Source organism: Anabas testudineus, chromosome 6, assembly GCF_900324465.2.
Source record: "Anabas testudineus chromosome 6, fAnaTes1.2, whole genome shotgun sequence".
Lineage (NCBI taxonomy): Eukaryota > Metazoa > Chordata > Actinopteri > Anabantiformes > Anabantidae > Anabas > Anabas testudineus.
This window is the reverse complement of record NC_046615.1, coordinates 16,584,176-16,865,207: the sequence shown is the minus strand read 5'-3', so window position 1 is coordinate 16,865,207 and position 281,032 is coordinate 16,584,176. Positions and strand designations below refer to the sequence as shown.

The window sequence follows — 281,032 nt, the reverse complement described above, 5'->3', positions numbered from 1 at the left end:
GATTAATTTATGCAGACCCTAGTTGGCATTGGCTTATTCATTGCTTCCAACAGTTATATGTAAATATAGATACATGGACACATAAAACATGCAGTGGAAAATGATAAATTACTACATTTAGCCAGGTGGGTTAGCAGAATAGAGCTTACAAAACACTAAATGAATCAGATAAAATATAAATATATAAAACTAAATTGGTAACCAATTGGTCACCATTTTCTTTAAATTGCAGCCAATTAAAGTAGTTCAGAAGGACTGACAACATATGTTTACAGAAGATCTTTAATCTGTGCACTGTATAAAAATAAATGCATGCTTTGAAAAACAGTGTTATAAATAAGAAGAGAAACCTGCATTTCAGAGCTAATTTGTACATTGACACAATCCTGAGAACGTAATTCATATATTTCAGGAAAACATCAAGACAAAGATCTTTGCCACACCTCCTTAAAGAGTTTTTTAAATTTCTCATTGTCTGTGAAATTCATGAAGGTGGATTTTTTGAAATGCAGCTCCATCTAGTGTGAGAAGTTTAACCTGCATTAGCCTAAGAATTAAACTTTAGTGTAGAAAACATTTGTGTCACCACAGAACAATATGACAAAATAACATGATAGATACTTTAATTAATAAACAATTGAATTTGGTTGAATTACCAACCAGACCAAACAGGCAGTGATTCTCATATGATATGATTAAGCATACATTCATTAGAGGGAGGGAGGCATGGCGGTGTGGTCACCTCACAGCCAGAAGGTGCTGGGTTCAGATCCATCAACAACAATCAGCAAGGTGCCTGCTGTTTGTGTGGGTCTCCACCAGGTACCACAGCTTTCTCCGACAGTCCCACGACATGTAGTTAGGTTAATTGGTGACTCTAACTTGCCCATAGGTGTGAATACTTGTTTGTCTGTACATGTTGGTACTGTAATACACTGGTGACCTGTCCCAGGGTGTGCCCTGCCTCTTGCCCTTTTGACTATTAAGAGGAAAAGTGGATCTTGTGGTCTCCAAGATAATAATAATAAGTAAGTGTAAGTGCTTATGTACTGGTGCACATGTAAACACACTCACAGTTCGCAGTCTGTGTCAGGGTACAAAGTCAGTTTGAGTCATCTGTGTTTAAGACAAAATATCCAAATCGGGCATTATACTGTTCACAGTTTTGGTCTATGTGGCTTTTTTCATATAATGTGCTTTGTTTCTCCAGATTAAATTATAAATAATTTGGTTGATAAAGATTTCACAATTGGCAACCTTCAACTGAGACACAAAAATAAAACAAAATTATACATTATTTCCTCAACTCCAATTTAACACTGCCTGAATTTCTCAGACTACTTGGTATGTGGCATATACTGCAAACATATACATATATATATATATATATATATATATATATATATATATATATATATATATATATATATATATATATATGTATGTAAATAACTCTGAAGACAAGAAAAACTAAATAAGGTAATAAAACCACTACATTATCGCTTCGAATTCAGGAAGGACTACCATGACCCTTACGGGGCTCCGTATGACTCAGTTTGTTGCATGTGACGCGATAACTGAAACAAAGCTTTAGTTAGTGGTTTACGTGCACATCTCTTCCTGAAGAAATCATTAGTAACATCTTTAGAACAGATCATTTTCAGCCATACTTAGGGAGAACACATCTAACTGATGTAACGTTGATGGATTTACTGCCAGTCAACGCTACATGTAGCTGCGTTGCTGCTAACGAACGCTCTTCTGCGCATCTGCGGACGTTGATGAACCGTTCGAACACAACGGAGCTGTGTAGGCAGACGCTCTCTACTGCGCATGTGCGGTGTAGATTTCGGGGATGGGTCTATCGATGGAATCAAGATGGCGACTCTGGCAAAAGCGCCAATATATTTACTGAAGTAGATGTCCAAAATCAACCGCGGTAGCCGGTTTTCTCAAGCCCCCGAGGGGTTCAGTCAAACATGAAGACCGGGGGCATGTTTTGGAAGAGGAATTGACCGGGATTTATACCGTAACAAAGTTAGCGAGATGTGCGAGAGCTATGCCCGCTCGCTGCTGCGTGTTTCGGTGGCGCAGATCTGCCAGGCTCTGGGCTGGGATGCGGTTCAGCTTACTGCGTGCGATCTGCTCTCCGATGTGCTGCATAGATATATCCAGCAGTTAGCCAGAGTCTGCCATCGGTACTCTGAGCTCTGTAAGTGCTTTATTTATCACAATGATTACTTTTTAACTTAGAAACCCGAAGTACTCGATCACGTTGTTGTTGACTGGATCTGTACCTGGCGCCCCCTAGCAAAGGTTGATGTGTCAAAAAGTACAGTAGCTAACGTTACACAGCTAAATAGCGGTCATGTTGTATTATTAGTTTGTCTGTGATGCCTTCAGCTGTCGTCAGTTAGGCATGTAACATGCATTGGTTGCTTATATACTGTTTTATCTTAAAATGATTAATTATACTAAGTTGAAACCTGTTGAGCATTGCTTCTTTCTTTAGGTTGGATGACAGCAGCAACATCACTGTATGTGATGCACAATCACTAGTGTGTAGTCAGGTTAATATTAATCCTATTAACAGTATAGTGCAGGGGCATGCAGATGATGTGTGTCATGGCTTAATGGATTGTTTTGATTTTGGATTTCAGATGGAAGAACAGATCCAGTCTTGGATGATGTCAGCCAGGCTTTTAGGCTATTGGGCATCAGTCTGAGTGAGCTGGAGGATTATGTCCACAACCTGGAGCCTGTCCCCTTTGTTCATCAGACACCAGTCTTTCCTGTTAGCAAAAACAATGTCCTGCAGTTTCCTCAGCCTGGAGCTCGAGATGCAGAGGAGAGGAAAGATTACATTCCAGATTACATGCCACCCCTGGTCTCCTTACAGGAAGGTTAGTAGATAAATAGTTACATGTACATCGCTCATCGTATAATCTGTGTTTTTCAACAGTTAATTTGTGGTGATAACATGGTTTCAACTAAATCATATTTTATAGACAATACACAATACACACATTTCCTAATATTTGGAACCTTATAGATAAACTAATGCAGTCCAAAACAAAAGCTTAGTGATTTGACTTTATAGTCATGACGGTGCAGTGTTTTTTCTTTTTATTCAATATTTGTTCCACTCCCTTTACTTACAGTTAACCAGTATTGATTAAATGCAGAAATTATGTCACAAATATACAGTTAAATGCTGACACTTAGCACTCAGCATAGTACATTAATGTTCAACAAAACAAACATTCAAGTGGAATCAACACAATAGTCAACAAACTGAATTTGAACCCATACTTGGTTCATTAGGTAAACTAGATTTAGCAAATAACCATAAACTAATCTGGATTGTCTGCCAGAATAACCTGTATGTGTGTTAAAACAAATGGGAGTGAAGGAGATTCATTTGAATAATAATTTTTTATCTGTTACGTTTTTAGAAGAGGAGGAAGAAGAAGTCCTTGCTGATATGGGCACCTCAGCTGAAGCTATGCAGGTGGCATTAGAAGAGGATGAGGAGGAAATGGAAGAAGATGAGACGGTCAATGATGAGAACCACCCACTGAAGAGGCACCTGGACAGTCCTGATGCAGCTATGGGCATGATGCCTACTGCCAAGAGACCGCGCATGTACCCTGGCCTCAGCCCAGAATGGGGAGTTGAGCCCAGAGAGCCCCTTACCTCTCTAAATCCACAACGCGTTCCCCCAGGTATGCTGCCTTCCCACGATAGCCTCGACCCACTGTCACCTGAAACACCTTCTGGAGCCCTGCCTCCCTTCCGACCTCAGCCTGTGGTACCAAAACACTCTGATCCAAAGGGCCTCATAACTCCAGGAAGAAAGCCTAAGGTCTCATCTCCTGGCAGACAACGGACTAAGTCCCCCAAAGGGGTAATTCCTGTTCCAGGGGGCGGCAGTCCTATCCATTCTCCAAAGCCGTCTAAGGAAAGGAAGAAATCACCAGGTAGGACGAAGAGTCCTAAAAGTCCCAAGAGCCCAAAGATGGGTTCCGTCAAAGCATCGCAACCACAAATCAAGGCAGAAGTTGTGCATGAGCTACCTCTGTCTGCTCTAAGTGAGAGGATGGGCAAGGAGAACATCCATATGCGTCAGAACATAGACAGAGAGTTAGCTGAGGGCCCCTTCAAGAAACTAGAGCCTGATAATACAGCTATCGATGACTCCATTGATGCTGTGATTGCCAGAGCGTGTGCTGAGCGGGAGCCTGATCCTTTTGCTTTCTCCTCTGGCTCTGATTCAGATAGCAATGGATTCTCCAGCCCCAGGAGGCTGACCATTATGGAACCATCTACACCTAAAGTTCCAATGGGGACCAGCAACTCTATAAAAGACACGTCAACACCACTTCACCTACCAGCACATGTAGGCCTAGGAAACTGGACAATGGATGATTCAATCAATGAGGTGATTCGAAAGGTCAATCAGGGGGGTCCGTCCGCACCCCCGTCAAACCAAGAGGAGTATGTGTCTTCGGGATCAGCCTCTCCACCTAGTCCTGAACCTCTTTTGAAGGTATTTGAGGAGAAGAACAAGATAGTGTCACCAGTAGATGTCAAGAAAAAGCTGAAGAAGGAGCTCAAAACTAAAATGAAGAAGAAAGAGAAAGACAAGCCGAAAGACAAAGATCGAGAAAAGGACAAGAACAAGCTAAAAGAGAAGAATAAGGATAAGAACAGGGATAAAAACAAGGAGTTTTCCAAGGATAGTAAGATGCCCTGGAAGGACTTTGCAGTGAAGGATGATGAGCACTTTGTTCAGCGAGACTTTACTCTGCCTGAGGGTTCTATCAAGATCAAATCCAGAGATGGAGATGGCCCTAAGAAAGAGAAAGAGAAACACAAAGACAAGAAGAAGGATAAAGAAAAGAGCAAAAAAGACAAAGATAAGAAAGACAAGGGTAAAGACAGAAGCAAGGACGAGAGGCAGAAACAATCTTCGTTAGCCCCCTTTGCTCTAGAAGTCCCACAACTGTTCAGCCCCTCTGCCTGCCTGCGCATACCCCCCATGCTTCCTCCTTTGGCCCCGATCCTCCAGGATAAGGACATGAAGAGCAAAGAGAAGGACAAGAAGAAAGACAAGAAGGAGAAGAAGAAGAAGAAGGATAAAGAGAAGGACAAGGAGCGAGAGAAAGCCAAAGAAAAGGAGAGGGAAAAAGAAGAGAAGAGGAAAGAAAAGGAGAAACGGGAAAAGGAGAAAGAGAAAGAAAAAGAGAGAATTCGACTGGAGAAGGTAACTTTTTTATTGTTTTGTTGTTTTTTTTTGTGTCGTTATGTTGCCATATGATTGTGTCATGCAGATTTACCTTGTCATTCCTGTTTCCTCAGGTAAAAGTAGACACTCCAGCCACTGTACCATCTCCAGTCATCCCCAGACTCACGCTCAGGGTGGGAGCAGGCCAGGACAAAATGTAAGCAATGAATGAGTGTTTCAACTGCTGAATCTTTTTCCATCATCTCTTTGCACGTTATGTTGCATTCTTGTTTTCTTGCATTTTTAAAAGCAAGGGTTACTGGGTTCAGCAGGATTGTTACCATGGCATATTATGTGGGCTGGGGAATACTTTTTGGGTTCAGACTGAATTGTAGTATCGTTATATACAGTATATTATTCTTATAGTAGTATTCAAAACTGTGACACATATGATGAAAATTTTTGTATTGTTTTTGACAATATAGGCTTTATCCTGATTTAAACCTACTGCTCCCAATTTTATACAGTTTAAAAAGTTGGGATTTGTGGGTAAATGTATATTATTTGGAAAGAAACAAATTAGTTTGTATTTGTACTGAATTTAGGGGTTGGTATTGGCTCTAATATTGAGAGATTCTGGTGTGGTACTAAAAGCAACCGTGCAAAACCTTTTTCAGATTTTTTTTTAGTAGGGATGTGCTATAAATACTGTATAACGTTAGTGTTCTGTGAGATCGACTGATGTTGTTGATGCCTCATATGGAGTCAGACTCACAGAACAGCACTGGCACTGGAACAGAGCTATTTGCTTCTAAAGGTTTTTGAGTGAGGTTGCTCTCTTTAACCTATCAGGGAATTTTAGTTATTTTCAGGGTAAAGTGAAGTAAATTCAGGTGTTAAAACAGCATCAAATGTAAATAATATGTAGAAAATTAGAAAACTAGAATAACTGACAATTTAGCAACATACACAACATAACAAATTTACTACTATTACAACTAAGAATGATAATGAATATGTACAAAGTCTGTAAGACGAATAAATGGGTGCATAAGTCTGCAGTTATTTGAGTTTGCTAAGAGCAGTGATGAGATTATGGAGTGACGGCAGAAGTGAGAAAGGACCTGTGGTAGCGTTCCTTTAGACACTGCAGATGGAGCTGTAGAGGGTGGGTTTTTGCTTAATTAGTAAGGTTTGAAGCATTCTGATTCATTACCTGAATGGTTGTGCAGGGTGTAGCGGAGCATAGCAGACTGTTGAAGAGCATAGTGAAGCAGGGAGGGCCAGGGTTGGGTAGAGCAAAGTGAATTGATTTTGTGTTTCATATTAGATCAAGTTGCATATTGTAGCTTTAAGTAACACTGAGATTGAGATCTTATGTTCAGTACCTGACTACAGATATTGAACATTGTAATATTAAAAAGACAAAATAGAACAGAAAAAGTGTGTTTATGAACCTTCATGGTTTTCTGCATCAATTTGTCATTAAATGTGACTTGATCTTCATCTCAAGTCAAGATTATTAACAAATACGATATGCCTAAAAACTTCTTGATCTATTAATGACATATTAATGCAGACAACCATGAAATGCCAAAAGGTTTACATATTTTTTCCTGCCACTGTACATTCATCCTTGAAATGTGCCAATGAAAAATATTTGAAAGCCTTGTTCCTTAAAATGTCACAAGGATGCTTTTTTAAGTCATTGTGAATTAAACAAATTCTCAAACATTTAATTTACTAAATTAATTAGGAATTTATTTAGATTCTTTACATTAAATGTCCTACATAGAGTAAAATCTTCCATTACTAATTTGAATTTCTGTATTTATCTATGTGTCACCAGTGTTATCAGCAAGGTGGTTCCAAATTCAGAGCCCAAGACGCCAGCACCAAGGACCCCAGCTGCCAAGTCTGGACCTGGGAATCGCCCTCGTACACCTCCGCCACCACCAATACTGTCCCCTGTTGTACCCACTCTACCACCACCTGCTTCTCCACTTCCGCCAGCTCCTGCCCCATCGGCTTTGTTCTCCCCAGCTCCTATGCTTTCTCCTGCAGCGTCCCTCAAAACACCAGTCCGCAGTGTCGTCACTGAGACTGTCAGTACCTATGTGGTGAGTTTTTGTAGACTTGTTTTGTGTGAACTGCAACATACAAACAATTTAACAGGAAATCTTGTTCATCTTTAAGCAAGACTGTATGTTGTGGTTCAGCGTAAACAAGTCTGATAAACTCTATGAACATTAATTATTTACACCTATGATAAAAAGATATATTAAAACACGTATTCTTTTTTTCACTGATCTACATTGTTTATGTAATAGCTGTTTTCCCACCAAACTGTGTTTTGCTAATGCTTCTTATTGTCTGTACTTACCCAAGATTCGAGATGAATGGGGAAACCAGATCTGGATTTGTCCTGGATGCAACAAACCCGATGATGGTAGTCCCATGATAGGATGTGATGATTGTGATGATTGGTATCACTGGTAAGAGTCGTTTTTTTTTTTTGTTTGTTTGTTTGTTTCCTTTTCTGGATGTGGACTCACTTTGTACCATGTTTTGTCTTGAAATAACTTGTTACCACTAATTACAGCATAAATGTGGTGATAACTCTATACAAAGTTCACTCTTAGGCTTGTGCCTTGGTTTCGGGGTAACGGTTTGTTTGCATTCAACAGGGGAAAACAAATGAAACACAAAAGATAGGAAAATATTTACAAAATTATAAATGTTAAACAGCCCCGTGTCTACAATTATTGGTATAACAACAATGTCTTATTTAAGTACATATTTAGCATAGAGTCAGTGTGCAGATGTTACATTTCCATTGATACTTTCAGACAGGTTACTACAGAGTTTTTATCTGTTCTACTTTTTGTCAGTTTACTAGGAAACCATAATGCTTCATAATGACAGGTCAAAACAATATTTCTCAGCTGTGATCAAAAATATTAAGTTTGTTTTATTTTTTCATTAAAGGCGAGTTTAAAGTCATTATTTTCCTCATACTGTAACAGTTTGGGGACTAGTGCACATATGTGGTTTTGCAGCCCTAACTGCTTCCTCAACACCTTTTCCTAAGTCTCTTCTTCTCTTGTGTGCTCAGGCCTTGTGTTGGGATCCTAACAGCGCCTCCTGAGGATCAGCAGTGGTTCTGTGTTAAATGTTCCAGTAAGAAGAAGGACAAAAAACACAAGAAACGAAAACACAAACTGCATTGAGACTATGCAAAAAGCACATATTTTGGACTCTTTTTGGACTGAAAGCCATCACTGAACTGAACTCATGGCACTGCTGTAAAATAAAAAAAATAGTTTAAATTTGTGGCTGATATTAACTTCTGATGATTTTTTTAATGATGTCAGCCATACTGCATTGTGGAAAAAAGGGTTAAACCAGCACATATCCAGCCTTAGTTCTCATGTGGGCTCTGTGGTCTTTCATCTGTAAATTTCACCTGTTTCTTGCGTGTTGTTTTGGATATGCAGTCAATGAAGATCATGCCAATTATGGTCATAGGAGGAGACCATGACAGTTTGTAGATGACGGCGCAGCAAAGCAGAACCAGAGAACAACTAACATCCATCGTCTTTTTTTGTGTTTCCTTCATGTTTCCACAAAAGGAATGACGCCCAAGTCAAACCTTTCCCCAGTTTTTGCAGTATCACTGAAATGTCATGTATATAAAGATGATGGCATCGGGCTTGTATAAATGTGTAAATACCAACTTCCAAGCCAAGTGCATTTTGTTCTTAGGATTCTGACTTGTTAAATCCGTTTTCAGATATTGGTTTTTAACTCAAATGATTTTCTGTAATTTCTGTACATTTTTTAAATTTAATGTTTGTATTTTTATTTTTTCTTCATATGGATTTGTCCTGGAGTTATACTGTAGCTGTGATTGTAATGTAATTCATTTCGCTGAAATTTCAATATTAAAGTTGAACAGTCTGTGTACTCACAGACTTTAAGACATAAATCTCATTACCATAAAAATATGTATTTAAAATAATTTGCCAACCACTTTTGTGCATACTTATTTCATTTTCAATGAGGACAGACGTCTTTCCTTTTCTTTCTTTTTTAGTATTAAAAATATTCAGTTTGTTTGCATTTGCTTTACAAAAATAGATGGGAGATATTTTTAACAAACTGAGTTGCAGATGTTGGTTTTTGTTCTGATCATATCACACTTGATGACAAAACAATTTGTCAGGAGGTGAGGTTTGCAGCAGTCTGTTTAATGCATTAACCTAGATTTGAGGCTGTTCTGCTGACAACTACAGAAGTTATGTGGGAGTTCCCAACTGTAACATTTCACAGGTGGATTATCTAAGACACGGATTGTGGATTGTGGGGAATTGATTTCACGTCTTCGAGTGTGTCTAAAAAATGTGTCCTGTGCCATTTGCGAAAGTTGTTTTTGCCTTTCCCTGGATGACCACATGGTGTCATTCTTCATGCACAAACGCTGTGGCATGCTGAGTCTGATATGCATAGACACCACTCACAGCAAGTTCAGAAAACATGCTTTTATAAATATGAGAAATGTAACGGGTGTCTCTTAGGTGACGCATGTGGAATCCTTGCATGCATGCCTTGAAGTGAAACTAGCTCCTGATGTGCCATGCTATTGGTGAAACTGTAAATACTATTTACAGCTGCCCAGAAGCCATTAAGACTTAAAATTTCTATAGAATGCTATGTATGATAGTAAAAAAATGTTTCCCACAGTTATTAGTGGACTATTATTATTATCATGATGCGTATATATGATCCAACTTTCTCCATTTATTGAAGTAAAATTCTCCAGTGAAAAGTTTCCATGAGGAGTATTTAACCATTTTATTACCATTCATCTGTGACTTTACTCTGAAAGGTGCACACATTTATCATCTTAACAGGGTTCAGCTGATGGCAGACGTCAAGCTGGTTGATACTGTAGCCCATCAGGAATGTGCTTCGGTGCAAAGCCGTTTAATAAGGGCAGTACAGTGCTTTTAAAATCATTTAGCTGGCAGAGTGGTGTAATGGTGAGCTGCAGCTCTTAGAGAAATTTAAGACAAGCCCATTAAAGTTTATTCTGCTAAGGTTGAAGTCGTGAAATATTTCATTAAATCTTGTTTGGACATTAACTCTGTTGTATTTCTAAAGTGATAACCGCCTGACTGATATTTTCTTGTCCTGATTACTGTTCTAATTTAGGCCTAAGCTCATGACCACACCTGGATAACTTCCAGTCTTTCTACCGCCACCATTTTTACAGTAGCTGTATCAAAAGTTTTATCCTGATGCAACTGAAGGGAATTGAGACACATCCACTCACTGATTTGTTCAGTGTCCTTATTTGGCAAGAAAGGTCGCACATACAATAGTATGTAATAGGAAAAAAAATAGCTTCTCTGGTTTTCTGATTAGAAATGAAACCTTGATATTATCCAGAGATAGAAAGTACGCCCACCTCACTCCCTTTTTGAAACTTTTACTTATTCGTCTCTGTTTCTCTTTCAGTCTCCCATACACAGCATTCAATATAAATCTACTTAGTGTTTTCAGATAACACTAAATTAAAGAGGAAGTGGCAAAAATGGTGTGTGATTAAAGAAATGGGGAAGTAAAGCAACTTCTGTCCATGCAAAATAGGCTGACATTTCAGTGTGGTCTAGCTATTTTATCATGTGAAGTGCATTCACTTGTGCAAACCACCACTAACTGTCAAATCCCCCAGAATTACAGAGGGGAAATAGCATATGTTAAATCTGTAATAACGCACTTCAGTGATGTGTTATTTGCTAATATGTTTCATGTTTAAGGAAAATTAAAAGACTTTGTATGAATTAAAATGTCAAGAAGCTCATAGGTGTATAGCAGTATTTCCTTTGAACAGTGGACTGATAAAGTGCTAACTCCACTTGTAGTTGTGCTCTCCCTCTCTCTTCCTCTTCAATCACACATGCTGGTGTCAGATCTCATTCAGTCAAAGACTGTTGCAAGCATCTGCTGGATCATAAATTTTACTCTGCAGAGCTGGTAAAGATAGAGCTGAGGCATGTCTACTATTCTTTCTGGTTAGGGAAGTATATTTTCACCACGTCCATGTGCATCAACAGGGCCTCCTAACGTTTGCAAATGAACAAATTCCGCCCACTTAAAGGTTACTTTCCTCAAACGGCACCACGATACACAACCTTCACCAGACAAGACGGTTTCAGTTATAACCCAACTAAACACAGACAGAATTTGTTTGTGCAATCAGTCCCAAAGGACCCAGAGGTGGTAAAAAGGGAAAGCTGTTGGTTGCTTTCACTCATCATAAGGCCACCTGCAGTGCCATAAATGTGGTGCTTTCAATGCACGAGTGCGTTTTTTTCGACCGCAGCATGCACTAAGGCCCACTAACACCCCTTTTCCCTTCACTGTAGATGCACACAGGAAGTGGTGGTTTGTTGCCATCTTTGCCCCTTATACTTTCAGCTTTCGTAATCTCACTGAATTATGAATGTATTTCTAATTCCCATAGGCTACAGTTTTGTGTTGCATTATTATCTGGATCCCTACATTCAATGAGATTTTTTAATATGAAGCTTTAGTGTACTGAACATTATCATATTGTGTTTGTAGATGTTGGCAGTGCTCTACATGATGCGTGTGGTGCTGACAGCCATACTAAGCAGCAGCACATCATACGGAACTGGATTTCAACATTGGTGTTTAAAATATTCATGTCAGCAGAAAGAGTGGGGCTGAAATGAAGAGGATTTTGTGCCATGATCTGAAGAAGTGAAGCCCTTCATGTCGACCTTCTCGACTACGTTACCCGCACACACTAACATGACCCTGTTTCAGATGACTTTCCTACTAAATGTCATGTTACTCTAACGGGACATAAAACCTATGGGAGAAAAAGACCCAGATTTAATTTCTCCTGGGTTTTGTGCAAAGAATATTGTGATAAATTACTTTCAAATTTTTAGTTGGGAGGGAATTTGGTATGTGTTCACCAGTGTTCAGCAGTGCTTCAAAGACTGCCTTGCCTTCATCATATTCTGATCTGTATGGCTCAGAACATAGGCAAATGAGCTTTGCCCAATGCAAATTAACATGTTAAGCGCCTTTTGATAAAACTGCTGCTGATGAGTAGCTTGCTCTGCATCCTGCCAATGGTAGGATTCTGGTAGTTTAACATTAATGTGGAGAACCACTTCATATCCTAGTTCCTTCTGTCACAGCACATGTCACTGGAGTTTATATGCATAATACCTCATACCACCGCAGGTACAGAATTTCACATTGTAGGCTCACTGTGTGAAATAGTGAACAATGGCAGCTGTAATCTGTCATTATTTTCCATGTATTCACGCCAACTACAAGGTTTCCATCTATTCTGGTATGTTATTTTTTCCTATCTATACTAGAATAAAAATGAAATGTGTAGGTGCTGGTCATCGTACCATGCTGCGTACAATACATTAGCTTGAAATAAAAAACAATTGTGGTTGAAGCAGTGGCTATATTAATAAATTATGGACGCTTATCATGCAGTTATTGGTATCATTTTTACTAATGGAGATAGTGTACATATATGTCCAAGGTAGCTGAATGGAGAATGGTTATAATGTTCACAAATGGCATTTACAGGTGTTCAGTCACAAGTAATCGTTGATTCAGTTGTACTGGAAAAACTTAAGGGGGATAAACACATTCCAGGAGCAGCCCTGGCCTTTATTTTTGGCAATTTGCTGATTCAAATTCATGCTAATCTACAGAAGTGTGCCACAAAATCCAGACTTGTGGATGAGATTTTGTGGCAACTGTGTTGCCGCTTCCTCTAGTTTTCCCCAGTCTGACAGTGGGAATAAATCTTATATGTCCAATTTCCTGAAGTTTTCCTAATATGGATGTCAATTAGTGCAATAGTGCTACAGTGACCACAGCTTTAGAGCCTGCAAACTGGGCTGCTGCAGGCAGCACAATGCATTAGCGCACGATGAGCTGTCAGAGAGGATTATTTCAGCCACGCCAGTCAGCGAAGGGGGTGGGTGCCGCTCTGCTGCACTAAACCGAGGAGAAAGAGTGGGCGGGAGACAGAGAAAGGGAGAGAAACACAGAGGAAAGAGGGAAAGAGAAGAAAGTGTCCATTACACCAGGTGGATTTCTCCAGAGCACCGATGTTGGAACACTCTTCTGAGCTGGCCCTGGTGCAGAGTTTGTATGCCAACAGCATGCGCTGTCCCCCCTCTGCGGCCGGGATCTCTGTCAGGAATGAGGACCTGCCTATGAGGTACGTTGGGGTTGGCCCCTCATTCAAATGTGGACTAGCTTTTGTGGAGCTGTCTGTATTTGGATGGCCTCTTTGTCTGGGCTGGATATTGTCATAGGATGTATTATTTCCAGTTGAGGTGTTTCCCCTGCTGACTATGGGCAGGGTAGTGTTTCTTCTGGTGTCCCTGTATGCTTTTTTCCAGGAACGATGCATTTGAGTCTGGTGCATTTGTCTGTTTATGTTAATCCCATGTCCAAGAGACAAAAACAATTCCATAAGGGTGTAGTGGTTTAGTTTAAAATTGTTAGAATGTGTCAGAGAAGGAAAATCAATACCTTATTGGATTCTGATATCATTTAATTTACCTTCTCGTCATAGTCAAAGTGCTACAGAGGCTCAGTTACTTGTATGAGCATGCTATAAATAAATAAATATCAAGAAATGTGTCAGTAATGCAGGTGTTTGTGTCTGAGTCACACAAGTCATTAAAAAGCTGTGTGGTTAGATAGCTACTGAAACCAACGGGCCTTGCTCTACTGCCTCAGCCAAAAACGCAAAGATACCAATTATTTTATTATAGAAGCAGAGAAAGAAATATTTGCATCCATCGTGGAATTTGCATGAATTTAGTGAAACTGCTGCACCCTGGCACGGTGGTGTTATCACATACAGTCCATCTTGACAGTAGATTTCCTCTAGACAGCATGACAAGATTAAGTTCCCTCTCTCCATTTTGAGAGCCCTTTAGTTGGTCGCCATTCTGCAACTGCTTTAATGAAAGGCAGCACTAAGAAAAAAGTGTGCCTTCAAGTTCAAGATGACGCATTCAAAAAGACATGAAGTGGCCCATTTGAGTTTGAAGCTGTCCTATTTTTACACTGTGCCTTTTGTCACGAAAGAGAGTGCAATTTTAAATGCTGGATGGTGATGACTGACTCGTGGTACTTCAGTTCCACTGCATGGGTAAAAACATTTCATATACAGTAAACAACAAAAACATGCTAGGTGTCAAGGATTATGATTGGATTACGGTAGTAATAATCTCAGATTAAGAATAGGAGGCTGTTATTAGAAGGTGCCACCAAGCGGGCATCTGTCTCTGGAATCCACTCCAGCAAATGTTTCTAAAAAATGCCAAGGAGATAAATGATAAATGATAGCAATAAAGAGTTGCAACAGCATTATGCTATGCTATATCCTATATGTATTGTACATGTACAAGTGGTGCTCTTGGCAAAATCGCTCTCCTTTTGATGACAAATCTATTCAGTAAGATCCCCTGAGATCTAATTGAATCAAAGAAAATAGAGGGATGTGGCAGATGGGATGACAATATTTTATTTTGCCTCCATCTCAGTGAAACCTGATTCTCCTGAGATGTTTAGACTACCTTTTTATAGCAGCCCCTCAAGCTTAATGGTAATGCATGTTTCATAGGGGGCTCGTCTGCATGTATGGCAAAATAGGTCACGTCATTATGCATTCAAACCTCTTTTAGGCACTGTTTAATAGAGCATACTTGGCACTGGTGCCAGGTTGCCTTGAAATTGTTATGGACCCAAGGATTAAGATGGATCTTATAAATGGGATGTTTCTTAACACCCGCTATGAATAATATTTTTGGATTGTGCAGCTGCTGGAGCAATAATAAATGGTTTCATAATTGGGCTTGTCTCCCCTGCCTCTCTGTTTGCTATGGCGAAAAGTACTTGACAATGTACTTTCTCCCAAGTGTGGAGGCCTCGCCCTAGAAGTCCAGCATAACAAAAGAAGATGGGCTCCCCTCCCCCTAGGGAAACAATAGCCCAGCACAAAGAGGAACATGACCTATGACCCTGGAGAGAAGCTAGACTAAAGAGTTAAAAAATGCATTGCGACTGACTCACTTTAGATTGGAATAGATTCATGGACATATCCACAATGTAATGTAATAAACAAGCTGAAAATAATCTTATTTATTTATGTAATCCAATAAAAAAAAGTCAGGTGCTTCATTTAGAGTCCTGGAAAATTATAGAACAGCAGGAGCATTATTAACCTTGCTGATAATGACCTAGGTGCTAAATTTAACATTTTAAATTGCTCTCGCTCTGATCAGCATCTTTAGATGTCCGACTCCTCCACAGAGTAATCTCTCTGCACAATAAGGTTAGACAGGATCTGATTCTTCCATTGTGCTTGTTATAGGAGTCATTGTAGGGTTATATATGATCACATCATATCATAACCTACAAACAGCTCAGTAAGCCCCTGTACCGAGCACCACGGGCCAGTCCCCGTGGAGACATTACAGTCATTTTACATCGCACTAGAGGAGCAGGGAGAAGCAGCAGCAGCCGCCAGCAGCGTGCTTCAGACTTTCTGTGGAGGAGGCCACGCCTCTGCTGTGCTGCAGCTCGGTGTGCAGTGACAGCGGCTGCCTGAATTTATTTCAGTCGGGGACGACAGAGACATTGAGAGGAAGAAGTAAGGCGGATACTGGCGTCTCTCTCATGCAGTTTTGAAGAAGACGCCCCCTCTCTGCACCTGTCTTGCTTCGTCTTCTCGCCGTCTCGCAGGAGTTGAGTGTCTTGCGAGGGAGCGGACGTCGCTTCTCATTGTTAGATAGACGCTGTTTGAGCTGTTTTGATGACTTCGGCGTACAACCTGGATTTCCACCCTCTCACCGAAAGTCGGTTAATGACTTCGAGCGACACAATGTAAGTAATGCAAATATCGATCTGCGTCGAGTCCCCTTCTCTCTCCACAACAAAAACGAATTATCTGGGAGTGTTTTTAAGAGATGAAACAAAGAGTTACGTGTGCGTTGGGAGTTAGCTAACGCTAGCTTAACTGGCAACTGTGATGCTAATGTTGCTAATGATACGAACAGTGACGGTACGCTCACCTGGAGTTTATTAAGGTTGATGATAACAGACTTAACAACAATAAAAGTCGGTTAGGACAATGTAATGCAACTCCTAACTGCGACTGAACGTGGCGTTTGTGGGCTAACGCTGGAAGAAAACACATTTTGCTAGCGACTGTGTAGTATATCAGGCGCGCTAACGTTACAATAGTCAAGTGACATGTGCTTCCGGAGCTCACACGTTTCAGTATCAGTTCACAAAAACAGCAGCTCAGGGTGTATTTTAGTCACTTTACTTGCACCAAGACAACACCGCCTTCTTGTTTTCCGCTTTACTTAGCCCATGCTAGTTATTTACAGCTGAACAAGTTGGCGTTGACGGGTGGTGAATTGAAACGGTAGGTGCTAGAAATGTTTAAAGGGAAGTGCGTTGAGTGCAGATAACGTACAATGTTAAGTTGTGGTAAAGTTTCTATCAATGTATTGTGTTTCCTCTGTGGTATCTGTTTTTCCAGTTTGGTGACTGAAGATTAACTGCGCAAGTGAACCTCGTTTGTAGGCAGAACACGGGCTATCAGCTCGGTTTGCCAGTCCCAGTCCCTCCCTGTGTCTTTGCTAGCATCAGCTAGCTAACATAGTTAGCTAACCACAGCTCACAGATACTGGTGCCCCCTCCATGTTGAATGCAGAGTGCTGACTTAACGGCACAAAACACGTGGTTTCCTACATTATTGAGCCATTAATGGAAATCTTGTGACAGGCCATGTAAACAAGAGAGAAAAGGCATTTTAAAACTCGTGTCCTCTCGACACAACGTTAGCTAATCTGTTCTGACAAAACATTTCTAAACCCACTTTTACAGAACTGTTTAAAAATTAAATGATTGCACTTACAGGAGTGCTTTCTTTATTCTGCAGCAAGACCGGCTTGTTTTATTACTTTCACGTTCATAATTAAAGTCAGGAAGTATGACTCCTTTAACATTTTCAGTACTTTTGCCTCCAATTTTGTTGGGATGCGTGTGTATGAAGGGTTGGGTCAGTTATTGATCTGTATTTCTTTTATATTCTGTATCAGGGCACCAACTCTCAGTGTTCATTATCAAGTACCATACCGTTTTTTTAAATTAATGCATTGTTTGATCTAAAAAAAAAAAAAAACCCTGAAAGCAGTGAAAAATGCACACCAAGATATCAAAGAGCATAAGGAGACCTCATTAAATGCCTTGTTTGATCCAGTTAATAGTCTACAGCCCCAAATTATTCAGTGTAGTATAAAGTGGGACCAAGACGAGCAGCAAATCTTCATGTTTGAGGACCTGGAACAATCAGATATTTGGCTTAAATAATTAATTGTTGCAGACTATGTTTTTTGACGGACTAATTAACTAATAGTTGCAGCCCTATGGTTGGTTAGATAAACAGAAAAATAATGGGCAAATGTTTTGATAATTAATTAACTTAAGTAATTCAATTGGACATGCCAAACATTCTCTAGCTCCAAATAAGCTGTGTGCCACAGTATTTTTGGAAATTGTGTTGGGTGCTTCATGACTGCAAAGTAGAACATATACATTTTCAAAACAAGAGTTTTGAGAACTATTTAATCTGTTGTATATGGAGATAATGAGGTGGTGATTAGAGCTCACCTCAGCTGTATTTAATTGATTTATCCTTTTGATTGTTGACAGTGAGAGTGACTATCAGGGCTTAAGTGTGATCCTTTGGCAGCCAACACAGCCACAGTGCTAGGTCAGTGAGCTAAGTGTCACCATGATCCCTTTTTGTTGTGGCCAGGAAGCAGTTGATCTGTGCAAAGTTAAGGATATTGGCACTAGATCTGTGAGCTCCTTGGGCCAACTGTTCTCTTGCTTTGCTGTGAGGGTGGCTGTGGTGGTGGAGATTGAGTACCGTGCTGCCAGATGTTAAAGGCCAAAAAAAGGAGGGCCCCGCTCTTGCTTGTCACCTGTTTCTGAGCTCCTGCTGCTAGCTTGGCACAGCAATAGTTACAAGACTGGCTGTCATGGAGCTTCATGCACAGCCTTGGAAGGCTCATAATCCTTTACCCTATCTCCAATGCGGAGTTGTGTGATCAAAGGTTAAGCAAATTCTTCTGCAAAGTTTCGCAAACAAAAGATATTGTGGGACAGGGTTACAAAATTCCAGATGCACCCACCGTACCCATAAATTGTCAGTGCTGGCAGTGTGGCTTCCTTGTTAATATAGACTATACAAGAGTTATGTTGAAGCAGCAAAAATACGTCATTATATCAAAATTGGATCTTTGATTTTGGAGCATAATGTTTTCTAGATTATGCCCTGTTCAGGTCAGCATAGCTGTATTAGAAGTCTGCAATACACATGAAGTGGAATCAGTTAATTTGAGGGGAAAAAGTAAACCTAAACAACAAAAACACCTCTAGAGGGGCAGTGTTAATGGATTAGAGTGGGGGATGTAGCAACAAGAGAAGCTCTCTTTTCGATTGATGCTTTTGTGGAACAGAAGGAGTCTGTAGACTATTATCAGCTGTTATTTAGTGACAGTGAACTCCTGTTGTCTACAATTTTAAGTGTCTGGTTCTAAATCACTTCTCCATTTTGAGAATATGCTTTATGTATTTTTGTAGTGAAACTAAATACTGTATTTTTGGTTGTGGCTTGATGATCCAGTATGTTTTGAGTTATTATAAAAGCTTTTACATTTATTACATTTTATAGGCAAGTCAATTAATAGTGGAGGTAATTTTCACATTTATCAAAAAAGACATGAATCTGTGTTTTAATAGCATGTAGAGTGCTTTCTGAAGATGTTCTCAAAGAGCCCTATGTTTAATTGTATTGATTAGAAAATTGCCATTGTGTGACTACATCTGCCAGTGCAACATGATAACTTTTAAGGTATCTCAAATCTAATTTCACTGCTCACTCAAGTGTATCCTGTTGTGTGTCTGTAATATAGGAAGCACTGGTTTATGCAATGATTTTCTGACAGAGCTATAGCAAGAAAAGTGTGATTTGTAGGCAAAAAAACATTTAGTAAGGGGATATTTTTATTGATTAAATATGTTCTGTTGCTTATCAAAGGTTTGGATAGTGGATGACAGAGTAAGTCAGTGCAGTAAACACTCTGTCAAAGTAATCAAGTGTAATTACTGCTTTTAGTGGGCTGTTTGTCTCTTCATTAGAGATTCATTGGTAAGGCTGCTGCCTGTTCTGGTTCGCTCCACCTGAACATTTAAATTTGTGCTCCATCTGATGCTGACAGAGCTGTGAGCAGAGTTTATTTTGTTGGCTCTTTGAGTATTTGCTCACATGAGCTTTACTTTAGTAGTGTCATCCATAACTGCCAGGGCCACTTGGTGTGATTACAGAGCTAATGGGGTGGGCCTTGTCATCAGATGCTGGCCGTCTGTTAACATGCGGCCCATTCAAAGGCTGATTGAATATGTCTGTCTTCATCAAGGGAAATGCAACAATGAAATCAAGCCATATTGAGTTGAATAGGAGTTAATTCCATGAGGAAATTTTCTTAATAACCTCTCATAAGAACCACAGAGTGCTGATTTGGGTCAACCACTATAGGAATAAACAACAATGTTTTGGCTTTCTGGTCTCATACAACATCCTTTCTTGGTTCTCATTTGTTTTTTCACATCCTAGGCCACAAGTATCAGCAGTTCTTGCTTAAGGGTGCCACAGCAGCTGCTCTCTAAGTCCTGTTTCTGTTTTCTGTGACAACTTTTTAAGTTAACAGCTTCAAGCCTGTCAGGAGGATATTTTTATTCCAAGCTCAAGCCCAACCTTATTCAACCTGTTGAAGAATATTCAGTTTCTTTTTCAGTTTTAAGGGCGAAAATAAATAGAGCTAGAGGATCGGACTTTTATGTTCTACTTGACAGCTGTCAAAGATATTACCAAGGCATTAGAGGCATTCTGTGTCTCATTAAATCAGCTTATAAGGCCACTGGTTTCCTGAAAGAAAAAACATCTCATGATTTTTTTTTTTTTGAGGGTATTACTAGCAAACATCTGTTTCAGTTCACTGTATTATGTTTGTGTTTTTTTGTTTGTATTTTTCCTCTTTATTTTTTCTCAGAAGCATTACTTGTGTCTGTCTGAACTTTGCCGTTTTTTTTTATCCTCAATAAAGTATGACAGCAGTGAGATGCTGGTTGCCAAAACAGCCCAAGGCAAAGAAGCAGGCATTAGGCTACTACTCAAAACTTAGAAAGAGTCAACAGCGTGTAGTGTAGCATGCCTAGTATGTTGATTAAAGCTATTTTATGAGAATTAAATTTACCTTGAATGAACCAAAATAACAATAATATATAATATTTATAAATATGGCAGGATTTTCTTTCAATTTTTATTTCACTGACAACAAATTCCAGGGAGGATCAAGTGCAAGAGATTGCTTTCCATGACCAGTGATGACAAAATAAAAGTCATGTGACAGGTGTGACCCCTTGAAGTTCAAAGATGAGTAATGTCCATATGCACAATGCTTAGCTTTCAAAATCATGTGCATTACCAGGCAAATTGGCTGGCTTTCTATAATGGGCACAGTAGGGGTGTCACTGGCATACTTGTGCGGTCAGAGCTCACCAACAGCACAGACACACGGTCCAGATAAATCACCTGTTTTTATGGCTGTTGCAGCAGCAAGCAACTGTCATGGCTCTGAATGACTCGTCAGCTGCTGCAGGGCGTCTTGGAGCGCGATGATCTGTCATATTGCAGGGCTCCCTTTGGAAGCTCAGCTAAAGACTTCATTACTACTGTCTGAGCATACTGTGGGGAGCGTACCTGGACAGTGACAGAATCAACATAGCATTTATTATTTTGTACATTATCAATAATTTGTGTATATTTGTGGTTTTTACACAATATTGAATCTAAAGTAGAGATCAATTATACGCTCAGTGATTGGGGAGCAGTCAAGCTATGATTATATTCTTGGATTTTATAACACTGTCTTAATATCTATTTAAAGGTTAATCAAATGTAATCTATAGCGCTTAAAACTAAATACATTGATTTAACTACTAACGACATTTCTTTGTCATCATGTTGTGGTTAGTTTGACTCACTAAACCCGCTGAACAGTTTTCACATCAGCCTTTTTCTAATCTAATAAAGAACTCCTGTGAGCACTGGGTGTTGTTTAAGGTGTATTCCAGCAGCTTTGTATTGGCTTAATGCCACTTCTGTATTGACATTACCATGTGTAGCTTAAATGGCTCTAGTTCCAATGATAGCTGCTAGTTCAGCGGGTGCCACTTAAAACTGATATGCTACTGTCACTGATGCTTGGAGGCAGCTGTCAAACTTACGCTAGCAGGGATAGCTATGCTTAATGACTGGGCATTTTAAGAGTGGATTGACATTTTGAGAAATGTCGCTAGTTTGCAATCTTACCAACAGTTAGTTGAGAAGCCAGACCACTCCTTGGCAACAGCACAGTAACTTCCTGAGCTTCAGAGATGTGTTGTAACCTTCAAACAGGGTCAGGCTTGGTGTTTTCCCCTTATTTTTAGTCTTTTTGCAAAGCTAAGCTAACTGACTGCTTTGGTAGGGTTATATTTACTGTACAAACATGATAGTTGTGTCATCGTTCTCATCTCAGGTTTCTCCACAATGTCAAACTATTGCTTTAAGTTTTGAGCGGGAGCAGCTACATCTTGTCATCCGTCATGAGACGGCTTGAATCAGTGTTTTGTAATATAAACAAATCACTTAAAGGTCTTTTTTGTAGTGTTTAAAACTCATTTGTCTTCAGGTAGGCCAAAGGATGTATAACTGGAGTTACATTTCTCTAAAAGACTCTTAAGCTGAAGAGACATGCACAGCTGCAGGGGGCTGGGACGTCTAATGTAAAGGGAATTGATTTTGAGTCTTCATGTTTTGACACACAAATCTGTTTTTTCAAGTGATAATGGTTGTTTCTACAGTGATATTTCATTAAAAACCAACCGTAAAATGGCGTTTGAGTGCCAGTGGCAAAACTGGATAAATGGTGTCACACGCCAATGCTGTAGCTTTAGCAGATGTAGTTTTCAGTGTGTTCCAAAGCATCTCTCTGAGTTGGCCTATTGTGCTGTAGAGGAACGGTGAATAGTGTTCTCCAGCATGGGGGAACAATATGTGATTGTTCTCCTGCTGCGCTGAAGAAGCTGTAGGTTACTCTCTGTACCATCGCCAAAGCGCTGAGGAGGAGATGTACTGCAAAATCTCTCTCTAACAAGCGATTTTTGGAGGTTTAGAGCTCTGCAGTGCTGTATTTGTGGAGCTGGCAGGAGGGGGGCACACACCCCATTTTGGTGGAGAGAGGCTTTTGTTTCGGTGGAGCTTTTTTCGGTTTATGTCGTCATTTAAATGTATTAACAAATTCAAAGGAAAAAAACGTTTACCGGGGCATAGAGTTGTATTTCGGAAGAACAAGAACCGAAGTGTGATTTGTTAGCATGTCATTTAAGTCCCTCAAGGAGTTTGGTGTTTCTGCAGAACGGCTTGGCTCAATTTGCAAGAGATGGATGACGGGTGTCCAGAGGTCTGTGTGTAAAATTGTTTTTTCATTAGTCCAATCTTTTTGTCAGTGTAACATTACATTGTTAATAATTTCAGCCTGTGTGTACTGTAGTTTCCACTTTTGATATTGTAATTCTGATCATGGGTCTTTCTGTTGCTGCAGCCTCATTTCTGGTTTCCAGTACATCTACACCTTTCAGGATATGTTTGTGTTGCTTGAGTTTATGTGTGAGTGAGACAAAGGTGCTGTAGTCACAGGTAAACTGGTGGTTATTGATTCTGTGTCCCTAAGGCTTGCCTTAAAGCAAAATGCCAAAATTTTGTTTTTCACTCATCTCTATCGTCGTTTTACTGCCCTCGGCCACATTGATCGTTGCTCAACATGTTGTTGACTGTGCAACTAAGTGTTTGCACTTTTCATTATTGTAAATAATGTTGTTTTGGCATCTACTTCACTGTGCACAATAACTAAACACATTGTAAATATCATACAGTTCTGTAAGCTATATGACTTAAGAGAATTACAAATGCATAATAATTATCAGAGCATGTTTATTTTTCACAGCTTATGTTGAAACAAAGACAAATTGGGGTTAAGCAAAAAAAAAAAAAAGAACTTGAATCTCCTGAAAACAAACTAAGTGATAAAGTGCCTTAGAATGTTTCTAGGTTTTGAAAGTATTTTTACAAGTACAGTATATTGCTAAAATCTAAAATATTAGTGTTATAAATTTCTATCATCTATTGTCTAACAAATTACATCCTTAAAAGATATTAACTGTTTGCCATATGTAATTTAGTTAGTTTTTGGAACCAAATGCAATGACAGTAATTTGGTCCAGCTTGTTACCAGTAAATGGAGAGTTTGGCAGAAACCTTACTTTGTTAAAATGGATTCAAGTATATGCATTTAGTAAGACAAAGACTGCCCCAAAAGCAAAACTCTCAATGTTCAGTCATCTCTGACAGTGCTTTTCATAAACTGGAAAATGTACAAATAGTCCAGACCTATACTCTGAAGTAGAACTGGTTTTGCTTGTTCTGAAAACATGTTGCTGTTTTTACCTATGCAAGACCTATGTGACTTGTGTACACTTTTCATAAGAGACACCTAAAATAAAATTTGAAGAATCTCTTGTCACAGCTGACTACTTGCGCCTGCCTGAAGTTCGCATTAGATTTTAACATGCAAACATTAGTTGACGCAGCACTTGTCTATCAGCTGTCAACAACATTTGCAGTGTAATTTCAGTCATCGTTTCAGTTACTTTAACCAACAAAGACTAGTTTAGCATATTCGTTATTTCCTCTACATGTAGTTCCCAATAGCTCTACAAACCAAACATTTGCCTCATCAGTACTGGCTAAAAATATTTTCACATTGTTTTTGACTTAAGCTTGAGCTTATTGGTACATTTTTGTCTTAATGCAAATCCTGTGTTTTAAACCATGTTTACTAATTACAAATGTTTTTTGCTGTTTTCTTTCTCTTAGCAACGGCAGCAAGATGAATGGGTCTCTGGAGCACTTAGACCAACCAGACCCTGACTCCATCAAGATGTTTGTGGGGCAGATTCCACGCTCCTGGTCAGAAACGGAACTAAAAGAGCTTTTTGAGCCATTTGGAGCTGTGCACCAGATCAACATCCTCCGTGATCGCACCCAGAATCCCCCTCAGAGCAAAGGTACAGTCGACAAGGAATTTTGTTTCACCATTCCTCAAAGCTTGCTGAATGCCAGATTTTTAAATGCAATTTAAAAAAATATATATTATGTGGAGAAAATATAACTTTGTCTTCATCTGTAAGCAGTTTTATATTCTATGGTCATGACTTGGCATGTTATGTTATTTCTAAACCTTACAAAGTTAAATATCTAGTTTAGTTTCATTTAAAACCCTTGAAATATAAATGATACAAAATATTTTAGTTACACCTGTAATAAATAATTAGCAAAGTTATAATTATGCTAATGATATATTGAATACCTTCAAAGGTGGCCAGAACTAAAGATAAACAGTGCCCATTGTCCTCTACCTGTATTTGCCTATTAGTGGTCAGACAAAAAAAAAACACTGTTATTGCCACATGAGCTACCATCACATTTCAACACAGTTGCCTAAGGCGGTGTACAGCATTGCTTGTCTGTACATGCAGTGCTGCCATATTTGTTTTTTAGAGATGAGATCATGCAATGGTCTTTGCTGTCAGAGTATAAAAGGAAAAAAAAATTTTGCATTATAGAACTTGTTTTCTTTTTTCTTTTTGCTATTCTGATTCAAAAGCAGTATTGTACAAAGGAAGTCTTAAATCAACTGCAATTTTCCATTAAGGCATCATCGACGTGCTCACCTTTAGAAATGGTGCTCGAGTTGAGTGATTCAGTTTAGGTTGCATTTAGATGAGATGGCGTAGTGAAAGCCTGCTGTTTACAGAGCTGCAAAGTGCCAGTGCAAATGTTCAGTCTCCCAGAACTAACTGCAGGTGAATAAAGGACAGTTTACCTGATTTAACTGTCTTCGGTTTACAACATCACACAAATTTCAATTCCCTTGATGGTTTGATGAGTCACTGTGGCAAAAGGCAATAATCCACTCCTGGATTTTAATGTGGGGTGTCCGTTTTTAATGCTGGACTCTGCATCTAAATGAAACCTGTTGTGTGCTTACTGGTGGTTTCACAGCCCTCACACACTAAAGCTGGACCAAGCTGTCACTGAAAGTGTTTGAATGATGGTTCACCGTTATCACTGGTAGTTTTTTAGGTATGTCCAGAACCATTTGAACTGCTGTGCCCTTATCAGTCACAGTTCTGGTGAATGGGTCTGTAAAATGTTGGTGGAGCCATTCAGAGAGTTTGTTGCTGGGTATTTTGCCTTTCAAAAGTGAAGATAGGCTGACAAAGCTGTTGCAACAATGCTGCTACTTTGGAAAGAGACATCTTTCCTTTAATTTCTTGTTACCTTTCCAAATGTTTTTTTCAGTATAATGTATCTAGTCTCCATGCTTATTCAGGGGAAAATACGAAGCTGAATTGTGCAAACGAGAACTTTCACTTCCTTTCTTAGATCTCAGTTTAGTTCCTCAACACATTCTGTCACCAGGACAGCTCTTGAATCCACATGGTCTGGCTTTTTAACAAAAATGTACACATTAAACATCATAAAATAATTCTTAGTGTGTTGAAAGGTATACCGGAAACTCTCCAGGGTGCTTATAATATGTGTATATAAATATCCAGCCATCAATGAGCAGTTCATTGGGAGACTGAAGAGTTCAAAGCAGTCTTTTTTTTTTTTTTTATTATTAGGCAGAGCCCTCCTTGTTCTGTGTGGGATGTCAGCTGTGATGCCCTATTGACATGTTAATGCAATGTTAATGTATTCTAATAGATAATCTGGCCTGATCATGGCTGTGTTTGGCTCACACAGGCTGTGTGAAGTGAATTTGTTGTAGCGACACCCCCCACTCCCATCGGTTTCACTGACGTCCTCCTTTTCCAGTCATCAAACTCCTGCTGGGAGTAGTGGGGGCAGTTTTATCCAAGCAAGAGAGCCTGATGCTATCTCACTAACCTTAACTTTATTTGCATGGCAGAGAATACACCATTCTCTGGCTTCTTATTTGATCAGTCTTTTGTTTGAGTTTTTTTTTTTTTTTTTTAATGCTCTAATCCCAGGTCTATTTTATTTTTTATTTTATTTTTATTTATTTATTTATTTATTTTTTGGTTGCTTAGTTTGCCACGGATCAATTGAAGAGCCATCAGATTTGCATCTGTTTTTAGGTCACGTCTACTGCAGGTCATGAAAAAATCATCTGATAACTATCACGCCTCTCTGGATGGTTTATTTAGCTCCAGTAAATTGGAGGCAGGGCTAAGCAGCAGAGCAAGAGAGAGCTCAGCTGGTTGTGAGAGGGAAGAGAGCAGCTCGATGCATATTAGAGTTCAACAGCCCTCCCCGCGGCCTGGGAGCTCCAGTAACAGCATAATACACACTATGTAGGTCAGAGACGCTGCAGTGCTCCGCTTCCCCAGCCCAGTGAAACTGACAGGCTGGAACGCCACTGGCGGTCTGCTGGGACGGAAGGATGAGAGGCTTTTTTTTTTTCCTCCCCCGCTCTTCTTTTCTTCACCTCCCTCCCCCACCCATCGTCTTCCTTGCTCTCACTCCTGCTCCTGTCTCTTTGTGCTGTCTTCATGCCTCCTGTATATTTGTATGTGATTAGATTCTTATGTAATGTGACACCACTCTTTCTAATGTGTTATGTTGATGCACTGGTGCTGTGCCCTGGCTTGCCCAGGCTGTGTTGACCTGCGGACTGTGCATCAGTGCCTCCTGACAGCTATCCAACCCTGTGGTCACCTCTATGACCATGTCACACAACAGCCTTCGGTTATCTCTGTCCATTGTCCTCGCTGCAAGCTCCTATATGAGCTGTGTGCACCATCTAACAGTTGGTGCTAAGAATATCCTGTCACATTTTTCTAATATGTGATATGTGGAGAACATACTTTCATTCGTTTAGCTTCTTTCTGCTCTGCAGTAGTTGTTGCATTACATTGGTTTGTATCTGCTGCATTTCAATCCTGTTTTTTTTTTTTTTTTTTTTGTCCCCCTCCTCCCCGCATCGTCCCTGTTTTTCTCTCTCTCTGCAGGATGCTGTTTTGTAACTTTTTATACGAGAAAAGCTGCACTGGAGGCCCAGAATGCACTGCACAACATAAAGACCTTAAGTGGGGTGAGTAAGCACAGTATGGGCTACTTTTAGTTGCTTGAGCCCCTCTACATCCCCGGTGCCGGCTGCGAGCTGTGTGCTAGCTGATAATGAGCTCACGGCTCACTAAACGCCTGTCTGGCCACAGAAATATCTCAGTCCCTACTATGCTCTAATACCACACCAAGGACTGTCCTGAACCTCAGCACAATGAATTGACAAGCTGACTCAACGCATGCACAGGTATCACATAAAGTGTGCTTGACCAGGCAGCAGGTTGTTCACAGAGGCGCAGGACAAGTGGAACAAATTATTCATGCTTGTCTTCATGAATCATTGATGCACATCTACATTTTTATTTCAAAAAGTTAGAGGTATGAATGGAGGCAAGTATTTTTAACAATTGTTCCTTGTGAGAGTAAGTGTGGTATCTTGATTCCTCACCTGATTTATCTAGAGAGAGTAAACTGCAGTAAGTGCAGTTACTTGTTAAACCTCTACAAATCTGCCCTGCCTATACACTAGTTGAAATTACTGCATTGCCAATCAATCAAATCTATTCCAAACAACTCTGTCGATTAAATCAATAGCTCAGTCAATTGGATTGTCAGTAAGGTTACAGGTAAATATTGAACCCGGTTGATAAATGAGTGTAGCAGGCCGAGTATACCCGTCTGGCTCTCTTCAGTGGAGGACTATCAATCAGTCAGACATTTTAAATAAAGTGTGGTCTAACAGCTCAGCTCATGAATCCCAATTCTCGGTCATACTGGCATTGACTGCAGGTGGCTGAGTTTAGTTTGCGTGACAGTGGAAAAGCTTGTTTCCCTGTTCCTGTTTTCTCTCCCTTCTGTGCCTCGCTCTCCTTGGTCAGTGACGCTAGCCAGTACACATACTGAGCAGGCCATCTGTCTCTTTCTCTTTAGTGCTTGTCAAAAACAAACCCACCACTTTTCAGAAGTACAACCTGCTCAGGCATCTAATGGCTAGATTTATTTCTTCTTTCACATCACATAGCAGGTAAATGTGCTAAAAATATATTCACATGAAATTCTCTGAGTTGTCTCAGATGAAAATGTTCATTAAATGGCACAAAACGACAGACCCAAAAGCAGTTGTTCCTAATCCATTTTCTCTCATTGTAAATACCCTTTGAGAGAGGCACATTCAGAGATGGCAGTCGCTGATTCAAATTCAATACTTTACAGATTTGCGACACCTTGTACATACGGTATAATACAGAACTGCCTGCTTGTCAACCATCACCATAAAGAAGTTCTCAAGATGCAGTATTTTGATAGGAAAAAAATCAATAAGTTCAATTATGAGTTCACATTATAGTGAGAGATAAAATTAGATACTTGGAAATTTCAGTGCCCACCATACAACTCACTGGAGAGGGATGATGGTCTTAAGGTAGGGAAACTAAACAAGGTGCCATGAAATGCTTGAAGATAGGAACATATGAGACCCTGGTGATAATGAGACAAAGTACCCGCATAGTTACAGGTGCACGGCTCACTAAACTCACTAAAATTGTTAACAATTTATTTATCTTTTTCTCCCCCTCCAGATGCATCACCCTATCCAGATGAAACCTGCTGATAGTGAGAAAACAAGTGGTAAGTGGCTTTAATTTCAACTGTGAGGTGACACCAGCCAAAAAATTGGAGAGATGTCTGTTGAGGAAAAACCTTAGAACAAAATTTAGCCAAGACACATGAGTAATTGAAGTTTTCAAAAAGAGAAGCAAGGGCTGAATTATGTCTTTAATACCAGCAACACGCGATTTCTGGATAGTGTTGAGGGGGCAATTAAGGGCTTTCAAAGGCATCGGGGGGAGAGTAGACCGATTACAGAAAGCACAAATGGTTGATCGTCATCTGCCCAAGAGAAGTCAGAGTTACGAAAGCAAATGTGCAAGTTACTGAGACTTGTACAAGAGCCTGGCACCTTGAGAGCCAGAAAATGTGACAGCCTTACAAAGCGAGAGCTTGAACAAGAAAAAGAGGTGCAAGATTTAGCGCCTGAAGCAACTGCTGCTTTCATATTTCTATAATAGTTAGAATTTAACTGAATTGCTGTTCTCTTTTCATCATTGTGCAGCGGTAGAAGACAGAAAACTCTTCATTGGGATGGTTTCAAAGAAATACGGCGAGAACGAGGTCAGAATGATGTTCTCATCTTTTGGACAGATCGAAGAGTGCCGAATTCTGCGAGGACCAGATGGTCAGAGCAGAGGTAAGTGTGCTTTCAGCATAGGCACAATGATATTGGCCTCAATGCTGCCACCTTCAGAGTTGTAGAGTACATAAGTATTTATACAGGTCCCACCCTACTTCTTCATTTCAACCTCCTCCACCCCAAAAACAAGTGCTATTCACCTCTAGTGACACCCGTTCCATCCCCATAATCTATCCTCCGTCACTGTTACTCTCAGCCTCCGCATCTCACAGTGCAGGGGCACTGCACTTGCTGTCCAGCACAATGGCCCGTTGCCTTGGCAACTGCTGGCTGCTGGTGTTCGTGGGCTCAGCTGGCAGGCGGCTCGGCTCAGCTTCTCCTTTACCACCTCCTTCATCACACTCTACAAAGGCTGGAATTAGCCTGTCGTCACATCTCCTACATAGCTCTCTCCTACATAATGCCTCAGAAAGTGGGCGGCACAGGGCTCTTGTGTTGATGTATGTATGATTAAACCTTATAGCCGAGACATGTGGTGGTTAATTTCTTCTCCTTTTCTAGAAGATGTACACAATTTGGCTACAATATAAATTGGACCATATTAGTCTGTGATCTTTGCTGGTCTTACATATTTTAGCAAATCAAAGCCTTTCAGTGTGTATTTGTGTGCATTTTATGTGTATATAATCACATTGAATGTTTCACCATGACACCACATAGTCAAGCCTCTCCGGGTGGCAATTTAATCTGTCGATCACTGTGCTCATGTGACACGTGTTACTGTTCTCCTTGTTGTGTTCTTTCTCCATGTGCTAACCAGTGAGGGTGGTTCTGTGTGCTTGGGAGTTGCCATTCTCTGTACTGTAATGTGTTTTTTTGGGGTTCATAACGAGTTGTCCAAACCTTTTGTCCTGTTTTGTTTCTTCTTGTCCCTCCCTCCCTCCTCCCCCCTCTCCTATTGTTCCCCCCCTACAGGCTGTGCGTTTGTCACATTTGCTACCAGGGCAATGGCACAGAATGCAATCAAAACCATGCATCACTCTCAGACTATGGAGGTACTGTACCCCTTAGCACCTATTTCTCATTTTTCCCCCCTTTTCCCCCTCATACATTCTGCTGCCCCCTTGTGTTGGAATAATAAAGAACATGTCCAAGCAGATGGCGTCCATTCATCACAGAGCATGAGTCATTTCCAAAACCACTCTTGCTAATGACAAAATTACATTGTCTGCAAAATAATTGAATAAAACTACAAATGTTGCCTCTCACATAGGTACTGAATCGTATGCTAACAGGACACATGAATTGCTGTCATCTCTAATTTTGGGCTAGACTAAATGCATCTCATTTATTGATTCTGATAATGTATTAGAGCCTAGCTATTATAGTCTGCTATAATCTGTCTATATTTTGGACCACAGGGAAACAAGCCCACACAATCAAATATAGGTTAACAAAAAAGGTAACCTAGACTGAAGCAGCTACCCTATTAGATTACTTTAAAAACTAGGTCCATGTCCTTGTGTAGCCAGTGGAGTCTTTGTGGAAGTGGAGCAGCAGTAATTTGACAGCTAGCAGGTCAGAGGCTCCCCAGTGAAGTATCAGAATGGTCCAATTAGGAACCCAACCAAACATAATACTCCTACCAGATTAAACACAGGCCCCAGTGCTAGTGCCACCTATTTTCCCCATACCATAACCTCCCCAATTCTCAGCTGACATGGGAGGTGCTGCTGGTGCAGAAGCCATTTTCCCTGTCTAGCCTGGTCCCTGTCTGGCTCTCACTCTCAAAATACTTTTGCACCGCATGCCTTATGCCCATGCGTCTGTCTGAGCAGTATGTGACTGTTTGCGAGATTGTGTATTTTAATGCATTTTTCTTGTCTGCTGACATATCCTCGTTTGAATTGTCCTTTTTTTTTTTTTTTTTTCTTAGTTTTTTTTTTTTTTTTTTTTGGTGTGTTGTCTCCATCTGTTGTCTGCTTGTCCATGGACTTGATTCAGCTCTGAGTGCTAAAAAGATTCAGTGTCTGCAGAATTGTCCTGTGCCCCTTTTGGAATGTGCCCTGGCTCAGCTATGCATGGCAGATGTCCTCTGTGTTAGCTTTGATATGAATGCAACAGGCATAAAAACTGCCGTGAGGCATAGATAACACCCCTCCTTTAGAAAATTTCCTTGCAGTGACTGTGCCCTTGCATTGGCAAATAAAGTGTGGATTCTTCTGTGTGCTTATGAACCAGTCTCACGTCTTTTACCTCTTCAATGCTTCAGGGCTGTTCCTCACCTTTGGTGGTGAAGTTTGCTGACACACAGAGAGATAAGGAGCAGCGGCGCCTACAGCAGCAGCTAGTACAGCAGATTCAGCAGCTCAACAGCACCTCCATCTGGGGAAACCTGGCTGGTCTGGGGACCCTCACACCACAGTACCTGGCAGTAAGTATTAAATACAAAACACGGCTGAGCTGCTTGCTCATGTATTCTAATATGGAGCAGTTTAGTTTCTGAAATTCAAAGTTTAGCCATGTGTTTACTATAGAGCTAATTTCTAAAACCATATTTTGTTTTTATAGCACAAAGCCTGCTAAGGGGTCTGAATACTGTTACCATTTCTCCTATTTCATTACTAGTTACTCTTAATTTATTTGTCTTTAACAGTTGCTCCAGCAGGCTACATCTGCCAGTAACCAAGGAAGCTTCAATGGTATTCAGAGGCTAGGAGGTAAGTTCACTCTTTAGATGTTAAGAATACAGTTCTAAAGCAAGCAATGAACAAGGCAGCAATTTTCATGCCACCAACCTTGTAACTAAGTACTGTACTCCCACAGGGTTTTTTTTCATATGGTAAATCACATTCCTCTTTTTGTCTCAGTGGCACATTAATAATCAGTGCTGCTATTCTAGGCCTGTTTTAGAACAAACCACCACTGTTACCTGTTCAAATGAAATATTAGAAGATGTGAGAAATTACATTCCATGTTTAAAGAAACTCCACACAGCATTCTGCTTCATCTTTTCATGTCAAAACCACTCTTTATAAGCTATCCTCAACAGCATGGATGTTGTTTTTGTATGTTGAAATACTACTTTAAATTTAATGCTAAAACAAATACTAAATACGGAAATACTACAGATTGGAAAATAATACTTTTCCTGTTGGGATTAATAAAGTACTCTGCCTAATTCAACCCTCAGAAATTCTTTTCTGTGATCACACATAACGCATCTTCTGTAGTTAATGCTGCACGTCTTTTGTGTGTGAGAGTATAGAGTTGGCTGATGGGATGTGTTTTTAATTGATGGTACAACTGTGAATGCACATCCCATTGTACACTGTAGGGATGTCCTCTCTATGCTTGCATTTTGGAGAAGTAGGTTTTCTCTAAGACTTGGAGAGACTTGGAAAGGCATTTCTCTGCATGAACATATTGGAAGTCATTGATATTAACTTGTCCTTGTTCTCTCAGCTGGTGTGAATCCCCTTCAGCTTCAGAACTTGGCCACTTTAGCTGCTGCTGCAGCTGCAGTACAGAGTTCTGGCAGCCCGACTTCCACCAGCGCCCTGTCTACAAACAGTGGAGCCCTTGGAGCTCTGGCCAGTCCAGGTAATTAGACACTAACATGAGCTGATTTTGTAGTGTCGCCATGTCCTGTACATTAATAAGACAGTATTAAGCATTTGCGAGTTAAACCCTATGAAAGTGTCTGTCACAGTTATTTTATGTTGAATTGGTTGTTTATGAAGGTGTTCCTCTTACTAAGCTTTTAAACCTTGTTTTAACTTTCTTACCCACTGAAATATAAATATCCACAAGTTAGATTTCCTGCTACTTTGATGGTACCTACGAACTGCTCACAAATCTCATCTGCTATTTGCCTAACAGGCCTTAGCCATTCCTCATTTACTTTATGGGAGTTAATCACCCACATGTAAAATTTTATGAGATCCCCCATTTCCATTTAATCTGTGTAAATATACATTGGCTCCATCTGTTGGAGTTTCTTATATTGCTGCTGCCAAAATGGCTGCTCCTCGTTAGAAGACACCTTTTTAACTGCCCCTCACTGCTGTGTCATCCTTTTAATAACGATAAAAAAAGAAGACAGACATTTATACTGACATGAATGGTCTGAACACTAGCAAGTTGCAGCTGTGGTCCCCCATATATTTTTTGATTTTTTATTTTATTTTATTTTTTTCTTAACAGCCGGTTCAACAGCAGGGTCCAGTGCCGGTGCTGCCATGAATACCTTGGCATCTCTGGGCACTCTGCAAGGTCTCGCTGGGAGCTCTGTGGGCCTCAACAACCTTAATGCTCTTACCAGCAGTGTCAGCGGTAAGAATCTCCTTTCTAACAGCTAGAGAAAAGCTACTAGAGACACATTTTATATTGCAGCTGGTCACCGTCAGTCTCCAGATGTTTAAAAATAACAACTGGCAGCCGAAGTATACACTGCATGATTTGCAACTGTCAACATTTATTGAGCTAGGATGAAATTGAGCAGTCTGTCCAGTGTGGTCTTTTTGGACGTCATGCACAAATCATTTTCATAATCCTCTCAACAGTTGTTGTGTCTGTTTTAAGTCATAACAAACTAAGAATCTGAGTCAGGGCTGTGCCATGTCATATTGCTCACTGCTCACAATTATTCTGTGATAAAGGTGACAATGATGTGACTCATTTATGTTCACTAGCGCACTGAACAACAGCGAAACGTGTCATGCAGACCTCATTAAACAAACACAAAAGTGCCTCCTAGTTATCTGAATTTCACTTTTCACCATAGATATCTTTTATTCAGACAGTTTGTGCATCAGATGTCTCTCCTCCACGCTCTTTTTTTTTTTTTTTTCTCTCTCTCACTCGGCACTGTCACTTGCAGCTACATGAACTCAGCATGTGAACCCCTCTTCCTGATAACTCGAGGAAGCTGCTTTTTCTGAGTAAACTCATTATTTACTGTAAGTGTGTGTGAGGACAGTCGCTTACTGGAAAAGGTCAAAAAAATGCCCTTCATTTTGTTGGCACTAATAAATGCTGCCTGCAAGCTGCAGTCACCAATCAGTTCTCTTTAAATATCAGGATATAATTTTGAGGCTTTATCACCCACCTATAATCTGAGGGCTTTAAAAGAATTTTTATTCTCTCTAGTGGTCAGAATAACTTAATACAGTTTAAGTTTATTTCTATACATACATATTGTATATAAATCAATTTGGTGGTGTTTCAAAGGTATGGGGGCCATGAATGGGGGCCTGGGAGCCTCCATGGCCAATGGGTCAGCAGCCAGCTCCATGGATGCCCTGACCCAGGCCTACTCAGGGATGCAGCAGTACACAGCCTCCGCCCTGCCCTCCCTCTACAGCCAGTCTCTTTTGCAACAAAGCATTGCTGGCAGCCAAAAGGAAGGTGAGGAGATCTTTAACAAATGGCAACTAAGACATCATATCTTCATATTTGTTATGAAGATTATTTTTCTCTACATCTCAGTGTGTAGCTAACTTGAGTTTATGATTTTCTTACCAAATGGAGTAGGGCCAGAGGGTGCGAACCTGTTTATCTATCACCTGCCCCAGGAGTTTGGGGACCAGGATCTTCTGCAGATGTTCATGCCTTTTGGAAATGTGGTCTCTGCCAAAGTCTTCATTGACAAACAAACCAATCTGAGCAAGTGCTTTGGTAAGTGTGCTGGTCTCTGAATTTGTCTTCATTGTAACTTATCTACCTTGATAATCTAGTACTTTTTGGGGTTTTTTTGCACTATTTAATGTAAAATTAACAACATTGAAACTTGAAATTGCTTAGGTCATCTGAACAACTCAAACTCAAATGCACGTTAGAGCTATGATCTCATGGAAAGTTGTTAGGAGGAAATGGTTAGTAATGGTAAAGAGCAACTTAACACACTTGAAATTAATTAAATTGTATGTTCACACAATTGATCATATAATTCCTTTTCTCTATCCCCAGTCTGTAGATCAACCTAAAATCATTTAGGTTGCTGTGTAACACGTCCACCACTTTTCTGTTGTCAGGGTTCGTCAGCTATGACAATCCTGTGTCCGCGCAAGCTGCCATTCAGGCCATGAACGGTTTTCAGATCGGAATGAAGAGGCTGAAGGTTCAACTGAAGCGCTCCAAGAATGACAGCAAACCCTACTGATCCTAGCCCTGGGGCCTTCCCCCTCCTTAATGCTAGCACTGCTAGGGTAAGTTCACCCTCCAGCCAAGGTCACCACAGCAGAGACTCAGTGGGTCAGGGGGAAAGAAGCCCACCACAGGAGGGAAACTCACCCTATTCCTAAAAATTGTTGCAATGATCTTTCCACATTTTACTGTATTTCATTCCTGCGGTTTTTCTCATGTAATTTGAGCTGGATTAAATATTTTAATGTATATGATTATTTATGAGTATCACTGGAGTCAGTGTTCGCTGGAGGTATTTTGTGTCACTGTAATTAGTGGAGAGCATCAGGTGTGTTTCCATGCCATTTCATTGCCTTCAGGTCAAACTAGACAGGTTGACTAAGGATTACTCTTTGTGTGGATGGGCTGAACCCAGTCCATGTAAAACCCCACAGCCTAGAACTTCAACCTTTGTTTGGCCTTTTCATGTTCTCTGTCCTCATTTGTGTCATTCTTAATGTGAAAATATTTTGCACTCTAAACTCGTTAGTCTTTGCTCCCCCATCTGTCTCTCACTTTCGGTCTCCCCTGTGTCGTCTGATTTCCTAAGCAATGTTGAGCTAGGCAACCTCTTTCTTTCTCTATTAACAACCTCTTCTAATCATTCCATCCATCCTCCAAGTCTCCCACAAGGGACTGGCTCTAGATGGATCTCTTTGGGTGCCAAGTATACAGTTTGTGCATGTTGGAGTCTCTGCCATATGTCCTGGTGGTGTCACTTCCTTAAATCTGTGTATTATTTTTGTGTGTCGGGAGAGTTGGGGAGGGGGTGTTTACCACTTTGTCCTTACTGTATGTGGTGATTGGCATTGTTTTTGTTGTTTTTTGTGCCTCATGGCTAAACGATTCTTGTGCTGTACCCCTAACTTTCTCTTCTCTCCTTTGTCTTCTCTCTCCCTCTCTTCCTTCGTGTTTTTGTTCCTTTTTTAGAACAAATCTCCATGCCTGTTTGCTCATCATTAGCCTAGCATGTCTTCATGATGTTGACAGCCAAGCCAAACTCCTGGCCTCATCATCCCACCATTGTCTGTGATGTCTCTCTAAGCTCGCCTGACCAATACCTGGCCACCCACTGACCCTTGACCTTAGCTCAACCTGATTTTTCTGCATGTATATTCATTTTTTGTTTGTTTTTTCTGTATAGAAATGTGACAGGTGGGAGAGAGGTCAAGCAAATCAATGTGAAATTTCCCTGTGTTGAATTCATTTAAGAGACCTTTTTTGTTTTTTGCAAATGTTTTAAAAAAACCTGTGGGATTTCTTCTTTTTAATTTAGCTTTTTTTTTTATGTTTTCTTTTTACCTCTCTCAGTAAAGTTCACTTGAAAGTTTAATACAGGGATTGGCACACAGCTGTGCTACTTGGTGCCATTAGCAATATGTTGGCTTCCTTAAAAAACAAAAACAAAAAAAACAAAAAAACATGCTTCAGACCACTTTCCAACACTTTTGACAGTCTGACCAGTAAAACCCCTCTCAGTGCTCTGTAATGATCTCTACATTTTGCGGGCAGTGTGAAGATTTACACCAAGGCTATTTAAATTGTCTTTTCATTTACAAAATTATCCAGTGTGTTTACTTTTATTTTGAACTATTGATGGCACAATAAAAGGTACATTTGCTCTGTTTAGAGAAATGACTACCTACATGAGTCAACTTTTTTAGAACTGATTCACAAATAGACAATCTGTGGTTTAAATGCACACTTAGATTACCTATATTTTATACCATTGAATCTATAGAGGTTTAACTAACAGAACCCAGGCAAAACTTTGGGTTTTTTGTAGATTATGTTGTAATGTCATCTGTGTCTGGAGTCTTCAGTGTATTAAATTTTTAAAGAGGACTAAAATCAGTTTGATCAGCGTGGCCATTTGAGGGTCATCGAAACACTTTAAGTCTGAATTTCCTCTGTATTAATTGTAATTTCAACTTCAAGGGTCGCATTTCGAGTGTTTAGGCTTTTTTTTTTTTTCCTCATGAAACATTTAATGTTCAGCTTCCACGGTACATCTTGACTTTCTGTGAATTCCTCATTAATAATTTAATTAATGGATGTTTCACTTTGGTTTTGTTTGGATGGCTCATGTTGAAAGATAATTTACAAAGTCTTTTAATCATACAGATGCCGGACAATGTCGTTCTGTTTTGTTTTATATTGGTGTTAAAGTGCCCATGTGTCAAACTCGGTGTTTTTGAATTCACACAACCTTCTTTCCTGTAGTAGTACCTAGTTTTCTTTACACAAGCACACTCACGCGCACACACCACGAAACACTTTCTGTGATTGCAAAAGTGGGAGCCCCTGAAGAAGAGATCACACGGACATGACACACAACCTGTGGGTCTCTGCACATTTTATAGACACACACACACAGTTGCTTTTTACTTTTTGCTGATTATTCTTTTAAATGACTTCCTGTATCATGTTTGAGTTGTACACGATGCACAGCACATTAATACTACTAAATCCACCACAGCAGTGTGGGTTTACAAATACATTCCATTTTTTCAGCACAAAGTTTACACTTTTTTTTAATCGGGGTGGTATTTTATCTGTACATCAAGTTGTCAGTACACCCCTGGTAAAATAACCACTTCACCCCCCAAAGAAGGGTTCAAGAAAACGGAGTACCTGGTGGCGCTAAAGAGTTGTCAACTCAGGGGTTTTTTTGTGTGTGAAACAAGACACTCACACAGGGTTATGACACAAAATGCACAATTGTCACCATTTGACCTTTTTCAGTTTAGATTTTTTTTCCTTTTGTTTCTCAAAATGCATAAATATTCCAAGGAAAAAGTAAGGTACCAAATTAGAAACAGTGCTTGTGGAAAGTGTTGTAGTTTTGTAAGGAAACGTTAAGCACAATTGTGGGAGCTTGCTTTTGCCGAATGTTGTGTGTGTGAGATCATAATCCCAAAATTTTCAAGGTACCACTGATTTCACTTTTTAATATGGGCATGTGCTTTTTACAGTGTGTTTTTTCTATCCAAATGCAATACAATATTCAAAGTGCCATATATACGTCTAGAAACTGCCTACACATCCTTATTAGGCCTTGGTTTAGAGATTGCTGCAGTTTGCCTTTTTTGTCTATTTATGCCAGTGTCATGAAAGCTCTTGTCACCTGCTCATGACCCTCTTCTCCTTCTACTCCCCTCCCCCACTCTGTGTGTTGAGTTATTGGTAAATGTGTATTGTGATGTACTCAAGTTGAACCGTTGGTTTAAAAAAAAAAAATGTAGATAAACAATAAACTTCCCTATACATTTGAAGGTTAAACCTCTTTCTTAGTGAGTTTGAGCACGCGTACTGTAACACTTTGCGACACAAACGATTGATCTGATGTGTTAGGGGACTTTGAAGTTAAACCCCCCCCCCCCCACCCAAAAAAAAAGCTAAGTCTCAAAGTGAAAGTTGACTTGGATGCCATGTTAAGATCTTAAAGTGATTAAAATCTTGTGTCAAACACTGAAATGATTGCAGGTCTATGGCGGTGCGGCGTATGGTGAAGTGTTACTGTGAATCAGTTTAAAGAAAAGCACAATGTATAGTCACAGCGGTCCCAACAGGAACTTGACTCACTTCAGGGGCTTCCATCACAAATCCTGTTCTAGCTCTAACAATCACTTTCTTCTGTTGTTTTCATATTCTGAAGTGCTATTTCTTTGACAGTGTGGTAGCTTTGCATCTCTATAGATATTGTCTTGATCCAAAAGAAAAGAGTAAAAAAAAATCTTTTCCTGTGTTATTTTCTTGTCTGATAATCTGTAGGACTTTGTTCATGTTCCACCAATAATTTAATAGATGTTTTGTCTTGTCTTGATGAAAGCCAAAGTGGGTGCATCTTGATGTGATCTGTATTATACATACAATAGTTTGTTTTCTTTTCAGTTAATATCAATTTTTTGAAACGGGGTGGGATTTGAAAAAGGGGGAAAAAAGACACAGGCTTTCCAATTTCTACAACTGGTTGTTCATATGTATTTTGTACCAGTGAAGCTTTTTATATTGGAAATTAAAGAAAAAAATCTATATTGGGAAAAAAATGTCTGGCCTCTCAATGTGGCCTCGCCTTGATCAGGTCTTGAGTATGGCCTCTTGGTGGTGTGAGCAGTTTTGTTTTGTTGTCTCCAAAAAAAAAAAAAGAAAAAAAAAAGAAATGCCTGATTTTTGATTTTACTTGGATCTCTACATGTTCTTCACTTCGTTAATCAGTTTCGGGGGGGTTGGGAACCTCTAAATCGTGGTAAGTTTCATGTTAGTATTTGTGCAGTCCACATAGTTTAATGGTCTTCAGGATTTCGACAACTTGTGTGGATAATTGTCTTAGTTGAAGAGTTAACTGTTTAGTTTGAGCCTTGCTTTTTACCTGTGTAGAGTTTTTTTTTGTGTTTGGTTTTTTCCCCATAGAGGAGTGTGTAGCCGAACGACACTGTTCTTTTTTTGGTCAATGTTTGTTCATGTGTGGTGTGTTTCTTTGCCTCTGTCTCCAAATTAAACCATTTCCCCTAATATGGACTGTGTGTCTTTGTGTTGTGCTTGTCCAGTGTTGTAAAGACATTTTACAAACCACCCCTCCCTCCCCCAGTGTGTCATGTCCCGCTAATTTGTTTCTCTTTGTCGTGCTTCTCTTTGCTTCTTACTTAGCTGATAGTGGGGTGGGGGAGCAGGTTTGTGTCATTTGTACTGTAACGGTCAGGTGTCTGCTGGACTGGGGGTGTAGTAGTAGGTGACTACTTTTGGTTCAGTTACAAAAATCCAAGGTATTTGTGTCCTGTTGTAAAGTTGAATCTCAACACCTTGAGTTTAGACTAGTGCAATTATACAATTAATTACATTTTTAAAGACCAAATAAACATTTGGTGCAACCCTGAATGTTATAACCCAGATGAGAATTGGCTTTCTTTATATTTATCATTATACATTTGCACTTTGGACAAAATTAGCTTTTTGAATTTTTCACCTGGAGCTCAGAGACATTATAGTGGGTTATTTTTCGCACCACAAACATCAAATCGGTTAATAATATAACAAACTGCAGCTATGCTACATGGAAACCAAACACTAATCCAATAGAATCATCACAAGTTGCTGCTTGTTAAAACTGGAGCATTGCCTCATACCTTTAGAGGTAGAGTTTCACCTAAGTGAAATGAGGGAAGAGATTATGACAACTGTGTCAACATAAACACCAGTATAATAAAGGCCTTGAGGTGTTTCTGTCGGGACAAATAGAGCCTCACCTTATGTGTCTCACACGTTCTGCTGCATTGCATCATGAGCTCACAACTGGTGTGGCACATGAAATTGGCACGTCTGCGTTTTTTTACTTCACAGTTCCTTTTCTATTGTCGACTCACTAGAGAACAGCAGCTGTAGATGGAGGAATCTTTATAAGTAGATGACCGGTTAGCAGCCAGACCATGAAGAATATTTTAATAATTAGGAATTACATGGAAAGATGCTGCAGTTGTTTCCATATCCTATTTTTCTCTAATTTACTGTACGTGGGCAGCCAGAGGTAATTTTTTATTGGTTTGGATTATTAAATATACTTATTAACTGAGGGCTGTTATAAAGCCTACCATGACTTATAGTAGTAAACAGTTTTACTACAGTTGTAACGAGGTCGATAGGCTTGTTATTTCTGAAGTACTCAATGTCCTGTTGAAGGTGGGAAGGTAGGAAATAATTGAGGGAGACATTCAGAATAGTGTGAAAAAAAAACCTATTTATTATACATATTTAAAAAGCAAATAGTTTGATTTTCAAAATCTATAAACTGTGCACAAGTGAGAAAGGAACTTATTGTTCTCTTCATATCTCCAAATGGTAACTTAACCTGCTGCAATAAAAACAAGCCAATACAAATATGCAAAACCAGCTTCGTTTTAAATTTAAACATTTTTCCTTAGCTTATATAACATTAAATGAAAAAATGTTTTCTGCCTCCAAGTTAAGAAACCACTTCTGAAAGCTTTATAACAGAATTTTTGGATGGAATAAGACAAAAGGATGGATGTTTTGTACAGGAAATCCTATCCTGGAGTATACAGTAAAATCATATCACATATTTTCAGTTCACTGTGCAACTTTGTGGATGCAATAAAAGGCATGTTTGGGACACAATTGACTAAAATAGATTTCTACATTTATTCCCATGAATAGTGTACACATTAAATAAAAACTACATATTAACAGTATTAGTGTAATGAAGTTACAGCCAATTCAGAACAAATCATAATTCTCTAATAAATTAAATCTGCTCCCAGTTAATAAAATAGATAGGGCTGTACAACTGTCACGTTTATTTAACCTTCAGACCCAGCACTGGACATCATTTTGAAATCTTGGTAAGTGAGCAGATTTACTTTACAGATTAACTTAACAAACTAACTAAGGATAATAAGAACTTCTCACTACTATCACACAGCCACAGGTAGTAAACAGTAACTTTCAGTATCCAGAGAATAAACCACATTAAACTAGAAATAAGTGTTTAAAGCAGTGAAATATCTGTACGTTCTTGAGAGAAAGGGTAAAAAGTCACCTTTATATTCTTGGGGGGTTTTAACTAATTCAAACAGGATAATAAACTAAACCAACCAAATGATTATGATACTAATTCACACCCAGTTGGAATCAGTAAGAGCAAATAATTTTTGCCCTATGGGCCCTGTAACAGATTCATGCAATTCTTTTAAATTCCATTTACTAGTCTTGACACTATTTATCTCTAAAACAACTAAACTGTATGAGCAGACAGGTCTTATGTCTGCTTTCCAACTTCCAATGGAAAAGTAGAATTTACAAGTAGCACCTGAACGCAGCAGTGACTGTCGTTATGTGACACTTGTTGCGCTACGTCACGGAGGATACTTCAGGTACCGCGACAGTGTGGGACTAGCCGAAACATTTTACACCGTCGCCTCGAACGTATTTTAGAGCAGTACGGCTACAAACTCTCGCGTTAAATGACCATGAGAGCAAAGTAGCAGAAGTAATATCGCTAACATCGTTGTGAAACCGGGGAAGTGACTTGAGCCAATCGGCTCCTGATGCGGCGTCTCCACCCACAACGTGGCTCCGTCTGCAGAGCGGCCGCCGGGCTGAAGCTGCTGTCGTAAGATTAAAGCCTCGCACCGTCTCCATCATGTCGACTGCTCTGCTGCTGAAACACTCGCTGTGCAGACTCCCACCGAGTGTCCTCGGCGTCCGCTGCTACCACACCAAGAAAGGGGTTTACGGGTACCGACCCAAACAGACCTGCAGGGACCACAAGTTACAGAGCGACCGCATCGCTGCACTGAACCAAGGTCAGTATGGGGTTAATTTCCAATGTGGATAACGTAATGTCACCTGATTAGGAAGCCACTGGTTATCGTTTAAAACTTGCATTCGTTATTGTTCGTATTAATTTGTTTTAAACCTCTATAAATCCTCTAATCACCGTGTTACTGACTCATGAGCAGCTGATATTTACAGTGCGACTTTTCTCGCCACTGCATCCTGACACCGGCCTGTTTTGCTTTGTGCTCAGATCATGGTCTGGCCCGGTTGGTGGAGGCATACAGAGCACATGGACACAAAGCTGCTAAAATTAATCCCTTGCTACCTGAAAAGCCTGTGGTTGACTGTGTCCCGGAGATAAACATGTTGACTGGCACCATAAGAGGACAACTCAACACCTCAGGTGAGCAACCAGCCTGGATGGAAACCTACAGAAGGTACACTTCAAAGGTCCGGGTAATGATCCACTTCTGATGATTTCTTATTTGTGCAACAGGAACAGGAAAAATCACCTAAGGGATACAAATGAAGTGCAAACAAGTATATTAATAAGTATAAGACACACTAAGTAACTTAGAGGTTCTAAAATAACCAGAGGGTAATGAAACTATAAAAATGCAAAAATGCAAAATAAAATTTGAGTTGTTTTTGTGTTTTGTCGTCCACCTGCAAAAAGCAAACAAATGTCTGTTGTGTCTTTCTCCTGTGTAGAACCATCCACAGCCACACTTCATATAAATGTACCTCATCCCTACTCTGCAACTAAAGGGAGATGCATTTATATCCTTAAACCAGGGGAACAGGTGTGTTCAGTCACTCAGAAGTTGGAACATACCGTTTCAGATGGGAGTGGACGGAGAATAAAGTGAATTTGTACCGTCTAGCTTTTCACTGAACACACCTGATATTCAGCAATGGGTAGAGCGGGAAAAGATCAAACTTGCAAACAAGAAGGAAAGTAGCCCCAGGGTTGTTTACCCCGGCCTTAAACTGAGGGAAAGTAGCATTTGAATTCATATTTACATCTGCTGCAACTTGCAGCAAGTGAATAATAATAAACCCGAGGGGTAAAGACATTGACAGAAAAGTGCCATCACAAGAAATGTTTCAGTTGTACGACACAAGTGCCAGATAGTGAAGACTTCGAATGTTTATAGGGAGCTTAGGTTGGGGTTAGGTAGCTTATTCAAGTAGTAGTAGGTAAAATGTCAAACTAGTGTGTTCCTCATTTGGTTTATTTACTGTTTTACAACCAGCTAATTCATTGTATACACCTAGCCTAGCGCCTTAAGTGTAAAACAGTTATTTATTAGACTGCTGCATCAAACATAATGAGGCTGTTCATTCTGAGGAGCAGGAGGCAACACTACTGGGTAAAGACATGGAAAAACACCAACGTTAGATTAAAACGACTCTCATCCCACAGCTCATTTCTCTTCTGTGTATACTTACTTGCTATCACATGTAGGTGTAACCATCACTCGCACGTATTCCTGCAGGTCTGCCGCACCTTGGCAAGGCGGAGGCATCAGTGGAAGAAGTTCAGGCCTACCTGGAAGAAGCCTACTGTGGCCACATGTCAGTGGAGACCAGCCAGCTGAGCAGCCTGGAGGAGAGGGAGTGGTTCGTTGACCGCTTCGAGGAGCTCAAGAGGGCAAGTTTTTCCCCGGAGGAGAGGAGGCATCTGGCCAAGCTCATGCTGGAGTCTCAGGTTGGTCCGAGGAGAAAGAAGCAGGAGATAAAATCCAAATACTGAGTGAAATAATGTTCTGCATCATTTGAAACGTACCCTTTTCTCACAACCTGTAGGAATTTGACCACTTCCTGGCCACCAAATTTGCTACTGTGAAACGTTATGGAGGGGAGGGAGCAGAGAGCATGATGGGCTTTTTCCACGAGCTTTTTCACCAGTCAGCCCACAGCGGAGTCACCGACCTTGTCATTGGGATGCCCCACAGAGGCCGACTGAACCTCCTGACAGGCCTGCTCCAGTTCCCACCAGAGGTCAGACTTCTGCAGACAGCCACATTTCATGACACGTGTGCACTCTGAAATGATCTGCCATCCACTGCTTTGTTCTGCAGTACTGTAATCAACAGGAGGTAAACAAGGATGAAATGAAGTCAAACAGCTCCACATCATCAAGCATCTTTCTTTTCTTTTCTTTTTTTTTTATCTCTCCAGCTCATGTTCCGTAAAATGCGCGGCCTCAGCGAGTTCCCCGACACATCACCTGCCATCGGTGACGTCCTCTCACACCTCACCTCCTCAGTGGAGTTGGATTTCGGGTCCCAACACCCTCTTCATGTGACCATGCTGCCCAACCCGTCTCACCTCGAGGCCATCAACCCCGTGGCTCAGGGCAAAGCCCGAGCCAGGCAGCAGCTCAGGAAAGAAGGAGACTATTCACCAGAAGACGACGCCGAACCAGGGGACCAAGTCATCTGTCTGCAGGTGACAATGACCGAAACTCGCACTTTCCTTTCTGCGCATTTAAAAGTCACTAAGACTTTGGGACAAACTGTTTGTTTTTTTTTCTGCACAGATTCATGGTGATGGCTCTTTCACTGGTCAGGGGATTGTTCCAGAAACTTTGACCCTTTCAAACCTCCCTCACTACAGAGTCGGTGGGAGCATCCACCTCATTGTGAACAACCAAGTGGGTTACACCACTCCATCAGAGAGGGGGAGATCATCTTTGTACTGTAGTGATGTGGGTAAGTGAAACTCACCAACTGCATCGTTATTAATTAATTAATGAATTAAAAGCCTTTTATATTTAATGTTGCAGAAAAACAGACATCAAGGATGTTATAATCAGAAATTTTGTGCCCCAGGTAAAATGGTGAACTGCGCTGTGATCCATGTAAATGGAGATTATGCTGAGGAGGTTCTGCGGGCCACTCGGCTCGCCGTGGAGTACCAGCGGCGTTTCAGGAAAGATGTTATTCTAGATCTGATCTGCTACCGTCAGTGGGGTCACAACGAGCTGGACGAGCCTTTCTTCACCAACCCAGCCATGTACAAAATCATCCGGTCAGTGACATTCAGCTTTCTTTACTGTTTTCACATTAGCAGTTTAATTTCCCCTCATAACTCGTCAGATTCTTCTTTTAACTAACAGCTCGAGGGCCACATAGGTAAAATAAAAATTTTTATAACAGGTTTTTCTCTCTTACCTCATTAATCATCTCACTCTTCAGGATTCATATAACCATGGGTAGGTTGGGAATGACTGTATGACAGTCTGGTCAATATTTGTTGTCATTCCAATCCTGCTCACATGTGGCTGATTGTGGGATTAATCTGATGTTTATGTCTTTCCTTTTAGTATGTAAAGTCCTGGGTATTTTTTATGCATGTTGGCTTCAAAATACTACATACAATTTATCCTTAATTTTCTGCTCTCGGGTAACTTGCAAAAAAATCTATAGCAGAAATCAAAAAATCAACTTAACATTACATTTACTGTTGTGAATGGTTACCTGTAGTTAAAGAGTAATTTCTCCCTGTTTAGCAACCACTTAGAAAGACTGAATATTGACCACAATAAGGAAAACAGGTTTTATTCAGTGTTAAATACTAGAACATACTACAGATGTATTTCTACTTCACCACATACTATAGCACTGGTGGGCTGCTACAGAGGAACAAATCCAACCTGCTTCTCTTATGTGTAGCTGTTTTATGTTTGCTGTCTGACCAAAGAGACAAAGCTCTGACTAGGAGGAGGTTTCAGGTCAATGCTGGTAATGTATAACTTCAGTGCTGTTAAAAAATTATGCTGATACTTTTGAAATTTGAACCATGCAAGTACAAAAAAACAAAATCACAATTTTCATGAACTTGTACTTAACATTTTTTAATGGTTTAAAAGGATAAACGGACAAATAAACTTTGCTTTGTTTCTGTGAACTCTTTTAGTGGGTTTTACTAAAAGTATTGTTCGTTTATTCCAAAGTAGCATCTCTCACATGCCACAACACGGTTAGTTTATGTTGTTCTTTTGAAGTAATACTGGTCAATCAAACTACTCTATACTCTGTTGCTTCCTTGCAGATCCCGTAAGAGTATACCTGACTCCTACTCAGACCTGCTGATCTCTGAGGGTTTGATGACTGAAGAGGAGCGCGGTGACATCAAGTCTAAATACTACGGCATGCTCAACGACAAGCTGGCCAACATGACCCTCTACAGTCCCCCACCCACCAACTTGCAGGGCCGCTGGGGGGATCTGGTCGAACCCCATGCCAGAGTCACCACCTGGGACACGGGTGTCCCTGTTCCTCTGCTGCAGTTTGTTGGAGCGAAATCTGTTGACATCCCCGAGCAAATCCAGCTGCACAGCCATCTTTTAAAAACCCACGTACAGGTACAGGCATCACCTCTGACAACCTCTGTTCTTCCTTTGATAAGACACAAGAATCTAGATGATGATCTTTTTTCTCTTTTTATGAATTTAGTCTCGGTTGAGCAAGTTGGAGGAGGGAGCCAAACTGGACTGGTCCACAGCGGAGGCCCTGGCTTTTGGCTCTCTCCTCTGCCAAGGTTTGCCTGTCAATGAAAATATTATTTCAGAATCTTTCTTGGTATCCTTTTGATTTTTATTTCTGCCTAAAAATTGTATGTTGCTTCAGGCTTTAACATTCGAATCAGTGGACAGGATGTTGGAAGAGGCACATTTAGTCAGCGACACGCTATGGTGGTGTGTCAAGACACCAGTGACATGTACATCCCTCTAAATCACATCAGCCCTCAGCAGACAGGTTTCCTGGAGGTAAGACTCAGCGGGAACATACAATACTGTCTAAATCGCGACAGCTTTAGAACATTAATTGTGACATAAGGAATTTGTACATTACTACATCATCATCAATATTGAGATGTTTTTGTGTGTTTAGGTGTGTAACAGCCCGCTGTCTGAGGAGGCGGTGCTTGGCTTTGAATACGGGATGAGCATTGCACAGCCGAAGCTCCTTCCTATCTGGGAGGCTCAGTTTGGAGATTTCTTTAACGGAGCACAGATCATCTTTGATACCTTCATCTCTGGAGGTAAACTCCTACTACTACTCTGTGTCATCGTCAGATTTATTATGACTCACATTGTCTTAGATTTTTGGAACAAACCTCAATGCATCAGATGTAAAAGTGCTCCGTCCTCAGGTGAAGCCAAATGGCTGCTGCAGTGTGGGATGGTGATCCTGTTGCCTCACGGCTACGATGGAGCTGGGCCTGAACACTCATCCTGCCGTATGGAGCGCTTTCTCCAGGTGTGTGGGACTGTAATGGCAAACGAACACAGACGCCTCGCATCAGCCAAAGTCATTCATGATATTTAAACTCTCATTTTTGGGATGACACACTGTGTGAGTAAAGTTAAAGCATAGGTGCTTGAAAACTTCAGTCAGATACCTCCATGAACACTACAACAGGTTATGCTTGGTGTAGTCAGCCCTCCTCTTCACACTGGTCATTAAAGGTTCCCTTTGTTAAGAGATTGAGTACACTGTGCTCGAGGGTACCTCTGAACCACTGCACCTACGAACCATTTCTGCAAGTGGAATTGAAAGACTGGACAGTTTGAGACACATTTAGAACCAGTAGGTAAATCTAAAATCTCAAAGGGTTATTTTCTAAATATTTTCTGCACACTCTGACCTATACAGAGATTGTTTTGCCTTTCATTCCTAACTGGCTCTAGAGGAACATTATTACTACTATCTTTATCTCTGTTGTTGATAACTAGAGAAGATCCAGCGTCGAACCTCCATATTGCGACTGATTTGCTCCACTGGCAGTTTTCTACTTGGTTGCTGTTACACATTACCTGAAGTGAACATTTTTTTCTAACTTCTTCTGTTTTTGTAGATGTGTGACAGTAAAGAGGAGGGCGTGGATGGTGACAGTGTGAACATGGCACTGGTCAACCCCACCACTCCCGCTCAGTACTTCCACGTGCTGAGACGACAGATGATCCGCAACTTCCGCAAACCTCTCATTGTGGTCGGACCCAAGATGCTGCTGAGATTTTCTGTAAGCAGTGTCGATGCTGTCAAGAACATTTGTAAAATTTTATCTGCAGTTCATTTGTACAGATATTTATTGAAGTGACTGTATAATGTGTCTTTTTCCAGGGGGCCGTGTCCAGTCTGACTGAACTGGCACCAGGAACAACTTTCAGACCAGTGTTGGGCGATACTTCAGTCTCAGCAGAAAGGTGCAAACTTTCACTCGACTTTAATAAAACCTGCTTAAACTTGGACGACACATGGTTCAGAAGCATCTTCTAATTTTCCTTGTGAAGACATTTAACTCATTGTTATGTCTTGTTCCATGCAGAGTCCAGAAGGTGGTGCTGTGCTCTGGGAAGCATTACTATGCTCTGCTGAAACAGAGGGATACATCCACAGCCAACCAGAACACAGCGCTCGTGCGTGTGGAGGAGCTGTGTCCGTTCCCATTGGAGGCTCTGCAGCAGGAGCTCAAAAAATACCCCAATGCCAAAGGTAATGTGACGGTGCACTGACCTTTGCTGTCCAACATACAGAACTCCTTTAACATTAATATGTTTTAAATGTTTTGTATAAATTTGTTGAGACTGCTACATTACAAGGAAACCAGGTTTAGCTTTTGGCCACATTAACCCGTTCACAAATCGAATTTAACTCTTTCTGTGTACACAGTTGTGAACATTTCTCTGTTGCTTTACCTACGTGTTACTGTGTGTCTTCAGCACGCATGACCATTTCTGGCCTTTTAAATATAAGTTTGAATATCATTGAGTCAGCAAGTGGTAGCTCTGCAGCTCGATGCTATCATCTGTAGCTTCTTTGTGTCCACGTTTCCTTTGTATTAACATTCATTTCTTGTTTTGCATATGTACTAATTTCCCCTTGCTACATTACATAATGCGTCACTGTCTGTGTGACTAGGAAATTTGTTTATTTATGACGTATTTTAACACATTAAGAGTTCTTCACATAAAGCTATAAATTGCACTGACATTTAAAAGACAATAGAGAAGGAAAATAAATTACATTTCAAATAAATGAATAAATCTTTGCACGTTTGTTTCTCGTATAAATGTGAATCAGGGAAATTAGGTGTTTTGTGTTAGTACTTTTATCTCTGCCTTATTTAAGACTACCAACAGTAGGCTGTCCTGTCTAGGTCTTTCTTAAACATCAGCATCAAATGAACAGTGACATGTGACATTTCCGTCAATATAAATTTATTCCAGTTTTACGTGTTTGTTTATCGTTTCATGGAGGAAAGCGACTTGTAAGTTGACCAGAAATTCACTAAAAACACTTGATAACGATACCTGCTGGATTTGAGGGCCAGGCAGGAAACCGGTTACAAAAGCAGCTGCACAAGTGACTCACAGAAAGTTTAATGCCTCTTAGCAGAATGCAGCAACATCAATAGAAATCTGACAGTCACCACTTCGATGAATGAGTCCCTAAGACCGCATTAAAAAAAACAGAACTGCTGGTGCATCAGTGCATCTGACAAACAAGCATCTGAAGTATGAGCTTAAACAGACTGACATTCACTGCGGAGCTACTGTGGCTGTAATTTTATTCGACCTCAGTGGACTGTGATGTGATGTGATGTGATGTGATGTGCTACATTAGATTATGCAAGGCTTTCAAAGAATGAGGAACTACAGCTATCGGTATCCACATCTTTCTCTTTCTTGATAAATCATTTGTGGGCTGTAAACTGCACTTAGTGGAGACGGTTTTCACTCCTGCACCAGATTTACTGCGCGGAGGAGGAGGATGTAATTACTGGCAGTTTCAATTAAAGACCTCCAATCCTGAGGTTACCGCTCCAACTTGTGCAACTCAACCATCAAAATCCAGATAGGAGATGCTTTATGTTGATCTAAATGTTTTTCTTTTAAAGCAGAACTGAGTGATTTGCAGACTTTCTGTGACCTCTTGAACACAACCTGAAAGTTCAGGTTTCAAACACAGTGAAGTAAACCTACTTCCAGTTTGATGTGGAATTTGTCTGCTCAAGATGAGGATGAAAACTTCATCCAAAGTTGTCCCTAAAGTCACATATTTAGTCTGAACTTACTTACTTACTTAAGAAAAACCAGTGTGAATGGTGTTTTCTTTAACAGACTGTTAAAAATTATTTTACCAGAGTTTATCTGGAGTCAGGAGGAGCCTCAGAACATGGGTCCCTGGTCTTTTGTAGCTCCCAGATTTGAGAAGCAGCTGGCCTGCAAGGTGAGTACTGTCTGAAGTAAAAACTCTCCACAGTAAAAGCTTCATGGTCTGTAAAGGATTTGTTGATATTAAAAACACGACACTGTCTTCTCTGTCCTCTTCAGCTCCGGTTAGTCAGCCGACCTGCTCTGCCTGCCCCCGCTGTCGGTATCGGGACCCTCCATCACCAGCAACAAGAAGCCATCCTCTCGGCTACCTTCTCCTAAAACAAAACCCACTACACACGTGTCAGTGCTACACTACCTGCGGTCTCTATTGTCATCTTCTCATCATGATGTGAGCTGCTGCACGCTGCACACTACAGACGGTGTGGAAGTGCAATTTTGAAACAAGTTTTTCAGTAATGTGAAAACAAATTGAGGGAAGTGATGAAGGGATTAGTGCTCATAATGTTTGTAGTCTTAAAGACAAATACAAGTTTTAATTACCGTGTTTTTGTATTTGGAAAGCGAGGCCTGAGTTCCTGTCTGTCTATGTTTTAGCTTTTTCACCATACTCTCATTCATCGTTTAGTTTGTTTCTTTAAGGTTAAAGGTACTATGATGGAAACAAATAACTTCACATAGTTCTGATCTGAATTGAGGCCTTGGAGACGATGTTTACAATGTGATTGTAGTTAAAAAAACATTTTAGCTGTGTTGAATCTATAGCACAGGGGGACTGAATCTGACTGGTGTCAGAAAGATCTCAGAAATCAAAACAGTCTAGTCGTCTCATGCATTTCGTCTGCGTGACTTGGTCATTTTTGTATTTTTCTGAAGAGATAAACAAGTTTAACTTGTTAGAAATCTCTGAGCATTATACTTTAAATATTTGTTAAAAAACTATACTATACTGAGCTTATACTGAACACGTGAGAGATCTAACTGGCTCTGAATGAGGGTTGTTATCGCGTTACTTTAATGTTTATCCAACCATAAGTTAGGTGTGGTTACATTTGGTCAACTTATGGTTCAAATTATAAGAAATACGTTATCAGTATTATTTAATTATGCATTAAGCTAAGGCTTGGCTTCAAACAACACTAGAGAGTTAATGTAAATAAACCAAATCTGAAGATTGGAAATTTATTCAAATAAATCTATTTTCACTTTCGTGCACCGTGATTCTTTTCACCCAATATTCTGTTTTTATATGAGCCAAAACACCAAGGTATTAAGATTTGAGATGTATATAGGGAAAATATTTAGCTTTATAATGAGGTGGTAGTAGTAGTAGAAGAAAAATCCTAACTTATAATAAACTAAGTGAATTAAAATGTGTATTTGTAAAGTTGTACAGTAACAGAAAATAGAAATAATGTACAGTGGTGTGATTTAGTTAACCCTTTTCTGAATCAGAAATTCAAAATGTATGAATATAGTTCATACAAATTAAAAAGTGCATACAGTTGCTGGCAAATGTTGGTAAACTGCAATTGTACCATGTCCAAATGTTTAGGCAGCCTTGGTCCATACTTGATAAACGTCTTTTATCACATTTGTCAAGAGTTGCCAGCTTTAAATTAATCAAATTCATCTTAATGCTGCACTTTCGTGCAGTAAATCCATCCTTTATAGAATCAGTTTTTCTTGAAACTGTTTAAGAGAGATGTTGAGTGCTGAGTATAAAATCTTATAACGGTACTTCTGCTTGAGTTGGATATTTTTAGTCTGGTTTCAGACTGAGTTTCTGCCTTCATCTCAGATTTTGTTGACTGATTGAAACGGTCTAGTGCTTTTACAAGTGGCTGTTTCCCAGTTGGTGAAGCAATCAGTGGGACTAAGGTTGGGCATCAAACTTTGCCAGAGCCGGAACCCAAATAAATAAATAAAATGTTTAGGTGAAATAAATAAATCTGTTGGAAATCATCTGACTAAAAAAGGAGCACTTGAATCAGAGCATGTTTCAAAGGCATTTCCTTTATATAAAGACGCTTTAGCTTTTCTGCCCCTTTGGGTTTTGCAGAATGACCCATATGGTTCTAAATGAGTCGGCACAAAGGGTCCAAAGTATCCGTTTTATTTCCCACAGCCCAATATGAAAAGAAAGAAAGAGGAAAAAGCCTCAAATCCTCACACTGGAGAAGCCAGAAGCTGGCAAATATTTGCTTTAAAGGCTACCAAAATGAATATAACCACATTAATCATCATTGATCAACCAACTAATTAATAAATGAGTCCCTGTACCTCAACCATACACATAATTATTGACTAGGTTAGATTAGAACATAAAGTATCTAAGAAGAATCCAATACGAAAACTAAACAGACAGAAATAAGAAATTAGACAAGAATATTGTAGGACAGAGGAGAGGTGGGAATAAAAAGGAGTTACACTTTGCATTTATTATGATATTTGTTGACTAATTCAAGAAATAGAAACATATACATATAAATTCTCTTTATATAAATCTATAATGTTAAATGATTTTATTAAAACTCAGTTTTAGAAAGAACTGTGAGAGTTTGGACAGTGACACTGCTCTTTAAGTTCATTCAATTTGAAATCAAATATCTCAAACGGCGTTAAAGTGTCGAGTCTCTGCTTTAATTTGAGCAGGTTTACATCAACACAGAAAGAACTGTGTGGGTGATGGAGCCCTTTTAACTCCAGTGGGAACCATATGATGGAGACGGTGCGATGAGCTGTTCTCTTTTTCATCTTCCTTTCCTGTCTCCATGTCTACGTTGATTTTTCTTTCATTTGTTCCTAAACTCTGCTGGTTTCTTTTATCCAAAGCAACTTACAAGTTACACACACAATGAGGAACTTGGGGTTCAGTATCCTGCTCAAGGACACGTCAACATTTGGCCGGGAGGAACTAGGAGTAAAACCACTGTAGTTTCTGAATGATTGCTTTAAAAATGACCCACAACAGCTTCCAGCTTTGCTAACAGTGACCTGACCTTTCTGTTTTAGAGGTTTCCAGGGATTTGCATCCTGTGGTGAATCCTCTGAGGTCTTCTCTCAATCATTCATTAGAGCATGACACCTACTTCCTGGAGAGTGTTCCTCACTCAGTGTACAGTTATAAAAGAGCTTTATCCTCATAATGCAAATTTTCAGTCCTACACACAGATACAACTTTCTCACCCACTTTTTTAGCCTCATTATTGTCCAACTGAGTGTCAATGATCCAACTTTGAAACACTGCTGCCGATCATGACCTGTAGCCAAGTGTCCAATTACTTTTGATCTCCTACAATCAAATGCAGAGATCCCGAAGAACAAAAGTTGTGTAACTGTCTAAATGATTATGATCTGGACTGTAAGTATATTGACACAGAATTTCAACAAAAACAGATCATAAGCAGGTAGCTGCTATTTACTGCACTGTGTTAAACTGCATTTTTATTTTTCACTGCCCTCCTTGTAAGACAGGTTGTATAGAGACTGTGAGGTTAAAGTTCAGACAGGATACAACAGCAAATCCCGCACCAGCTGTATTTCTATTTCAGTGGTTTATTGGCTCCTTCTCTGATCAAATTCTCTGGGTCTGAACTAATCACACAGACTTTGACTTAAATCAACATGTCGGAATTGCTGATGAAAGCAGAGAAATACACACCACACAAAACAATCCTGCTGTCCTGTGCTGCTAAACTGGACTCACTGGGAACTGTGGTTCACTCTGGGGCTCACATCCTCCTCTCTGCTCACTGCAGTGGCTCCTGTTAGATGTACAGCTGGGATACTTTGAATTTTACCTTATTTTCTTGGAGCTTTTCAGTCTCACTTTTATTCATTTATTTTTAACTTACTTGTTGGTGTAAAGCGACACAGCAGCAGTCCACTGCTGGCTGCCTCAGTGGTTTATACAATGGTAAAGATACCAACACACAAGTGGTGGGAGAAACTTGACGGTCACAGAACCTCTGTCCACCAAAACACAAAGTATCGTCCATTACTCACAGTCTCACTTTATTTTTGCACACTGAACCATTAGACTAAATGCTGTCTGAATCGTCTTCACTGACAGCAAAATGGATCATTTGGCTGCTTTTGTTTTGTGTTTTATGTCTGGTTTCATATACTTTAACATCACCAGCAGGCGTCGTCTACAGGTCTGCAACCATAGTTCCACCAAGAGAAAACACCATTGAGCACAGTGGGTTTCAGTTTGCTCCATGCAGGCACACACAGTGATTCACTGACTGTTATTAACACCTGCTTCTCAATACAAAACTACCATGCATGTAATTTGGGGGGTGATAACTTGCTCTGCATGGGTCCCCATAACCCCCCCAGCTACGCCCCTGGGTTTTGCATTTCAACACACATTAAAAATGAAAGCATCTGTGTGCGCACCGACTGGGCGTAAAAGCGCCCCCCTGTTTTCGATTTAAGGACGTGGTCCTGCAGACACGGACCGTGGCACTGGTCGGTCGGTGGAGTTTCGACCGGGCCGGTGATTTGGTGCAATGCGAACACTTCCACCGCTGATTGTGCTCTCTGTCAGATAGACAGGCGGCAGCAGCAGCCTCCCACTCCTCCTATTGCTATAACAACCACAGGGCGGTCGGTGTGACTCGATGGCACCGCAGCTCCGATGCTCCTGCGAGTCGCCCGACCTCAGCTCACCACATCGCTGTTTGTCACTGACTGAGTCCTGCCCGGGTAGGAGGAGGGGGGAGAGCCTGTGCGTCCCCGTCACAGTGATCTGAACAGTGGGAAGCTCAGGCTCGGAATCCGCTACGTCAAACAGATTAGTCAAATAACCTCTCGGGGTTGGACATACCACCCCTCCTTGGGTTTGCCTGGCTGCACGGGCTCAGGAAGGAAGATAGTCTGCGCTGACAAATATCCAAGGAGCCCTTGGCGAAATACAGAAGTGCACTACTTTTCTTTTCTCTCTCTCTCTCTCTCTCTTTTTTTTTTTTTTTTGAGAGAGAGACTGGGTGAGACAACTGTGCTGATCCTCCAGCGGCGTCTCTCTCTTCTTTTCCTCCCCCCACCCCCGGTGCGAAATGGCGAAAGAAAACGGCGAGTCCAGCGATGGGTCTTGGAAAAAGCATGTCGATGATATCAAGAAGATATTTGACTTCAAGGAAGTCCTCGGGACGTGAGTAACAACATAACGCAGCTTCACAGGCGGCGACAAACTTTGTATCCAGTTGTGTAAATTAGCCTCAGACAACAATGACACATTGTGCCGCGTAACGGAAATGAAGAGCAGACTGACAGCTGTTGAATATCTGTTGAATCTACTGAGAATGGGTCCACATTTAAAGAATCAAACCCAGCCGGCACCAGCATCAGTAAATTGCTCAGACAAGGGGGGAAATAAATTGTGTTTCATGAGAGACAATGAGGTGTGTAGTCAGACACGCGTAATGCGCCGCCGTTCATTCAGAAACTACTGCAGCCTGCTTGAATTCGTGCCACAGAGCAGATCAGGTCTGAGGTGCGATGGAGGGGAGCAGCCATTTGTTTGGGGCACTCTGTGAGATACAGCAGGGCCCTATTTGCATATACAAAATGATGAAATGAGCTCCCAAACTGAGGCGCCGTGTGCGATGACTGTGCGTGTTCCTCTGCTCAGTCTCTTGTTTTCTTATTCAAACACAGGATCATTGTGTTTTGTTTTGTTTTGTTTTGTTTTGTTTTTTTTTTAGCAGAGAAACGTTATGTCTGGGTTTCTGGATTCATCCCAGTGTCACAGATACTTTAAACAGTTTATACAGTATAAGCTCGTCTGTTGCTGTTCTCAGTTTCATTTGGCCTGTTCCTATAGTTTATGGACCACTTTAGTTAAGTTATTCTCTGGCCCTTAGACCCCAGAGCAGACAGATTCCAGACTTTATTTTGGTCTGCTGTTGGGGCTGTTTGACAACTTGTCTTCTCCTGTTTGAGTAAGTTATCCAGCAGAAATAGAGCCACTGAAGACCTCAAGCTACTGATGAAACTGAGCTGGAGGGGAAGGCCGTGCTTTTACTTTGAGGCTGGATGTCTCGTGATAGATCACTAGATGCTGCCACACATATCTATAAGGTTTATTCATCATTTTCCGGTGGACCCTTGCTCTCATGAGACATGCCCCTCCTCTCTTAACGTTTCGTTTCGTTTAATGTCGTGATTTTTCTTTTTTTTTTGTAGTGTTGGGGAAGGCCCCGTCTCCCTAGAGATTTCTTTTTTGTTTTTTCAGTTTGGCCTCAGAAGCTGATGTCAAACAGAGCACAGAACCGTCCTCTGGTCACGGTTGTAGCAGAACTGGGAAGGAAGTCATTCATAAACATTAAAAAATACTCATGGTGTTGTGTTGCTGTAAAATATGCAACCTCCTCCTGTGTATACTTTGACATCATCTGCATGTTCTTGCCGTCCTTCGTCATCTCCTCATTTTGTGAGACTGTAAACTGCTCATCGTGACCACAGACCTGAGCTGCACCATCTTAAAATTCTCATACAGATTGGTGATTCATGAAGCACACTCGACACTTCAGCTGTTGTACTAAACAGTCAGACGTTCCTACCTGGAGGCAGTTCTGATTTCCCCAAGGCTTTCATTTATGTGTGAAGAGCCTCTGAATAACACCAGTGAATCATCGTGATTTACTGTCCACACAATGCCCAGGTTGGAGGAACACACATCCCTCGCCCACAACTCAACACACATCTCCAAGGCCAGTTTGTCACAGTTCGGCTCTTATGCTACATGCTGTGCAGCCTGAACTCATCCTGGTCGACTTTAACAAAGTCCCATTTACTAGTTCCTGCGGTTTTTAATTAGGTCATCACTTTTTCTTGCTGATGTACCTTCCAGATGTAGTTTAGTCCTCTTAACCAGGTTTTCCCCACGACTGTCTAAGAGGGATCATCCCTCTGCCGCATCCTCATGCCAAAGAAAACTCATTCACTGTGCTCCACACACCAGCGGCGGAAAGTCATTAACTACATTTAGTCAAGCAATGAAGGGCAATTATGTTGTACTTTACATGAGGATTTTTATGTTTTGCTTCTTCGTATTTGTTGTCCAGTATATTTCACAGGAAAATATTGTCGACAATATTTATTAGTTACTATGCAGATCATGATTTGCCAGTCGAAACCCATTTTATTCATTAAAGTAATGATGTGATCACACACTGCCTGTCCAAAAAAAAAGTCACACACTCGAATATTTCGTTGGACTGGCTTTACCTTCACATCCCAAAGACTCTCAATGGGGTTAAGGTCTGGACTCTGTGGTGGCCAATCCATGTGTGAAAATGATGTGTCATCCTCCCTGAACCAGTCTTTCAGAAGTTGAGCCCCATGACTCCTGACATTGTCATGTTGGAATATGCCTGTGCCATCAGGGAAGGAAAAAAAATCCACTGATGGGATAACCTGGTCATTCAGTATATGCAGGTCGTCAGCTGACCTCATTCTTTGGCTGAACCTACCTCTTATAAATAGGAGAGATGTTATTTCAGCAGCCGCTCGTAGCCAGACCGTTTTTCTGTGTGTGAACGTTATGACTGATCAGATATTGATTAGTTTGGAAGCAGGAAGCTTGAGGTGGTGTCAGGAATGCTTTGGCTTCTTCTGCTGTGTTTTTGTTGTTTTTGCATTGGTTGATGTGAGCTAATGAGATCTTGGCCTCTGAAGTCATTTGTCGTACCTCACTGCTGCTTGCCTTGTGGCTAATTTCAGAGTCTTAAGCTGCTGATACTCTATTGAAGCAAATTAAGTAACCTGAACACAAGCACCTTTAGAGATCCCAGTGGACAAGTGTGCAGCATGAGGTCCAGTGGGTGTTTGTTTCAGCCGTGTGCCAAAGCTCGATGATGAAGGATGCATTGAATCAACTTTGTCTCTCGAATTCTCTTTATGATATCTCAGCTCAGAGTAATTGCAATTACTTTCTGGTTCCTACACCAGTTTTTCCCAGATTCAAAAAAGGTATTCTTTGGAACTTGTGACATATTGATTAACATAGAAACTGCATTTATTGTAGTAAACATGACACCCATTCCACTTGAAAGGTCAGTATTCTGCAGATATTGATGCCACATATTGGATTTTTTGCAGCCCTACTGATAATTGATTGATTGATTAAGTCATCGCTGCTATTTTGCTTTAGGTGTATAAATTACAAGAAACTGCAATGGAGACATGCTAGAGATGTGTAGGGTTTGAGGTCGTTTCAGAACAGTGTTATTATTATTTGAATAGTTGGTTTCACTTTAAAAAATTGTTATTTTTTTATCAGTGCTGAGCAACACGAGCATTTGCTAGGTTATGTTTTTTTTTTAGCTCTGATTTTGGTCTCTACCAATTTCTGAGGTAAACAGTTTTGTCTTCTACTGTTTGCTGTGGGACAGTTGTACATGGGTCAGGAGCTAAAACAGACTGTATGTCAAAAATGAAATTATTTATCTAAATGGCAAGAAATTAATGTTAAATCAGTTTAAGTGCTTTGTTATGCATTCCCAGAATCTCACGTTCTAAGATTAAAGTGCCAAAGTTGCTTTCTGTTTAGCTAAACCTGACTCATATGTGTCATTTGTCACAAAGACACAATCTTTAATTCCTTTTTACTGACTCAGATAATCAGAATTTGATATTAATGACCAAACAGGCATGTATGAAAATATTCAGCTGCCGCTGTCGGTGCTTGGATCATTCTCGGAAACACTGTGTAGAGATGAGCTTGATCCTTGAAAGCTGCCTGAAAGCAGTGAAAATGGCAGCTAGGCAACTGGGATGATGGAAGTCCTTGGTTGTTCCCCACTGAAGAAGACACTTCCCACCGCTGCCACTGTCCTCCAGCTGCATTCACAGTGGGTGCAGATACTTTGTTACTGCCTGTAACAAAGGAGAGTCAGCTAATTTAAAAAGATAATGCGTCGTATGCTGTGTGTGTAGTAATTTCCAAAGTTTCCATTTGTATTCATGCCCCTGTTTCCACATTGTGAAATCCACTGCACTCAGTGTTGAAGGGTACCAGGCGGCTCGGTATCAGAGCACAGGAGGAGGTAATCATCCTTATGAAAATAATTCGACATTTCTCTGACAGGCTGGTCTGTGACTCCACACAGATTTCTGCCAAATATTTCCCTGCGGTGTTGGATCCCCCACCCCCTCTTTTTATTTGTTTATGACTGACATTAGCTCTTATGAGGCTTTAAACCGACTGTCCTTCTCTGTTTGATCAACAATCTGGGGAACACAAAGTGCACATTCCTGGAAAGAAGCCTCAGGTCCAGTGAGTGTTGTTGTTTAAGAGTTCCCATCTTCGTTCGCTGGGACTGTGGGAGCTGCTGAAACAATTCAGTTTCCTGTAATCAGCATTATTGTTATCATGGACACTATGGATGGGCAGTATAAAAAAATGTAACTATAATACAATATTTGCTCAATCACAGGGAGGAATCATCACAAAATACATCATGGATGATTCTTCACAAACTGTGTGACGTGTCCTTTTAAAGCAGCGATCATGTCATCTGTCGTTACAGCTGTTGGAGGGTGACTTTGAACGCACTAGGTCACACCGGCAGTAGCTCTACCTGGATTATGAAGTTCAGACTTCCATCCCATATGTTGCGTAACAGGCCACTGTAATGCATCTTACGCAAGATTATTCAGTGTGATTGCTCAGAAGCACCACAATACATGCATTTACTGTGAATGTCAATACGCCTGTTGCAGTCTTCAAGACCTCCACCCCCTCCATCAAAGAATTTCCTCCATCAACTGTGCCCTGCATTTTCATAATCGCTGATAATGACCAGCCGAGGTCAAAGACTGTAAAAGGTTCCTGGATGATTAGTTGATACGAGGCTTGCTTTGCATCTGCAGCATCAGCCGCCCGTTTCACACTGAGAGCAGCCAATGTTCACATTTCACATTAGTCAGCCAGTTTGGCTTGGCTGTCCTGCACGTAGTGCGCTGGTGACTGCAGACTGTCACATACGCAGCCCATACTGCCATCCAAGAGCTGTGAACTGGGAGCTCTGCGCCTCTGTGAAGAACTTAAAATTCAACTATTATTATTCAGCCAAGTGAGTCACTGTGCTGACAAGATTGTGCCGTCTGTGACACTGGGTCAGAAGCATTTTGCAGCCATACGATCATATTTATCTTATGTAATAGATTTTGATGCACTTAAAGAAGAAGTCAAGTTTAGATGTAGCCTTCTTTTATCACTTAATGCTGCATCAGGGAAGAAATCTGGTGTGCTGGTAGTCACTTAGGCTGTTTAGTTATGAAGCGTGTTTTACTTTACCAATTATGATATTGATGGTTTCACAATCTGAAAATCAGATCACTATTATACGTGATAAAGAAAATGTTAAATCCTCACATCTGAAAAGCTGGAACCAGCAAACATTCTGCATGTTCTCTTCAAAAACCTGTCAAAAAATGGATAAAAGTGTCAAAATACTTGCTGAATTTTATGTATTTATTTATTTTTGATGCTCTTGTTGTTTTAACTCTAGTTATATGAATGTGTTACTGTATCTTTGCATGTGTGTATGTGCAGGATGTGGGCGGTGGCCTCACAATATGCAGCACACCGCAGCTTTTTATTTCTGTGACTTATAAAGTATTAAAGTTAATTCTGTGAGAGCTTGTAGCACAGCGTGTCATGCTTCATGCATTGACAGAGTGAGGGAATTCACAGCCTTGGATTTTGTCATTTTATCATTCACAGGAAGTGATGTTGCTGCTTGTCAGTGTAGTGAGCAGGGGGACAAATGGTGTTAAACACTGTAACGAACCTTTTTGTCAGTTTATGGGTTTCCTGTGGTTTTCATCACTGTGTGTCTCATGCTGCAAGAAGCACGCTCTGAAAATGCATGCAAGAGACGCGTTCGACAGGCTCGGTGTGCCGGTGGAGGAATTTTGTACTTGTCCACACAGCTCTGAATAGAAATGATGCTCATTGTCCCCACAGCAGCAGCTGCAGTGGGCAGATAGTGCTGTAAGAGGCCAGAGTAGAAACATACCAAGTCCCACACAAGCCCTTGAATTTACATATTGTCCCACATCACGTGTCAGAGTGAGGTCAAAGTCGGAAGGGCGTACGCTCCAGGCCCTCTCAGGCGGGTCTGTTTGCTGAGTGTGTTCTACCTCATCACACCTGGGGCTGGCCTTTGTGACCAGGTAGTGTGTTTGTGCACCGTGTGTGTTTGTGCATCATGACATGACGGACCCTCCCCCCTGTGTGGTGGTGGACTGAGGGATTAGCGGTGATTTAATGGCCACGGTGGGACTTAGTGCAGCGATGGGCACTGAGGTTAGAGCCCGTTGGGAGGAACTGAGTACACTTTGAGAACATAATGGTCTTTATGATGTTTGCCCTCTTGCCGTTTGAAAGGTGGATGAATCAGTTCAGGTGGTTTTCTCCACGTCATTTTTGTATAACTGATGCATTTGGGGGTGACTGTGACTCAGGAGGTAGAGCAGTCAGGTCAGCTGTGTGGCAGCTCTGCCATCGGTATGTGAGTGTGTGTGAGAGGCAGTGTAAAAACAGCTTTGAGTACGAGTTAGATAGAAAAGCGCTATATATAAGTGCAGCTCATTTATGTTCCAACAAGTCATGTATGTTAGCCAGTAAAGCGTATGTCAGAAAACATGTGAGAGTGTGACACAAACAATTAGATCTTCTGAACTTGTTCTTTACTCTAGGCAAGTAATACTAGCAGGAAAGCCATCACATTAATAGCTGCAAGCTATTAATAAAATTACCTTTCTTTTAAAACCACAATATGAGTATTGTAAACATCCTTTCGAAAACACTGGCTATGTGTTTGTGCCCCTAACCCACCACATGTCAAACTGAAAGGCCCAGTTTGTGTACGTAATTTTTTGCCAGACATCAAACTTAAAAGTATCACATAAACCATCCGTTCATCAGCTAATGAAGGATTTAGTGTTTAAGATTCTGCTCGTTTAGATTGGATCAGCTTTTGTGGTCTGACCCAGAGATTTTCAAATCATCACTCGTCTTTCAAACCTTCTCACCATACCGTCCTGAGGGCACCAGCAAGTAAAGCTGTCTATGAAGGTGTGTAATGAAAACAAGAAGGGGTGGAAAAAAGCAAGCATGCCTGCTGCCCAGCGAGATTTATTAAGGAGGACCAATGTGGTATCATAGCAACAGATAGAGATTGCTTGAGTAAATATTCACCTTAATTCCGTATTTGTTTTTAAAGGCTCTCATATATGGAGACACGTGTCTGAGGAAGTCACGCTATCTGCCGTCCTAAATGGATGTTTTTATTTTTTTAAATGCATTTTATTTTTTTATTTTTTGAGGCTTTAGAAGTGTTTGCTGTGCTTCTGGCTGCACATGAAAACCAAGTGTAAGCCAACACAGAAGGCTGTTGGCCATAAAGAGGGACTTTACCAGCTCTTGGTAAATATTCACAATATGCTGTTTGTGTACTCTGGCCCCTCTGCCTCTGAGTGGCCTCTGTCTGCTCACTGATTTTTCTGTCAATATTGCCAGAGCGCACATAAAGCAGGGACATGTTTCTTCTTTTCTCTTGCAGCGGTGCGTTTTCCGAAGTGGTGATGGCTCGGGAGAAGGCCACAGGAAAGATGGTCGCAATCAAGTGCATCCCGAAAAAGGCGCTGAAAGGGAAGGAGACGAGCATCGAGAATGAAATCGCTGTGCTTAGGAAGTATGTACCACCTGACTGAGCTGCAGGAGAACACCATTTTAGACCACAGCTTGCCTCTACCTCTGGGAAACTTGTGTGTCTCCCTCTTCACTCAGAGATGCGATGCCGGTCCTGCTCAGTTTATTTAACAGTCACTGTCAGACTTAATTGACTTCCTTGTCGAGTCTCATCTATCTACCGTTTTGGGTCTCCACACTTACACACCTACACAGGGTTCGATAGGATTGCACTGCCACCAGGTGACACCTCATCCTCCAAGGCCTGATGGGTAATTCCCCTGAGAATCTCAGTTATCAGTCAACCTTGAAATAAGCATGCCAGTTGTTGGGTGTAGTTGCCTGGTTACAGTTGCTATCCTTGACTTCCTCCTTTTTCTCTCTTTGTTTTGATTTCTCCATTTTCTCCCTCTTGTCATGCTCCTTACTTCTCTGTTGGTCTAACTGCAGCCTCATTTTCATTTTGAACTTAGAAAGGAAGTTGTGAAGGTTGTTTAGTCCTTTGAGACTCTCCTCGCCTCCTCTTACACCCACATCTTTTCCTTTTCAGCCACCTGCCCTTCTGAACACGATCTGTCATCTGCATATCTCCTTGCTGAGGCTTTTTTTGTAACTAAAGCCTCGCTGGTTGGTTGCCTGGACACGGACTCCCAGCATCCATCCTATATTATTTTCTTCAGGTGCTCCTGCTGACAGGGGTTGCCGCTTCATGACTCATTAATCAGCATCCTCTAAGAATCCCCCCTCTCTCCATTACGTACAAAAGGTTTTCTCCCTTTTGTGAAGGAAATGCTTTGTCAGATTAGATTTTGACAAATGTATATATGCATATGTGCATTCACACAGACGCACCCACCGTGTACTTACAGCCAATGTGGTGAAACAGAAAGCAAAAAACAATCTGTTTCCAGTTGGCAGAGAATCATTTTAACAAAAGAAAAGGCTAATTGCACCTCATTAGTTGCCTGTACTGAAATGAGCAGACGCTGACAGCAAGCAAAGTAAATAGTCTGTTCTCTCTCTCCAGGATAAAGCATGAGAATATCGTGGCGCTGGAAGACATCTACGAGAGTTCAAACCATTTGTACCTCATAATGCAGCTGTAAGTACACCAACCTTTCACATTGTTTGTTAAGGTCAGCTTTTTGTCTCGCGTTTGGCCTGTTATTTTGATAATGTGTTATGGTTATGCTTGAATGGACATCTGTAATGCCCTTAAGGTAGTTTTGCTCTCACATGCATATTTGAGTGAAGTCAGTGATGCTTTTAAGAGAGATTAGTCTTGTTTAAAAGCTGTAATATATGTATAGACGGGCTAAATAATGCAATAGATTTAATTTTTTTAACAATACAAAAAATTGATAACTTTTTTTATCTGCACAGTAGTGCAAAAGTAAATTCACATTTAAATTTGACATTTTAAGATGCACACTTTTTCATTTTGCTCATGAGATGTAGAGTACAGTAAACATGAAGCTGGAGACAGGAGATCATTAGCTTAGTTTACAGTATGTGAAGGAAGACCAAAATCTGGCTCTGAAGTTCACTTGTTAAAGATGTGTACCTGGATCCTCAGTGACTGTAAGTTTATTCAAAATGTTATTTCAAGTGGCTTCATTTTATCCCAGTCTTCCTGGCAGATGCTCTCAAGCTCCATCGAACTGGATTCAAAGCGTCTCAGAACTGCCACCTTCAGGTCTCCCCACAGATGTTCACTAGGTTTTAGTGTGTCACAAAGCCACTGCAGCATTGTCTTGGCTGAATTTGGATTTACTTTTAGTCATTTAGCACATGCTCTTATCCAAAACAACTTACAAGTGAGGTAGAAAGCAAATAAATCTTTGCTTTGTCACCCTCCACCGTGCTTAACAGCGGGGATGATATTAAACTGTAATGACATAGTGCTTGGAGTTCTGGCCAAAGAGTTTAGACCACAGTGTCTTTGCCCTCGTGTTCGCCTGTTTGGCAGAGTCTGAACAAGCTGTGGTCTGTGTCTAACCACTCTACCATAAAGCCCTGATTGGTGGATTGTTACTGTGATGGTCATTCTTCTGCCAGGTTCGTGTTTGTTTCATCAGACCAAATCTAAAAAGAATCCTGATGGTTGAAAACCTTTTTCATTTCACAATTACTCAGGCCACTGTGCTCCTGCACAACACTCAGAGCTTTTGAAATGGTTTTATGCGCTTGTCCTGATCTGCAGCTCACAATAAAATGTGATTATGTAGGTCTGCAAAGAGTTCCCTGGACTTCATGGCTTAGTTTTTGTTCCGACACACAGTGGGAATTGTGAGACTTTATATAAGCAGCTCTAGGTCATTATGGATTATTGAGTGTGTAGAGTGAATATGATGCATATAAAAAATAAATCTACAGTCTGCGACACAATAACATTTGCAATAATGAAGGACTGTGAATACTTCCTGAAGCCACTATATGTAATGTCTTCTTAAATGTATCTCACTCTGTGCCAGTGAAAGTGCTATTTTTCAGTGTGTGGCATATGTCGTCATGATTTCTGAGACCTTTCCTCTTGCCACATAATTTCACAGTGTTTGTGACTAATGCACCGGCAATTTAGGCAGCGATTATCTGCCCTCTTTGTACCTCTGAAAGGTGCATAATGTTGCCTTGAAGTCTCACTCACTGTAAAAATAGATTGGCAGCCATCTGTGAAAGCAGACACACACTCATGATTGTGGCTCAACTTGACATGAGTCACTTGTTGTGACTTTGTGTCTGTAATTGTGATTTAAAGTAGAAGAATACTGGTAGATCAATTGCAGACACTGTGTGATTATAGATTGATTCTCATTGGCTAAAATGAGCAATAGTTTTTCTGTTTCTCAGAGGAGTTCTTATATTATTGTTATATTATTATTATCCTTTTATAAATCCATTCATTATTTATTAAACCAGACTTTATTATGCATTTTCTGTGTGTGCTGACAGGGTATCTGGTGGTGAACTGTTTGACCGAATCGTAGAAAAGGGCTTCTACACCGAGATGGATGCCAGTCGGCTCATTCGACAAGTTCTGGATGCAGTGAACTATCTTCACTCCATGGGCATAGTGCACCGGGATCTAAAGGTAGGCTACTATTTAATATCAGTAGCTCCCTTAGAGAATCCTCTGCACTTGTTGTTGAAGAGTTGAGAACGCTTCAGTTTTTCTGGCGGGGGGAAAATCCCTGCTGTTTAACCTGTGTGAGTGACATTATGTGAACTCTCAGTGTGGATCACCCACAAAAGCTAAATGTCAGGGATTTTCTTTCTCAGTAAAACCAATGAAGTGTCTTGGATGAGCTGTACGATTCCACAGACTCTTGAATGATTTTGACTCTATGGGATTTTGTTTTGTGTGTTGTTTGAAATCTCACTGTCTGTATGACTGAAATGAATTCGTGTTTAAAGGCATAATGCTCAGTGAATGTGTTGGCCTGAGTTGTGCTTGATTTGGGTCTTTCAGTCATGGGGTCTTAGGTGTATGGGGCTCTTTTACCTGTCCCATAATGCATCTCTGCTCAGAAATTAGCAGTGCCACACTGTAGGACTCTCTCTTTTTGTTTGCAGCCTGAGAACCTGCTGTACTTCAGTCCTGATGATGAGTCAAAGATCATGATCAGTGACTTTGGCCTCTCAAAGATGGAGGGAACAGGTGACGTGATGGCCACCGCCTGTGGGACTCCAGGATACGTGGGTGAGGCTTCCCTCTGAGCTCTTGTGTGGCTGGAAACTGAGTCTGAGATAATTAGTTGCTCTAGTTGGCTAAACATGACCTCATCTAATCTGCCAGTAGCCACAGGTTAACCGTAGCCATCTGTCACAGACAAACTACTGAACATTCACAGTCCTGTCCGTTCTCTCTGTTATATTCAAAACACTGTTTACACAGTTTTTCTAATGACATTTCAAATAATGTCTTTGTTTCAGCTCCTGAGGTTTTAGCTCAGAAACCCTACAGTAAAGCAGTGGACTGCTGGTCAATTGGGGTCATCGCTTATATCCTGTGAGTATTCAATTTAAAACATAAACAGAGAAATAAACTGAAGCTTATTTTGTATATTTATCAAAAGTACTGACCAAGAAAGGGAAAGAAATTACAGACAACCATAGTAAAACAAGATTAGAACAGAAAAATAAACGGGTCTACAGCAACGCTAGCAGCTCTGTGAGACTGTACTTGTAGTCGACACAGTGATTTTTCAGGCTGAAAGGTTATAGTACCACGCTACCATGGCTCACATTTTACTATGATTTGAATGTTTACAACTAAGGCTAATGGAGATTTAATTAGTTTTGCAGGTTGAATGAGGTGCCAGATGAAAATTTTGAATTGATGATGGTAGTAAAAAAATATATACTTTAGATGGTCAACCTAGCATGTATCACAGTGAATATTGAATAATTCAGTCGAATTCATTCTCTGGACACCAGAAATGTCCAGTTTAAAACCATCAAACAATACATTAAACCAACATACAGATTCTAATTTGCCCCATTTGATGCTAAACCAGCTTGGTCAATTTATAGTCTGCGGGATTCCCACTGCTGTTGTTCCTTTTCTACTGAGCTTATTAAACTCTCAGTGGAAAGTGTTACGGCCAAGCAGCCAGAAGCATTAAGTTAAGGACTGTTTCTCCTTAGCAAAGACAAAGTCACTTGTCTTGTCACCCATTCGTTAGGTTAATAAATTCTAAGGTGATCAGGTGAAGGGGTTTCTGATGGGTGAACAAATGAGGCGTCTACCTGGAGGTTGTTTCATAGTCAAAAGCACAAGATAAATATACTGCACAGACTTACGTTGCACAGCTGTCATTTACACGTCCCTCTTTCCAAATCATATGAAAATGCACTGTTTTTGTCCAATTTTCCCTGCTAGTATTTGTGTAGTCTCTGTAATCCCTCTGACCTGTCTCCTGTTGCATGCTATATAAAAAAATCAAACTGCCAGTGAATGAGATTAGGCCGTAGCAAATCCTTTTTAGATTTGGGTTAAAGTTTCTAACATCAGCTGGATGATGGCGCTCAGACAGGCTGTTGATGTGTAATCATCCATCTTGATCTTCTCAGGCTTTGTGGTTACCCCCCCTTCTACGACGAAAACGATTCGAAGCTCTTTGAGCAGATTCTCAAGGCAGACTATGAGTTTGATGCACCGTACTGGGATGACATATCTGACTCTGGTGAGCTATAAAGTGCTGTGTGTTTGTGTCCAAAGTAAACGATGAGTTAAAAATTACATTCAACGCATCATAATGCTTCATAAATCCATATCCTGTGTCTGTTTCCAAATACAAAACTCTACATTTTCCCCACACATTTATAATATTTCTAATAAAGACATGATAACATAACCGGCATGTCCAGAGCTGTGATTCATCCAGGGTGTAAGTGTCTGTGTAATACAATAAAGAGACTGCATGCTGGCATTTTCAGCTAATACTTACTGCAGCAGCATCATTGTGTAAACTTTAGTAACAGTAGCATAAAGTAAAAGTTCCAAATGTTTACAATCTGTTTTAATTGTTGTTTTATTCTATGACATATTCACTTACAGTGTATTTTTTATATGTATATCAGAAAACTGTTCTTGAAAGACAGTGTTTTATTTGCTTGAATTATATATAAATATTAAATTCTGTCTAATTGTAATTTACCGGCAAAAAAAAGTTTCCATTAATACATTTTTATTTACACTGATATTTCAGCTATTTCAGTAGGTTTTTTTGCTCTTCTTGTTTTGGAAATCTGCCATTTGTCACAAATTCTGCACAGCTCACATGGCATTTCCTGGTCTCTCCTTGTCAAGTCGGGATTATTTAGAGAGTCAGTATCACAAATAACAAATTAGGAGTGTTACTGTCATATAGTACATCGCAAGCTAAGGACACTTAGACTGTAGATAGGCAGGATGGGCAGAACATGTTCTCAGCTGGACGTGCTCTTGACTTTTTTCAATTCCCTCCACAGCCAAAGACTTCATCAGCTGCCTAATGGAGAAGGACCCGGAAAAGAGATTCACATGTGACCAGGCTCTTGAGCACCCTTGGTGAGAAACTAATCGTCGCCGCAACCAGACAATCACAAGGAACCACACATCTTGGTGCGATTAAACAGCAGTATGACGCAGATTGCCAGGCTTATGCATTTGTCATGGAGAGCATGTCCTCCCACTGTCATCTGTCGCCATGGCTTCAAGCCACGAACCCACCTCTGCTCAGTACCACCAGGCCTCGAAAGGAAATCTGCTGAATAAATGGCTGCCAATTAGTGGCTGGCATCCTGAAGGATCCTTGAAGAATGTGGAAGCTTTAATGAACAATTAGGATGTCTTCCCAGACCTGAGCCGGAGCTAACGAGAGCGGGCTGGCGTGGGCCGCTGTCTCCACCCGAGGTGGTCAATATGAATAAGTCTGTTATCCAGTAATGAGGCTTTCGGGCCCTGGGCAGCTGATCCATCTGATACAAATATGTGGTTTGTGATACTGGTAACAGGTGTCATGACAGAGAGAAATGGCTTTCATTGACAAGGTTTCATTCTAAGATATTATGATTAATGTGACACAAAGCGATACGGTTGGTGATCTCCTGCACAAACATTGCAGCATCAATCAAATGTGTTTCCCAGAGTGAAAATAAATGATAAGGAAGCAGCATGAGGGTTATTCCCAGGGTGTTACAGATACAAATATAGATCAGTTGTGTAATGCAGTGTTTGTATGTGTGAATTGTCATTTTCTAGGATCTAAAAAGACTTTTGTCATTTTCAGGATTGCTGGAGACACGGCTCTCTGCAAGAACATACATGAATCAGTCAGCCGACAGATGAGGAAAAACTTTGCCAAAAGCAAATGGAGGGTGAGCAGGCGGGATGTCATTTTTCTTTATCACATATTACCAAAAACAAACTGTTTTAGTAAAAAGACAATGCACTCTATCATATCGAAATAGAAAAACATACAGGGGTTTTCTTTCTCCGGGGATCTTAGGTGTTACATTTGTCTTGTCACACCCTCTCTTCACAGCAAGCCTTTAATGCGACGGCTGTGATCCGCCACATGAGGCGCCTGCAGCTGGGCACCAGTTTTGGCAGCAGCATCCACGGCAACAACTCCGTGTCCAACCCTCAGAGCCGAGCTCCGGCCAAGAGCCAGTCTGTGGACTGTGCCCCTCTCTCCCTGAAGGACTGTGAGTGACGCTTCAGATTCTCTCTGTAGACGTGAACACGTCCAACTTTTAGTACTGCACTCTGCTGAGCTCTGTTCACTCTTCTGCCCTCTCCACTGAAGTAATTGGCAACTGTTTAAAGAGCTGTGATTTTCAATTAAACCGACTAAACTGGATTTAACACGAGCCATGTGGTCACAACACTTCTGGTGGCTTTTAACTTAACCTAAGAGGTTTGTTAAAACACTACACCTCACATTGTACAGACTTAATTTAAAGAATATCTTAATAGATTTGGTCTTGAAGTCTGGTGATAATGGCTGTAAAGAAACCATGAGGAGATCAAAACCAACAAAGGTGTTGACATTACTAAGAAGCCCCTTCTTAGTAATGTCAACACCTTTGTGTTTCTGTGTTAGAGACAGAGATCTGCAGCAGTTGTTAAAAATGTAAAGCGTGTGACATTCAAGTCCTTGCTGAAGCTGTGTTTTCCCCCACAGGCCCACCAATAGCTCCTTTGCCCCCTGCTGATGTCCCGTCTCCTGCGCGAGAGGAACCACAGGTGGTGGCTGAGCCATCGCGGCCGCGACCCTCCACTGTCACGGTCATCCACACGGGGACTAAATGACGCCAGGTTCCGCGGGAGGTGAGCTGGGAGACCACGGAGCTTTGAGATGGGATAAAACTATCCCAGGCCTCGTGATTCAACGCCGTTGCCCAGTTTGCCCATCCCGCCACCTCCCATCTGTTTGTGCCAAACCACGGGAGGAATTTGAGAAGTGTCGTCTCAGCACAACACCTCCCACTGTCATACAGACCTGGAATCACAGAAGGGGAGAGGCTCAGCAGAAGTTGTTATTGTGGAAGCCATGTTCAGGATGGCTCATGGCTGTCTGGCAGATAAACAAGCAGCTGTTTGGGGAAATGCCACACTAAATGGAACTCTTAATTGAAGCTGCTGTCATTTCAGACTGTGAGCGTCTGGGGACCGGATGCTCCTCTGTATGCCTTGTGTAAATATCCTGCCTGAAACTGTTGAGTGGAGTCATGTTATGCAAGTGAAATTTAAGCTTCAAGCTGTGGTAAATAATCGTGACATCATCCGCACTCTTGAACTTCTCGTCTTCTTGACAGCTCGTTAATTTGCTGTGGTAATTGCTACAATGGCTCACAGGGTTATAACTCCCAACAGTAGGGCAGTGTGTGTGTGTGTAATCTCTTTGCTTTAAAGTGTGTGGACATGAAACTCGAGCAGGACAATGTGCTTTAGTCATGGAGCGTGATCGCTGAGAGGGGCAGTGCATTGCACAATGTATTGGATTATTTATTTTCTTACAATATATTATGACTTTTTTGTAAGAATACAACTAAATGTGTTACTAGACTGGACTGAAAAGTTGTTGCATTGAATGATAATGACACTGTGTGTAATAGTTGTCACTTTGTAATTGTTTTATTTGATGAATCAGTTTCGATGTGACTGTGAAGTACCTCCTTGACCACAGGAGGGCAACCACGTGTTGTTGCTTTATGACCAGTTCTCAGGGATGTGCTACAACATGAAGCTAACCAAACCCCTCTCGGAGTGGTCGAGCACTGCTGATGGTAAAATATTTAAAAAGTAAAAACCTCCAAATACTGCATATTATTCTTATGTGTCATTGGAAGAGTTGACAGGTGTTATCTTTCTTTAAATTAATTGTTGTATATGTAATGAGCATCTTGCACTGATTGTTTTCACTTTAATAACCTTGAAATGTGGATTTGGATTTAAAGGTATTCATCAGCGAAGCGTCTGCAGTAAAGATTTAACACCATAAATGAACGCATCTGGATTGCTCCCATTGCAGAATTGTCAAATCAGTAGTGTACAGTGCAGTCGTTGAGATATTGTGCTCTGTTTTGCCCATGAAGTGGCTGGCCTGAAAACGGCTCACTCCCTCGTTGTTTAATCACTGTGCTTTCATACCAGCCTGTTGAATTTAGCACGAAGACTCTTTCTCCTTCTCTCTCATGCTCGCTCTCTGGACTTTCACACAGAGAAGAGACCCGTCCTTGTATTTTCTCTGCAGTACCTCTATTTCATTTTAAATCACTCGACATAAATTGGAGGAGAAAACATGCCCGCTATCACTGAATTATCTGGGAAAGTATTGTGGTGAATATTGATTTTTGGATTTTGAGCCGCTGTTTACAATAAATACAAATCTCAGTTTGTTTGGCTCTGTTTTTGTCTTCCCTATATTTTTCTCCTAAAATTATCAAAAGAAAGCAAAAAATGTGAAGCATTTAACCCCCCCTCATCCCAGTATGCATGTATTACATATTGTTGCGGAATTGTACTTTGTAGAGATTCATGTATTAAAAAGAGGCTTGTTTGCACGTGTTGTTGCTTCTTTGGCAGATTAAACATCAAGTTAGCACAGGGTGCACACATTAGAAACTGCTATTGAATATAGATTTTATTTTTGTAACAAGCGAGTATATACAAAAGTCAATTATATTCACATTTATCCTGTTTCTGATGATGTGCAATGATTTTTTTGTAGCTATCCATTGAACCATATGAAGTCATCATATTCTAAAGTAAAACCAATGGTTTTCTTATGCACTATACCAGCATTATTCTCAATAATCTTATATATTATAATAAATGTAGATTTTTTTTTTTTTTTACAACAGTAGTAGTTTGTTCAGATGTCTAACAAGAGCTTTATGGACTCCATGAAACATAAGTTGCGTACATTTTCATGTGTCTGACATTTCACAGACTAATTTATCTGGACATAAAAAGGTTAATATAAAATTCATCAGTAGCAGGCTTAAACAAATGTTATCAGCATCAATATGATCATGCATTACCTGTAATATAAAAAGCTTTCCTTGTTTACTGTAAGGATGGTGTTTTTTTCACCCCATTAAAAGCTCAGTTCTTATTAAAGAGAAGAATTATAAAGAACAGTTACCATTACACAACTCATCTACATCTATATACTGGAATTTAAGATGTTTAGAATAAAAGACATACATTTTACACAGTGAGTTTGTCCAAACAATAAGGAATTAAAATAAATTTCAACAACATTGTTTAAAAAATCAAACAAGTAATGACTGAAAATCTCATTCTGTCGTCTTCCAGGGTCGTTCCTCGTCTCACAGCTCTCGCTCTCAGATGGAGTGACGGTTGTACTCGTGGGGAGGATGCATCCCGTCATAGTGGAACTCCCTCCACTGCTCGGTGCTCTCTCTGGTCCTCTCATTTTGTTCTGGAACATAAGAGGAATTTAAGTGGATGACTGAGTTTGCACAGTGAATGATTTCATCCCCCTCAGCTGCCTTCAGATACGCCGAGTTTACAAACCATCATGCTCCTCCTCAGCGTAGCTCTCAAACTCATTCCTCTTCTCCTCGTGAAACTCTCTCCTTCGTTCATCTGCAGCCAAAGCCTGCCTCTGCTCAACTGCAAGTACAGTGGAGGAGGATCATGAATCAACTGACTATAAAATGATGATGCATATATAATGAATATATTCAGAAATGTTTTGTCATACAAGTAAAAAACACACAGCATCGTCACAGCAACTTTGAACCTCAACACTTCCACAGAACTGAATCACTACATCTTAATAAAAGATGCTTGATAAACATAATCCACTGTTTGTAGTGAAGCTGTGATTGACAGAAATTGATCGTTTCCAAGGCCGACACACAAAGACACAAAACCCGGGCTCCCAGGTGATGGACAGATATTACTGAGTCACAGATTTATCTTTTTACTTGATCAAGCAGGTACTTAGAAAACAAAATTGAAAGACGTGATTACATAATTCTTCCTCCTCTCCATGTTGACTGTGAAAAGGTCCTCTCCTGATGCAATTACAGCACAACAGATGGAGGACCAAGTCCACAGCTCTCGTTGCAGTGAATTTTAAAGTTCAATGAATGAGGCTAATCAAGTGGGTATTTCTCCAGCGTGTCCAGTGTACTCGAACACATTTGTGAACTTGTACCTTGATAATATTGAATCTAAAGTTCAGTTTAATTTGGAATTTATACTCAGGACAACTAGATAGATACAGAGAAGTGAGTCCAACAGTCTGTATGTGACCTCTGACTGGCCTATTTTAACATCTGGACACAACTAGAAGACATTAAAGTAGTTGTCTGTTGTCTGGCATGTATGGGCAGATTAGAGTCAGTAAAAGTCAAATACTTTCTCTAGTAACATAAGTCATACTAAACTTTCCAAAGGTCGTGACTTTTGACCTCTTATCAGGATTCCCTGCACAGGTCTGTGCATGCTACAGGAATTCCTGTCACTTGGTTGTAAATTAATTTAATGTTTATAAGATTCACAGAAGCTTTGCTGAACAGTATTTGTGACTTGCACATGAAAAGACATTTAATTGACTTAATAGAGTATTTAGGGCAAGTACCCACTACGATTTGTTTGTTATCCCATTTAAACTTTGAGCAACAAGGTTAATCACCCATCGTCTTCTTCACCTAGCACGCCACGGCTGACCCGCCTCTTCTGTCTCTGAAGCATTTGTTTGTAGACTGATGTCTCTGTTTGGACGGGAAAGCTTTGCCTTGAAATTGCACATCACCTTATCCACCCATCGAAACAGCGAATACACAGATCGCATATTTCCCTTTGAAACATGTTGGGCTTTAATGTCATTATGCAGCAGGAGAGGCTCTTCAAAGTGAGCACAATTTATTTGTCTCACATTTTAACTTGTTTTTTCTCTGACCTATTCTGGCTGTGTGTCGGCACATTCCACATTCAACTCCCAGCCGCTCACCCACTCACTCGTCCATCTCAGTCTTTTCACTGTGTTCTCTGCTTTGTGTTCATTTTATGCCTCCTTTTACTGCACGAAATGTCTTGTTGTTGTGACACAGACCCACAGCGCGTTACACAACTCTAATTCAGAGGCACAGTCTCAGTGTGTGCTCTCACCTTCCTGTTGGCAGGACTGTACAGAGCAGTGCTGTTAAATCACTCAAGAAAGCCAAACATGACAGAGTATGTGAACTTTCACAGCATTTGTTAGCAGAATAAGGACAGATCTGTGCTGATGTGTTTTTCAGCCCCATGCTGCCCTGTAGCTCCTGTAGCAGAGAAAGCAGAGCTGCTGCCTGACCTCAAAGGCTTCAGGAGGTCCCTGGTCAGGCCAGCTGCTGGATATCGACTCACTGCTCATTAAGGCTGCAGAAATATCCACTTTCAAGCTTAAAACATGTCCCCATTTTCCAGTAAAATACTAAACACAGCTTTTATGTGTGGTTCATGCAGAATCCAGCTGCAACACCCTGGTGAGACAACACCAGTATTGTTTTATCTTGTTCATATGATCAAAGCTGTGGCTCCAAAAGGAGCCAAAAAGACTCATACTGTTAGTTTTTAAAGTCATGTGTCACCGATTTTGTTTCTTACTTTGATAGTTAATGATGAAGGGGCACATCATAAAGTTTTACTGACTTTAGGGAAACTGAATCCCACATATTGGTACAAGTGATAAAGAGTACACACAATCTTTTGATTTCTTATTATATTTCAGATATTTCATGTTTTTTTATAATACGTGGGTTTCTATGTGATCATTATTGATGTTATTGCCGTTGGATGCAGCATAATGGTTTGGATTTTTGCACAACAGTGAGGAACTTTGTGTGAGACTGCATCTGCTGCCAAAATGTGACTTACACAATGCAGTACACATGTCAACCAGTACCACACAGACCGTCATGCATCCTTCCACACTGCCGCAAACAAACCCAGCTTGAACTCACTGTTAATCTCATCCTGGGACTTCACACCCCGTCTGCTACGTCTTCTGAAGAAGTTTGCAGCATCAGCCTCCTTCATGAAAATCTTCTTCAGTGGACCTGCAGTGCAAGCAGGACATCATTAAGGGATAAAGAGAGAGGAAGGGCAGCAGAGGTGCAGCTGATGCAGCTCCTCACCTTGTGGATCTTTGGCGCTGCCTGTGCTGCTGGGCACCGCTGCAGAGTCGGCCTCTGTGGACACTGAGTCAGAGCACAAAACATCATGAACTCTCTATTTAACAACGAGAATCTAGCCTCCAAAGCTTAATGAAATGAAATGCAAAGACAACAAACAACTATAATTATTATGTCTGAACAAGATACTGCTTATACAAAAATCCCAAAATATACAAAATTAGATTGTATAAATGAAACTTCCCCAGATTCAAACTCACATGAAAGTGCAAGGAGCACAGTTAGAAGAGCCAGGAGAGTTGCATATGCCCAAGACATCTTAAGCTCTAGGTCCAAGTCTGGATTTCTGAGATAGGAGCTATGAAGGAGACCCAGAGGCAGAGAGGTGAGTAAGACATATGTGAGAGGTGGGATGGAAGCCTGGAGGAATATTATTGACTTCTTGTCAGAAGAGGAAGGGAGTGACTGAGCCAATCTGATAAGAGGCTGAATCCAACAAGCAGCAGGGAGGGGAGAGAAAGGTGCGGAGCATTCAGTTCTGACTGGATAAAGTTACTGGGCTCTTTTAGCCACATATTATTTCAGTCAGTGCACTCTAGTGAGAGTATGCTGAAGTGACAGCTCATATGGACACGACATTTATCGTAGACATCATGCAGCACTTTCTCATTGTTAGCAGAGAAAAAATGGACGACAGAAAATGAAAACACTGACTTTACTGTAAGGAAAGTGACAGAAAACAACCACAGCCCAAACCGGTAGGGTTTTCTGCCAAATGGGCCCCTTCAACAAGGCCGCTCTCTCTCTGCTTCTGCATTAAGTCGTACCGGAAAGTATGCAGACTTCTGTTTGCACTTGAGTTTTTTTCCCCACCTGAATTGTGGCTCTGCCCCAGAAAAGAGTGAATGTTTGAATTGTTTTATGGAGCAACCCAGGGAGCGAGGATTGTTGCTCGGAGCAGTGAAAAGATGTCGAAGGGAGAATTTGAGAATATGTGAAAATGTGAATATTTTTGCTAAAATAAATGAGGACAACATGTAGGATGAGGAAAGTTTATCCAGTTTGGTGGTTTCATGTTTTGTTTGGTTTGTTTGTGTTCGTTAACTACCAGGTTCTGTCAGTTCTTAATATCATTTTGTGAGATGTCAGGGCAAAGAAGTAAATACTTTTTGCATAGTTTCTTGCTCCTTTGGCTGCTTGAGATGACCTCCCAGTTGTTAATGATGTGTGTACATCTGATATCTATGTGTAGCATTAAAGTCTGTCACGGTAAAAAGCTCCACACACGGTGACATTGTGCAAGTGGACAGAAGCCCACTAGTGGGTCTGAGGCCACATTGAAAGTCTGTGATATTTTCTTATCAACGAAAATAATCAGAAACATTGTGGATTTACAAACACGCGTGGTCTCGACGTGAAGAATTGACGATTCTGCACTTTTCCAAGTCAGAAATCAAACTGGATCAAACACGTGACTGTGACCACGTTAATTCTTTTACACAAAAGGTCAGATCTCCTTGAGTTTGATCCTTTCCACTGAAGCAGGTGTTCCACTAAGGTGGATTTAATTGGATTGTCAGAGGATCAGGTCAGCCTGATCAGGTCAAAACCATCAGGTGGAAAGTACTGTCAAAAGAAAGCTGCAGTAGTCTCACCACTTATCAGGACCTTTAGAAACCACTACTTGTCCTCTGAGTCCACCACAGTCCTCTTTTAACAGTACTTGTGCTGATCGGACTCCGGTTTCTTTATTCTGTCTCTCCCTTGATGTTTGGATCTCGACTGTGGTCGCTCTTGGTCGGCCTGATCACCCTGTGGATAAAACTGATTACCATAGATTACCATGCACCAACCCCCTAGAAACCTTCAGTCTAGCCAGGAGATGCTCAACAACAAACTTATCTGGTATCATGTTTCCTACTATCACGTGTTTATTTACAGTTCAACTAAATAAAACTAAACTAAACTAAAGATTTGACAGTGTACATTTTACCATTTGTTTAATATTATACCTCGCTACGACTCAAACTGTCTGATTATTTCAATGATTGCATGAATATAGGCAATCACATATTTCCCATGTGCATGGTTTCAGGCTTTGGACGCCCACTGTTAACTATTGTGTCATGAATGACTGAGGTTTCTTGTGAGATGTTTGCATGGAGACGTGCAGGGCTGCAGCGTTTCCTCCGGTAGGGGCTGCTGTGGGGCTGCAGTAGCCGCCTCGATGCTATGTCGAGCACCGACAGTTGGGTGGCGCTGTTCCCCCGCTGACATTTAGATGACACGGCTGTGTGGTGGCAGCAGGCAGCGTCAGCAGGCAGAGGACACACTCCGATGAAGCAATCACCATCGTCCGTCACACTGCCATGGTCTCTCTCAGAGCCGAACCAACAGTAGCGCTTCCTTCTTTCCACCGGGAGTGAAACTTTAAGGGCTGAATATCAACCATGCTGCTGGAAGCTACGATCCCGCGGATATAAGCGACACTGGAGACCAGAAAGTAGCTACCACCACACCGAAACCACAAAGAAGAAGGAGACGCAGTCGGTGTTTCTTTGACGCACAGAGGGAAAGACGGCATCCGGTCTGAGAAGAAGCTCCGAGGTCGGGGACTCCGGTCGGAGCAACGCTCATCGTTTCTGGTGAGAGTCCTCACGTTTTCTTATGTAGTTCCTGTAAAATGACCACAGGGAAGCAGCTGTTAAACCGCGCAGACACATGAAACACTTCCCCTCCGTGCGTTCGCACCACACGGGCTCAACAATGCAGCTGTGTTTACTTCGCGGCGCGCGGCGCGGACGCGTCGTGCGAGCGCCTCGACTCGTCCCGGAGACCGGCGAGCGAGCCCGGGGCGAGGTGAGCAGCGTGCAGCAGGCGTGGGGCTGTCCGCTCACAGTGGGGACAGGAGTGGGGATTTATCTCTTCAGCCCTCGGGAGTCAAACATTTGTTGGTAAAGCAACGCAAACACTCGGCTGGTCGGCTGCCACTGCACCGTGTGAGGTCGGCTTGTGGGAAGGAAGGGCTGGCCGGCTGCTCTGCGTGTATCGTCTTGCAGAGCTGCTACCAAAACATTCACTGACCCACATTCGAGACATGTCCCGTCTCTCTGGTCCAAATATTTTTTTCCCCCCCTCGACTACTTCATGCGCCGCGCAAACTGTACCAGTCTCCGACCTCTCACACACACAGTCAGCATTAAGAGCTTTAAGAGCAGCTGGTGTCTGAAGGCCAGGACAGGAGCCTGCATGAGAAACAGCCCGAGAAAGACCCAAACAGCAGTTTCTAGGAATGTCACCTCACCTCAGCAGGCAACTTTCCATGAATTCCTGCGCTTACGTCTTATGGGGAGCGAGTGATTGTGTGGGTGGATGAGAGATGAGTGTGAAGTTTGCAGGATGTGTGAAGGAAAGGCATCATTGTTCTGGAGGGGGGGCAATCAGAGACAGGAAGTATTCACATGGCAAACTGATGAGGAAGTTCATTTTAATGTGGTTACTCACTTGTTGCCACGTTTATTGTTCTCGGGACAACTGACTTATGGCACCTATTAGAAAAACATATGGTTGACATCATTATGAAGATGTTATCCCATTATCTACATATTCTAATGCATTAAATTTATTTCAGTAAAGACTGGAGAAAAAGTTTTTGGAGAAGGTGTTGCTTCATTATTGTTAGTATTAGATATGGGATTGTCCCACTTTATATTGATATATATTAGTCTATAGTCTTTAGGGTATTTTTTTTACACTTGTGCTCATATAATAACTGAGTCTTTTTACAGTTTGTGTTGTGAAAACAGTTTTTTCACTACTAAATCACAAAGCGCTGCTTTGGCACTTTCTCTTATTTCCTGTGAGCAGGTTTCACTTTGACAGTGACAAAATGCTGCGCTTCGTTGCAAGACGCGTCTCATTCAGGTGTGAGAAGTTTGTGCTCAAATGCTTGGTATCTCCTGGTACCTGCAGGAGGGCAGGGAGCTGCTGGGGGGTGGGTGGGGGGGTGACAGTGTCCCTGTGTCTGTTGCTTTGACGTGGAGTCGTTCCCTTGGTGAAGGCCTAGGGAATGGTGGTGGCAGGGTAACCTGACCCGCTGTGAAACAGCTGTAGCCACGCGGCGCTGATCCCTCGAGTCCCGGTGCAGATCAGATGATGGTCCGGTCTGTTTCTGGCTGTTTGTGAGCACACACATAAGCGGTGAAGTGGTTTTGCCACTTTTACACATGCAGTGACACACAGAGCGGTTTCAAACCAAACTTCATAGACTTTTTATGCAGTTTTAATTCGTCTCTCGCGGATACAAGTGTGTATGTTTTCTCTGGGTTTGTGTGTGTGTGTTTGAGAGAGAGAGAGAGGGCACATATGTAAGTGCCAGCCCAAGACAGCTGGTTGAAGGTTAATGTGTCACTGCTCTCTGGGGAGCAGCTGCTATGTCACAGGCACCACTCCTGTCTATAGATAGCCATGAATACAAACTCTTCCTCTTTTCTCTGCTGCATTACCACAAGAACTCCGGCCCCGGCATGCAGATCAGTCCCCTCGCATGCAGTTGCTCCACAAGACTGTTGCTCGCATGTTTTGCCGTCTCCACTCCCTGGTTCTCTCTCTGCCTGAATCTGGAAGTGTCGGTGCTACTAAAGACCACCTCTCCAGCCTCGCGCCAGCTGGCCTAAAACCTGTTTGATTGAGTTATGCAGTAATAACTTAGACCACATATCTGGGCTGTCATCTGTAGTATTAATGTCTGAAACAGGTGAGGGACAAATATTGCCCTTTTCCCATTGCTCTTGGCAGGAGCTGTCCGAACACTGTCTTTATTTGGAAGCAGACACATATCTTCATCCAGGTCAGTGTTGTTACAGCCAGAGTAGCTTTGCATATTTGAGGTGCATTGAAGTGTTTATAATGAAGTTCTCAGTGGTTTAATAAAGGAAACATGCTAAACCCATGTCATTGTTTCTTATTTAACCCCCAGGCTCACTCAACTTCGGCTTAGTAGTTTATTTCTAAGCAAGGATGGAGAAAGTAGACCACTTTAAAAACAGCTAAAAATAAACGTTGGGTTCCTTCTTAATGACGTTATCAATTTCTCACTTAGTTTAAAGCTTTCCACAATGTTTTTCTTTTGCTCAAATGCAGTTAAAATGGGAAACGCAGAGAAAAGTTTAAATAAAGATTAGGTGACAGAAAAACTATCTGTTACAATATAGATGATCAAATAATTGTCATTTATCAAGCGAAACTTATCTAATTTCCTAGTTCTGGCTTCTCCAATGAAACAATGACTTCCTTTTCCTGTTTCATAACTTTGTTTGTTTGGAAGATGTAATGGGAACGGGTATTTATCTGGATTATTGTTTGAAGTATTATCACATTTCCCAGTTATTTGTTTTCAGATTGCTGATCAATGATTTGACAAAAACCAGCAGGTCCTTACAGTTGAGAAACAGGAACTAGGTAATGATTCATTGATTCATTTTTTATCAGCGGATTTGTTTAAGACCCATCAATTAATTGACTAAACGTTTGGCTATTGGGTTTTAAATTGGAGCCTGATTGGTCAGAACTTAAGTATCGATAGACTCTGAGCTTCTCTGTCAGCATGTAGTGGACTTACTCCATTGGCCACATTAATATAACCAGTTGATCCAGGTGAGAAAACTCGGTTATTAACTTCATAGTTACTTTAACAGCTAGAGTTTAAGCAATAACATTAACTTTAACTGACTTTGGTTGTCAACGCTAACAACTCTCTGCATATATGCCTCTCACTGTATTTCAAATGCTGTGTTACACTCGGTGTATCGCCTGTTTGGAGCACACGATCTACCTGTTTGCCTGTGTTTGTGACTCGCTGATCTTATCACAGGACTCTCTGTCCGGAAGTTGTTTTTCCTGTAACAACAGTGTGTGAGATGGTAAATTAATTACATAATTGTCACATTTGAGCTGCACAAACAGCAACCACGCCACGAGTCGACCTTTAATTCTGTCTCCCTCCCACTGAACGACAGTTAAAAGGAAGGTAATGGGTAGTGAACATATTGAGCACAGGTACACTTCCCATTCAATTAAAGCAGAATATTGATAACGTTACAGATAAATATCCGTAGTAATGGAGATGAAGTATTGATCTGCACTATATGATACTAAATGTTTAATTGTTTATGAGCAGCTTCAACAAGAAGAGTAAAAAAACTCAGTTGTAAAAGATACCACTTTAACTTTCTGCAGGGTTTCACACACAGCTGAGCCTTGTCAGCACTACAAATGCAAGTGAAAGCCGTTTGTTGTGTTTGCAGTTTGATATGTAAACTGATATTCTGATAACCCCGTCCTGCCGCCTGCCCTCTGTTAGATAACAGCCTGGGCTGTTGTTCCCTTTACCAGTAATGAAAGGCTGCGAGGACCTGCTGGGGCTGCTGGTGTGAGGATGAACACAGATAGACGTGCAGGGGTGGGTCCGGGGGGGGAGGAGTGGACGTCGCTCTCTGATGCTAATTCTCTGCTCACACACGGACGGCAGGTGACTTGACTCTGATCAGATGAGTCCGTGCCTGGGTGATTATCTCCGTAATGAGCCAGACAAGAGTCTGCGAGAATCACGCTGCCTCTCATTTAAAATCAGTGAAGACTATCAACAGATCCACACATCCAATCTGTAAAATTTAAATTGAATAAGAAATCATTGTCACTCCACAAAACTTGGATGTTTTCCTAGGAAAAAGGATTGGAGAGGATTGGTGGGAAAAATAAATAAATAGCTGCCTGTCAGATAAAAATCTAACTCTGCTCTGAGCCCAGCTGGGTCCACAAGGCTTTTCTGTCACCTTTCATCCATTCATAAACTCTACTTTCATTTAAATGTTGTGTTTAATTTCAAAGTCATTTTTGTGGCTATTGATTGATATGCTTATGTGAAGAGAGGTTAATCTGAATTAGTTTGTATTGAGTTTTTTTTAACGGTTCCTTTTGGTTGCTTGCTTTATTTCTAAATGTAAATCTCAGGAATTGCTGTTTAACGCTGTTTAAATATTTGAGCCTGATTGGTAGCAGTGGTAGAAGGTGACTGAGTTTTTATGTGACAAATTATACTCATACTTAGAGAAATGTGTTGTCACAGCTATTCTTGGGGTGATTAATTGTTTTAAGTCACTGGTTGATCCAGAAACCAGAGCCAAGCACCCTTTTGTTCTTGTTTTTTTAGATATGAGCACGTTTTGCTGTTTCATTGTGTGTTCTGGACCAAGAAATAGCTCATCCAAGGTCGTACGCCACCCAGATTCTGATGAGTGTTTTTTTCTGATTGGTTCGTTTATTATGTAATAAGCTAAACAAACAGCCACACTCTTTAAACACAGTATCTGGCATTTGCTGTGCCACATAGTTTGTGTTGTTTTCCTCTAGAGGTTAATATGAACTTATAAAAGTGTGATAACTATTTCTAATGTTAGTGCAGGTCGTCTTTGTTTCAGGCCTCTGGGGGGGAAAACTGGACTGCAATCAGAAAATGTGACTTTGAAGTGTGCGTGCAGTTAATTTAATCATTAAATCAAATGAATCATTATCAAATGTGTTGATTTGGTTAAGAGATAATTGAGCATAACTTACAGTAGTAAGTCCTAAATTCACCAACATACATTTCAGGCTGTTCTTGTTGCACCTGTTCTTCCTGAAGTTTTATAAAGTCAATATACTGTAGAGCTGCAACATTGAACCCTGTCATCTATCTCACTGCAGGCGGTGTAGGGCCACAGAGAAACCCTCGTGAGAAGCAGGCCTGTCACTCAAGCTGCTGTAACCATAGCAGCAGTGTTAATCAGCCACCGTTGAATCTTACAGCCTGTGAGATCTGTGGCTGTGCGTCACTCTTCTGGCCTGGCCTGCTTCGGCCACAGGCTCTGGCTGAGGTGTCTGTTGTTGTTGTTTTTTTTTTCCACACATACATGCACACATCAGCGCTGACCTGTCTGTCAGCATCGCTCAGACCCGTGGACACAGGTGACAGATGTGAAAGCAGGGCGATGTAAAAAAAAAAATAAAAAGGATGTCAGAAGAGAGCAGAGAAAGGAGGCAACAATGATGAAAACAGATCTCACTGTTGAAACATTATCTGCTGCAGTGTGTGGAGGAGGCATGCTTACCTGGTTGTCATGCTTAGCACAGCACAGCACAGCTCGGCTCAGCTCCGCACCACGCAGCCACCACTACCTCCTGCGTCTCCTGAAAAAGCCTACTTTTTACTGTTCACAATGCAGCCTTTATATAAGGCCCCCATAATGGAGCCAGCTCCTTCACTCATGTCCTCATTGTCTTGGCCGAGATGAGAAAAGGCTGCTCTTTATAAAAGCAAGGCTGAGCTCACTCGTGAATCACGCCAACAGTCACGCTTGTTCTCTGTCTTCTTCTGTGAGCGAGGCAGCCGGAGGAGGAGAAGCAGGCATTTTCTGGGCCCCATGCCTTCTTAATGCCAGTGATGTTAGGGGCTTTACTGAACTCTGGAGGGGTCACAGAGAGGTTGTGACCTTTCTTTTCCTGTTTCTGTGTGTGGCCAGTCTGGCATTACAGGGCTGCCGTGGTGGTACCGGTTCCTCACAGCAGGAGCTTCGACCACAACCCATTATAGGAGCCTTGTGTTCCCAGTCAGCACAGTTACTCTTTCATCACAGCTACAGCAGGAAAAGGACAGAATCCATATGAACCATATGTTCGTTGTCAGCACTGCAGCATTCATAAAACAACAACCCCCTCCTCTCTCCCGTGTGCTCTGCACCAAACCCACCGTCTCCTGTTTACTGTGCTGCTAATGAAACACAAGTGGGAAATGCACCTCAGCATATAGCTGAAGTCAGTGTTTGTCTGTGATGCAAGAGTTGTGTTATGGTGGTGTAGACGGCTGGCTTTAGGGATAAAAAAAAATAAAAAAACTTATCCAATTAGAGACAAAAAAGGGAGGGGTATAACCAAAGTCGGCATCCAAGGTCAGCTCTCCCATGTGTTCTCTGAACATTACATTTAAAACATTACCCTCTGTGCTGATGTATGACCGTTTAAACTACATAAAACATGTGAATCCTCCTTTTTTTGTGCCTTGGTTTAGGGGATTAAAAACTAGACATAGTCATGGGAGCTGCAGGGGCATAAAAGGGGGGGGGGGGCTGTGGTTGCTATATAGGGTGGGAAATGGAGGGAGATGGAAAATCAGCATGCATACAGCCTCTCGCCGTGTAAATGTGCTGCATTTTCAATATGGAAAAAGCAGTGGGGTTGTCATGGCAACCAGGCCGAAATCAGCGCAGCGTTCGGACCCTTGCGCTCCACCCCACATTTCCCCCCGTTCTTTCCTTGCTCCTCTTCTCTGGCCACTTCCCAGTGGATCCAGCCTATTTAGAGGATCGTGGCTCGGAGTAAGGCGATCACGTCCAAAGCTCCACACTCGATCCCAGAGTGAGACTGCTGGCCAGCCGATACGGGTCTACACTAGACGACCCCCCCCCTTGTCACGTTCCTGCTGCTGCTCTTAACTTCCTATGAAGCTCTCAGACAGGGATTTTTATCCCCTAAATGTTCTGGGTAGTAGGTCGTATCTGGGTTGGCTATGATGGGGCCCATTCACACCTCATATCCTGTCATATACATTAATGAATTAAGAGGGGATTCTGGATTTTACCATGGAAACTGAAGAGCGATTATCTGCAAAGAACCAACAGTAAATGGCATGTCAGTTTATCCCAATTGGGTGCCAGATAATCCTGATTTGAGCTTATCTCAAAGATTGTAAGCACAGTATAGCATTCGGGTTGTCCACAGTGGTATCGGTTATTATTGGTGACGGGAAGGGAAAATGACATGTTGGTAAAGCTCAGAGTTTTCTTAAGATATTCCCATTACAGTCCCATGAAACTAGTAGTCAAAACAAGCACATATTTAGAATTTTTGACTTAATAAATGATAAATCAATTATAAAAGCTTACAGACTTTACATGTCTGTTGATTAACTAATCGATTGATTGACTTATCGTGGAAATAGGAAGTCCAAAACATGAAGATGCAGTTCACATAACTCTGACACAGACGGGTAAATCACCAGTGTTTTAATGGATGCGTTGTCCTCTGCACACCACCCTTCAATAGATGTGAATAAATAGTTTTCCATAAGACTTATGAGTGTGCTTTTTCTCTCTAGTGCACACATTATAGGCAGCAGGAGTGTGGGTAACGCAGTGAGCTGTTCAGGAGATGACAGACTGCTTGCCCATGCTGGAGCTGATGTGTCATGAGGCGGAACTGACTGATGTGAAGCCGTTATGACTGCGGAGTTGATGTTCGGCCTCATCTCGGGTCACACAATAATTAGATTTATTGTTGCTTGACTAAGAGCACAGAAGAGGAGAAGAACTTCCTGTGCAATCACAGTAAAAAAAAAAAAAAAAAAAAAGGAAAGAAGGAACGAGAGGGTCTGGGGTGCATTCAAACAGAGTTCATTCATAGAAAAAAGAAAAATGTTTGCTCCCAACATTTTGGCATTTAAAAAAAATATGCACAAAAGAGAAATGTGTATAAATATAGAATAAAAGCAGCACAGGACATCATGTAATCCAAAATATATATTCTGAATAATTTGAATTGGAAAAAACTCGCAATTACACAATTTAGGAAGATTGTTTTTAGCTGCTATCTGAACCTGTGATTTCATGTAACTTTCTTTCTATAATCCTGATCTACAGTTTTTTCTTTGCACTGTCCCAGTTTACTTTGACCTAAAGCCCAGTTCAGACAGGCTGTTGCTGTGGTCCCCTGTGTGGACGTAATGGGGACAGACTCACTGCCTTTTAAAACTGTGCAAACTTTTCAAGCCAGTTGCTGTAGCTTCAGACATGTACTGTCAGCAGCTGTGTGGTCTACATCTTATTCCAGGTTTTCTCTGATATCACATAAAGTCTGCTTCGTTTCCTGGTAGGCTGCTAACGTCTGTCCTGCTTTCAGCCTCAGTTAAATCAGATGTGAAGATCTATTGCTTTTTTGCTAGTAAACTGAATATGTTTGGGTTGTGAAGTGCTGTTTGGACAAAAACAAGATGTTGTTTTGGAGAAGTTGACATTGGCTCTGGAAATGCAAAGATGACATTTTAGAATATCGGTGCATTTTAAAAATGATAATAGATGTTGATTGCAGCTATATTTTGAGGCAAGACTACATTCATGCTCTGTTCTGTTTTGTGCACAGTGACACAGAAGGAAAAAGGAAAAGCCCACTCCCAACTTGAGTTAGAGTCAGGGTCACTTAACATCATTTATGTTTACAGGGCAGTCCTAGTTTTCAGCCATAACCTGCCCCACTTCCAAACGCATTCCCTTCATTCATAACTTCCCACTTTTAGTCTGTTTGGCTGTGGATGTGCTGTTACACCTTCTTACGCAATTCAGGTTATGAGGGATATTTGGAAGACAAAAGGCTGTCACTAGGGAATAGCTGACAGGCAGTGAGCCCTGAGGGACTGTACCACTCATGTGTTTTCATGTCTGCCTTTACTCATCATCCTCCTCGCAGACAGACACATGTCCTGATCTGCAGTCGTAGTGAAGTCATGATCTCTCTACTGAGGTCACAGGGAGCGGCTGCTGCCAGACGTTCCCAAATATCTTTCTGCCTTAATTCAATGTCTCTCGTTTCACAAATTCTGTCACTGTCTTTTTTCTTCTCTCTCACACACACATACACAGTCTGTACCCCTCATCATCAGTCACTCTCATGCACACAGCAAATGCAGCTGGAATGTGTGATGTGGACCTCAGTGTGGCCGGGACTAGTCCTGCTCCATTCAGCAGCAAATCCTCCTGGTTTAGAATTTGCTTTGACAGTCCGGTGTGCCTGTACTGTACTATAAACTCAGTGGTAAGAATCTCTCAGAGACTTGTCATATTTTCCCAGAGGGAGGAATGTAAAGCTGTGTGCCTGAATGAACTGAGTCATAATTAACATCTGGGTGCTGATTAGTCTATGTCATTGTTCACCCGCTCGGATACCTGGTTTCACTTTGACTCCCGTTGTGTGATTGTGAAACATGGCTGCCAGCGGACAAGGTGTAGTCATGTGAATTATAGTTTACAAGACAAATTTTGTCAGTGAACTGTCAAGGCCTGCATCAACATTACAGCTCACAGATAGTGGATGTATTCTTCTGTTACCAAAACAAGCTGTATCTGTCATCTAATGTATCTGTTTTGTTATTTCCTGTCCTCAGGCCTCCCCTTCCCGAGAGCTCCATGGAGAAGATGAAGCGGTTCAAGAGACGTCTCTCTCAGACGCTGCGAGGCAGCCACACCATTGACGAGTCGCTGTCTGAGCTGGCTGAGCAGATTACCATCGAGGAGAACGGTCTGAAGGACAGCGGTGAGCTTTATCAGTTTATTCATGTGTTGTGGATGGAGCTGTACCAAGAACTATTCTTCACTTGTTAATTTATAATTAACAACACAAATCTAGAGGTTTATGTTACGGCCACAGTGTCCTTTGCATTACTTCAGTATTGTAAGTGTCTCTAAATACTACGGTACCCATGAACCTCGACCAGTGTTGCTATAGAAAAGAGGCATATTGTAAGTGCAGATTCTGGCTTGATTTGTTGTAATGGCTTCTTTCGTGCACTGCTGCATGATATCAGTCCCTGGAAATTGTGTAACTGTAACTTCAGATTAACTATACAGAAAGTACACATAACTCCCTCCGCTTCACAAATCTCAGCCGGTGTGACACGACTCTTGTCTAATTTTCTGTGGACACACAGTGTTCGCCGCTCACAGATACCGAGGCTGGTTACGTCATGTATTTGGATCCCACTGAAGGTTGTGGCCTTCAAGGCGTCAAAATAAAAGCAGAGTGCCACAGCAGCTTATCTCTGCTCATATTCACAAAATCTGCAGGGAGTGAGGGAGGGAGTCTCGGTGTGCAGCCACCCTGATGCTATGAAGCTCAGGGTCTGGAAACATTCGGGAGTTTCCATGACATTGCCACGGCGACTTGGACGACTTGGTGAAACCATCCAGGCATCTTGATGCACTTTTCCGTTTTTGTTTTTTTTGCATCTTTCAGCTCTTCTCCGTCTCTTGGCCCCGGGCCTCTTTCAGCCCTGTCCTCAGTTTTGCTCTCTTGTCTTTTGTCCAAATGAAAAGTTTATCCCCCCTCGTTCAATCAGTCAGCTCGTCCAACTTCCCCATCCCCTTCCCCACCTTCCTCTGAGAACTAACTGGGCTTTGTAAAGAGCTTTTTGTTTAGTGATTAACACCAGGTTTGGCCAGAGTGTTCTGTGCTTGGCGAGCGGGGACACAGAATTATGTTTTGTGTATGTGTGTGTGTGTGTGTGCGAATTTGCATGGGTGGATTTTAGCAGCTTGAGAGGAGACAGCATGGAGTAGCCAGATGAGATGTGATCTGGACCCTGCGATTGGGGGAAAAACATTCTGGTCCTGATCTTATTATGTAACAGACAGAACTGAGACCAGTGGCAACAGCAGCTGCACAGAGATAAGACAGAGGGGGCAGAAGGATTTAGATATTACACGTGGACTGTGTATGTTTTTTTTTTTATAGTTTTTGTTTTTCATAGGACATGTAAGAAATTAGTTCTATATTTGAGTTTGCAAAATTTTTAGGAAACAACAAGTTACATGTAACATGAGCATGTGTAAAAAAAAAAAAAAAAAAAAAGCACATGTTCCAATATTTAGATATCAGTGCTGGCAAAACCCTTGAAATCTGTTTTTGTAGCTCAACAGGACCCTGGACACCCACAGTACTCTGAATCAATTTCATTTATCAGTTATATTTTAGCAGTTGATTTTAAGATGCACTGAAACCGGGAAGCTTGAAACGGGGAGTCATTGTGCTGTGGGTGGGTATTGTAGGTGATGACATCGTCATCTTCCTCTCAAAGCTCATGAATCTTGTTAACTATCGCAGGCGTTACAGACATAAAATGAAGCATGACACTGCAGCTACAAGTCTTATTTCCTGTGTTACTGATTGATGATGGCAGTGCCCATATTAAAATACTGATGTTAACACAGTATGTAGTGAAAATCATACCACTGACAACTTTAAATGTTAAGTTATTTAAGTTAAATATTGTAGCAGCACCCGATCAGATGTAACAAAAGGCTCTGCTGAAAGGGAGTGTTTTGACAGTAAGTGATGCCTTTAGAGTGGAAGAAATGAAGGAGAAGTGATGGTAGCAGTTCTTAGGTCATAGGCATGTGTGCAAGGGTCATCCAAAAATGTGCACCATACTGTGCACTTGTATCAGAATATGAGCTGAAGCAGATCGACTATCGACCGTAATATGATGATAATGTTTCTTTCCTGCAGAGCCCATAGTGAGGAACGGTCGTCCTCCGTCTGCCCACAGTGTCCACTCCTTCCTGCACCAGTACACAGGCTCCTTTAAGAAGCCGCCACTGCGACGGCCTCAGAGCGTCATCGGAGGAGGTCTCGGCTCTCTCATGGTCATGCCTCGCAACGGCAGTCGCCTTGGTGAGACAGACAACACTTACATCACATTCACACACTCAGGCCATGATTATGTTCGATATCTAAACAGGTTTTGTGCAGAAGGTCTCTGTTGGAATCTGAAGATGGTCCTTCAGCTTATCGAAACTGAAGTTAATGTCTGTATATCCTCAATATACAGACAAATATCCTCAAAATTAGACGTGACATTCTTGTCTTACACATTTCTACAGAATCAGCCGAGTGAAATGTTACTGTATGTGTGAAATTGTGCTCAAACAGCCAAAACCCAGAACAAAATATTAGCACGGACACACACACTGACATCAGTTCATCAGGTCATTCCAGTGGTTCATTCAGTCACACAATAAACCATTTGTTAATTGAGGCTAAAAATATTGACCATGGACCCGCCCACAGGTTTAGGCATGCAGCAATTGCTGGATGATATATGGATTTGTTTTAACATCCTGTGGCACTAAAATAAATAGAAGCAATCAGTCAAACTTACTAAAACTAATAAACGTTTTGTGTATATTATGTGTTTGACTCAACCAGAAACACAAACGGTCTAAACTAAACACCTCGTCCTCCTTTTCTCTCTTTTTGTTTGTGCTTCTTTCCCCGCTGCAGATATCGTTCACGAGAACCTGAAGATGGGATCGGACGGGGAGAGCGACCAGGCGTCTGGGACATCCTCTGATGAGGTGCAGTCTCCTACGGGTGTTTGCCTGAGGAATAGAGGAAACAGACGCATCTCTGCAGAGGTGAGACATGTTGTACTGTTCTCAGACTTTCAGTGTCCTTGCTTAGAAATAGTGTTTCCGCCTTTTTCAAAAGATACACTGTGGGATGTGAGTCACTGCCTACAATTAACGAGCTTTGACGTTCGTCGCTGACATGAAACGTGACACATTTACTCGTCTGAGGTTGTACCTGACTTAGTGGTTCAGCCTCCACTTTGTCACTGAAGGTATATTTCGATTAAACCTGTTTAAAAGCAGAGGAATCTGAGCATTTAACAATGGGCTGTTTGTTTCCCCGCTGCAGTTGCCTTGTATGTTATGATGCGTTCGTTACAGCTCCACACTGTAACTCACTGTAGGCGTATTCTTGTGTGTCATGAACACGCAGAAGAGAAGTCCTCAGCTGCCCACATAGTCTCTGCATGAGAGACTCACAGTCACATCTATACACAGAGTGACTCCACATACTGAACATACTTTTGAAATCTGGTTCAAAAAGGTTTCACATTTGCCACCATCTCCACCCACCAAACCCCCTCATTTACTCTCTCTTTCAAACACAAACACAAACACACATTCCTTTGGTGGCTCCATAATGTCAACACATTATGGAAAGACTTCTCATTGTGATTATTATTATTATTTTTATTGTTGTCTAAGAGAGATTTAATTTCACCGCAGGCATTTTTTTAATCCAGGGTGTGTGATTTCTTTCTTTTTTTACACAGAGAGTATGAAATGTTAATATGAAAGGAATGAAGTTAAAACATTTGAAAGCAACTGCAAACCACTTTAAAGACATAACTGTCATTGCTTTCACCACATCATGCTCAGTTTAGTGGAGCAGATAGAACGACGTGCACACAAATACAGTGAGTGAAAGTAAATGTTAAATCCAGTGTAGGGGCAGTGAAAGGTGGAGTAACGCTGCTGTATCTAAGGAGAAAGATAAACTGTGCTGTATGGGGCTTCACTTCTTATTTCTACTGTTCCTTTTTCTTAAGTCATTTTGTCATTTCGACAAAATTCACAGTAATTTTGTCATTTTGACAAAATGACATCAGTGTTTGATTCTTTGCTCATTTCTTTGTGTGTTGTTCAGAGTAGGAGTTTATGCCAGAGGTTCGTCTGCTGTCATGGTGCACGAAGAAGAGAAAATAAGCTTAGAGCTCTGTCAAAGCTTAAATAACAACCTTAGTTCTAAATAGTGTTTTGACCTCTTCAGATGTGTTTATTGATCAGTATAAAAAACAAAATATAAGTCATAAAAATGTGCTGGCATGTGGATTGTTCTACTTTTAATGACTAAACGGGTACTGTAACCTTAAATATATTTGAAATGCAGAATTACAATGTCTTAAAGCCACGTGTTAAATTCACTTTCTTTACAACGAACCCTGATCTGGAGCCTTTAAATCCATCTTAATGGCTCCTAATGGGATTTTAGGGTGTAGAACTGACATATGTCAGTTCATCAGAAATGAGAAAATTAACAAAAATAGACAAATAGGTTTTATGGTGCCATGTGTTTTTTATTGTGTAAATTGATGTTGATATCCTGCCTGTGAGCAAAAGTACCTCCTGAGTGATCATGGGAGGAGGGGTGTTATGATCAAAGAACACACATTTCCCTTCCTCTGATGGTGTTTATTGGTTGCTTTGGCTGCAGGACCTCTGGGGGTTTGCAGCAGATACAAGTAGTTGCACATACAAACCATGCTTGCAAAACTGCACCAAAAAAAAAAAAAAAAAAAAAGGAAAAAGGAAACCTGTAAACGTGTAGTTAAGCAGCTTACTCCATTCAGGGCTGCCCACACATGACACATCACCTCTCGCTGTGTAACGAGAGCATTTGCAGACACTTCACCTCACACGTCCTGTGACTGTTTCACAACCAGAAAAGATTTAAATGGATAGAAACGCACACACACACACAGTTCACTCAAATCCTTTCCCAGAGTCCAGCAACACTGTGTATTGTTTGTGCTGGTATGAGCAGCGTGATTGACCACAGACTTGTTGTTGATGAAGTGATCAAACAGCGAAATCAGTGTGCGACTCTGCTGTCTGTCTTTGTGCTGCTGCGGCTCTCAGTTGAGTGGCAGCCGTCGGACGAAGCGGAGAAGGGGGAGAAGTAAAGTCTAGGAGGACTGAGGAAATCCTGTCTGTGGTCAAGTTGAGGATTGTCCGTCTCTTGCTGCAGAGGAAGCAGTGCTGTTTTGGGATTACATCACAAGGATTACTGTAATACGGTCCAGATGGGCCCCTGTTGTAACAGATTAGGATGGGTTGATTGGACAACTGGAGGAGGGTTGGGGGTGCAAAGGTTAGGTGGTGGATGACAACACTTGCTCCAAGGGCAAACAACCAATCCTGGTCTTGCAAACAGAAACCACACAGTAGCAAAATTGAATGTGACGTTATTCAGAAATACAGAAACAGATGCACAGTATAGCAGCTTGCGACCAAACCGAGCATCTGTTATTTATGACTGAACTAAACATTTTCAGTTTGGATTAATCTGGCATCATTGATGTGGTCCATAAAATTCAGATGTTTACATTTTAGAAGCAAAAATCAGTACATTTCTGGGTAGCTTTGTATGAGAAAGCAAATGATAAATCTACACATAATGTTTTTATTACACATCCTTTAAAAAAATATTTAAAATCACAATATGCATACTAACTGAAAAGCAGCTAAATCTGTGTTTACATTCTGTATGTGAGTGTCAATTATTTTCAGCGCTACAGTGGATTAATTTACTGACAGAAAATATACCTCCAACAATTAGTTAAGCATTCTTACAGTCATTTACAAAGTGAAAATGCAGTTAATTATATAAACAAACTGGTAGCAAGAACAAAAACAAGTAATTTATGTAGATTTGTTGCCAATTTCTGATATTTGGTGGAAAAAATGATAACTAGATAAACCAGTAATGAAAATGCATTAACCTCTGCAAAGCTATGTAAGCTGTAGGCCATCAAAAGGTAAATCAGCAGAGTCACTTCCACGGCTTAAATAAAAGCTTGAAGGGTCAGTTGATTTGTCCAGGGGTCAGTTACACATTTATCAGTGAGCTTGTTGTTGAAATGTGGAGAGTTCAAAGTTGCATATTGTTGTGCTTAGTGTTACCACAGAGAGGGTGGAAGTAGATTTAAAGGAGAGAGAGAGAGAGAGAGAGAGAGAGAGAGAGAGAGAGAGAGAGGCCGGATTAGCAGTAATCTAACAAATAGAGGAAATGCATGATGGGAAGAATCCAGGCGTTGTGTTGTGAGTGTGAGTATTTGATTTTATATAACGAGTTATTAGGATCATGCTTTAGTACTTTATTGCTCTGGGAAATACTTTACCCTGAATTCTTAAAGGGCTCTACAGGAAGCCACAAAACTGTACAGACACATGTATTCACACACACACACACACACACACGCACACACTCTGCCCTGTCTGTTAACCCTTAACACCTAAGGCTGGCTGTGTAATGCTGGTTCTTACAGATTCTACTTGTTTACCCTGGTTTTCTGCCATTTTGTTGTCAACCACTGGTTTTTATTTAGCCTGTGTGCAGTTTGCTCAAGCTTTACTCCTGTTTTTTCAGGATTTTACACCATGTTGACACTGTTTTAAAGTGGGTCTCTGATGTTTTTTATCCGTGTGTGTGCAGGACCTGAACAAACGTCTGTCTCTGCCGGCTGATATCCGGATACCTGATGGTTACCTGGAGAAGCTGCAGCTCAGCAGCCCACCCTTCGACCAGCCACTGAGTCGACGTTCTCGCAGAGCATCACTGGTGAGAGACGCACATGTACACACGTAATACAAATAGTCATACTGTTAATTCATTTATTTTATAAACACGGCCCAGATTTTTAGTACAACATAATTGTAATTTGTGAATATTAACAAGTCTACTGTTTGATGCCTGCAACACACTCGGAAGTTGGCACAAAGTCATGTTTACCACTGTGTTACGTCACTTTTCCTTTTCCTGACACGATTTAATTGTTTGGGAGTTGAGGAAACTAATTGACACAGTTTTTCAAGTGGAATATTTGCACATTCTTTCTGGATACAAGTCGTCATTGTCTGATTCTTCCCTCCATAATGTGCCGTGCATTTTCATCATTAGAGGCCAGATCTGGACGACAGGCTGACCGTGAAACAGTTACACTCTGTGTCTACAAAGCCGCTGCTGAAGTATCCACTGACTTTCCAAGAAAAGACGTTCAGTCACAGCACGCGTTCCTCTAAAAATCAAACAAAACAATTCCCTAGTCTCTGTGTATCCACAGTGAGAACTGGCTGTTTTTCTTTTTGCATGATACAAAATATTTTCTTCTTGGAAGTGTAGTAATTTTACTATTTTGTGATCTAAATGATTTAATTAACAAATGTATTTATCAGCAGATTCACTCTTGAAAATAACTGGAGGGCTAAAGAGAATCAACCTTAGTATGAAAATATCAGAATTAAAATGTTATTGAGCATTTTGAGTTTACAGTATTTTAATATTATACTACGTGACAGCAGCTCAGCTTCTTGAAAGTTAAAACTACTAAATAATCAATAATACTGCTTAATAATATCCCCTATCACAACTCATGTAACTCTGTATTGTAATATCGACCTAAATTAACATAACATTTATAGAACTTTCTGGTAGTGTGTTAGTGGTTTTGTCTGGTTTTTACTAATTCAGCTACTTAAATACATTGAGGGGAAAAAAACAACCTTTACCTGGCTAAATCTCCAAAGATCATACCTCATGATACACTATATCGCCCCCAGTGTTCATCTTATCTAAAGTTTCATAGCTAAAATGAGCAACTGCAGCCTACAGCTGTTAGATAATTGTAGCAGCATAGAACCTACAATGTTTTCCTGTGAAATGTAGTGGCGAAAGTAAAGTGCCGTAACGCTTCTTATGTAAATGTACTTGCCCACATCTCAGAGTGAGCTGTACTGATTTGAAAATTGATAAATAACCAGGCAAAATAAGAGAGAAACAGAAACCGAGTGGCCAACAGAGAATATAAAGATAACTGTGAGAACAATGTTTTATTTAAAGACGGCAAGAAACAGAAGTGAGAGAACGAGGGCTCATTCTTAGACTGTGTAATCTCATCCTCTCAGCCCATTGTCATGTGTTTATGCTGCATCTTAGCATTCACTGTTGAATTGGCTTTTGGTTTTACTTTGAATGTGCATCTGTGAAAAGCAGAACGAACACTGAACCTCACCCACTCCTCCGCATTTGCATACGTGCTTCCCTTCCCTGCTCAATATGTGTTCAACAAGTTAAAAAGCCCCCTCCCAGACCTTTTAGTTCAAAGAAACCTCAACTTTTGCCTTTTATAACAAGTATTACTTTTTGGTAGTAGTGCTAGTGGAAAAAATATGTGAACCCTTGGGATAATTATAATGTTAAAGACAAGTGCCACATCACATTAGAAACTAAAAGAAACTAATTTGAAAGTACCATGTTGGGTTTATGATTGTGTAGTAAACCTTTCTTCATACAAACACATTATAAAAGCCAAAAGCCAACAGTCACAATAGATTAGCTATGATGGTTGTCGGGGGTCTGTGACCTCCTTACATCCCCCCTCTGTTGCTGCAGGGTTGTCATAAGGATTTGTTGTGGTGCTTTTAATGTTGTCACTGCTAATAAAGACGCCAACATCATTAATGCTCTTTGTCCTTTTCACTCCTCCAGTCAGAAATTGGATTTGGGAAGCTGGAGACCTACGTCAAACTGGACAAACTGGGGGAGGTATGTTAGTGTGTTCTCTGTTAACCCTGACTCTCTTTTAGTTGTGCACCAGATGCTGATGTTCTCATCCTCAGTAATACAACGCACACAGTCAGAGTTCTAAAGTTTACTTTCAACCCCTGACAGTCACATTATGCTACATCAGTAAAACGTTTCCTCACCTTTTCTTTCCGTCTTCTTGGCTCCAGGGTACATACGCTACAGTCTTCAAGGGGAGAAGTAAACTGACAGACAACCTGGTGGCGCTGAAGGAGATCAGACTGGAACACGAAGAGGGGGCACCATGCACAGCTATTCGAGAAGGTACGAAGCTTTAAGTATTTGACAGTAAATACGAGCATCTCTCTCTTTTTGTGAGCGTTTTGAGAACAGCGACCTTTCAGTGTTAATACAAACTATAGTAAACAACATGCACATGTTTACTGAAGGCGCCATTAATTTTCATTTTTGGTGGATTCACCGTTAATAGTTCATCTTCCTGAAACTTTAGCTAACCTAAGCTGAATATAATGTTCCCCATCTTCTTTTTCCTGTTCGTTAGTGTCGTTACTGAAGGACTTGAAACACGCCAACATTGTGACGCTGCACGACATTGTGCACACAGACAAGTCACTCACACTGGTCTTCGAGTACCTGGTGAGACCAACGATCTGCCCTCTTTTCTTGCATGACTCACGTTGTTCTGCTAAAATGAATATATTTAACTAGATAAAGCATTTCCTGAAGAAAATGCACTGTGAATGCTGAAACGCTGAATCGATTCATGAAGAACTGCTGAAAGTTGATGAAGAGAAACAGGAAGTGTTTTAACAGAGATAAACATATGAAGAAGAAGATAAAACAGCTGAATGTTAACTTAAAAAAGCTGAAATAGATTTGTTGAAGTTGATAAAACAGCTGAATTTATCTAAACAGTTAAAGGTAAAGTTAAATGTTTAGTTAAAAAAAGCTGAAATAGATTTGTTGAAGTTAATAAAACAGCTGAATTTATGTAAACAGTTAAAGGTAAAGTTAAATGTTAAGTTAAAAAGAGCTTACATAAATTTGCTGAAGTTGATGAAATATAGCTGAATTTGTCTAAACAGTTAAAGGTAAAGTTAAATGTTAAGTTAAAAAGAGCTTAAATAAATTTGCTGAAGTTGATAAAACATAGCTGAATTTATTTAAACAGTAATTTAGATAAAGACTGAAACGTTTTAAAACGCTGCTGAAATTAGCTGAAAAGAAACAGGAAGTGTTTTAACAGAGATAAACATATGAAGAAGAAGCTAAAACAGCTGAATGTTAACTTAAAAAAGCTGAAATAGATTTGAAGTTATTAAAACAGCTGAATTTATCTAAACAGTTAAAGTTAAATGTTTAGTTAAAAAAACTGAAATAAATTTGCTAAAGTTGATAAAACATAGCTGAATTTGTCTAAACAGTTAAAGTTAAATGTTTAGTTAAAAAAAGCTGAAATAAATTTGCTGAAGTTAATAAAACATAGCTGAATTTATCTAAAATATAAAAGTTAAAAGAAAAGTTAAACAGTTTTCTTAAAAATACCTGAAAGTAGAAGAAACTGAAGCAGGTTAGCAAAGAGCCGCTAGCATAAACATGCTAACTACACACGAGCCTGTACAAGTGTCTGACGCTGATTTATAAACAGCCCTGATCACGTGACCCGACACAGCCGTTGCCACGGAGACTGTAGGGGAGAGGCGGGAAACTTCAACTGCCAAGATTTTCACTCGTGAAAACTGATTTGGAGCCCTTACAAACAGGCTTTTTTCAGCAAAACTACGATAGATATCGTCATAAAAAGTTAACTACGTGAGAGCCAAGACTTTAATGAACCACTAGTGTGAATTTTATGTTTAAGGACTGAAAATTGTGGTCACAGGAGCGAGAGATCCAAGTGCACCGTTCAGCTTGTCGGACAGAATCTCAGACCGAATTTAACATTGGCGCTAATGGGAGAGCAGAGGGGGACTCCCGTCACTCTGAGGCTCACAGAGAAAAAACGATTTGTCTCTCAGATGTCACAAATAGCTTATCAGAATCAAGACAAGTATTCCTACATTTCTGTGAAGAAATTATTCCGATAGAGTGAAAATTGCGGCCGTGCTGACAGTTTATTGAGAAAGATTTCGGTTTACAAAAATCGGCCTCTCCACTCTAAGCTGTGACGTCATCCACTCTAGCTGCACCAACGTTCCATCATTCACTCCCATTATAAAGTCCAAAATCAGCCAAAAACATCAAGTCACAAAAACTGTAATTATGAAAAAACTATAAAAGATATTAAAAAACTGAATGGAAGATTAAAAGAGCAGAAATAGCTGAACATTTTGATACCTGAATGATTTCTGTAGCTGAAAGTATGCTGAAGTAGTTAAAGCTGAAAGAAGAAGAAGTTGAAGAGTTGCTGAAGAGACTCTCCCATAGGAATCCATTATAAAAAATAGTTATTAAAAGTTAAATATTTTAAAAAGTATAAAAGTTATAAAAATTCTGAATGGAAGCACACTTCTCCTTAAAAAGCTGAACATTTTGATACCTGAACGGTTTCTGTAGCTCAAAGTATGAAGGAGTAGTTACGCGCCGAAAAACGTACGGAAGAATAATAATAATAACTAGATAAAGCATTTCCTGAAGAAAATGCACTGTGAATGCTGAAACGCTGAATCGATTCATGAAGAACTGCTGAAAGTTGATGAAGAGAAACAGGAAGTGTTTTAACAAGATAAACATATGAAGAAGAAGATAAAACAGCTGAATGTTAACTTAAAAAAGCTGAAATAGATTTGTTAAAGTTGATAAAACATAGCTGAATTTATCTAAAATAGTTAAAAAGTTAAAAGAATAGTTACAGTTTTTGTTAAAAAGAGTTGAAAGTAGAAGAAACTGAAGCAGGTTAGCAAAGAGCCGCTAGCATAAACAGGCTAACTACACACGAGCCTGTACAAGTGTCTGACGCTGATTTATAAACAGCCCTGATCACGTGACCCGACACAGCCGTTGCCACGGAGACTGTAGGGGAGAGGCGGGAAACTTCAACCGCAAAGATTTTTGCTAAGGTGAAAACTGATTTGGAGCCCTTACAAACAGGCTTATTTCAGCCAAACTACGATAGGTATCGTCAAAATAAGCGAACCACGTGAGAGCCAAGACTTTAATGAACCACTAGTGTGAATTTTATGTTTGAGGACTGAAAATTGTGGTCACAGGAGCGAGAGATCCAAGTGCACCCTTCAGCTTGTCGGACAGAATCTCAGACCGAATTTAACATTGGCGCTAATGGGAGAGCGGAGGGGGACTCCCGTCACTCTGAGGCTCACAGAGAAAAAACGATTTGTGTCAGAGCTTAGATAAATAGTTTGTCAGAATCAGGACAAGTTTACCTACGTTTTTGTGAAGAAATTATTCAGATAGAGTGAAAATTGTGGCCGTGCTGACAGTTTATTGAGAAAGATTTTGGTTTTAAAAAATCGGCCTCTCCACTCTAAGCTGTGACGTCATCCACTCTAGCTGCACCAACGTTCCATCATTCACTCCCATTATAAAGTCCAAAATCAGCCAAAAACATCAAGTCACAAAAACTGTAATTATGAAAAAACTATAAAAGATATTAAAAAACTGAATGGAAGATTTAAAGAGCAGAAATAGCTGAACATTTTGATACCTGAATGATTTCTGTAGCTGAAAGTATGCTGAAGTAGTTAAAGCTGAAAGAAGAAGAAGTTGAAGAGTTGCTGAAGAGACTCTCCCATAGGAATCCATTATAAAAAATAGTTATTAAAAGTTAAATATTTTAAAAAGTATAAAAGTTATAAAAATTCTGAATGGAAGCACACTTCTCCTTAAAAAGCTGAACATTTTGATACCTGAACGGTTTCTGTAGCTCAAAGTATGCGGGACTAGTTAGAGTCCAAAAAACGTACGGAAGAATAATAATATATAATATATAATAATAAAGATTAGGAAAACAATACTGTGAATGCTCAACAGCATTCACAGTGATAATATATAATAAAGATTACAATAACAATACTGTGAATGCTCAACAGCATTCACAGTGATTACATTGTTGTTGTGTGTCTGTGGACTAGAGCTTGCTTACAGCTGTTTCTCTCTCGTCTAGGACAAAGACCTAAAGCAGTACATGGACGACTGTGGGAACATCCTCAGCATGCAGAATGTAAAGGTGAGTCCTGTGTGGTGGCTGAGCCCCCTTTATGAACAAAAACAAACAAGAAACACTGCCTCCTGGTGGTGGACTGTAGACAGTGTGTGGAAAAGTTTCTTAACTGTACTTTTCCCAAAAATCTATTTTGTATTTGTAGAAATTTGGTTTTAATGTTTTTTTTAATGAGACAGAAAATGTTAAACTGCCTATTAAAACATGTAAATAAGCTTTGCCTGCAGTGCCAATCAAGAATTTCACTGTATTTAAAATTAATATTTTAATCTGCTGAAACAGGAAGGATTGGAATCAGTTGCCTTCAATGCAGCTGCTGAATCTGCAATACATGATTCATGTTCAGCTCTACTATTTAGCACAGCAGATTTACTAGATTTGCCAATGCAGTCATAGTTACTGATGTAAAATATGTGTTTTTCTCAGATTTTCCTGTTCCAGATCCTGCGGGGCTTGGCGTACTGTCACAGAAGGAAAGTTCTTCACAGAGACTTGAAACCCCAAAATCTGCTCATTAATGACAGAGGGGAACTCAAACTGGCTGACTTTGGTAAGAACAAAAACAGTGTATTGTATTAAAGATGTTTCTCTAGATCAGTTATAGTTTTCTTACCCTGCGTGTGAATTTCCAAGTTTACACTAAATGTGTTTGTTGGGTCATTTTTTATTTTTCATATTTTTCTTCTCCGCAGGCCTGGCGAGGGCCAAATCTGTGCCCACTAAAACATACTCGAATGAGGTGGTAACACTTTGGTATCGGCCTCCCGACGTGCTGCTTGGTTCCTCTGAGTACTCCACACAGATAGACATGTGGTGAGTGGGCCTCACTCCACAGGGGTGATTACAACTGTTAAAAAGACACTAAGACTCCTGGCTACTCGCTGTATTTCCTTATGATCATTCAGTGAAGGTGCAGCCAAATATAATAATATTAATAACAAGGATTCCTGTAATGATTTTTTTAATGGGATCTGTGGAATGGGCACAGACGTTTGGAGCTTCCTTCATTTAGTTGATACTCTCATGAGCGTACAGGTGTCCTAATGTGCAGTAAAGAGGCTCTGATGTGCACATGCTGGTGACGATCACACTCAACCTGAATGTAGAATGTAATTACAGGTGGTTTCAGTAAACTTCAAAGTGCAATGCTACTTTCTCAAATCAGTTCCTGCCTCTCCTTTTGCTATTTCAGTCACTGAACAGAATGAAACTGGCCAGGAAACCTATAATGAGGAAGCACGATTCAGGAAATTAGTCATAGTAAAACTACAGCAAACCTGAGCTTCAGTCGGGCACCTACATGTGAACTTATCTCTCCTGTCTTTGTCGTCCCTTTAGGGGTGTGGGCTGTATATTCTATGAGATGGCTGCCGGCAGGCCCCTGTTCCCAGGCTCCACGGTGGAGGACGAGCTGCACCTCATCTTCAGGCTGCTAGGTCAGTGCTGCCCCCTGCTGACATAGAAGCAGGCGAACTTTCAATATGAGCCTTTAATCCCATTAACCCTGACATGTAGCCCCTGTGGCAGCGTGAAAAGCTCGTCCAGCTGCCATGGTAATACCAGACTCTAATGGGTAGATTGAATGTCCCTCCACAGGCACTCCCACAGAGGACAGCTGGCCTGGAATATCCTCCATTGATGAGTTCAAGTCCCACAAGTTCCCGAAATATAAGGCCCAGGCCCTCATTAACCACGCACCAAGGTAAGACTGTGATACTGAAACTCTGTGGTCTGTCATCTAGGTACACACTCTTACAGTTTAACGCTGTAACTCCCTCACTTCTCTTAATAGCCCTCTGCTTATTGAAGAAGAGCAAATGTTTTTGTTCAGACCCAGGTATAAGAACAGCTGCTTGTGTACATGTGTAGTTTTTTTCAGCTTTTTAGTGAGTTAGACATTATTTGTGTTCATTTGTTTAGTTAGGAGTGTGTGTACTGTTTGTCACTTCCTGTAAGGAAATCCTGTAAAATAGTTGATTCAGTTTCCTTCCTTACACTCGCTTGCATCTGTGAGTGACCCCACCTCTACTGACACCCCCCCTTCTCATCTCTCCTCCACCCCAGATTGGACACTGATGGCACCGACCTGTTGATGTCATTCCTAAAAGTGAGTCTCACAGTATCTGTCGGGCATTAAAGCAATGTTAAAAGCTGTGTGACACATTTTGCAGCTGTGTAAGGACTGTATTTTTGGAAGGAAGTGCATCGAAGCATGCCAGCACATTCACACGCAATCTCTCACTGCTGACCCCATTTTCTGTTGTTCTTCAATTACTGCCCTAAATTTCAGTATGAGTCGAAAAAGAGGATCTCTGCTGATGAAGCAATGAGACAGCCGTACTTCAGGAGCCTGGGGCCACGTGTGCACACGCTGCCAGAGAGTGAGTAATGAAATGGCAACGCAGTATTGCAGACTTGGCAAACGCTGCTAGGTACAACTTGAGGGATATTGCAGTGTGTAGTGAGGATCAGTTACAGCCTCCACATGAAAGACAGTATTCTTCTGGCAAGATGTGATTTTAGTCGTACTGACTGACTTTTTATGTTCGGCAGGCATATCCATTTTCACACTGAAGGAGGTGCAGCTGCAGAGAGATCCGGGCTATAGGAACTCATCGCATCCTGAATCAGGTGAGGCAAGAATTTGTTCATTTCATTTGTTTTCAAACCACAAGGCGGGCCTCCCCGGACAAAGAGATTAAGGGATGTGTGGAGGGAGAAGTGTGAGAAAGAGATATTGTAAAATCAGAAAAGATGATCCTTTAACTGCAGAACCTGCCTAAGAACTATGCCTTTTAAGGTTTTCTTCATTATTAAAAGTAATGCAGTGCCAGGGTGCATCCTTGCATGTTTATATATAATCATGTAAACTTTTAATTTGCAAAGAAAATAAATATATGCTAATAATGTGAGTGAACTACTTATTTACAACCCCTCAAGACATTAGAACTGCAGTTCCACAATTGGAGCCTGATTATTCCCTTATTGTGATGTTATCTGACAGCGTCTGACTTATCTGCACTAAACTAAATAAAAACAGAATCATTTAACCTTTTTTTTTGTTTTGTTTTTTCCCTTTAGGCAACGGAAAGAGCAGAAGACAAAGCATGCTGTTTTAGAGTTTCTGGACTGTTTTTTTTTTTTTTTTTTTAAATGTGGGATGAATCTCCTAGCTGTACCGTCTTGTCAGTGGATCGGAAGGCTGAAATGGATGTTGGCAGGAAGCGTCATCATCACTCCCCTTGAACTACCTGGGAAACTTGTCCACAGTGCAACCCCCTCTGACGTTTGGCCTGAATACGGCCCAAGAGAGACATTTATATATTGTACATCTATATTTATTAAGAGAATTTGCTGCTAAATCCAACTACTGTCTAGAATTCTAACTAGCTCAGTCACTTTAATGAGTACATGCAATGTGTATAGATTTTTTTTTTTTTTTTTTTTTGAAGTGGTGGTATTTTTTTTAGATTTGTTTGTTACATTTCCATTTTCATACACAGACAAACTCCACCTCAAAGCTCCTCGGTGCGAGTGGTGTGTAAGGCACAAAGCAGACAGAGGGATGTTTATGTAGCCGCTGAAAAGGGTTTGATTTTCTGTCTCTGTTGCCACAGTGCTGTTCTCAGCTGCACAAATCCTTTGTGACCATTTATGCTGAAGGACTTCGAGGCCAGGTTTGATAAAACTGGTAACTGTATCCTAACTGGAGGCTAATGAGAGCAGTGATGCCATGCTCTGTGCAAAGGGATGTTGGCAAATCATTCCAGGACGCTGTGGTCTCTGTGTGACCAATGAACAAATGCAGGATAAAGAAAGAGCAATTATAAGGGCATTATGAGATTAGTTACGCCTCATAAATTCTTCATATTTACCTAAAGTGAACATTATCTCCTTCACTCGTTTACAAAGATGAGAGGCAAGTGAACTCACATCATTGGAATTTGCAATGCTCCCTTTGTGCATGACTGATGTTTCTCCTTTCTGTCATTCCCCTCTCCATCAGCTGTAAAAAAAAAAAAACAAAATTGGTCATCTTTTTTCCACTATGCCTCCATCTTTGTGTTGCATGCCGCTGTTGTTTGAGGAAGCACACAGCCACTGGACTCCTAATTCAGGGAGCACTAGCTTTAGTCCTGCCCCTAGTGAATAAGATACTGAGTCACATCTATTAAACAGTGTTACTGAGACGTTTTGTATGATATTCTTTATCTTTATTTGTGGATTATCGTTGTTGGTGTGGGATTTTGTTGCAGATGCCCTCCCATTTGAGCTTTTTTTTTTTTCCAGAGTAAAGAAAATTAAATCTAAAATTTAAACAGAGAAATATAAACTGTTTGGATTCTTTTTTACGATGTACTGACACCTGTGTTCAAGCATTCAATGCTTTGTTTATTGAAAATGACAAAGACATTCTTCACAATACAAAAAAATATACAGAATATACTGTATACCAAGTCCAGTATAAAAAAAAAACAAAAACGAAACATTACAAGCGTTACAAAGGTTTTTCCATTGATTTTAAAATCTCGTCTTCATTAAAAGATTTTGAAAGACAGAGGAAAAATAGGACAACAAGGCACAGCCGGTACTATCTGAGAAGCATAGTGCATACATTACATACAAAACCACACAAGTGAAACAACCCGTTTCACACTGATCACCATTTGAGGAAAAGGTTTGTTTTTTTTTCTAATACAATTTTAACTAAAACAACCAAGCTCTCTGCACAGAATGAGCAGCTGGCTAGCCTTCTGCAGCTAGCCACATGTCACTATTGTCCATCATGGACAGAGTCATGTGGAAATGTGCTGTACTTAATCACAAAGAGCCAAAATGTCAAACAGACATTATGGTGTATGGCTTTTACCAAGTGCTTTCAACCACTGGAATCTGAAGCAACTCAAGTGCAAAAAAGTGAGGTCACATAGTGTCTCATAGGACTTTTCTGAAGCTAATTTTGACAAGATGGACAAGAGATTGCTGCTGCAGATGATAATGACAGACGATTTTCAACAACAGATGCATGAAGATGGGAGGTGTTCACAGATCCTGGATCAGGATTTGTGGGTGGTGGGGGACAGGAGCAGGGAGGAGGGTGTTCCTTCCAGGTTTGGCAGGGGGACAGGCATGTGTGCGTTGATTAGGCTGGGGAACTGTGGAGGAAGAGAAAGGGGCTGAGAGTTAGAGAGGAGGGGACAGAGGCTCTATGAAAACTGCTTTCCGGTGAGGAACTGCAGCATTGTCACTGCTCTGGTTTCCTGTTTTTTTTTTTTGTTTTTTTTTTTAAATCATTGTCTCTCTTCCTTTTTGTCTGTGTCCCCTGCATCTCCACAACAGAAAGAGAAGTCAACATTATTTGTGCACAAAGAATCCGGTACGGTGTGTTTGTGAGCGCCTGTGGAGGGGGTGTGGTTAATGTGTATTTCACAAATGAGGAGCAGCTCTCAAACCAGTCCACCCTGTTCAGACTGGCTCCCCTGGGCTCAAACAGGAAGTATTCACAGGATTTCCTCTCCCTCTCACAAGCACTGAAACAGGACACCTCTGCTGGATATGCTTACTAAGTCTCAACTAGTTGCACAACTGTTAAAAATACTTTTTTTAGACTGTTACTTCATTTTAACCATAAAAGCAGCAGTAATGACTCTATTCACATCAGGTTCAATAAACCAATGAGTTCATAAAGGTTTAGGCTATAAAAACTGGGCCAATGAAATGATGTTATTTCCTGTTTTTATGTTTGGAAACTATCTTTACCTACCTGATCTTTAGAACTGCTCGTAATAACGGGGATTCACTCATTTCACCTGCCCAGCCTCGCAACTTCCTCCTCAGCTTTTAAACAATAATCCTTTGAGCACACAGTCAGTTTGATCTCATGCTACCTTTGTCCCCAAATGATCCTCTTTGTGGGCATATATGTCTTTGTTTTTCTTACCTGGAAGAGGGAGCTGTGGCCCTGCAGCCGGGCGGGGCTGAGCGGGCCGACAGGACTCAGGCTGCTCCAGAAGTGGATGCCTGATAACAGTGGACTGTGAGCCAGCAGCAAACCAGATGGAGTCTGTGAGGGGGGGAAACACAGAGGACAAGAGTGAGGAGTCTACGTGTAAATAAAAGGAGCCAGCTTTTTCTTTTTGATTTAAGACAAACAGAAACCCACTGGTTGTGGAGAACATTTCTGTGAGGGTTGGGATAATGCAAAACATGCTGAAATGGTAAATAGACGTGTATTGGCGTTTGGAAAAACAAACTGACGGAGCAAGAAGGAAGTCTGTGGTTTCTCCCCCAGCATACAGGCGTGACGCGTTGAGGTGAGGAGGTGGGGGTTGTTGATTAGAGGGGGGAATGGGGAAGGGGGATCATGAGGCACTTGGAAAACCAACTAGAGAGAAAACATATGAAATCAATTTCTCCCTCTCTCCCCTGGTCGTCTTCCCTCCTCCCTGCTACTTTCCCCTGTGTCACCTCAGAGAAGTGAGCCAGTGTTGTGAAGGGACCGGCCCTGCTCCCATTATTAATGGAATTATTGGAGCATATGGCATCACTTACAGCCCTCTTCCCTGTTCTCATCGGTGGAACTTGCAGATGATTTCTGTAAATCGCTTGCTTTCGCCTGATCTCACTTTAGCGCCTTCCTAAGCAGAAAGTGTGAGTGCAGTATTAATGTGTGGACAAACCTGTTTTTTCTTCGCAACAACTTAAGTGTAAATACATGAACTGAATTGGATTATTATGTACCAGCTGATGCTGGAGGCAGAGCCTTCGGGTTATTGGCCGACTACCAAATAAATTTAGTTTTAATTTTGTGGTAGAATAAATTACTAGCGTACTGTAAAAGTTGAATCCATCTCAAAGCAGTCATGTCATTTCAGACTGAGCAATCAAAAAAAGTAAAACCAACTCAATTTGCAGACTTCACTGCACTTTAAATGCCATTTTACTTCCATTTCCTCAAACTTTAATTTGAGAATAGGCATGATTTGAAAGGGATTTATTTATTTGCAGCACATAAACATTCTGGCAGTAATTTTGGCCTTGACCCCACAGAGCTGTTTACTGAAAGCATTTGAAATGTTTCATCGCAAACCAAATGCAGACAATGACTCATTAAATTTAGATTATTTCAAATCTCCTTCTGACAACATGAAATCATACTACACAACATAACATTTTCTTTTATACCTTTCCTTCTGTTTCTCCAGGAATTTTTGGTGACAACTTAAATACAGCGCTAGTGTTTCCAACACATGCCAGGTTGTGTCAGATGTCTGCTGATGCCGTTTCAATGCTTTAGAGACAACAACATCATACTCTGCACATACCCCACCATCTCCCCATTGCCAACCAGGCCACTGCACAGAGGAGACGGAAACAGATAGCATCATTCTAACTTACATTATGACAATTGATTATTATTGGGCCCACTATACTTAAGCTGTGGCTGGCAGAGAGACAGGCTTTCTAGGTAGTTTTAAATTATTGACAGCTGAAATACGAGAACTTGTGTAAATGTGTCATAGGGCAGCACTGGGGTGTGTAAACATGTCTTGACTAGACAGATGAAGCAGGTTTCAGAGCAATCTCAGGTGTGTGCAGGGCGTACCATGCCATCAGGTGTATTTTAAAGATGGTTTAAATAAAACACCTAGACATGTTACTATTTCCTAAAGTACAATGCGAAATAGAGACTCTCTGACTCACATGTCTAGAAAAGAGGGAGGAAGCAGTATCATACCTACATCCTACGTGCTGCACACATGGAATTCAAATTGCATATCATTCAGATAAATCATCTCACCTGAGCAGTGAAGAAGGCAGGAGTGAGGGAGCCAGATGGCAGCGCTGGACTGTTGAGGGCGATGGAGCCGATGTCACTTCCTGTTAGCAGCAGGGACGAGGCAGAGATCTCCAGAGCTTTGGGTTTTTTGCTTTTTGGTGGGAGTCCATCTCCTTGGTTACTACTACTAGAACTACTTCTACCACTGCTGCTGCTCCTCTTCTCGGGAGGATGCAGGGCTCGCTCTCTGTGGCCAGAGGAGAGGTTGAGGGGCTGAGCGCTCTGGTCAGAGTCCTCCTCCTCCTCCTCTTTTGCAATAGAGGTCCAGCTTTGGCCAGGCTGGGTGTGGGGAGAGGATGGAGACTGGGAATGGAAGGGGAGTTGTGAGGGCCGGGGGGAGACATAAGACTCGGGCTTCACACAGGGAGGGGAGCTCCTCTCGTTGGTGTTGGTGCCAAAGCGGATGACAGAGCGTGGCTCGTCCTGGCGCTCCCGCAGGGTACGGAGCAACTCGGGCTGGTTCTGCAGGGAACTGATGCTGAAGGAGGAGTAGAGACCCGAGCGCAAATAGTCGTTCCGCTGTGCCCCCAGGGCCGCCAGGGTCCTCCTCTGTGTCTCCTCCTCCCCTTCCTCTTCCTCCTCCTCTTCCACGTCCAGCTCAGGGGCCTCTCCTTCATGGAGGGGAAACCTGCCAGAAGCCAGGCCCATTTCCACTGCCTGTGGATCCATCTTCAGGATTTCAGGGAAGGACACAAACTTATAGACAAACTTCTGGCCAATCACCTTCTTAATGATGTTCTGTAAAAACCAAAACACTGACAATGAGCGGAACTCAATTTACCATTTACTCTAATGTACAGCAAACTGTGTTAATATAAAGAAATAACAGAACATATCTTTTAATCACAGACATGCCGTAAAGCACTTTAGTCAAGCTAAGGCAAAGTGCCACAGTGAAAACGTTGTGTGTTAAGAGGACTAAAGCATAGACAGAACTGCACCGTGCATTTGATGAGAAAGAGGAAGTAGAAGTGTCTATTGGGGGAGACTGTGCATTTAAAGAGAAGCACAACAAAGACTTTGTTGCAGTACTGCGCTCCTTTCACATGCCTTTCAAAGAAATAGCTTCTGTACAGTCTATTTCACCTTGTCGTAGTAGTAGCGCAGGGCTCTGCTCAGCTTGTCGTAGTTCATGTTGGTCTTGTTCTTGCGTAGTCCCCACAGCTTGGCCACTTCCTCCGACTTCAAGAGCTTGAACTCACCATCTGTAGATGTCCAACATATTAGGTGCTTGTGACTCTGGTCAAGGAGCAGCTGCAGCAGAAACTGCCACAGGGTGATGGCACTATCCATACCTGTAGTGAGACGCATAGATGAGAGATCAACTTAAATGGAGCAGAGGATGCAACATCAAAGCCCTTAGTGGTCAACGCTGTCTGATGTCCTTCTTCATTTGTCTTTTGCTTATTGTATTTTGTACCTGTGTAATTTGTTGATAAAACATACTGAGAACAGCTGGCAGTTTATCTTTATTAAATGCCTCTCGTTTGGATTTTCCTTTGGTTTGCTTTACTCCATCCAGATTAAATTAGGTTACTGGCTGAGGAGTGAACAGTCAGTCTGAGCTGTAACATGTGGCGTAAGGAAGGAGCAGAGTGGTAATGAATAGAACAGTGTGTGTTAAAGAGTATAGTGTAATGTAGCAGCAGCGGCAAAGAAAAAAAAAAACGTAAGGAGGAACAACAGCTCAAGCCAGAAATATGCTGCGGTTCAACCTGGCCCTCGCTCCACAGGAAGAATGACGGGCCCAGGGTGGGTTATTCCTTTAATAGAGGAATGTGCAGCCTCAAAGCTCCTGTCTGACTGCTAGGAGCTCACACATTAATAGTGGGGGGACTGTTTCCATCTTTGCAGACTGCAACTCCACTTAACTGCTGAAGACATTAGGCGTTTAATTGATTTGTCAAATGACAGATAACTCTAGGGGAGGAAGCCGTCTTGCTATCACTCAAGTATGATTCTGATATCAGAATTGAAAGATGGTGATATCTGTGGATGTGAGGCGCGATGCTCAATAAAAAAAAAAAAAAAAAGATAACCAGCTTTCAACCACTACATACAGTATCTCTGTGCAGAGAGGGGGGGGTGAGGGGACTGAACTCATTTCCGACACAAGCTATCCTGAGTTTTCCATCTGCCATGTGAAACTACAAACCTGTCAAAGTCAGGACTTCCTCCTATTCTAATTCCAAGGACGAATGGCGAGGAGAGGGGATCCCACAGCAGGGGAGCGTTTCCCCCCAGTACTGCCACACTTCCCACAAAAAAAAAAAAAAAAAAAAAAAAAAAAACCCCCACAGGGACAGGGTCAAAACATCAAATCATTGTCCCCCTTTCCACAGCTCCACCCTTTAACCTACCCTGATCCCAGCCTCTGGTTGGTTTTTTAAACACTTTTTAAGCAAATGTAAAGCTTGCCAATTAAGCTGGGCCACTGGGCTGACAGGTCTACAATTAGACCAGAGTGACTTATAAACATTCACCTTTGCAAGATGCTGCAAATAGAACAGAGGGACTTTGAAGTATCCTGCAGCCACTGGGGATCAGAAACCAGTACAAGCATTATAAAGTGTTAACAACCTGACTACTGACACAATATATTAATATCATAGTTAAATGTCTACCACCACATGAAAGCCCTACAACGACTCAGCTACAGTCATTGTGAGAACCGCAGACATGGTCCAACTCTTTCTAGGAACATCCAGGATCAGTGTGCTGGTTCTGGTCGGGGATGAGGAGCCCTGCTCGCCGATGCTCGCCGTGGACTCTCCGTGCACACAAAGGCTTCCAGTGTGTTGGTTGAACGGAAACTCCTAATGAGATTAGATGGTGTGTGCAGACATTACTTAGCCATGACTAAATCTGCCCTCTTCCTGTTCGCAAACGGTGGAAAATTCAACAGGGGCCCACCAGAAATGCATCTCTAAAGAGTGGCCGATGGACTGGGGCTGGTTTTGTGTTGCTCGCTTTTTGTTTGCTCTGCTGCAAAATGAATCCAGGGGTTCGTGTAGTAACGGTACCGCAGAGGTCCGGATCACTCCTCTGCCCCACTGACTCATTTTCAAGATGTTGCTCGGACCGGAAGACCGCACAACTGCGTCCGCATCGAAGCGCTTAGTCTCCTGGTTTGAAAGTTAAAAATACACTCGATCCTCAGAGTTGGACACATTGTAAAAACTTCACAGCCAAACGCAGCTTCACGTAGCGTGAACACAGTCGCTAAGACTTTATTTCACAGCCTCCAAGTGTCCAATCAGCCGACAAAGCGATGATCATGGAAACATGTCAGTTTAAATTCACCTTACCTGCGTTTATCTCTGTCTCCGTCTCGGTCTTTTCCCTCCGTGAAACTTTACGGTGAAGCCTGTGTGATCCCTTGTTTTTCCATGCTTACTTCAGGTCTACACAGTTGTGCTGGACTGAAATAGGATCCTGGGCTTTTTCTTTTTCTGAGCAGGAAGTTGGAGCAGGCAGACACAGAGCCGGCTGACTTCCTCTCCCCTACGATTCCCCAGGCAGTTTGCCGTCTGTGTAAACACACTTTTCCTCCCCTCCTCTTCTCTTCTGCCTGCCCACTGACGGTCAGCAGCGAGCCTGCTCTATGTCGGCACACATGGTGATTAAAAAAAATAAAAGTCCTACAGCCCGTGAACTCACATTAGTCAGCAGACAAGTGTGATGATTTCAGGTACGCCTCGTTACTTCAAACACCTCACTGCACAGGTAAAAATAAGGGAATGTGGTTTAATTCTATTCAAATCATTCCTACAGGAGATGTGAGGTGAATTAAATATGTATTTGATTTTTATATTGATATAAATATATGATAAAGGTGGGGGTGTCTATGATGAAAAACAAAACAGTAGGGTAGTCTAGCGGATAAATGCAACAAGAAATTAAACCCAAATTTGAACCCAGGTATGTGCAGTGGTGTAGCTCCAATTTCTTAATCATACATCCATACACCTTACACGTATGTACAGATTGATTAATCTGTTTTTCTAGCAAAATTTCACATGCACTTCAGAAAAAAAAAAAAATCACACAACAAACGGTCGGTGTCCTTAAAATTCATACAAATAATGCACAACAATGTTGACAGATGTAGAGCCTTATTTCAGGGGCCTGATAACTACCATATTCTTAATTTTAGTCAAGGTATTTTAAATATATTGTCAATAATTTGCTCAACATTTGTTTTGTAGTGTATGATTTATTCTCTTGTGCAACAGGGTGCAGGGGTGTTGGGTGTTGTGCAACGAATCTAATCTGGAAAAGGAGAAATCTGGGATTAGGTTAGAATAACATCCTTGGTACATTGCTGACAACTGAAGTGGGATCCTCAAGAACACGTTGCCAGGTTTTACTAAAGTGGTCAACTGTTGATAGGAACCTGCTGCCGCTCTGACATGCACATGCACACAAATGGTCTAAAAGCAAGTGAAGGCACCTCTAGTAAGACAAATGCATGGTCTGAACTATTTCCAATTTATTTGCGATTACATTTCCTGTTAGGTTATTTTAGCAAACTGACTGCCACGTTACTGGTTATATAATTGACAGTGTTGGTTGTAAATGAATAGTTGGTTCGATTTTAACATTTTTAGTAAATATTCTGTCAACTAGTAGGCCTATAATAGGTCAGCGGTCAAAGTGTCCAAACTCCACATATCACGTTTCTAAGCCCATGTCTTGTGCCACTGGCGCCTTTGCGTCACGTGAACGCATTTCGGTCAATACGGTCCAAACATCTGTAACTGACCTCTAAAGGTCAGTGGTCCCGGAGGTGTGACACTAGAGAGGCGGGACTGGTGCATCTGATTGGCGGATAAACTTTCTGCGACTGGAGGTGGAACGGCGGAGAGAGGTGAGCAGCGTTCATTGCCGCTGAAGTCCCGCAGAAGCGCGATGCCTCGTTTTACAGTCCACATCCGAGATGAGTGGCTGGCAGTGCCATGCCGGGACACGACCAGCACCATCGGGTGGCTCGGACAGGAAGCTCTCAAACGTTACATCAAGAACAAACCGGACAACGGCGGCATCACTTCTGTGAAGGATACTCGTTTTGTTGTGCGCAGGTGCCAGGGTTTGGGTTTGCTGGATGCGGATGACACCATCGACGATGTACTGGAGGATAATGACTTTGTCGAGCTCGGTAATAAACGTGGACGAAAAAAATTATAAAATGTATGCATTAAAAACGGTGACATACAGAGACAGTGGAGATGTTTTAGCTCTACCTCTGCGTAATCTGTGCGTCATTGCGCGTAGTTAATCCAGTATTAATATAATACATGAAAGATAATAAACCTATTCTATCTACCAATAATATAATAATAAGTATAACAATAGTTAATTCACTCACAACAACAAAAGTTTAAAAAGAAATGAGTACCATCTTTCCTCTTTCCCCCCCTTTTCTTTCAGCTATTGAAGGAGATACCATGTCTCCTGACTTCATCCCATGCGAGCCTGGTGTTTCCCATATGTATCCTTACACCAGTGTGCCGTACTAATTATATTGGGTACAATTAAAAATAAAGAAATTTTCCATTTGTTTATGACATTACATAGTTTTCAGTTTTGAGTAACAAAGAGCTGGAATGAAAACAAATCTGTGATATATTCAATAACTTACCATGGAGTTTTATAATTTCTGTAAGAAAATGTGACAGTAAAGGGAAACACTGTGTTTTGTTGAGTGTTATCCTTAAACTATGTCAAACAGCACAGCAGCCTACAAAGAACCTGAAGAAGTAAGTGTTCACACATTTTATGAAAAATCAAAAGCATATTATAGTGGCCACTTTAGTTCAACAAGCATCTCCCTGTGCAGTATATCTCCTTGGATGGCAACAGCTTGACATCAACCGATCTGTTCAACTTAGGCAGGGGACTCTACAAGATAAAGGTAATGATGAACAAGGTGTATTTAAGTGGCATGGGATAATCTTAACATAATAATTTACTTTACCAACATTTTCAGCTAACTCCGGAGGCAGAAAGAAAGGTTGTGCAATCCAGAGAGCTTCTGGACACCATTGTCAAAGAAAACAAAGGTTAAGATACATTTTAGAATTCCTGTACATCTAAAAAGACCTTAAATGCATTGATCTTTATCTTCATCAGCTCTTGCAAAACTACAGCAGAAACTATTAAGTCTATGAATTCAGGTCTCTGTATCTCTCTCTTCTTCCAGTTGTCTATGGAATCACAACAGGTTTTGGTAAATTTGCCCGAACGGTTATTCCCGTCAGCAAACTCAAGTAAAGAAAAGTTTACTTTCTTTGTGATCTTCTGTTAGTATAAACCTTTTGTATGTGCCGAGTGATGGCTCTGCCCTTTTAATTATACAGGGAGCTGCAGGAGAACTTGGTGCGGTCACATTCAGCTGGTAATAAAACTCTCAGTAAAGCTCACATTAAAGTGCAGATCTTTAATATGTCTTGACATTTAGTGCTTTAAGGCTTTTTGCATTTAGCCATCATTGGTGTTATTTTGTGGTGTGTAGGTGTGGGAAACCCACTAAGCCCAGAGAGGACCCGCATGCTGCTTGCTCTGAGGATCAATGTTCTGGCCAAAGGGCACAGTGGAGTCTCTCTGGAAACTCTTCATGCCATGATCCAGGCCTTTAATGGTGAGCTTCAACTGCACAGGCAAGCTTCAGCCATCAGCTGCAGTTGACTGAAGTAGTTTAGCCGTTTGTCTGAGACATAAACTTCCATTGTTGTCACATCAGCCTGACACACAACATTATAGGGACTTGGATTACTATATTGTATGGGGATTGTTAAAAGCATGATTAATACATTACTAATACTAATAAGAAGATGACTCAAGTTATATTTTAAATGATCTAGTACTAGAAAACCTGTCATGCAACTAATCATCTCTAACCCATTCTGCCACTGCAGCTTCCTGCCTTTCCTTCGTCCCAGAGAAGGGAACAGTGGGTGCCAGTGGAGACCTGGCACCCCTCTCTCACTTGGCCCTGGGGTTGATGGGAGAGGGTAAAATGTGGTCCCCCAAGAGTGGATGGGCTGATGCCAAATATGTAAGATTTTTTTTTCAGAATGGTCATGACAACTTTTCCATGGCTGTAAAACAATAACTTACCTAATGCTGCAGGAAATGTGCCTTTTGCTTCTAAGAGTGAAAGGCTACAGGGTCCGGTAGGAAAATATTTGCCTTTTGATGACACTTGACCGTTTGCGTGTGTTTTCTCCTTTCATTTCTGGCCAGGTCCTAGAAGCCCATGGACTGAAGCCAATAACATTAAAACCTAAAGAGGTGATGTTTAAAACTAACAATACTCTCTAATATTTGTTTTAAAAAAGTAGGATTTAAAAGTGAAATAGAGTGTAGAATACTCCCATATTCAACCATTACTTAAAATATTTGCAGTATTCTTAAATTATCAAATGTTAAGTGTGATATTTGCAGATGATCGACTATATAGCATATAATTTCACAATGACTTATTACTACAGATACATTTAAGCATAAACTACATTTTTATGTTATAGTAGGTCGAGGTAAAAGTTATAGGTACAAACATTTTATCAGGCCATCAAATATTTTGATTATAATAAAATATTAACTGCATCTTTCAAATCAAGGAAAATAAAAAGTATATTTTAATTTGAAATGTAGTGTTGTTACCTTAAAAATTTAACTACATGTAACATTCTACAACAGCAGATCTTTGTAGCTTAAAAAGGTCTGTCTTATCCTCACAGGGCCTTGCTTTGATCAACGGGACTCAGATGATCACCTCTCTGGGGGCAGAGGCCGTGGAGCGAGCCCAGGCGATCGCCAGACAGGCAGACATCATTGCTGCTCTCACCTTGGAGGTGTTGAAGGGAACAACCAAGGCATTTGACAGTGGTAAGCACAAGCTTTAGTGTAACTAAATTATGAAACCAGATGAATATTCACCTCTAGTTTTAAGAATCCTAATTTTGTCCAGCTTCTCTCATTTTCTGGTCTCCTTCCAAATAGACATCCATTCACTGCGGCCCCACCCAGGACAGATAGAGGTGGCCCGACGCTTCTGCTCACTGCTAGACTCTGACCACCATCCATCCCAGATTGCAGGTCAGAGGACAAAACCATGTTCTAAAACAGAAAGTAAATGGTTAAGGACACATTTTGCTTGTGTATGTATGTGGGCATTAGTCCTACTGAGAATACATACAAAGAAATACTGCTAGCACTGTTTAACTGGTTTTAGAGGTGCAGCACCAAAGTAGTTAACCAGTTCTTTCAAATAGTCAGGATGGATCAAATGCAGAGGTTGCATTTGCCCACAGGGATATACACTGCCTATTCCAAAAAAAAAAAAAAAAAAGGCCCACACTCTTATATTTCATTGGACCGCCTTTGATTACGGCATTGTTTTGATATGTTTTGATCTCTGCAATGTCACAACATTTATTCACGTCCAGCGCTTCATTAATTTTTCGCCAAAATCTTGTATTGATGATGGGAGAGTTTGAGCGCTGCACAAAGTCTTCTCTAGCACACCAAAGATTCTCAATGGGGTTTAGGTCTGGACTCTGTGGTGGCCAATCCATGTGTGAAAATGATGCACCATGCTCCCTGAACCACTCTTTCACAATTTGAGCACGATAAATCCTGGCATTGTCATCTTGGAATATCCCTGTGCCAACCGGGATGAAGCAAATCCATTGATGGAATAAGCTGGTCACATAACATTGCTGAACTCGGACCTGACCAACTGCAGCAACCATAGATCATGGCACTATCCCCACAAGCACCCATCATGGCTAGTGGTGCATCATTTCACCAGTCTCTCTTCTTACCCTGATGCACCCATCACTCTAGAACAGGGTAAATCTGGACTCATCAGACCACATGATCTTCTTCCATTGTTCCCCGAGTCCATACTTTCTGCTTCCTAGCAAATTGAAGCCTTTTTTCCCCAATTAGCCTCACTGACAAGTGGTTTTCTCAAGGCTACGCCACTGTTTAGTCCCAATTCCTTGAGTTTCATTCGCTTTGTGCTTGTGGAAATGCTCTTGCTTACACTATTAAACATACACTAGCTGTGATTTCTACTGTTAATTTGTTTGATTTGATTTCACCAAACGTTTAAGTTATCGTCATCAATCATTCAAGATTTTATTTCCTACCACATTTTTTCCTTGAAGATTAAATAACGTATTGCCAGCTGAAACATAATCATCCATGCAGTAATTATCCAATGGGAGGCTCTTACCTATTTGCCTAGTTAAATCCAGGTGGTGACCTTTTTTTTTGAACAGGCAGTGTACATAAAGTACATCTCTTAGTAATACTCTGCCAACGTTGCACTCTTAAATATGTAGTATTCATTGTATGTCATCTGGTGTTTCCTAGAAAGTCACAGATTCTGTGACAGAGTCCAGGATGCCTACACCATGCGATGCTGTCCTCAGGTAGCCTTTTGAAAAGTCAATCAGTCAAATCAGACGTTTGTCCTGTCTGTACACCCTCCATTCCTGTAAAACTGTGGTGGATTGTTGTTTGTTCAATAGGACTGTATTTCTGAGAAACTGTGTTTCTGAGCATACCTTTCTTTACACAGGTTCATGGTATTGCCACCGACACAATAGCATTTGTCAAGAACATCATCAATACAGAAATTAACAGTGCAACTGACAACCCTGTATCCTTACCTGACTTGCAAAATAGAGGATAGGTTTGTTAAATTAATCGATATCTGACACCTTTTATCTCTACACCACAAATTGTTATCGTATCTTTCTTAATGTCTGCACAAGATGGTGTTTGCAGAAAGAGGTGAGACCATTTCAGGTGGCAATTTTCATGGAGAATACCCAGCTAAGGTGTGTAAATCACACACCTCTGTCCACATTATCTGAGACTCAAAACATCTTTTTGGTGTTTTCTGTTAATTATGTTCTATTAGATTGTCTTGTTCTCTCTATAGGCTCTGGACTTTTTAGCCATTGCAGTCCATGAGCTGGCCTCGATCAGCGAGAGGAGGATTGAGAGGTTGTGTAACCCTGCTCTGAGCGAGCTGCCTGCCTTCCTCGTCACAGAGGGAGGACTCAACTCTGGCTTTATGATTGCCCACTGTACTGCAGCGGCACTGGGTTAGTGTGCAAACACATAGAAATTAAATAGGTTTTAATAATGAGTATAGGTTTCACCCTTAAGGTAAAACCACATTTTATTATATTCCTGTATTATGTCACATTTTAGAAGATAATTTACTAAGAACTTGTTTGTGTTATGTCTAGTTTCAGAAAATAAAGTTTTGTGTCATCCATCTTCTGTGGACTCCTTGTCCACCAGTGCAGCGACAGAGGACCATGTTTCCATGGGAGGCTGGGCCGCTAGGAAGGCCCTGAGAGTCATAGAGCATGTCGAGCAAGGTAAGTCCCTTTTTCCATGTGCTAGTATTATCATCACAGTTCAGATTAGCGTAACTGTTTATTTCAGACACCCAGACAATCCACTTAATCAACTAGTGCTTGGTTTGTAATTTAGGTACTGCATGTAGACCTCAGCAAAAACGCTTTGTGTTCACACTAAATAATTAACCGTCAATAAATGTGATAGTTAAATAGCTATCATAAACATAATCTGCTAAAAAAAATGTATTAGTGTACAAAACTAGTATGAGTATTTAATCTATCTGCTTAAATCACCTAATTTTACATGAGCCTTCGAACCAATGACATCTTGGTGCTTCTGCCACAAAAAAGGGCAAAGGTAACAGAGTTGAAAATCTTGTCAGTGCACACTAACCACCAACCAAAACCTGATCAAACATTTGCATAGTTGGATATCAGAGCTCGCTGAGTGGATTTGCAGTGGTTAACCATAAAGCTTCAAGTTAAAAATAAATACATAGCTAAATATGTGACTGAGGTTAAATTTCTACAGTTTGTGGGAAAAAAATATTCACAAGACAAGATACAATAATATACAACAATTGAAACGAATTACAGGAAATTAAGAAGGATTTAGAGAGATGGGAGATTTTATCCCTGACCAAAGTAGAAAAAGTAAAAATGAATAAAGAATGAATATTTTGCCAAGTCTATGGTTTCTGTTTCTGTGATTGCTTATTATGGTCCCTGGCTTACCTTTTAAACAAAATTATGGTGAGATTTTTATGGCAATGTAAGAAAGTAAGAATCAAATATAAGCTATTACTTTTCCTAAAAAGTAAGAGAGCATTGAATTTGCCCAATTTGAGGAACTATTACTTGGCATCCCAAATTAGAGCAGTAATTTTGTGGCTAACCAATGATATGGATGCAGTTTGTTTGGAGATGGATACAACTGGAATCATTGAATTTTTACGACTGTAATGGTGGAGAGGAGCTTAACACTGATAATGAATCGATAGCGTTCACAATAAGTGTGTGTATACATCTCTGTGTAACAGTAAATCAGTTTGAATATTGTGCATTTTGATTAATCTTGATGTTTTCTGTGACTAGTTCTTGCTATAGAGCTGTTGGCAGCCTGTCAGGGTATCGAGTTCCTGCGCCCACTTCGTACCACCACTCCACTGGAGAAGGTCTACGACCTTGTGCGCAGTGTGGTTAAGTAAGTCAAACAGATGTGGCAAGGGTACAAAACTTTCAGTTCACTGAAATCATGGACAGGATAGTTAATATTTATCCAGTCTAACACAAATGATTGTCTCTGACTCAATACTTTTCTGTCTGTTACAGACCGTGGATTAAAGACAGATTCATGTCTCCAGATATTGAAGCTGTTCACCGTCTCATAATTGACCAGAAGGCAAGTGCCGACCCTCACCCTTAAAATGTGCTAATGGACCACGTAAGCTCCACAGTGTAGGAACTGCAGCTTAAAAATTGCATGTTTATCTTTTCAACTCAGGTGTGGAACGTGGCCAAGCCATACATTGACAAGTATCAGTCGGAGTACATCCCTGAGTCTCGCCCCGTCTCTCCTACCGCCTTCTCCCTGGAATCACCTGCATCACCAAGGAAGCGAGTTCGCCACGAGTGAATGTCTCTGTGCATGTCTCCTCCACTTCCCCCCTTTTTTGTAATAACAAAAAGATTCATTTATAGACACTCTTGTGAATTTAATGAAAGCCAACCAAAACCCTGTAAGATTTTTCACCCTGTAGACTAAATTTACATTTAAATTTTGAACATTAAAGTGTTTAATACTTGATATGTTGGTAATTTAAGAACTGGATATACTACTGTTCATGTTCAGCCAGTGTCCACTTTAAATCTGTAGAAAATGTAATGTAATCCAACACACAGTACCTGCTCAGTCATTCATTTTTCTTTCACAAAAGATAATGTCCAGTTTTATCTGGCGCTGTCAGAGAGGTACTGATTAACTATCAAATCACATTTTATATCCCAGAGGTTCCACATTTGCCTCGCTGGGTTTTACAATCTGTACAATAAGTTTCATTTTAGGTGTGCTTAATAAAGTTCACGTCCATTTCTTTAGTAATTTCTGGGTGTTTCTATCCTGCTCTGCACCACTGTACTGAGCTGTTTTCATCTAAACTAAATGTTGTCCCTTTGGAATGTGCCTAATTTAGTTTATTTTGCCATATAACTACCTCAGCCACTGTACCATTTTCATATCAAATCTTTTTACTGATGAAGCATAAACATTTCTTTCTTAAATGACTGTCATCTATACACTTTTCCAACTTGGTCAACTCAACAATAAATGTTTTTAAAGCTGCCTTCTTTAACATTTAACATACTGATGTACTCCTTTCTCTCAGATCACTATTCCTCCTGATATTTCTGTACATACAGTGAATGTTTGTGGTTCCTAGAAGTTAATCTACCTCATGACAAACAAACTGTTTCTGGTTGAAGTGGTAGTACAGAAATGATATGAAGTATTCAGAGCATTGTAGCAGCAGTACTGACAGTAGTTAAAACAGCAGTAGTGACAGAATCTCCTTGTGTCCCTAAGATATATACAAAACTCCTTAAATAACACATTTTAATGCACAACATCGTAAAGCTGCTATATGTCAGATAGCGATAATAAAAAACTTGTTTTGTTTTCATAAGCGTTAAAGGCAACCTCTGATTATAATATAAACAATAACACCATCTACTAAATAAATGATACATTCTAAGTTTGTGCTTTAGTATGTGAAGTGCGCTGTTATGAGTAGAGCTGTAGCTAATGTAATATACCAAATTTTGAAAAATTATAATTTACCCAAAGTCCAGCTGACATAAACCCAAATACAGTTGCTATTGTCTGACATAGAAGTATTAAGTATTAAATCTTCATAACTGAGAAGCTGGAACCAACAAATTAAACAGAGTTCTCTGTAAAATATCAAAATAGCTTGAATTATCAGTGTTGAATTTAACAAATATGCTTAGAAATGAAATAGCAAACTATCAGAAAATATGTCACTATACTATACTAATGCTATGAATTCCAGCTAGTGGTCAAATGGTCCACACAGTGTAAACATAAATGATGGCTTAGGTTTCAACCTAACCATTGCACAAGCTTTTATTCTTTATATGTGCTGAACTTTAAAAACGTTAGTTTAACAGAAGCCAACTAGTGCAGTTAAACAACACCTACCAATCGAGCCTGAAAAGCCACTCTGCCACCGTGACGTATAAGGAAAAGCCTGAGGACGATAAAATTGTACGTTACAAACCGAGGCAGGCAGCTTGTCAAATATTTAAAGATTACACAAACAAACATGGAGACAAAATAAAAGAAAAAGCTGGGATAATGAAAATAAAAACCGAATGCAATGATTTGCATTGCAAGGCTCATTACACGCTGTCTGCAGCCCAGACCTGTCACTTATTGAAAACCTGTGGTACATTATGAAGTGAAAAATAAAACAGTGTTCCTGCACTGTTTACATTTTTACACAGTATCCCAGTTTCTATTTTTAGGATCTGAATAGGTTTATTCAAAATGTCAAACCAAGCCTGCTGTTGCTTCATAACATTCATCCTAATCAATACACAAACAACTGTATGTAGGCTCAAAACAACAAACAGCATCAGGTATGATCATAAACCATTTAAAACTCAGTAATACAGAAAAAGCTGTATGAAGTTTAAAACAACAAACAGCATCAGGTATGATCATAAACCATTTAAAACTAAGTGTCACGTTTATGGTTAAACAAAGAAGGAACAGAAAACGTAACGTTTTAACTTTACGGTCGTAAATGTTCCTGTTGATGGGACAACATGTAACGTGTCTGCAGGAATGACACAGATGCTGCAGAGCTGAAGTTGTTTAGAAGAAATAAAAAACACGTGTCTCCTTCGAGCCGGATTCGAACCAGCGACCTAAGGATTTCAGCCGAGCTGCCTCTACAGTCCTCCGCTCTACCAACTGAGCTATCGAAGGGACGATACACATGGTCTTCCCAGTGATATATTCAAAGTATATAACACTACAGATGTTTAACTATACCGATGTAACAGCTGAACTAGTTAGCATAACGTAAATGGGGCCGAATGCTAACACTTAGCTAACTTTAGCTAATTAAGCAGCTAGCTAACTAGCTCCTCCAATGAATTAGCTTCGCATTAAATCAACATTAAAGTTGACAAAACCTCAACTGAAACTGTGTTTGACGGAATAAACTGATTCTAGGTCGATATGGTTTTAAACAAAATCCCTAAAACCATTTAAACTGAGTGAAAACGTCAAAGCTTACGCTACCTTTTGGCTAAGACAGCCTGTAAGCTAAGCTAGCTCCTCCTCCTGAGGTAAACCTGCACACAGCGTTGCAGAGAATAGACTTGAAACATTTTGTAGTTATTGTTTTTAAATAGGTGGATTAACAAAACACTTTCGACTCGTTTCATGTCCACTGTAAGATATTTAATGCTGCTCTATGGATCTAAAACCCATTTAATAATCGACCTGACAGCTCTGCTCACCTGTTGACGCCTTACAAAATAAAAGCCAGTAGACACAGGAACAGCTGTGGGTCTCATTAGTGAAACGCTGCTGGATCTGTGTTACATGCTCTTGTCGCCTGGGTTGTCTCATTTTTATAATCTGTATTGTGTATTTATTTCACATTCTTTAACCCCATTGAGTAACATTGGATGTGCATCAATCCTTTTTCAAAATAAATCCAATTCTAACCACTAGACGGCAACATTGCCTCATTTTAAGAAATTAAAAGCTTTAGTCAACAATCCTGAAGTATGGGAGCTAATTAGTTTATTGTAAAAATGCTGCTGTTAGAAAAAAAATGAATAAAAAAAAATTGAGTTTTATACCAGTACACCTCGACGCTCATAGGTATAAGCTATAACAAGGCACAGTAAATCATACAATACGATTCTAATGAAAACTTACTGTGGATAAGATAAGATAAGAGAAACTTTATTGTCATTGCAACATCGTACAACGAGATTAAGGATGATGTTTATCCAAAAATGATTCTTTCCACATATACAGTATTTTCTATATGGGTTTGAGCATCAGGACATTAAGTATTTAGCATTTAATAGTGTGTATTGAGAGGTTTCATCTGTGTATATCACAGTCTCTGCACTTTCATGTCCTATTGACAGATACCAATAGCCTGTCATTACTCGTATTGTTATTGATTCTCCGTTTTATTAATTGTGAAAACTGCACTTCTACATATTGGGTTGCATATTGTGCCCCAAGCCACTCTCAATAAACCTTTATTGTATAATCACAAAATAGGGAAAGAAGTGTAATTTAAGAAGATCATTCAATATCATTAACATAAAAATGAAACCTAGAAACATATCTTCACATGTTCATGTTTTGTCTTCTAACATCCCGGCTCCCAAACTGTAAATCATCATTTTATTTTATGTTATTTTTTTACTACTATTTCACTACATTTTAGGGAGATTCTTGTACTGCAGGGCATTTACATGTTTACATGTTATGTTCAATAAAAATATGAAAACATATAACGTTTGTGTACTATTATTTTCAGCAGACTGTGTTTTTGTATTGTTGTGAGTTAGATGAAGATCAGAGCACATTTTATGACCAATTCATGCAAAACTCCACGTAATCCCAAAGGGTTCACATACTTTTTCTTGCCACTGTATTTAAAATAATTCTCATTAGTTTCTCATCAACGGAGGGCTACATCAAAATGTGACTTACCTAACCATTTCACAGTGTATTATCTGGAGTTTTTTATACTTTCATACACAGAAATAACATAAACATATCATAATAAATTATTTCAGTCAGCTTTATTAAAGACTGGTGATGATGAATATGACCTGCTGTCAGGCTGCTCTCTGTACATCTTCACTCATCCAAAATTAAGACGTCCATCTTGCCCTGACCTGTCTGACAGCAAGGCAACATGTTACATGTTAAGTAGAACAAGGTCACGCTGATGGTGAGGCAGCAGACATTCCTCTCATAACACAGGCACCAATGCCTAGATTTTCTCCATCCTTTACTGAGATTATCATCCTGTCTGCCCCTCAACCGAGCACCCAGAGAGAGCTATTTAACCCCTTCTCCCTAACCCCTACCTCATCCCCTAAGGTATAAGTTTGTAGGTTGGATCTTCAAGACATCAATCAGGCATGGTAATAGACGGCTTCTCAACACAAACACAATGGTTATCCTACATCTAATGCCAACTTTCAAACAATTTATGGCTTATTGCACTGTTCTCCTCACAGAAGTGTGTTTCAACTCAACAATTACAACACCTAAATGACACAGTATAGATGCAATTGCATACAGAAAATATTTTAGTGTTGCTCCAAAGCACACAGCCAGGCTATGACCATTTTAAATGGAGACAACTTCAGTGTTTGTAAATGGAACAACCTATTCAAGATCTTGCTTTGGTGTCACTTAATGACTGTTACACAATAAAGACCACAAACGCTCTTAAAGATACTGTAGCACCCTAAGACCTTCTGTGATTCACATCTAAATCCTGTTTCCAAGTCCTGCAGAATTCTTTGTAGTGTAAGTGTAGCATTGGAAGTTAGTCAACAACAAATGACTTCCCAAAAGTTAGTTACAAGAAATAAGATAAGGTGATAATCAGTGTCAACTAACCTACAATCATTTTGTTATCTGAACACAAATAAAATAAAAGTGTTTTTCCCGTACTATGTTGAGCATTAATTTTCTAGGTGTGTTTTCATGCTGCGAGAAGAGCTTCCACTTTTTTCTTAAATATATGTATATACAGTGTAATGTGTCAGTATCTCCTCTTCCAGTGTAAATGATGCAGTTTCTTTTTTCTGCTTTCCTTTTTTCCATTTTACAGATGACATGACACAAGTAGACTCCAGCCCTCGGTGAGTGCCCTCACATGACACTAAAAAATGAAAAAGGGGCATAACCTCCTGCCTGACTTTTATGAAGGTGAAAATCTCCCAGTTCCTCTGTTGCTGTGTTCATACTTGCTCTTAATTCAGGCTTGTGCTCAGTCATCTGTTCAGTTGCTTCCTGTGCAATGAGAGACTGTGTCAAAAGGTGATGTCAAATATTGTATAAACATCCAGAAATATCTGGATGGAGGAGTACCAAGGGGAATGTGAGTGGGGAGGGTTAAAGGAAGAATGTGCTTAACATCAGGGGTCTTATTGTCATTATAATGGGAATACCTAATAGCGTTAATACCAAGTGAGTTACATCATGGGAAATAGGACAAATATTTACATGACGCAGACCTTTGTTTCATTTTTCTGTCATTACAGATTAAACCATCGGATGAACAGTGGTTGAGGCCAATGTTATGGCTAGGCTCAAGCAGACCGATGTGGAAGTGGTAAAGAGGGTGCCTTCAGTTTAATACTGAGCCTTTGGGCAAGGTACCTGCTCTCCTTGCCTGAAGCACGTCTGGTTTTCTGTCTAGCTTTTACAGAAGAGTAGACAGATTACTTACAAGGGTTGAGACGCTCCAGTGAGCTGAAGGTACTAGGTGACATGGTAACATGATGGGGGAGGGAACCATATCCTTTTACAGTCTGGAAATAAAGCGGGCCAGCAGAGGTGGAACGGCCTCATCGTCTGTCGTCTTATTGGGCCATTAGATGATGAGACCACAGCAGCGCTACTGGCTGTGGAGGTTCAGCACCAGGCTGCAGGGTGGTAATTTAACACAAGGAGGAGCATTTCTGACTGCACTGTAATAGCTGACCTAAAATTCATAACTGTATTTATCTTCTGTATTCCTAGATGGATACATCCTTTGCCTGATCTAGTTGTTGACGAGTAAGAAAACAAGCATTTTTTCTTGAGTACGCTTTAAGTGATATGACTGACTTGTATTCATGTTGTGTACCAAAACAACCCACAGCTGGAATTAAAGCGGGTAAATGGGGTTTGTTTGTAATGTGCGTTGCTTTCATCCTGCCAGGGGAATACAACACAGACTGGCCAGGATTAGACATCCTTCCTGCACCATTTTTCATGTTTGACTCGTGGGATTCGAGGCTCGAAAAACATGCAAGTGTACAAAGAGAACAGCTCACAGTACACCACCACTTGCCCTGGCAGATCATCTGGAAACAACTCAAATAGCCCATGCAAATCTAAAAACACACAGACATAAACCATATTCCCTGAAGAGGCTGTCACTGTGATGAGAGTCACAGTATTTCAGGAATGTTTTGAACCGTCACGGTCAGGATACCTAAGGGAAGAGACTGAGAATGCTCCGTCTTCCCCTTTTAACATACATGCACAGGTATGAACTGATGATTCATATGACAGGGCACAGTCACAGTGAGAACATATTATCCTGACCTCATGTATTCACAGGTTTGGTGTCTACACTCAATAACATTGTTCCCTTTTATCTTCAGTGAAGAGCCGTTTCTGTCTTCATTCATTTTCTATCCATACTTTCAAGACTTTTCTTGGTATCAAATGAGAATGTTAACCACAGGGAAAGCTGCATGTAGTATCATAAACCAGTGTTTTTTCTTGAAACATCCATGTTGAATCTGTCAGGTGACGTCAAAGTAAAAGAAAATGGTGTGCAACTGGATCATTATTGGGGTCAAGGGTTGTGCGACCCCTCGGGTCCATGGCTGTTGTCTGTCTGATGAGTCAGGCAAAGTGTGGTTAATGAGGGCCACTTAGAAATAAGTGGTGATATGTGGCAGGAATGCTGCACAATGACACCCCTGTCTGTCAGTGCTCGAGCGCCTGGGTGGTTTGTGAAGCCCATCTAAACGTCTCAGTCATTGTTTTTGACCAGTGATTTTCTACTTAAAACCCGATTGCAACCAACTTCTTATATTATGGGTGCTTATTGAGGAGGACAACAAATGTGTGAGATGGATGATTGATAGTGTAAAAGTATGACATTCATTTTCAGAGGTAGTAAAAACATCTCAGCGTTTCTAAACATATTAAAATTCAGTATATGTCAAAAAGTGTGCCAGAAATGAGTTCCTTTTTACTTTTTGAATAACTCTATGTCTGATTTTAGGAATGAGAGTGGGAGGGGTCTGAGATAGGACCAGGAGAGGGCGGTGCTAACCTCTTCATATTCCCAACTGTCAATGAAGTGTCCACAGCAAAGCTGAACTCACATGTGCGTAGGATGAAAAAAACATTAAGGATCATAACTGCAGAGCTCTCAGATCATACAAGTTCAGTTTTAATGGGATATTTCTACATAAAGACAGAAGAAAATATGATTCAATTTCAATGTTTTGTTTCTTAATGTCTGCGTCGTAAAGGTTTGCAGTTTATTTAGTGTTAAATGGATCATTAACAACAGAATACCTTTTGTATGAGGCCGTGGAAGGGTTTTACAGAATAGGATATGACAGGTGGCTTTATGTAGAAGCATAACTCCTTCAGGATGAGCCTCTGGACTTTACTCGTCATTATTCCTGTGTGCGCATCCTCTCCTCTTCTAGCCGGTGAGTTTGAACTCCTGTGATTGAGACTTTTACGCACGCACTTCACGAAGATGTGAGGGAACAGGCTTAAACAACCACTTTGGTGAAGGCACATCCACACGGGGAAGCGAAAATCTAACCTGACACCTTAGCAGTAAACTGGTGACTTACTTTGCCGGTTGTTTTTAATCTTCATTAACTAACCAACCTTCTCTTACCAGATTCATCTAAAAGCAGGGATCCCGCTGTTCAGAGCCGCTGTTTCGGCCGAGCCTGTAACCCCCAGATGGGTAATTTGGCCCAGGGCAGAGTGTTGAGAACCCAGTCGGTGTGCGGGTCCAACTCCTCGGAGACCTTCTGCTTCTACAAACAGATGTCTGCGCCCCGCGGTAAGGAGTCCTGCTCGGGGGCTAAATGCACCAAGTGCAGCTCTGCCATCCCCAGTCAGGCGCACCCTCCCTCTGCCATGAGCGACTCCTCGTTCCGCTACCCCGACACATGGTGGCAGTCTGCGGAGGGGGTGAAGGAGGAGAAGCTCCAGCTGGACCTGGAGACTGAGTTCCTCTTTACCCATCTCATCCTGGTCTTCCGCTCCCCCCGCCCCGCTGCCATGGTGCTGGAGCGCTCTCAGGATCACGGGCGCACATGGAAGACCCTCAGATATTTTGCAAAGGACTGTGAGCAGGTGTTTGGCCTGGCAGAGGGGTCACCTGTCGGGGAGAGCGGGGCAACTTGTACCTCCAAGTATTCAGGAGCTTTTCCTTGTAGCAGAGGAGAGGTGAGTACAGTGTCAGGTCTAAAATAATCCTGTGGTGACGGGTGGTTTTGACAGTGTGGCAAATAGAAATACAAGTCCCCTACTGTACAGGTACATGAGACCAGAAAGTAAAATCTAATATTTATATTATAGCATCCCATAAAATCTGAATAATGTAGAACCACTTTCTATAGTCGTAACCTCCACAAAATAAAACTACAATATTCCACTTGTTCAGGGCAAGAAAGCAGTAACATCTGAGGAGAGAAGGATGCTTAAAGCTCAGATGAAGCTTTAATGGACATACAGATTTCTGCTTTTAATGTAATTTAGTTTCTAAGGTCCGCAAGTGACCACATCACATGCAGCCAGACATGCCCCCAGCACTTTGTAGCTAACCCTCGCCATCTGCTCTGCTCTTGCTGTCCATTTATTGGCATCAGTCAGTGCACTATAAGCTGATATCACACAAACCACTGAACAAACAGTTGACCAAGCTTTGTAAACTGATGTGTTGTGGGAGACCCACCTAAGCCACAAACTGCTTTGACACGCACTGAAAGAATATCAATGTTCACTTTTACCTCTGATGTTCAGCATTTTGCATTTTTCGGATCTGCTTTGTCATCACAGGGAGGATCTAGTCATGGTTAATTCATGAGCAGACCATTCAATCACACAGATGGCAAGAGATACAGACTCTCACTAGCCAGTAAAGATTTGTTTTGCTCCAAAGTGCCTCAGATCACATTGGGAGGTTTTGACTGATCTCATAATTGCAGTGTATTTGCAGCAAGTATGTGCCTTGCTACAGTATGTCAGCTCTCTTGTGTAAGCCCCTCACCCATTATAATTAGTATCTCAGTTGTGCAACACTTAAAAACGTCTCCAAAAAGCTGTGTGAAAGTGAAAAGGGTTACCTTGGTGTACGTTTTCATACTAGGCAGAGTAGATGTGTCTGAAAGGACATTGGAGCTTTTTATATATTTATATTCTACATCATTTATGTTTTCTTAATGGTCTGTTAGTGTTTCTAAAATGCATTTTTCACCTGTTGTTTACAAGTTTACAAGTGGATTAACACTATGTTCACTGCTGAGACCATCTTCTACTATCATTTCCAGGTGATCTACCGAGCTCTGTCTCCCTGGCTCTCAGTGGACCCCTATGGACAAGCTGCTCAGAACCAGCTCATGATCACCAATCTGAGAGTCCGTCTACTTCAGCTCCAGTCGTGTCCCTGCCAGGCTAAACATCCTGGTACTGTTGTTCTCCCGACAGACTATTATGCCATATATGATTTTATTGTTAAAGGCAGTTGCCTTTGCAATGGACATGCTGACCACTGTGTTCCAGCCAGAGGCTACCAACCAAGCCAACAGAAGACCAGCAACATGGTGAGTGATTTTGAGCAGGACTCTGTGGACATACAGCTTCTAGGTACAGTACATGATAATCTGCCAAAAGAGACGCTTGTACAGTTTGTTCTGTTGTGACAGAAATTGTTCAGATGTGTCTTGCTGCTTGCCGATGGTTTCTGTTTGTCTCCATTTTTGTTTATGTGCTGAGACGGGGGATGGATGGTTTGGGATTTATTTTCCCACCACTCCCTTGTTACTCAGCTGTACACTGGTATGTGCTGCTGAAGCTGAAGGCTGAAGTGAAGACTGGATATTAGGCCACAACTTTACCTACCATTATAGGGATTTAAGTATGTGGAAACCTTAATTATGGTATTCAGCCTAATGCTATAACAACCCATAGTCTCTATCATGTTATTGTCTTTAGTGTAAATGGAGAACTGAAGTACTAATTTAATTCCAATGTGGCCAAAGGAGGTTATAACAAGTTACACAGGCAGCAATAAGCTGCATAGTGTGTATACACACACACACACACACACACACACACACACACACACACACACACACACACACACACACACACACACACAGACACAGTATATATATAGTTTGTTCCAGTAGACAGCTACAAGACAAAATAATTAATTTTCTGTTTTGTGTTTTCCTGGCAGGTCCATGGCAAGTGTGTTTGCCGACACAATACAGCCGGCGACCACTGTGAGCATTGTGCACCTCTCTACAATGACCAACCCTGGCAGGCTGCCAATGGCATCACAGGGACACCACATGAGTGTCAGAGTGAGTCATGAGGCAAGAGAGTAGGACACACTCCAAACTGAATTTAATGTTATAAATCACATGTAACCCCTTTAGAGGTTCATGAATAATGAATATCAGAGTACTTCCTATTATATGTCAGCTACTGCATGTGTCGCCACTGCTACTTTATCAGTAGGGAAAGGGAAACATATCAAAACATATTTATTTGGTTTCCAATGTCTATCTAAATGCAGAGTGCAAGTGTAACCACCATGCCAAGAGTTGTCACTTCAGTCGTGGATTATGGCTAGCGACAGGACGGCGGAGTGGGGGCGTGTGTGATGACTGTCTCCACAACACAGAGGGCCGTCACTGTCAGAACTGTAAGAAAGGCTTCTTCAGAGACCCCAGTCGTCCAAAAACTGCACCTGACTCCTGCAAACGTAAGGCCCTTTATTCTCGTTTTCATTCAAGTGTCTTTCTTTCCATCAAACCTTTCCTGGGTGAATGTCAGCTAAAAACTTCAATTAAGAGAAGCATCTTTTGATAATGAAGATTTGATTGTTTTGACCCTCCAGACTAAAGCAGATCGATCTCTTTGGAGAGTTTATGTTCAGCTAGAATTATTTATACTCCACTGGACTTCACTCCAGTAGAGCAGCAGGAGTGACAGAGACCGTTACTGTTTTGGACTGTAATGGCAAACAATGGAGAAATTTCCCATGGTCCATGTGAGCACATTTTTCCCATTCTTGGCCTTTCCTCCCAACAGGCATGCTGCAGAATTTTTAGAAACAAACATGCCCTTTTTGGAAACGGATGAAGCTAGTCTGTAACAAAAGTCAATCTGTCGTCACAAGGGACCATCAGGCACAGAATGTGACTGAGTAGGGAGGGAGGGATTTACTGTTTACTTTTGCTGCAGCTGCTTGAAGCATGTTGGGTTTATAATCCCAGCTTGCCGCTTGTTACAGGAGCATGATAAAATGCATTTAATTTCATGCTACCAAGGGAAATCTTCTGCGAGAAAGAAACTAAATATGTTTGTTTTTGCTTCCACGAGTGTGTTTGCACGAAAGGCACGTTGTTTAGTGACGGGGATGTTAACATGCAGACCTCTTGTTCTGTCACCTCTCTCCTCTGCAGCCTGTTCCTGCCACCCCGTAGGCTCTGTCCTCTCAGGTGGTAGCACTCTCTGTAATCCTAACAGTGGGGAGTGCACTTGTAAACCTGGTGTCGGAGGCTCCCGTTGTGACCGCTGCATGATGGGATACTGGGGGCTTTATGAATATGGCTGTCATCCATGTGACTGTTCATCAGACTGTGACCCCTACACTGGCGACTGCATTTCAGGGTGAGAGCTAAGACCTGGCAATATGCACTACCCAAATAAATAAATAAATGTTTCAGTGATGTATGGTATAGGGTAGAGTGCATTCTGGATTATTAACACCAAGTGGAGCCCTGCCTCTGACTGGTTTTTACCTCTGCGGCACAGCTCAGATGTGGAGGTCTTCTATACAGCCACTGGCCACATGGGACACAGCAGCAATAATAGTGAGATGGCACTCTTTAGGGTAGAGGAGCATTTCTCTGCACTGCACCACTCTGGTGAGTCACAGGTCATATACTTCATACAAAGCTCACTCATCAACACCATATAGATAAAAATGCAGCAGTTTTCCTCTTGAAATCTGTATATTATGATGAAACGATTTATATTTATCATACTGATCATATTTAATTTTTCCAGAGAAATGTGACTGTGTCGATGTGGCTCTTGGCAGCTCCAAACTCTTCTGCGCTGCGGAGTATGACTATGGTAAGACGGACTGGGCAAGGAAATGGATTCAGTATTGTGTGAGCCAATCATCAGAGTCACGACGGTGACAATGATGGAGAGAATAATGTCCGGGGAAACCCATAACCCACCAGACTGGTCTATTATAAAATTACAAAATTTAAATGCCCCTGACTATTAACTGACATCTTGCGTCATGTAAACAAAACTATTGGATGTAATTTGATGTGTAAGATTGCTGTTTCATTAAACTTTATAAATACATTTTTTAAATAGTTTTTAGTAGTCTTTAATTAGTAGTGATACATTATCATAGTTGTTAGGCTATTTTTCCACAGTGTTAATGTGTTAAATGTGTTGTCTTGGCAGTGCTGGTGGTGAAGGTGATGTCAGCTCATGATAAAGGCTCCCATGCAGAGGTGGAGGTCAAAGTCAAGAAAGTCTTGTACCAAAACCCTCATATGAAGATCCAGAGGGGAAGCATCGCCCTTTACCCAGAGTCCTGGACTGTCCGAGGCTGTACCTGTCCCATCCTCAACCCAGGTCAGCTGCAGCCAGTTCCAATGTGAAACTTTATTGCTCATGATGCAGAAACCTATTATTAGTGTCCAGTCAACAATCTGCCAGCTTTGTGCTGAAGAATCTTTGTCACTGCTCACTGAAGCTTTGAGCCGGTGCCAACATGCTTACATCACTCATTTATACTGGACATTTACAGCTTAAGAATTACACCCACCTCTTTGTTGTGAGACTATTTAACATCTAAGACTTTCAAAATTATAATTTCTGGTAACGATAACTCAGTTTAACCGTTTGATAATAGTTATATAACAATGACTCTTTTTATGCAGGTTTTTTTCCACTGTAGATTTTCTTCTGTGTATTTCAATGACTTGAAATTCACTGATGCTCTGCTCTGCCTTCTCTCCAGGATCTGAGTATGTAGTGGCCAGTTATGAAGATTGGAAAAGCAGCAGACTAATCGTCAATACCAAGAGCTTTGTTAAACCATGGAAGTCAAGCCTGGGACGCAAACTCCTTCATATCCTCAGGAGAGACTGTGGCCGCCGCTAGGACGGGGGGATGGGAGAGTTGGAGGATCAAGTGTGACATACAGCTAATGTGTTAGTTGGGTGAAGTAATAGATAGATATTAATGGAAGGCATGGACATAGAAAGTGTTTGGATTCGGCATTGTATGGACACTAAAGTGAAAGCAAAAACAATGCCCACTACAGGGATTTCAGTTACTTTGTTTTTGAAAGTGGACTGCCACAAAAAAATCATAAAGCTTCAAGGCTGTGGTTGTTTCTAAAGCTGGGTTAGAGAAAAGCCGGCACTGTAAGCAGATACCTTCAAACATAACAGTCACTTAAGGATCAAAGAGAACAAAACAAGCCAAAAAGACTTTCATCCGGACAAAACTGATGTCGGAATTTCTTGTGTTATGATATGTGCCTCAGGTCATAATTCTTTCCAGATTATTACAGAGTAACAAGGACTGCATGTTAAATATCCAATTATGCTTTATTTCCTGGCCGAAGTTGCTGTTATAGGTGATGAGCCAAAACACAGTCACGTCCTACTGTATCTATTTCAGTGAGTGTTTACTTCATTCTCGCAAGGGTTCAGCTATGCATTTTTGTCTCACAGATATTTAGGGTGATAAAGCACGAGTGAGTCAAGATCAGAGTGTGTGTCAGCGTGGATATGTGAGTATGCTCAATGTCCTTGATAGCGAGTCGGGGACTTTGGAAGTCAGAACAAGAAACTCCTGGTTGAGAAGAGTGGATGATAAAAAACTTTAAAGGAATCAAGCAGCTTAAACAACAGCTCTGCTTTCATCCGCCACACTCACCCACCTGCTGTCTAACTCCACTCCATCCTCTGTGGTCAGCGGTTCATACAACCGGCTTTGCAACTGGATCAGTTGCAAAAGTGGATCATTGTCAGGTTGCTTAGGTCAGACTCGGCTGTGTGAAGACTTTCTGTCATCCTCCTGCTTTCATATAAGGAGGATTCCCTTGTCTCTCTATAACTGACCCCGGGAGAGTCAGTGTGTGTTCATGAGCACATTAACATGTGTTTCTCCTTTTGGCCTGTGACTCCTGCTGCCTCAAAATAAATATGTATTAAAAGCCTGGGTACTCATTGACAGGCCATTTTTGAGCCAGGCCAAGTTAAGAATAGGCCTGCTCTGCAGGAGAAGGACAAACTGTGTGAGGAGACATGGTGCATTCTTCAGCCGTGACATCACTGCCCATGTCCTTGTTGCAAAGACTTTACCAAAATAAGGGAAAACGTGCTGGAAACGTCTTGTAAAGGACAAAGTCGAGATTTAGGGTGAATGTACTCTGCCAACATTGTGATTTGTGTAATGATATTTGTGTTCTGTATGTAATGTGTTGCATCTAATCTGCATAAAATACACAAGTGTGCTCATTTTAAATGCTTCTGGGAAAACTCTTTTTCATTCCATATTCAGATTATACCTATGCATAACGCTCTATTATGTTTTAGCACTGCCCTCCTTTGGTTGAAAGAGAGAAATACACCTACATCATCTGATATTCGTACACTATATAAATAAGTAAGCATCTTTTCACGCAAGAACAATTTATTTCTTGTAAAAACTGCATCTAATTAAAAGCAAATAAATTTAGAAATATAAATATTTCATAGCAGTTCTTTTTTCCTCACAAGGCCATGAAGCGTTGCTTTTTTTGGCAAGTTGGCTGCCAAAAACATTTTTGCAGTATTCTCTTGCATATATGTAATTTGCTTTTTCTAAAAGCAGCATATTAAAAGATAGCTAAAATGACAACACTACGTTTCATATAGATATGCCCTTTGTCTATTGGTACAATCCTTTGGAATTGAAACATTAGTAGGCTATGACCAAGTCTTCTGCTCTTGCTAAAACAGTTGCATAATGGGACCCAAGCAGTGAAAATCTATCTCAGAGAAATATTGCATATTTGCTATCAGTCACTGTAGTCAGTCAATAAAGAGGTTTGTGGTATCTGAGCTGTCGTGCTCCTCCTGGTTTGCCTTGAGTTCTGGCGCATGCTTAGTAGTCATCTCCCCGGCTTACCACCTCCTTGCAGGTGGGCCTGAGTAGGATGGTGTGCTCATACTGGGCGGTGTAGCTGCCTTTGATGTCACAAAGAGGTGGGTACGGGTCTATGATGCCAAGGTCACACAGATTCTTCAGCGCCATCAGGTACTTGCTCTCGCCCAAGCGGTCCAACCAGCGGCGGCAGAATGCCAATGTGCCAAAGTTCTCATTGATCACATTCAGCAAATGTTTAGCCCTTGGAAGTCTGCAGCACAGTGACAACATACAAAGTGAGACAAATGATAAAAAATCCAATCATGCAGATATGATGCTTGATTTACACCTTCTCATTAGCTTGGAAAACAGAATGTGAAGAGCAGCCCCCCACAAAATAAATATTTTTTTAGAATTCTTATTTTGAACACAAGTGATATGAGATAAAAAAAAAAAAAACAGCAACCTTATTGGCACATGTCCAACATTGAAGTTTTTCATGTAATGTGAACACTCCATGTCATCGTGCACTGCACCTCTTCCTGTGCTGCCAAATGTCTCAATGGCGTAAGTTTCACCTTCCTGAGAGGCAATAAAAAAAAAAAGATACATCATTTTTATTTGGTTGTTGAAATAAAATGTAGGTTTCCATTAAACTCATCTATGACAGCATACAGCATTATGCAAGGGTGAGTGGGTGTGATGTCACTGAAAAGGACAGAAACACTCAAGGGGGCAGAGAGTAAATTGAACAAAACCCTCAAATTGTCAGCAGCTGACATATTCATGTGCACTCTATTAAAGACGGTAGTGTCCTTTCAAGAGCTGTGCCTCCTGTGAGCTGATTGGATGGGTTTCATTGACATTTTGTGTTTCTATCAGCACACGGCTGTTGTCAGAGTCCCCGTGGTATTGGCTGATAACACTGCGACACCCTTTCTCACTGCACTGATAATCATTCAAAGTGCTAGCAGCCCCGTGGCACGCCCAGCTGCCACTCCAGGCGTGCACTCTCTGATCGCAGAGAGGCTAATGGCTCTGTTATACCAACACACTTCATCTAAAAATACAACACGCAAAGCTGCCACATCAGCAGCACGCTCCTGGAACCATCAGGTAAAAAAAGTTTGACACAGCAACTTGCCAATTAAAATGCTTACTTCTGTCCAGTGTACTGCAGTTTGGCATGCATTCATCTCGGTGTAGTCATGAGATATGTAAAATAGTGCAAAGCCATCTCCCTGAAGTAGCACAGGCCTGTTAATAAACACTGAATGCCCATGTTTTAGTGCTCACACGGTGAAATGAGGGGCTGGGATTTCAACACATGTTGCTACTCGATTTGGCTGGTAATTCCATTAAAGGTGTAATTAAATGCTGACGAGGGTGACTAAGAAGCTATTAGAGCAGTGAATCGGAACACTTTTCCACATCCACATCGTAACCCTAACCAGCCACAAGTTCTTCCAATTACAATAAAGAATTAAATAGGGTTTATTTATATGCAAGGCCGAGCAGAACAAAGGCTTAATTTCATTAGTAAAAAAAACAGAAAGAGTGCAGTCCTGTTTAGTGTTCCTGAATATACTGTAATTCCATCCAAATATGTCTAAGTTGAAGAAAATATATTTGATTCAAGAAGAGTAAAGGTGTGAACACTGGTGTACAAACCTCCATCCTAGTGGCCTCTCCGCCTTTAACAATGGGGACTGTCTTTCCTGAGTGTATTCTGTACTGTCCAATAGAGTGGCCATTGAGGTTCCTGATAGGCTTCACTGTATGGAGAGCACCACACAGAGGTTTAATAATTAGGAAGCCTGTAGTACATTAACTGAAGCTATAGTATGACCTCTAATTACCTTGATATGTTTTCCCATCTATCTCCACTTCATAAGACTCCATGACCTCCTGAATGGTCTCACCAATGTCACACAGACGCACATCAATTCCTGCAAACTGCAAATAAATCAAGAATCATCACATAGATGTTTAATTATAATACATTATAATATAGAGATTCATATTAATGTAAGTGTGTTCTGAATGTTTATTCTCATCATTTGCATTTCTTTGTATAAGTGTAACAGGCAAGACAAAGATGCACCAATAATGGGAGGAACAGCTATATTACCCTGATACCGGTGTTTGTTGCATCTCTCACAGCCTCCAGCAGCCTGTCATACTTTGGATTAAAGGTGACGGTGAAGGCACAGTCTATTATACGACCTGAAAGACCCAAAGTCTTGATTATTCCTTACAATTGCATGTTTTCAATTTGCAGTTTGTATTCATCTAGATGTGAGACTAAACGTGATAATGTAATCATAATTTTACCACGTCACAATAAGCGAGCCCAATGTGGAAGTCCAAAAGCACCTCAAGAGTTATCAGTGAGCTCTCACCATTGATGTGCGTTCCAAAGTCAATTTTGCAGACATCATCGAAACGCAGCACGGTGGGGTCTCCTGCGTTTGGGGTATAGTGGGCAGCACAGTGGTTGATGGAGCAGCCGGTGGGGAAGGCCAGACCTGCCTTCAGCCCATTTTCTTTGATGAGCCTCCTGGAGCAGTCCTCTAGCTTTTCGCTGCCAGTGACAGAAAGCAGTACAGTGGATGAAAGACATTAGATGACAAGTACAATCAGACTGTTGTTAGGTAAAATAACACATCCACAAGAGACTGCCACCACGAGTGTCTGCTTTTGTTTCTAAGATTTTAAATCAGTTTTACGTAGGAGAAGAAAAATCAGTTCAAACAGTCGAGATTAAAATCCTACACACGTTTCATTGTTTTTCTCACCAGATGTCAATCATAGTCATCCCTGGTTTGATCCAGCTCCTGACATAAGAGCGGACCTGACGGTGTGCCTCGGCTGCCTGCCTGAAGTCGTTCCACATCTCCTCATTGGCCCTGTCGAGCGCGCGCTTCTCCTCACTGGTGGTCCTCCATGCTGCGCTGCGCCTGGTGGGAGGCAGACAGGTACACCACAGGGAGGAGGCACTTATTATTTTCTCACTATACAAATATTTAAAATGAGCATATTACACAAACTTGCAGGTGATTATGAGGCTTTTTATCTGAGGACACAAAATGTATGTACACCTGAACAAGAAACACAAAATATTGCAAGTGATTATGATGTTTACTAGAAATACTGTAGGCGCAAGTCAGAGAGACCTAAATAAAAACTAGGCATGTTACACAGTGGAGGACTACTGCTGAGCGTGAGGGACGATGTGGAGGTCACACACCCGTCTTTCGATGGGGGATATTCACACTCCTCTCCCTTTGGAAAGTCTCCGTTGGGATACAGCTCACAAATAGGGACTGAGGGAGGGTCAGTTTGTCCCTTCACTGTGGCCCAGATAGAGAAAAGGAGAAGTCGAGAAACAAATGAGGAGAGAGAAAAATCACACAAGTTACCCTCCGTGTTCATGACATTTTAATTTAACTAAAGAATAAATGTACAGTTTCTTCACTTACAGATCTAATTAAGTGAGCCGCCCTAGAGTAAAAGAAACTCACTGAACTGTGTAGCTAGAAATTTCTGTAACGATGGAAAAGCATTTGAATTATACAGGGGTTTATAATGATATATATGCAGCAACATTTCAGTTTGCTCAGTCCTCTCTGTAACACTAGCATTGTGTTGAATGTACAGTCATTAATTTTGTCCTATCTGCATGACATGTAAGGTCCTGTCACGTTTTTGTCCTACACCTCCTGTGTCAGTGCTCCACCATGCAACTCTCATGACACTAATTAACCGAGTCAAACTGCTTTTGCACCCTTTAGCAAACAATTTAAAGTAATTTCGATGCAGTTGACTCAGGATGTTGAAAATCAGCACACAGAAGCTTTTGCTATAGAACCCTTTCAATGCAATGCAGTTTATAAAGTCTGTGTTTCTATTGCATATGACATTAATATTCTGTGAGAGTGGTCACAATTTCAGTTTAGTTCTGACTCTGAGAGTTGAGTAAATGTAGTTAAAACAGGCACGGAGTCATCTGTTGTGGACTCCAGAGATGCATTTTGTCATAAAGAGAAAAACTGCTTTCAACCTTTCTTCTTCTTCTTCTTCTTCTTCTTTTTTCCAGCTGAGTTCTCTCCCTCCTCTCCATCTGTTGAAAGCATCATTAGTTTCAATACAGTTTGCAAAGTGAGAAATATCGACAGGGGCTCGGGCGTAATTCCCAGTGAGCTGCTGAAAATCAGATATCACATTGCAGATATGAACTGCTGAATTTCACCGTGCACTTTCAGGGACTTAAAGTTCAGCACAATAGCCACTGCAGGTGTGGATGATGGTGGTAAGGAGTTACCTTCTTCTCCATCCTCCTCCCTCTCTTTGTCGTCCAGTGTTTGTAGCTCCAACTGTTTTGTAACATCACCGGCACCTCCGGCTTCTCCATCCCCCTCAGCCTCATTTGTCCCTGCTGCAAAGTCACACACCCTCGTGCATGCATGTGCAGGTGAACACGCAGTGGCACATGAACATGCAGGGGCAAAAACACACGCACACACACATGCACACACACACACACACAGAGAGAGAGAGCGAGAGAGAGTAGGTAAATTAGTGATTTCAAGAAAGTGCATCCTGAACTTGGCAGAGTCTTTGCATAAATTCTTTCTATACCTTGGGACTCAATAGCCTCAAGGGCATATGTACCTTGCAGCATTATGACATTTAGCCCTTAACACTCAGTGCTGTATGGACAAGACTTGACTTAGGGTAGGTTCAACTGCTCAGATAGTGTGGGATTTTTGGGTTAGGGCTGCAGTCATCATCATGTTTTTGCATACGAGTGGTCGTCTTGCGCTAAAACTGTGGATACTTCTATTACATAATGCCACGCAGCTCAAGGGGGATTTATAGGGCAGAACACGTTTAATCTGGAGTAAAATCAAATTATATTCCACCCAAGTCTTCAAATGTCAGTTTTCAATCCGTTTGGATGTTAAATTCCGTATCTCAGAGGATGTTATCAGATAAGTACACTCAGTCCCAGCTGTAGCTGCTCACAGTGAAACCATTGGACTGCAATAGTCTCTGACAGGTTGAAAAGTCTCCTGCCCGCAGTATTCAATGCTGGTGGTCACTGTCGAGTGGCACTGACGGGGAGAAATGTGCGCTATTTTCTCAACGACCCTCCAACCGCAAAGTGATGCCTCTTACCTGGTGCGGAGGTTTTATTCCTCTTCTTCTTTCTTCTCTTTTTCTTCACCGATTCCGAGGCGTCCGCGTCTTCTCTGTCCTCGTTGAAGTCGTCCCCATTGAGAAGTTGAGGCTCCACTTCGCTCTGTGGCTCCGCCATGATCAGCGACTCAGAGGTAAAGTGACGCATAAGATGCTGGGAGCCTCCAGTGGTGAGAGCAGAGCGTGTGCCGGAGACAGCTGAGCCAATAATGAGCCATTAGACGATCTCTGTGCAACAATTTGACCCGAATACAGGAGGATGATCCTCATCTGTTCGAAAGGACAAAAACTTTCCTCTGTCATCATTTTTTTTTTCCTGTAGATATGTTTCCATTCGGGGACAAACGGCACTAGGACATCAGCACAGTCCCACAGACAGTATTCTGCTGAGGGTGATGGTTATTTGAACACCATGCCTCGAAACATGGCCCCTATAAGCTGCACCGCGTGTTACAATCTTCACTTTCTCTGAACCACGGAGTCGCTGAGACTCAGGTTACCTGGCTGTGTGCACCTGTGACTGCAGCTCCTCAGCAGGACCTCGCCAGTGTCCACATTGCCAAACGCCCGACACCTTATCTGTTATTGTGAGTAATGTTTTGTTGATGGTCCGCCACAGATAGTCTTTCAGTCAGTCTGTCGATCATTAATGGTGCGTAACGCGAGTATTTGGAGACGAGCGTAGAACTGTATCCAGGCAACTAACGCAGCGCCGTGAGCGGATACAGGTCCACGGACTGGAGTGAAAGGAGGATTTTAAAAGCCCTTCAGCTGTGTTTTGTTAGTATTTTATGTCACATGGACGTGTTTAGTGCGGTTTTCTTCTAAAAGAGGCATCATCGAAAACAAATACCTGTGGATTTATATGAAACAATGACTTCCCATGGCGCACTGGGTGAATTCAAAACTGGCCCTCTGTATTTCTTTGACCAGGTGGGTCAATGATCTACTTTGCTGACTGTAAAGTTGCTGCAAGACATTAACCATTTCCTTTACCTCTCTGCAGCCCACAGGACGAAGACGAATTAAAGGGACACGAAGCAACATTTTGCATTTCAGTGTGCCAGAGGAAGGAGCACAGTTGGAAGATACAAGGTCATTTATACATTATCGATACACATTACAGGTTTGTCTCTGATACTAATGGGCAATCTGTCTTTTGTTTGTTTGTTTGTTTTTTATTTTCACATAGCAATCAAGATAATGACAAGGATGATGAGCTCACTGAGAGGCTGACAGGTGAAACAAATGGGGACGGAACACCTGATACTTCACCGGACATAAAGGATCACAGTCCGACGGACGCGTACAAGCGAGCAGCCCCTCAGTTATTAAATGAACTAGCTGGCCTACTTTCACAAAATAAGTGGATAGTGGAGAGATATATTCCTCACGGGATCGTAAATATTCTGAATTACTCCTGGCAGGATCTGACTGCAGGGGCGAAGCACTCGAAAGGTCCAGATCAGACTTACAAAGACCAGTCCAGAGGTTCCGCACAGTTGGATGACACTAATCCCCAGTTGTCTGCCATCGACAAGAAGGAAACGGAAAGGACAAATCCGTGTGTTGTGGGAAATTCAGAGAGAAAACCACAAGTTAGTTCAAATGCGCGCATGAAAAAACGCAAACAAAACTCCAAAATAGGTAAATGAATTCCTGGGTCCCAGCTCTGTGGAAGCTCATTTCAGCCAAGGCAGAGAAAGAATGATGAGAATATAAAATATAATAATGAAGCACCTATATTAAATAATACTTTTCTGCTCTTACTGTTATAATACAGGGCTTCCTAAGGTCATGTTACCTTCAATGACCAGTACATCAAATGGTCACTATAGAAAACCTCAGGTGATAAATTGACTAAGCTCCATATTTTCACTCTCCAGCAGCTCAAAACTCCACCATGGTCAGTTTCTCCATCTTATCCAACAACTGTAGAAGTTCAGGTATGACATGGAGTTGCAACATGGTGTTTAATAATGCCTGGTGTAACTGCTGTTGACTGACTGCTGTGTCTTTGCTGACTTGAGTCCAGGTTGGATCATTGAGCCAAAGCAGCCATCCTGTGATGAGCCTCAGCAGATCAGTTTGTGTCAGTGGGTGGTGGAGCGACTGCATGCAGCCAGAAATCCCGAGTATGTTGTTAAAACTGCCACGCTGCATTCATAACACATGTTAGTCCAAATTTGATACATCAGATTTTTTAGGGATTTCGTTGATTGGTTAAGAAAACGCGGTCCAATACTAGACAAACATTCCCATCAGCCTCAGCTGCACTTTGTGTTTAGTAGTTTAGCAAACTGGGATTGTGAAAGCATTTTATGCCTTTATGTGCTGCTGCCTTTACATGAGAAGTAACAAGTCCATGCTGAATGTTACATGATATTTTGTTATCTAAAGTTTTTTTAACTTCTCAAAATTGCTCATTATCACACAGAAAAGTGCAAAAAGCTGAGAAGAACCAGGACAAGCCACTCCTACTGCGTCACTACGGAGGTGCAAAACCAAAGGACAGGAGAGCGAAGAGAAAGACCCAGCCTTCCACTTTAGTTAACGGGATACCCCAGATACCAGAAGTGATGCAACAGAATGCAGCACAGCAGAAGCTACATTACAGGATCAATGATGGCTCTTCCTTCATATAGTATCCTTCTCTCATCTTGTTTAACCATAGCTAAGTGGATTCTAGAGATTTAGATTGTTTTTTAACCCTTGACCCCATCCTCTCAGCTACCCCTCTGGTTGTATGGCAGTATGTCAGAGCCACTCAGGTCTGCCCTGCGAAGGCTTCTACACAAACGTATTCAGTGACAGCCAGTGTCCAGCTTTCCTCGCGACTATCACAGCATCTGGGCACGGCACTGTTACACACCCTCTAAGGTGAGTCTAATATAGGAGAATGCATATTATCATTTAAATGCTACACTAATCACTACTATTATACAGCCTGTAAAGAGTTGTATAATGTCTTGCATGTGTGACAGCTTAGATAGTATGTTAATCTTCCTTTTCGGTTCCTTCAGCTCCACCATCGCAGCAGTGTGGGACCAGGATGGTGGATTCATGTGTGACCATTCGGGCAACATAACTAAGCAATGGAGATGGAAAACAGACCACACATTGAGAGGGAAGATTGTTATACAGGTGAAAATGCAGCCAAAGATTTATAGTATTTAAAAAGCACCTTTTCTTTAGTTCTTTACAATAAAAAATCATAGAGTAATGTCAATGTTAAAGCTACTGTGCTTAAAGAACAGGCCTGTGTTAGATAAAAAAAACAACTAGTCAAATCTGGGGTGGTCCTGTCATGTGAGATGTAAGAAAAATGTCACATTTAGGGAAAACACACCACTGATGTTTGATCTGCTGATGAACTTATTCTTTCTAACAGGATCAGGTTCACATTTCAACATGTTTCATGCACACTAGATGGATCTATCCACTACAACTTATGATATTTTCAATTGATCAAGACTGTTTCCATTTAAAGTAATATTTGAATGTGTCCTTTTGTCTCCTGCAGTTGTCGGATCTTATCTCTGTGAGACTGTTCAATGGTACTTCTGCCATGCTCAGCTTCAGGTGTAACAATGAAAGTGTTCAGCTCCCTCTTTCTGCCCTGTCTAATGTTAAACAATCACAGGAAATGGTGAGATCACGATTATTTAGTGTACAAATGATCGTCTTAAATTAAAGGATGTATAGAAATAAAAAGGCAAGTTAACAACATTTAATCTATATTAACAGGCATGTTTGCAGACTGATGCAAAGTTTACTTCTGATGCTGCTCAAAACCTTCTGCTGGCAAGAAAGACAGAATCTCCTGCTGTGTCCCTAGAGAGCAAGAGGAACCTGACATTAACACCTGTAAGACAATACAATGTTGGACCATCACTTCTGCACACATGTAGGAGGTCTTCTTACTGTTGCCCTCTGTATTTAAGACTATTTAAGGCTTATGATATTAAGCAAATTGATGGGGAAACAGAATTTGACAAAACAGAGGTATTAAAGATTGTGAAACATATTGTAAAATTGTAGATATCCGTTTCATAATAAGATGTTTTGAAAAACTTTCATTCTTTATTCAGCCTCTAAAGTTCTTGCAGGTACCTTGTGTTGTTCTATATCATATACTCCACCATGCGAGTAATGATGTATGGCATCTGTGTGCTCCTCGGAGGTCCTCCAGATGGTCAGAGAGGTGGAGGGACTGCAGGAGCCATCAGCACAGTGGAGAAGAGGAGGCCATGCTGACAGGGAGCTGAGGAGGCTTCAGCAGAGAGTGCGAAAAATCCTGGATGACTGGCTGGCCTATTATCGTGCAGCCATTGGTACCTGCCAACTCCGAGTTTGTCAACACAGACTTTGTAGCTTGTGTGTTCATGATAAGATAAGATAAGATAAGATAAGATAAGATAAGTACTTCAATGATCCTCTAGGGGGAAATTAACTAAACATTACACTGAGCAAATCTGACCCAGTGAGGTTTTTAGAGTAGTTTGATGAAGTACTAAAACCTCACAGTATCACCTCATCTTGCAAACTCAACATTATTGAATAGTTCCATCAGGATCTTGTTCACGGTCACTCGTGTCACTTGGTGTCCGTGTGCATTTCTGACTGACCTCTTCCTCTCCTTCAGGTATCAAGTGTCCTGACACACAACGGATGCCAGATGTCCCACTGAGGACCAGGCCGAGTAGAGAGGTACAGTCAGCTGCTCTGCCCTCTCTGAACCCATCTGAACGGACAGATGCTAAACCAGTCCAACCAGAGCAGGGCAGGATGGAGCTACAGAAGCTGCATAGACACCTGTCAAGAGCACCAGCAGAGCACCATAGACCTCCTGACTCCTCCATGAAGCTGCCTAGGTGGATCTATCTATCTATCTATCTATCTATCTATCTATCTATCTATCTATCTATCTATCTATCTATCTATCTATCTATCTATCTATCTATCTATCTATCTATCTATCTATCTATCTATCTATCTATCTGCTTGTCTAACAGATTGTTTGATTTGTAATACTTATGGAGACGCACAATTTATTGATCAGTCTTGAGTGCATGAGCTCTGCTCGGCTTTATGAAGGGACAATTCACTATTTTTACCTGAATGCTGCCAGGACGCCTAAGAAAGGAGCAAAGGAAGAACCTTGTGTCACACACATAGGACCCCTTCAAATTCATGGAAACATCCAACTAGAGTAAGAGCCTAAACTTAAATGTTATTATGTAGAAAATGGCATTTACTGCAGGTGATTTTCAGTGACAGCTTTGTTATTACCTTCACCCTATCAGGTCAGTGATTATTCCGAAGAGTCTAGACTCACAGCCCCCCACTGTCAGCCACTGTCGAGCCCCGCTGTCTTTCATCCCCTCTGTCCCCCTCACCGTCTGCCCTGTGTTGCTGAGAGCTGCCCTGCTGGGGGAAGGAGGACGTAGACGATGCTGCTGCAGTGCTACACAGATGCCAGTGGTTACGGACCTCGAGTATGACGCCTTCGTGATGGGTCAGCCTCCACACAGTCAACAGATCCTGGTGGTGTGTGTGACTGCGCTGCACCAACCTGTCCACACACAGCCAGTGCCTGACCAGAACACACTGGAGCAGCTGTACAGGAGGAGGAACAAGCACAGAACCATGCCCTGCACCCAGGTGGGAATGCTAAATAACAAAAAACAATACAGACGTGAACAAATTATTGGCACCCTTCCCTTAAAGAAAGAAAAACCCACCAAGGTGACTGGAATAACCTGAAACTAACAAAAGTATGAATAAATAAATATTTACTAAAAATTAACTCATGACAATCAGACATTGTCATTAAGAGTTACAGAAAGCTCTTGATTGAAGTGATTGCCTCAAAAGGTTGTGCAACAAAATATTAAGTTAAGGGTACCATAATTTTTGTCCAGGTCAGTTTCATTAGTTTGTTTTTTTTAAAAACTTCTGTTGAACCATAACTCAAAAGCAAAGTCTGATTTTCACAAGTTCATTTTTAGTAAATTTTTATTCATTATCACTTTTGTCAGTTTCAAGTTATTTCAGTGACGTTTGTAGGTTTTTCTTTCTTTAAGGTAAGGTGCCAAGAATCTTTGTCCACGTCTGTATAAGGAACATTCTTCTGTCCTTTTGATAACCTGCAGAACAGTCACACATTCAGTTTAATCACTAGCACAGACATAAAACACATCCTATGTTCAGTAGACTGTTATATATATTCCTGGAAACCCATTAACAGGTTGTTCTTCATTGTCTTTCGCTCAGTGCCAGATGGATTCATTTCGCTTGGTGAGGTACGAGATCTCAACAGTGGAGCATGGTTGTGGAGTCGATAATGTTCTGCTGCAGCAGCGACACAATGCTGATCCTGGGATGGTTCTGGTCAGTAAATCTACTGCAGGCTCTGCTGAAGGCTGCACGCTCTGCTCAGAGCATGTTTTTTGTTTTTTTTAGCTGCCACTGGATGGCAGCAGCAGTGCTTGTGTGAATCAGTGAAAGATATAGAAGAGTGTGTGGAGGGGTGAAGAGCTGACCCCGACATTTATTATAACTGCAGGCTGACAACCTTTGAAGGATGAGGATTCTTAATTACAAAAGGGAGATCTAATTTTTTAAAGGCCAAAGTCATGACAACTGCTGCACAGATTTTTGCTGGCAGATGAAAATCCCTGCTTCAGTCTATAAATCAAACACAGAATCATAGTGACATGAAACAGTGTTTGTACTTTAATACTTCTTTCCAGATGTCTTTCAGAAACGGAGGAAGAGCAGATAATGTGACAAGATAATGTAGTCACACCCTACTTATTCTGTGTTGTGAAATATATAAATAAAAATGATACATCAGGAAGTGATTTGACTTGTGCTGTAAAAAGATAGAATCAACATAATGGCTGAAACCACTTCTCCATAACCAAATCTCTCAGTTTCTGCATATATAATAAAAAAAATTTCCCTGCTAATGACAGATGTACTTCAGAGGGAAGCTTCTCTTCGTGGGCTTCATAGTTAGTGATCACAGCCGCTCAGTCATGGACCTTCAAAAGCAAATCTCTAGAGCCAGGCGAGACTACAGATTAGGTCTGAGCCTCCCACCAGATCACAAGTTCAGGTACTGCACCATACCTGTTGTGAGTCTTATTTACTAGAACAAATAAATTCATTTAAAAGTTCACCTCTTTGATGTTGTTAATGGTCTTTTTAATCCCTTGCAGCGACACAGTGAACACTCCTGCATGCACAGATGCACACAACTCACAAGATGCAACACTTGCAAGAAGTGATGACGCAATGCTGCTTGCTACAGTGGAAAAGGAAAAGGCCAGAGTACGGTATGTGACTGAATTAGTGACATAAGAAATAAATGTCAAGCTTTTCCAACACGTGTTTTCATACATCTTTAGCACTTCTGCTTTTTATTCTGCATGTGTTATAAATTACGACCACTTTAATGTATCTGTAACATCTTCACCCTGAACAGAAAAAACTCCAAAGTTCCCAAAGCGACACCCAAACGACAAAGATCCTTTTGCATCACACCAAAAAAGACTCCCGCATTTCCTCATGTTCCTGTTATCACGTAGTGAATCTGCTGCGGTGATGGGACTACGTCTGTATCATTCTTCAAAGTTTCCAGAGTTCATCGGTGGGAATAAAACATTTGGTTAATGTGCCGTCAAACTGCAAATGCCTAATTTGCTTACTGTGCAGCTTTGTGCCACTCATTAATCAAACCTGTTAATCAGGCACTGAGAAGCACATCGGGTCATCTAAGACATTCAGTAACTGCAGATGTCTTTTTATTTTTTAGCAAAGATTGAATAAAAACATTGCACTATCCAGTATTTTGTCTTTCTTATTTAACACTCACAGCTGCTGACAGTGTCATTCATTGTTTTTCTTGACAGCCAGAGCTGTTTCCTGTAAGAATGACTGATCTGGTGACAAAATGACAGCATGATGTCACAAAGAAAAACTTTTTTTAGCTTCACTTCCTTTATCATGCATCACACAAAGCATCAGCTGGCTTCCCCTCATATCTCTAGTTTCTTAGTCACCCTACTGCTTAGCAATGGTGATGTATGTGGAAAGATTTCTGTGCCTGCCTGCAAGATTGTAATTAAGAGTGGTTAAAAAAAAAGTCTTAATACAAGTGGTTAATAAATCATGAGATCATTTTTGCACAAGATAACTTACAATGAATGACTTTCTATTACACTTTAGTCGTAGTTAATGATTAACTTAATTAAAGTTTACTGTCACTGAGCTTGTGTTGTGATTGGTTGTGGCTGCATTTGGCTCCTGAGGACCCCTAGTGGATAATTTTGGATGGAAACTAAAAGGAAGCTCTCTTACGCAGCGCAGGCGGACAGCCAGGCAGTGTTCACGGTTTGCAGCAGGATCACAAGCGTTGCTCGAACAACATGTCGATTTTCAGACATATAAATGTCCAGCTTTAGTCGCACTGTATCGGAACAAGAAGGATGGTTCACGCTGCTCTGATTTGCAACAACTGACAAAACTGAAGCGAAATGAGTGAAGCGACGATGAACTCAGGTGAGTGAGTGTTTATCAGATCAACGAGTTGTAGGAGGTCACTGCTGACTGAATATCAGTAAATAATCAGTACATTTATTTAAAATGCACTAGAACAGTCACTTATTGGTTACTTTATTTATTTGTAACATAAGAAGATGACACAAAATCTATTCAAACAATCCTTCAGTGTTAGGACTTCAAACAGGTTTAAGACCAACACAGCTGGACAGATAACACAGACTGTGTGTTGTGTGTTTCTCAATATATTATGGTTTCCAGTTAATGATCGGTTGTGTAAGAATTTTCCTAATTAAAAAGGATTTGATTGTTTTTTCATGAGCTCAGGGTGAACCTGTGGTTTGCCAAATGGGAACTATGTTATTTGCTTGTGAACAACAGCTCTTTCCGTCAATGTTACAGTTGAGATCAAAACAGAACATGCCAGTGAAGCCAGATACAACAGTTTGGTTGACTCTTTTCCAGGCTCTGTGTCCCCCTCCTCCTCTCCTGTTAAACTCTTCATTTCTCCTCCACTCCTCCTTCCCTGGCTATTGACATGGGCCATTAGCAGGATTACTGTGCTGTTGTGTGTAGTAGCAAATAAAAGCCATGTGATATTTGAACCCCCGGAGAGGTGCTTTAGTACTTTACAGTAGTTTTATGTTAAGCTGTCACTTGCTTAGGATCAATGCTACAGAGCAGATTTAAAGAGTGCAACCTTGTCGGACCAGCATCTGTCACTGAAAATGCGTCAGATAAACCATCTGGATATTCACAACATACTATTTTCACTGGGTCAGATTAAAGACATAATCCCTTTGTGATATTTCAATCTGAAACTGTATTCTGGCACGTGATCAAGACTCTGATTCGTAGGAGATAATGTAGCACAAAATCTCTAATGTGTATCTTTCATTTGTCGATTCTCAGGAATGCACAAGCCACCCTTGGCCCCTAAACCAAAGCTGGTCCAAAGCCCAGGGCGGTCTCCTGCAACCCCAAGGAGTGACGGTCTCACGCTTCCATCTCCTGGCACACAAAGGAGGGCCAAACCTGCACTTGCCCCCAAACCCTGCCTCTCCAAACTCACCAGTGCTGTGGAGTCCAAAGCTGCCGCTTCAAATAGCCTTCACCAGACGACCGTAACTGAACACCCTCGAACTGTTGGTCTCCTCAACACCCAAAATGGAATACAACAAGAAAACAAAAAACCAGATTGGGATTATGTTATTCCCATTTGCCTGTGTACCCAGCAAAACTGCACATGCATCACAAACACATCGCCACACAAAGACAAAGTGGAAAAAGATTCGAAGACATGTTACAGGGGCAAAACTGAAGAAAGCAGAAAGCTTCTTCCCACATCTCGTGTGGATAACAGTGACAAGAGAACAGACAATGCTAAGAGCCAGGTGTCGAGCAACGATCCTCCACAAACTGTTTGTCTGACTGCCTCCAGCAAGAGCCACCATAGTAACCATAAGCATATTCCTCACAGAACATTGAGTGATGAGGCAAATGGTAACGTAATACCTCAGAGTGCACCTGGGCAAGGACTAGAGGGAAATCCTCCTGGCTCAGAGCAAATATCTCGTGCATCCCAGCCCAAATCTGCCCCAGCAGCCCCTAGGAAACCCTTCCCTGTCCCAGTACCACGGAAACCCAGGGCAGCTGTTCTGGCCCATCAGGAAAAGGTGGAGGATAAAAAGGAAGAGTCTGTAAGCCACAGGGGTAGGAAAGTGAGCGCTGGAGAGGTTAATGTGTCATTAGAGGGGAAGAGCAGCTCATCACTGTCTGTCAGTAAATCTGTTAATGAAAACAAGCAGCCAATTGTAGTATCTTCCACCAAAGCCTGTACTCCACCAGCACCTCCACCCAAGAAAAAACCTTTTCTGTCTGCACCTGAGAAAGCACCAACCTCTGGTTCTAAGACAATCCTAAAGGATGTGAAGAAGGAAGAGCTGGGCTGGGACAGCAGCATCTATGAGATGGAGGTATCAGTTGACAAGGAAGATGAAGAGGTGGAAAGGGAAGAAAGGGATCATCAGGAGGCAGTCTACTACAATGTCACACATTATCCTCCTTCCAGCAGTTTGCTCACTCAGCCGGAGCTCAGCCAACCTCCTGCCATCACTGTGGCAGCAGAGGAAAATAGGGCGTTAGTCAAGGTAGCTCCAAAGAAGCCCCAGAGAACCAGCAGCCCAATGGCACGGACGCAAAGGAAGGAATCCTCAGAGGAGAAAGGGGGAAAATATGACGATGACAAAAGGCATGTCCCTCATTTACAGGATCGTGTTTTGAAGAAGGCTGTTTTGGGGGAGCTGCCTTTGCCTCCAGATGGAAAAACACAGAGTAACCGCCCAACAGCTAGAGTCAACAGGTCTTCTCAGTCAAGCCTTAGCAAACAGAAAGCCAAGTCGTTCTCTGGTGCTGACATCATTCGCTCTGAAAGACAGAGGAAAAACTCTTTCCGGAAATTGCTGGACCTGAAGCTGTCTGTGAAAAACATAGTAAAAGGAGGCCAGAGTGCTGAGACCACAGCAAATAATGATAAACAAAGTGTGGACAAGGACCCAGGCGAAGGTCAGAACATTGCAGAGCAACTGGTGCCTGAACGTAAACTCTCATGCCCACTGGTCGGAGTGGAGCAAAGTGTGGATGATGATGAGTTTTCTCCTGGAGCAGAAGAAGCTGTATACTATGAGAACATCTCTTGCTATGAGGATATACCAGACTACATGAATGTGCAAGCGATAAAGGCAGTATCATCCCCTCAGGTCTCCGCCTCGCAGCATACAGCCTGGCACAGTGAAATGTATTATGACGAGGGCATTTATGAGGAGCAGCAACCATATATATCCGTCAAGAAAAACACTGAACACCAGCAGTATCAGTCACAAACAGCTCACGACAGGTAGATAATGGAGTGTATTATTTCTCTCACTCTGTCTGACTTGTTTCTCTGACAAGATCCTGAACTTGCGAGAGTATCTTGCTACAGGAAAACACCTGCGCCTTCTTAAAACCAATCATCTATCATTTATGAAAAGGGAAATTACAGAGACGCCTGTCAAGTTTGACCAGTATGGTGGCAGGCATGCAGAAACTCTAAGGTGTTGATGTATCGTGGGTTGACCTAATAATTTAGATTCCATATAACATTTTTTAAATGTATACTTTATACATTAGTTTAGTACATTAGACAGACTTGAGCCTAGCAGTGTCACCAGTGCATTCCAGCGTGAGGCTTAAAAGGTATTTAAGCTAAAAGCATTAGAGTTATTTCTCCATTTGAGCTCCTCATAGCAATAAAAACTTTACTTTAGAAAGCAGTTCATATTTGCTTGTTCCTGTAACACAACGTAATCATCAGAGCCCAATGTCAACACTTGAAACTGCTTTTCATAGATGGTGTCTATGAAACCTTTGACAGTGATCTGTGGTCTGAACAAGTGGACTAACGACAATATTGTTTTTGGTGTTAGATGTTCGTACTAACTTCTTTTAATGTAAATGTGATGCTCAACGCATGGCAAAACAAAAGAAAGGAACTAAAATGTTTTGGAGTGAAGTGAACCGTTGAAAGTTTGGCGGGGGCACGCAGTTTTGTTCCTTAAACAGCTCTGTTTTTATTCTTGGGAGTAAAGTGTGTAATTATCCTTTTATGCAAAGCGCTCCTGTTGTGTTGTGAATGACCAGAGAGCAGAAGTCATTTGGAAAATAAGATTAGGGCTTGTGTAACTTTGCACTCTGCCTCCCACAGCTTTAGTTGAAACTTTGCAACAATCACATGTTAAAAACACGTTGGGCAGCTCACAACCACAGACCACATGAAGCCCTAATTAAAAACAACAGCTATTGTACACATGCCATAGTGTGTAAGACTCATGGAGACTGGCTTATTGGCTCTGCTTACCTTTGTCTTGGCTTATTTCTTTTTTTCTGTATTTTTCTTCAGGGCTTTGTTTCACATGTAGAACTCCCTTGGGAAATTGAGGCATTTAAAAAATGTAATTTATCTCTGTTGCAGTTTCCTTTTAGCTCTTCATATCTGCTCAGATTTTAGCTTCAAGGTTAAATGAAAGTGTGTGATGTTTGTTGGTTTGTGTTTGCTTTGGAGTTATTGCTGTTGGACTTGGCAGCATCTAATGAAACTTCTGGACTATGACCTGATGCACACAGCTGGATCATCAAAAAGTCAAGTGCTCCCTTTCCTGTGTGTTTTTTATTACACCTCCCATTTGGTTACAGCAGGAAGTGTTTAAATACTGCTGTAGATTTTGTTTCTAAAGACAGATTTCAAACCTCATCACTTTTCTCTCTGATGTTGTCATTTTCTTATACTTGCTTCCTGTGCATTTTCACAGCACATCTGTCTCTGTCCTTCTCTGACCACACCATCTCACCCTTTTAACAGAAATTCTGTCAGTGAGGAAGAGCAACCTGAGGGTGATGGCGCCTCAGATGATGATTATGATGTCATGCCAAACAGCTCAGATGAGGAGGATGCGGCTGACAGCAGCTCCATCTCAAGTAAAGGAGAAACGGAGCAACCAGAAAGGAGTATGGTGAGAAGAACAGACAGTTTGTAATTTATGACTTTAGTGCCAAGGTTTTCTCAAAAACATTTCCTGGAGACATCTCAGAGGACTTCTTCTTCTTCTTGGCCTTGTTAAACCCACAGAAAAGACGTTTTCTTCTTTTTGACATTTTGCTCCCTCATTTTCATTGACGTCATGCTTAACTGTTATGTGTTCATATACATTGGCAGGTTATTAGGTAGACATAGGTAAAATTAATTTAGTCTTGTGATATATCCTCATTCTTGAAAGTGATAATGTTTAGGTTTTGGTAAAACTGTGCTAGAGAGGTTCATGCTCATTTTGTTTGACCACCCCACCATGTGAAGGTCATCTGAATAATAAATTACTCACTGTATATTACAGCAGCACAATTTCACAACTACATAAACTACATGCTCCAAAATAGTCAGATCCTTTCAAAAAAGATTCTTAGTCATCCAGATGAGGTCATCAGGAAGTTGAATGATGGCAACTGAACTTCTTTGTTTAATAGGTCAATATGTTTCACTACTCTTCAAAGTAGCTTCTTCAATCTAAAGATTTAAGGTTTGTATTCTTGGAGACCACAAATTTATCCTTGAGAGTTGTGGTAGCCGAATGTCCACTTCAAAGGACGGCCCAGCACAGGAAGAGTATCACCTCACCACCAGAACCAGCAGTGTACCACCATTTGAAGGACAAAGGACATTCATTGGAGGATAATGATGTTCACGTTTTGGAAAGAGAAGATGGTACAAGAGGGGCAAGTGAGAAGCCATACAGTACGTGTTTAGGTGGAAAAAGCTTCCCTCAACAGAGGAGGACTTAGACACGATCTGTCTCAAATTTAATATGGTGTCCTTTCATCCATCCCCATGTCAAACCAAAAACCACCCTGTTTACGCAGGACAGTTACAGTATGGTGCATTAGATTAGATTAGCTTATTAGCTATGCCTAATAAATGTGCAGCTGAATATATCAAGATGCACGTTCATTATGTGGAATGTATCTGTTGTGAGTAGTTTTGTTACGAGCCGTGATTGAACAGTGATTTATTATAGTGCATTGTAATTTCAATAATATGCATGTGATTTCTTTTAGGACCTTTGTCAGACACAGAATGGACAAAAGAAGAGCAAAATTCAACACATCGCAACAGAAGTCATGACCTCTGAGCGGGTGTAAGAGTCTTAATTTAATTTGTTTTAACATATAGATTATTGAAATTGTATTAGAAAAACCTCAAATTCTCTTACTGAACATTAGTGTTATCTAGACATGTAGCTAGTTTTGGTTTTATTTGCCCAGGTTTATAGATGGTAACATCTCATTTTAGAAACAGTGATGCCACTACTATATTACTATAATTAACAAATGTTTTAAGAAAAACAGTTAAAATAGGTTTGCTTGTTTTTCTAGTCCTCTACTACTTAAACAGCTCTTGCTTGTTTTACCTACATTGTACTTACTTAACTTTTCTCTTATTTATTATTCAGGTTTGTTGATGTCCTGAAGCTGCTTCATGTTGTAAGTATCCTCACATCCTTTAGTGTTCACTTAAAAAACACATTCCACAATTACTGTGTTAAGAGCAGAGTCTGTATGTGCTTGATCTAGTGCTAGTCTGCTGCAAGCCCACATTCTCCATGTGAGTTTGATTATGCTATCCACAGGGGCACACCCCATGCACAATAACACTGTGTGTAGACGCAACTGCTGTCTTGCCCACACAGCTCACATTCCTCCGTTTTCTCCTAACTTTCAGTGGTTGAAAGATCAGATACTGACACGTTAACGTATATATTAAATGTCTGGCAATTATCTATCTAATAGTTGATGAGAGGTTTTAATTAAACACCAGTTATTTAATCACACGTACAAACAGAACCACAACAGCAGGTTGTGTCAATTTTAAAAACAGGACATAAAGTATACTTTATAGTATCAAACACAGATAAGCACAAAGAGGAACAGGCTCAATTTGTTTTATAAAAGGAATTGTCAGAGATGTGGCTTGACATGTAAAAAAACACAGAATGACAACTACTGCTGTCATAAAGCCTGATGTAACATGACCCTCCCTTGTACCTGTGTTTACTTCAAAGTAAAAGTTATTTTTGTTGTTTTAATAAATCTACATAAAACCAAGTGAGATAAAGGTCACAAAACAAGAATGTAGTAAATAATGACTCCTCACAGCAGAGGACAGACAGGAAGTGCTGGAGTCTCTGAAGACTGTACAGGAATGAGGCCAGTAATGAGGAACAGTCATACCAAGAATGTGGAGGTGACTTAGTGTTCACTCATTCTCAATCTCTGCCAGGCAGTCAGCCAGCGTTGATTTGTTGTGAGTCATTTCGTTTTTTTTTTATATATTTTGTCAAATCTGTTACCTCATGGACCTCTTGTCTGTCAGCTGGTGTGGCAGTAAGAGATCACACATGTTCGCCACAGGAGCTCACGACTGGGTGCCCAGTCTGCTCCGCACTGCTTTCAGTGCATTGTGACTCAGTGTCTAGGTCATGGGTCAGCAGTATTTCTCCATTTTTGTCTTTTATACTTTTGAGTTATCTCATTTCAGTGTTACGTTATGTTTTTGGAAACAAGTTGCATGATTTTGAACTCAGATTTTTATATACCACCTTTGACGTATGCTAGGTTTTCCCCATTGTGCCTGAGTTCCTGTATTTGACCGTCTGATGTTTAATCTGTGATCTACAGGACTTCCGCAATGCGGTGTCCAACGCATCTCATCAGAGTGGGAAACCTGTGATTGAAGAGCGCATTCTCAATCAGATCCTGTACTACCTCCCACAGCTCTACGAACTCAACCAAGACCTGCTCAAAGAGCTGCAGCAGAGAGTGGCCAAATGGTACAATCAATAAATAAATAATGAATAATGCCATCAACACAGAAATAGACATAATGAATCCTTTGTAATTGCACAACTTAAAAGAGTCTTAAAAGGATTCACTTCATACATACAGCAACATATTAATGTCCATGGTTTAGAGTTGCATGTTTAATGACTGCATATTGGTGTAATATTTAGATGTCAACGTGCTTTGTTTTGCATATATATGCCACTGAAACAAGATATAATTATGGTTTACTGTGCAGCTGTATTTAAGGTATTGTTGCATGGTTCTTAGTCTACCTTTTTCTGTTTACAGGGATGAGAATGCACAGCTAGCAGATATTTTTTTAAAGAAAGGGCCCTATCTGAAGATGTACTCTACATACATTCGTGAGTTTGACAAGAATGTGACTCTACTGGAAGAGCAGAGCAAGAGAAACCCAGCGTTTGGCGCTGTAGTTCAGGAATTTGAGGTAAGAATGCACTCGCTCAACCTGTTTTCATTATCTGAGTGATGAGGATGTGACTTAATGAAGGCTTATTGTGTAATGAAAGTGTCTATGTTCGTTCCTGAAAATGGGCTTTAATGTATGATTCTTTGTTCAAGGCCAATCCACGCTGTGCTAACTTGGCTTTGAAGCATTACCTACTGAAACCCGTTCAAAGGATTCCTCAATACCAGTTGCTGCTCACAGGTAGAGTCAGTTTCACAGCATTTAATTAATCAGGCGTTTCTTTTAAATCCAGGTCACCTTATAATTATAATTATGTGTTCATGGTGATGGTGATGTCTCATTATAAACATCATACTGCCCTCTGGTGTGCAGAAAAAATAAATAGAGCATAACTTGGAATTTCTGTATTACTTCTACAATCCTCATTTAACAAGGTTTTTGAAGTGTAGCCCAAATCAGATTTGGTGACATAACACAAGCTTTAACATGAGTGGGCTTAGTGGTTCATGAGACTAATGGATCATGGTCGGCCACCTGGTGCCAAAATGTGACGAATGTTCCTTGTGTCACTCTTGGATAATTGCATTATGTAAGCACCTGCAGACCTTTTTATCCAGGATTTTACTTTCAGATTCCAGGAATTTACTACAACGCTGAACACTTTTAACTTAGTGTACAAAGTATTTTTAACTGCTGACTTTGAAATGTTTGTTTGTTTCAGATTATCTGAAAAACCTGCCGAAGGACTCAATTGATTACAAGGACACACAAGGTGAAGCTTTTTATATCTGTATACTGGTGTCCGTGTTTTTGAAGCACTGTATGTTGCGTACATATTTTACCTTTACAATTTTTCTTCCACTCAGCTGCCCTTGCTCTAGTGAAAGATGTGGCCAATCATGCCAACGACATCATGAAACAAGGGGTGAGAACCAATCGACATGTTCTCTTTACGTGTTGATACGAATGTGTCATACTGGTTGCTGACGTCTGCTTTGTTTTACAACTCAGGATAACTTTCAGAAGCTGATTCAGGTGCAGTGCAGTCTGAATGGCCACCATGAATTAGTCCAACCGGGGCGGGTAAGTCTTGTAAGGGTGTTGGTTGGAGTAGATTTGCATTACTGTACTTGTATTACCCTTTTAAATGTAAACCACTTGCACTTACAAAAGATTTTTTCCATTAATAATAAAACTTCTATCTATAAAACATTTAAGCTTGATGGTTCATTTGAAAGTCATCTTTATTGCTGAATAAGACAAATTCAAAAGCAAACATGAATCAGTGTTTTGTTGTGACATTTTTATCCTCTAGATATACCTGAAAGAGGGCGTCCTGATGAAGCTATCCAGGAAGATCATGCAGCCCAGAATGTTCTTCCTGGTATAGGACACATTTGTCTCTTCCCTCTCTTACTTTGTGCACATGTAACATAGAGATAATACTTGAAATAAAATACATTTTTCTGCACTTGAAAGGACAGGATTGACAGAAGGAGTTGTTGTTTCTTTATTTCTCCTTCAGTTTAACGACGTATTGTTGTACACAACTCCTGTTCAGTCAGGCCAGTACAAGCTCAACAACATGCTGTCTCTGGCTGGGATGAAGGTGAGAACGTCTCTTCTTATTTCCTTGCAATTATATCTTATCTTCTGTTATCATAAGACATATAACATTAGAATAATTACAGGTGAGCAAACCAAGTCAAGAGGCCTATCAGAATGAGCTGACCCTTGAGAGTGTGGAGCGCTCTTTCATCCTCTCTGCAAGGTAATGAGCAGAGAAAATCAAGAGTAATTTAAGATCTGTTAGTACTGTGTTGATGTACTTATCAGTATTTTTTCTTCCTGCAGCTCAGCCACAGAGCGAGATGAGTGGCTTGAGGCCATTTCTACTGCGATCAGTGACTTTACCAGGAAGAAGATCAGTTTTATATCTGGAAAGCCTCCAGAAGAGGTAAGATAAAAATAGCATGTGTTTCCTGTTGCTGTATGCTGTAATTGTTTATGGTAAACTTCATAAATGAAGTTTATGGGATACATGGGTTGTACTGTGTTTGTTTGACTTGTATCCAGGTAGAACTGAAGGAAGATGATGGTGCTCCTTTGGGATCCAAAGCCCCAGTATGGATCCCTGACCCACGAACCACCATGTGCATGATTTGCACCTGTGAATTTTCCCTAACATGGAGACGACACCACTGCCGTGCATGTGGAAAGGTAAAATGACAAAAAAATGGTCAGAGTGGGAAGAAATGGCCTCTTTATTCTGATACAAATATAATTTATGTACATTCTGAACCACAAAATAAAAAACTGTATATCGCAGCAGACACGATTAAAGGAATTGTTTGAAATTTTGGAAAATAAGATTATTAACTTAATTTGTCAAGAGCTAAATAGGATTGATGGAACTGCAGCCAGTTGGCTCAGCACAGAAGCTGGAAAATGCTGAAAACAGCTAGTCTGACTCTGTTTAAAGGAAATCTAATCCACCTACCAGAATCACTGGAAAGAAATGTCTCAGTCCTCAAAGCACTAACCTGCACTGACTCTTGTTGTTTGTGCTATCATCCCATCAGGTGGTGTGTCAATCCTGTTCCTCCAGCAAACATCGTCTTGAATACCTAAAGAACGAGTTGGCACGAGTGTGCGATCAGTGTTTCATTGTTCTTGTTCAGCAGAAAAGTAAGACTGGTGATCTCCTGGTGGTTTTAATCACTTTGTATTGTAAATCATCCTTTACATTCTCTGTATTAAAAAATGGTTTATGTGTATTAATTAATACCTCTGATCATCAGATGAAAGATCCCCAACAGGAGCTACAGTCCCTGGAAACAAAGCAGGCTTTGCTAAATCCAGGAGGAACAAGAAGATACCTGCAGCCCTCAAAGAGGTGGCTGGTGCACTTTTCTGATCAGGATGGACTGTTGCTTATAATGACCAGATATCTGATTAAATGTGTTTTACTTGTTCCAGGTGTCAGCGAACACACACAACTCCTCTATGAGTGGGTATCTGCAGAGGTCAAAGGGCAATAAAAAGCAGGGGAAGAGGCTGTGGTTTGTTATAAAGGACAAAGTGTTGTACACATATGCTGCAAGCGAGGTAAGGTCTCCTATCTGTGCCAATGAGCACCCAGTGTTAAGTTATAATTTGACCAACAAAGGCTGATCTTATGCCGTCTTTTTTGACACCTGTCTTTTAATACGTCTTCATGTAGGATGTTGCAGCCTTGGAGAGTCAGCCCCTGTTAGGATTTATGTTGAAACCAGATTCATCTGACAAGTCAAAGTTTAAACTCTACCACAAAAACACACTTTACTACAATTTTAAAGCTGATGATGTTCAAACAGCCCAGAGGTACAGTATTAATAGTGATGCTACTTCCTACTGTATATCTGATGACAGCAATAACAATAACTTATTTTCCCCTCTATATTTTTAACAGATGGATCAACTCATTCAAAGAAGCTACTGTCCTTTAATATGAGTTTTATGAAGATGTCAACTTTTTTCTTTCTTTTTTTGCTGTGAAAATGTTTTACCTCAGCCTTCTCTAATGTCTGTAAAAAGCATCTGCTGGATTGAAATTAATCCAAATATTTTATTGCTTTTATCAGATTAGCTGTAGTTACCTTGTACATTGTTTTAAAGCACTCCTGTGGAGCTACCTGTCTTATTTTTATATGTTAATATGAATATTTTCCACCAGGATTTTTGTAGTATTGCCCTTAAGAATCACTTAACAATCTGTAGCTATGGTACACTTCAATTATGTCATTGATCTCTTTAGCACAGATTTGTTAATAAAAGCCCACTGTCTACAGATTTGTAATGAATAACGTTCTAATGTTTTGTTTCACATTCATCCAATAATGTTCAACTAATGATGTAGATGTTTATTTCACACTTGTACACAATTTGCACTTGTGATGCTTGTATAAGAAAGCATCACCTTATATAATTGAATCTCTTTAAATTTGTGTCTCACCTGACATATTAATGGTATAACTTGGGGAATATTTACATGTACTTTGACATAATTGTACCACATTGTGTATTGTCATTAAATCACCTAAATGCTGGTATATATAGTATATCCTCATGCATTGTAAATTTAGATAATACATTAAATGTCAACTTTCCAATAATAGAACTAGATGAACTAATGCTGTCACAGTCATCTCTACAAAGAGGGAACAAACTATTTGGCTGCACATTGTGGCGAAAAAAGCTACGTAAATAATTAATAGTCTTCAAAGGAGGAAACGGCAACTTAAATAATCGTCAATGCAACTTGAGCAATAATAAGTAGTTTCCGTGTAGACTCTGAGTCACATCAGTTTCAGTGGAAAATAAAGTTTCTGTTGCCACATCAGCAGATTTTAAATTGTGCAGCCTTGAGTAGCAGTATTGGTAGCGTTCTTTGTATTATCTATTTTACTTTTTTTTTTATTATATGTCTTTCTGAGAAGGCATCATTTATAATGGGTTGCCAGTCTGCAGTTATTGGATTTAATAATGATTGATAGATCATTTACCTACTAATGCTTTGTGGGTTGATTGCAAGAAATGAACTTTTGGCAACTTGGGGAAAATCCTCTACTAGTATAGCTCTATGCTTGTCTGTTTCATTGGACAGGCAGACTTCTCTAACAGACTGTTTAACCACTTCAGGAAAAGAATGACAGCGCACCTCAACAGATCTGTGTGATGTTCAGCTGCTGTCACAAGTAGTAGTCAAGCAAACACAATGTTGATCTAATTGGCTCAAAAATACAAGTCCTACAGTATTGTTTAATGAAGTACTTTTAGATTGAGGCAGGCTACATCATTTAACATATTATGGTCACTTTCTGATAACAACCCATTTATGAAGAGGGTTAGCTGAATTACTGGCTTTAATAATGGTTAATAGATGATTTACTACTGTGCAGCACCTTTTTATATGTTTAACTTTAATTTGTTATAAATATGTATCCAACTGACTGACCCCTTACCGTCCCAAGAAAAAGTATGTGAACCCTTTTCATGGAACTGCATGAGACGTCCAAAGAATATGACAGACCTAAAGCAGTTCTGCCTGGAAGAATGGGCTAAAACTCCTCCTGCAGGTCTGATCCACAACTACAGGAGGCGCCTGCTTGAAGTTATTGTTGCCATTAATTCTAAGTGTTCACTTACTTTTTCCACTAGCACAATGAGGTTTTTATTGTTGTTCTCAATAAAGACATGAAAGATCAGATTTTCTTGTGTGTGCTATTATTTTAGACACATTATATTTGTTAATACTCTTGACTTAGATAAAGATCGAATCACATTTTATGACAAATGAACGCAGAAATTCATGAAACATACTTTTTCTTGCCACTGGGTGTATTTATCTTCAAACTGCTTACTAACATTTACAATACCAGACTTAATATCATACAACCATTACATAGAGTAACGATTTCACATAGTGTGTAACTATCTGCTGATGTTTGTGTGCAAAAGCTAAAATATTTCAAATGCACTGAGTGAAAACAGTAAACAGTGTTGCCTAAGACCTGTATTTACTACATTTTAGGTTAAGAAATTTCTGTTTTGTTATTTGAAAAGAATACTATATTCCCACTGTTGCATGAGTCCCTGTTTGTTAAAATGCTTTGGTAATTATATGGGCTTGTGTTTCAATAATTATGTCTTAATTAATGTTGGTTGCCTATCAGTATAAACCTCAACATGTCATTCATTAAGGTTCTTGGGTTTGTAGACTTCCAATGGTCCATTATTAAAGGTTATTTACTTACCTGCAATAACAAATGTTAATAGATCATGGATTCTGCGGTTGCAAATGTTAATTATGTACATGTTGTTGTTAGTAATATCTCTTTATTCCTCTAACAAACAACACCAAAGCCAAATGATCACAGTTTGACAGGTTTACGCTCTGGCTTGGCCATGCAAATCCTGCCCCCTAACTGCGCATGTGCATATTTTTATTGATAAAAAAAGGTCACGAACTCTGACCCTACCACCAACAGTTAACATTTTAATTGATTAACGACAATTTATTATCTAACGACTTCTTTACAGGTGAGCAGTTTCTGCCGATGTGGATGCATGAGAGGTTCATGAAAGAGGTACGAGTGTCCAGTAACACAGGAAGAGAGGGAGTGTTCAGTAGGTCTACAGGAGGGAAGCTGCCATTAGCTAAGCTACCAACTAGCAAACAGCTAACCTAGCCCGTTAGCATTGTCGTCCGGAGCGCGGCGCATGAAGATTGACGCTAAATTTGGCGATCATATTAAATTGTAGGTATGTGCATGAGATTGCATTTCTGTGTACACGATGTTATAAATTTATGTGAAGCTGTTTGTAGCGGTTTCTGCAACAAAAACGTTGTTAACTGACATGCTAGTCAGCTAACAAGTAGCTATAACCGCAACAACAAACTGTGTTTTTGCTAACGTTAGCTCTTAGCTAGCGTTGCTAACTAGTCTTAAACAACCGCAATATAGTTGTGATTGTAAATGTGACAACAGCATGTGCTACTGTTACACCTTGAGCTGCCTCACTGAAACGCCGAGTTATATTTAAATCCACCACAAGAAGTATTGCGAATTATGTCCAGTTATAAAAACCGAAGTCCCTCCATTTACTCTGTGATTTCGCATCATGGGCCTTGAACCCTAGCATGCTTTAACCCTTCAATGTTGACCTTTCACCCACAGGAAAAGAAATACCTTTATCTTCCGTATCGATTTTAAATAGCTGATTGTTAGGAGCATCTTTATGTTACTACTCGGTCTTTACCGCTCGTTTCATTTAAAACTGTATTTTATTACAAGGCCAGTAGTGCAGTTTCAGGCTAGCGCCAGCAACATTGGTTAACATAGGCCCGCAATAGAACTCACAGTATGACAATCAGATGTTTGTTTTTTACTTTAAAGTTAATTCTAGACAATTCCTAGCTAATCTGGTCTTCATTAGCTTTAACATCGTGTTGAAATATCCATGAGGTTTTGAAGTTTCAAATATGTTATAGTTACATTAGGAGATAACGAGTAGCTAAACTAGATGATCGAGAGTTTCTGTGACGTTAGTAAAAGTTACGTATTTGTACTTAGTCTTTGTATGGGGTCATCTTAATAACAGCTCTAAGCTGTTATACAATGCATTAAATTGGAAAAAAATTGAGCTCGACCTTTGGGCCTCTCACACACATCACTATAAAAACTATTATTGCTTTTAGCTATGTGTTGAAAGTTATCTGAAATATTCCATGTTAATGAATTGACACAGAACAGAAGCATTAAATAAGCGAGTAGGTTGGTGATCCTGTTGTTATCCACATGAAAACACCAGAATGTATTGATTATACTAATGAATATGATCAGATCACCTGATAGAGTTTATTCCTGACATGGATCTCTACCATAATCCATCCATCTATCTATTCTCCTAAGGGTCACAGGGTAGTGGAGCCAATCCCGGTAGTCACTGGGCAAAAGGCAGGGACAGGTCGCCAGTCTATAACATCCATCATAATCCAAAAAATATATAATAAGTGAGCCCCCACTGTCCTGGGCAACTGTAACTCAATTGTAGTTGTCTACAAACCCCTAGGGTTAGTTGTTCAAATCCCTCTTATTCCTGGCTCTTTGTCAATGTGTCTGTGGACAAGACACTAAAACCCCATATTAGTGCCGATATGTACTGTCTTACTAAGCAGTAAGAAAATTACAGATTAAAATGTTAAGTACCACATGTGCTCTCTCTCTCTCTCTACAGGTGTGCATGCCTGATGGGGCACTGATGTGAAGAGTTGTGGTAGAAGGTGTGTGTAGTATCAGAATGGATGGACAGACTCAAAGGATTCAGCTTGTGCCAGCAGACAACAACATGGCTTTAGGACACAGAATTCAGGTGATGTGAGAGTCTGTCACCACTAGCAACTATTTTTAAGCTTTAAAACACAAATTTGCTTAACTCACCTTCCTCTCTTGTCACCCCTCCCTTTTTTTAAATTTTATTTTATTTCCAATAGATTGTAACTGATCAGCAGACTGGCCAGAAGATCCAGATTGTCACAGCACTTGAACCATCATCCCCTGGAAAACAGCAGTTTATTCTAGCAAATACTGACTATTCCCCTGGTGGGAAGGTGATCCTGACCAAGCAGGAGGGCTCACCCAACAAGGTCATCCTCGCAGCTCCAGATGGCTCTGGGGTTAACCAGCTGTTGTTTGCCTCCCCTGAACTGGCTGGGCAGCAGATTCAGGTACTGCCTGAAGATATTAGTGACTTATTCCAGCTAGTTTTGATAAACAAATGACTGAAGCATAAACGTGTTTAGCAAGCCTAAAGAATGCCATATTTGTATTCAGTTATTCAAATATCTTGTTTTGTTATTCAGTTTGTCACTGAAAGCTCAGACCAGTCTATTGTGAAACCGGTTGTGGAGTACTGCGTGGTCTGTGGGGATAAGGCATCAGGTAGGAATTAAGTTTAATTTGCTTTACTGTTATTTTTCAGCAATGCACTTGTGCCAGCAATAACCTTCCTGACCCTGTTTTCTCTGTCCTCTCTCAGGGCGTCATTATGGAGCTGTCAGCTGTGAGGGCTGTAAGGGCTTCTTCAAACGCAGTATTAGGAAGAACCTGGTGTACACGTGCAGGGGTTCTGGAGAATGTGCCATCAATAAGCTTCACCGGAACCGCTGCCAGTATTGTCGACTGCAGCGCTGCATAGCTCTGGGCATGAAACAGGACTGTAAGAGACTGTAATATTCTGTATATTGTCTTCATGTGCAGTTGTTCACTTGTTGTTTTTGAATAATGTATTTGTTTTGTTCTTTAGCTGTTCAGTGTGAGAGGAAGCCTGTTGAAGTGACCACCAGAGAGAAATCTGTCAACTGTGCTGCCTCAACTGAAAAAATTTACATCCGGAAGAACCTGTGTAGCCCCCTGGCTGCCACACCCACTTTTGTATCTGACAAGGAAACTGCCAGGTACAGCTACATAACAAATAACATTTACCAGCTTATTAGATACACCTGTGCAGTTGATAATCTTATACACTTTTATTTCATTTCTATTAACCATAGTATTATACTAGTTTTTTTTTGCAGGTTTTGTCTTCCTCATTTAGATATGTACATGATGCAAAAACAGGAAATTGGTAAACACCTCTCAAGATAATGTATTGGCCTCAGAATTACTATACATAAATCAGGACTTTAATACCACGTTGTAATTATTACAACATCAAAGGCTTAAGCATAGTAAAGGATTCTTTGCAGGGCATTTGAATGGGTGGAGTTAAATTAGATACATGTATTTTTGAAACTAATGAACTGGTAAGACCCTCACTAATGACTTGTCTGATATGATTCAAGAATCTTAACTATACTGTATGTCTACTGTAGAGATCTTTATTATATAATGTGATATCTGAGATGTCAGATTTCTGCCTGCAGGTCTACAAGTTTGCTTGAGTCAAGCATGTTGCTCAACATTCAACAACCCTTCTCCAAGCTGGAAAATACCATCTTGATCCCTGCATCCCCTGACAAGGTAATACTGACAACTACACATTATAGAACAGTTAATTAAAATCTTACATGTTATTTTGCTCTTAAATATAAAAGCCAATGATAATTGTTATAGTTTTTAAAATGCCAGATTGACCACAATTACCAAAAATAATTTATTTTTCAGTAATGATGCATGTATCCTAACATCTTTGTGTTGTGCACCAGTTTTTTCCTTACTGTTTCCCGAAAGCAGAAAGGTGACAAGCCCTAACATATTTTACAACCCAAAGCAGGAGGGCTGTGCATACAAATACAAACTTTGTATGAAGCATTTTTGGTAATTGCGTTCCCCTCCTCCCCAGGATGACCAGTCTCAAGGTGACCTCAGTACGCTGGCAAATGTAGTGACGTCCCTTGCCCACCTCAACAAAACTAGGGAGGCAAGTGACAGTGGCAATGATCTGATGGGAGTTGAAACGCTTAGCAACGGCGACAGCTCGATGACAGACATCCAAGGAGATGAGCAAAGTGATATCACTCGGTGAGGGAGATGTCATAAAGAATAAAGAAGCTTTGATACTGACCAGTGGTTGTTCCTGAATAAGTTGGGATCTACATCAGCACTAGAACCCAGGGGCTATTTTTTCTGTTTGTGACAAAGCTTTAATAGAATTTCCTGTAGGGCCATGTGGTTTCTGACTCCGCTTTTAAGGACTTAATTAGATTGTCCTATAGACAATCAAAAGCGTGCCATCTTGCAGCATGTAAGGGTGTGCACTGCAGTGATTTCAGTTTTATCCCTTATTTCTTGTTTCTTTGTCAGCCACAATATGTAAACATGTAGTCTTCATCAAAATATATGGGTCTTTCAACATGAGCATTTGTTTTCATATTTTGTTTTATCATTAGAGCTTTTGACACCCTGGCCAAAGTCCTGCAGCCTGGTGATGGTTCAGCAGGAGACTCCTTGGAGGCCACAATGCAGCTGATGTCAGGGGACCAGTCAGGTCCTGTAGTGGAGTTGGAAGGACCTCTACTCTCTGACAGCCATATCCCTTTCAAGGTAGAACAACTGATCTTGACCCTGATGACAAAATCAACTTGACACAAAAAATACAGTAGTGCTTCATTAGTCATATCCCACATCCCACCCCATGATTTGCTCCTACAGCTTATGATGCCTTTGCCTGTGCCAGAGTACCTCAATGTCAACTACATCTGTGAGTCAGCTTCTCGCCTACTTTTTCTCTCTATGCACTGGGCACGCTCCATACCTGCCTTTCAAACCCTTGGGTAAGCTTTTGTTACAAGATGTTTCATTGTTTTATAAATACACTTTGTTAAAATAGATTCTAATATTATATGTAAATAATACATTCTGGTGTAAAGTAAAATTTATTTTATATTATTTTACAGTGGCCAAGACAATGACATCAACTTGATGAAAGCCTGCTGGAATGAACTGTTTGCCCTGGGTCTGGCACAGTGTTCCAATGTTATGAATGTTGGTACCATATTAAGTGCCATTATCAACCATCTGCAGACCAGCTTACAGGAAGGTATGATGGCTCCTCTCTCCCTGCCTGCCTGCAAGGTTTAACAGAATACATTTTCAGAAAATCAAGCCCTGTTTTTCAGTGCGATGCAGAGCACAAATAAAGCTTGTAGACTTACAATATACAGTATGAAATTTGAAACTTGTCACGTTAATTTTTGTGTAATTATTGGCTTGAATTTACTAAATACCATGCTCGGCTCTTTGCATCCTTGCCTTCTATAAATGTTGTTGTTTTTGTCTCCCACAGACAAGCTGTCGCCAGAGCGAGTAAAACTAGTAATGGAGCACATCTGGAGGATGCAAGAGTTCTGTAACAGCATGTCCAAGCTGTCCCCAGATGCTTATGAATATGCCTACCTCAAAGCCATCGTCCTCTTTAGTCCTGGTGTGTAGACACCCAGTTTACAAAATGAAAATTGATATGTTCCATTTCTCTTTTTTGTGCTGAGGAAGAATCTTTAGCATGTTGGATCTCCAGAATGGCCATGTTACAGATGGCCTAATGTGCACAGACTGATGTCTGACTGTGTGTTGTCTTTGTACCAGATCACCCAGGCATAGATAATACCACACAGATTGAGAGATTCCAGGAAAAAGCCTACATGGAGCTGCAGGACTATGTCACCAGGACCTACCCGGAAGATTCCTATAGGTTGGTAGTGTTTCCTACATTATGCCAGCCCGTTGCTGAAGGTGCAGTGATCGATTGATGAAGAATGAATTACTGTTTTTAGATTTTGGATCCTCACGTTGATGGATATGCTACATATATATATATATATTTTTTTTTTCTCTTTCTCATTGCTTTCAGGTTATCCAAGCTGTTGCTCCGTCTTCCTGCCCTTCGGCTCATAAGTGCAGCTGTCACTGAGGAGCTGTTTTTCGCTGGGCTCATTGGCAACGTACAGATTGACAGCATCATCCCTTACATCCTCAAAATGGAATCCACTGACTATAATAGCCAGGCGGTCCCTGGAGTCTAATGCACTGTGCCAACTGTAATAGCAACATTGGACTGTGTAAATTCAACAGCCAACTAATCTGTGGGCTCTGCAGATGGCCGTGGAGTGGTCATAGTATATTTATGATGTCCTGTGTGAATTATTTTCCACTCTTACCTTGCTCCTAGATCTGGCTCCTCCGTAACCAGTCAGGAGAGCACAGCTCACAAGGAGGACAAATACAGTTAACTCCAATGACAAGCAAGCCTGCTAATATGTGCCCATTCAGGAGTAAACCTTTAAAACCTGCATAGTAGATTGTGCTTTTTATTGTACATAGAGTTTTATGCTTCATTGTCTCCAAGCCTTTCCTTTTCTGCAGATATCGTTTGTACTCTGAAGGAATGTTGATGGTTTGTTTTTCACTGCTTTCATATATGGTCACGCTTTTTTATCTTCTAAAAATGAGGGAAAAGCTTGTCATTATGTGAACTGATTTGTGAGATGTTATTGCTAAAGGTTATAACCTTTATTTCTTATTTGTTTGCCAATCCAAAGGATCAGGCAGCATCACTTGTCAAATATTTGACATCACATTGATTTGAGGTAATTGTGTGTGTGTGTATATAGATTTGTATATAGAATGCACCAAGAAGGCTATAATAGGCAGCACTTGGTAATCCCTGGATTTCATCTTTTGGACAAAAAATGATGGCAAAGTCATTTCAAAATAAAAGCATCCTTCATGTTCATGTTTCTCTGTTTATATATTGGAGCTTTTCATTTGATTGACAACATTTGTAAGAAGTAGAGATGCTGATTTCCATTATTTACTCAGTATAATTTATCAGTAGTAGTCACAGAAGTCAAGCTTTTTAGGTTCGGTGTGCTGCAGATTTGTTTTTGTGTTAGTATTTTGTACAACAGCTGTGGGTTATAAAACAAGCAGCCTAAATATGAAGTATTGGACCCCTGTTCATGGTCACATTTGGAAAAACTGGAACAGGCTTTCGCAGTATTTTCTCAAACACTTGTTTTTGTACTAAATGTGCAGCTGATATGCATTATTAAATTGAATTGCATAGCTGAATTAAAACTTGAAATACAGGGAATAAATGTAAATGATAGATGATAACAACCTATATAAAATATGGTTCAGATAATTGGTTTGTTAAGCACTGTAAAATGAAGCATTGTAGTAAAAACAAACAAACTATCCTTTGTGTAGTGCTGACTTAGGTTGAAGGTACCACTGAAACAAGCCTTCTACACATTCTCTTGAATGTGCGGTGATAAATACACTTGCAGAGAAAACTCGGTAATTATGCTTCTTGGAAATTGCCCCTGCTTCTATAAACACAGCAGATTGTTTACATGTCCCTTCTAAATAAATAATGCAAATCTGTATCCTACCCCAGTGACTTATTGTTGTGTTTCGTGTCAAGTGACATGAACGTGGAAGTTGTTGCAAAGTGTAAGGGACTAGACTTTCAGTGTGTGTTATTAGGCAATGAATTTTTCATTGGAGACGGTGGCTGTACGCTTTCTTTTGCTGTAGTTATCCAGTGAACGCGTCCAGCTAATTAAAGGCACTGATAGCAGCATTAAAACTTAATGACCGCTTGAATTTATTCTGCTGCTGTTTTTAGAAGTGCATTGTCCAGTCCAACAGCTTCTTAATGTGAGTCTTCACAGCCCTATCTACAGTATCTCTACATCACTTGACACACCCTCTTGGTGTGAGGTTAATGCATTTCAATAGTGGTCCAACAATAGACAGCCCACACTGTCTTTGCAATTGGAAACAAAAACACTTGTGTTAAGACATTTGTGATGCATCAGGGGCTTTTGTCTTTGTGGCTGGGTGGATTAGCTCTTATCAAGCTGAATGAATGTGAGTGGAAAGGCCAGTTGGGCTTTTGGGGTCTGTCTGACTGTTTGAAGACTTGAAGAGTTTTTATTTTGTTTTTGTTTTTTAATCTTTCAATTACAATTCTCAATAGAGTCAAAAAGACACAGCTTATAGGTCAACAGAGATCTTATCAATGTACAAGATGTGTGCAAGTCGTTTGTCGTTGAGTAGTAGCAACAAAAACCTACAATACAACCACTTCCTATCACACTAATAGTACGAAACCAATACAGTTTAAATGCTGGTGCAGAGCGTGAACACATTTAGAGAGAGTTTCATTTTACATTTACATAGTTTGCATGCAGAATATACAGTTTAATCATATTAAGTACATGTACAACCACTCTAAATGATACTTAGACATTTTGCACTAGTACCTAGAATAAAATACTTGTACTTTGATCCTTTCTATGCACAAAACTGTATTCAGTTTATTTAATCCCACCACTTTTTATTCGACACTCTTTTAATCAGAGTCCTTTATTATAGGATGCTTGTGTTTATATTGTGGAAACACATCACTTCAAGTCATTTTGCTTACAAACTCATCTCGTCACGTTTAAACGCGCGCGTTGAAAGAGTTAACAGCTCCTCCTCGATCAGACTCCCTGCAGAGAGGAATAGGCGGAGTTTGGGCGTGCACAGCTTTTGTATGTTGAAGAGGGTGGCCAGTGTGTGTTGGAGGGTGTGCGAGGCGAGGAGAGGGAAAAGAGGGGCTAAACATGGAGACGAGATTAGGCTTGAGTTGTAAACTAGTCCGGGTCCTGAACTGAAGAACCACCGGCTCCCAGCTGTGCGCAAAAAGCAGGATTATTATGCCCAGCGCCAACGTGTCCGTGCGAAGTTTATCTGAAGTGGAGAAATACCTCAGCAGCCGGATGGTGAGTATCATGTGAGTGTATTTTGCATTGTTGTGTCATAAATGGCAGATCCCGCACTGTACCAGCCTTACATTGTTGTCTGGTCCGAGGAGGTCCACGTCATGTGAAACCAGCAGCTGCGCCGTTTGGAGCTGCACATGTCTGTCTCCAACCCGCTGAGATACGTTTGAGCCGAAACTGTAGAAACGAACATGCGCTCAGGGAGAAGTTGTAGTGATACTTGGAAGGAATCCAGAAGAAAACTCAGAGGTATTAAATTCAAAAGGGAAGTGGCGCATTAGAGGAGAACACAGTCCATACTCCATCCACATAATGCAGGACAGTCGTCCAGTAACATGTACTCACACTTTAAATGTACTTAACACTGACTGTGACCAGAACAACCAACAATAGTACAGTGGAAATAATTGAATATAATATAATATATAAGTCTTAAACTGCAGAGCTAAGTACTAGATTGTGTCTTACAGGTGTTTTTGTGGTCACTGTGTTTGACCTACTTTTCAGAAGTACCCAGACCAGAAATGTTATCCAGACCTACTGTATCTGACAGGTGACTGCCCAGCGCATGTTTGTTTCACGCTTCAATTTAGTTTATTAGTTTAGTTGTAGCAGGCGGTTTCTGGAAAAACTAAAAGTGGGATCTTTGCTGTAGTGATTACATCTATTTTATTTATCATATATTATTATATCATATATTTTAAAAGGGGGGATTATCATCACCTATGACCATATTACTACGTTCCTACACCTTTATTTACAGTATATAGCTCTAATAGAAATTTGACTGGAAAAAACAAGTTTCACCACTCGACAACATAAGAACTCATTCAATCCTTCATTTGAATAAGAAAAACTCTGTAAGCAAAAAACAGAAACAGTTCACCATTTACTAATGTTATAGTGTGATGCTCAGACAAATCCCTTGATGGCTGTGACTGATAAACCCAGGTGCTCTCTGTCACAGTGACACAGAAGAGTCAAGTGTGATACTCATGCAACCAGAAAGTCACTCAAGTGTTATGCGGGACATTGTTTCCTTTGCTAGAATGTGTATGAACGTTCAGGCCTGAGTCTCGTTTAGCTTTCAAATGGGACGCTAACTCTTGTAAATGACTAAAATCCACAACTTTCATCATATATGCAGAATTTGAGCCAATTTTCCCAAGAAGACATTTAGGCTGTTGTGGTTAAACCCATCAACACAATATCACACATACATATCTGGGTATCTGGCTGGTTATTACTGCTGGTCATTATGTATTTCCTCCTTTTGTTGCTTGCATATAACATTGCAGTTTTGTTTCTCAAAAAGCCATTGTGCAGCAGATATAGTGGGTTAGAGGCCAGCGGTGATGCAACACGTCCGTCTGACGGACTCGGTTTTTAACCCTTGCTGGCTGGAGATTTTGTGCCATTTCTCTGCAACATGTTTTGTTCTTACTTGAACCTTTCCTGGTTCCTTGTAGTGGTTCCCCCCACATTAGTTTAACTAGACACAAGTTAAACAAACTAGCCATCGGTTCTGTACGGCTGTCAACCTTTTAATATGCTATGTAAATTAATAAATGGCAATTTTTGTGGCTAGGTACTGAGGTGACCCACAAACTCAGCTACACCTCTGGCTGTATTCACTCTCACTTTGAATCTGCATGTTCAATACAGCTACATGTATCTTGAATCCCATTCAATAATTCCCCCGTCCACAGGGGCAAACAGACACAGCGAGTGCTAACGTGTTATTGATTTAGTTCTGGTCCAGCTTGTCTATGAGGCAATGATGAATGCGCCTTAAGCATTTTATTCCTCTGACTTCATAAGGATTAGTCATTCAGCAAACTGAAGACTTCAAACTATATTGCTGCTCTTCATTTCTGATGAGGCATTCTGTTTGGCCTCAAAGAAAGCAAACGAAGTCAGCAACATAGGCAGCTGTGGGATGCAGATGAGAGGAGGAGGGGGAGATGTTGGGTCAGCTTTCTCACTACAATCAAAGTTGTGCTCCCTGTCGTTCCCACTCTCTCTGTCTGTGGTTTTCTTCCTGCCTCCCCTTGTGAGCCCTGAGTGGGAGAGTGTCTGTATCCATGAGGATCAGCTGGAGGGAATACCAATAAGCACTGTGGGCTTCTTCCCCTCTGTGGTTCTGTTCTCCGCTGAAGGGACGGTTTTGTTCCATTTCAGCGGGTTCGCCAGCTTTTTTCCCCTGTGTGTACGTGTGTTTTTATTTAGGGGTTCATTAACACAGTGGATGCTTAAGAAGTGCCACCGTGTCCAACACACACTTCTTTACAACACTGCAAAACACCTGCGCTTGTGTTTGCATGTGTCAGTGTCCCTGCATGATCTGATCTCACATTGTGAACTGATGGTTTTACCAGATTACAGTTTCTGTTGCGTATAGTTACTAAGAAAACTTCCTGTTAACAGGGGCAAAGCCTTCCTGTTAGCACAAGTAAATAACTGTGGCCCCCAGCAGGGAGGGACAGCAAGATTAGAGCGAAACAAACTCATCCTCTGTATGTTCTGCTAATCTCAACCCATATTTTTTCACTAATGCAGCTCAGTACTGAATATTTGCACACAGCATGACCACCTTGTTTGTGTGGTTTCACAAGTTCTTAGTTTTCTCTAGACAAAAAAACGCTGAATTGCTGCTTTGCCTATTTATTCCAGTGCAACAGTAGACAAGTGAGCATAAAAGCTGTGTTTGCATGAAAAACTGAATGACTAACTAGATAATTTATCGAAGAGTAGGAACACTGCAGTGCAAGATAAGCAGAATCTGCAGTTTCCATCGATTCCCCCCCAATGTAGCCCCAAAAGGCAGCAAAGATTTGGGCTGGTTTCAACACACAGCTGTCCCTGGTTGGGTTTAGATTGAGGCTAATGCAGTTGGATCTTTATGTTATGCTGTCAAGCGAGTTCAGAGCATATTAAATGGGTCATGGTGTTGGACAGACGCTGTGTGCTATGTAGGGCAGTGTGGGGGACAGGGGGCTCATACAGGGCTGAGGTGTGAGGAAGGCACCCTGGAGGCACATAGGCCTCCTGTAGACCCCGGAGATGAGGATCATTGGGATGATGGGTGCTGCAGAGCTGCGTATGGGATCATCCTCCCTTTGTTCTATTCCCGTCCTCTTATCTCTTATCTCTCTGTTTTGTTCCTCGCTTTCTTTCCGTCTCTTCTACTGTTCTACTAACATGTTATTATCAAAGAATAAGTCAAACAGCAGCCTTCATATGTCTGACTTGCTAATTTCTAAGATAACAGCTTTAGTTTCAGAACAAAAGATTTTCTCATGTTCATACTTTTGAAGACATGATCAGACAGTTGGGTCTCACACCGCCCAACCATTTATATCCTATAGAGTCTTAGCTGTTGGGCACAGATAGAAGCCCATAGTTTTGCTCGAGAACATTCAGACAGGTCACCATGTCATAAAACTCTGTTTGACCTTTCATGTAAACACAGACCACTGGCAGATTTCACCCTGCCCTGCTTTACCCTCCCACCTCAGCAACCTCTGAATACTGCCTGCATAAGTGTTTGGGAGAAACAGAGTGAAAAGTAGGGCAGCTCCTCAGCAGATTTGGTAGGACATTTTCATCAGCATGAGGCTAATGTATTTAACAGAGCCATTCAACCAGAGAGAACCTCAGATTGCTCCAGCAGTTAGTCAGTGTAAGTAGAAATCTTGAGTAGCAGTGACAGAAGAAATAGGCTTATTAAATTGAAATGGTCCAAATCTCTTATTGGGAAAATGTCTGTCATACTTGCTTTTGTGTGTAAAAAATCTGGGTTGTGATTTCATGTTATTGGAGCTGTAGTCATGAATCCTCATCCTCCCAACATCTTATTTTTATAACACAAAGCGTGTGACTCTCATTTACGGCCGTTTAATGCAAGTTTGGCTTGATACTCATTAGTTCAGATGGATCAGTGTGGAGATGGAAGTTGTATCAGGAGTTTTTACACATATGCCAAACCTTAAAAAGTCTGCTTTTGCTGCAGGCACACAGTGAACAGTGATTCACCAACAGTTTGCAGTACAAGTTTTGATCTATTTTACGCTCAGCCAATATCTACAGTACAGTATCACTGGACCTTGAAGTAATAAAGGTAAATCCCTACTTGGCCCCTAAAGCTAGGAAAATATTAAAGTAGTTGGAGAGTGCTTGAGGGGGCAGCTTAGTTTTAGCATGCAGAAATAGTATACAGTCGAAGTTGTCTGGTCAAACAGGCAGTTTTTTATCATTTGAAACTTCAAATACTGGAGAATATGAGGAACAACAGCTTACCCTGCAAGCTGTTTTGCAGGATATTACTTTTGTATGACAAATAGTTTTGACAAAAGGGCAGTTTCTCTGTGAACATTTGACAATAGCTACAGCATGCTCTCTGGAGGGTGGGCTTGTGATTGTGCAGGGCTCCTGGTGTTATACGTCAGCCCAGTGGATCCATATGCAGTGGCTTGCTCTTGCTCGTCAGAGTCCTGGACAGAGCAGAGGTAGGACATGACAAAGTGAGCTTTTTTCTCTGCAAAGAAAGGGTCCTGTGTTCAAGAGGGACAGATGCCAGAGAAGGGGTGGGTGGGGGATGAGGACAGTGACTGAAACACCCCAGACATGCTTGTAGAAATAAGCTGGCATTCTCTGATCACACACTTCACATAAAATATATATATTATGTATTAAAACTGAATTCATAGTCTGTAAAGAACTCGACAGTGATCTTCCCAATAGTTGTTGAAATACAAAGCCGTTTCCTTGTTGCCCATTACCGTGAAACCACATTCTAAGTGGAGATGTCAGATATGATCAAATTCCAGCTCAGTTTTTGCTGCTGACTGTCTCTGCCTCACAGACAAGTTTGACCAGTTCACTGAGTGTGAGGTCATAGTGCCAACAGCAAGTAAACAGGATGGTATGAGTGAAACTCGATAGGTTAAATACAAATGAAAAAAGAGAGAAGCTGTTGCTGAATATGTTTTTGTTTTAGTCTGAGTATGTCACTCCGTGTTTAGACCAGTGTGTGTGAGCCATCGATAATTACCCTGTTATTGGTAAACCCTCTCTTGAGTGCCACCTGACAGTCATGCGGTGTGCAGCTTCAGTTTGTGGTGAACTCTTGATGCATTAGTCGATTGTAAAGTACTTAGCCTGTAATATGTAACCATTAAGCGGTGATGTGGCAATGCTAAGTAGGATTGAGTCCTAGGTCTGCTTGGGTTAGCTGCGATCTGTTTATTTGCTTGAAACTAGCAGTGTTACATTAGTTGGGATTAGTGCAGCTTTGGACAACCCATAGAGCCTATTGTTCAACACTTTGTATTAGACACGATCAGCTTACACCTCTTATCATTACGCCGATTTTGTGCTGTGATCATCCTGCAACTTTCTGTGCCTTGTTAGACCACTTAAACTAGAGTACCCTTACACAGGAACTGACACTTGCACTCCAGAATACAGCTCAGAAACCTTAATAAACTGTTGCTTCACGGCTCTCCTCAGTTTGGTCAGTGTAGAACAAGGTTCAAGTTCCTGTGAAAGTTAAACTTGCTTAGTCAAGCTATATTTATTCATCTTTACTTCCTCAAATCTACCCAAGAGCGTTCAATGAACTTCAGACACACTGATCAAAAACCTAATGCCAGCTTTTATCAGGAAAATTGAAATTTACTGGAAAACTGGGGAGCATTGTCTGAAAAAGGGATTTCCTGAGCCTTGTGGCCTCATGTGACATTATCACTGACCTACATTAGATGTGCATGCTCCATTTATTTCACACACATTAATAGCTGTTGTCTGAATTTTGTCATCTGTGTCCACAGTGTGCTGTACGATAAACAAACAGATTATTTGGCTGCTACAACATAACAGATGTGCCAAATAAGAGCATTACATACACACCCAGTTGGTCTCACAGTGGCCATATGAGAAGCAATATGGAAATGGTGCATGTGCCAAAATTCAGACACAATTGCAAAGCATCATGCAAGTAGTTTTAAAGCCTTGCTGCACAACTGAATCCACAGGGCATAGCAACACCAGCAGTTCAGGTTTACAAAAACAAACAATTTAACCCAGCTAAGCAAACAGTTCATTTAAACTGTTTGATGTAAACTCCCATGGTTTACATAGAGCCACTGTACTTACTAATTCAGCTTTACTCAAACATTCATTGCCTGCAGCTAGTCAGATAGTAGTTTTACAAAATGATTTAGATGACATGACAATGGTATTAAACTGTTTCTAATCTTTGTTCCTCTTCTTCACAGGACCAGAGAACAGAGGGAAGTTCTCTGAGCATCTCTGTGTCGATGCGGCGGGGTTCTTCAGAGAACAATCTGGACCTGGACCTGAGTGAGGGAAGTCCCCGTCCTGGTCTTGGCTTCGAGATTCAACGTAGTCGTTCTTGTTTGGACAACCTCCAGCAGAAGATACTGAAAGTCACAGAGCAGCTGAAGATCGAGCAGACAGCGCGAGATGAGAATGTGGCGGAGTATCTCAAGTTGGTGAACAGTGCGGACAAGCAGCAAGTGGGGCGCATCAAGCAGGTGTTTGAGAAGAAGAACCAGAAATCGGCACAAAACATTGCTCAGATGCAAAAGAAGCTGGAACAGTACCATCGAAAGATGAAAGACAGTGAGATCCATCACAGCCCAACGCAACGCATGTCTACTGTCAAACACAGTACCATACCCAGGGAATCACCCAGAGAGCTGCTGAGGGACATGACTGGAAGTGGCCGACACCCGACCATGGACAAGATCAAGACCATTGGACCAGGTGTTTCCCTCTCCCCTCCCTTCTTCTTTAGTAAGCCCAGAGAGTTCGCCAACCTCATCAGAAATAAGTTTGGCAGCGCTGACAACATTGCCCAACTCAAGACTACTCTGGACTCTTCTTCCCAGTTGCCCACTGACAGTGCAGCAAAGGGCCTGAGTAACAGCACCTCTATGGTGGGAAAACCCAAGTATCCCAGTGATGATGAATGCTCCTCAGAGAGTGCTTCCATTTCAGCAGACAGTAATGGGAACCCAGTGGGAGGAGGAGTGTCAGCGGGGCAAGCAGACAGTCTTGGCCACAGCCAGGGGCTGGCAGCGGGGGGAGATGGCCAGAGCAAACTAGTCGTGACCCTGGAGGAAGTGAGGGAGATCAAAGAGGCCCAGAGTCAGCTGGAGGAGGATGTTGAGGATCTAAAATCTCAGTTTAAGAGAGAGTTTGGCATCATAAGCCAAACACTGCAGGAGGAAAGATACAGGTATATTTTTCCTTTTAAATATTTTATTGCATAATTCAGCACCAGGTCTACTGTTTGTCATTATGTCTATTATTCATTTGCTAATAGACATAATTACTGTTTATATTCATATAAACATGTAAATAGCAATAGCACTCAGAACATTTTGTGATACATCAAGGATGTATTCACATTAAAAGCCACATAGGCACATTAAAGATGCATTAAGATTTCTATAAATACCTATTTTTAACTCATTGTCTCATGTACTGATTGCTAGGTACGAGCGTTTGGAAGACCAACTGAATGACCTGACAGAACTTCATCAGCATGAGATGGCTAATTTGAAGCAAGAACTGGCGAGCATCGAGGAGAGGGTGGCCTACCAGGCTCAAGAAAGGGCCAGAGACATACAGGTAAAGAATAGTGAATCTTAATTTGCAAGGCACGTGGCTTATCTGAGGGTAATTTAGTTTGGATCATATAAATATGGTTGGAAGTGCATCAGCAGTATGATATCATGCCTCACATTGCTCTGCTGATACATAATTAATCCTGTGAGGGAATTGGGGATTAGAAATTCAGCAAAATGCTCCTCAGCCACTTGGGAAACAATCAGAACATCCAAACTCTCTCCTCTTATGTCTCAGGAAGCCCTTGAGTCGTGTCAGACGCGCGTGTCCAAGCTGGAGCTCCAGCAGCAGCAGCAGCAGCAGACAGTGCAGCTCGAGAGCCACGACGCCCGAGTCTTGCTTGGGAAAAGCATCAACATCATGCTGGCCATCATCACCGTCATCCTGGTGTGCGTTTCCACTGCTGCCAAGTTTGCTGCCCCACTGATGAGGAGCCGATACCATGTGGTAGCTACTTTCCTCGGGCTTTGTTTCTTGACCATATTCTGGAAGAACTGGGACCGTTTACAGTATGCCATAGATAGATTGCTGGTGCCTGCCTGATGCACAGTGCACAGAACATACTGTAAACAAGAACAACATGGATGCTGTCGGTTGTCAGGATAGGACTGTCTAAGAGGATTGGTTGTACAATCGTCAGGAGACACGATCACCACGATTTTACTTACGTCACTTTTTTTTAGACTGAAATGAAATTTTTCTTTTTTCATGTCTAGACTTGAATGTGTGTGGCTAATAATTTCATTTAACGTGATTGCTATGAATTTATCAGACATAAAAAGTCAAATGAAGTATTAAACATTTTCACTATAACGCAACAACCTAGACTCACACTCTCCCACAGCTCTTGGATGAAAATCCATAGCTTAAGAGAAAATTAGGCAAATGACAAATGATGAAGTTTATCATTGTGCTTCTGTTCAACATTTAAATCTGTCAAAACCTCAAACTTGGCATCTTGTTGGCCATACCTGTGAAATAATAAATGTTACCGTAGAAGGAATAGTTGGACTTGGGAAATGTGCTTAATTGCTTTCTTGATAAGAGTTAGTTGAGCAGATTGATGCACCTCAGGGTGGTATAGTAAATATTAACCTGCAGCCAGCAGCTGTTTAGTTTAGCTTATCATTAAAACATAACATTGTTTTAAGAGGTTAGGAGCTGGACAGAGCCAGGACATTTCCTTCTGTTTACAGCATTTGTACTAAGTCAAACTACCAGGCTGCTGGTGTTGGCTCATAACACTGATATACATTTTTTAATCTAACTCTCTGCAGAAAGACAAAAAAAGCACTTCCCATATTTGGAACTATTACTTTTCTTGAAGACTCTAAGCACAAAGGCAACACACATCTTTTTCTTCTTCCAGTTAAGTTTCTCTGTTCCTCATTGCCTCGTCTGTGGGGCCAGTCATCTCATCAAGTTGCTCTGTGTACTGTTCCTAGTGTTTTAAGTGCAATATATGTGATTTCTAAAAGCACTGTTTTTATTATTTTTTTAGTAGTGAGCGTTTTACATTTACGTTTTACAGTTAGAGGATCTTTGTGCTGTGGGAGCAACAAGGAGTGAGGCACTGTCATTAACTTTGGCATGAGATATCCATAAACACTGAAGCTGCTGCTCGGCTCTGATAAGGCCAGCTGTCTCCTCTCTCAAGGGTCAAAAAACAATCCAGCTGCATTACAGTGCTGGTGGTGTCGTAATATCAACACACACCAGTCTTTCCAGTGCAGTCACACACAAAAACAGACCCAGCCACTTGGCTGTCTGTATTTACATGTCTTATGGGTTTTACCCAGTTTGATGTTTGTCTTGTACAGAGAGGCAGTGGGTTATACTGTGATATAAGGCCTTTTTTCTGAGGAATAATGCATTTCCCTTTTTTTAAATAAAAAAAAAAAGCCTTCAGTGCTGTGATGCTGATCGAGGAGCACAGTGCAGACTCTAAATGATGAACTATGAGCCTGTTTTATAACTAACATGTTATTGTTATGTTTGTCTTGCAAACAACGCCTATGAAGATCTAACATGAAGCTATGGACCACTTTAAATGGTTGTCTGCCATTATAACATGTTTGTGTTGACATTTAATGTTCTACTCACTGTATTCTACTATTTTGTTCCTGTTTTGAGATATTTAAGGAAGTTTTACCTACAGAACTAAAGATGTGGTTTACATTCTCCTTTTATCTCTGGTACACCCGCAATCAATCAGTTGTATTTTTATGGATTATGTGCCTTTGTTTGACAATTTCTGTTAAATTAAATATTTTTAATCAACTCGTGACTGATGGTTGGAATTTGCATTAGGAAGAGACATTTGGTCATGTGTTTTTCTAGCATTGACGTATGTCAGTTGGGTGATGAACTAGCAAAAAAACAGTGATTACTTCAACATGCTCCACCACACACACACAAAAAAAGACTTTTAGGAAGTTGAACTCACTGAAACTTCCTCAAAGTAACTTTTCGGTTTTTCAGTTTTCACAGTGTTGCATGTTCTCTTACCTACCACCAGTAGGGGGTGCAGGTGCTGCACCGTTGACATGACAGACACCAAGAAAAGCTACTGACAAGCTGCATCACCTTAGACACCCTTTATCACACCTCTCTCACTTACCAAACCAATTTTATGCGAGATTTATATCTCAAGTATTTAGATCCACATTAGAAAAACCAATGGCACAACTTCACACAAACATTAAGACTACAACACAAGTGAAGAAAGATGGCACTTATGTCACAAGCACTGTGGAGGAGCAGTGCCCTCTACTGTTGCAGAAGATGAACAGAACTATTAATTACTATATAAATGCAATTAATATAACTTTCTAGGCGTTTCTACAGGACATTTTCTTACATTGCTATTATCATCAAGTCTGCGTCACACTATATACCCGTAACTACAACAATATGTTGTAGACAGAGGAGCACGTATGCACACACAAAATGAATCTCATGCACAGTTGAACGCAGTCAAACTGCACTATGGGTCACCTGGCACAGCGGTATGCGTGGTTTAGCCTGTGTGACTAGTGCCTTCCTTTGTGTCGAAGAGAGACACAGTGAGATTTGGGAACAGGACTGGGGATGATAGACAGATAGCTTAACTGGGGATCTCTGGCACTCACACTGTGTTCCCGTACTTTCTGAGAGCTTAAGTTTAAGAATGGTATTGTGAGTTGTGTGCACATCTGTGTGTGTGTGTGTGTGTGTGTGTGTGTGGGCGGACTGGCTGTGTTTCATGCATTTGTGGAGCAACTAAGGCCTCTGGGGGAGAAAAAAATCCTCAGATTGGTGTGACATAGAGATCCTCTCTAGCACACTCATCCACACAGCCACCCACACACACACACACACAGGCATAAAATGGGGATTATGAGGTTTATTTGTGTCAATGGAGAGCAATATTTTCTTTCCCTCTCTCTCTCTCCTCTGTATTATGTGATATAAAAAGTGAGCGCTTTCCTTTGAAGTGAGCTCAGATCCTGTGTGTTTTCCACTGCACTGTCTCTTGTGGCTCCTGGAGCTCATTGGCCTATTCAATGGGCTCCATAATGAGCTGCTAATTATCCCAGGACCTCATCAAGTCTCTTTGGGCTCACAGCTAAGCTTCCTCCTCACACAGGTTGGCATGGTGACTGCAGGAAATGGGACCTGCATAGAGGAGGCCACCAAAAGGACCGCCACGACTTCTCTCCTGCTCTCTTCTGCTGTGGGGGCGTGAGAGGGACACTTCTTTTTTTTTCACTCCTGGGAAGACAAAGAAGAGAGTGGGAAGTGTGTAGATCGAATTAGCTTAAAGCTTAGGTGACTTCAATATTGTGAGTGCGTATTTGTGTGTTTACAAATATGTATAAGCGTGAGTAAATCTGTGTATGTGGACTTATATTATGGGAAAGTTCTGCTCTCTGGCAACTTCCACCCTCATTTTAAATCTTCTGGAAGCACTGGGCCCTTCCCATTTCCTGTTTATGGTGTCATGGAAATAGGGCATGTTCCCTTCCTCTGCTTTTGCACTATAACATAAATATGTATCCTGCATCCAGTAAAGAACCACGGTCTCATGTATCAGCAGGCGGAAGATCTGCAGCTCAGTGACGCAGCAGTGTCTGTGACTAGAATTAGACTTCCTAATAACAAATACATAGAAATAGTCAGTAGAAAAGTCCAGATTTATGGAGACATGGGACATCAAGGTCTTCACATAATTCGCCTCTTAAAATGTCCTAATTCAAAGGCACCTCCAATTTCCTTTAGTTGCTAAGCAACCATGGAGCGCCACAGTGATGCTTGGAGTTAAAGGCTGGCAGCCCAGTGGTGTAGAGTGGATTGTAGGGTGAATCACTGTCTTTTATATCTCTGAGGTCCCATTACAAGGCTAGATGACTGTGACAATGATACAGTGTCACCAGAGAGTAATTATACAGCTTGTTTGTCCCCCTGGTGCAGCCACAAGCAAATTACATCAGCTGAATAGTTGTTGGGTTAGAGTATTTGACCAATGGCAGTGGACAAGCAGCTGTAAGCATCACAAATGATTCCAAAGATTTGAATTTGTTTTGTTTTTTTAAAATGGCCACGCCATACTGTGGGTGATGGCTTTGAATTCATATGTAGGGTTTTCAGTTATCCTGTGATGCTTACTCTTTATGTTTGTCATACATGTCATATTGTGTTGTGCTTTTGTGCGTTGGGTATGTGACCCCCAGATTTCTACTGAAGTAGTGGTTGGCAATCACTATCCTGGAGAAGTTTTGACAAGATTGATGTCATTGACATATCTGAATGGCAAATACAGGTTTACAGCTAGCAGCAAGTTTGCCTAACTTTGCATAAACACAGGAAACAGCTGGAGACAGAACACCAGGCCTTGTTATAAAATGAACTCAATTCACCCACTTTCATTAGTTTCACCTACTGACCCAGTTTAACTGCTCAGGCTGAAGTCATGATACAGAAACTGTCATAAAGTCTAGTATTTCAGCTGACACAAGCACTTTTGTGGAAGTGTGTCTTACTAATTAACACTAATGTTGGCTCTGTTGTTTCCACTGTGCTTGTGTACATGGCAGTATAAAAGTAAAGCAGATTTCTTTTGTCTTGCTTGTTTGTTTGTTTCTTTTCAATGTTAACATCAAGTAACATCAAATTAGCTTTTTGGACAGATTTGTCATATTTTCATCACATTGATCTGCAGGAACAGGATTTTTGGCAGGTGGCAGTGGGGACAGTGGAAACAGGCTGTGAACACAACACTGACTCACAATCACCACAAAGGGTTACATCCTGCAGACAGAGCAACGTCAATATGAAGGCACATCTCTGATGAATGTAAATATGAGATTAAACTTATCTGATCCATGTTGATTTAATTATGATGTGTCAACATATTTTGTTTTGTTAAGAAAAACAGAGAATAAGTTTAACAAAGGAATACGTCACATTGCACACATCCCATTCAAACCACCATCCCACTCAACATTACATGAATGAAAGTAAAATCATAGATACACATTTGCAAATACTTTGAGACAGTGCTGCCTCTTTGTGTGTGAGTACTTTTGGGTTACATGCCAATTACAGGCTCACATTCCTCTGGTCTTTTACTCCAGCCGTGGGCGCTATGTGTACGACTTGTTGAATCTGGACAAAACAAAGACCACAGTATGAGAGGAGCGGATAGATTCCCTTCGTATGACCTCACACTGTGTGGGACTGCTCTCTGTCACAGAATAAACAGCTTATCTGTAACTCACTCCTACTGCAGTGCAACCGGACTGGACAAATGACAACACACTCCCACCGCAGGGTGACCTGACTGGTCAAACGGCACTTGTAGACACCTTTTGGAGCTTGACTTTCATTATTGTTGTTAGTTTTCTAGGCGTAGCTGTAGCATGGGTGGAGATTGTTGCAAAGAAAATTTTTAGTTCCCACAGCACAAGGTTTACCAATCTGCTTGGAGTATTTTGATAAATTGCTTTGTGGCTATGTCTATGTGAGCTGTCCCAAGACAGTAACATCCTGTCCGTCTGGTTCAGCGAGCAGTTCTGAGCAGTTATTTTCGTGTTAGACCAAAGTTTGATTGTATCTGCATTCCTTCTGTGGCCGTTCTGCTCTGCAACCAGGCTGCTGCCACACTGGAGTGACATGAGTGGATGGAAGCCAGACATTGTCAGCTCATTATCAACACCTTGTCAGCCAACTGTCTCCACAGCTCTCTCTTCCTGTGTGTCTGTGTGTGTGTGTGTGTGTGTGTGGAGGGGGCTGTTATTGTGCGTGGTGAGGCAACTGTGGGATGACTTCAAGTTGAAAGATGTCTCCATGCTCACTTTCCTTGTCTGCAGATTACAGCTGCCTGAGGAAATCTGCACAGAGCCACACAGAAGTAAAGGAATTTCTGATAAGCTGGCATGAATCTTTTCAATCTGTTGCCTTTTATCCCTTATTAATTATTGTCTGTCCCCGAGAAATCTCTTGATGTTTATGACAGGTACAAGCAAGCACATGCCAAGTCTGCAGACACAGGCTTTCATACTATTTCCGTTACACAAACTTCTGCTTTTATTTTTTTAACATTTCCTCTTTCATGTGCCGCCAGGTTCCACATGAGAATAAGTGTGACTATATTCTTGATGTGCGGGTGTACATCTGCAAAACACTTCCTGCTCTCTGTCAGTACTGTGATAGGAATATCCTCCTACAGGGCCAGCGAACGGTTAAGCCTGGCCCTCCTTTCCTCTCTCTCCTAGCTGACATATTTTCAGACTGGTTCACGGGACACCTCATATTTCTGGATACTTACGCAGCGCACAGAAGTTGCCAGATGTAATAGCTGCTGGAATGGAGAGAGAGAAAGAGGTGAGAGACAGATAGAGAAAGTGATATGCGTGTGAAGGGTAGTGATGAAAATAGATGAGAGCGCGCCGCTTCAGATGGTGATTATGAACCACTGTTAACCATTGTTATTATTATAAGCAGTAAACAGAAAGAGAAAGAGGTTAGCAAGTGGAGGAAATGAACAATGGAGGGGAAATGCTCAGTAATCTGCAGTGTTAGCCTGTCACTCACCGCTGCAACAGCCTGTCTGGATCTCATTATAGGTAAATTCATTTGGCTTAGGGGCCAAGGCTGAATGTGCACAAGTGTATGAGAGGAGAGAGAGAGAGAGAGAGAGAGTGTGTGTGTGTGTGGGTTCAGGAAAGATAAATAGTGTATATTCATAGTTTGTTCTGCTGTGGACACATGTTTTAGTGCTATTTCTTGGTACTCATCAGCTCTAGAAAAAATGTTATTCACATCATTATAGTAATTATTGTCACTCCTTCAAGATACTACTAATAATCAGTCAAAATAACATTTGACTTATCTCACATCACATTTTCTTCTTTTTGTTTGTTCTGTGACTTTGTTGTTTTTGGTTCTGCAATTGGACCACATGAGTGTGATGAGGTTATGGTCCTGAGTATGCATTTCTTGTATATACAGTATGTGGGGTATACCATAACAGAATGGAAGTGGGGGAAACAAGAGGAAGAAGCAAGAAACGCACTGAAAAGATGGAAGGATGGTGTGAAATGAGTAAATTAAAAACAGACACAGTGTTTTTATCTGTATGTGAGTATGTGTGTCTGTGTTTGTGTGTGTGTGAGGGAGAGAGAGAGGGAGAGAGAGAGAGAGAGAGAGAGGGAGGTCTTTGCAGTGAGACCGAGTTTGGAGAGCAGCATCTTTCCCTCCACTCTGCTCCTCCCCTCTTCCCTCTCGGCATCTCTCCCACGCTCCAGAGCTCCGGATCCTCCCAATTTCTCCCGAGGTACAGCCTGTGTGTGTGTGTGTGTGTGTGTGTGTGTGTGTGTGTGTGTGTGCGTGCGTGTGCGTGCGTGCTTGACGCTGTCCTGAGCACTTTCCGTGTGTTTGTCTGTCTCTCTCTCTCTCCCTGCAGCTGAGGTGGGCGTGTGGAGCATCTGACCCTCTCTCGCCCACTCTCTTTTCTCTGTCTCTCCCTCTCTCCTGCAGCCACAGGGGGCTATGGATGGACTGCGCTTACCTCCACTCATCGAGGAGGCTTTGGACTCTACAGGTCTGTGCAGCTGTTTTGTCAGTGTGTGTTTTTCTGCAGCTGGATGGGGTGTGTGTGGCTCGTCTTAGCCCTGCACTACAGATCACATACGATCAGCTGAGAAGGTAGACGGGTCGATGCGTATCTGCGCTAAGACAGCGTGTTTACACCTAAAGTAATGACAGGGGTGTTGAACTGAGCAGGAGCAGCCGGTGATCAGCTGGTAGGAGGTGTGGAGACCTTGGTAGAAGCCGTATGTATTAGACAGACCGACAGACCAGTCAGTATTATTACAGTCAGCTATGGCGTCTGTGGACATTTGAGGTAATGGTTGGCTGGCAGCCAGACGGAGGAAATAATGTAGGCATTAGTTCAGGCTGGGCTGGATGTGTTGCATATGTTCTTCTGAGGCTGATTGAGAATTGATGCACCGTGGAGCCATGCAGAGCTGGCTGTTATTGTACTTACACTGTTTTTAAACCATATGCTGCTTGCAAACTACTTCTTGCTGAAGGCTCTCTTCACACATTGTGGTTGAGTTGAACTGCTGCAGAAGAACTTCCTTTTAACTCTAAACTCGATTGAATGTTGCTGTGTGACGTTTGGCACAATGCTTTTTCTTTTCTGTCCTGTCCTGTTTTAAACCATGCACAGAGTTCGACACTGTGCAACTGTGGGACGGTTTAGGGAAGAATGTGTGGAATGGGTTTTTTTTTGTGTGTGTCTGTGTGTCCAAACAAGGCAGAAGTGTGTGTTTTCTGCCTGTTTTGAGTGAATGGTTCTGTGCTGGACACTGCAAGGAGGATGTTTGTTAGTGTTAAGGGGCTCAGAGGTCAAAGGCTGTTGACCTCTGAGCCCAGGCACCTTGACCAGTGGTCAGGTTGAAAGAATGTGGCTTCCTTTTCCTGTGTACTACTGTCCCAACCAAGCGTCAGCAACATGTTCAGTAAGTATTTCTTACTTGCTCTGTAGAGTTTGCTGTGTTCTTCAGCACTTCAACTAGCTCAGTGTTTCCCTCTATTACATTTATTATGCTGAAGTCTCCATGTTGACCATCAGAACATGGATGCTGTCTCAGGAGACATCCTTCCTCCCTAACAAGCTTGTTTGTGTCTTCTCAACTCTGGGGACCTATTTTTCTTTCATCACAGCCTGAGGCTTTTTAAAGATGAAAATTCAACATCTAGTGATGAAAGTGTCCTGTTTAATCTAGCATGAATCCTGCCTGATTGACCATAAAGACAAAGGCAGCACAAAGTAGATTGAGCAGCAGCTAGCAATAACTCTGAGCTGAGACTGGGGTCATTTTCAGCTACCTTCAGTTTATGGTTTTAGAATAATTTAACTTTGCTCTTTAATGTAGTTATTTTCTTTTCAGCTTTTCATTTCTTATTTTCTTTCATGCCCTTCTTTCTTTTTTTTGATGACAGGGAGAATAGCTTGTAAAAATCGTTGCCACATCTACCACATCTATAAATGCTCTCACACAAATACACTCTCCTACTGATCAATACACCATCAGCGGCTAATTTGACATTTTCGAGCCACTTATGTATCTTTTAACCATCGTCTACCATCTTGTTCCTCCCATATCTTTCCATCCTTCTCGCTGCTTTCCCACTCAATACCTCTTCCCTGCTTTTAGTTGGCTCTCTTCAGCGCCCACACACCCTCCAACACACACACACACACACACATGCATGCGTTTGCATAGGCACATAAACTTTTGCACCTGCCAGTGCCTCAGCCCACACACTATATCTCTCCTGCCCTCTCCTCCTTGCACTCCACTCTTCTCCAGTGTCGTGTCCTCACACTGAAATTCACATCAGCGGTGATACTCCCCAAGGGTGCTCAAACAGGATTTCTCTCAGCTCTCTGGAACTAATAAACAGCAAAGTTGATGTCTTAGACAAACTTTGTAGATCTGGGAACTGCAGAGACTGCCATAAAAACAACGCTGTGAGAGTTGTTTACCTTGGCCAGTCACGGGGCTAAATAAAAACAAGTCTTGTGTGCTTTTCCACCATGAGGCCTCCTGGTGCCTTCTATCTGAACCCCAAAGCTCAATAGTGTGACTTTTCTTCCTGCACCACTCTATCCCCACTTTCCTCCATCAGACTTTTGTGTGTCGTTTTAAAAGAGCTTTCGAGGCACTCTGCAGGACAAAATGGAGCGTGCCACATACATATTTTTATTCTCTCTTTGTTGCATAATGGAAAAAATCTTCAACTTTTCAGTCAATAGAGAAGGTTCACGAACTCCCTGCAGCTTATTCTATGGATTTTTCTTAACTTTTCTTCTCGCTCACAGAAATGCTCAGCATTGTCAACCTATCATTAGCGTGCCCTCTCTCTCCCTCTCTCTCTCTGAGTCTTTTTCCTTTTTGGATTTGGCAGAGACATTGCGAGCTGTGGTATCCCCTGTTTCCTCTGTGATTTAAGCGATGTAAAGCCTTCCAGAGAGACTGCTTTCAGGTGGGAGGCACTGATTTGTGATCAAATGGATTATCACTGCACTGCTTGTTTTTCATGCTTTGTTCTCTGCCTCAGTTTATATCCCTTAATGGAATAGCTAAACGACAAACAAATGAGTAAACACACTCCACCACCACACACACATTACTGTAAAAACATATCCTGTGAATTGACCACCTGCAGTACGCGCACAACGACAAAGTTTTAGTGCATGCTCATCTAACGAAGCCAAATTAACACATCCTGTAATGCATTTCTATCCCGTTGACCCACTTTCTCTTATTTCCCTTTGAAAATACAAACATGGATTTTCCATTTAAATAACAGCGTGACTCATTAAGTCAGTCCAACTCTTGGGTGCTTGTGGTTCCTGTTTCTTTTCTTGTGTTTTCCTGCTTCTGTTGTTCCTCAGCCTCCCTGGAGTTTTCACGCTTTAAGTACTCAGAGAGAAGGAGATACGTGTAAACTCACATTAACCTCATGAGACCTGCATCCCTGTTGCTTGCCCCTCAAGCTGTTGAGTGTGATGCAGTTTGAAGTCAGAAAATCTCATAAGTCCTATGAAAATCTCAGATGCTCACAGCATGGGCTTCACGTTGAGATCGCTGATAGGGAAAAGCAAAGGTTTCAATCACTGTGGACGGCTGATTTAACACAGTAAATTTCCATATATTAAAGCACTTGGTTGGTGGTGTGTTGAGGTCACCATGGAGACGAACTAGCGTTTGTCTTTACCTGACTCTTTGTATTTCATGACGAAAGGAGCAACTTTAGTACCCTCGAGCTTTAGCTCCCTCTCGCTCCTTCCATCTCTCCTGCTGTCTTCCCTGCCTTCCCTCGTTTTCTATTATATAGTCTCTCAATTTTCTTGACCCCTCCCTCCTTGCTACAGCATTAGCGCTGGGCTGACTTCAAAGCTGGGGTGTGAGGGGGTGGTGTGCATTATGCATGGCCTCCTACACAGCTGCAGTGGTCCATGTTGTATGTACACATACCAAACACATGCGCTTTAAACATGGCAGACTTGTGTGATCATATGTACTGGCTTACAGTGATACACAAATGCTGCACATACACAGACACACACACCATCACCACCACCACCACCACCTGTCTACTCAGTCCCATTTTCAAGCTTGGTTCACCACAAAGCACCCATCATACCACACCTGTACACAGCTTCCAGTTCCTGTTTCAGTGAGCTGAACCTTCTTTTCACAGCTGATTTGATTCCAGATGTTGCTCTGAATACAGTCAAATTAGATACTTAAGCATCAGTCACTGGGAGAGAGTAGTATCAAGTGATTTACTACAAATAGAAGTAATGCATTTCAAACCATATTTCACCTGTCTACAGCCAGATCAAGACTGTATAAGGAATTTAATTAAATGACAATTCCTTATGCAGTCATAGGTTGTAGCATGTTGTTATTTACTCTACTTAAAGTGTAAGATTGAATTGCAGTTTGGCCCCATTTCTAATATGCAGAACAGTCACTGTAACTGAAGAATCACATAGAGTTTATAATGAAAAAAGCTCTCCTGTGGTGCCAGGTTAAAACAACTGTGTCCCACATCCACCCCTCTCCCAGAAAGCATCCGTTTGCTTAATATCCTCGCTCTGCTCCTTGCTCCATCACTGGATACCAAAAGAGCTTGGGTTGCCACACTAATGTTTAAATTAAATCTCAGACAGCTATTCTAAGAAGCTGACAAAGAACACTCTGTGTACTTGTTGTCTCTTTTCTAAAGTGGCACAATGTTTGCACTGACATACTCAATGTGTTTTGCTGCAGTGTGATTATGAAGGCATGTGCTGAGGCTAGATAAAGCCATCCTTTCCCTGAAGCTGCAACACTGCTCCTGAGATGACTCTCCTGCCCATCCCTGCTCTTGTATGCAAACAGCATCTATGTCTAATGTAATCCCACCGTGACTAAATACCAGCTCTGTGCCAAGTATGCAGTGGAGTGATCACAGGTGTCACTGCAGCTGATGCTGCCGCACAATGTGTTTGACATTCACTCACAAGGTGAGGTGATGAACCTTCTTTAGGCACTGAAATGATTTACAAAAAGCTAAGAAGGAAGGCTCACAGAAACAGTGGAACGATAGGATGGGTGCTTGTGTGAGGGTGGTTTGTAGACTTGATTGGCACATAATAACATGTTCAGAGATACCATTATTATTTTGCAAAGATATCATTAAAGAAGTTAAGAATGGTTTTCTTGCACATTACATCTTACTAGAATTAAAGGATGTCTTTAACAGTGTCTCAGTGCTTAATGAAGCAAAGAAAGCACCATAATCGTCGTACTCCATGTTTTCACTGGAATCTGAACACTCAGCTGTACTTTGTGTCCATTAGAGGACACTCTGGATACTGCATTTGCAAGACCAAAGGGCATGATACAAATGCAGAACAAATCACTTGAGCCAGAGCTGTCTGAGTTATTATACCCTGAGCTAGACATCCTGAAAGATTTGGATGTGAGTTATAATCAGTGGGAAGCCTTTTGTCTCTTGATGGTCTTTAGCTGCCGCAGGCTGTACAAGCAGCTACGTCTCTCTTCCTGCCACATGGCTCTAGCTTTCTTCTTTATGACTAACTCATTACACCAGCTCCAAAGTTTAATGACAAAATAGCTCAGTGCTCATGAAACCTCTCACATGCCTCTCAGGGGTTTCATTGTTTAAATTAACATTATTATGAAACGGAACAGACTAAGGCTACTGCTAATGTCATGTACTGCAGATGTACTGTACAGTATAAAATAGGTTGCATGTACTTTGTTGTGGTGAAAATGGTCGCATCTGGTGAGGAGCACAATAAGAAAGAGAAATAATTACCACATGAAATGGATGAATCCCCTGAGCTAAGATTACCTGTGAGCATCACTCTTAATTAGGTAGTTCTTTAGTTAACGCTTTACTCTGTCCCCTGCTGCACCTTCCTTTTCTGTCACACGTCTCTATTCCCATCTCTGTGCAAACACCATTCCTTCCCCATCCTCACCCTGCTTTGTGAGTACAAACAGCAATTTCGAGGGCACTTGGGGACCACTCCAGCATGAATGTGTGATGCTACATATCAATTTATTTCTAAGATGGACTTGACCGTAAAGGGCATGTTATTGAGAGAAATGAGTGAAACGCTACCAGGCCAGTGTGTGATGTAAGCAGTTTCCAGGGATGAGACTGTAAATAGGGTGCAAGCAATATTTTACGTTAAAGCTTCTCCCGAGAACGAACCAGAGCAGTGAATATAACGACCATTTAGCTCTGACCTTTCTTGCGCACAGCAAATCTCATGTGACTAATAGGAAAAGAATGGGGATGTGAATTTACTGTTATGCTGCTGGGGTGTAAATGACGCTTACCGTTCTAGTTTTCTGAACTGCTCTGCATTTGTTTTCACTGCTCTAGCACATTACAGCTGTTATGATGTCAAATAAGTTTATATGTGTTGTTCTACATTATGAACAATATCTCATTAGGCCTTTTAGGCCCATATTAACAAGACCAGCTACTCAGCTCAGGCTGAGTAAATAAAGATTTGCATAAGCGTGTTGTGTGACACAGCGTAGTACGAAAGCTGTGCGTTTGTCACATTTCTACTGTCTATGCGTAGTAGCTTGACTTATTATGGTCTTTGAGGTGCATTGCTGTGTGGTGAGTCATAGCCATTGCTTCAGCACACTGGCCCATCTCCCCCCTTCTCTTTCTGCATTGTGTAAGCTAACGTACTCCACCCTCTGGTCGAAGATTTAAATCCACAGAGCAGATAGAGCAACATAAAACAAATGTTTGTTTCTTTTATAAATCAGTTGTGATTAGCATGTGTTACATATTTATAGTTTTACTTGACATAGATATGTTATCTAACCTTTGACAGACTCAACAGTATCCAGAATATAATCTGAGGCGTTGTTTCCCAAGTAAACAATTTTCATGTTTCTTTACTATGGCAACCTCAGTTCTAATCTTGTGTTGTCTGTTACTTAGTGTGTTTTAATTATTGTGTTAAATTAGGGTACTTGAATTGAGTGAAGGATTTTGTTCAATGGACTTGTGCCAGTTCAATCACAAGATGGTGCTATTGATTCAAAATAAAACACAATCCATGCAGCGTTCAAAGAAAGACTGAATTCAGATGATGATTTTTTTTCACCTGTATATCTCTCTTTCTGTTTCCCTCTTTTTTCCCCATCAGACATGTCTTTCTAATATCGCTGTCATCTTTCCATTAGATGACCCGTGTGATCTGAAAGCAGAAAGCAGCCCCGCCATGGACAACGAGATCACAGCCAAGGAGAGAGGTGTCCTGGAGGAGAACAACGAGAAGGAGGAGATGGACCACGAAAGAGCCCAGGAGGAGGAAGGGGAAGAGAAAAAGCTCAAGGAAGAGGAAGGTGAAGAAAAAGATAAGAGGAGGAAAGAACAGGAGCCCCTGACGGAGGAGCAGGAGTTGGAAGAGCTGAGGGCCCAGGTGCTGCAGCTGCTGCTGGAGCTGGAGGATGCCAGGGAGACCTCTAACAAACACCAGGAGAGCTTCCACGAGCTTCAAGGTGGGACACTACTGTGCATTAATTTTTAATGCCTTGAATCACTAAACTTAACAAAGTGTTCTGCATTATTTACAAACAGCCCTGAAATCTGTGCAAAGCATATTTAAGCATCTAAAACTACTTCTGCATTTCACGCGCACGAAGGCAAGCTAAATCACAAGAAACTAGGCTGACAATCAGGCTGGGATGATTACCAGGAAGTGAATACTCCATGTTGTGCATTTCACCAAATTTGCATCAAGCTGAAATTAGCATTATTCAATTTGTGTTAATTTAAACTAAATTTCTTCTTCTCACAACCAAGGAAATGCATGTTCTGTTTGCAGGTGACAATTTATGAAATGCGATGCTGCCACCTTCAGCATATAAACAGTGCTCCTTTGTGTTACAATCAACACTATCCATGTTTCTTACATCCACATTTCCCACATCTCTGCAATGTAGGTGGGGAATAAAACACAACACGACTACAAAGACAAACATTTGAAAATAAAACTTAATTAAACACTTAATTAAAGGTGAGCAAAGCAACTATAAAAAAAACTACCTGCTATCTAAACATGACGTGAACGTCTCATTCCACAATCTCTGTGTTTACATATTCATTACCTTTAGTCACACAAGAAGATTGCTGCTTGACTATCCACCTGAGACATCTCCTGTTCGTCATAGTCTTGTTGAGCCTGTACAAGCATAAATGCGGTCACTGACACGGTCAGTTCGTCATAGCCGCTAAATGGAGCATCACACCACACCTTAGAAATGATGAGCTTAATGTCCAGGAACACGAGCAGTGAGTAAACCCTTAGGTATCGGGTGACACTGAGCTCACTGTGTGCACATTTTTCACCGAGCGCATGTAAGTGTGTGTACTAATAAAAGATGCGGTATGGTGAGCTCAGTTGTTTGTCTGGCAGTGGGGAAAACATTCCTTAGACAACTGCGTGCATGTGTGGAAGCTTCCAGACTGGGTGTCCTAGACCACAACGAGAAATCACTACTGGTCAACTGGTTTGGGGGAGAGGGGCTGTTCAGGCTGCTGGCAGCTGTTGTGGGGGTGGTGTGTTGGAGGTGGTAGTGGGAGTCCAAAGTGTGCACAGTCAGAGAATAACACAAGGTGAGGAGTAGCTGAAGATAAAATCTCCATGAGTAGAGATGATTATCTATAGTAAGATAACCTGCCAACCACACTGTGTACTATTTGTAATGTGACTGGGAACATACCGGAAAAGTCTGGAACAACAAGAACTGAGAGCTACAATCTGAAGTTGTGCTGATTTTTCTTTACTGTGATAAAGTAAAGGCTTTAATAAAATAACCAAGCACAGACCATAACAGACAGGAATACAGAAAAGCTACAAGTTATAATATAACAATACCAGAAAAGAAAATCAAATCGAATCTATCCATCACTTTGTTGGATTGTGCAAGGGAGAAAAGGAGCAAGGGTTAAAGTTTGAAAAGAAGGAAAAACCAGGGCAGAACTGTGATTGAATTGGAACAATGTTGTGGCTCATGACAGATTTAGGGTTTAATTGATTAAAGGTGTATAAGAAAATGATACTACTATTTCACTATATACTGTATATTCAAACTACATCTCTTCACTGTCCTGTACATGTCTGGTCCTGATTATATTGTAATTATAACAATATGTTAGTGGTGTTAGAAAATAAATAGATAAATGTTATTTAATCATTGCAAACTAAAAACTAAGAGTCTCCATGCTCGCAGCTATGTGGAGCTACACCTGGACACAGCAGTGCTTTAAATCTAAATGCTAACATTGTGCTAAAGCTGATCTTTCACAAATATGATGTTCACCATGCTCATTACTGAGTTTAGTATTGCAGCATGCTAATATTTGTTAATTAGCTGTTAACATAAAGTACAACTAAAGAAGATAAGAAGTGCGTTCGATTTGACAGATATTTGGTCATAAAATAGTGGACAAATAAAAATCTCGTCCTGATGATGGTGCTAGAGGAAAAGTCAGAGTATCATCAAAGTGTGTAGATTTTATTGTCTGGGGATCATAAATGTGCGTTTATTATTTCACAGCAAACTAACCAAAAGATGGTGAAATATTCCAGTCTGGATGTGGTTGAATTGATCCTTTAAGAATATGCAGGCCTAAATCAGCCGCTTTCTTATTCAGCTGGCTGCTGCTGTTGTTTTATTAAATCCACAAGAGAATCTGCCTGAAGAATGCAACAGAAATTAATCAGCACGGCACATACCAATGGGAGCAAAAAGGAATAGAGTCGAAAATAGCAGCAAACCAAAAGCTGTGAAAATAGCATCCAGAGCACAATCTGTTTATTGTGCTCTGTTGTCCTTCAAAGTTAGTCTATTTATTCACTAATAAAGTGGATATAACACTGGTGGTCCTGCTTTCGCTGCAGTTAACACAACAACACAAAACTACTTATGTAATTCGCTCATGTTTCAAGTTGGAATAGCTTATCAAGTTGTCATCTTTCTATTGGCCTGCGTTTCCTCTTAGCTCTCTACCTATTGAACAACCTCTCCTCTCCTCACCTCTTCACCAGGTCTGTTAGAGGAAGAGCGTCTCGCCAGTGCCCATCAGGCTGAAGCTTTCACGCGCCAGATCCAGAATCTGCAAGGTAACAAAATATTAAATCTCTCAGCAGACTGTTCCCTTTGACCTCCAGATACAGATACAGAAACAGGAAAAAGAAACACAAAATACAAATCACATATTTCATGTTACTTTTACAGTTAGTTAAATATATTAAATAGTTAAATCAATGCTTATTGTCTTGTCAGGATGTAATTGACTGGAACATATTAAATTATTGCAATTTTTTGGCTAATTGATTTCTTGATGTACTTTTTGTGGCCAGATCTTTATTACATTTTGGTAAATAAATAAAAATAAATCGAGTAATCATTCACACAGAGACACAATTATTCTTAAATTGGATGTGTGGAGGTGAGTAAAGCACACCTCAGTACTAAAATAAGAAAATGAATAAAGAAGAAAGGAAAATGATAGAAAAGAGAATGCACACATACAATATAAAAGACGTTCTGTTCCTGAAAACTAATCATCAGAATCTGAACCTGAAAAGGCAAAGTCTGTTACAATCAGTTACATCAGCACCTCTCTCAAACAGTACCCACACACACACACACACACACACACACACACACACACACACCCATGCAGTCAGTGCATTATCACCCACACATACCCCATAAAGAAAACCTAAAGTTCTCCTTCTCATCCTCCTCTCCCAACAGCCCAGCTGCGCTCTGTGCAGGAGGAGATGGACAGCCTGGAGGAGGAGAAGGAGAGCGAGCTGGCTGAGGCCCAGGAGGAGCTACGTGTGGCTCAGGAGGAGGTGATCTTGCTCCAGCAGGCGGCAGAGGAGGCCGCTGCAGAGAGGGAGAACGACATCGCCTCGCTGCAGGAGGAGCTGTGCCGCCGGCGGGCCGAGCTGCAGCGCCTCAGCGAGGAGACTCAGGAGTATGAGCTAGAGATCACGACACTAAGGGCTGAGATCAGCATGAAGAGCCAACGAAGGGAGGCCGAGAGGAGAGAGGGTGAGTAGTAAAGTAAAAGAGAAAGAGCAGGAAGAAGACGGCAGACGGAGAAGAAGGGAGGTATAGTGCGTCTTCTCCTCTCATACAATATTTACCTACAGTACATCAAAGTTAAAATACAACAAGTTTTACACATCATCCTCGCACCTTGTGGAAACACCTGAGAAGGGAGCTCCTTATAAAACACAAAAAAGTACAGTTCCTGCTTTCACTGTGGAATTTAAACAGCCTACTTTCAGCTTACTTTGTGGCTCTCTTGTAATCATGAAAACAAAGCATGATGTTATAGATATTCTTTTTCCATCCTGACAGTGGGATGCTTCATGTCAGCATCCCACTGTCAAGAACATTAATCGTTTGTGGGATTTAATATTACAAATGTGACTGCTGAGTGTTGCAAGGGGAGTGGTGTGTGTTTGTGTGTGTGTGTGTGTGTGTGTGTGTGTGTGTGTGAGAGTGCATTTAGGATACCAGGGACGTGAAGTCATGAGGGAGGGACACACACTTCCAACATATGATATCACTGCTGTGCTCTGCAGCTGAGCCTCGGGTGGAACATAGGCTAGTTAATATAATTGAACAAGACCCAACATTTAAATGCAAGTGCAATATAATACAGAAGAGTTTTGGTCTTGGGGCTGGAAGGCTGTGACCTGCATTCTCCTTCAATATCTTCATCTCTGACCTTTCTTGTTCTGTCAGGTGACGTGGACCTGCTGAAGGAGGAGTGCCGTACGCTCAGGGAGGAGTGTCAAACCCTGAAGGAAGACAACAGACGTCTTACCGAGAGGCTGCAGCTGCTCCAGAGACAGAGGACATGGTGAGAGGTCAATCGCTGCTCACTCATCAGCTGTGCTTACTGGATCAGCTGGAGGGGATACTCTCAGGAATACAACCCCTCGTCACAGCCATTTGCGTCACGTCTCATTTAGAGAGTACTGGCCACCTGCTTAATCACTGCACTACATTTGTAATATGAGGGATTACTATTAAGTGCGGGAGCCATTAGTTGATTAATTGATTGGTAAATTGACATCAAATTAATCTACAACTATTTTGAGGCTAAAAGTTAAACCACTTGACCTTAAAAACAGTCGCCCCACAATATCTATTTAGTAGCTGTTCTGTGGAGTTTTGTAACATCACATGATCTACCTCAGCGGATGGAAAGGAGCAGACTCACAGCTGTGAGCCAGAAGAGGCAGGAAGGATGATATTTATGTACAACAGGGAAAAGTAGTGCACAACCCATAAGATAACATAAAATACAGATAGACCTTAAACAAGGTTTTTAAATGCTTACCTACAGTAAAAGCTGTGAGCTGTGATTTGAATGTTTTTAATGGGTATAAAAAATATATTATATCACAATTATCCAGCAAATATGCTTCTCATCTTGCTCCTGCTTCTTAAACAGGAGGAGTTTAAAGAATTAGGAAGCAGAAGTGTTTAATTTTGCTTTTAGAATGAAATTGCGGTGAGCTGTATTCTGATTAGAGGCTGACTCGATACCTTTAATCACTGTAACCTGTAACTGGTGCCATTTTATGGGATTCTTAAATTGTTCCTCTGCTGGCATATTATGCAAAACATTTTATGCCAACTGCAATATCCTATTAAGACAATTTCTCTTATTCAGACAAATCTAAAATTACTTTTTTAAATGCAAAATATGCTTGACAAGATTGTATTTGTTTTTAGAAAGAAAATAAGGCTTCATCACATATCAGACTGTATCAACAACACACTGAAATGTCTGCACACCGTTTGTGACAACACAAAGGAAGAGCGCTACCTAGCTCTCTACTTACTATGTCACTTTGATCAAAGGCATTATCGGCACATTTGGGGCTCGTTTTGGAGCTTTCAGGTATTACAGTTTAAATTGAAAGCATAGTGGACTCTTTACCAATACCCCTGTTTCATCTGTCTCACAGCTCCAGTGTCTATCTCTCACTGAAAGAGGAAGACGCAGAGGGCACAGAGGGGAAGGAGATGGAGACCGGCTCAGACGAGGTCATGACTGAGAGCTACATGACCATGGCCCAGTCTGAGAACTGTCGCCTGGTGGACGCCTCCATCCAGAAGAATATATCATTTGATGGGAAGCCTGTGACACCGACCAGCTGGAATGGAGGCATTGGGGAGATATTCTCTCTGAGGGATCAGCTGAAACAGGCTGAGGAGAAGGCCTCACAGGTCCAGAGAGAAGTATGATAGCAAAGCCTCAGGAGTTAAATACAGACATGAATAAAACATGCACGGACTCGGATCATATCCGATTAGGAATCTCTTCTTTTTAATTCTGTACACATTCAATTAAAATCCAATTTTGTTTGACCTCTGCGTCGTCCCCCCCCCTCAGTGTGATGGTCTGAAAATGGAGCTGCAGGAGCTGCAGGTGCTGTACGACAGCAGTCAGAGGGAGCGAGCAGAGCTGGAGGAGGAGCTGCAGCGCTGCAAGGCCGAGCTGGAGAAGCTGTCGGGGAGGGCTCAGGTGAGGGACAGACATGAATACCATAATAATATACAGTTTGTATCAAAAGAAGGAAATGCTAAACAATACTGAGCGATTAAATAAATCTTCAACTAACACGTAACACACATCACATCTCACCTGCTGTTTTCTGTTGAGACCATTTCTTTATGTGTCTCATACTGTAGTAATGTATGTTTTGATATGAACTGACTTGGCCAGTCAGACCATATCAGTATTTATTTCTGTGTTTTGACCTGGGAAAAGTTTCCCACAACTGTGTCTGTGTCATAATTTCTATGTGACAACAATGCTTTAACACACAAAAACACCAAAACTGTAAAACAGTGGGACAAAACAAGCTGTTGTATAGTCCTATGTTCAGATACTGTTCAGCAGAGAGTAACTATAATACATGCGCACTTTTAAATTGTTAGTGATTTATCTTGCCTTAAGGTTTATTAGTGTGATTAGGTGGTGTATGATATTCAGCCTCATTGGAAACAGCTGAACACCTTTCGTACCACAAAACCAAATTAATTTCCTTCTTTGCTTATTGTTTGGTCCCCTGGGTTTGACACAGTTTGTGAACATGTGCATAGTGTGGCACCTGAATGCAGCCACCGGAGGACAATCTGTGTTTTCAGATGTGTACAATACAAAGACTCAACGTTCTGCAAAGTGATTTTCATGCAGTTTCAAAATAGATGCATAACAATCGTTATCTGAAAGGAATGGAGATATGTATCCAAAAGTCGTAAAGTCCAACCCCTAAACTATGCTGCTTTGTTTTGGAGAGAGGTAAAAGTCTGTGTTTTGTCTGCAACACGCGTGATGAGATGTCTCCCTTGTGTCAAACTGTCTACCTGTGCCTGTCTCTGGTGCTGTCCTTGTTCTCTGAATGTCCATGACCTCTCAGCCTGTTTAATATCAAAATTTTGTAAAACATAAGAACAACTGAGCTATAAAATGAGGATAGAGAGACAAAAATACCACCATATGCTGGTCACAGCATACTGTATGTCTTTCTTTTTTGTCATCATAACATCTCACTCAGTCAGTAAATGCCACACCGGACTGCTCAAACATACTCACAACCTGTTTAATTGGGAATGTACATCGCAGCTCCACCCCTTCTTATCAAAGCCATTCATCAATTGAGTCGCTTTTGTTGTGGTGGTTCATTTGTGCTTTTTATCTGTGTATTTGTTATTTTGTTTTCTTCAACCCATCAGCTCATTCATTCCCTTCATCCCCATGGTCCTTGTGTTTGTTTTTATTTCCTCCTCAGAGATTTATCCATCCGTCTGAGCACCATGTTCTCTCCATCCCCTTCATAGGAATGATTGTAATAGTGGCTGTGGTCTGGTGCTGGTTGTCGGAGCTGGCGTCCCAGAGAGCAAGGTATGGGTGGAGCCTATCTCTATCTGATACTGTACACAGTGGTGCTGTACGCAGATTAAAGGGTCAGTTCACCCTAATAACAACAATAGCAACTCAACCTATCGATCTTGCAGTTCAGATGCTGTTGTTTTGGTTTTCTCTAAAACATGCTCACTCTAATATGGGGCAATATTATATAATATTACATACTATATATTTACATAGTTTGAGGTGGTAAAAATGCTTGAAGGAGCCTTTTAAAGAAACCGTGCAGCAAGGGCAATTCTTCTGAGAGAACTATAAATAATAAACGCATAAATTATTATTTAAATATTTATTTCCAGTAAACAATATCAAAAATAGCTGGTGCACATAAGAGTGGTGTGGTGAAGGAGACAGCAGCATAAAAGGATGTTATTATGTAGGTATCAGTTAGTTAAAAATACTGTGCACCTGCATGATTTAGGAATGACGGACTGTAATTAGTTGACAGCAAAACAGTTCATGAATGAAATAGTGACTGTGGAGCATGAATAAAAGAGTTGATACTAATGAGACAATGTAAGTGTCACTTCAGTGCTCTGCCCACGCAGATGATCTGCTCTATATCCAAAAACAAAACAAAACAAGGAACTGACGTTATTTTGGTGAACTGGCCCTTTAAGATTAATTACTGGGAATCTTTTGGTTATGGGAGGGTCAAAACTGAAGAAATGTCAACATGGCTGTGAACAAAGACACAGTAGATAGTGATGTTAAAGGGCGACTTCACTAATTAACAACTAGCTTTCTATAGGGAGTTAATGTATATCATTAAACCTCAACCTATTAAAAATATCTCTCTGCTTTCAGCAGAAAAACTGGAAGAGCTGATGTCATCTGTAATTTTGGTCAAACTGCTCCACTCCTGCAAAAGTGCTTCAGCTGAGCAGAGAGATATTATAATACGGAGAAGGCTGCAGAGACTTTATTACCATTTATACAAATGTACTCCCCAAACTAGAACGACAGAATTCAAGTTGAAATTTGAAAGTTGCCCTTTAAACATCTATGGGAGGTTGACATGGGACGGGTGGGCAGTTTGGCAAATTATGATAAAATATCTTCTTGTCTTGCACTTAATAAGTCATTTATAGTGTAATATTTTGAGAAATATTTATAAATAATATTTATTTGTTTTTTTTAATCAAGAGTCAGATGAGAATTTCTCTTAAATACATAAGTGGGGAAACAGCTAATTCACAAATAGAAATGTATAAACAATAATTTGTGGTCTTTGGGTGGAGTTAAGAGGTGGAACTAGACTTGTTCATAGTCACCATACTGCTACTGAGTGGAGAGATAAACAATTGAAATAGTAAGAAATAGTAACGACTCTTAATTCCCCTCAAACCACAAATTGCAGTTTGTTTTTGTTTTGTTTTTTTGCACAGACAAAAAAAGATTTAACTTGTTTATTTGTGAGATTTCGTGTTTAGAGTATTTCCACATGAGTTAGTAACAATCTTCTCATCTCACTCTTAAAGAAAGTAAAGGAACCGAGAGTTATTTCCTAAAATGTCAAACTGTACTGACTCCGTCTCTCTCACTCTTGTTTTCCATCCCTCAGGGGAGTGAGGTAGGTTGGAACTCCATTTTGACTATCACTGCAGCCACAGCAGTGCTGCTAATGATGACTAGCTCGTTGAGAGCTCTCGTCCGATGTTGATTGGATGGGCAACAACTGCACGGGGACAGACGTCTGCTTCAGACCAGCCCTGGTTCTCTCCCGCCTGAACTGGAATTTTCTAAATGTGATAGAACTGACCAGTAGTAATAGTATGGGAAATTTTTATCTCTAACGAGAAGGTACAACATGCACACACAGGATGAGAATAATGTGTCCTGTCTCATTTTATTGGTGTTTTAAGAGGAGGCCTGCACATGAGGACTGATCTCACTCCACTAAATGTATGCTATTGCTGTGTCATTCCTCCTGTGTGTCTGTGACAAACTCTTTTTCTCTCCTTTAGCTAACAATGTGAGGTTTTCATTGTTAATGTGCACCAGTTGGTTTTACATTTATTGAAGCATTATTTATTTATTTCTTTGTTTAAATAGCACCTGGTTGTTTAATGCACTGAAGGTTCTGATATATACATATACATATATATATATATTCCCTTAAAACTTTAACAGAAAGTGCAGCAATTACTTACTTCAAAATACTAAATGCGATATAATAAAATACTAAAATACTGCAAGAGTATTTAAGAAACCAATGCTTAACCTGACGTCACCCCTGGAGGGTGGAAATGACGTTTATCAGTTACATGTTTTACTCCAGGGTTGTTGTTCTGCCTGAGCATTGTCATGTAACTATCAGGTAACTACGAAGGCAGAAGGTCCGCACAGTATTTCTCATTAATCTTGTCTGATCACGTTTTGCCATGAAAATTCCCTCTAACACCCGCAGCTGCACTGTTAATCACTGTTAATGTACAAAACTGTTTGTGGTGGTTTGGTTACGTACAAGTAAACATATCCTGGGAGCGAATTCTGGGACAGTAGAGCTACAGTATATTATTATTAGTTTTCTTACATAGCAACTTAGTTTCAATTTCAGTGTTGAGAAATCAATTTCACTTTCTCTTCAGCAGGATTGAAATGACTTAGTTTTCCAAGAATATGCTTCTACAGATTTATTGTGATTGCAGGTTTGTTAAAGGTACACAATGTGAGAATGCTGTCATCATTTCCTTGTTTGCTGATGGCGTGCTTTATGTGATATACTGCAGATCTGGCAACCACCGGTTAGCATAGGGTTACTTGTTGTGAGGGCATTAAAGGAAGTTTTCAAAATATGTAAATAGGTGGGTGTCTGAAGCAATTAGTTTGTCATCAATTACAAAAAAATATATATATATCTATATGTGGAAGGATTATTGTTTACAATTGTGATTTTTTTGTGAAAACAATTTGGAACTGCAAAACAGCATGCTACAAAACATATGTAAGCACAATATAATTTATGTTGGTTATGTTATGTTACTTTGTATTTCCTGTAAATAGATATAACATATAGTATTATGGCAGAGATATTTCTTAAATCCATTTGTACTAGCTTTGTAGAAAGTCAATTCTATTTTGAAAGAGCATCGTATATTTGATAGCCAAATTATATGCTACTTTATGTAAATGTTTATTTATGGTGACATTATTCAGAAGACCTGTTAGCATTGCTAATCATTCTATGTGCATCTATGTTTAAAAGTGGTGTAGTCATTGCATGCATTTAGATTGCATTTGACCTTAGTTTCCAGGAAGATGTGACTCCTGCTTTTTCCAGTATGATACATCTTAGAAATGTATTGGAATCCTTTCAGAAACGTTTGTCACACAGCCTTGATAAGCAATGACCTATGTTTTATCTCACATACTGTACTTTACATAAATAATGTGCCACTGGACTGCATATGTCAATGTCTGTTTAAAGAGATCAGTAAGCAATAGAAAAAACGAAGCTCCCACCGACTGAAATTCAGCTTATTTCATAAATATTAACTCTCCCAGTTTCACAAGTTTCTATATCGCACAGTGTTTCTCAGCTTGCTGCTTTATTGATAGCATTGTCGTTTTCAATATAGTTGTGGTTATTTTGTTACCTGAAAGTCTATTTTGTACTGTAAATGACTTGAGAAAATAAATATACCCATGGCACATGATGTCTGAGAGCTTTCTTTTATTAGGACGTAGCATCACCAGCTATCACGGTCACGGGGTTTAAGGTATCAAGGAATCCCATTCATTGAAATCAACAGCAGTCAACTTGAGTCACACCGTTTCCCCACTGGCATCAGGTTACACAGGTTATTAATAACCTTCACTCCAGAGACATGACATAAGCTCACAGACATGGATTCTTTACAGATGGCACCAATGCAGTTGATGCAGTCTCTAAATTACACTTATTATAACAGTGTCATCGTCTAGATAATTAGCTGAAAAGTATCCTGGATGTTCAGCTTCATGAACTTTTACTGAACCACCTTCCTGAATAAATACTTATTCCCATCTGACTCAGAAACAAGTTTCTAACTCGTTCATTTTCAGAATTAAAATGAAACATGTCTTAACAGTCAAAAACATCAGATGCAGATCACCGGCAAAACCTAATCAGCTGGTCTTTGGCCTCGAGCCTATCTGTCCAGCCATTTCACCCTTAATCCCTTGTTAAATATTTAATACGTTCAACTGACAGGGCAAGAGGGAAAAAGCCAATTAAAAGAGTAGAAAGCTGAATGTGAGAGCGGCCATGGGCAGTTTCTGAGATATAATGTCAAGTGAACCGTGTCCAGGTCAACAGATTTAGTTTTGTCATTTAGTTATAAACTTTATTTCCTCTCACAGGTGTGAGTTAGGCACAAAAATAATATTTAATTTCCAAAATCATCAAATGTATAATGAAATAAAATCTCAGCCTGTGACAGACAGATGTAACATACTGTGTACTTTAATTATTACTGGAGATTATTCTGGTGCATGCTTCAAGTGAGCATAAAATTATCCTACGCTGCCAAGGTCTTACTGTAACTATCCAGGTTGTTTGAGTAGAGTAGATTAGAGCTCTAATGTCCCTAAAGGACAATTTGTTCTCACCAGAAGGGAAGTAAATCCTCTGTCCTAATGAAAACAGAGCAAACTCGCCGTGTGGAGAATTCTGGGAGTCCACTGAGCTAAAAGCGACAAGATCATTTACGTTACACTCGTGATTTTTAGGTGTGTGTGAATCATTTTGCAAATAGAATAGTTCAACCAAACACTCGGTTTAAAATGGAACAGCAAAAATCTTTAGAGTTTCCTATAACATGGTGAGATCAACATGGGGACCCCTGCTGAGTCCAGACTGAGTATCTCGAGAATGCTTTCTGCATGTGTCACAGTTATTCTTATCTTCCACTACTTCAACAGCGATGGTGCTGGCACATGGTGTCACTGACTGCTGAGTCACAACACCATGACGCTCTCTAAACCTGCATCAAAAGCAGTATTTGTTCGCACTGACTCGCTTTGTATAAAGATGATCAATTTTTCAACACTGACGACTGTTTCACCATCTTTTTTTTATACATGTGGCATCTTTAAGCAGTGATTTCTGTCATGTTGTCACTGGTCACAGTTGGAGATGGAACGTGTTCTCAGTCAATTTAATAAGTCAGTTCATTTTCTTTTTTTTGGTTTGTTATGCAGAAAATATTCAACCCAAACTTGTAAATTCCTTGTTGGTTACTAACCCCACTTTAAATTGGACATAGCTTGCCAGTGCTGAAAACAGTTTAAAAGTTTAATATCAATCATCCCCCTTATAACCCTCCCTAAGTTTTGACCTTTGCTTGTCTGTGTGGAAATACATTTCACTCAGAGGTGGCAGATAGCTGCACGTAATGTGTTTGCCTCATCTTCCTCAGGATGACCTCATCCTTTTTAAATGTTTCTCTGTAGGGCCTCAGTGAGAGAATCTGATGTTTGGATATCCCACTTTTTTTATTTTTTTGACGCAGGGGGACTCTGCCTTTCTCACTTTCTTTTCTTAGCTCAATTGTTCAGCCATTGGACCCTGAGAATGACACACAACAATTCACAACAATCGGGCAGTACAGCCCCCAGTCTCCCAAATAGGAGCGCCTAAAAATAAGGAGCATGCCACAACTGTTGCGCAGCCTGGTGTCTGACCAATCGCGGCCCCATCCTCCCAGTAAACCGAGCCCGAGTCTCGTTATCCTCATGGATTAACAAATAGACTGTGATCACAGAGTTTGAGTGACGTGGCCCCGGGGTCCTTTATAAACCCCCTCATCTGTTTCTTCTCCCAACATTCAAGTGAACCAGGCTCAGAGTGAACTCCACCAGTTCTTCTCCACTTTACTTGCCAAGAAAGTTTGTTTAAAGCGCTTCCTCGGGACTGTATAAGAAAGCAGCGACCTATCAAGAGAGTGCCAATTAAAAAACCGGACAACCAGCTGCCGTGCACATTATAAATTGGATCATTTAATCCATCACCGTCCTGACATAAGTGGTGTCTTCGCAAGTACATCCGAAAAATATCCTGGCTGCTTTTTAGACTCCTCCAAGTTTGAAAGTTCCTCCGCGGGAGCGCGCTTGTCATCAACCTGCTAAAGTTTTCTGCGCTGCCGAGCGCACAATCCAACACCCAAGTGTCACCGAGGTATAAAAGTGGACTCGGAAAAGGCCGTCATGATGAGCAACAACTACGGCGACGACCAGCTGCCTCCACAGTATTACCAGGCCACCGATTTAGGGGAAGAGGAGGACGACGAGATGCCAGCCACGGAGAAGGACCTGGCCGAGGACGCGCCATGGAAGAAGATCCAGCAGAACACCTTCACCAGGTGGTGCAACGAGCACCTCAAGTGTGTCAACAAGACCATCACCGACCTGCAGAGGGATTTTAGCGATGGGCTGAAGCTCATTTCTCTCCTGGAAGTTTTGAGCCAGAAGAAAATGTACAGAAAGTACCACACCAGACCCAACTTCCGTCAGATGAAACTTGAGAATGTGTCTGTGGCGCTCGAGTTCCTGGACAGAGAGCATATCAAACTTGTCTCAATAGGTGAGTCAGTCTCTTTAAGGACTTCTCTGATACAGCTATAAAGTGCAAACAGAAAAAAAGGGGCCAGACTATTATTAGATAGGAACATGTATTAAGATGGAGGAAGTAGTTCTAGCTGAACCATGGCCACATTTCATACCTTTTGATATTTTTAAAACTGTCATGTCTTCACAAACACATGCTGTACGTTATCAGCCCAGGTGTCAGCCAGCAGTGAGATATGGCTTTCACAGGCCCCTGGAAACCTGCATTGAGCTGGGGTCACCAGCTTATTGGAAAGTTATTGCAGAGGTGTCACTGAGGTCATTGACATGTGTCAGGGCCAAGGCCTAGTGGCTCCACAGTATGCTTTCGACCTACTCCAACAGCAGCAGTGTGGTAAACTATGGGCTGGAAATTCACTAGGTCGGTGCTAATGACAGTGGCACAAGATATACATGGGGTTGCAGTCACAACATAACGGGCACACAGTCTCACACACACACACACACATATTTGTCTCTGTTGGGTCAGAACGACTCACTGGGGCTTTTCGGTGACAGCCAATTCCTGTCCGGGCCCATCAGCAACTCCTGTGAGGTGAGGATTAACTCTGGTGGGATTTGAGGATCAGGCTGCAGTTACAGATAGCTGAAGTTATATTAAATTGTAGTGGATTTGTGGAATTTGTGTCACATCCACAGAGTTTCAACAAGAGGATCTCACTCCACCAGAGTGAGCAGAATGCCACCTCTATTTAACAACTGAGGAGAAACCAGTTGCATAATATAAATAAGCACAGATATGGTACGATGAGGAGCCAGTTATACTCCTGTAGAAAAAAAACACTATTTATACAGCAGAATAGTTATTAGATTAGTCTCTTTTGGTGACTAATGATACTGCCCCACATGAGTGAAATCCCTGGCATGGCCGAGGCTTTGGCCTGTGGACTGTGAAGGACACAGTGTGTCCACAGGAACATGCATTAAAAGTTTGAGCGTGTGCCTGATGACACCGAGGGAAGCTCTTTATGTCCATCTCAACACTCAGATTTCTTGTTGATCACAGTAGGGCAAAGGCCTTCATCACAGATATTATCAGAAATTCTGCAGAGCTTGTGTCCAAAATAGCACATCTAGGACTTGATACGTTAGTGTGTGTCTGGCACAGTTCTTGCAGCTGTAGATATACACTAGGTCAGACTGTTTTGACAGAAACAGGGCGTGATAATAGAAGTCCTGGCATTTTACTTCCCAGCACCCTCTTCTTGTATGCATCTATAGTAGGTCAGTGAAGGCCTCTTAAGATAATGTCTCAGTCCCATCTGACACACACACACAAAAATCACCACAGGCTTAGTTGCACATGTGTCACAGTGTGTAACCAGATACCATTTGATTGATGTCTTTTTGACCACACAGATGCTTTTAAAGCCAGACATGGCAGGATCAAACCACACTATGCCACATCTTGCCACCTGTCTGTGCCAGTCAAATGGTGTCACAAGAAACAGTCTCAATAGGTCTTGTGACAAACAGATGGCATAAAAAGCTCCCTGTTGTTAACGTTTTAACGAATTAACTGGAGTGTATCACATAAGATTAGTCGATAAAACATTAAAGTCTAGCACTCCTCAGAGGTTATTCGTCTTAAATGGCTGAATTTCTAAATTAGAGGGAGTTTAAAATGCTTTATTTGACAAACTTTTCCTCAGAGAGTTTCAGGAAATGAGCTGCATGCTCGCTGTCAATGAATCTAATCTTCACCTTATTTGATTTATCACACTCTCATGCTGCAAGTTTTGGTGGTAATTGAAATCCAAGTGGTATTTATGCAGAGAAGGACCCACTTCCACATATCCTCAGCTGTCACTGTCTTCAGAGTACCATTGTGACTGGATGACAGATTGTCAGGGGTCCTCAGCCAGACAGCTGTCTGAGAGAAAGGGGCTCAGGGGAAGTAGTGAGGAGCATTAGATTCTTGTCTTCTCAGCAGTCAATCATCGCTGTTTGTATTTCTTCTCAGAATAGACCAGTCAAGCAGCAGCAGGAAAGGACACTGAAATGGTATTATATATAGATCTGAGGTCTTAATGTCTTATGCTTTAGCATTAGGGTGCCTTGGTCATCGAGGACAACATACTGTACAGTCTTTAAACCAGTTCAACAGTAGATTGCACAGATCTCCCTGAAACAGCCCATGAACAATTGAGAATGAAAACACAGTGGACAAAACCAACAACCTAACATATCACCATATACTGTAAGACACTGTGCTATATGTAAACCATTGGAGGTGATAAATCCTCATGAACTCTATTATCTCTACTGTCCAACTGCAGATAGCAAAGCCATTGTGGATGGGAATCTAAAGCTGATCTTGGGTCTTATCTGGACCCTCATCCTTCACTACTCAATCTCTATGCCCATGTGGGATGACGAGGATGACGAGGAGACTAAGAAGCTGACACCCAAACAGCGCTTGCTGGGCTGGATACAGAACAAAGTGCCCCAGCTGCCCATCAACAACTTCAACCGTGACTGGCGGGATGGCAAAGCCCTGGGAGCTCTGGTCGACAACTGTGCCCCCGGTAAGAAATGTGAAAAAAAAAAAAAGTGTAGTGCAATTGCTGAGTCAGAATATGTGCAGAGCCTGGTGACAGGCTTGTTGTATATGGCAGTTTTGCTTGGTTGCCATGGAGGTTGAGGTCAGACATGTGTCAGTCAGTGTATTTGAAACAGTATCACCTTCTCAGGAGACTTGCTCGTCTAGAAATGGGGGGGTGTATATCTCTCACACAGTTTGGAGCATGTACATCCAGACACACACACACACACACACACACACACACACACACACACACACACACACACACATTGATTCAGATTCAGATGTCAGCCAGCGTAATCTGTCTCTAGAGAGCAGGTAGTGTCATTGGGTTGTAGAGGGGTTGCTGATGGCCGGAGGACGTCCCCGCCAGCTGTCCCGCAATGACTGAAGCTTTCGCTCTCACTGTTTCAGGCCCTGAGGCCCAAGACCGGCTTTAGTGTTTATAGCCTTGCTGCTACACAACAACCCCAAATTTGGGCACCATTCCTCCTTTTCTGTCAAGGGGGATGCCTTGGCTCTGCATCAAAATACAGAGTGATTTGTCATAGCGAGGTGCCTGATCCAGAGATTCAAAGACCGCGGGGCCATAACTTGAGTCACTGCCAGTTTAGGCTTCTGCTTCCAACAATGAACATTAGAGAGTCATCTCCTAACTCCTGCTGCACAGAGTGAAAGGTGGAGGAGTAGCAAGTGGAGTGTTCACCATGTTAAACTGTGTTTATATGAGCCACTGATCTGAGCAGGCGAATCTTTCAAACACTGTGCTGCAACGCTGACCATACAAGGTTCTGTTGTTTCATCAGCTAATACCAAACAGCAGGGTAACTGTCAAAACTAGCTCTGCCCTGAAACACAGAAGCTCTGCTTTTGATTCAGATACAAATGTGCAAAGCAAGTTCACTGGCCAGACCAGGAAGAAAACACTACTGTAAATGACAGACAGCTTCAATTATGTTATTCTATCTATCTTATTCTTATACATTTACAGCATATGGCTGTTATCCTTAATACTACAGTGATGTTCCATTATGACCTACATGCAGTAGAAATGGTGAACTCCAGAGCTGACATCATTGTGAGGAGAGCTGCTTCCCCAAAGTAGGATGACAGAAGGCCCACCCTGGTTCCTCCTAAATGGCAGTTTTTTGCTCTGTATTTTCTATCACACTCCTTCGTAGTTGCATGCCAACTCAGCCCTTTGGTCTAATACGTGTGTCTGTAATAATTACTTAATAGTAATCTATGGTGTGTCTGTATGGGCGAGTCCATCACTACACTAATCCAATTTAGGCATTAGCAGCATGGAGGAGGCTACCTTTAGCCACAGCGTAAGTACCGGAGTGTCCGCCAATGTTGTTTTTTTAACATTCAATAGAGTGTTTCATTGTCACGCATTTCAAACACACAGGAGCACAGCGGTGTGGCTAAGGTCATGCAGTGTTGTAGCTAGAGGTGTTGGAGAGATAGTAGTGACAGCCCAAGTGACCCTATCATAGCCACCGCAGTGTAAAGCTGCCTGCATTAGCCCGCACAGAAATGTCTAATTGTCCTGTTTGTATTCTGTTAGGTTTGTGTCCTGACTGGGCTGAGTGGGACCCAAATAAGCCCGTGCAGAATGCCAGAGAAGCTATGCAGCAGGCTGACGATTGGCTGGGTGTGCCTCAGGTAAGATCCACTCAATAGATGTCAGCCACAAATGGTTGTTTAGTTTGCTTTACCTCAGCTGTGTGTCAGAGGAGTGAGTTGATCTCACATGACTAGAAGCTAGTATGTTTCTTCTGTTTTCTGAAGGGAACACCGTTTTACTAATTAGTTGGCACCATTAGTTTTAGTACCAAGACACGTTTGCAAATGCGAACACACCTCACCACATGTACATACATCTGTGGGACAACACTGCACAAAAGGCAGTTATTTGAATGATATGAAGCCCAGTGTTTTTCCAGAGAGACCATACTGGAGGGTGTCATGAAATATTTATTACCCAGCTCACTTTTAATATTTCCTTTTACTTTATTGTACCTCTCAGTAAGTGAGTGTGTAGGAGTTTTATTTGGTAGATTTGTGAGTTTGTGGAGGTGTGAGATTTCTTAACACCTTCTGAGCCAACAGCCAAAACAGAAGTGTAAATATGCCTGCGCTCATCAGAATAACAATGTGAACCGAACATGAGTGCAATATTTCCAGTCCACAGTCTTTGCATTGTAATGTGCACTATGCAGGTTGTTTACTTGTTTGCCTAAGACTCAGGGTTAGCTACTCTCCATAAGGCTTAAAGTTAGAGAGATAGCCAGGGGGTGCATGTCATTGCCCTAAGGCCTGGGGGCTAGATTCCAGTGTGCTGCTGTTAAAGAGATGTGGGAGAGGTCTGGCTCAGTATAAATCCCCCTGACTGGCTTATTGAGGGCAACAATCCTTAACCCTGCTGTCCTAGGGTTAAATATAACCAGCATGGAGCATGGCTTTGTGCCACTGTGTGACAGACAAGCAAACAAGTGCTGCTAGGGAGAGAGAATTTGTGTTGGAAAGTATAAATAAGTTTAATCCTTGGTAAATCCAATTGTACTATGCTTAATAAGGGAAAGCTGTTTAAAAAGTCAACAATACCATTATTATTAATGCCAGTGCAGTCAATTTAAAATGAATTAGGCTATGGTGTATGCTGCATAAACACTGAATTTCACCCAGTACTTTTCAAATAAAACTCAATCATTTTTCACACACATGAATAACTGCTCCTGTGCCGGTCATCTTTCTGGGCCGTAGGTGATTGCCCCTGAGGAGATTGTGGACCCAGATGTGGACGAGCACTCTGTGATGACCTACCTGTCTCAGTTCCCTAAGGCAAAACTGAAGCCCGGAGCTCCTCTCAGGCCCAAACAGCTTTTTCCAAACAAGGTTAAAGCCTATGGACCAGGTGGGTGTCCTAACAGTTGATATGGACAGTTTGTCACATTGAGTGTTACATTGCCCTAAACCTTTCAGAGTGCTGTATATCAACACACACTGTATTTTTATTACAGGTATTGAGCCTCATGGCAACAAGGTGCTGCAACCAGCCGTATTCACTGTGGAGACTCTTGAAGCTGGAAGTGGTGAGGTGCTGGTCTATGTGGAGGATCCCGAGGGTCACAAAGAAGAGGTAAATTATGCCCGATACAGCTTGCCATCTCAGATAACTCTGGTGCCAAGTTTAAAAGTGTGGCATCTAAACTTTATCTAACACTTGTCTTGCAGGCTAAGGTTAAACCCAACAATGACAAAAACCGAACCTACACTGTGACCTATGTTCCTAAAGTTGAGGGTGTCCATAAGGTAAGCTGATACCATTACTGTTATGTACAAAATTCGACACTTGCAAATGCCTCCACATACATCACACAGTAGGACAAAGCTATGCTATTAAATGTGTTAAATTCATTGTGGTTTTTTTTTCTTAGGTGAAAGTGTTGTTTGCTGGTCAGGACATTGACAAGAGCCCCTACACAGTAAATGTGGCAAAGGACATGGGTGATGCCAGTAAAGTCCATGCTCGAGGACCAGGTCTGGAACCTACAGGCAACGTGGCCAACAAACCCACCTATTTTGACATCTATACAGCTGGTAAGTATGGACACTTCAGCCACTTCCTGTACTGACATAGAGATGTGCAGACAATAGTAGATATAATGAAAGACTTCCTCTATTTTACAAGTAAAAACAAATCACTGCAAACTAAAGCTGCAGCATCAACTTTGTCTTATGATAACTATTTCTTTTCTGTCACTCTCAGGTGCTGGTAATGGTGACGTCAGCGTGGTTATCGTCGATCCTCAGGGCAAAAAGGACACGGTTGAGCTCGTCCTGGAAAATAAGGGCAACAATGTTTTCCGTTGCACCTACCGTCCCATGCTAGAGGGACCTCACACCATTCACGTACTGTTTGCAGGCCAGGAGATCCCCAAGAGCCCTTTCACTGTCAACATCGCAGAGGGTAAGACATCCGTCTGTGTTGTAAATTACTGTCAGACAAATCTGATTTCCCAACGTGCTGTTAGTGTCATGGTGAGCTATCCATCACAATCTAAAGTCATCTTTTTTCTCCCTGGGAACGGCCGCCCAACATAGAGGATAACCCTTCCTATCTGTCATTTCTAGCTCTGCCCGTTGCTCCTCCCAAGGGAGCTCCACTGCAGATAGTCCCTCAGTCAGTGCGCACCCCTCCTGGAGTGAAGGGTGGGAAGGGGGCACCCCCCCCAAAACCTGGTCGCCCAAGTTAGTATGGTCTGCTGGGAAGGAGCCTGTGCTCATTGTTCAGCCAGATCCCTCCTACCCTTCCCTCTGTGCCCTCTGTGCTTTCTTTAAGATTTGGGTGCTGCGGCTCAAAGGGGTGCTTGATGGCCTGCTCCATTTTCTTGCGTCCTGCAGCTTGATGGTTTAAATTGAAGGAGAGATGAGATGCAATGCTGTACAAACAATTTACATTTACAGATTGTCCCAGTTTGTGATTCGGTCTACTTTGTTCTTCTCTGTTAAATATCTTTGCTTGTGCTGTTGACATGTTTGTTTTTATTGCATCCAAATTTGCATCAGCCAGCATTCAGTTTAAGCCTGCAGTCAACATTTCTGAGTGACTGACTGAAATGTTGTCAGAAGCTCCCTTGATGCACTCAGTCCTATTCAGCATTCTGTACTTTGCATTATATGTTCTGCAAAAAGCATCATTCTCATTTTCAGGTTCTGTCAGTCAACCTTGAATTTGAATTTAAATTGGATATTTTATGTCTTTTCTACTAACATTGCTGTCAACTGCTGGCTACTCTCGGTTGCTGTATGCCTTGCTAAATATTTCTGTCTTTCACGCTTGTTGTTATTCCTTTCAGCCATTAACCCAAATGCCTGCAGAGCGACAGGCAGAGGCCTTCAGCCTAAAGGCGTGAGAGTAAAGGAGGTTGCAGACTTCAAAGTTTTCACCAAGGGAGCTGGTAGCGGAGCACTGAACGTCTCAGTCAAAGGACCAAGTGAGTCAGACAGCTCTCTCTGCTCAGCAACACTCCTCACTCTTCCTTGTACTCTCTTGGAAATATTTCCTTTGTTTGGGTTCTTTGACTGCAGGGTTGCATTCACATATGCATATGTTAAACCACAAACAATGTATAAAATGTCTCTAACTTGAATCCATATTGACTCTGTCTATTATTCTCAGCTGGAGCAGAGGAGCAAGTGAAAGTGCGAGATGCTGGGAATGGTGTATATGAATGTGAATATTACCCCCTTAAGCCTGGTAAATATACAGTCAGGATCACATGGGGAGGCCAGCCCATCCCACGCAGGTAGGATCCTATTTTTGCCTTTAGCTGCTCATTAACAATGCACATTCACATTTATGATAGGTAATGTTCTGTATTCTGTTGTGTGCTGCAGCCCATTTGAGGTGGAGGTGGGTCAGGAGGCAGGTTTTCAGAAAGTGAGGGCCTGGGGTCCTGGTCTGAAGACTGGCATGGTGGGAAAATCTGCTGACTTTGTGGTAGAGGCTATCGGCACTGAAGTTGGAACTCTGGGTGAGACATATACAAAGAATATGAACTCTTACCAGAGAAAAAAGTACATCTACTTATACATTTTAAATTTGAAATCCGAACGTGTGAATATTTCCTTTGCTCAGGCTTCTCTATCGAAGGCCCATCACAAGCTAAAATTGAGTGTGATGATAAGGGTGATGGCTCCTGTGATGTACGCTACTGGCCCACTGAGCCTGGGGACTATGCTGTCCATGTCATTTGTGATGATGAGGACATTAAGGACAGCCCCTTTATGGCTCACATCGTCGCTGCGACCAATGATGTTTTCCCTGAGAAAGTAATTCCCACTCACTCAATCAAAAACTATTAATATATGAAAAAACTGATGTTTTCTCACCATATTCTGAACAAATTACATAAAAAATATATGTGCATATGTCTTTTGCAGTTGAAAGCCTATGGACCAGGCCTGCAGCCAACTGGTGTCACTTTGAACAAACCAACTGAATTCACCATTGATGCTCGCTTGGCTGGGAAGGGTCAACTCAAGATCTACGCTCAGGTGTGGGGAGCATAAGTTTGTAGAGAATTCATTGTTTATTTATGGGAACACATCATTTATATTGCATATCGGCTGTACACACCAGAACTCACACGCTTTTTTTATCCACTAAGGATGCTGAAGGCTGCACCATCAACATCAAGATCACTGACAAGGGAGACGGCACATTTCTGTGTGTGTACACTCCTGTAAAGCCCATTAAGCACACCATCATCATCACCTGGGGAGATGTCAACGTACCCAACAGCCCCTTCAGGGTAAGACACGTGACAGAGTACATATACACACCATTATACTGTACTTAAAATTCAGTCAGTTTAATAAAATGATACTTAACAAAATATAGATAAAGTTAGAGGACTGCAGCAGTTCTACTTCAGCCAATTGCATCTGCCTCAAGTGCACTGTGAATTCATTAGGTGCTGGTTGGAGAGGGTTCTCATCCAGACAGAGTCAAGGTCTATGGGCCTGGAGTGGAGAAGACAGGGCTCAAGGCTAATGAGCCAACATACTTCACTGTGGACTGCAGTGAGGCTGGACAAGGTGAGGAGATCATGTGCATGGTTACAAAAACACTTCTGAGTCTAGCTGACTCTTAATGAAATTAGAATTACATCATGTAAAATTGAAAAGTACAGACAAGTGAATGTGTGCAGTTCAGCTGCGAAAGTGAGGTGAAGTTATTTGAAATGCATGAAAAGTACTTAAAGGAAAGCTCAACGCAGTGCAAGGACTTCTATTTATTCAGACCATCTATTTTGAATGACCTGTGTGAACTATACTCATTGCTATACACCATTAGGGGACATCAGCATTGGAATCAAGTGTGCCCCAGGGGTGGTTGGCCCTGCTGAGGCAGACATCGACTTTGACATCATCAAGAATGACAATGACACTTTCACTGTCAAGTACACTCCCCCTGGTCCAGGCCGATATACCATTATGGTGTTGTTTGCTGACCAAGTAAGGATACTGTTTGTAGGGTGTGTGAAATTATGTTTTGATTAACAAATGGTGGTTATAATTTATTTCATTAATGATTTTTATCAGGAAATTCCCAGCAGTCCATTCAAAGTAAAAGTGGATCCTTCCCATGATGCTGGTAAAGTGAGAGCAGAGGGTCCTGGACTCAATAAGACAGGTAAGAGTTTTACCAAGTTAAAAAAGCACATTTGCAACAGATTTCCAATAAAATACTTCTATGTCACAGAAACAGTGTGATTTGATGCAGACTGACAGTACTGACAAATACACACGTGTGCTTTAGGAGTGGAGGTGGGCACTCCAACCCACTTCACCATCTACACAAAGGGAGCTGGCAAGGCTAAGCCTGAGGTGCATTTTGCAGCATCAGGCCCAGGGGAGGCAGTTCGTGACTTTGAGATCATCGATAACCACGATTACTCCTACACTGTCAAGTACACAGCTCTTCAACAGGTACTGTAGGACTTTGAAATCTAACAGAACAGAATTGTTGACATTAATATTACAAATTTATCAATATTCATTCTTTTTCTGGTATTTTGCAGGGTAACATGGCGATTTCTGTGACTCACGGAGGAGATCCCATTCCCAAGAGTCCCTTTCACATCACTGTGGCACCAACATTGGACATTGGGAAGGTGAAAGTACAGGGATTAGACACCAGTAAGTAACAAATACTAAATAATAAACTCTTGGATTTACAATCTAAAAATTAAGCGCAACATTTAAGTGTTTGATGTCATTCTTTCTTGCAGAAGTGGAGGTCGGAAAAGATCAGGAGTTCACGGTTAATACAAAGGGTGCTGGTGGACAGGGAAATGTAGGTGTGAAAATGACCTCACCCTCTGGTCGACCAATCCCATGCAAGTTGGAATCAGACAAAGCCAAAGGCACTCACAGTGTGAAGTACATCCCTCCCGAGGAGGGGCAGTACAAGGTTGATGTCAGCTATGATGGCAACCCAGTGATGGGAAGCCCCTTCGGGGTTGAAGCAGTGATGCCTGCTGATCCTTCAAAGGTAAATGTTATTAAAGTTCACTCTGCTGATACTTGGAGCTCAAAAAACATAAGATTTTACATTTTATGTTTCTCAATAGAAGTTTATAATACCACACCTGACATCTGGCATAACTGTTGCATCACAGGTGCGAGCTTTTGGCCCAGGCCTGAAGGGAGGCATTGTGGGTAAACCTGCTCCATTCACTATTGATACAAAGGGAGCTGGTGCAGGTGGGCTGGGCCTGACTGTGGAGGGTCCCTGTGAGGCTAAAATCGAGTGCCAGGACAACGGTGACGGCACATGCTCAGTAGCCTACCTTCCCACAGAGCCTGGAGAGTATGCCATCAACATCCTGTTTGCTGAGAAGCACATCCCTGGCTCTCCCTTCAAAGCTACAGTGCGTCCAGCCTTCGACCCTAGCAAGGTGACGGCTAGCGGTCCTGGTCTGGAGAAGGCAAAGGCAGGCGAGCCAGCAACCTTCACTGTGGACTGCACCCGAGCAGGCGATGGCGAGCTCACCATCGAAATTGTGTCCGAAACTGGGGCTAAGGCTGAAGTGCACATTCAGAAAACTGCAGAGGGGACCTTCTCTGTTACATACATCCCACCTTTTCATGGCACACACACCATCACGATCAAGTATGGTGGCCATATGATTCCTCAGTTTCCAAAGATGCTACAGGTTGAGCCCTCTGTGGACACCAGTGGGGTGCACGTATACGGGCCAGGGGTGGAGCCCAGAGGTAACTAGACCACAAACTTTAACTTAAGATACTCACAAAATGTGCTTGTGCTAAAAGGATTCTTTAAATAAACTCTGCTATATTGCAGTCAGCATACAAACTGACAAAACATTTATACTCAATACTTAATCTGTCAAATGTCCGTGTTTGCTGCTCATTTTCTGTTTATGGTATTGTACATTAAATGTCTTTGAGTAATGGACTTTTAGTTGATACGGAACTCATGAATCACTTATTAAGATTTATGTCTTATTGTTGGGGCTGAATTTGATGTTACTCTACATTATCAAATAACCTGAGGGGCTTTTCTGTTTCCAGGCGTCCTCAGAGAAGTCACAACTCACTTCATTGTTGATGCCCGTGCGCTGAGCAGTGTTGGAGGAAGTCATGTCAAAGTACACATTTTAAACCCCTCCGGCACCAACACAGAGAGCTACATCACTGACAAGGGAGACGGCACTTACAGAGTGGAGTACACCGCATTTGAGGATGGTAGGCACACGGAGAACACATCATATTATACCATTTAACTGTACTTTTCAATACAATTAAGGGTGAAGAAACCACAAACAACAATAAAAGAACTAAAATCTGTATAAAAAGTGTAAAAAGTACAAATCTACACTGCCATGGAAAACTAAAGGATTTTGCTTAGCCTGTGTGAAAGAGTACAGAGAGACAGACAGAAAAATTAGAAACAGGAGCTCGTGTTAGGCGCCATTTGGGAATAAAGCAGGAGAGTGGGAAAGGAAGAGCAACAGAGAGGGGTATAAATACAGAATGATGCAGTGGAGCAATGATGTGAGGGGCAGAGAGCAGGGAGGTAGAGAGGCAGACAGGCTCTGTTTTATAAATAGTACGCTCTGGAACAGAAGCTCTTAACCAGGCAGGTATGTGTGCTGAAGGCTGCCTGCACACAGCAATACAGCAGGGGAATGACAGAGGATATTAATAGAGACCTATAACACAAAGCAAAGAGATCACAGAGCAATGCTCCAGCACCAGACATGCTCTAATATCATAGCAGTGCGGCTGGGAATCTAACATATAGGTCTACTGAGAGAGCTCTGTGAGAAAAATGTTGTAACAGAATAATGAATAGAAAACAGATGTAATGCCTTGTACGTTCACCAGAGCGTCTGCGTTCTAGATGGTGTCTTTTATAAATAAACAGATGTTTATTTCCCTAAAAGGGAATTTGTCTGGTCCATAATTAAAAGCAACTTGCTGTAACAGAAAATATTTGCTTGCTTTGAGAATGCTCAGGCAGGGATGTATGATACCAGACTTTAGATTGGATTATATTTGTGCACAGGAATGCATCTGATTGAGGTGATGTATGATGAAGCACCTGTACCCAAGAGTCCCTTCAGAGTGTCAGTGGTGGAGGGATGTGATCCAACGCGGGTCCGTGCTTATGGACCAGGTTTGGAGGGAGGAATAACAAACAAGCCCAACTGCTTCACTGTGGAGACCAGGTACTGCTGGGTCACATTTAATGGACACATTGTGGGAATTCATTTTTGATATGTGGAATAAAATAAAAATGTTGGCTTTCCTCTCAGGGGTGCTGGTACAGGAGGTCTGGGTCTGACCATTGAGGGTGCATCAGAGGCTAAAATATCCTGCAAGGACAATAAAGACGGCAGCTGTAGTGTGGAGTATGTCCCCTTCACTCCTGGAGATTATGATGTCAACATTAACTATGGAGGTCATCCGATCCCTGGCAGCCCATTCCGTGTTCTCGTTCATGACCCTGTGGACCCCAGCAAGGTGAAGTGCTCAGGTCCAGGACTGGGCGCTGGGGTCAGAGCCCATGTTCCACAAACTTTCACAGTTGACTGTACCAAGGCTGGACAGGCCCAACTAGATGTGAAACTGTACGGCCCAACAGGTGAGGACACACCAGACAACTATGAAAACCCCCAATCGTTCATTTAAAGTAGATTTTGTGGTATATGTAAATTTCTATCATGTCTTATTTCCAGGTACTGTGGAGCCAGTTGGTGTGAAGAACAACAGTGACGGCACCTACACAGTTCACTACACCCCAGCGCAGGATGGCCCCTACACTGTAGCTGTCAAATATGCAGACCAGGAAGTCCCACACAGGTACAGCATGATATGTCTTAATTAAAGTTCTGCCTTATCTGGCTGGATTTAAGAAAGAAAAGAGTAGTTCAGCACATTTTCAGTTCCAATTTTTGGAAGTCTTTTGTCAGGCTGAGTTTAGTAATTACATTTGATATTCAGTCCGTTCAAGGTAATGTCCCAGCCTGGGCATGACGCCAGTAAGGTACGTGCCAGTGGCCCTGGTCTAGACAAAAAAGGGGTTTCTGCCAGCCTGCCTGTTGAGTTCACCATTGATGCCCGTGATGCAGGAGAGGGACTACTGACTGTGCAGATTCTGGTGGGTTAAGCTACATTTATTTAAAGATGACTCGTTTTTAAATTGTAAGTGCCTATGTGAAAAACTCAATGTTCTATTGACAGGACCCAGAGGGTAAACCAAAGAATGCAACCATCCAGGACAACAGGGACGGCACCTACACTGTGTCATATGTACCTGACTCTACAGGCCCCTACACTATCACCATTAAATATGGAGGGGATGAGATTCCTTACTCCCCATACCGCATTCAGTCCCTGCCCACAGGAGACGCCAGCAAATGCCGCCTAACTGGTAAGAAAACTACACCATAGCTCTGATAAATAAATGTATCATTACAAAGTGTAGTTTTATCATTTATATACATATATTCACTAGCATTCTCTTTTTATTTTCAGTGTCTATTGGAGGACATGGTGTCTGTGAGTAACTCAGACTTTGTTTGTATCTCTGTGCTACAGTATGTTGCTAGAAAAATCTTCTAGGTGTCTTTATGCTGCACTTTTAACCCCTTATCCCTCTTCTCTCTCTCTCTGTCTCCATAACAGCCAGTCTTCAGAAGCTGCAGACCTCTGAAGATACAGTTATCACCGTGGATGCCAAGGCTGCTGGGAAAGGCAAGGTGACCTGTAAGGTGCTGACCCCACAGGGAATGGAGCTGGACATGGACGTGGTTGAGAATCATGATGGGACCTTTGACATTTACTACACAGCCCCTGAACCTGGAAAATATGTAATTACCATCCGCTTTGGTGGGCAGAACATCCCTAAGAGCCCCTTCCAAGTGGTGGTGAGCAAATGAGTATTTAAATAGCTGCTATAGTTGTGTACCTTGTGTATCTTATACACATCCTGAGTTGTATAAAACCAATTACTGTATTTACCCTGAGTCTCTATTGACAGGCCACAAATGAACCTGTTGTTCCACGTGATACTGTGGATCCTCTCTTCCGCCCTGTTAACTTCCTTGTTCCCTTCACGCCACAACAAGGAGAAATCACAGGTGTGACAAACATCTCACACCCAAATACAAAGTCCTGCACACACACAGACTCACAAAACATCTTTTTAAAGCCACTGCCATTTAACTATGCCGCTGACGTTTTTAGGTGAGGTGCGGATGCCTTCAGGCAAGACTGCCCGGCCGCATATCACTGACAATAAAGACGGCACCATCACAATCAAATACCAGCCAACAGAGAGAGGCCTGCATGAGATGGACATCAAATATGATGGAAACCACATTCCAGGTCAGAAAAACATCCTGTTAGACAAAGATGGAATGAATAAAAAGTAGTTCTTCTATAAAAACAGACATTTATTCAGTAATGTTTTGCTGTCTTGTAATATAATACGATGTGTGCCAATGACCCTATTTCCTGTAGGAAGCCCTCTGCAGTTCTATGTGGATGCTGTGAACAGTGGAGTGGTGACTGCTTATGGTCCAGGTCTGAGCTATGGTATGGTCAACAAGGCTGCCACATTCACTGTGGTCACCAAAAATGCAGGAGAAGGTGAAGTTCCTTTCTTTTTCACTGATATTTGCTGTGTTGTGTGTTAATACAGTAAATCTATATAAACCAACACACTGCAGACAAGTAAGAATATGGAACTTTTTTTTCTCCCTCTAAGGTGGTCTGTCTCTGGCGGTGGAGGGTCCCTCTAAAGCTGAGATCACCTGTAAGGACAACAAAGATGGTACGTGTGCTGTCTCCTACCTGCCCACAGCCCCTGGAGACTATAACATCATTGTCAAGTTTGACAACAAGCACATTCCTGGGAGTCCCTTTACTGCTAAGATCACTGGTGAGGAATTTTTTTATGCAGCTGATATATTTATAGTGGATGTGGACACTCTAGATTAGTCATCTAAACCGATTTTATTATGTCAAGGGGACGACACCATAACCAGGACGTCTCAGCTGAATGTGGGCACAGCAGCTGATGTGTCCCTAAAGATCGCAGAGACTGATCTGAGCTCTCTGAGTGCCAGTATCAGAGCTCCATCAGGCAACGAGGAGCCCTGCCTGCTAAAGAGACTGCCCAACAGACACCTTGGTGAGATAGTCACTTACCAGATATGCAGAAAAACAGGAAGGGAAGAATGTAGATAAGGCACTTCTGGATTCATCCAGTGCATTTATGTTGCATTTTCCCAATTCTTATATATTTTTTATGTTTACAGGTATTTCTTTCACCCCTAAAGAGGTTGGAGAGCATGAAGTGAGTGTGAGAAAAAATGGCGTTCATGTAGCTAATAGCCCTTTCAAGATCATGGTGGGTCAGTCAGAGATTGGAGAGGCCAGCAGAGTAAAGGCATTTGGTAAAGGCCTGGTGGAGGCGCACACTTTCGAAATGGCTGAGTTCTTTGTGGACACAAGGAATGCAGGTAAGAGCCGGAGGTGGTATGTTTCTACTTCATGTCAGGAACAGAAAAAATACAAAAGCAAAACATACTTTTCCAACTTCCCTTCCTCGTCTTAGGTTATGGAGGTCTGGCATTGTCAATTGAGGGTCCGAGCAAAGTGGATATCAACTGTGAAGATGTTGAAGATGGGACGTGCAGAGTAACCTACTGTCCAACAGAACCTGGAAGTTACACTGTTAACATCAAGTTTGCTGAAAAGCACATTCCAGGTTAGAATCTTTTACTTGGAAAATATTATATACATCTAAAAAAAAAAAAAAAAGAAATATAATATATTTTGTTTGTTTTACTATAAATACATTCTCCCCATGCAGGAAGTCCTTTCACAGTCAAGGTTACTGGAGAAGGAAGGATCAAAGAGAGTATCACCAGAAAGAGGCAGGCTTCTTCTATTGCCTCAGTGGGTAGCACATGTGGCCTTAATCTCAAGATCCCAGGTGAGAAAGGAAACCAATCAGAGGTGGCTAGAGTGCAAGTGTCTTAAAATACTGTAAATGAAGCTGGTTTACTCCCACATTTGTATTCACACTGTTTTCTCCTCACTGCAGGAAACTGGTTCCAGATGGTTTCAGCTCAGGAAAGGCTGACCAGGACGTTCACGCGCAGCAGCCACACATACACCCGCACTGAGCGTACGGAGATCAGCAAAACTCGTGGTGGAGAGACCAAGAGGGAGGTACGAGTGGAGGAGAGCACGCAGGTGGGAGGGGGAGGAAGCCCATTCAGAGATGTTTTTGGAGACTTTCTGGGCAGAGAGAGCCTCAGCAGCTTTGCTGGAATCACTGCCAGACCTGAAGGTGAGAATCCAAATTTACACCCCTTTTAAATTCTGAAAACTACAGAATTGATGCACTTTGGCTTGAAGTGTCCATAGAAGGATGTGCAGTGTTTATTCAAGCTTTCTGACACTTGTTTAACCAACAACCTTAATATAACTTAAACAATGCTGTGCTGTCACATATCAGCAGTTGAAAGTGGCTCCCAGACCATGACGGCTCAGGTGACCAGCCCCAGTGGGAAAACAGTAGATGCCGACATCGTGGATGGAGGAAGCAGCACCTACAGCGTGCGCTTCATCCCACAGGAAATCGGACCCCACACAGTCAACGTCAAATACAGAGGCCAACATGTTCCTGGAAGTCCCTTCCAGTTTACTGTGGGGCCTATGGGGGAAGGAGGAGCGCACAAGGTCCGCGCCGGAGGACCTGGCCTGGAGCGAGGCGTGGCTGGAGCACCCTGTAGGTTCACTCTGTGTGAACATCGGCACGCAGTCTTTGTGAAAAATGTGTTCGCTATAAATACTGTTCAAGTTCTGTTTCTAAATCTTTCATTGTGTTGATTGATGAACCTCCATCTAATATAGCCTTGCTTCAACTGCTTTAGCTGAATTTAGTATCTGGACCAGAGAGGCAGGTGCTGGTGGCCTGTCCATTGCTGTAGAGGGGCCAAGCAAGGCTGAAATCTCCTTTGAGGACAGGAAGGATGGTTCTTGTGGTGTATCTTACATCGTTAAAGAACCAGGTATGACGTTTGTCACCCACAATAAATGTTCTTGTTTATTTTATCTCTAATTTGCTCAATCTTTCAGCAATTCTTCATTACATGCTTTAGTTCATTTGGTGGTGTCTTCATTCCCCAGGCGACTATGAGGTGTCAATCAAGTTCAACAACGAGCAGATCCCTGACAGCCCATTCATTGTTCCGATTGCTACACTGTCAGATGAGGCCCGGAGGCTCACTGTCACAAGCCTTCAGGTAAAATCTTGCACAAACACGTGCTGTTGACAAAGCTACATTAATATGTTGAAGTACATAACATTGGAAATAAACACATACACAGTCACAACAGGGTTAAATAACAGGTTGCCTGAAACATAGTAAAGGAGAGGTAGTTGATATATCTGTCTAATAGCACTTTGCCCTTGAAGTGTAATTGAATGCCAGTGTTGGAGCAGTATTCGTGTTTATAATACTGTGATGCTGGCCAGCGATGAAGGGCTGGATTAACTGTCCCTTGCTAATGTGGGGCAACACAAGCTGTGCTATGTGTGGGCAGTAAGCTAGTCTGTGTGATTGTGTTTCTGTCAGAGAGGAAGGAAAAAAGAAAAGAGCGAGGGGAAGATAAAGATACCTGTGACAGCTCGCAATGTTGGTCTCCTCACTTCACAGATGCTTGTTTTATTTTCTTTCACAGTTTCCATTACAACTGCCAACACTGCTAAAAACATATATTTTTAGTTAACTGAAATGCCACTTCAGAGTGCTTTTTCTACCACTACAAGCCAAGTAAAGTGCAATATCAGACCAACGTTTAAAATGTCACACTGCCTCTTATGTCTGGCAGGACTGCTCGTCTGCCTGTAGGGCGAAATCACTAAACGCGTAACTGTAAACTCTGACCTTTTCTACCTCTCACACCCAACCACTCAATCTATTCTCGGTCAGGCATGGTGAGTCACAAGCTTTGTCTCCCTCGAGGCATACAAACACACACACAACACACACACACGCAGCACGTAGACACATATTCTAATCATATTCATACCTGTCTCTTGTAGGAGAAGGACTTGAAGGTAAACCAAGAAGCATCCTTCATGGTGCAGCGAAATGGGGCTCGAGGTGTGGTGGATGCCAAAGTCCACACCCCCTCCGGCTCTTCCGAGGAGTGCTATGTCACTGAGCTTGACAGTGGTACACATCAACCTTACTTTGTAGCAAGACCTATAATCCAAGTGTATCCAGGGACTTTTGCTTAAGAGTATTGGTCGGTAACATCTCCACCTCTTCTTTTCTGTTTTCAGACAAGAGTGCAATTCGCTTTATTCCACGAGAGAATGGCATTCACTCCATAGATGTCAAGTTTAATGGATGCCACATTCCTGGAAGCCCCTTTAGAGTGCGAGTGGGAGACCCGGGACTGATTGGAGACCCAGGCATGGTGACTGCACATGGCCCTGGACTGCAGGGAGGAACCACAGGTAGATACATGGTGTCCTCACCATCTCTACAAATGCACGCTGGATTTGCTGACAAATTCTTGTGTTTTTATTTCTTAATTTAATCTCTTGCAAATGAGCAGACTTTTCATCTGTTTCTCAATTTGCCCTCTTGCTTCCAGGTGTATCCTCAGAGTTTGTGGTCAACACCAGTAACGCAGGCTCAGGCACTCTATCCGTCAACATCGACGGACCATCTAAGGTCAAGATGGACTGTCGCGAGTCTCCTGAAGGCTACAAGATCACCTACATACCCATGGCACCTGGCAACTATCTCATCACCATCAAATACGGCGGGCCACAGCACATAGTGGGCAGCCCTTTCAAAGCTAAAATCACAGGTCTGCTTCACAGTCATTCTCCCATCTGATCTGTGGATCTCAGATGACAAGTGTCTTGATTATGAAACAAATGTTGTTGAAAAAAGTGTGGATGTCGGGAAATGTTATGTCATCTGTGTTCATACTGCTTAGTGTACCTCTTACATAAAAGCTGGCTTTCTCTGGCACTAAAGTGATATATCCCTGTCACTACATGGCCGATATGAATTTCTTTTTTTTATTAATGTAACATAAAAATACTTTCAAGATTTTAAAACATCTCCCACGAGTCCTGAGAGTTCACTTTATTTGAAGATGGTATGAAATATGTTCCTGTTTGAGCTCAGGCACCGGTCTTCTTCTTGTACTTTACTGTGTAGGGAAACTCTCCTGACAAGCAACAGCATCTTCGCTTCTCTCATATCTTTGTCAATACTGAGTGTGTTATGTAATGTCTGGATGGAGCCCTGATGTCATTAGATAACTTTCTGTTGCTCTCTTTGTCTCTCTCTATTCCGCAGGCGCCCGACTGTCAGGAGGACACAGCCTCCATGAGACCTCCTCTGTCTTGGTTGAAACAGTTACCAAGACCTCTAAAGTGGGCGGCACCTACAGCTCCCCCTCCACCGCCTCAACCAAACTGACATCTGATGCCAGCAAAGTGGTCTGTCGTGGCACAGGGTTGTCCAAGGCGTTGTTGGGACAGAAAAACAACTTTACAGTAGACTGCAGCAAAGCAGGTGAGATAATTCTCCACATTGAGCCAAAAACACAGACAGAGCTTATTTTTAGTCAACAAAAACATAAACCAAGGACACGTCTTCAGCTGGAAATTGGCTCTTTAGTGACTGCAAGTGCTCATCTATGTTAGTCAAATGGTAGCTTGTGACTAGCTGGTGCCAGGCAGATAGCATGCAGTTTATAAGACATTTTTTTATTGAAAACATATTCCCGATAATGCTGGAAGTGAGTTTAATGAGTCGTATTAAATAAATCATTAGCTGGTGATCCATAAAACTGAAACAGCTGAAAGACAGATGTAAACCTGAAATGATTTGCGGAATCGGGTGATAACACATACACCAGCGTAACTTCTGCACACCATTAAATTTCATTTTTTAATCTCCTTCTAGGCACCAACATGCTCATGGTGGGCGTGCACGGACCCCATGCTCCATGTGAGGAAGTGTATGTCAAACACATGGGCAACAAGCTCTACAATGTCTCCTACACTATCAAGGACAAGGGCAGCTACACTGTCATCGTCAAATGGGGTGACGACAACGTCCCTGGGAGCCCCTATAAAGTGGCTGCACCCTAATATAAACTGCACCAATGCTCCATCGCTCCTCCTCCACCGACCCACCATTGTTTTCCTGTCATGTGCACGCTTTAATCAAATGCCCCAGTACCTCCTTTTTGGTGCCGCTGTTTGCTTTTCAACAGATTACAATATACTCAAGATGCACTAGAACCCAAAAGGACATTTGCTTACAGTTTTGATGATGGCACAACTGCCAAATTGCCAAAGCTTTGTATTAACTCCAGAAATGACATTTACAAGTATGCATCCACATTCAGACTGCTAAAGGCAACAGTGTGGTTTACAAGTCCTCGAGTGATGTTGGTTAAATGTTTTCCTCGGCCCATAAAATTTCTGTTGTGCTGTAAACAGATGGAATAAGATATGAATGTTAAAAGCAGTAATCAACAGTTTTAAAGTTTGATAGAAAATGGTTTTGTATGGTTTACGAATGAGAAATTCACTTTTTTTGTTATATTAACCTATTTTTTGGTAAGTCTTTGCAGCCCTAATAAAGATTTTATTGCTAACTTTCCAGATGGAAGTGACTGAAGTTATTCCAGTTGTCACAGTTCTAAAAGTGCCTTTGCTAGTTTAAAGGGTGGTATGTCTTGCTTTTGAGATTTGCATAGTTTCATCATGCATCTATTTTCTGACCACTGCTTGCTCTTCCCTCTGAGCAGCTGTCAGGATATTGTTTCTCTGGCTTTCCAAACATTTGACCTGTATTTAGTTTTTACTGCCCTTGACTTAATTTAGACATCAATTAAATATGAATATTTAGTGTTACATTAGTAAAACAGCATCCTTCGAGTACACTCATTTACATCCTGTATTTGTCCAGATGCAATCACAAGATGGCAGCATAGTCAAGCTCTCCTCTATGTTCATATCGCAACCAAATACACAAGAACAAAATATCCATTGTTCCCAGTCAAGATTAACTACACTTTCCTCAGCACAAGGGAGCCTGTGGCGCATAGAAACCAGAGGCATCAGCTTCCATTGTGTGTGTAATTAATCCTTTTGGATCAGAGATGGAACACAAGTGGTTTCTGTTGTGGCATCCTTGTTGGTGGGGGAGCAGACCCTGCTGAGGCACAAATCAACCAGAAAGGAGAGAGGTTCCCATGCATATGTGAGTGCAGTCACTTGTGTGTCCTCTGTGGCCTGTGTGTATGTTCTGTATGTCCTCTGCATGGTCTGCCTTAGTCTCACAGTGAGTCAACCACCCCACCTCCACACGCTGACACACTCCACCAGCACCCGTACCATTCCTCACAGAAAGGAGCCTATAATTAGGTGCTAATTTCCTCTGGTTCCACTGTGACGTGATGCTGGGGGCCATGGTGAGGCAAGACAGAGTAAGCGGGTGCATCTCATGAACAGCGGCGAGAGCTCGACTCCGGACCATCTGGCCAAGTGGCTGGCGCTGCCTGCTGCTGCCCGTGCTGAAGTTGAGACCAGGGCAAGGCCCACCCACGTCAGTCTGCTCCTCCGGACCGGGACCCAGGCGTCTGTCCACCACAACATGTTTATCTCGAGTGGCTGCCAAGTGAATCACAACTGCGTAGAAGATACAGCTCCTTGCTGCATACATAGCGGGGGGAGAGGGTGGGGGCAAAGAGAGGGGAAGAGACTGTGCGAGGAACAGAGGGAGAAAGATGGATTAGAGGAAGAGAATGGGATTAAAAGAATCCAGATGGAAGAAAGGGAGACAGACAGGCACTGGCACACAGACTCACACAAAAACAGAAGCAGAAACATTTGAGGCAACATAAAAAAAGACACTGCAAATGAATCAATCACTGCTTGAAATGCACAAGAGGCGAATGTAGGTTCTAGTTTAACCTCCAAAACAGAAATAACGGACTCAGTGAAATGAGGGATGAGTTATTAATTCTCTTATACCCAACACACACACACACACACACACACACACACACACACACACACACACACACACACACACACACACACATACACATCCAGAATCTGGATTTTGTGAAGAGTAAAAATGTGTAAAGGCATGCCCCCAAAAGCTTTTGAAGTTGGTTCTCTCAGGGTAAAAATCTCATTCTCTGGCTTGCCCCTATCATGCTGACTTCTGCTCTCTTCTCTCTCTCTCTCTGCATCTACTCTGATCCACCCCATCCTCCATCCCGTTCTCAATTTAATTTTTCCTCCCTCTCTCTAAATTCCAATCAATCTAAGCCTCTGCAAGATCCAGTAGTTTATTTCTCATTTCACTTCTCTTGTCACACACCCTGTCACTGGGCCTTCTTCTTCTACCTTTGACCTTTATTTATCAATGCAGCCTGTCTCTTCAACTCAGATGGAAATCCCTATAGATTTGGCCATAAGACTCTGACATCTCTTGGAGCAGATAAAAAAGAAATACTTCTGTGGCTGAGCAAACAGACAAACAAATAGCTAAACGAATGTTTGCACAAACAAATAGCTGCACGGCTGAATTAATGAATGGACATGTAGAGAGAATGGAGGGAGGAATCGTTGTAGGAATTCATCCATTTGGTTTCCATCCGAGCCCCAAGGCCCTGGTATGTAATTGCTTCATGCATAGTTGATACACTGCATAATCAACCAAATACACTAGATTTTCTCAGTGTTTATGCAGAATGCTGCACTTGTGCATTTGCAGGTCATTGGTGAAGTTTAGATTCCATGGGAGGTTTCTTATGATGGAAAGGCTCATGCACATCCAAGCGCTCATTCTTCACCTTTAGAACAGACAGATATGCATGGGACTAGTGAAACATCTGCTGTCTTGTAGCTTAATCACGACCATATTGTGTTTTATTCTTATAGAATGAAGGTGAAATATTCATTGTGTAATGTGCAGTGCTTTCTTCTGTGTCGCTTACCTCTTACGTTGACAAATCCTGATTAAAAATCAGATTAATTTCTGTTCCATTTGTTTAGGAGCATCAGTACAATGCAAATGGACTGAAGGAGTTCCCACTGGGCATCAGCAGTTTGTGTTCATGCGGCATGCAAATGCATGAAGCATGAAGCTACCTTAACCCAGAACAGCCAAGCTGAACATGCTGCACTATATAGGGGGATGGATTTCTGTTGATGGAAGCCTCAGACAAGAGATGCATGCCAAAGACCACCACAGCATAGCATTTTCACACAGGCGCCAAAGAGAAGCACACACAAGATACACAAGATCAAACACATTTTAGACACATAGAAACTACATAAGCTGGACCAGTTATTCATACTTACAGGCTCATGCAGCCAGGCAGCACCACGTACAAAAAAGGAAACAGCAGGATGCAAAATGGTTTGGTTTTATGAAGTGAATGAACAGCAACAGCTTGAGGGAGGAAAAATTACAGGAAGGAAAGCCTCCCTTTCGTATGAGAAAGGTGTGCTCACATTTCTTTTGTGGAGCAGCAGGGACATGTCAGGGGCAAAGTCCCCATGTCTCCATCTCTAATTGGAGCGTATCCCTCTGCCCTGTCCCTATCACACTATGGTGGAGGAAGGATGCTGTGCTAATGGAAAGCCCCCCTATGGAGTGCTTGTCCTTGATGTGCTGGGCTGACGGTGGCCCACGCTGAGGGTAGACTGCAGATTAGAGGCAAATCAGAAGATTTGTTTGTCCTCCTCAAGCGGGACGGGACATTCAAGGAGAGAGACCAGCCGTGGATGTGATGGAGTGGGTTGTACCGGTGCGACAGATGTGTGTTAGTGTGACTGATGTGTTCTGGGTGAGCAGGCTGCACTGGGTCACCGACACCTGGAGAACGAACATAAGCCTGTCCAAGAAGCGCCTGGGCATACTGATGATGTTTGTTTCGATCAGTGTCCAAAAGGCAAACAGCCGAGCCAAAGGTAGCTATTTGTGATAACACCTTTGGTGAAGATTTAGGAGAAGATAACGACGTTGTAATTACCTGTGTTAAATTGGAACTGTGAATGCTCAATGAGCTATAAACAAGGTTACTCTGATCCCCTTGGGGTAATTGTTTCGAAAGCCTGCAACAGTCTGGTCCAGTGATGGCGAAATTGGAAGGGGTGGTATCCTGTAATTTCTCAGATCACTGAAGCGTGCCCTGTGTGTGGGCTAAAACTGAGGCTGATTTGAAATGGAAGCTCAACTTTTTGTTCCTTCACACTGTAAAAATCAAAGTCATCGGTCTCAATCAGCTTTTAACCTAGAGATGGCAGGGCTCTGTGGGTCACTGGCCGCCTCCCGCTATGCTTTTTACATTTCAGTGAGAATGACAATTCACATTACACAATATGTCTTCAGTCGTGGATACAGGGCCTCTTAAATCATGTTGTATTAGAATATGTGCACAGGTGGTTAAATCTATGTTCTACTAGGCAGAAATAGCAGGTTTGAACAGAAATACTTCCTATTTGATGCCCCTTGCAGATGGGCCGTCTGTTATTATTAGCATAATGGAATTCAGAGCACACTCGCAGAAATTCACTAATTCATCACAGCATCAGGTCCAGCTAAATAATACTGTGGCCCTTGAGCTTTTTAAAAGGGCAATGTGTTTCCAAATATTAGAGCAGATTGACTGTTTATGGCCTAAACAAGTACTAGACTTAATTGTTGAATCTTAATACAGGCAGGCAGGGTATTGCATGGTAAGATGTCATGTCCATCTTGCAGGCTTGACCACAGGAAGGCAGTGAACGGACTGGTTATCCTTCTGATCTTGCAATCTTTCTCCTCAGCCCACATCACACCATGTAACTGAAATTCACAGCCACGGCTTTGCTGCTGTGATCTCACTCAGATTTCCAATGCTCTCTGCATTTTATGCCGTGTATTTGACTTTCCAGCACGCCTCACTTTAATACATGCATCTCAGGGTGAGTTTGATTACAACACAGTCACCTTCTTTTGAGTATTCTAAATCCTTAGCTGTCTTTGAGATTGAAAGACAATAATGTTCTGCAGAAATTTGATGCTGACTGTTTTTAACAGTCGCAGATATATATCTATATCCATCCATATATGTATATGCATATATGTATATACAAGGTATACATCGCTTACAATATTCACACACACGCACACGAACTCACAATGGAGTTGTTTCATCAGGCTTGCTTCAAAATGCATGTGTTGCAGGCACTCTGTCTTCCTGATGTGCTCCCAGCCATGATTAATAATGTGTTGCCTACATTATTAGAATCTTTAAACTAGATGCCTCTTTATTAACATGCGCATTACATCATCATGTAGGTTCAGGCCACATTAGTGTCACGTAGGTCCATCATGGTCCCCGTGAATTTAATTAAGCATGTTTCCTCTAGCATGTGTGGGGGTGATACAGGTTCCCCATCAGGACAAAATGTACAGGAATTTCATTAATATTTATCTACATTGGACATGTCATCTAGGAGACACACAGTAGACTTGTCATCAGTCATGTGTAAGTAGTAAGATAGTAAAGGAAGTAAAAACTGTCTGACAGAAAATATTGGCAGGACAGATTTGGTGACAGAAATAATCACGACAGTATTCACTCCAGAAATCAGTCACTCACTGTTTCTCAGCTCAGTCCAACATTCTGGATACTGTTATTATTAAATATCACATGAGACCAAAACAGAGCTGCAAGAAGAGGGAATAGTGGAATTAAATTCATTAAGTTCACACCAGCATTACTTGATTGAATACTGTGTCTGCTGGATGTGTCAATAGACAACTATTCGCCAGGATATTCCCCATATTAAATAAATAAGGTGATTACAGGTCACTGAGGTGTTTATGCCCCAAAGGAAGTGACCAAAAATATATCAAATATATCAATCCTGCTTTAAGTAGCAGTATAAGTTCCATGTGTATAACATAATATTTTGTCTCACAGATCTTCACGACAGATAACTTTAAAAATCCATAAATAACCTGGATCAGCTTGGTAATAAAATGTGGATCAACTTTGAATTTCATTTACATACAACATTGTCATGTGTATATGTTGCCCCTCTCTGTATAACTAACATTGAAAGGAACAGTTTTTACTTAATAGAGGAGGGGTTAGGGAGAGCTTACAATTATGCTATTATTCCCAGTGTGTCCTGTTAGGCTAAATACTTCAAATCCAGCAGAAAAGACATGAATTAATCTGCTTCATTTGAATGGGATAATAAACTCTGTGTAATAGGCATTATATAGAAGTGAGTGGCAGCTTGTCTCTTGGCCTCTAGGTTTGTGTTAGAGAGAGAAAGAAAGAGAACGAGAGGGAACATATGTGCTTGTGTGCTGATGTGTATACCCCTGTGTGCATGTGTTGTCTATTTATGTGTTTATGGATTTGTAACTCCAGTGGGGGAGGGGGGTAAGGGATACACTTTTGTCTGTTGTGATCCAGTCCCAGCTGTGTCTCATTAACTGCTGTCATTTTAATCCTCTTAGTCAAATCCCATAATTTTGTCCATCAACAAAAAACATAAGCAACAGGGCGATGATTAAGCTACCCAGTTTTAGCCTTTCCAAAATGGAGGAAGTTAGAGTCAACATTAGTTCATTCAGATCCACCCTGGTGTTATGTAAAACAGTAGGGAGGTTGATGAATTTTCATCGAATACTTGGTGCAAAACTACTAGTAATCTGGTTGGGACTCTGCAGAATTCTATGAGCTGAAAGGATTTGTTGTTTGTAGCTTATTCTGCTCATCTGCAGATTCTCTGGGGAGGATGAGGAGTTCGCTTATGTTATATACAACTCTGCATTCCTGCAGTCAAATTCCAGTTTACCCATGTGAATTTATTTGAAAATGTATTACTGATTCAGTCTCTGCTTCCCCGTGGCCCAACAGTCTTCTCCCCTCCGTGATGAAAGCTATTTTCTTCTCTTTCCCCACACTGACAGCTGGTGTGTGCTCTTCACCAGCAACACTTCACAGCTCAGACCAGCTCTATGTATAGATCACCATCATTGAAAAAGCCTATTTCAGTGGTTCTTGCTGCTATGAATATGTGTGCAACAGTCTGCTGTGCTTTATTTCCAGCGCAATTGTCTCTTTCTCTCCAAATGAGTCCAATAATGCTGCAATGCGCAACCTCTTCAGGGTACATAAAATCCAACTTATTCGTGATGAGAAACTCGACATGATTGTCCAAATGTCAAGCTGTCTCCCGAGAGGCATTGTAATGTACACAGAGCTTGTGGTTGGTTTAATTGTGACATTTATGAGATGTGGGAGAGCAACATTTTCTCACCATTCTCCCTTTCTTCTGTGCCAAAGCTACCCAGAGGATTCTCATTTCCACGAGTGTGAATCGTCCATTAATTGTGGGTACAACTGGTGAATCAATCTGTCAGGTAGTATTTTCCCGAGCTGCAAATTAGTTTCCCTGGAAGCTGTTAGACTAGCTATGAGAGGGTTGCAGTATGTCTTTGCCCAATGTAATGCCGCACTGTGTTGCCATAGCTTCCCATGATGCCTATAAAGTTCAAATCAACACCTTGCAATTACCATCTATTCCTCAGTGTATGGCTGCCCGTAGTGACTGCCTCCACCAGGAGAGTTAGGACAAGCTTCACCGCTTTATTCTCCCGTATGTCATCCTGAGCTGAAAAACAAGATTAAATTGGTTCTGCTCAACTATTTGCTGTCAGCTAAAAGTAGATGGTCCAGCCTCAGAGAAAAAGGTATGCTGCAAATCTGCAACCAAACACTCACTCAAACAGACAATTGTAGTGTGCATGTACATATGCATGTGGACGTAGCCACACACACACACACACACACACACACACACACACACACACACACACACACACACACACACACACACACACACACACAAAAAAAAAACCCAAAGAAATTCAAAGGCACATTCAATTCAATTTTTTTGTATAGCACCTAATCACGACAGACATCATCTCAAGGCACTTTACAGTGTAAGGTTTAAGATCTTACAAAATATAACTGTATACAGAATTATATAGAAAACCCAACAATCCCACTTGAGCAGCACTAGGTGACAGTAGAGAGGAAAAACTCCCTTTAGAGGTAGAAACCTCCAGCAGAAGCAGGCTCAGGGTGGGCGGCCATCTGCCTGGACGGGTTGGGGTGAGTGGAAAGAGGAGAGAGAAAAGAACAGCAGGCAATAAAAAACACAACAACGAGCAGCAGAAACACTGGGCAGGTTGGTCACACAGAGATGGTGAAAATGCTAAATCTCACAGACCACACAGTCAGACATTAGTGGCATGTCAGAAGTCTGTCATTTCTTGTTTGGAAGATGTGAAGGCGTAGGCCGGATTCGTGACCTTTGTTCTGACTGTGAGGCGTGTTCCTCCCTCTTTGGCGAGGATGATTAATTTCTGTTATTTACATTACTGCCCTGAAGGCTCCTCAAAAAGCCTCACACATTTGTCATTTCCACTGCACTGTTTTTCAAATGGAAACAGAATAGAATATACAGCCTCCTGGGTCCACCTCGCCAAGACTCTTTTAAAGCAGAGAAGGTGATGGAAAAAAAAAAAAAACTGCATTTGCTCTTAATATAACAGCAGTGTCAACATGGCACTGCAGCAGTCACACAGTGCAAAGTCCTTTGGCTTTAGTAAACAACATTATAATCTTGAGGGCTATGAGGTGCTATGCTCTTAGCATTCCCACACTGCTGTCGCTTAATTAGAGCTCTGGCTGGATGGGCACAGTCCATAAACCAGCCATAACACTGCTTCAATTCAGCTGCAGATCTGCATTGCTTTTTTAACATTGGTTTATTGCCTGCAGGAACCATGACATCCCCAGATGTCTGTCTGTGTAAAGCAGTTAACAGACCAACATCTTAGTCAAACACCTTGTGAATTTATGTTCACCCTGTTCTCACTTCCTCTTCTTCCTCTCTTCCAACAGTTCAGGGCTTATTTCTTTCACCTCCTGGGAGTGTGGCAATGGAGTAAAAGCAAAGTGAGAGGACGAAACAGGGAGTTAAAGGGAAAGTGAGAAAGACTTGAAGGTGTCCTGAGAGCGCTTTCGCTTTATGGAAAATGCTGCGGCTAATCCTCTGAGTGTCACTGCACTCTCCGCATCCTAAATAAGAACCCTCTTTGTACGGTAAGTACAGACACTTCCCAAGACGTGACTATCTCTGTCCCTCCCCCCTTTTTCTATCACTCACACAGCCTTAGAAAAACAAAAAAAAACACTTACAATCCACTGCACGAGCATTGCTTCATTATGACCATCATTAGCTTTTATCAACACAATTAGACTTTTTATGCTGTTAGAAGAAAACCATAAGTACAAAGCCACTGTTTTCATCATTTAGGCCTGCTGGGTTTCAGTGAAATTCTTTGATTGGTAAACAGCAGCCACTGATGAGCCATAAATGAGTTATAGTCATTTATGCTAATCAAAGCTACACACTACACACACCTCGCTCTACGTTCAACAACACTCTATTTTCCCAATGAGAAGGGCTGGCATTTGTTCCCTGGGGCTGTATTACTACAGCTGGCCTACAGCTATGATCATAACTTAATGTCTCCATAATGGGCTTGGCCCTCTAAGCAAGCTGACCTTTTAGGCCTGGGACTGCTTGACAGCTGTAATTACACATGTGAGCCATTTAAATGAGCATGATTAGCCGGTAACAAGCTGAAAGAATGAAAGGAGGTGATTAGACAACTACATGCTGATTCATCTGCCAGTGGGCAAAGCCAAACGGCTGCAGGTGAATATTTGTGTTGCTTTATGCAGTAATAGTTTCTATAACGATGTTTATGCTCGTGGTGGTGAGCCCAACCATAATGAGAACCTTAAACTGTAATAAAATGCGGTGCTACTACTGTAATTTTGAGAGAAGGCACAATGAAATCGAAGTGCTTTTATGTTTCTGTGTCTGCTCACGCAGATCAAAAATTTGAAATCTATTTAATATCAGCAGTTCAGTTTGGGTTGCTCACCTTGTGTTTATTTCAGTCTCTTGTTTAATTTAACCACATGCCTGTGTTGTCAGCATAGCCCCTGAGCTATGCTCAAAGCCCCAGCATTGCCCTCTGGCATTTTTTTTTTCCTTTGCAGATAAAGAATCTCACGGCTTAGCATATCAAAATATTATACTTTAATATGTCAGGTTTATTTATAGGCTGAAAATTTATAATTATTTCATATTCAAAAGACACACTGGATTGTGTCATTCTAAAGCTTGTATGTGCTTCTCGCCATCATAATATCTGACAACCAGCTTCAGGCACTTTAGTGTCTGTGCTGGAGTACAATCCTGACAGTATTTTTTTTTTCCCTGAGATTTCAATAATGCTGTGTTCGTTTTTTTTTTTTTATCATTTAGATATTCATGAGTGTAAACACATACCTTTTTACAGCCACTGCACTCATTCCTATGGGTGCACCAATTTTTAATTACCTATGAAAAGCACATTAAAACATTTATGGCTTAACTTTTAGTAGTGCTTCTCTGATCATTTTAAAAGGGAGCTGAGTGCATCAGAGCCGCACGCAAAAAGAAAGAAAGAGGTGCAGGAAAACAGCCGCATGATAGCTCGAATGCTTTAGGTGATTGATCTGCACAAGCGTACATACACTAGTGTGAACCACAGAGTGTGACTGTACTGTAGAAAATGACATCAAATTAAATGCAGCAATTAGTGGCCTCAGTACAGGTCGATACAAAGCAGGACTCGTATTCAAACAAAAAGCTTTCACAAATGCACATACCCATCCCCAAACAGACACTTGATAATGATCGTTCACTCAACTTGAAAAACCTATAGAGCAGCAGGCCACATCCAGCAGCCACTGCCATTAATAACATATTAACAATGTATGGCTGCTTTGAAATTATAATATTTTTTCAGGGGCTCAATTTGAAATTCATCACGGTGGTGGGGGACTCATTACTAGTATGAAGCTCAGGAATTATCGGAACAAGGCCCTTCGCCGCCTGTCTGTCATTACAACACTGTCAGATGTGCTCAGGCTAGGGGGGCTGTTAAAGGGAGCAAGGGGACTTATCTGCTCAGCTGTAAAATGATTTTCTGTCTCTTCAAGAGATACTGGGAGTATGTGTGTGTGGGGGGGGGGGGTATCAGTGATCTGAGAGTAATTAAGATATGGGCTCACATCACACAAGGGCTTTGCACGTGGGAGACGAGCAGATAAAATTGAATGTGAAATAGTTGAGTTTAAAGGGGGAGTTTGATTAATTACAAAACTCTCAAAGGACGGCCCACCCCCTCTTAAATTGTACTGCCATCCAATAGCAGCTGCTCTGCAGCTGATGACCTAAACAACTCTCCTTTATCTTTAATAGCCAGGTTATCTTGTTATTCACTGCAGCTCAACCATTCATTTGCTATATTGCTCTTTCTGCAAGACTGAAATGCATCATTATCTTTGTATCAAGCTGTTCCATGTAAAGATCTTCTTTAAATGGGAAGACAACTGTGCGCTCAATGGAATTATTCAGGTCCCTGAAAAAAAATAGGAAACACACAACTTCATTTACTTGACAAGCGTTCTGTATTTTGAGTATGGGTTTGAGGAAGAGTAAGTGTATGTCAGTCTATTTGCGATGTGACTGGGAAGTGTAATGTAATATAATGCCTTGTGACTGCGGTGCAAACCTAATTTCCCCACAGGGACAAATCAGGTATCAATCTGCTGCATATGTATTGATTACATTTTAAGGCTTCAGTCAGTGATGGTTAGCTCAGCTAAGCTCGTACACTGGGAACAAGGGGAAACACCTGGGCTTCCAGCAGCTCAACAAAAACTAAATGATAAAATGACAAAGCGCCTTTTCACAGGGGGTTATGTGCCAAACTGTTTCTTGCCCCCGAGCAGTTGCTAAGCAACCAACCAAGACCCCAGGAAGTAACTGGTCCAACACCAGAAATCACCCAGGAGCAGTAGCCAACTCCAGGGTGATTGTAAAAGCAGGTAATTGTCCCTTTAAATGTATGTTTGGATTAAACAATGAGATACAGTGTAAATTAACTCATTATAATACTCTTGGACAGAGCCAGACTAACTGTTTCCCTCTGTTTTCTGTCTATCTTAAGCTATGCTAGCCAGCTGCTGGCTGCAGCCACCAATGTTGCATATTTGTATTTTCTCATTTCATCCTCAGCTAGAAAGTAAATATGCAAAACTCCCCCAATGTCAAACTATTCCTTTAACTGTTGCTGGCAGAAACACGAGCAGGCCCTGTGTGCAGTCATTTGGTCAAAGTTGGGATTGCTTGGCCTCAATTCCCAACAGAAAATAATTGTTTGTGTATAATCTGGTGAGTTGCACGTCAAAAGCAGTGGGATGTGAATGTGGAAATGGATCACTTTGTGTATTCCCTGTCATTGCCTCTGAGTCTCTATAATTTCCTGTGACTCTGTGGTTTGTGTGTTTTCTGGTGGAGCAGAAATGATTTTACAAAAGCAGCTCAAAAGAGCTTTAGATTAAAGTACTGATGCTTATCACAGTTTACTGACATGACGTATTAAGAGAAAGCCTTCCTTCATTTAGTCTCCCTCCAAGCTGTGATGCTTATGATTGATAAAACTTTCAGAGGGGGTAAATTGATTTGCCTCCACCTAGCAGGGTTAATAGGCCACACTTATACTGTATACGCCACTTAATGTTCCGCTTACTTTTCAACTCTTGTCTCTATTGGCCTCTGGACTTCATCACAAGATGTCTGGTGCAATGACAAATCTCTCTTCAGTAGTTGTTCAGCTGAATACTATTCACATACATACATGACTGACGATTCCTTCATGTGGGACCAAGGGAAACAAGGAATGGACATGAGACAGAGTCAAAGTAAAACAAATTTTGCAGTTCAGATAAAGGGGAGTTGGAAGAGATGTGTGCTGGGCCTTCATGATGATATTTCACCCTGAACAAACAAGCTGAGCCTCACAGAGAGAGGAAAGCATCGATCTACCCGACTCCAATCATAATACATCCACTTTTCCCCAAGTTTACTTTCTGGCATTCTATCAGGACTTTATAAATTATTTTGGGTGACAAATCGATCTGTTGCTTTGCCCCCGTCTCTCTGCTGAGAGAAGGGAAACTTGATTGTGTGCAGTGTGTATGTGTGCGAGAGCTTATGTAAAAGTGTGTGTGGTTGTGCGCGTGTGTGCGTGCATGTGTGGTTACGCTTGCATGAGTGTTTGTGTGTTGTCTGCTTTGGAGGCATCATCTGCCATCTGGCCTCAAAGTACAGGGGCCACATGGTGGGAAAGCAAATGTCACTGGACAGGCCAGCCAATGCCAAGTCCCGACAAATGACGTCAGGAGAAGCCCACACTGCCACAGCCCGAACAAACAACCACGCCACCAAGTCTGATCCCCTCCTGACCCTTTGCTTTACTGTCACTTGGTTTTTAATAATGGTGATCGAGGAATTAAAGCTTATCCTAGCATAAAACTCACTGACAGCCCCTCTGGAGAAGGGTTGGAGGCCTAAATGCACGTAGAATATATCTTTGGGGATTAGAGAGAAGTTTAGACAGTGTGGGGAAAACAATCATGACCTGAACTTGTGGTGATTTGTCAGCCCAGTCAGAACATCTAAAAAGCATATCCAAAGAATAGATTAAATATCCACGTCTGAGCCAACTATGTGAAAGCCAGTGACATTTAAGTATCAATCAGCTTAAATGGCAACGAAATTCTGAACACAATCCAATGAAACCATACCTCACATCTGTCAAACCAATATGATTTCAGTGCTGAAGTAGATTAAATCATATTTGTCCTGACTTGGATGCAGTCCCATGTGCTCCAACATTACTGTCATACAAATTTATGCACACCAATGATGAGCAATGAACTCTGAATGTGCTGGTTAATGTCTGATCTAATCCTGAGCTGAATTTTACAGCTAATTTCTGTCTTTTCTTGCAGATGGTTCGAAGAGACATTACTTCACTGCACAGAACCAATGGGAACATAAAGGTTTCAACACTTGCTGCAGCTGAAAACAAGCTTGTATTTAAGGGCTAAGGCTGCACCGACAGTGTGAACCAGTAAAAACCTTGTGCTTAGATGTTCACATAGCATTCACTGCGCACCTCTGCAGTGGGATTGTGTTCAACAGATGAGGTGAATAAACAGTACAGTGTCCTTGGAAAATAATTACTATTGCAACAGGCTTTGCCGGTGAGGCGCCACGCTGTCTTTGGTTTTTTAATTGCACAATATGAGATACACACATCTGTATTTTTCTGCACTGCTACATTGCTAAAAGAAATGCTACAAGGCTGAACTGACAAGCCAAGGCAACGAAAAGCACGGTTCAGTTTAGTTTCATGGCCGTGCTTTACATTTTCCAGCTGATGCGCCCTTGTGCGGTGATACTTAGGGGCTCACGGCTGATCCTGCAATGATGTACTGTACTCAAAGAGTTCTCAAAAGCCCCAGACACTTGCTGCAGTGTATGTGCTTTAGCTATAGGCTCAAGCACTCTTAGTGACAGACGCCTCCCTTTCTCTTCTAATCCCATCTACACCTCTTCACCAGATGACAAGAGTTACTTTCCCTAAAGACACAATGAAAAGGAGCTAGGTGAAAACAATTAAAATGCGCTAGTGGGTGGAACACTTGTCCCCATCTCATTGTCTCCAATCTAGAATGTACTGTAGATTATGAACTGATTTAATGAGTAAAACCATATTTAAACTGCACATTTGTATTTAGTCTGTAGTGGCACTACTCACTCACACTTTAACTGTTCCATTGTCTCCAGTAGCAGCAGAAAGTGAAGTTATAATTACTGATGTGCTTGTTTGTAGCTTTCTGACAACCAGCAGTTGTTAAATTACAGCTGATTCCAACAGTCCTGATAGAGATAAAACTAGTCACACAGTCCCCATGAATAAACACTGTCAGCCCTCTTCCCTGTAGAACATAACACACACAAAGTTACAGTTTATACAGCATAAGCATCTACACACGAGTGCAGAAGGGGTGTAAATACACACACAGACATGGACGCAGAGATACAGATACACAGATACACCAGCTGCTGTATGCAATAAAAAACCAAGAAGACCTATTCTACGCCTCCACAGGGGGTCAATAACTCATTAGAACAAAGGAAAGGCAGAAGCAGCTGAGGGAGGTGACGTGGCGGGAGATGGGCTGTGTAGCTGTGGGCTGTTCACCTGAGGACATCAGCGTGTCATTGTGCTCACAGGTCATGGGGACAATTCATGACTTCATTAGCAGCATGTCATAAAACATGCCAGGGTGTTTCCAAGCCTGAAGTACTCACTACTGTATGTGTAATTTGCCCGTTTTATTCGTCTATAACCTTTTTCTGCCTTTCTGGGATTTTACTGCTCATCTTATTGGCTTTTTATTTATCACCCTTTTACCATTTGTCATGAACTTTGCATCTTGCTGAAATGCTCCATAAATAAAGTTTATTATGGGGTTAAACTTGACCTCTGTCCTGTTACTATCATCCCAGTGCAGTGTACAGCTGATTCATTCTGCTCGCTTGTTTACACTGATTTATAACTACAAAATTGCTTTGTAACTTTCAAGTATTTTGAGTTTCTGTATTGATGACCTCAATCAAGGGCCAGCTGCCCCTTCACTTCTTCCTTGACAAGCCCTGGCACATCTCCACTGGAGGGGACTCATCTGTTTAATCATCTCAATCACTGAACTGGACCTGACTAAATATAGAATACAGAAAACATACTGCAGTGTGGGCTGCACCAGTCTACGGTGGACAGACTGTTACTGTCATTGGATCATGTAAAAAAGAGAAAAGCTGGTTGTGTGTGTGAGCCCACATGAATGTCTAAAGGTTTATCAGACAGACTGTGTGTGTGTGTGTGTTTTGGGTCTATGCCTTTGCGTTACAACACAGAGCACACTTAAGGACCTGTTTACAAAATATATCCTGTTACACAACCTAATCCCAATGGCTTCAGCATCACTTCAGTGGTACAAGTTCAAAATGTCAGAAAGCACTGTCTGGTAGGACAGGACAAGAGTCGGATTGTGTATTATTATTACTGGAAGCCACCGAAAACCTTAACGTCAGCATATTTTTGAGACTTACAGTTTATATTTGTTGTACATGGAAATCAGTGGTTTTCACCTATGAACTGATGTCCACACAAAGAACCAAAGACAAGTAGTTCAACCTTGTTAGGGACACATGCTAATTACTTTATCCAACGAGTAAATCCATAAACACACAGACAACGTAATTAAATCATCTGCGCAGCTCTGTGTCAACACCAATCATCACAAATGACCTTGAAACTTCTTGAGTGTGTTCATAAAGTATGTCGGCACCTTGGATGATGTCATGTCTGACACAGACATGCACCACAGACTGATTCCGTTGTAAATGACTTGTCCTTACGGGTCTTTTGGCCACAACGTTGGACAGGTCTGTGATTTAACTTGTTTAAAGATTGTATAAGTGAAGACAAACATAAATATGAAAAACTGTACTTCCACTTTGCTGTACACCCACACATACAGTATTTATGCAAAGCAAACATTACCATGTTTGTTAGACATATCAGCAATTCAGAACATTTTACCTTGGCTTAACTTAAATGACAGGATATATACATGCTAAATAGCCACTTTTACTACATTTTAAATGAAAACACTGTGGCTATCTGTGCTCTGACAAGCTTGCAGCTAGTCTGGCATCTACCTCAGCTGGGATGCCTGTGTTTGGTGCCATTTGGCAACCGCTGGAATATTTAAATGCCCTGATGAATACATAGCCCCTGGGCCTGACTGCTCAAACTGAACACTGAGTGTGCTCTGACATGCTCAGCATACACTAATGGGACTTCTGACAGTTCTGTGCATTCATCCTACAAAAATCCGGCATTGTGCCAGAGGGGACCTGAGGCTTTGTGTGAATGTATCGAACTGGCTGAAGATCTAGTAACCAAAAGGCCACAGGTCTGACTAGTGCAACATCTAATGTGTCCATCAACAACCACTTATACTGTCAAATTGTCCCCGAGAACACTACTCCAAGCCATGTTCTACTCACTTGTTGCAAATTGCAGTACAGTACTTTTAAGAAGAGCAACAGCTGCAGAAGATTTTCTAAAGGAAATGAATCTACACCTCATCTCGGCTGAGTCCGGGTTAATAGTCAGAGAGACACCACTTTCTAAAAGATCAGCAGCTGTGTGTACTTAAGCGTGACTCTGAACCCTCACGCTCAGCTGAAGCTGGAGAAGATCAACCGCTAAGTGAGACTTGTGTCACACACACCAGTTTTCCGACATCTGTGGAGATGGTGAAAGCTCGGGTGCTGTCCATGGTGCTGAAAAACAAAAAACTGTTTTTTAACGGAGGTAAATCTCGACAGGAACTTTCTCTATATGTCCCAATTCGCGGATCTGAAGCCAAATGTGGCTCACGGCGCAACATGTGCTTCATAGTGGACGCAGCTGTCTCGTATCCCCTAGGAGAAGCCAGTGTTGTGTTATGGAACACGAGAGACATTTCATTGATTATGGTTATTTTGGAAAATGTCAGTGGAGCAGTGTAGCCCAATAACGTTGACCTTTTAAGCTGTGTAACTCCGTTGAACAGCATCACCAAATGGAGCAATTCAAAAAAACAATATCGATCATGTTTCGGTGCACGTCTGAAATTCGTATATGCATTTCTCTTAGGAAAAACCTAATGAGCCTAAATAGTGTGATCAATACATTTAGTCAAGCAGTAAATATATTCTACAGGAGTTTTTAATACATCTATCATTGGAACTACTCTAACTTTTTAAAGAAAAATAAAAACGATGAAAAGTTCAAGTGACTTCTGTGCGCTAATGTGACGAGAGGAAAAACATCACTCCAAAACATCCGAACCCCTGCAGAAAACGAACCCCCTTATTTAAAACACACAATCACATTAACGACGGTATGCTTTAGGTAATAGAAACTGTGGCTTCCTGGTGTGCCACTGGAGAAAACACACAAGCGTTAACTTCAGCCTTTGGATGTGCCGCCTACTTAGACGACCATTACGCATTGATTAGTTCCCCCCACAGTGCAGCGACAGAGGAATTTCTGGGTGCAGATAGGACCACTCCTCTCTCTGCATCTCATTTTCTCTCCCCTCTCTACAGTCGGGGTTTGGTGAAGAGAAGGGGGGGTGGTCTTGCAGTCTACTAGAGGAACAGGAGTTTATTGAGGAGTAGCTGCAACGGGAGAAAAAACGCATACAACTGAGCACGGTCGCCTTGCGGATGGTTAGAAGAGGTGAAAAAGGATCGCGCTCGGACGAATGACCACTCCAGCAGCCGAGGAACCGGCGCTTGAATTGTTTAACTTGTTGATGCGACGTTATTGTACTGTCTTCCTTTATCGTCTGACTGCAGTGATAGATAGATGGGTGGCGGAATCGCAAGTACTCTGTTCCGAGGACGGGCATTGTATTAAACTCTCCGTGGATGCAGTTTAAAGAGCAGCATTTCCTAAGGTAGGTGGTTTTATTTTACTCTGATTTCCACTGGAAAATTCCTTCTTTTTGGTGCTTGACGTTTTTTTTTTTTCGAAATCTAATTCATATTCTGCCGCAAAATAGGCTTCTATAATTGAACAGTTGCACTGTGAATAAGGCTGGAGAATGACACTCAACAGTGCTATGCGCCAGTATCAGTAGAAATAAATTGCTTTGTGTGTTTTCTTATCACATCCTGTTAAGCCCAGGTGCTTCACACGCCTAACCATCACTGTCTCTATCTGCCGTTCTGCTTGCAGATGCAATTCATCTCTGAGCCATAGCACTGTGATAACCGGAGCAGGGTCGTTTTGAACATTATAGGTCAGCATGGCAGCAGGTGTAGCGGCATGGCTCCCCTTCGCTCGAGCGGCGGCCATAGGATGGATGCCCGTGGCGAGCACCCCGATGCCTGTGCCTCCCCAAGAGAAGAAGAAACCCCAGGACGGACTCATCATTCTCAACGTGAGTGGGACCAAGTTTCAAACGTGGCGAACCACTTTGGAGAGGTACCCGGACACTTTGCTGGGAAGCTCAGAGAGAGACTTCTTTTTTCACGAGGAGACAAGCGAGTACTTTTTCGATCGTGACCCTGACATCTTTAGACATATCCTCAATTTTTACCGCACGGGGAAACTACACTATCCGCGCCAAGAATGCATATCTGCGTACGACGAGGAGCTCGCTTTCTTTGGTATAATCCCCGAGATCATTGGGGACTGCTGTTATGAGGAGTACAAGGACCGGAGGCGCGAAAATGCAGAGAGGCTTCAAGACGACGAGGAGATGGACATGAACAATGACGTCACGCCGGTGAATCTGACGTTCCGGGAGTACCTGTGGCGGGCTTTTGAAAATCCTCACACCAGCACCTTAGCTCTGGTCTTCTACTATGTCACAGGCTTCTTCATTGCCATATCAGTCATGGCCAACGTGGTGGAGACGGTTCCGTGCGGGACTCTGCCCAACAGGTCGAAGGAGGTTTCCTGTGGAGATCGTTACGCGCTGGCCTTCTTTTGTTTAGACACTGCGTGCGTCATGATATTCACAGTTGAGTATCTCCTCCGGTTAATTGCTGCTCCAAGCCGATACAAATTCATGAAAAGTGTGATGAGCGTCATCGACGTGGTCGCCATCATGCCTTACTACATCGGCCTGGTCATGACCGACAATGACCAGGTGAGCGGTGCTTTCGTCACGCTGAGAGTCTTCCGGGTCTTTCGGATTTTCAAGTTCTCCCGGCACTCCGCGGGGCTGCGCATCCTGGGCTACACCTTGAAGAGCTGCGCCTCAGAGCTGGGCTTTCTACTTTTCTCCCTCACCATGGCCATCATCATCTTTGCCACGGTCATGTTTTATGCAGAGAAAGGCTCCACAGCCAGCAAGTTCACCAGCATCCCCGCAGCGTTTTGGTACACCATTGTCACCATGACAACACTGGGGTAGGTGGCTGCAGAAGTTCATACGAGCCTTTAAGGTCTTTCTACGCGCCATAAATCACACTGCAGTTGGGGTTATTAACTCCATGAAACGAGCACACAATGGTGGAAATTGTTTAATTACCACTGCAGAATGCAGTAATAAAGTATTTTTTTGTTTTTGTAATTCCTGGGGAGTTGCTGAATTAGCCTGACGAGCAACAAGGACCTTAATTAGTACAAATCTCTGGCCATTGTTCGGAGTAATTGTGCGGCCACAGGTGTGCACGCTTGCTGCCTCTCTGCCAATCAGAGGCCAGTAACGATCTGCTTCACAGAGGCTTCTGTGCGCAATTCAAACCCCATCAATGAGCCTCACCAACAGCCCTCAGCTGAAGGTTAGGCCTCGTCCCTGCCTGTTTTCAAGGGTGTTCTTTCAGTTTTTTCTTTTTTGATGTGCTCTTCTGGAAAGGTTATAGAAATGAACCGACCAATGAACAGACAGAAAAAAATCCACATTACAGCAGAGCTCTTAGGGCCAAAGAAAGAAAGGATCCTAACTGGCCAAGACCCAAGATCCTGCAGTTACACACCAAACTGAGGCACAAGTGCAATGATTAGATTAAAGGCAAAGGAGTTTGCAGCCCACACACACACACACACACACACACACACACACACACGAACACACACCATCTCATTCATTCTCTCTCAGCTCCTCTCCCTTTCAGCGAGGTACAGTAAATATTTGAGCGCTAATTTCATGCCCGTGAACAACATCAGCTGTACTATGTGCTGATGTAGCATAAAATAATTAAACGCGCTAAGACGATTACATCAAATTAATTTGTATTGATGAGCGCACTCAAGCGCTCAGCTGCTCGGCGTGGGTTATTATTATTATTGTTATTATTACCATTATTCACTCGGGCTCAGCAGTCGGGGGCGGCGCGCTTTCCAAGGTGCTGAAAACTTGTGTCAGTGAGCCGACTGGTTGCCATTTTTTTTTTTTATCTGTTCAAATAAATTAACTGAATGCGGCGTTCGGCTGCTTGAGGTGCAATTACTTCTTAGTTAGTTAGAGAGGGAAGGGGTGGGGGTGGGGTGTTCAAGGTTTAAAATTCACTGCTGCTCCTGTGAGGCACAACAGCCACTCAACCAGTGCTAGTGCTCATGCCCTCCTCCTCACTGATGACACAGAAATTAGGTCCTGTTGAAATAATGTTGTCGTTTAATTTCAAAGTAGGAACATCACAGATCAAACAGTGTGTGTGTAGCTGTGTGTACTTCTGCTGTGTGCTCATGCTTTGTGGTGGCTGTAAGTGTGTGCACGAACTGTGCCAGGTATATTTCTGTGAATAAGTTTAAACCAGCGCTTTATTTTCCATTTAACTGATACAGGAGTTTTCATAGCTCACCGTGCAACACAAGCTCAATTTTATCCTTGACTTTTTCCGTCCGTATTTTTCTCTGTCCTCACATCTGCATTGATGCAGCCGCTCTGCACCTGGTTACCCTTCAGATCTGCAGGCAACATATGTTATTATTATTATTGTAATTAATAGGGAGCCAGCCTCTTTCTATCCGCTCTCGTGCTGCAGAGACACTGAGCCAGTGGCTTTTCTGACCCCCTGCACTCACCCAGTACCAGTTACTACTATTTGCTCTCGAAATGACCAATGAGTGCATAATTAGTGATATACATGAGATGGCGATTGAAGCTACCACCTCAGACACTAATGCTGCATTGGCCATGCTTTCCATTTGGATTCAAAGCACAGATGAAAGATGAGTTGTGTAAGAGGGTACATTATTTATCTTTGGGGAGCAACAAAGATATTGCCGCATTCAGCTTAGAAGCTTAGAATCCCCTTTGTTTTGCTGAAGATGGATTTGAAAAAGATGTTCTACCGCGTGAGAACAAAACTGAAATGTCCTTGGTAATAGGAACATTTCTGTCACTCCATTGTGAACTGTGACAGCCTGGCTGACAGATTTGCAACCTGAACTGAGTATTTGCAGTGGTACAGAATGCTGCATAGTGGACCACCGGTGGAGAGGCTGAATACCCATCACTGAAAGACAAAGTCGGCTCCTTCTCACAATCCATCATTGTCTTAAGGTGTGCTTTTAAATAAAGAACTCATCTCCTGCAAGCCTGTAGATTTGAAGTGAGGTTGTCTATGGAATACACAGGAGCGCGGAAAATATCTGTTGTTGTACTCTTCTCCAGTAACCTTCAAATGCTTACCTGATCAGGGGAAATGAGGTATTCTGATGGTTTGTTTCAGAGCTCAGCATGCAGAAAAATTGATCCACGTCGAACAAATAGTTATTTAAATCAGACATGAATGGAGTAGTGCTTTCAGTCTGTGGCAAATAAGCTCTTTAGACACTGGCGGGGGTGCTGCTGGCTGGAACCTCCATTCGAAGCCTTTGAAAGCATTTGATTTCATTCTGATAGTCAATGAGGCTTCATGCCTGCATGGTATCATGATGCCTTTCCACTACATATATTTTCAATTTCCCTGACTCACACACTCTGTGGAAGTAAAGACAGTGGCGTGCGTTCTCTCCCCTGCTGATGGGCCATTGATTGTGCTTAAGCAGACGTGCAGACATTGGGAGAGCAGGGGCTCCTGTTCAGAGGCACTTGGCAGGCAGCCTGAATGAAAGGGAAGGGTGCCTGGAGACCAGCGGAGAATCAATAGCACTGTGCAGCTGCGTGTCACGCCTCTGTGTGTCTACTGCTCTGTGCCACCAAACACAGGACAAGACCCACTTATCCCTCCTTATTTATTGAGCCTAATCTCTGTGGCTGCTTTCAGATGCCCTACAAAGAGGAATGTGCCGCTGTATGAATGCCCCCGCCAAGATCTTCCCGAATTGGGTGACTGTGTGTAAAATATGAGATTCTTATCCATGGTATTGTGTTTCCAGTATTTCTTAAAACTGCACTGAGGCCTTAGAGTATCAGCTTGTGACTTGATTTAATATTATTCATTTCAAGCAGCGATCGGTTTCAAAATAAAGACAGCATTGCACTTTATTAGGCCAGAATCAAATGTTGCAGTGTTTCTTTGCTCTTGTTTTCTCTAGATGATCCACAGAGTCAGGGTGAATTAGCTGCAGAGGGAGTTTTTGGTACTTCAGATCTTTTAAGTGATTTAAGGTGTAATGGAGTGCACTGCTGAGAGCAGCTGTGAAAACGGTGGAAGTCAAGCGCAACCCACAAGGGAAGAGGAGTAGGGAGGACAGGGTTTAGTCTGGCATGGAGACACACATTCCTCTGGACACAGACATTACCTTTGATAGACATAATTAGCCTCAGCTCCCAGCACAAACATTTCATATGTTTTCAAACACACACACACACACACACACACACACACACACACACACACACACACACACACACACACACACACACACACACACACTTACACCCAATCATAATCAATCAGTCAAACTTTTTTTGTGTAGCAAAGAGCTTAAATAATATAGGTCAATATTAAGATAAAACACATCTTGACCAATGACCGATATAACATGTAAATGAATAAACAATTAATAATGATCATAATTCTAATGAGAAGCCAGAGGTGGGGTTTGAGTTTGCATTTAAGCTCTTCAGCTGCTCTCAGGTCATTGCACAACTGGAGGTGTCAGGTGGAACAAAACCATGATGTGATTTAAGAAAGATGAAATTAACTGTAAAAATCTGTAAGCTGACTGACAGGTAAACAATGTAATGACTTTAAAACAGATGTGATGTTCACTACTATGAACTGGATCGATCTCTCTGTGAGATAAATACAGTGAGGAGAGGGGAGATCTTTTTTTAGTAGGTCAACCCGGAAGTTAGCATCACTGTAGTTCCCTAAACAAAAAGCCACTAGGATTTTTCCATTGTGTTTTGGATACAAAAGCACATACAATACAATTGTTATAAACAAACTGAGTTATTTTACCATGACCGCATGACTCAGGGTTAACACCACTAAGCGTCCAACCTGTAATTTGATTTAATTTGGGCTCTCGTCTTCTACAAAAGCCTTTCGTTTTAGTGTCACCTAATAAAACCCCATTTAGCCACTTTTTAGCAAGCACCCTTTTAAGACACACAAAGGCTTTAAAAAAACCAAGAGCTAGGTATTAACTTCATGTTGTAGTATAAGTATGACAATCTATCTTTTTAAATATTGGCGTGTAATGATTCTTTTGGATGAAGTAGTTTTAATGCTGTCAACTGGAGACCACCTGTTAATGAAGGCATTTCCAAAAAAATGTGAAATGTAGAAGGTGTTGATGTGAATACATTACTGGTGAAGTTCATGTCACCTCTGGAATAAGATGACATTTCTTTTACCAAATGACCCAATAAACACATAGTAGAACATAGAATTTTCTATAGAGAGAGAGAGTTTCTAGATTAAATAGTTACTGACACATCAGAGTTACACAATTATACTCTGAGATCACCACCTTTTACTATCCCCAGATAATAGTGAGGGAAATGATCATACTAACTACTCATTTGTTGTGACATTTATCATGTGCATTGTCTCTCGACAGCAGTGTCTACTGTATACATTGTACAGATGCAAAATTCATCACCTTGTCGTTTGTCGTAGTGCCACAGCCCCACCCACCAAATACAACTGGAAAGGCTTGACAAGTGAGCCCTATAAACCTCTCTGTATAGGATTTATAGAACGGAGGAGGCAAGGTTAACAGACACAGGGGTCACTGCAGGGCCCATAAACCACCAGAAGTATTACCATTATCATGCTTGCCAGTTTTGACACCCCGACCCCATGGCAATCAAAACCTACAATGCAAAGCATTAACTTCATGGTTCAGTGTGGTGCAGAGCAAAAGCTTTTTGAAGTCCGAACCCATCTGCATGTCAAATGTAATTGAAATGTACAGGAATAATCTGCAGGCCCTTTTACTGTATCTGTACCGAAAAGATAACAAATGCTCTCTTGATGATACAGTACTCGTGTGGATGGATAAGTTACCATATCCCTCACAGGCAATGCAGAGGATTTACACTCTGCTTTTTTTTTTTTTCACCTGAACACGACAGTCAGCGAGAACATTTGGTGCGTTTGATTATGTACTGCAATGGGTGTAATTTTTGTGTTCAGTTGAATACATTACACCACTTGGCATTGTGTATGTTATGCACATTATGAAAATCTGCAATCCATTATGAGCGATTTGATGTATTACTGCGTAAAGCAGAAGTGGCTGATGTGAGATGTGTAGGCTGCCATTAGCCCGTAGGCTCACAGTGCCCCTCCAGGTGCTTTATTGGGGAGGGGAGGTGATGCTAATATGAGGCTGGTAAAATGGTCCTGAAGTGACAGGTGACTTAATGTGTGGAACCTGGCGCTGACATGTGTTCTGTGCAAGCGTCTTTCTGCCCATGCAAATGACTGCGAAATGGAGGAGTGAGAGCGAGGGGCGGGAACAGGCAGCTGTCTTCAGGGAAGATTAAGATCACAGTGAAAGACAGAATACGTGGGGAAAAAAACCAGATCCTCTTTTTTTTCCTGCTAAATTGAAAATACGCAAGCCCCTGCATTTTCTTTATTCTCTTTGTTTTCATCACTGAAACTGTTTCGCACTGCCAGTTTGGAATTTAAGAAGGGTGTTATGGAGGTGTGAGTTGAATGACTGATTAACATTTTATAGGCATTCATATATTACCGATTATTTACACAATATTTATCTTTCAGCCTGTAGGTAGAAAAAGCTTCTGAAGATTTTCTTTTGCATGGTAAATATAGTTTTAATGATAGTTTATATAATTTAGGTGAATAATATAACATAAAAAAATGCATTTGTGGTCAGTCAACCCTGAACTGAAAAACAGATTATGGCCAGCTGGTAGGTTGATGTGAGGATACTGTGTGTGTGAACTGACTCTAAAAGCAGGCATGCGTCACTGCGGATGGTCAGATTGATAAATAATCTATATGGCAAGGACAAAATGGCTGTCCTTCCATTTGATTCGATTTCTTTGACAACCCATCTTCGAGGCAGCACCAATAATACTCATTCCACAGGGTTTTTTTTTTCATTAATAGACTCTGAATGTGCTGCATTAAGCAGGGAAATAGACTAGCATGTTCTGCACTTGAGCCCGGGCAACGTGGTGTGAGGACATAAAATATGGCTATGTTTTTTTCCACTGCTCAGCAACTTCTTCTTTGTATTGCAAGCAACATCAAAGATTAATGGAATTTTCCAGAACAAGATTAAAGTTACTTTGAATGAATGCAGCATCACTGCATTAGGAAATAAGGAGATATGTGAGAAAACACATTACCTCGATTTCATTGTTGTTAGAAAGCATTTGCCGTGCCTGGCTCCACTTCCATCCAATCTAACAGCGTAGAAACCCTGACCCAGTCTGAGTGAATGAATGAAATGAGGAACTATTACCTATTCTGTGACTGTGTCCTATCTTGAAAGTTGATTTGTTGTAAAATATATCAGATGTGAAGTGTATGCCATGAGATCAGTGGATCAAATAGTGTGCAAATGATAAGCCCAAGCCCAACAGCTATCTCCTCCTCTAGTGCTGCATGGCTTATTTACATACTCAGCATTAACATACAGATGAAAACGACTTGTCTGGTCATGGAGATTGGTATGCAGACACATACAGTGCATGCTCATCACTTTGTTGAAACCTAGAGCACCATTCTAAGTGGATTCTTCTTAGTTGAGCGTTCTGGCTTGCCCTGTGCTTAGCATTAGATCTGCAATTATCATGTCAGGATCACAATAAATGTGTTTTAGAAAAATATACAACATTTTAGGAGTGTCAGTCTGTATGTTGAGCTTATTATTATAAACACTGATGCCTATTATTGCTGTGCCTCTATTGACAAAGTTACATGTGTTGACAAAGGCCATCCAATGTTTTCTGAAAGCCTCTGTTATTGTAGTTGGTAGTGTAACATCAAGTAGGGGAGGACGCCATTAACAGGCTACTTTTAAATATTTATTGTGTCCCCACGAGCATAACACATTTCTTTTTAATGTTCTTTGTTTGCCATATGCAAGGCCTTTTGAATACTAAATATAAAAAAGAGTAAAGAGTAAAGTGCTATTTATAAGAAAAGTCGATGCACTAATTAAAGTCTAACCAAGAATCACAATCATTTTTCCTCAAGTTTTTTGTACAAAACCAAGACAGAATTTGCGAGCCAGTGAGTTTTAGAGGTAATAGTAGATTCTGTTACTTTTAGACAGAGACGGTTTTTCTCCTGTTTCATTCTTAATGCTTCCATTTAAGTCCTGCTCACTGTAGCTTCATAGTTGAAAGAAGCTCATGGTATCAACTCTGAATCAACTGATACCATTCTTATGGTATCAACTGTCTTCCCAAGACGAACTAGAATTACCTCTTTATTGTTATATGCCTCTTGCAGCCAGTTGAGTTTCACTTCATGTCTGCCCAGACTCATAATATACATAGAGAAGGAGTTTAAGATATGATGTGTACTTTTTGGCAAAAAGGAAGTGGGTAACATTGAATAACATGCTGTCTTCACTTAGAGAGTTTTACAGAGGAGTAGCTACAGAGGGCTCTGTCACGTCACATCAGTGAGCTTGTGGTGGAGTATCAGAGGAACAGGAGGCCCCCTGCCTTGGTTGTCATCCAGAGACTTGGATTGTACCAAAATTTAAAGACATTTTCTGAGATATTGTCTTCATCTATCACAGCCATGATCAGTTCAAGTGGATGTTTTGGCCAAATTTGACTAAATTAAGACACAAAACCAGAACAAAAAAGGAAGTCAGGTGATACTGCTTTAGACAAAGTCCACATGTTGCTTTAAAGGACGACCATAATTGTCCCCAAATGACAAAAAAAAAGGTCGTGAACAAACAACATATTTTTATTTAATTTCTAGGGCTTGTTGATGAAATTGAATCAGTGTATTTTCCTCCCCTTCCCTTTCTTTTCTGATCCTTTCAAGTGAAGTGCATTGAACTCTCTCAGCAACTGCACTACCCTCTCATTCGGAAAGAGTCCTAACAATATTATGAAGGTTTTTTCTACAAACCTTGTGTCAATTCATGCCCTTTAATTTTAGCAGGATCTGACATTCAATTCAAGATTTTCACAGACTGCAAAAACACTATACTAGAGAAGTTACTGAAGGTTTTCTTGGAGAGAATTAGTCACATCCACTCACATGTGAGGTCAGGCTTTCACTGTAAAGCCAGAAAACTAATTATCAACCCGGTATAGTATTAGAAAAAAAAAGAGAGGAATGAATTAACATCAGCTATTCCCACACGGTCACAGTGGCACGGTGGAAAAAAAGGCACTGTAATAAATTGTACAATAAAACATATACAAGTCACTGCACTTGATACTTTACTACAAAAAACAAGCTGTTTACTTCCATGTAGAGCTGTAACATTTTTAATGTCCGCTATGGCTGTCTGAACTCCTGCATTTGCATGTAACGAGCGCTGGTAGAGGGAGAAACAGTTACAGTCACTCTAGGAAACATTGAACTACCGTAGCATACATTATTCTGCATTACCTTTCTCTCTTTCCTGACTTTAAATTTCAGCTTTGCTGCACAAATGTAGAGCTAAAAACTTATGAGGAAGGTGATGATGGTCCCACTTGTCAGTGTGATGAGTTTGGGAGGGGCGTATTGCTCTTTGCACCGATTATTTCTCTCAGGCGCATGGGACAGCATAGTAAACACAATATCTTGAAGCGGTGCCAGTTTTTATAATGCCAGAGTGTGAATAATCCCTCCCCCTGACATTTGTCTCTTTATCAAAAACGCCCCTCAGCCAACAAGCCAACATCTGTGATCAGCAGAGATTCAGAGATTATACCTAACAGCAATCAGCAGGCTGCTGTGAGAACGAGAAAGAAAAGAATTCAAAGAGTGATGTAACTTCTACCTCTCTGACACCTCATCTGAAGAGTGATGGGATATCACCACAGATAAGGTTTTATAAAGAAAGTTAGGCTGTTTTTAAAGCCTCTCAGCAAAACATTAACCAGGGTGAAATGAGAGAAATCCATTACCTTGACAGTTACCCTAGTTTTTAAAGTACCTACACTTAAGTGCTGCACGGCATACATTTATATCATGGTGACACACTTTCAAAGTATAATGGTGTGTAATCTTAACACTGTCTTGTATCCTGTGAAAGCATTGAAATCAATACAGACTTTCATGTACAAGAGACAAACATAAAGCATAGCTTCTCATCAGTTTCAGAGAGAGCTATAAAACTTTGATGCTAACACATTAATTGAAACTTGGTTTACAGCCCGTTCACAATCCCAGAACGTGAGCCGCTTCATGGCAAAGTCATGAATATTGATTCAGCCTGTTTGTCAGCTTAAAGCTCTGTTTCACTGTTTATGAACCGTATCATTTTTATCAGAATGGAGGAATCTTGTGCCAGTTTACAGCACCGGGATGCCGCAATAAAAGCTGCTTATGATCAATACAGATCCCACTTGAATGAAATCCACAGTGTTCCCTGTAAAGGCAGAATACAGATCTCTGTAAAGCACGTAAGTGTGGTTTTGAATTGAGCTGCCCATACCTGCCACTGTTAACCCAGTTTCATTGTTGAGTCTTTGCCACAGGCTCCATAGATTATTAGTTTCTGTATGTAGTATGAATGATAAGAGGCTATGTCCCATTTCAGTTTAGGTATAAAGAACTTCCTCCTGTCTGCCAGCCAGGGAGGTCCCGCTGAGATGAGGGATGTCAGCCTGTCACCCTGACACATGGCAGCTGTTTCCTGCCTGCCCCAGCTTCTATAAATAGCTAAATATATCACCTAATGTAGGCCATTTGGTCAAACAGAAACTAAACAGGCCATGTGCTCTGGGGCCGTATTTCTCTCTTTCACCTCAAACTAATTTCTCATGTACAGGTGTATCAGAGTCTCCTCCACACTGTTAACTGTCTCCATTTATTTCAAAATATATGAATAATATGCAATATATGATGCATTAAATAACATATTTGTTGTTATATTTATATTTCCTGATGAGGTACTGAATAGATCCAGCTGCTACTATTGCAGTTATCCATTACAGACCATATTGAGCCTACACAGAATAAACCATTCCAATATAATCTCACTGCAGTATCTACCAATTTGTGAAAAACAGAACACAGGTCACAATTTCAGTCACTTAACAGTATGATGCAACTGAATTACTACAATCCTGTGTTAAAAATATCACAGTATTAAATCAACATTTCACTGCCACCATCTCAGCAAGAATTGAGCACTAAATCTTCACAAAGGGAATTGGTGATGATGTTTTTATTGTGCCCACCCACTGTAAATTCAGAGCAGTCACATGATAGGTAGGAGGCAGCACATATCAGTGTCTGTCTCTTCTGTAATTCAGCGTAATTTATTATCTCACTGAGATGAACTGTAGTAATTTTCAGGTTTATGCATAAACAGCAAGTAGGATATTTAGCTGTTTAAATAGTAGCGACTCTCTGGATGGCAATGGTCTATTTCTGTTTGGACTTAGTATTTGTACAGTGAAATTACACATGACAAACATCTGCTTTTATTCTCAAAATGGTAAAAACTCATCAAATTCATGCTCTAATTTTACTATCATTGGCATGTACTGTACATTTAACTGTGTATTCCAGATCTTTTTTTTGGATTTCAGACTGATAATTCACACCTTCATGAAACATTGGTCACTCATCTGAGCTTTATTCCATGTAACCATGCAGGATGCCGCTGTTCCCCTGCTAATGTGGCACCTGTTACACCCTCTATAGTGCTGCAGGGAGGTGGCAGCAGGTCAGGACTGTTTGCTGTAATTGTAACACCAGTACTGCATTCAAGTGCACTTTCAAGATACTACCTGACTGAAATAAATCATTTGCCAGCTACTTAAATAGTTACTTTGGAGATTCGAATTTTACATACAGTAAAACATATGTACAAATAAAACATAATGCTGTTATATAAAATGTTTCACAATTTCACATAACTTTCAATAGCCTAACCTTTTATGTTTAAATACATTTTATCAATAATTATATAATAAATAACTTAATACTGTATATATGTGAAGGGACAGCACAATAGAGTGTAGTGGTCAGCACAGTTAAATAATAATAGTAAATCCTAATTTATGTTGCTACTGTAGATTGAAGTGTTTGTCTGGATGTTATTAAACTGCAGGTTTAGCTGACACCTAGAGGGTTCTGTACCTGTGTGTCCCTCTGTGGGCATCCTACGCTGGAGTAACTCAGTTGCTTAAGAGTTGTATATCCATGTGGGGAATTTTGCTTCTTTTTTAAGGTTTTAGTGGAAAACCATAAAGAGTTGATTATTATTTGTAGTTTTCCCCTTAGCCAATTGTCCATAATCCCAGTGGAGGAGCTTAAGAGTTAGATTTCTGGCATGCATGGCCTTATCTTTACATAACTACCACAGACAAATGGAGTGTGTCTTGTTTTGAGCCACACGTTTAGACTGAAAGGCAAAGACAAACAAGCGAGTTGAGCAGAGAACAAAGCCGCCCAGACAGTTAGCATTAATAAAGCCAGACACTGCAATCAATTTCTGATGCAGCATAGCCTCATTTACTAGCATATGCACTCTCAGTCTGCATGGAAACACATGACACACACATCACCTTTATTCCTGAGGAAGTTGCTGGGCACATACATGTCTATGGATGCGCTGGTCGTTAACATCCTCAGGAGGTTACATGGGAATCATGCCTGACCATACTTAGACATTGGCAGACCGATCTGGCATTAGTCTCCCTGATGTGAAATTCAGTTATCTTAAGTTTAAGTGGTTCATTCGGATCTAAAAATCAATTTCGCATGGACTTTGATACAATTTATTCCTCCTGGCTCTTCTCTATAATTTAGTGTACACACGTTCGTGACAGAAAACAAGCTGCGCTGCCGTTGTTTCAACTCCCATTGTCTTTTCTATGAAATGGCATCCATCAAAGTTAATGGGCTGTAATCATCACCACAAATACACTGTCACACATCCCACTGCTCACTCTTGAGTATTCAACTCCCAGTCAATGGGATGTAAAAAGTGACAAGAGAGGAACACTATTTCCCATATCATTAACAACTCCAGGTTAGAATCCAAAAAAACTTTTTCAGAATTAAAAAATCTCGCCTGTAGGAACTGAACAGGGGCGGTGGAAAGTAACTAAGGAAAGGGAATACTATACTTTGACTGTACTGTTGTTTATAACTTTAGTTATTAGCCACTTATTATACTTCCATGAAGTAGGTAAAATTAGCTCCATCTTTGTTAGTTGTAATATTTTACCTTTTCTGCATTTGCCAAACAAATCTGGACTGAATTTGTCAAGTTCTCAAATTCAATACTTTCTTGCAGTAAGAACATTTACCTAGTCTTACCTCCACTACAACTATCTTCAGATTATTTTCAATTTAAAGTGTTAGGGGAGTTTTTGGTTTGGCAAGTACTTGCACTTTTATTTCAGTATCAAGCCTGTGCACTCCTACCACCTCTGCTTCAGAGGAGAAACATTTATTTGATGTGCATGTGACATGCAGTCAATACTACTGAAATTATGTTTCAGGCATCTATCAACATTGTCATCTTGTGAAATAATTTTTATTAAAGTATGTCAACCACCACAGACAGATGTCTCGTATCACAGATAGATCAGTTCACTAGCCGATCCTGCCAACTTTATATCACAGTTCAGCATATATTGTATATCTACTTGTCTCCAGGCCCGCGCGCACACACACACACACACACACACACACACACACACACAAGCACATTTACACAGACTACTCTTTCAATGTCTGGTATGGCAGAGCTCCAAATAGACTGTCCCTGATGTATTTGTGTGCTTGATAGGATGTTTTAGCCGTAGCATCCCCAGAAGACAATTTGTAGACCTCAACAGATGGAGAAGTCCAATTAGAAAGCGGGCAAATGAATGGGAGAAGTGGGAGACAAACGTTCCAACTCTTTCTGTCTCCCTTAGGACAGACAACTAATCTTAGAGTACAGGTACAAAACCAACACCATGTCTGTTGTTGAGGGAAACATTAAAAAAGATAAATAAAGGCTCAAAAGCTGTTGGGGAAAAAGCCTCTGATTTCATTTCTTAACACTAAACAGTCAAAGAGGAAGGCGTTGAATTTGATACAGGCTGCTCTCACTCCACATCTACAGTATGTATAAATATCTCCTTCTGTTGTCTGATTCTTCAAGGGCAGACATCCCACAAAGCAATTGCCTTGCCATCAGCCAAGACCAAAAAAAAAAAAGGAGAAGAAATGAAAAAGTGCTTAAATATAGCAACCCCCTGGGATAGTGGGAGGGAGGGTGTGCTGTAGTGTGATTAAAATGAATAACCTTCATTCAGTCACGTTTGTTAACGGTACATTCAAATGTGTCATCTTTAGCTAAAGCTATGCGTTTGCTTTGTCCGTCTTCAGCGTGTTCACATCATCGTCCGCAGTTACAAAAGATTTGGAAGTTATAAATAATGCGTGTGGTGTCAGTACGTTCACATTTCGTCCACCGGCCCAGGGTCGGTTTAATTCAGGCTCCAGCCAAACCTGCTGCAAAAGCAGACGTAGCAATAAACTCATTGATGACTGATAGATTGTGTGTAAATTTTCATTGGCAGAATGACCTTTCAGCTGTGTTGTTGTTCCACCCACGGCCCTGAGTTATTATTTTTCATGTCATTTTTTGATTTGACAGGAGAAGTCTCGTGAAGTAAAATGGAAAAAGTAATGATGTCTACACGCTCATGACGTACGGTGGTGCAGGTGGGGAGATGGTGGATGTGGCTGCAGCTACTCTGCCCCAGGGGCAAGTCAGCAGCTGCTGGAAGAGATGTGGCTCTCCCCCATAATACTTCCCCACAGGTTCTTGCTAGTTCCTGGTACTTGCTGTTATCTGGGCTCGCTGCTGTTGCCAGTCTGGCTGCTGTCCACACTCTCTGAGAGTGCTCAGCACATTTCTACGCTTCACCACTCCTTTTTTGTCTCATCCCAACCTATGCTATTCCCCTCAGCTTCAGTGTGAAATTTTGAAGTGTTGCTTTGAACTCCCAGCTGTTTTTTTTTTTTAAAATCGGCTGCAATTTGTACCTTGATGTTTGTTTCAAACACACTCTGAGGAATTTTGCATTGAGTTCTGTATGTGCACACAGTTTTTAAGCCATTAACTATATCCTAAATGGATGTGCAGCTTTACGAGGCACTACAGCTGTTTGGTGTTAAAAGCTGATCCAGAAAATTCAAACAGAATCAGACGTTTTCTTGTGTTGAACATGAGCAAAATTGATCCTTTTCTGCCACAGTGTGTATTATCCTGAGATGTTTTCCTTTTCTTATAAATTCTGTATGGGCACATGTAATACTGGGTATTACTTTGTTTACTTGCCCTAAGTCTTTCCTGCATTTCTGTATTTATTTTCATTTTTTTTGCCACATTAATCTCTCCAGAGACGTTCAGTTAGTTAATCTTAAAAATTAACATTTGTCCTTTGTAAGAACAAAGGACAAAGTCCACTTACTAGTTGTTATTCGCACCCTGGAGTTTGCTGTCAATATGTAGATGTATGTATTGTCATTCATCTTCTGATATCAAAACACCAATACACATTCCAGCCTCTCAAACGAGAGGAAGTGCAGGTTTTATTTGTCTTTTACAATTAGAAATTAAACCATCTTTATGTTGTCGTCAGGACATCATCTTTAGATCTGGCGGTTATTTGTTGACATTTACATTAAATAGTTTCGTTCACTGATGTAGTACGGAAAAGATTTTCATGTGGATAATCTGTGGTGTTCCCCTTTAATCAAAAGAGCAACAAATAGTTTTATTATAAATGGCCAAAATGCCTGTAAATGTTCCTTTATGGTAGATGTAGTACTAACAAGAATGCAAATTCATTGAAGCCCAGATTCTCTGCCATTTAAAAAGCTGATTTTAGATACTGTAGCTCATGAATGCACACACTGCAAACTCAGAGTTAAGGGGCCATTTGGTGGAGGGAACTGATATCCAGCGGCTGCTCTGTGTGGAATCGCACATCAAAGTTAATCTTGCACCGTCTGCTCTGGCGCCGCGGAGCACTAATCTGCTGTCAGTGTGATGAGGCTCCTGGACCAGTTCCCTTTTTCAACACAGAGGCACTAATCCACAAGACCTTTCACGTTTTTCCTCTTCTCCATCACCTGACCTCGCAACAAAGGTCACAGAGGTCGCTTTGATGCATCATCTGGTCAATACCAGTTAACTATTAGAATATACAGCCTGTTCTCTCTCCTTTGTCCTCGTCAGTTTCATCCTCATCCTGCTTTTTCACATGTATATTCAATATTTTAGAAAACAGGAATTTCACATTGTATGATGCAATTAGAAAACAGTACAGCTAATACTATTAACACCACTATTACAAATGCTACTACTACTTCACTCTGCTTCACTACTACTCCAAGATGTTTTTTCCTAATTGGTCATCTCTAAATTTCGCCAGTTTCAATTTTAATACCACCCCACCCCAACCTCTAGGTCTTGACATGCCAGAGGTGAGGAAACTCGATCAAAGCTTGCGGTGTTCGAGAAAATGCAGCCACTCTCTTGCACGCATGCCGATTAACCTATGATGAATATGGAATTAGTTCATTAGCATAATCGCTTGAGTGTTTGATGATTTCATTTCATTATCACGTTCTCTCATAATCCATAGCTCTGGTGCTCCTCCGTGCTTCCAACCCCTCTTTCATGTTCCTTTGCCCTCTCAATTCAGCCACGATGCAGTGTAATTGCATTATCAAAGTAATATACTGACATTGTGGGAATATATTTTTAGCCCCTGGCTTTCTGAAGTAATGCAAAGAGGACAGACAGAAAGGTAAACACAGAATGACATATTAGATTTTGAGCAGTCACTTTACCTGGTTTCATCATATTATGGCTGATCAAAAAATTTGCATCATCCATGCCACCCGCTGACACACACAATTATTTTTCTCACACTTGTGTGTTTGTATGATAGCATGCTGTTTTATGAGTCCATGTGGATACTTAACCCTCGTAAAACTTCTATTAATACAGATTGCCCATTCATCTAGTAATTAGAAGAAAATTGCCGCAAGGAATTGGTCATAATCATGACGATGAGGAGGTGACTTGGCATATAATAGCACGGAAATAAGGCTGCTTTTTTGCATAGGACAGCAGTTGTTTCTCAAGTGTCAGCAGGTGTACACTGAGAGACTGGAGAATAGCAGAAGAAAAGAAAAATGTCAAGCAGGGCTGTGCTAGCACTGCATGATAATAGAAAAGGGGGAGAAAAAGAAAGAGAATGAAGCGTTTCATCTCCAACTCATAGTTAGAGGCAGGCAGGTCCGGGCAGAGGAAGGGTGAGTCAAAGTCAGGAATGGAAGAGCGGCAGAGAGGAAAGCTTTTTATCATCCCTGACTCTTAAGAAGATCTCCCAAATGAGTGAGGGCGTGCATGCTAATGTCAAAGCCGCAGTGATAACTAGCCCCCTGGTTTTCATGGGGTGAGGGTTAAGCTGGGATTTGGGGGGCTGAGGGAATACATGTTTGATATGTGAGCGAGAAAGAGCTGAGGTGCCTTTGCTTGAGCTATATGTGTGGGATTATTCTATATGGTTTATCTGTATCTGCATGGCTAAAATAGAGGAATTTCATTGGTCTTTATTGGGTCTGTGTAGTTCCTCAGACTCCTGGGTGAATGTTCATCTGGTGGATCAAAGCCACACTGACACCGCTGCATCTGAATGTCTTCATTTACACTGCATCAATGCTGACTGGTATGTAACCATGCATGCTACAGCTGCTTCCCTGAGCTTGATGTGCTAACCTTCAGTTCTACCCTTCGCCTTTCACCATTCTGGAAAGGCTGGAGCTCAGCTGGATCGTGAAAAGCAGAAAAAATATCTCACACATCAGCTTCACACAACATTTTACAGTATTTCTACATCCAGACAGAACAATGAAATGAGGCAGTTGGTGATGTTCACCTATCTCAAAGTTGTCCTTCCCTGTAGCTATTGTTCTCAGATACTCATACTCGAGCACTCTGTTTTTCCTACCGCACGCATTACACCAGCCAGCGCAGTCCTCTGTAACCCTCATATCTCTGCTTTCCCATCTCGCCATTATGTTGTATAGTTCTGCCAGCCTCCCCTTCTCTCCCTTATCACCTGCAGTGTAAATCTAGCGGGCTAATCCCAGCGCCTGTGGGATTCCCCCCTCAATAATGATGTATATCTGAGGGATAGCATCAGAGCAGAGTCCTATCAGCCCACACACTCTTAATCCCATCAGTCTTTGGTGTCCAAACCCAAGAGAGGCAGCGTTATGGATGTTCTGCTCCCAGCCTGTAGCCGGAGATGCAGTGCAGAACATCAGGAATGATGTGTTGTGTTTAGGGATCATGTTGGAGATCATGTTCATTTATTGTGCTTTTGATTCCTGAGACCTTGTAGTATATCTCCCCGAAGATTGCATTGCAGTGGTACATACTGTAGCTGGGCCACTGCAATGAAGGATTCTTGCAGTGTTTGCCGCCAGTGATGCTGCCAGTCTCTCTGGCATCACACAGATTTTATTTGCACTGTTTTACAGTCTGTTCATGCTGGTGTAAATCAGAGAAATTGTGGCGATAAATAGAGAATGTGCTTAATATTTAACTTGGTGACCAAAACACAACACGTTTACTCATCAATAATATACATATACAGGTTCACCGGAGATAGCTCCTGTATTCATTTAGCTTTATTTATCCTTGTTTATCTGTAAATGCAGCTGTCTCAGTTTGCTGCATTTCTCTGTTCGTGCTCTGTGGTCAGATTCATGATGCCTGTTGGCACTGAAAGAACGATCGTACAGCCTTTCTTTCCTTGTTTTTATGAACTAAATTTTTTATGAAGGCTCTTAATATGACATAACCACCCTCCAGACTTCTCCTGCAGTACTTCATAAATCTTGTGGTCTTCACAAATACAACACTAGAAAATGTATATCTCCTTGTCATTCATGTTAGCATGCCTTATGACATGCAGACAGTATAATCCATTTTCTCCAGATTCTGAATTCATAGTCGTAAGAGAACGATGGAGTTCAGGAGGAAAATTACATTTTTTTGGTACATCTATTTAACTGTCAGCAAGGATGAATATTGTGCTCTTTCAGCCTTGTGGAGAAGGTAGAGCTGTATTGTCATGGAGCGTTGCTCCATTTGCTCCTTGTCATGATTTGTAAAATATAGAGCTTCTCTCACTTGGTCAGTGTAAGGCTTCATCACTTCTATGTCAAGTGCTTAGATAAGATTTTAATGTTGTGTCCACACTGACACTCTCTGATCCTCTGCGGTAGCTTTGCCTTTCACATCAAGCCCGCTGGGTATGTCACTACTTTAAGGGTATGTGATACTTCCTGACCTTGCCACTGTCCTGATAATTCTGCCCGGTTTTAATGCTCCTCGGTGTCATTACCAACTTGTGATTGGTACAGTCAGTGACAGTATCAGAGTTTCAGGATAATTGACAGGTTTGGAGGGCTTGGCTGTGCTGTAGAAACCATTGAACTGTAAAACTGAGCGAGTGAATTACCTCGGCATGCACTGATAGGGAGCTCAGTGTGCAATAGGATGTTTGGTGAAGGTCAAACAGAAAATCATGCATTCACAGAATTATCAAAGACATGCTGAGGACACCTGACACAGAGAGCATGTTTGGAATTTACCAAACTCATCTTTTTGAAATTATAAAAAATGCTAATACATGTCAGACTAAAAATGGTTGACCTTGACATTTTTTTCTGAATAAAGTACTTTTTAAAACGAATGTATTGTTTCAGCATCTCAAAGAGCATCTCATATTAAGTTATCGGTGACCCAACACACACAACAGATGCCAGGGAGCGTCTCAGGGCGATTGCCCTTGCTTGCAGTGAAATGCTGAGTGGGATGTGAAGTTAAACCAATCTCATGGAAGAAGGTGAGATTGAAATTAATTTGAGATTCAGATTATCAGATTGCAGGCCGCTCAGTAATTATTGCCATGAAACAACAGGGATAGATGGTGCATGCGATAGGACAGTGTGCTTGATTTTAATCAGACGATGAATCAAAACGCCTAATGTATTAATAAAATTAGTTTCATTCCATTGCTTCTTATTATTGAAATATCAAAGTAGAGCAGATCAAAGTACAGTTTTGAGGTTTAATGTCTTTACCATTACAGATTTAATAGTGTGGCACCTTACAGTCCAGCTGCTGTACTATCTTCATCACTGGGATTTTCATCTTTTGAATACTTTGACCTTCATCACTCACATTAACTAAATCAAATGCTTCAAGTGCATTTGAGCATCACTCTTTCTCTTTGCTTTTCTTAATGTACTTTACTTTTCAATTACTTCTGCAGAAGACAATTTAGTTGAGGGTAAAAACCAGGATGAGGAAGCTTGAAGCACCATGACAGAGGTGCCAGTGGATGATTGGATTTTAACACTGTTGACAAAACCCTCTCAGCTGAAGGATCTGCCACAGTCCTACTTGGATCCTGATTGTCAGCACTGCTAAGCTGTTGGTGATGATCTCAACTGGCATGTGACTTGGTGGGACAGCAGGACTTACTTTAGACCTCTCTGATTACATCAGAAACCAGAGTCTGTGCTCATTTAGGAAAGGTTTGCCTTTCTCCTGCTTTAACAGGATGGTTTATTTGTGTGTAGCAGGTGCAGTGGCTCAAATGACCATAAAGGTCAAGTGTTTACAATTTAGGCTCATTTTAGCTGAAACAATTGTATTTCATTTGATTTGCTTTTAGAATAAAGAGAAATTCCCTTTTTATGAAAGGAGAAATAAACAAATGATGTGTTTGTAAAGTCATCCAGATATATCTTTTTTTTTTTTTTTTTTTTTTTGTTCTCGCTTCCCACTAACCAGATGGCAGTCAGATTTCAGACACAGGGTTCTGGAAGACAATCAAGGAACAAGATTGCTTTTTTAGGAAGCGGGATTGGTTTAACTAGATGTCAAATTAAAGGCCTTTCACACACGAGCACACGCACGCACACATACACAAATGTGTACATGTTCTCGCGGCTGCACGTGTGTGTTCCTCTGTGTCTCAGGCGTGCCCATGTTGTTGGGTGACGGCGCTTGCTGTGAGACGATGAGGTCATGTGCAGAAATCTGTCTCAGAGCACCCCCTGATGGAATACCGCACAGCTTTTAAGGTTAACCACACAAACTCTGCCACACTGGTTGATACAGGGACTCATGAATGTTTGATTGGTCTATTATCCAAGCTGGGTGGGGACATTAATCCCCGGTTTTGGAATTCAAATATTCCTTTTAGTCTGGCGTTTTTCCTACACTGTCTGAGTCAGCCCCCCAGTTTCATGCTTTCACTGCACTGGGCTTCATCTGCAATGCTGTCATCTCACCGTAGGACAATTCTAGAGAATGCGTTGTTTTTAAGATCGGTGTGAGCACGAGCGCAGTATGGTTTCAGGTGGGTGGAACTGGGGAATTGATACTCAGTCATTCCGACACTCCTCTTCCTCCTCTGCAGGGTGGATAAGGATCGGGCCATCCATCTTTGTGTCTCACCCATGTCAGCTCTGGGTAGCAAATGTGGATAACTGGTAGTCAGAGACAACAAGAACAAAGCAGGAACATTACTTTAATCTCTCGCTGCTGCTAATTCTTACCTCTGCCATCATCCAGGAGGCAGAGCTTTGTGTATCTCAGCTTCCCCCTTATGAACAATCCATCACTGTTAGTACCTCTCTCCAGAGCGTGCTTGCTCCTTTCTTTTTTCACCTGCTCACTGCTATGCTTTGCTCTCAAAAGATGCGCACAGAAAGGACTGCAATATATCGTACTGCACAGTTGTCTGTTCAGGCTTATTTTCATATCTAACAGCATCTCGCCACTTTTACCAGTGGAATAAAACATGTCAGCAGTCACACTTTGATGTGAGGGAACGCTGGTCTGTATTTTTTATGAAGATCTTGTTATAGTCTTTCAACAGTATGTCCAGAATCTATAATTGACACCTGCTGTCAGGCTTTGTCAGTGATTACACAGGAAAATGACTTGACCTGTAATGAACTGTAAAACTAATGACATCTGTGTGAAATTACTCAACTTGAAAGCAAACTGTTGTACACGAAGTCCCATCAAGCGTGATATTAAAATGTCCACTTTTACATCTTTCCGCCCAAGCTCTGTAAAAGCCCAGGCTGTTGGACCCAACGTGATGGAAACCTGAGGCTAATGACTCAAACAGACGGCCGTGGGCATTAGACAACTTCATTTATGAAATAGTCAACCTCCCGTGTAGCGATACATTCACATTACCCCGCCTCACTTGAGAGACGCGCTGCTGTCACAGCCACTGAGCAATGCTGATGTCCTTTCCTACCTGCATTCATCTTACTCTCAGGAGGTAATGGTCTTCTCAGGTCATTTGCGCATTAGGGTCGCGATCATTCATCTCACCCACCTGCAATTCTGTGGTCCTTTGCAGCACAGAGAGAGGTGTTTAGAAGACATCGAAAACACGTGTGCTCTGAATCATTCTTTTGCACTTAAAAAAAAATAAACACTTCACTCTGTGGCCTAAAATACTAGCAGAACATGTAGGTTATGTTTGAATTGTCTGTGTGTATCATTTGCAGATGTGTGCCTATTAATTGCCTCAGAGAAATCAGGGTTCCATAATTACCCAATGACATTCAATGATAATCGCCCCTGTGTGTGTCAACAGAATGCCATTGTGTTTGCACTTAAGTGTTTCGTTGAGTAGTTCTGGTTGTAATGCCTGGAGGTGTTTGCTAATGTAAAGAAAGTGAGACCGTGAGCACAGTTTGATTTTAGCTTTATCTTTCTCACACAGACAGTTCCAACTGTCTGATGATTCAAGACAGACGCTCTAATCTCTTTAATGGAGATGATTCAGTCCCATCTGACATATGTAAAACCATTAATCTGTTCATGCTGAGTGTATCCTGTTCAGCATTTGTGTGATGCTGAAAAATGACATGCTCATGCCATCATGTCAGTGCAGTGCACGATTTCCAAAGAGCTGCTTCCCTCTTTTTGTCTTGAATCTGAATTGTTTTTAATGTGGTTTCTGTGCCTTTGCATTTAATATTCAAGGTCCATGTTGATGTAAAAGAAAAGCAAAACATACAAATGGATGTTTCTAAGGCCAGCAGGGTAAAATGATCTCGCATCACACTGTTTCCTTCCCCTTTCTACTTTTCTTCAGTGCAATACTACTTGTATCTTTCACATGCTGTTTGGCTAACGGAGGTCACAGGGGATATGTAGCACGTTTGGTCACGACATGAAAGCATTAGCTGGTGCCAGCAGGTGTGTAATTATATATGAAACAGGGTTTCAAAAGAGGAGCATCACAATGACATGCAGAAAGTAGGCCAGGAAGCAGATACTTCAGAAAAGTCCTATTTATTCCTCATGCACTTCAAATGTGTGACTTCTTATTTGAAGTTGTGAAATAATCCAAGGTCATTCAAACTATTTCAAGAATATTAAAAATAGCATGAAACGCACAACAACTTAGGATGTTAAAACAATCCTCTAGGGCAGATTCTTTAAAAGGAACTGATCTTTTCTTGTTTTTCTAGCCAGTTTGCTCACTGTTGAATGTTTTCTGTGTTTCAGGTACGGTGACATGGTGCCAAAAACAATCGTGGGGAAGGTGTTCGGGTCCATATGCTCTCTGAGTGGGGTGCTGGTCATCGCCTTGCCTGTCCCTGTCATAGTGTCAAACTTCAGCCGAATCTACCACCAAAGCCAGCGGGCAGAGAAACGACGAGCCCAGAGGGTACTGACTCCCCACACTCCCTCTGCCTCTGGCTTCCCTTTTCTCTCGTTCTGTCTTTACTTTGCTTCTATCTGGCTCTTTTCTCTGTCCCTGTCTTATCCAAACGTAACAGATGACAGGGCAAACACTATCTTTCTGAATATTAATCTTTTATTGTGCTTCTGTGTATGTGTGTATTGGATGGGCTAAACTCGCTTGAGTACATTTCAGCGGGAGAAAGGAATAAGAGGAGGAATGACAATGACTGAACAAATGATCTTCAGAGTATTGTGTCAGCAGCTTTTCAATAGCAATATGTGCAATTCTTTCTAAAAGTGTTTGCTAAGGCAGAATTTGCTAATCATAGATTTAAGTATAGCCTCTCCCTACTAAATACTGGGCCTGCCAGTGGGAGACAGAGCCAATTATTGTGACCGACAAACTGTCAGAGGCTAAAACAGGGGTCTGTTTGTTCAAACAGAAAACTCGGCTTGCTAGAATCCGTGCTGCGAAGATTCGAGGCACTAATGCCTATATGCACTACAAACAAAATGGGCTGCTGATCGACTCACTGGAGGAGGTAACGGGGCCAAGCAGCGGCTTGGGGGCTGACTGACTGGGGCCTCCCTGATGCTTGCATGCCGCTCTGCTCGGGGGCCATGCCACCATATTTGGGTGGGGGGGCGACGACTTATCATGCTGTAACATGGGCTGCTGTCATTCCAGTGCTTCAATGTGATCGTCCACTCTCTTACATCACACCTCTCAGCTGCGGCATTGACATGCGTGGTCAACACTCTCTCTCTGTCCATACAGCAGGAGGGCCGGGCGGGCACACTTGCCTTCTTGTGTAGCACAACCATTACTGTCACACTGACTCATGACAAGCTCGGCATGTCTGTTCAACAGGGTTTGGAGGGGAAGAAGGGAACCAAAGGCTTACTGGACAGTAGGTCACCTATGGGGCTGCCTCCTCAGCCTGCATCTCCTCTAAACTCTGTTTTTGATCTGCTGTGTGTTCTGCGTGTGTTATTTCTAGAGCATCCAGGTTGTAGAGCAGACTAACATAACATACCTTCCATCCCAGAGCCGTGCAGAGCTTCATCAAAGTGTGTGGTGTTGTTGTTGTCCAAAATCTGTGATGTGTTTGGTGCAATCTGTTCGATCTGTGTCTAGGTGTGCCACTGCTGTTGCACTGAAATGAGCTCACTTTGAAATGGACTTTTATGGTCCTCCTTACCAAATAAGTGAAAGAATGGCATAACCAATTCTATCAACATGAAACATGGTGTAGTCAGCTGCGGTCTCTGCATCTCTAAAACATCCTCATCTCACTAGGTTCTCAGTAGATTGGCTGCCGTGCTACAGATCAGCATTTCAACCCTCAATGCTTTGCGTACTCTCCACTACATCACCGAGCTAACAGTTGTTGCCTGAGACTCTGTTTCTGTGCACCCAGACTGAAACTGCTCATCTACAGTATGTCTATTCACTTTGTGTGTTCCAAGGCCTCCAAGGAGGCAGGACAAGCCCTGGTGGGAAAGGCTGCCAGCCCTCCTTTTGAGAGCCAACATCATCACCTGCTGCACTGCCTGGAGAAAACCACGGTAAAATCCCTGTTTTTTCTAAAACTTGAAAGCTGTGTCCACTGGAAAATACACAATCACTTTGGCATCTTTCATTCTTACTATCATGGTAACAGACTTTACACGGTTTAAAATAGCTCACTGCAAGAAAAGGTCCTTTTATGTACAGTAAAATAGCATCGCGTCTGTGGCCTACGCTGTATCATCAGTAGCACCAGCCCGTTATAGTGTGTTGTAAATAGAAACAAAGTGAGTTTTTTTCCATCTATGCACAAACTGTAGAATCTATTTTATATGCAGCACAAGTTAAAAATAGCAGTAAATGGGGCTGGGAAATGTTGAGTCCCCTCGCCAGCAACATGCTAAAGATAACATGACTTTGCCAGCCAGTTACATTAGTCCCTCCAAATAAACCAGCACACTTTATTTTACACTATGTATAATTTAGAGATGTAAGAGTCTATTTAATGCTTGGTTGTGACACAAGTTTTACACTTGCAGCTCGAAACCCTGGAAAGAGACATGGACAGACAGTAAATCAGTGTTCCTCCTCACAGATGATCCTCTTACTGGTCGTCTGGGAAAGGCTCAATAAAAGGTTCATGCTATACCGGATGCAGTTCACATGTTTACATCAGACCTCTCCTGTTGTGCATCATAGATGGCAGAGTGTAGAGCTGAAGTGACAGAGAGAAGGCACAAGAAAAGATAAGAAAGCCCAATTCAAGACATGACATTAGATTCTGCGTGGTGTCACTCTGCCACCTGCTGGCAAAGCCTGATTTGTGCTTGCAGCCTGACCTTCAAGTCATGCTCATTTGTCACAGGAATAACAGTTGTGAAGGTTTTCACAGATGGCACTTAATATGGACATCTGGGCCAATATATTTCGATTCCCCTGATGATTCATTTCCCAATTATTGAACAATTTTGCTGTGGATTCTGTTCAGTCCGTTTAGTCTTCACCACAAAACATCTTTACTCATTATTTAGCAGAGCCAATCATTGATGTAATGGAGTGATTCATGAGCAACATTGAATCCAAATTTCCACCATCTTCTGCAGAATCACGAGTTTGTGGACGAGCAGACGTTTCAAGCCAACTGCATGGAAATCTCTGTGATGAACAAGTCGGGTTCCCGAGCGTCTTCGCTGTCCTCGTCTCCGCACGGTCTCAGTTCGTGCTGCTCTCGACGCCACAGGAAGAAGAGCAGCTTCAGCCTGCCAAGCACAAACAACCAGGAGCTGAGCACCATACAGATAAGAGAGAGGCCTGTTGCCAACAGGTAGTCTGTATGTTTTTCTAGTTTGTCTCTCTCTACATCTCTGTTGTTCTTGACACAAACACCTGGTTTTATGAATATTATAAGAAAACAAAAAGTATTTATTGATTCCATGCAAGCAAATAACAATAAATGTTCGAATAACGTTTATACAGATATATCTAAAAGAAAAGCAAGTGACTTTTTTATTCAGTTTTCTCTACTTCAACGAGAAGCTATCTACAGATAGATTTATTTTTAATTGCCGTAATATACATGTTTCTGTCTCTGTCTACTTCCAATAAAAGGGACCAGAATTGATGGTGTTGTTGTTGATCATGGAGCTTAAAGAAAAACTAAAAAACTAAAAAACAACATGTCCCTTCAGAGACATAATCCATGGTACAGTGAATGTAACACTATAGTAAGAACACTGATCAGCAAAACTACTTTTTCCAAAGAATTAGTCCTACTCTCACTGACAAGTGACAACATGTTCTTTGGATTATCCAGAACTAGGACACTGTATCTAAAAAGAGGGGTTACTGTTAAGTATTATTTAGCACAGTCCTCAGAGCCAAATATCTCAAACAGTTGTCACATAATACCTGAACAATCTGCATTTCTTGTGAGTTCTTTCATTTAAATGTGTGAGCTGATTCTCATTCATCTTTGCATGTACATTTTCATACAAAGGTAAAAAATTCAGTTTTGTAGTTTTACAGGATGTATTTCTACAGAATGAGATTAGCTACATAGAAAAAAAGCTTAGCAGTAAAGTTCATCTGGACCTTTGGTTTCATATACACTCCTCCCGTACAGCATATTGTCCACAGACAAAAGCTGCAGTGCACAAGTCCATCTGGAAAACTGAGCTATTTAGCACCTTAAAGAGTGAAGAGAAACAATACTCCTTTATAAAGTGATTCTGTACTAAGAAGAAAAGTGTTTTTTATAGTATAAAAAGGTATGTATAAAAGGACTTTATGTAATACAGTCACAAGGTCAAGTCTCTCACAATCTTTCATCCTGTGTTTTCTTTTACAGCCGCTCCAGCCTGAATGCCAAACTTGATGAGACTGTGCCCTTGAAATGTGATGAACCTTACATCTCTCCCTCTATGGTCACCCTTTCTGCCCCGGTGGTGACCTCATCAGATGGGGACGGCTCCACCACCACCACCGCATACTCTCAGAGCAACATTGTCCGAGTATCTGCCTTGTAGATGTCATGCCTATCAGCTCAGCTAGCTGGTCTCAAGAAGCACCAGATGCTGAGGCGAGGGACCACCGAGCATCAACCTGCCATCATCTAGAGGGAATACAGCATTAGCAGAGGTCTGGGTTTTTAAAGTAGTGATCTCATCTGATGTCAAACTCTGCATATTATTAGAATGATGTGGACGGCTGCCTTGGGATGAAAAGTGACCAGCAGATTTTACTCCGTTAAGCACAGCAGAGCAAGGAAGTGTCGGGATTGCGTGGTTGTCGTCGTTGCCTAAAACTACTGTCAAAAAAAACCCTTTATTTTTGAATATGTAATGTAGCTGTATTTGTCTTCTGACTCAAAGGAGAAAAGGAAAAGCAGTTGTTCAAAGGTCAGTTTTGATGGCCTCTGATGACAAAGCACACATATTCATTACCTTGGGGGCCATCTTTGTGAATATTAAGTCAGTCAACGTACTCATTAGAAGCATTCACTTCACTCACCACCCTGTTCAGTAGATTGTTTTAAAAAGCCCTCGATTAACTGATTTCTAATAGTCCCCTCACTGTTGTAAATTCAGAAAACATACATCCACAGGAATGATTAACTGTTGTGAATATTCATTAACTGACTCATTAACGGGATGCTGTCATCGCTTGATGAGTAAAATATATTACACATCCTGACATGTTTGTGAAATGTGCAAGTGAAAGTCAAAATGACAAAACCTGTGTTAGCTTCCATACTTGACATTCTGAAACGAATCTATGTGAAACCCACTGTCATTAATTAACAGTCGAAAAATATAAAGGGTACTTATTAGTTAGGTTACAAGGTAGAAATATAAGTGAATGTTCTTTGCAGCTCTTAACTAATACTAACCCTGATGTGGACACATGACAGTATTGACCTGGAAAACCATATTGAAAAGTGTTGAACATCAGTCCCATCAAGTTCCTCATAAATTCTCATATTAAACTATGAGACTTGGTAGTTTTCACTGTGCTAAAGGGCCATTTTGTACATTTTTCATATCCATACTGTAAATATCTTGGTTAGAACTTTATTGACTGCATTTGAAGTTGGCTCTTATTTCTAGATTTAGTTGACAGTTGTTGGGATACTATTTCTGTCTGTTAACTTGTTGAATTAAGGATTTGCATGCTGTCACTGCAGACTTCTGTTTTATTAAAGTATGTCTCTGCTTCTTGTTGGAGGTTTGTCAGTAAAAATGAGATGGATTCAAGGACACACTAATGAAGCTGGTATGTTATGATGTAAATTCTGCAACACTTTGCTTTTAATACAAATCAAATTTTGTCATGGAGTAGATATATAAAGGGTAAGGAAATGGGACAAATATACACACTTTGTGCATTTGGTGCAGTGGATAGAATAAATACTGTAGCTTTACTGAAACATCCATTAAATGACCCATGTCTTTTCTTTTTACTAGAACACAGTGAGGTGGATTTTATTATGTTTTGCCAGATTGCTCAACGAGCACTAATAACAGGGATAGGATAATAATTAGGTACTGCTGGAGGACATGTGAGGACCTGACTTGCCCAGTGGTGGGTCCTACTTGCAGGGTCTCTGGAGACAGACAAGTGTCCCCCTGCAGAGTTGATTGCATTGGTCCAGGCCACTGTTCACAGCATGCATCACCTCTGCAGTGTTTAGTAACTGCTGAGAAGTCAGCCTGCATAAAATCTAAGATAACACAGCAGCATGTAAAATAATTGGCCTCTTACACTCAAATAAAGGAAAAAAAAGCACACACACTTTGACGTCTTGTATTTAATTTAGTTCATGTTTGAACAATACTAGACAAATGTTAACCATTTTGATGTTAAGTTACATAGTGAATATTGAATACAGTCATTTGGTCTAGTGCCACTCGAAGGTATACAGCAGTAGGAATTATTATCATTTCTTACTGAATATGGATTTAACCCTATTTTTTATCCTGTAATACTCTGTACGAAATTGAGGGTTCACTGCAGCATATATTATTGGGTCACTCAGTGATGTAATACAGGCAACACACACTGACAAAATCTCCACATCCTGGATGATCTTTATCTGAAAAACAAACACAGAGCATTTCAAAGCTTTTAGATTTAAATATATTGACTTTGTGTTATAACCTGTTAATTAAAAAGAATCATGTTTTCAGCCGCAGGTTTACTTGATGT

At 41.3% G+C, this 281,032-nt stretch overlaps 18 protein-coding genes, 1 long non-coding RNA gene and 1 other non-coding gene across 42 annotated transcripts; 15 read left to right on the top strand and 5 right to left on the bottom strand.

The window, feature by feature from the left end:
• Nucleotides 1-1,845: 1,845 nt before the first annotated feature.
• taf3 (TAF3 RNA polymerase II, TATA box binding protein (TBP)-associated facto) lies at nucleotides 1,846-9,259 on the top strand. 2 transcript variants are annotated; one of them, XM_026366099.1, is made up of 7 exons: nucleotides 1,846-2,212; nucleotides 2,661-2,903; nucleotides 3,456-5,266; nucleotides 5,362-5,444; nucleotides 7,077-7,332; nucleotides 7,616-7,722; nucleotides 8,343-9,259. In XM_026366099.1, exons 1-7 carry the CDS (start codon nucleotides 2,047-2,049, stop codon nucleotides 8,455-8,457), a joined length of 2,781 nt encoding a protein of 926 aa, XP_026221884.1. In that variant the 5' UTR covers nucleotides 1,846-2,046; the 3' UTR covers nucleotides 8,458-9,259. The 2 variants fall into 2 exon arrangements, with proteins under 2 accessions (XP_026221884.1, XP_026221883.1); XM_026366098.1 differs by having other exon boundaries at nucleotides 1,847-2,212; nucleotides 7,077-7,347.
• A 4,130-nt stretch (nucleotides 9,260-13,389) lies between these two features.
• Nucleotides 13,390-40,476, top strand: LOC113165448 (CUGBP Elav-like family member 2). Of its 4 annotated transcripts, XM_026364915.1 has the most exons (14): nucleotides 15,918-16,198; nucleotides 24,369-24,559; nucleotides 27,533-27,615; nucleotides 29,165-29,213; nucleotides 29,698-29,832; nucleotides 30,751-30,830; nucleotides 32,048-32,209; nucleotides 32,432-32,495; nucleotides 33,241-33,378; nucleotides 33,982-34,110; nucleotides 35,008-35,184; nucleotides 35,308-35,454; nucleotides 35,811-35,984; nucleotides 36,892-40,476. In XM_026364915.1, exons 1-13 carry the CDS (start codon nucleotides 16,128-16,130, stop codon nucleotides 35,936-35,938), a joined length of 1,554 nt encoding a protein of 517 aa, XP_026220700.1. In that variant the 5' UTR covers nucleotides 15,918-16,127; the 3' UTR covers nucleotides 35,939-35,984; nucleotides 36,892-40,476. The 4 variants fall into 4 exon arrangements, with proteins under 4 accessions (XP_026220702.1, XP_026220700.1, XP_026220701.1 ...); XM_026364917.1 differs by lacking the exon at nucleotides 15,918-16,198 and adding an exon at nucleotides 13,390-13,517 and having other exon boundaries at nucleotides 35,811-40,476; XM_026364916.1 differs by having other exon boundaries at nucleotides 35,311-35,454; nucleotides 35,811-40,476.
• Nucleotides 40,477-43,117: 2,641 nt separating this feature from the next.
• Nucleotides 43,118-52,592, top strand: dhtkd1 (dehydrogenase E1 and transketolase domain containing 1). Its single transcript, XM_026365703.1, has 17 exons — nucleotides 43,118-43,280; nucleotides 43,505-43,657; nucleotides 44,754-44,965; nucleotides 45,064-45,258; nucleotides 45,439-45,708; nucleotides 45,800-45,971; nucleotides 46,092-46,290; nucleotides 47,314-47,626; nucleotides 47,718-47,802; nucleotides 47,892-48,031; nucleotides 48,156-48,306; nucleotides 48,418-48,524; nucleotides 49,123-49,287; nucleotides 49,389-49,471; nucleotides 49,594-49,760; nucleotides 51,412-51,497; nucleotides 51,602-52,592. The coding sequence occupies exons 1-17, from the start codon at nucleotides 43,118-43,120 to the stop codon at nucleotides 51,701-51,703; spliced, it is 2,763 nt and encodes a 920-aa protein (XP_026221488.1). The 3' UTR covers nucleotides 51,704-52,592.
• Nucleotides 52,593-56,002: 3,410 nt separating this feature from the next.
• Nucleotides 56,003-73,628, top strand: camk1db (calcium/calmodulin-dependent protein kinase 1Db). The gene is made up of 11 exons (XM_026366133.1): nucleotides 56,003-56,540; nucleotides 63,964-64,095; nucleotides 65,119-65,193; nucleotides 67,044-67,182; nucleotides 67,665-67,791; nucleotides 68,025-68,100; nucleotides 69,165-69,277; nucleotides 70,065-70,143; nucleotides 70,865-70,952; nucleotides 71,120-71,282; nucleotides 71,762-73,628. The coding sequence occupies exons 1-11, from the start codon at nucleotides 56,446-56,448 to the stop codon at nucleotides 71,887-71,889; spliced, it is 1,215 nt and encodes a 404-aa protein (XP_026221918.1). The 5' UTR covers nucleotides 56,003-56,445; the 3' UTR covers nucleotides 71,890-73,628.
• Nucleotides 73,629-74,261: 633 nt separating this feature from the next.
• Nucleotides 74,262-80,753, bottom strand: ucmab (upper zone of growth plate and cartilage matrix associated b). Of its 2 annotated transcripts, none has more exons than XM_026365059.1 (6): nucleotides 80,536-80,753; nucleotides 77,492-77,589; nucleotides 77,235-77,297; nucleotides 77,061-77,156; nucleotides 74,623-74,721; nucleotides 74,262-74,527 (listed from the first exon to the last, which is right to left on the bottom strand). In XM_026365059.1, the coding sequence occupies exons 1-6, from the start codon at nucleotides 80,553-80,555 to the stop codon at nucleotides 74,430-74,432; spliced, it is 474 nt and encodes a 157-aa protein (XP_026220844.1). In that variant the 5' UTR covers nucleotides 80,556-80,753; the 3' UTR covers nucleotides 74,262-74,429. The 2 variants fall into 2 exon arrangements, with proteins under 2 accessions (XP_026220844.1, XP_026220845.1); XM_026365060.1 differs by lacking the exon at nucleotides 80,536-80,753 and adding an exon at nucleotides 78,627-78,929.
• On the top strand, nucleotides 79,493-105,660 carry LOC113165499 (cyclin-dependent kinase 17-like). Its single transcript, XM_026365057.1, has 17 exons — nucleotides 79,493-79,876; nucleotides 89,479-89,627; nucleotides 91,599-91,763; nucleotides 92,373-92,506; nucleotides 96,156-96,281; nucleotides 98,208-98,264; nucleotides 98,453-98,567; nucleotides 98,806-98,900; nucleotides 102,388-102,450; nucleotides 102,871-102,994; nucleotides 103,137-103,257; nucleotides 103,783-103,880; nucleotides 104,041-104,146; nucleotides 104,509-104,551; nucleotides 104,735-104,825; nucleotides 104,998-105,075; nucleotides 105,526-105,660. The coding sequence occupies exons 2-17, from the start codon at nucleotides 89,501-89,503 to the stop codon at nucleotides 105,561-105,563; spliced, it is 1,581 nt and encodes a 526-aa protein (XP_026220842.1). The 5' UTR covers nucleotides 79,493-79,876; nucleotides 89,479-89,500; the 3' UTR covers nucleotides 105,564-105,660.
• Nucleotides 105,577-113,925, bottom strand: LOC113165500 (ETS transcription factor ELK3). The gene is made up of 5 exons (XM_026365058.1): nucleotides 113,593-113,925; nucleotides 111,371-111,579; nucleotides 110,246-111,022; nucleotides 108,386-108,508; nucleotides 105,577-107,600 (listed from the first exon to the last, which is right to left on the bottom strand). The coding sequence occupies exons 2-5, from the start codon at nucleotides 111,575-111,577 to the stop codon at nucleotides 107,502-107,504; spliced, it is 1,206 nt and encodes a 401-aa protein (XP_026220843.1). The 5' UTR covers nucleotides 111,578-111,579; nucleotides 113,593-113,925; the 3' UTR covers nucleotides 105,577-107,501.
• Nucleotides 113,926-115,124: 1,199 nt separating this feature from the next.
• Nucleotides 115,125-122,765, top strand: hal (histidine ammonia-lyase). The gene is given in 21 exon segments (XM_026366301.1): nucleotides 115,125-115,442; nucleotides 115,715-115,775; nucleotides 116,016-116,043; nucleotides 116,124-116,198; nucleotides 116,274-116,346; nucleotides 116,487-116,553; nucleotides 116,644-116,681; nucleotides 116,799-116,924; nucleotides 117,202-117,341; nucleotides 117,530-117,577; nucleotides 118,027-118,174; nucleotides 118,289-118,384; nucleotides 119,669-119,727; nucleotides 119,877-119,957; nucleotides 120,073-120,138; nucleotides 120,243-120,408; nucleotides 120,556-120,690; nucleotides 121,768-121,876; nucleotides 122,005-122,074; nucleotides 122,177-122,269; nucleotides 122,271-122,765. Coding segments are annotated over 21 exon segments (2,007 nt in total). The 5' UTR covers nucleotides 115,125-115,195; the 3' UTR covers nucleotides 122,352-122,765.
• Nucleotides 117,994-125,321, bottom strand: LOC113166258. Of its 2 annotated transcripts, none has more exons than XR_003299164.1 (4): nucleotides 125,221-125,321; nucleotides 123,890-123,938; nucleotides 118,226-118,405; nucleotides 117,994-118,133 (listed from the first exon to the last, which is right to left on the bottom strand). It is a non-coding gene; the product is annotated as an uncharacterized LOC113166258 (long non-coding RNA). The 2 variants fall into 2 exon arrangements; XR_003299165.1 differs by lacking the exon at nucleotides 125,221-125,321 and adding an exon at nucleotides 125,000-125,038.
• On the bottom strand, nucleotides 124,593-124,681 carry trnay-gua. The gene is given in 2 exon segments: nucleotides 124,593-124,628; nucleotides 124,645-124,681. It is a non-coding gene; the product is annotated as a tRNA-Tyr (tRNA).
• Nucleotides 125,322-129,859: 4,538 nt separating the features above from the next.
• On the top strand, nucleotides 129,860-137,463 carry LOC113166191 (netrin-4-like). The gene is made up of 10 exons (XM_026366182.1): nucleotides 129,860-130,194; nucleotides 130,395-130,951; nucleotides 132,055-132,327; nucleotides 132,966-133,092; nucleotides 133,308-133,496; nucleotides 134,200-134,407; nucleotides 134,552-134,664; nucleotides 134,807-134,875; nucleotides 135,224-135,397; nucleotides 135,786-137,463. Exons 1-10 carry the CDS (start codon nucleotides 130,134-130,136, stop codon nucleotides 135,926-135,928), a joined length of 1,914 nt encoding a protein of 637 aa, XP_026221967.1. The 5' UTR covers nucleotides 129,860-130,133; the 3' UTR covers nucleotides 135,929-137,463.
• Nucleotides 137,464-137,533: 70 nt separating this feature from the next.
• Nucleotides 137,534-143,350, bottom strand: LOC113166192 (methionine aminopeptidase 2-like). Of its 2 annotated transcripts, none has more exons than XM_026366184.1 (11): nucleotides 143,087-143,350; nucleotides 142,230-142,340; nucleotides 141,969-142,028; nucleotides 141,156-141,258; nucleotides 140,704-140,865; nucleotides 140,308-140,489; nucleotides 140,037-140,131; nucleotides 139,765-139,861; nucleotides 139,577-139,680; nucleotides 138,372-138,487; nucleotides 137,534-138,176 (listed from the first exon to the last, which is right to left on the bottom strand). In XM_026366184.1, exons 1-11 carry the CDS (start codon nucleotides 143,253-143,255, stop codon nucleotides 137,924-137,926), a joined length of 1,452 nt encoding a protein of 483 aa, XP_026221969.1. In that variant the 5' UTR covers nucleotides 143,256-143,350; the 3' UTR covers nucleotides 137,534-137,923. The 2 variants fall into 2 exon arrangements, with proteins under 2 accessions (XP_026221969.1, XP_026221968.1); XM_026366183.1 differs by having other exon boundaries at nucleotides 137,535-138,176; nucleotides 142,230-142,343; nucleotides 143,087-143,347.
• Nucleotides 143,351-143,795: 445 nt separating this feature from the next.
• Nucleotides 143,796-147,060, top strand: LOC113165701. The gene is made up of 11 exons (XM_026365396.1): nucleotides 143,796-144,040; nucleotides 144,114-144,202; nucleotides 144,300-144,754; nucleotides 144,994-145,053; nucleotides 145,143-145,242; nucleotides 145,545-145,751; nucleotides 145,838-145,987; nucleotides 146,131-146,251; nucleotides 146,631-146,756; nucleotides 146,855-146,974; nucleotides 147,052-147,060. Exons 1-11 carry the CDS (start codon nucleotides 143,981-143,983, stop codon nucleotides 147,058-147,060), a joined length of 1,497 nt encoding a protein of 498 aa, XP_026221181.1. The 5' UTR covers nucleotides 143,796-143,980.
• Nucleotides 147,061-147,217: 157 nt separating this feature from the next.
• On the top strand, nucleotides 147,218-150,922 carry LOC113165398 (uncharacterized protein C3orf20-like). Of its 2 annotated transcripts, none has more exons than XM_026364829.1 (8): nucleotides 147,218-147,441; nucleotides 147,753-147,981; nucleotides 148,239-148,319; nucleotides 148,414-148,771; nucleotides 149,384-149,500; nucleotides 150,088-150,230; nucleotides 150,334-150,450; nucleotides 150,600-150,922. In XM_026364829.1, the coding sequence occupies exons 1-8, from the start codon at nucleotides 147,267-147,269 to the stop codon at nucleotides 150,700-150,702; spliced, it is 1,323 nt and encodes a 440-aa protein (XP_026220614.1). In that variant the 5' UTR covers nucleotides 147,218-147,266; the 3' UTR covers nucleotides 150,703-150,922. The 2 variants fall into 2 exon arrangements, with proteins under 2 accessions (XP_026220614.1, XP_026220615.1); XM_026364830.1 differs by having other exon boundaries at nucleotides 147,305-147,392.
• Nucleotides 150,923-151,451: 529 nt separating this feature from the next.
• On the top strand, nucleotides 151,452-163,621 carry LOC113165853 (FYVE, RhoGEF and PH domain-containing protein 6-like). Its single transcript, XM_026365625.1, has 21 exons — nucleotides 151,452-151,675; nucleotides 152,588-154,571; nucleotides 156,075-156,225; nucleotides 157,322-157,401; nucleotides 157,717-157,747; nucleotides 158,942-159,093; nucleotides 159,395-159,551; nucleotides 159,686-159,773; nucleotides 160,255-160,305; nucleotides 160,400-160,458; nucleotides 160,545-160,616; nucleotides 160,849-160,917; nucleotides 161,059-161,142; nucleotides 161,225-161,304; nucleotides 161,388-161,490; nucleotides 161,610-161,753; nucleotides 162,116-162,221; nucleotides 162,335-162,429; nucleotides 162,513-162,641; nucleotides 162,757-162,896; nucleotides 162,985-163,621. Exons 1-21 carry the CDS (start codon nucleotides 151,651-151,653, stop codon nucleotides 163,019-163,021), a joined length of 3,837 nt encoding a protein of 1,278 aa, XP_026221410.1. The 5' UTR covers nucleotides 151,452-151,650; the 3' UTR covers nucleotides 163,022-163,621.
• Nucleotides 163,622-165,669: 2,048 nt separating this feature from the next.
• Nucleotides 165,670-171,597, top strand: nr2c1 (nuclear receptor subfamily 2, group C, member 1). The gene is made up of 14 exons (XM_026366479.1): nucleotides 165,670-165,836; nucleotides 167,313-167,447; nucleotides 167,569-167,802; nucleotides 167,938-168,016; nucleotides 168,114-168,293; nucleotides 168,381-168,531; nucleotides 169,000-169,096; nucleotides 169,419-169,597; nucleotides 169,966-170,119; nucleotides 170,228-170,349; nucleotides 170,473-170,615; nucleotides 170,862-170,999; nucleotides 171,161-171,266; nucleotides 171,426-171,597. The coding sequence occupies exons 2-14, from the start codon at nucleotides 167,376-167,378 to the stop codon at nucleotides 171,595-171,597; spliced, it is 1,827 nt and encodes a 608-aa protein (XP_026222264.1). The 5' UTR covers nucleotides 165,670-165,836; nucleotides 167,313-167,375.
• Nucleotides 171,598-174,121: 2,524 nt separating this feature from the next.
• On the top strand, nucleotides 174,122-184,284 carry LOC113166200 (transmembrane and coiled-coil domain protein 3-like). Of its 3 annotated transcripts, none has more exons than XM_026366196.1 (4): nucleotides 174,122-174,348; nucleotides 180,627-181,612; nucleotides 181,872-182,007; nucleotides 182,242-184,284. In XM_026366196.1, the coding sequence occupies exons 1-4, from the start codon at nucleotides 174,283-174,285 to the stop codon at nucleotides 182,545-182,547; spliced, it is 1,494 nt and encodes a 497-aa protein (XP_026221981.1). In that variant the 5' UTR covers nucleotides 174,122-174,282; the 3' UTR covers nucleotides 182,548-184,284. The 3 variants fall into 3 exon arrangements, with proteins under 3 accessions (XP_026221981.1, XP_026221982.1, XP_026221983.1); XM_026366197.1 differs by having other exon boundaries at nucleotides 174,277-174,359; XM_026366198.1 differs by lacking the exon at nucleotides 174,122-174,348 and adding an exon at nucleotides 174,428-174,597.
• A 4,390-nt stretch (nucleotides 184,285-188,674) lies between these two features.
• LOC113165781 (coiled-coil domain-containing protein 136-like) lies at nucleotides 188,675-208,239 on the top strand. 8 transcript variants are annotated; one of them, XM_026365503.1, is made up of 10 exons: nucleotides 188,675-188,868; nucleotides 190,024-190,087; nucleotides 196,794-197,111; nucleotides 199,664-199,738; nucleotides 200,379-200,681; nucleotides 201,384-201,501; nucleotides 202,619-202,892; nucleotides 203,047-203,178; nucleotides 204,449-204,561; nucleotides 206,150-208,239. In XM_026365503.1, the coding sequence occupies exons 1-10, from the start codon at nucleotides 188,851-188,853 to the stop codon at nucleotides 206,160-206,162; spliced, it is 1,428 nt and encodes a 475-aa protein (XP_026221288.1). In that variant the 5' UTR covers nucleotides 188,675-188,850; the 3' UTR covers nucleotides 206,163-208,239. The 8 variants fall into 8 exon arrangements, 7 of the variants coding, with proteins under 7 accessions (XP_026221288.1, XP_026221292.1, XP_026221290.1 ...); XM_026365505.1 differs by lacking the exon at nucleotides 188,675-188,868 and adding an exon at nucleotides 188,875-189,110; XM_026365502.1 differs by lacking the exons at nucleotides 188,675-188,868; nucleotides 190,024-190,087 and adding exons at nucleotides 188,875-189,110; nucleotides 189,496-189,820.
• Nucleotides 208,240-210,410: 2,171 nt separating this feature from the next.
• Nucleotides 210,411-232,497, top strand: LOC113165957 (filamin-C-like). Of its 4 annotated transcripts, none has more exons than XM_026365796.1 (47): nucleotides 210,411-211,150; nucleotides 213,474-213,722; nucleotides 215,310-215,407; nucleotides 216,509-216,659; nucleotides 216,766-216,884; nucleotides 216,980-217,057; nucleotides 217,183-217,345; nucleotides 217,515-217,715; nucleotides 217,880-217,996; nucleotides 218,605-218,742; nucleotides 218,928-219,054; nucleotides 219,146-219,282; nucleotides 219,387-219,580; nucleotides 219,692-219,805; nucleotides 219,919-220,062; nucleotides 220,225-220,348; nucleotides 220,608-220,768; nucleotides 220,856-220,946; nucleotides 221,073-221,242; nucleotides 221,335-221,452; nucleotides 221,545-221,807; nucleotides 221,935-222,532; nucleotides 222,851-223,024; nucleotides 223,848-224,010; nucleotides 224,098-224,426; nucleotides 224,521-224,644; nucleotides 224,786-224,942; nucleotides 225,026-225,215; nucleotides 225,320-225,343; nucleotides 225,470-225,711; nucleotides 225,825-225,924; nucleotides 226,031-226,171; nucleotides 226,307-226,435; nucleotides 226,554-226,727; nucleotides 226,815-226,979; nucleotides 227,107-227,310; nucleotides 227,406-227,558; nucleotides 227,664-227,786; nucleotides 227,898-228,146; nucleotides 228,318-228,587; nucleotides 228,733-228,870; nucleotides 228,989-229,104; nucleotides 229,908-230,040; nucleotides 230,151-230,327; nucleotides 230,468-230,686; nucleotides 231,187-231,405; nucleotides 231,799-232,497. In XM_026365796.1, exons 1-47 carry the CDS (start codon nucleotides 210,775-210,777, stop codon nucleotides 231,984-231,986), a joined length of 8,232 nt encoding a protein of 2,743 aa, XP_026221581.1. In that variant the 5' UTR covers nucleotides 210,411-210,774; the 3' UTR covers nucleotides 231,987-232,497. The 4 variants fall into 4 exon arrangements, with proteins under 4 accessions (XP_026221581.1, XP_026221580.1, XP_026221583.1 ...); XM_026365795.1 differs by having other exon boundaries at nucleotides 228,315-228,587; XM_026365798.1 differs by lacking the exon at nucleotides 217,880-217,996.
• Nucleotides 232,498-250,081: 17,584 nt separating this feature from the next.
• On the top strand, nucleotides 250,082-280,604 carry LOC113165991 (potassium voltage-gated channel subfamily D member 2-like). 3 transcript variants are annotated; one of them, XM_026365850.1, is made up of 7 exons: nucleotides 250,082-250,429; nucleotides 250,711-251,892; nucleotides 274,639-274,801; nucleotides 275,262-275,360; nucleotides 276,289-276,387; nucleotides 277,432-277,652; nucleotides 278,676-280,604. In XM_026365850.1, exons 2-7 carry the CDS (start codon nucleotides 250,781-250,783, stop codon nucleotides 278,851-278,853), a joined length of 1,872 nt encoding a protein of 623 aa, XP_026221635.1. In that variant the 5' UTR covers nucleotides 250,082-250,429; nucleotides 250,711-250,780; the 3' UTR covers nucleotides 278,854-280,604. The 3 variants fall into 3 exon arrangements, with proteins under 3 accessions (XP_026221635.1, XP_026221637.1, XP_026221636.1); XM_026365852.1 differs by lacking the exon at nucleotides 275,262-275,360; XM_026365851.1 differs by lacking the exon at nucleotides 275,262-275,360 and having other exon boundaries at nucleotides 277,432-277,655.
• Nucleotides 280,605-281,032: the final 428 nt, after the last annotated feature.

Bases quoted from the DNA above. Each gene is read 5' to 3' on its own strand.
- LOC113165500 (XM_026365058.1), bottom strand. From the start codon at position 111,577: ATGGATAGTGCCATCACCCTGTGGCAGTTTCTGCTGCAGCTGCTCCTT. The intron at 111,023-111,370 runs GTGAAATAGACT...TGGTTTTTACAG, and splicing joins TGCGCTACTACTACGACAAG to AACATCATTAAGAAGGTGAT. The intron at 107,601-108,385 runs GTAAGAAAAACA...CTTCCTCCACAG, and splicing joins GCCACAGCTCCCTCTTCCAG to TTCCCCAGCCTAATCAACGC.
- LOC113166192 (XM_026366183.1), bottom strand. From the start codon at position 143,255: ATGCGTCACTTTACCTCTGAGTCGCTGATCATGGCGGAGCCACAGAGC. The intron at 141,259-141,968 runs GTTGAAAGCAGT...TCTGGGCCACAG, and splicing joins GAAGAAGAAGAAGAAGAAAG to TGAAGGGACAAACTGACCCT. The intron at 140,866-141,155 runs GTGTGTGACCTC...GCCTCCCACCAG, and splicing joins TATCCCCCATCGAAAGACGG to GCGCAGCGCAGCATGGAGGA.
- LOC113165853 (XM_026365625.1), top strand. From the start codon at position 151,651: ATGAGTGAAGCGACGATGAACTCAG. The intron at 154,572-156,074 runs GTAGATAATGGA...CCCTTTTAACAG, and splicing joins TCACAAACAGCTCACGACAG to AAATTCTGTCAGTGAGGAAG. The intron at 157,748-158,941 runs GTAAGTATCCTC...TGTGATCTACAG, and splicing joins TCCTGAAGCTGCTTCATGTT to GACTTCCGCAATGCGGTGTC.
- LOC113165499 (XM_026365057.1), top strand. From the start codon at position 89,501: ATGGAGAAGATGAAGCGGTTCAAGAGACGTCTCTCTCAGACGCTGCGA. The intron at 91,764-92,372 runs GTGAGACAGACA...TCCCCGCTGCAG, and splicing joins TCGCAACGGCAGTCGCCTTG to ATATCGTTCACGAGAACCTG. The intron at 98,901-102,387 runs GTGAGACCAACG...TCTCTCGTCTAG, and splicing joins CACTGGTCTTCGAGTACCTG to GACAAAGACCTAAAGCAGTA.
- LOC113165957 (XM_026365795.1), top strand. From the start codon at position 210,775: ATGATGAGCAACAACTACGGCGACGACCAGCTGCCTCCACAGTATTAC. The intron at 220,349-220,607 runs GTGAGGAGATCA...ATACACCATTAG, and splicing joins CTGCAGTGAGGCTGGACAAG to GGGACATCAGCATTGGAATC. The intron at 226,980-227,106 runs GTGAGATAGTCA...TTATGTTTACAG, and splicing joins ACTGCCCAACAGACACCTTG to GTATTTCTTTCACCCCTAAA.
- LOC113166191 (XM_026366182.1), top strand. From the start codon at position 130,134: ATGAGCCTCTGGACTTTACTCGTCATTATTCCTGTGTGCGCATCCTCT. The intron at 130,952-132,054 runs GTGAGTACAGTG...TATCATTTCCAG, and splicing joins TTCCTTGTAGCAGAGGAGAG to GTGATCTACCGAGCTCTGTC. The intron at 134,408-134,551 runs GTGAGAGCTAAG...TCTGCGGCACAG, and splicing joins ACTGGCGACTGCATTTCAGG to CTCAGATGTGGAGGTCTTCT.
- camk1db (XM_026366133.1), top strand. From the start codon at position 56,446: ATGGCGAAAGAAAACGGCGAGTCCAGCGATGGGTCTTGGAAAAAGCAT. The intron at 56,541-63,963 runs GTGAGTAACAAC...TTTCTCTTGCAG, and splicing joins TTCAAGGAAGTCCTCGGGAC to CGGTGCGTTTTCCGAAGTGG. The intron at 67,792-68,024 runs GTGAGGCTTCCC...TCTTTGTTTCAG, and splicing joins TGGGACTCCAGGATACGTGG to CTCCTGAGGTTTTAGCTCAG.
- LOC113165448 (XM_026364917.1), top strand. From the start codon at position 13,405: ATGTTGGAACACTCTTCTGAGCTGGCCCTGGTGCAGAGTTTGTATGCC. The intron at 29,833-30,750 runs GTAAGTGTGCTT...CCCCCCCTACAG, and splicing joins ACCAGATGGTCAGAGCAGAG to GCTGTGCGTTTGTCACATTT. The intron at 30,831-32,047 runs GTACTGTACCCC...TCAATGCTTCAG, and splicing joins ATCACTCTCAGACTATGGAG to GGCTGTTCCTCACCTTTGGT.
- LOC113165991 (XM_026365850.1), top strand. From the start codon at position 250,781: ATGGCAGCAGGTGTAGCGGCATGGCTCCCCTTCGCTCGAGCGGCGGCC. The intron at 251,893-274,638 runs GTAGGTGGCTGC...TCTGTGTTTCAG, and splicing joins GTCACCATGACAACACTGGG to GTACGGTGACATGGTGCCAA. The intron at 276,388-277,431 runs GTAAAATCCCTG...CATCTTCTGCAG, and splicing joins ACTGCCTGGAGAAAACCACG to AATCACGAGTTTGTGGACGA.
- LOC113166200 (XM_026366196.1), top strand. From the start codon at position 174,283: ATGCCCAGCGCCAACGTGTCCGTGCGAAGTTTATCTGAAGTGGAGAAA. The intron at 181,613-181,871 runs GTATATTTTTCC...ACTGATTGCTAG, and splicing joins CTGCAGGAGGAAAGATACAG to GTACGAGCGTTTGGAAGACC. The intron at 182,008-182,241 runs GTAAAGAATAGT...CTTATGTCTCAG, and splicing joins AAAGGGCCAGAGACATACAG to GAAGCCCTTGAGTCGTGTCA.
- nr2c1 (XM_026366479.1), top strand. From the start codon at position 167,376: ATGGATGGACAGACTCAAAGGATTCAGCTTGTGCCAGCAGACAACAAC. The intron at 170,120-170,227 runs GTAGAACAACTG...TTGCTCCTACAG, and splicing joins ACAGCCATATCCCTTTCAAG to CTTATGATGCCTTTGCCTGT. The intron at 171,267-171,425 runs GTTGGTAGTGTT...CATTGCTTTCAG, and splicing joins TACCCGGAAGATTCCTATAG to GTTATCCAAGCTGTTGCTCC.
- dhtkd1 (XM_026365703.1), top strand. From the start codon at position 43,118: ATGTCGACTGCTCTGCTGCTGAAACACTCGCTGTGCAGACTCCCACCG. The intron at 46,291-47,313 runs GTCAGTGACATT...GCTTCCTTGCAG, and splicing joins GCCATGTACAAAATCATCCG to ATCCCGTAAGAGTATACCTG. The intron at 51,498-51,601 runs GTGAGTACTGTC...TGTCCTCTTCAG, and splicing joins AGAAGCAGCTGGCCTGCAAG to CTCCGGTTAGTCAGCCGACC.
- ucmab (XM_026365059.1), bottom strand. From the start codon at position 80,555: ATGGAAAGTTGCCTGCTGAG. The intron at 77,157-77,234 runs GTGAGGAGCTGC...CTTGCACTGCAG, and splicing joins CAGCGCCAAAGATCCACAAG to GTCCACTGAAGAAGATTTTC. The intron at 74,528-74,622 runs GTTTGTAAACTC...CTTATGTTCCAG, and splicing joins CGCTGAGGAGGAGCATGATG to AACAAAATGAGAGGACCAGA.
- LOC113165701 (XM_026365396.1), top strand. From the start codon at position 143,981: ATGACTTCCCATGGCGCACTGGGTGAATTCAAAACTGGCCCTCTGTAT. The intron at 145,988-146,130 runs GTGAGTCTAATA...CGGTTCCTTCAG, and splicing joins ACTGTTACACACCCTCTAAG to CTCCACCATCGCAGCAGTGT. The intron at 146,757-146,854 runs GTGAGATCACGA...CTATATTAACAG, and splicing joins TTAAACAATCACAGGAAATG to GCATGTTTGCAGACTGATGC.
- taf3 (XM_026366098.1), top strand. From the start codon at position 2,047: ATGTGCGAGAGCTATGCCCGCTCGCTGCTGCGTGTTTCGGTGGCGCAG. The intron at 5,267-5,361 runs GTAACTTTTTTA...CTGTTTCCTCAG, and splicing joins AGAGAATTCGACTGGAGAAG to GTAAAAGTAGACACTCCAGC. The intron at 7,723-8,342 runs GTAAGAGTCGTT...TTGTGTGCTCAG, and splicing joins TGTGATGATTGGTATCACTG to GCCTTGTGTTGGGATCCTAA.
- LOC113165398 (XM_026364829.1), top strand. From the start codon at position 147,267: ATGGCATCTGTGTGCTCCTCGGAGGTCCTCCAGATGGTCAGAGAGGTG. The intron at 147,442-147,752 runs GTACCTGCCAAC...CCTCTCCTTCAG, and splicing joins CTATTATCGTGCAGCCATTG to GTATCAAGTGTCCTGACACA. The intron at 149,501-150,087 runs GTCAGTAAATCT...TGCTAATGACAG, and splicing joins CTGATCCTGGGATGGTTCTG to ATGTACTTCAGAGGGAAGCT.
- LOC113165781 (XM_026365502.1), top strand. From the start codon at position 189,631: ATGTGTGTCTGTGTTTGTGTGTGTGTGAGGGAGAGAGAGAGGGAGAGA. The intron at 199,739-200,378 runs GTAACAAAATAT...CTCTCCCAACAG, and splicing joins CCAGATCCAGAATCTGCAAG to CCCAGCTGCGCTCTGTGCAG. The intron at 202,893-203,046 runs GTATGATAGCAA...CCCCCCCCTCAG, and splicing joins CCTCACAGGTCCAGAGAGAA to TGTGATGGTCTGAAAATGGA.